This window comes from Capra hircus, chromosome 9, assembly GCF_001704415.2.
Source record: "Capra hircus breed San Clemente chromosome 9, ASM170441v1, whole genome shotgun sequence".
NCBI classification, from domain to species: domain Eukaryota; kingdom Metazoa; phylum Chordata; class Mammalia; order Artiodactyla; family Bovidae; genus Capra; species Capra hircus.
Window position 1 is genome coordinate 69,857,425 of NC_030816.1, and position 243,793 is coordinate 70,101,217.

The 243,793-nt window shown below is 40.2% G+C and overlaps 1 protein-coding gene across 1 annotated transcript; it reads right to left on the reverse strand.

The window, feature by feature from the left end:
- Window positions 118,392-240,436, reverse strand: EPM2A (epilepsy, progressive myoclonus type 2A, Lafora disease (laforin)). The gene is made up of 4 exons (XM_018053306.1): window positions 239,763-240,436; window positions 184,227-184,401; window positions 129,484-129,725; window positions 118,392-120,772 (listed from the first exon to the last, which is right to left on the reverse strand). Exons 1-4 carry the CDS (start codon window positions 240,388-240,390, stop codon window positions 120,495-120,497), a joined length of 1,323 nt encoding a protein of 440 aa, XP_017908795.1. The 5' UTR covers window positions 240,391-240,436; the 3' UTR covers window positions 118,392-120,494.

The window sequence follows — 243,793 nt, forward strand, 5'->3', positions numbered from 1 at the left end:
CACTTGGAGAAAAGGCTTTGAGCAGATAAACAGTGACATTCAGCTATTGAAAGCAGAAATTTACTGAAGCCAGATGACAGAAAATACAAGAAGAACCCATTTTCTCTACTAATCTCTGTTTTAGGTCAGCTTTACTATCTACAGTCAGCTTTCTTGTCTCCATTTATCTCTATCCATACTCTTTGTTTCATTGCATTGATTATTTATGCCTTAAATTATCAGTCTTCTTTCTTCTTTTTTCTTTGGCTTAAAGAAGGGCAAGTGTAAAAGCTATGTCAGAATGGGCTTCTTGGCAATGCATGGACTTCTACATAAAAATGAACCTGTGGGTGTTGTCCTGACACATGCTTTAGGAGCTATCATTTTCTTAGCTAACATAATCCTCATCAATTTATTTGCTATATATTATAATACTGGCACAATGGTAAACGTCAATTTAAAAGGCAAATAGAAAAACAAAAACTCATCAGATTTCTTTCTTTCCTTTTTTTTTTTAAATCAAAGTCAAAAGCAAAGACATTACTTTGCCAACTAAGGTCCGTCTAGTCAAGGCTATGGTTTTTCCTGTGGTCATGTATGGATGTGAGATTTGGACTGTGAAGAAGGCTGAGCCCTGAAGAATTGATGCTTTTGAACTGTGGTGTTGGAGAAGACTCTTGAAAGCCCCTTGGACTGCAAGGAGATCCAACCAGTCCATTCTGAAGGAGATCAGCCCTGGGATTTCTTTGGAAGGAATGATGCTAAAGCTGAAACTCCAGTACTTTGGCCACCTCATGTGAAGAGTTGACTCGTTGGAAAAGACTCTGATGCTGAGAGGAATTGGGAGCAGGAGAAGGGGACGACTGAGGATGAGATGGCTGGATGGCATCACGGACTCGATGGACTTGGGTCTGAGTGAACTCCGGGAGTTGGTGATGGACAGGGAGGCCTGGCGTGCTGCGATTCATGGGGTCGCAAAGAGTCGGGCACGACTGAGCAACTGAACTGAACTGAACTCTCTCTTAGCATGAAACAATCCTTTTTATTTAAACTGGAAATAAAGTTGTCTTCTAAAGTTGAGAATAGTTTCTAAGATAACCCAGTTAAACTCACTCTCTGGTGTTTGAATCCTTGCTATACCATGTAAGCCAAATGTCTAACTATCCATGTTAGAACTTCTCCAGTGTCAGTCAGCTCTCAACGAACACAAGTAGCTCACTCAATCTTCAGTCAGCTAGAACTGGAAGAAGGTTTCTACATCTTTCTTGAACAAAAAATGTTAACTTGGTTTGCTTTCCCCTTAAAACAAGAATGAAACTTCAGTAAGATTTTTTTTTAGCCTCTTATTTTTGAGGTTGGAATTTAAGGCACTAAGAGAATCATCAATCCACCATTTCCCCGAAGACTGGAAAACAACCAGTGGTATTATTTCATTCATTCTCTTCCCCAAAAGTAATGGCTAAAAGGTCCTCACTCTGTTAAAGAAGTGAATCATCCAGGCTTCAAATTTGTTGCTATGTTTCAAGGTGACTTTGGCTCAGAACCACAGAGAAAAGTAAGCAATTCTGTATTACTTGAGAACAAGTTGTAATGGTAAACAAGTGTGCCTGAGCACAAAATGGCCTTGAAAACACTAGCTTCTTAATAATTTTACTTTTAGCCTAATTTATCTTTCATGACATTCTGGCTAACACCATGATCAAACTCCTTGTCTATAGTTTGTTTTCAAGGTATCTCTCACATCTAGTGACGAACTCTGCTCATTAGAGGCTTGCGTAGTTGAAAGGATCTTAACAGCAGCAATAGTTTTAATTGGGTTTCTAAACATTTGTCTGAGATGGGTAAGGAGTGTTAAAAAGTTATACCAACAAGTATGTCTTTCTAACGAGACTGGGGTTTACAATGGCATGCAAAATTTTAAAAAATAAACCTATTCTGTTGAATGCCAGTTTCACATACAGGCTTCAGTTTTTAGATGAATGGACTTGTTGCTTTGGAAACCATCCAAAGTTCAAGTCACTGACCAGAAATAGCTGAAAAGAGTTCAAGTAATTTTAAAGTGTAAATGGGTTTTTCTGCTGTTTTCTGTAAGGATTTAGGATACAGTTAAGTGTGTTTCAGTAAAACAATTGTTTTAGTTGTGCAATACGTTTAATTAAACAACTTTCCGGGCCCTCCAAACATACTGTCCCTTGAATAGCCATGAAAGTATCTTCATAATTGTGTACATTTTTCTAAAATGAACACCCCAAATATTTTACAAGCTTCAGTCCCAATGGAACCTAGATTTACCCCTGCACCTAGTAGAGTGACTAGGTATTCTCTGGGATCAAACTATTTCACAGCTATGTCCATCATGCTTAAAAAAATAACAGTATTTTAACCCCATTCCCACTGGTCAATGTTTGGATTGTCTCTGCAGTGTCCACAAGATGTGGTTGTCTTTACTCTGCTTAAATACATCCAGTGAAAATTGTTCCCTCCTGACTACTTTTGATTCCCCCATGCAAGGCTTTTCTCAATCTGAGGGCTCTGTCCCCTTTCTCACCTCACCCCATGCCCCCTCCCTTTCAGAGTTCCTGCCCAGTTGGGGTCTTTCTCAGGATCCCAAAGTGTAATGTGTTCTGTTAGTTCATATTCCACCTTTTACCTGCCCTAAATAAGCCCTACGCATTATTCAGACTCAGCCCCAAATTCATTTCCAGAAGGGACCTTCTTAGTACTTCTTCTACATATTCCTGTAATTCTTATACTTTCAAATCATAAGGCAACCACGGTTTGTAACAATCCACTTTTACTATTAATGCATTAATGTCTGTCTTCTCAATAAGACGATAAGATTTTCAAGGGCAATGTTCAGGTCTGTTTTCAGTCATCATTCTGTAGAAGCATAAAACACAATGCCTGGCACATAGTAACCAATGGGAAATATTGTTTCAGGCATGAATGATTGACTGTGTTATCGTTAGCTCAGTGGCTTTGAGATATGAGTCTTTGCTAATGGAAGACCATAGTTTCTTTTTTACCTATTTCATGACTGTCTTCTGAAGATCAAATAAAACTCTGCAGAGGAAAACCTTTTATATACTATTGTCTTTATCACAGTTATAGGGGAGACATTGACAAAAAGTGTGTGCTTTGGGGAAAGGAGTTAATTTAACCAAGACAAAGAGTTCCATTAAGGATCAAACCAAGACTTGTAGCATGCTCGCTCTTCTGGGTCTTTTCTCTCTGTTTCTTGGAGCATGAAGGCAAAGGAGCCTGACTGATGACTGCCTTTTCACTTTCATCCTGATGGCATACAATGTTCCTTGGTAACATCAAAAGATGATTCTTTTAGCCCACTGGCATATGAACTCAGAAAAATTTGAGTTCTCAAGTGAAGTAGACTTTGGTGTAACAGACATCTGTTTACATAACAATTTATATGATTAGAGCTGGGTAAAAAGAACTTGTGAGCTGGTATGACAGAATTTCTTTTTAAGCTGTAGAACAATTATTTAATGAATGTTCCAACCGTTCAGAGAGATACTCATCAAAACATCCCTCATCAAAGTCTTATGAGGGAAGTAAATAAAACAGGAGCAATAGTCTTGATACCAGAACATGTAAATCCTGCTCTGTTTGATTTTCTATAGCGTGTGTTTTGATGTTGAAGTCCCAGTAAGGTTGAGAAAACTGCAAAAGGAAATTGCTTAGAAGTTATGTCTCCAGTTACACAATCTAAACAGTGAAGAAGTCTAATGATCTATGTGAACACCTGCTAACTGTACAAAGATCTGTGGAACCACCAGCAGGGCATAGAGGGACCACCACTGTCTCATTTGGTTTACCACTAAATGGTTTGGTAGTGTTTAGCAGGTTAGTCAGTAGACAAAAGGGAAATAAAAAGAGTAGGGCTATTTTCTTGGCAGTTCCTATGGGTACTACTTCAAATTTCTTCTGTAAACATCTGTGTCCTGAGATTCACAGACCTCCCATTATACATATTACTGAAGCTCTCCCCTGGCTGCTATAGGCTCATATTCCTACCTTCCAAGGATGAATGGAGTTTATATATTCCAATCTTGCATGGGAGAAAAATGACCTGAAATTATAATTGAGTCTAGTGTAGATGTGGAAATTTGTCTTCAAAAATCATTTGCTTACATAGTTTGCCTTAACTTGCTCTCTCCCATCTAGCAAATGTCCTCAACACTAATTAGACTGAGAAACACATAAGTACCCATATCCACTTCTCCACCTCTTTCTCTTCAACAGAAGGGAAATAGAAAGCAGAATCAGGGTATGCTGGCATTGTTGGAAGAACTCACAATATAGAAATGTCACATGGTTCTACAAGATTTCTATGTGGCCAAGGCTGGTGAGCCAGCACTGATGATTGGGGCTGGTGGGGGTGTGGTTTGTGGGGGATGTCAAGTAGGCTAGATGTGTAGATTCAACTTACTGATAACTGTATAAGTAAGAGTGCTGGAGTAATTTAATCAGGGTCATCAAGCATAAAGAGGAGCCATATTTCATGTATAGCAGTGTTCAGCGGTGCGTATGACATGTAATAATAGTAACAACTAACATTTCTGAACATTCATAATGTTTCAGCAGTTATTGTCATTAATTTTTTTTAAATTTAGTCATTTTTTAATTGGTATAAAATTGCTTTACAATTTTGTGTCACTTAAGTTTGATAAACAGATGTTGAAGACTTTAGAGATACAAAGATTCAGACTCCTGCTAAGACTGAAGTGTAATGAAAATCACAAAAGTCTTAACATTCAAATGAATTTGGAACAAACCTGATAGACAGAAAAAAACTTTGAAATTTCCTTTTATTCCAATTACAGATCTGGCAATACTCCCTGGGTCACCAAAGAAGATGGGGTAATATCCAACTTGTGTGGCCCTGGATTTCAAGATAAAATAGCTATGAATGGCACACATATTTTTCTTTCTTTCTTTTTTTTAACCTCTTGTCCTTTTTGTTGCTCAACTAATTATCTTATTTCTGAATCTTTCTTGTCTGTAGTATTTTGTGGCCATCTGGTGGAACTCAGTGCCATTGCCTCCAGATATATTGGTATAAAAATTGAGGTAACTGGCAAACCCATCAGCCCCAAAGCGCAAAGCTGAATTTCACTCCAGAAAGTCTGGAGGTGTAACTTCCCATTTGGTTGCAATTATTAAGAGAATCCCTGGTGGCTCAGACGTTAAAGCATCTGCCCGAAATGTGGGAGACAGGGGTTCGATCCCTGGGTGGGGAAGATCTCCTGGGGAAGGAAATGGCAACCCACTCCAGTACACTTGCCTGGAAAATCCCATGGATGGAGGAGCCTGGTAGGCTACAGTCCATGGGATCACAAAGAGTCGGACACAACTGAGCAACTTCACTCATTCATTTAGAGAATGTCTAATTTCATTACATCCTGGGAAAGGGTAGGGGAGGAAGGAGTGTTGAGAAGATCTGGTCTATGAGGTAGGATGCACCTACACAGGGGCTTCCCAGGAGTGTTAGTGGTAAAGGGCCCACCTGCCATTGCAGGAGATGAAAGAGATGCAGGCTTGATCCCTGGGTCAGGAAGATCCCCTGGAGGCGGGCATGGCAACCCACTCCAGTGTTCTTGTCTGAAGAATCTCATGGACAGTGGAGCCTGGCGGGTTACAGTCCATGGGGTCGCACAGAGTTGGACATGACTGAAGCAACTTAGCACACCTGCACATATCTACACAATGCTTAGCAAAGTTTTCTTCTCTGTGTGAGCCTCGCCCCAATCCTTATCTATCTTCTGAGAGATATAATAAGGTTAGTGGAATCTCCTAAGTGTTTGTATCATGCCTATGTCTATGTAATCCAGAATCTCAAGGGACAGGTATAGGCAAAAGTAACAGTTGTTATTTTTATTCTCTTTTTGGAAACATGGAAGCTCAAGCTGTGAGAGTAATTGTTCAAGTTCCTAGAGCTGTTGTAGAGGGAATACTCCAGAACTGAGCCCTGAACAACTGAACTCTAAAACTCTTGCCCTTGAACACCAGCAGAAAGAAGGTGATGGAGCACTGACGGAGACATCCTTAAGCAAGACAACAAGGGCATGAATACAGAGAAAGGGAAGACTTTGAAAATGGCATACAACACTCAGAGAAACTTTTGGGAGTCCATGAAAAGAAAGGCAGTTGTGAATTGAGGTTAATCGGGGAAAACTCTTTGGCGCAGGAAAGTGTCAGGCTGGATTACAATGGCGATGAGAAAGGAAAGGGAATTCCTCCGATGTCTGAGCATCTTCTGGTTGTCCAGGGTTGCCAGCCAAACAGCGCAGCCCAGCTCTTGTCTCCCAAAGCTGCCATCTGCCACACAACTCCAGCCAGGGCCAATTTCAACTTGCAGCTTTTCCAGAGTTTCCTAATTTTGCAAAGTCATCCAAAGATGAGCCGCAGACAAGTGTCCTCTAAACGACTGCACAGCCCCAAATAAATGACTTTGTTGAAGAAGAGATGACAGCTGAAGAAGTGGTTTACAGGGAGGAGGTATGCACTCTGTCACCTGCGCTTGCTTATATATCCCCACGGAGTCCATGTCACGGGCCCACGCCTCCCCATCTGGAAGAAGGAGGAGAAGGGCGGCAACCTTATTAAAACCTGATGCAGTGCCAGCCTTGCTCAAGCTGTCTTTATTATTCAGTCTTAGGAAAGCACCTTGAAAATAAATAGTGACTGTCTTCTATCATGTATGTAGCACTTAGCAAATTGGAAGCACCTCAGGAAAGTCAATGAACCCTACATAAGCCACCACTATTAATATATATGTTTGACAAAAATTGCATGTGCAAATCAGTAAGAAAATTAACATCTTGGGATCTTCAGGCTTTCACTGAATAATCATTTTATTGAATGGAATAATGATTTTAATGCAGAGTCATGGTACTATTCATTACAAATATGCACTCAAATAATCTTGAATGCATAATTAGTTGGCAAAGCACTGATTCTAAATGAAAGGACAATTAATTTTAGCTTATCTTTGCCACATCCCATTTAAATGTTTTCTAGTAATCCTCCCATAACCGTGATACCACATAATTTATAAATAAAAACACTAATCTGCAGACTATCATCTGTCCTTTCTACTAAAATTCCTAAGGAAATCCTAGTATTAAAATTAGACAAAGAATGAGTAGAGGAAAACTTTAGTATGGGAGAATCTTCTTTTCTGATCCATTTATTATTTGTTCTTGAAACTTTTATTTTAAAAGAACTTCAGATTTATAAAGAAGTTGCAAGAATAGTACAAAAAACTCCCGTATATCCTGGACCCAAATTCCCCAACTGCTAACACTTCACTATATGTGCTTCACCTCTCTCTCTCTCTCTCTCTCTCTCTCTCTATATGTGTATATATATATATATATATATACACACACATACATATATATGTATATATAGGTACATATATATGTATATATAGGTACATATACATACACATGCATATATACATACATATATATGAATATATATGTGTATATAAACAAATTGCTATTTTTGAAACATGTAGGGAGTAGGTTGAAACCCTGATGTTCCTTTACCCTTTAACTACTACAGTTTAAAAAATCAGGATGTTAACAGAATATTATTCAACACTATTATCAGATCTTCAGACCTTATTCATATCTCACCAGTTGTCCCAATTACCTCCTGTAAAGCATAAAAAATTAATCCCCAAGCTTCTTAAAAAAATCAAGTCCTAATTGCATATGTTATCTCTATCCATCTAAAACTAATACATGGATTCATATAAAATGGAATTCAACCAGGCATCATGGTAGGACCGTATATGTGACTGAAAGATTAAGTACTGTGATCATTTCATTAATAAAAATCACAAAATATCATCATGGTTTAGTCCCTTCCTCCATTAACATGTGTAGTTGTAATAAATGAATAAATGAAAAAGCAATTAAAATTTGATGGTGCTCTTTTATTTTTAAAGGTTTAATATTATCACTTACCTCTAAAGATAAAGTTCTTTTCAAAACCTAGTATGAATTCCTAGTTGATTGAAGGCCAGTAAGAAGGAGTTAACATGAACAGCGTGCCGTTAGAAAGGGCATCACAAGAGGAGCATGTTGGCTTTGATCCCTGCTGTAAAATGACCTTCCTACCAGCGGTATCATCACTTACAACATGAAGTCTGCTGTTGAGAAGAGTGACGAGAAGGGATAGTCCCATGTTAAAGGATACTACCCTAGAAGAGTGAAGATCCTTTCAGCACAGACAACATGAATTGTATTGCAGGGGAGTATGGTATGTACTGTCAATTTTTTCTCTTTATTGATCCCCTTGTGGTATAAAGAGGGGAATCTAATCACTGACTTTAGCATGTCAATTATCAGGTCACTTCTGGAAATGATTTACAAAATTTATTCAGTAGGATTAACCTTTGATCCTTAGCGGCCACTCGGCAATTCGCCCTCATCCCAAAATGGTCTTAACTATAGCAAAGCTGAAGACACAAAAGTGTTCATATTAATAACATCATGACTAAGAAGACTTTAAAACAAGGGTTTTATCTGGTTATACAAACTTCCCCAGGTAGGGAGCAGGACTTGTGTGTTTGGCCCAAGCTCTAGCCGGAGTTCACGGTCTGATTAGCACTGATTAGATGAAGGTGGCCTCTCCTACTGACCCATTTCTGTTCTTGTTTCACACTGGCCCATTTATCAGTTTCTGATTTTGTGAAATATGGTGAGAGCAGGCAGATCATGTACAAACAAGTAAGGTTCAAAATGCTTGCAGCACACACTGCAAAGATTGTCTGGGCTGTCCTTAAGCAGCTATTGAATGCTTGGTGGGTGAAGCTGGGGAGCTTGTTCAAAGAAACAGAAGCATGATAGTGTGGGAGCCCTTAGAAGGGAAGTCAGATTCCCTTGAGAAAGAACCTAAGATACTGCCACATGTTTATACAGTAGCTCCTCCTCCTAGCCTAGCCTTCATAACTTGCATTCATTTACCACAGTGACTATGCATCAGGGGAAGGGGACAAGCTAGTTCTTCTTGAGGATTATCTAGCATTGACCCTAAGCTAACGTTCAAACACCTACGGATCCAGTTCTACTAGGAGCTAGTCAGAGTAAAGCTTTCTGGCAGCCAGTGATAACTGCTCTTCCCTAACAGGACAGCCAATCAAAATTACCACAATCCTGGGTGAATTGCACGGACCACCATGACCTTCCATGACTTACAGGGTGCAGGGGTGAAGACTCCTACCACAGCCTCAAGAATAGTCTCAGCAACTGAATGTTCATATGAGATGGAGAGAGTCAGGTGGCAATTGCAACTGTACCTACTGTTCCCTAAACAGTCCTGGGGCAGGTAAGAGTTTCTAGGAGAGGAACTGAACCTGTGGCCAAATGTAATATTTCAGAGACCTAAGTAGAAGTTGTCCCTGCCTCTCTGAGAACCTGGCAACCAAGATAAGCAAAAAGCTTGGTCAATACATAGTGATGAAATTATGGAGGGGGCATGGGAATTCCCTGGCAGGCCAGTGGTTAGGACTCCATGTTTTCACTGCTGAGGGCCTGGGTTTGATCCCTGGTCAGTGAATTTAACTTCTATGCAGAGTACATCATGTGAAATGCCAGGCTGGATGAAGCACAAGCTGAAATCAAGATTGCTGGGACAAATATCAACAACCTCAGATATGTAGATGATACCACTCTAATGGCAGAAAGCAAAGAGGAACTGAAAAGCCTCGATGAGAGTGAAAGAAGAGAATGAAGAAACTGGCTTAAAACTCAACATTTAAAAAAACTAAGATCATGGCAACCACTTCATAGCAAATAGATGGGGGAAAATGCAAACGGCCACACACTTTACTTTCTTGGGCTCCAAAATCACTGTGGATGATAACTGCAGTCATGAAATTAAACGATGATTGCTCCTAGGAAGAAAAACTATGACAAACCTAGATAGTATATTAAAAAGCAGAGCATCACTTTGCCAACAAAGATCCATAAAGTCAAAGCTATGGTTTTGCCAGTAGTCATGTACAGATGTGAGAGTTGGACCATAAAGAAGGCTGAGTGCCAAAGAATTGATGTTTTTGAATTGTGGTGCTAGAAAAGACTCTTGAGAGTCCCTTGGACAGCAAGGGGATCAAATCAGTCAATCCTAAAGGAAGTCAGTCCTGAATATTCATTGGAAGGACTGGTGCTGAAGCTGAAGCTCCAATATTTCGGCCACCTGCTGTGAAGAGCCGACTCTTCAGGAAAAGACCCTGATGCTGGGAAAGATTGAAGGCAAAATGAGAAGGGAGCAACAGAGGATGAGATGGTTGGATGGCCCCACCGACTCAATGGACATGAGTTTTAGCAAACTCCAGGAGATAGTTAAGGACAGAGAAACCTGACGTGCTGCAGTCCATGGGGTTGCAAAGACGCAGACACAACTCAATGACTGAACAAGAATGGTGAATTAAGATCCCACAAGCTGAAAAAGACAGCCAAAGAAAGGTTAGGGAAGGGTGTGTGCTGGCCAGAAAAGCAGAGCAACCCCTAAAATCAGCATCAGGGAGACAAATAGCATTTTAAATTTGTGCCGCCATAGCAGAGCTGTGAGACCATCAGACTGGCCTAACTGTATCCCATGTTGCCAGAGATGTTCTCATCTGCAAATAAAAACTGTGTATGTTTAGAACCCCTGTGAGACTCTACTGGGGAACAGTGTGGCCAAAGAAAATAGATCCTTGAATCTAAGGACCTGAACTTCAATGGCCTTAGTCTACCAGACAAGGGCATAAAAGGGTGGCCGGAGCCAAGTGGCAATGCAGATCTAGCTAAAGGAACCCCAAGCTTGGGGGATCCCAAAGGAGTATCTCATAAGACTACAAACAAGGGTTGCTTAGGTGTGGCATTCTCAGAGACTTCATTATTTTTATCTAACCCATTATCACAGACAAAAGAGCTTCAAAAGGCATAATGTAAGAACTATTTTAATAGCTATAGACATAAGTTATCCCTGTCATTGTAAAAAAAACCTACCTAATTTTTGATTGGTCCAGTTCAGTTCGGCAGTATCTTTAACATGCTCGGTTCAGCAGTGTCTGCGGAAGGGAGACAATGAAATACTAGGTAGGCAGTGTATTACACCTGGGAGTCAGGCAGGCACTTAAAGATTCACCTGAAAAGATTCAGATCCTATTTGGACAGAAATATGGGTCTTCTAGGATGATGGTGGATTATTATTAACTTAATTAGGTCATGACACAATAGAATTATAGTCTCACATGCTAGCAAAGTAATGTTCAAAATTCTCCAAATGAGGCTACAACAGTACATGAACCAACAACTTCCAGATGTTCAAGCTGCATTAGGAAAAGGCAGAGGAACATTTGCCTTTGATCTCTCTTTGATCAAATTGCCAACACCCGTTGGATCATAGAAAAAGCAAGAGAATTCTAGAAAAACATCCACTTCTGCTTCATTGACTACACTAAAGCCTTTGACTGCATAGATCACAACAAACTGTGGAAAATTCTGAGGGAGATGGGAATACCAGACCACATTATCTACCACCTGAGAAATCTGCATGCAGGTCAAGATGCATCAGTTAGAACTGAACACACAACAACGGACTGGTTCCAAATTGGGAAAGGAGTACGTCAAGGCTGTATATTTTTACCTTGCTTATTTAAATGCAGAGTACATCATGTGAAATGCCAGGCTAGATGAAGCACAAGCTGGAATTAAGATTGCCAGGAGAAATATCAACAACCCGAGACATGCAGATGACACTACCCTCATGGCAGAAAGTGAAAAAGAATGCAAGAGCCTCTTGATGAAAGTGAAAGAGGAGAGTGAAAAAGCTGGCTTAAAACTCAACGTTCAAAAAAATTAGAGCAAGGCATCACTTCATGGCAAATAGATGGGGAATAGTGGAAACAGTGAGAGACTTTATTTTCTTGGGCTCCAAAATAACTGCAGATGGTGACTGCAGCCATGAAATTAAAAGACCCTTGCTTCTTGGAAGGAAAGTTATAACAAATTTAGCATATTAAAAAGCAGAGACATTACTTTACAGACAAAGGTCCATCTAGTCAAAGCTCTTGTTTTTCCAGTTGTCATGTATGGACGTGAGAGTTGGACCATAAAGAAAGCTGAGACAAAAGAATCTATGCTTTTGAACTGCGGTGTTAGAGAAGACTCTTGAGAGTCCCTTGGACAGCAAAGAGATCAAACCAGTCAATCCTAAAGAAAATCAGTCCTGAATATTTTTTGGAAGGACTGAAGCTGAAACTCCAATACTTTGGCCACTTGATGCAAAGAACTGACTCACTGGAAAAGGCCCTGATGCTGACAAAGACTGAAGGCAGGAGGAGAAGGGGATAACAGAGGATGAGATGTTTTGGATGGCATCACGAACTCAATGGACATGAGTCTGAGCAAGCTCCAGGTGTTGGTGATGGACAGGGAAGCCTGGTGTGCTGCAGTCCATGGAGTCAAAAAAGAGTCCAACACCACTGAGTGACTGAACTGAACTGACTTCTCCATCTGGATCTACAGGATACAAACATAAAGCTCTCTGGAATACTAGATTTAGAGAAAAAAAGTATTTTTTGCCTCCAAATAGGAGACCCCTAAAGTGAAGTTACTCAGTTATGTCCGACTCTTTGCAACCCTGTGGATTGTAGCTTACCAGGCTCCTCCACCCATGAGATTTTCCAGGGAAGGGTACTGGAGTGGGTTGCCATTTTCCTTCTCCAGGGGATCTTCTCAACCAAGGGATCGAACCCAGGTCTCCCGCATTGTAGGTAGAGGCTTTACTGTCTGAGCCACTAGGGAAGTCCTAGGAGATCCCTAGTTCAGTTCAGTCGCTCAGCCGTGTCCAACTCTCTGCAACCCCATGAATCGCAGCACACCAGGCCTCCCTGTCCATCACCAACTCCCTCAGTTCACTCAGACTTACGTCCATCGAGTCCGTGATGCCATCCAGCCATCTCATCCTCAGTCGTCCCCTTCTCCTCCTGTCCCCAGTCCCTCCCAGCATCAGAGTCTTTTCCAATGAGTCAACTTTTCACATGAGGTGGCCAAAGTACTGGAGTTTCAGCTTTAGCATCAGTCCTTCCAAAGAAATCCCAGGGTTGATCTCCTTCAGAATGGACTGGTTGGATCTCCTTGCAGTCCAAGGGACTCTCAAGAGTCTTCTCCAACACCACAGTTCAAAAGCATCAATTCTTCGGCGCTCAGCTTTCTTCACAGTCCAACTCTCACATCCATACATAACCACAGGAAAAACCATATCCTTGACTAGATGGACCTTAGTCAGCAGAGTAATGTCTCTGCTTTTGAATATGCTATCTAGGTTGGTCACAACTTTTCTTCCAAGGAGTAAGCGTCTTTTAATTTCATGGCTGCAATCACCATCTGCAGTGATTTTGGAGCCCAGAAAAATAAAGTCTGACACTGTTTCCACTGTTTCTCCATCTATTTCCCATGGAGTGATAGGACCGGATACCATGATCTTCGTTTTCTGAATATTGAGCTTTAAGCCAACTTTTTCACTCTCCTCTTTTACTTTCATCAAGAGGCTTTATAGTTCCTCTTCATTTTCTGCCATAAGGGTGGTGTCATCTCTAATTGATAAGCTGGTTAATGGGTTTGACTCTAACCACTGGTTCTCCAAGGACTCGAAGGACTTTGTAAAGAGTCCTAAAACCTTGCCTTCCTCTAAAGAATGGCCTAAGCACAAGCGTGAATGTAGTTACCTTTTTTTACATATAATGAACCATTTATCACTTTTCCAATATCCCAGTTACATACATTACAAGTTTCAGGTTGGGATAAAGGTCAGTGTTCAGTGTTCTCAGGGAGAGAACTTGAGGAGATTCCAGAGAAATAGAGAAGTGTACTTTTTGATTGGGGTGATTTATTTGGGGCACCTTAGTTTTTAGTCCTCATTCCAAAATGGACTCATGTAATTGGTGAAGGAAATGGCAACCCACTCTAGCATTCTTGCCTGAAGAATTCCATGAACAGAAGAGCCTGCTGAGCTACAGTCCATGGGGTCACAGAGTCGGACATGACTGAGTGACTAACAATTTCAATTTTGTCATGCAATACCATCCCACCATTCAACCTACCTGGGCTTCCCTTGTGGCTCAGCTGGTAAAGAATCTGCCTGCAATGCAGAGGACCCGAGTTTGATCCCTGGGTTGGGAAGATCCCCTAGAGAAGAGAAAGGCTACACACTCCAGTATTCTGGCCTGGAGAATTTCATGGACTGTACAGTCCATGGGTCTACAAAGAGTCAGACATGACTGAGCGAGTTTCACTTTCACTTCATTCAAGCTGCTCAGCTGGCTTTGAGAAAGGATTACTCTGTTTCAGCATAAGTGGCAAGATGGACACTCTGATGGAACCGATATGGACTCTTCTCAGTAATTACTTTCAGCTCTTGTTTTTTCCCCTTTACTGTCTGTTTGATATTTAACCTTAATGAAGTCTGAATGGCATTTACCCAGGGATCAGTTCCAGATTATGCAAAACTCACAAAAATAAAGGTTATAGCATAGTAAGTCTACTAATCACTTTTTTGTGATTGGAATTGGTTATCTCTGAGTAGAAGAGATTAAGAATGTCAGATATTTATCCTGAGCAAGAGAAATTAATCAGTCCTTTACTCACTTTGCCCCCTGCCATCAATCACCACATGATGAGCCCATGTTGTGACCCCAGAGTGACAATCCAGAACTCCAACATAGCATCTCATAGAGAAGGGTCCATTCTGTTGAAACATAAGTGACATAACTGTGAGATACCAGTGTAAAGTGAAAATATCTCCTGCCATATCAATTAACAAGAAATGTCAAAGCCATCAGCAGTTTCTGGCCTCCAAATGTGAATAAGGGTTCCCAAAACTGTGATCCAGCAGATGCCACCACTCAGCACAGTGATTGCTGAGGAGCTGGGGGAATGCAAGAAGAGCCATCTGTCACTCCTTAAGGTGAGCAAGAAAACAGGACTGGCCCCAGATAGTTGAGGTGCGTATGAAAGGAATGAATTCAATGAGCCAAGAGGCTTTCATCTTCTCATATATAGAATGTTAATTTCCTTAATTTGATATCTGATCTTTGATGTTCAGACTGCCTGCTCCCTTTGCTGCAAACTTGTATACACCCTGACTCCCCTTCCGGTTCCTTGAATCACTTTTCTCAGAGCTACCGAGATACTGTCTCCAGGGCTCAGAGTCCTAAACATTCTCAGCAAATAAAATAACTCTCTTTCAGGTGGTGACTACAGTTTTTAGTCAACACCAATCAGACGTCCAGACATAGAGGCTAAATTGGCCACTAGACAAGGCAGGGCTGGAGAGTGGGAGAAAATTTCCAGTTCCCCAAAATGGCAAAAATGGAATTGAAAGTGCTCTAAATCTCCCACACTCTGTTTCCAGAGCTCAGTTTAGAATGAGGTGCCTATCTTCCTTTTAATAATAGTATAGCTAGATTTGCTAACTTGGGTACTTTGCAAATGTCATCAGTTCAGTTCAGTTCAGTTGCTCAGTCATGTCTGACTCTTTGCGACTCCATGAATCGCAGCACACCAGGCCTCCCTGTCCATCACCAACTCCCGCAGTTCACTCAGACTCACATCCATCGAGTCGGTGATGCCATCCAGCCATCTCATCCTCTGTCATCCTCTTCTCTTCTTGCCCCCAATCCCTCCCAGCATCAGAGTTTTTTCCAATGAGTCAACTCTTCGCATGAGGTGGCCAAAGTTCTGGAGTTTCAGCTTTAGCATCATTCCTTCCAAAGAAATCCCAGGGCTGATCTCCTTCAGAATGGACTGGTTGGATAAGGACACTCAAATTTTTTGACTTTAGCATCTGGAAGAACAGAGTTGTCATCAACTGAGGCGAAGAAGTCTATGGGTAGATAATGAGGAGGGAGGAAGTGTCAGGATGCCAGTTTTGGACTTGTAAAGTGTGAAATATCTGTTACGCATCTAAGTGACATATCAACCAAGTAGTTGATTGTACAAGTGTGTATTCAGGAGAATGGCCCAGACAGAAGATATAAATTTGGGAGACATTAGAATATTACTGGGGCTTCCCTGGTGGCTCAGATGTAAAGAATCTGCCTGCAATGCAAGAGACCCAGGTTCAATCCCTAGGTCAAGATCCCCTGCAGAAGGAAACGGCAACCCACTCCAGTATTCTTGCCTGGGAAATCCCATAGTTCTTAACATAATATCTGAGTACAGAATAGGTAAATATTGTGGACTTCCTGAATGAATGATTGGCATTTAATTAAATCCTATCATTATGGTGATTGAAGTTTACATTCACATTCTGGGAGCTCAGTTACATGAAAATTCCTAAAAATAGCAATTCTTTGGTAGTCCCAAAATTATATAGAAAACTGTTGACACAGATCAGGTACAATAGATGGGTTTCCTTCAGCTACAACAAATATTTGGCTCTTGACTCAGCGACTACCTTTCTGGCAACTGAACAAAATTGCTTTTCTACATTAAATTTACATGAACCAAAGAAGCACATTTGATGACTGAGATAAAATACCAAAGCTTCTAAAATGAAATCTTCTATTTTTTTCACAAGCAAATTGCCTGAGTTTACCTTAATTATGTGATAAATTTGGCTAAGGACATCAGAGAAGGAAAACCTCCAAACAAAAGAAAATGAACATCACTTTGATGTTAAGCTGAAAAAGAATTAAATTCTCTGACTATGTGCCATTGCCTAATTGCAGCAAATCACCTTCACTTACTCAGCCAAAAGTTCTCAGCTTCCAGCTGCCCCTCCCGGCCACCTAGTCACAAGCAGAGCTGTGACAGCTGCCACCACAAGCCTAGCTGCCCTCTAGCAACAGCTCCCCTGCTTCTGCCTTTCTCCTGATCAAGACTTGCTGCTGGATTCCAGTGCAGGGACCCGTTGTGTGTGTGTGGGGGGGGGGGGGGGGGCGGGGGGTGTGCGTGTGGTGCACTCAGTCACATCCAGCTCTGCAACCCCATGGACTGTAGCCTGCCAGGCTTCTCTGTCCAGTGGAGATACGAATAATCTAAGATATTCCCTCTAGATCAACAAGTGCAATATACTATCAAAAACAAGAGAATGAGGGAGTAATCGAATGGCAGGCTGCTAAGGTTTATTACTGGACCTTTATCTGACTTCATCCACCATCATGGAATTTCTGGTTAGCACGCGCCCAATGCAGAAGACACGATAGAAGACACAGAAGCAGTGCAGCGACGAAAAGCGTGCAGTTTAGAGTCAGGCAGCTCAGCCCCGACTTACCACCCCAATTATTGTCTGTCAGTGACTCAGCCTGTCCGAGCTTGGATTTCTTCATCTCTAAAATTGAGAAGATTATGTCTCCCAGAAAGGGCTATTGTGAAGAGGTACTGAGATCACACACAGAAGGCGCCTCGTAAAGAATTTGACAGTCGACAATAAAGGAGACCTGTTCTTCCAAGGAATGTACAATCTGCTGGGGAGACAGAAATTTACATGATTTACCACAGTAAAATGTTACCAATATTAAGCAAACTCTATGAGAGTAGAGACAAGAGAATAATTTTGTTTTTGTTTTTTAATCTTTTATCTTTTTTAATACCAAAAGCATTTTGTATTAGGGTATAGCCAGTTAATGTTGTGGTAGTTTCAGGTGGACAGCAAAGGGACTTAGCCATGCATATACATGTATCCATTCTCCCCAAAACTTCTCTCCATCAACGCTGCCACATAACATTGAGCAGAGTTTCCTGTGCCATGCAATAGGTCCTTGTTGGTTATCCATTTTAAATATAGCAGTGGGCACATGACCTTCCCAAACTCTCTAACTATCCCTTCCCCCAACAGCCACAAATTCATTTCCTAGGTCCCAGTCTCTTTCTGTTTTGTAAGTAAGTTTATTTGTAGCATTTCGAGACAAGAGAATAATTAACCCTGCTGGATATGGGGGTAGGAGGAAGATACAACCAAGCCTCTGTCTGACACTAGCCTTGCTGGGTTGACCTCACAATCGTCAGCCAACAAACAGGCTCTGGTAGCATTATCATAAACGTAAATAAATAACTCTTCCTTTGACTTCACATCTGCCTCCAGCTAACTGCTCATTTCTCTCTGCCCTTCACAGCAAGGCTTTTGGAAATGTTACTGCCCCCACCTCCCCTTTCGTCTTCAACCTGCTCCCATCTGGCTGATGTCCTTTCCCTGGAAATGACATGTTGCTTCCACTCTGGCCATCTTTTCAGGCATTGTAGCATCTCCTCATCTGCTGCCATGGCCCAGGGCAGGCCCACTTCTTTCCTACCTGTATTTTTTCCTTTAGATGACCTCAGCTAGTCCCTTGACTTTAAATACGATGTATTCCCTGATGACTTCCAGATCTACATCCTCAACCCAATCTCTTTCTCAGTTCAGTTCAGTTCAGTTGCTCAGTCATGTCCAACTCTTTGTGACCCCATGAACCACAGCACGTCAGGCCTCCCTGTCCATCACCAACTTCCGGAGCCCACCCAAACTCATGTCCATCAAGTCGGTGATGCCATTCAACCATCTCATCCTCTGTCGTCCCCTTCTCCTGCCCTCAATCTTTCCCAGCTTCAGGGTCTTTTCAAATGAGTCAGCTCTTCGCATCAGGTGGACAAAGTACTGGAGTTTCAGCTTCAATGTCATCCCTTCCAATGAACACCCAGGACTGATCTCCTTTAGGATGGACTTGTTGGATCTCCTTGCAGTCCAAGGGACTCTCAAGAGTCTTCTCCAACACCACAGTTCAAAAACATCAATTCTTCTGTGCTCAGCTTTCTTTATAGTCCAACTCTCACATCCATACATGACCACTGGAAAAACCATAGCCTTGACTAGATGGACCTTTGTTGGCAAAGTAATGTCTGTTTTTTAATACGCTCTCTAGGTTGGTCATAACTTTCCTTCCAAGGAACAAGCGTCTTTTAATTTCATGGCTCCAATCACCATCTGCAGTGATTTTGGAGCCCCCAAAAATAAAGTCAGCCACTGTTTCCACTGTTTCACTAAAAATCTTTTCCATCCAATTGCTGATTCAGCATGATCATACTGATGGACTTTCCGAACTTAACGGGTCTGTGAATGCATGCTAAGTCATTTTCAGTCATGTCCAATTCTTGGAAACCCCGTAGACTATAGTCTGCCAGGCTCCTCTGTCCATGGAATTTTCCAGGCAAGAATACTGGAGTGGGTAACCACTGCCTTCTCCAGGGAATCTTTCTGACCCAGGAATAGAACCTGAGTCTCTTATGTCTTCTGCATTGGCAGGTGGGTTCTTTACCACTAGCGCCACCTGGGAAGTCCTGAACAGGTCTAACACAACTATTGATTCCACCACACCCACTCACACAACAAAAGAAAACAAACAAAAAATGTCTGTTCCTTTCTTATTCTTTCCTGTCCTGTAAATATCAATACTAAGGTCGGTCACCTTTGATTGCCTTTGTTCCTTCACCTCCTATTTCTGATCCATCATCAAGTTGCTGTCTCTACCTCCTTGTTCATTTCCCTCTGTGTCCACTGCAATCACCATCATTCAAGCCACAGCCACCCCTTACCAGGAGCCAGCACGGGAGATCCCACCCATGACAAGGTCATGCAGGACTCGAGGGAATCCCTGGGCCATCCGACCCATGACAAGGTCATGCGGAAGAGTCCTGATGAGCAAGGCCTCAGGACTCAACGGACCCCCTGGACCTGCTCAAGCATCTACCCCCAAACCAGAATCTGTCTGTCTTACTATTTTATGTCTTTCACCAGCTCTTCTGACATTAGCAAGGGGCTGTCTCTGACCAAAAGAGTTAACTTAGGGCTCTAGTTGATAAATCTCCTGGGCATGAAAGGAGTGTTTCAAACCCTCTGTTAGCATTCTAGCTTACATGGCAGCTTTATCCAGACTCTTGCAACATTGTTGAGCCTATGCAATGCTTGCTGCCAAGTTCTCACATCCCTTATCAGTTGTGTTCCTGGGAGTGCATATAGTCAGGATGTAGAAGAAGCAAGTAATAGCCTTAGCATTAGCAACATTAGACTTTGAGTTAATAAGTTCTTTCTTTGCTGTAACCCGCTGAATCTTTGCTCCATAGAAATGTAACTCTGTACTTTAAGGGTGACTCAGGCTAAGAATTTAAGAAACACTTTAAGGGAAAATCATTGTTCTGGTGTTCTGGCTGACCAACCTTTATCAAAAGGAGGTCTTGGAATATCAACAGGCCTCCGGAATAGATGATGATGTACAGAAAATAAGACTTTTGCAGGAAGGAACCTGATATCGATAAAAGTTAACACTGATGGAATGTTGAGTTGACTCTGCATTTTTCACTTTACTATATGTATAACTCAGGGTATAAAAGCCCCGAGAAGAATAAAGTAATGGGCCTCGCTCAAAGAAGCTTGGTCACCCCATGTCTCTTTCTTTATCTCTTTATCTATCTTTCTTCATTCGCTGATGTCGTCCATCCTGAGGATATCCCTGGACTCTGCTAAGGCTGGACCTCGGCAACCCCTCACCTAGCCCTCTGCAATAGCTCCTAACCCATTTTGTAGCTTCCAACTCTGCCTCACTCTTCTTTCCACAAAGTCTCCACAATGTTTTCACAAAGCAGCTCACGTGATTTTCATAAAATGCACTCTCCCTATCCACAGCGTACAATGCCTTCTCGTTTCACTTGGGAAGAAACCTCAGTGCTTTCCCATGACCTGGGAAGCCTCACACTGTCTGGCCCCATCTGCCTCTCTGCCCCTTCTCCTGCCTTTCTCCAGGTAACTGACTATACATCTTGGCACAAAGGACTTCTTTCCATTTCTCAAATGCCCCAGTTTATTTCTTTATAGGGGAAAAGTAAAATTTATTTTTGCTCTATGCCACACTCTCCTCCCAGTCTCCGAATGGCTGTCTTTTTCAAGGTTACATATCAGCTCAAATGCACCCCCCTCAGGTGCAATAAAGGCAGCTGTCCATTATAGAGGAGCCCTGTACCCACCCCCATTGATGTCTAGTATGTTACCCATTCTGTCTTCTTCACAACATGAATTCCTTTTCAAATTTGTGCTATTTGGATGCTGGTTGATTGTTTATATCTCTCTAAAGTCTAAGATTCAGGAGACAATGGATTTTTTAAGTCAATTTTTATTGAAGAGAATGGATCTTGAGCTGCTTTGTTTATTGTTATATATCCAGTGCCTGGATCCATGCGTGGGAGTTGACAAACATTTACACAATATTTTTGATTAAATTAACACAGCTTTGGAAATGTTTGATAAGAAGAGTTATTGGATTTATTCATTAACTTTAAGGGGTTGGGGAGCAATGAATAGGTAGAAAACAAAGGACTTCTAAATGAAGTCGCTCAGTCATGTCCGATTCTTTGCGACCGCATGGACTGTAGCCTACCAGTCTCCTCTGTCCATGGGGTTTTCCAGGCAATAGTCCTGGAGTGGATTGCCATTTCCTTCTCCAGGGGATCTTCCCAACCCAGGGATCGAACCCGGGTCTCCCACATTGTAGACAGACGCTTTACTGTCTGAAGACTTTTAGGGCAGTGAAGCTATTATGTATGATACCATAATGGTGGACACATGTCATTATACATCTCTCTAAACCCATAGAATGTATGACATCAAGAGTGAACCTGGGACTTTCCTGGTGGCTCAGTGGTAAAGAGTCAATGCAGGAGACATGGGTTCAGTCCATGAGTAGGATCCCACATGCTACGGGCAGCTAAGCCCGAGTGCCACAACTACTGAAGCCAAAGCACTCTAGGGCCTGTGCTGCACAACAAGAGAAGCCATTGCAACGAGAAGTCTGTACACCACGACGAAAGAGTAGCCCCCGCTCACCACAACTAAATAAAACCCTGCAGAGCAATGAAGACCCAGCACAGCCATAAATAATTAAATTAAAAAAATATTTTTTCCAAAAAAAAAATAGTGAATCTGAATCTAGAAAAATTATGTAGATGATCTTACTTGCAAAGCATAAACAATGAAACAGATGTAGAGGACAAACGTATGGATACCAAGGGGGAAGGGAAGTGGGATGAATTGGGAAACTGGGATTGATGTACATGTGTGTGCTGGGTGACTCAGTTGTGTCTAGCTGTTTGTGACCTCCTGGACTGTAGCCTCCCAGGCTCCTCTCTCTTTGGAATTCTCCAGGCAAAAATGTGTCTCACTCTTTGCGACTCCATGGACTGTAGCCTACTAGGCTCCTCCATCCATGGGATTTTCCAAGCAAGAGTACTGCAGTGGGTTGCAATTTCCTTCTCCAGGAGATCTTCCCAACCCAGGGATCGAACCCCAGTTTCCCACATTTCAGGCAGACGCTTTAACGTCTGAGCCACCAGGGATTCTCTGTAAAACAGATCACTAATGAGAACCTACTGTATGGCACAGGGAACTGTACTCAGTGTTCTCTGGTGACCTAAATGAGACGGAAATCCAAAAAAGAGGGATATATGTATATCTGTATGTATAACTGATTCACTTTGCAGTACAGTAGAAACTAACAACGGAGAAGGCAATGGAACCCCCACTCCAGTACTCTTGCCTGGAAACTCCCATGAACGGAGGAGCCTGGTGGGCTGCAGTCCATGAGGTCGCTGAGTCAGACACGACTGAGCGACTTCACTTTCACTTTTCATTTTCCCTTTTCCCTTTCATGCATTGGAGAAGGAAATGGCCACCCACTCCAGTGTTCTTGCCTGGAGAATCCCAGGGACAGAGGAGCCTGGTGGGCTGCCGTCTATGGGGAACACAGAGTCGAACACAACTGAAGCGACTTAGCAGCAGCAGCAGCAGAAACTAACAAAATGTAAAGCAAATACACTCCAATAAAAATGAATTTAAAAAAGAGTGAATCCTAATGTAAACTATGAATTTTGGATGACAACGATGTGTCAACATAGGTCCACCAGTTGTATCACCCCTCTGGTAGATGATGTTGATAATAGAAGAGGCTATGGGTGTGTGGGGGCAGAGAGTATACGGGAAACCTTACACTCAATTTTGCTGTGAAGTTAAATCTAATTTTAGAAATAAAACCTATTAAAAATATTTGAAAACTTTAAAAATCTTTAACTATAATATTTTTTATGGTTTCACATATTTATGCCCCTTGTTCCATTAGTAAATGTAATTGAAAATCTGTTGAATGTAAACAGCAGCAGTTAAGCTGAAGTGATTTAACTCATAGAACATCTCTGTACTTTTGCAAGACTAGTCTTCAGTTACTGTAAGCAATAAAGGCATGATTCGGGCTGCCAGGGTACCTCTCCTGCTCTGAAAGACATCATACACAAAACGTTATCTTTGAGGCACGTCTATACCCTGAGTGAGGGTGCTGTTGATCTTGTTTAGTCGCCAAGTCCTGTCTGACTCTTTGCAACCCCATGGACTGTAGCCTGCCAGCCTCCTCTGTCCATGGGATTCTCCAGCAATAATACTGGAATGGGTTGCTATTTCCTTCTCCAAGGGATCTTCCTGAATTAGGGATCAAACCTGTGTCTCCTGCATTGCAGCTGGGTTCCTTACCGCTAGTGCCATGTCGGGGAGGGCACATATTACCCTGAAACTCGTTTCTCCTAGACTAATTAGAAGTTCAAGGACAAAGAGATTATTTTCTATCTTTTCAAACGCTAAGGAAATCCATACCCATCTAATAGGGGAAGTAGCTCTGACAGTCAAAGGGGGTGGAAGAAACTAAAAGACAACCTAAAGCAGTCATTTCTACAAAAACATATGCTAAGTAAATCAAGAATGCAGTCCTTTCTAAGTTATTCACTCCTCAGGAGGCTTCAAATGCTGTCACCGGACACGTCTGTGCAAGGAAAGTTCCAGGCAATGGGAGTTTGAAGGCCAGACTCTCTGCTGCTACAGAGGAGGATTAGTGAAAGAGCAGGCACTCTAACTTTTCTCCCCTAATTGTCTGGATATTAAAGGTTTTTGACAATCTACTCACACTGTTATGATTCACTCTGTCCTGAAGGAACTTCATTTATGATCTCATGAACTCTAGAAAACTAAGTCCCTCATAAAGAGTCACTTGGTGATATCTCTGCTTCCAAGTCTGAGATTAGGAGGCACAGTAACCGCAGATTCCAGGTGTCTGAATCAGTTTCCTGAGGCTTTCTCTAAATTCTTAGTGCAAAGACACCACCGAATCTGCAGGTCCCATGTCCTTTGGGTGGTCACTGGCAATGGAGAAAGAAGATGAGCCAGCGTGGGATACTGTGTCATCACCAGCCATTCATACAACCAAATTGGCATATGATTACTCTTCAACTCTTTGCCTCCTATACTATGTATCTGATCATTTTCATATTGAAAATCGATGCAACAGAGAAGTAATTCATAAATTTTCCTTCCACACCCTATTATTTCAAGTCAGGTCACCCCCACCACCACCACTCTTGGGTCCTGGGACACAGAGTATTTACAAGCCATTTGAGGGTCCAGAGAGTCCAGTTTGTAACATCTACGATATTATCACTTTAAAGCAACAAGGTAAAATTCTTTTATTAAATTTTGACAACCCTCAAACAAAGTGAATGCAATTCAAGGTGACATTTACTGTCAAGGAAATCTTGCCTTTTCAAGGAGAGTGTTTTTTCGACACTCTGTTCACATTAGAATCACCAGGGGAGCTCTTTTTAAAAATGTACTGAGAGGTTATGATTTAATTGGTCTGAGATGGGCTGGCTATAATGAACCATCACGGTTAAGAACCACCAACCTAAGGTGGTAAGTGGGAGCCTCCAGATTTCTAAAACCCCAGTGAGGCTCCCTGCATTGCAGTGATGACCTTTGTAGCTAATAACATACAAATATGAAACAATCAAGTGAGTGAAGAAACACAACTCAATTAGCACTGAAAATTAGGTAAGGAAGATCCATTCTACAGCTTAAAGGTCTCAGTCACAATTGTGTCCTGTTTACAATTAGTTTTGCTAAGTGAAATTGAGTGAAAATGCTCTGTTGTTAGTAGCTTCTATTGTGTTTTATTTCTTCTGATGAGGTCCTTTCCTTTGCGAGTTTATCTTTTCCAAATTGACTTTCATAGGGCTGAGTTATCCATCTGCCTGAGGCCCTGCTTTGATGTGTTTAAGGTAGGGGAAAATCCTTTTAAATGAATTTCAAGGCTATGTCAAAAACAGTTTAAAAGTTAGAAAAATATTGTCATAAAATTGCTCTAGTCAGTAGTGTTTTGAGATTTCACAGCAGTGCATTGAACACTTGAAAGTACCGCTCAGTTTGTATTTTGTGGTTCTTTGCAAGCTATTGACTTTCCAACTTAATCCTCTCAGAATCCTGGAGGAGCGGTGCTATTTTGTTTTGCCATTTCTATATCCAGTTCCTCTGGTTCATTGCTAAGATGTGAAGTTTGGTTGCCCGCACACACTCAGGTCTCTATGTTCACCCACTTGTACACAAACACAATGGGCTGTCCACTTAGAACCCAGATACCATTGGCCAGCCTTGGCAGTCACTGAGTTCTCCCCCAGGGGCAGATGGGGGGTAAGGGAAAGGATTGTTAATGAGCCTTCCAAACTCAGCCCACTTGTCCTTAGAACTAATGAAAATACATGAAGACCAATCAAATAAGGCTATTCTGAACTTGCCATTACAAGAGTATCAGCCTTGTTTCTGAACTTGCCATTGCAAGAGTATCAGCCTTGTTTCTACCAAAACACATCACCTGTGTTTTGGTAGAAACTCAAGGCAGGCAAAGGAGTAGGGATACTTCATAGTGGAAAAAAAAAAAAATGGAAGACTTCACCTGTGCCTGTATTGGAAGCTGTCTGCACAAAGAAGCTGTAGGCGAAATAAGGAGATGTGCTCTGTGATTGGTTAGCTACAGGTGGGATAAGCATATGTGCTCTGTGATTGGTAGGGTACATATCTGGCTTTCTCTGGATAGTCCTGAGTTGAACATGGCCGTAAAAATTAGGAAAGCTGTCAATTATTTATCATGTCCTGGCCATTTGTGGCTAATTGTTATAGAAGTCATTGTTTAGCTTTGTGGCCTATCACTAGAGCTAGAAATCTGGCTTCCTTCAAGTGTGACTTACAGCAGGCGTGGTCTTCCTGCATGGCTTACTGGGGATAAGGGCTTGGTTTTCCTAGGTAGGTTGCTGCAGGTTGTGGGTCAATGTTATTTTTTTAATCTGTGATCTATCCATTGTCTGCTGCTATATTCAGTCTCTCAGAACTAACAGAGCGTGGGTTATGGGGACTGTTTAATCCTCCGCTTTCCAGTCTGTCCCACATCCTGACTGTAGTAATTAACCACAAATATACTGATAATTGTAGTTATTAAATATAACTTGTTTTTATATGCAGAATAACCGAGGAAGGTCCAGAAATATCCTATTAGCTACCTATTTTAGTATCCTTTCTATTGGTGGGAAATCCTAAACTTTGGTTTAAAAGAAAAAGAAGGGCCTGGTAGTATAACCTGCACTACAACAGGGTTTTCCTTTATTTGCTTAGTGCCATGCACTGTAGGAGCTTAATACATATTTAACAATAACTTGGAAATAAGAGGAAAGCAGCTATGGCAAAATCAAGATGCCTGGGCAGTAAATTCTTGCTTCTGTGAATGCAAATCAGACAGTACTTGCAGCTCTTCATCAAGGGCTCTTCGTGGCCCCACTCTGCACCCTGTCTCTCTCCAGCTCCTTGAAGCACCACTTATCTGATGATGAAGAAGCCTGAACCACAATCAGCAACCCTGGTTCCCTCAGGAGTATATCGTACCATTAGGCTTGATTGCCCCTCTAGTTCAGCTCAAAAAGTTTGCAGCTGACAAGAACACTAGCCAACATGTATCTCAAATGTAAATCTCTGTCCAGTTTCTTTTGTCCTTAGGATATCTGAATGTTGTAACAAATATTGTGCCCGTCCATCAGTTGTAGACACGTGAAAGTACTGACTATGCTGAGATTTAGGTTGTAATTGCACTTGAGATTAATTTAGCCAAAGAACAGCAACCGCCAATAGTACTAAACTTGAGGCTAAACGCTTTTAAATACATTCTTCAGAGTAGTTCATGAGGTCATGTGATCCAGATGTTATTTCCATTTTTCAGAGGAGATTGTGAGCCTCTGTCAGGTCCAAGAGACCACAGCGGGAAAATGGCACAGCTTTTATTCCATGGACCAGGGATCCTCTCTCCTGGTTACTCGCGTATGACTCAGATTCTCCAGAGAATCACAACCAACAGGGAACCGGGAAAGCTAGGGTATAATCCAGTTTGACTCCAAACGCCTGAGAACTGGGAATACTGGTTGTCCCAGCTTGGAGACCGAAGTTGCCTGCCTGCCTTTCTGATTTTTTTCAAGCCCCCAAAGGAGTGGATGATGCCAGTTTGTAACCAAAAGTGGGGTCTGAAAGCTCGCTGATCAAAAGGTGATAAAAATGTGAGTTTGGTGTAAAGAAAAGTTTCTTTATTTTGGATGCCAGGGACACCTGTCCAAAGCCTGACACCGCCCCCTCCCCACCCATGACAACCAGGGGGCAAGGGCTTTTATAGACAGAAGGAGGGGATTATAGGCAGAAACAACACAGTCACCTCTGACAGTCATCTTGAAATTGGTCATTGGTGGTCTGTCCCGCATCATCTTGATTGTTTTAAGTACAGCTAGTCCTCAGTTCCCGAGTCTGTTTGTTCCCATTTCCTTGAGGTCAGTTCTTTAATTGTGGCAGCTTATGAGTACAGTCTGATTATCATGTAGTTAACTTCTGCCACCTGAAAGGGGTTTCAGTATCTGTAAGACAGCTCATGGGATATGGCTCAGAATATCATCTATAGCCCTTGAGAAGAAAAGTTCTTGACTTTGCTTAAGGACTAAATTTTAATATTTGGTCTCCTTTGACTGTTTTCCTTCATGTACTTTTTCACTTCTCTAATTAAAAGTATTCTTTGGCTACAGTTTCTTCGCAGACAAAAGTCAGATAGAGCACACTGAGAGGGGTTGATTGGCTGTGGGTGAGCCCGAAAGGACCACAGTGTACTGCTCCAACTCAAACTCACATGGGAGTATGGTCTTTATCCCATCTACCAGGTCAAATGCTAAATCTCTTCTAGAAACACTTTCACAGGCACCCAGAGATAATGTTTCACAAGTCATCAGGATATTCTGCAGATATCTCCTTTATGTAAAGGATATCTACAGATATATCTTTATATAAAGGTACTCAGAAATTGTTTTCTGATTCTTCTCGTCCAATATAACCAGGATCACATGTAGTACAGGGTTATACAGATCACTAGACACCCGGTGGGCTTCCCAGGTGACTCAGAGGGTAAGGAATTCACCTATAGTGGAGATCTGGGTTCAATCCCTGGGTTGGGAAGATCCCCTGAGGAGGGCGTGGCAACCAACTTCAGCATTCTTGCCTGGAAATTCCATGGACAGAGGAGCCTGATGGGCTACAGTTCACAGGGTTGCAGTGAATTAGACGTGACTGAAGGGATTTAGCACACACACACACACACACACACACACACCAGGCAGGATTTATATGCTCATGTTGTCCAGCAAACCGTCCTCAATTCCCCCCAAATAGTAACACAAATTGCATTATGATAGTGTTAGTCACTTAGTCATGCCTGACTCTACTCTTGGGACCCCATGGACTGTAGCCTGCCCCAGGCTCATCTGTCCATGGGATTCTCCAGGCAAGAATACTGGAGTAGGTTGCCATTTCCTTCTCCAGAGGATCTTCCTGACCCAGGAATTGAACCTGGGTCTCTTGCATTGCAGGCAGACTCTTTACCAACTGAGCTATAAGGGAACCCTGCATTATAATAATACAAGCACATAACAGTAAATTCCTTCTACAAAAGTTTACAGGGCACGCCCTGTCTCAGAGAGCAAAGTCATGATATGCTTATCAGCACTGCTGCCCAAACTGTCACTCAGGAGTCAACAGCACCGCATTCTGCACCTTCACTTCAGGTTCAGTTTGTTCAGTTCAGTTCAGTTCAGTCGCTCAGTCGTGTCCGACTCTTTGCGACCCTATGAATCCCAGCACGCCAGGCCTCCCTGTCCATCACCAACTCCCGGAGTTCACTCAGACTCATGTCCATCGAGTCAGTGATGCTATCCAGCCATCTCATCCTCTGTCGTCCCCTTCTCCTCCTGCCCCCAATCCCTCCCAGCATCAGAGTCTTTTCCAATGAGTCACCTCTTCGCATGAGGTGGCCAAAGTACTAGAGTTTCAGCTTTAGCATCATTCCTTCCAAAGAACACCCAGCACTGATCTCCTTTAGAATGGACTGGTTGGATCTCCTTGCAGTTAATTCAAAATCACTTATTGCATTTGTTATTTTCAGTTCTCCTCCATCCATCTTATCAGTGTGATGTTTATATATGTTTTGATGTTATCAGTAAGAGATAAGGAATTTTTATTTTCTTAGAAGTTGACAGAAGCATTTATCACAGGGAGAAGAGGTCCACCAGTGTTCAGAAAATTATTTGAAATCACAATTGTGGTCGAAACTAAGACTTTGGATAACCTAAAGGTAAGAATTTGCCCTACTGGAGGGAAGGAGTGGGAAATCATTGTTTATACCAGACAGAGGAAGAGCTAGAAAAAGACAGTTGTTTATGATTCCTTGTAACTTTCCTTCCTTAAGGCCTAAACTAACAAAAGTCTTGGTGTGATGAGGACTTTTGTGGGAACTGATGAAAGGGATATCTAAACTTTTGGTTCAAGTCTTGAAAGGGATGTACCATATAGGAAGTTGGACCTAGTTGTGTTAACTGGCCTTTTGTTTTCAGTATTCTGATGCTCTGACATCTGGGGTCTTTTGGACCCTCCCAGAATTAGTCAATTCCTAGAGATAGCCAACAACTCAGGGCTTCCCTGGTGACTCACGCAGTAAAAAACCCGCCTGCAATGTGGGAGACCTGGATTTGATCCCTGGGTGGGGAAGATCCCCTGGAGGAGGGCATGGCAACCCACTCCAGTATTCATGCCTGGAGAACCCCCATGGACAGAGGAGCCTGGCGGGGTAATATCCACAGGGTCACAAAGAGTCAGATATGACTGAGCAACTAAGCACAGCACAGGAGCAGACTTTTAAAATGCAAACCAACCAAAACAGAGCCCACAACCCCAGCCACCCTGATTATCGACTCTCACATTCTGGAACACTATCCACCTGCTCTCTCACCCCAGTGTCAGTTACCAGACAACTAGAGATAGTTCCTAAGCCCCAGAGCCCACTGAAATTGTTCAACTAGCCAATCTTAAGCCTGCTTACCCTCCCTCACCTGTTCTTTCTTTCAGAAACCCCAGTAAAGACCCTTGCTTACATGACCCCCACTTTGCCTCATGCTGACCTTAATGATTCCCCAAGCGGCCTCCATAGCTTCACATGACTCTTTCTCTCGGGAACTGAGAGTAACTATCTTTGCCATGGCAACCATCTCCTGACCTGTGGACCTTACTATATCTTTTCTATTAATGCGCTATATTAGGAAAAAGTCCAGAGGAAAACACAAGGAAAAAAATATGTCAGAAGTTACTGACTTGGTGAGAAGGGCTCTAAATTCTCAAACACTCAAGGCTGAGGTTCAGCCAAATTTCCTTGTCTCTGAGGGTCAGAAAAGCCCCACTCTTGCTTCAGAAGGATATGTCTTTGCTTTATTCTCAGCACTACCTACCTTCCTTTTCCTTTTACCTGGTATGAATTTGTATTTCAATGAATCAACCCATAGCAATTTTCTTTCATGACACCAGGGGTTCTCATATCTATATCAGAATCACATGGTAGGGAAAGATCTCAAAAGTGCATATTTTCAGCTTTGAACCAAAGCAAGGATCTCCAACCTATGTCCCTGGTCAAGTTTGATCTGAACTGAATGGTGAGTAAAGAATAGAATGCTTTTTCTTTTTAGGGAAATGTGTCTTTTATGAAAAAAGGACACAATGTATAACCCAAACTTTATACAAGAGAGGAGGGAAAGACATGTGAAAAAAGTAGTATGAAAACATTCATTCTTTCATAAGATCTCTTAACTTCTAGCTAAACATTTAGGTTCTTAGAAATTCCCTTTACACACATTCAGGAAGCTTAAAAAATGTACTAATCAAAATTTAAAAGTAAGGGTACAGTGAACTCAGAATCCTAAAATCACTTAGAAATGTGGATAATTTAGAAGCCAGGTGTATATGATAGAAATTATTTTCAATTTCCACATAAAAGAATGTATCAAAATTTAGAATAACTATATGCACAGTCTGTTCTTATTTCTGATCTACAAAAAGATTAAAATAAGCAATTTAAAGTCAAATATAAGCTTTGGTCAATAAAAGACAGAGCTAGAAGTCCGTTGGACTGTATATGAGGATGCAACACACATTAACACATGCATGTACGGGCGCACACATGCACACTCAATTTTTTTCTAATTTAAAGGTATGTGACCAATTTTTTGTGACCGACAAATTAAGCATGTATGAAAACAATTTTAAGAAGAACTAAAAGCAATTTTTAACGATATTTAAGAATTTATACATTCCTAGATATTGAAATATTGAATCTACCTATTCATGTATGTATTGGTTGCTCTTATTGGAATCAGTCTTTATTGGTAAGCCAGTGTAATAGACGGAGAAGGCACTGGCACCCCACTCCAGTACTCCTGCCTGGAAAATACCAGGGACGGAGGAGCCTGGTAGGCTACAGTCCATGGGGTCGCAAAGAGTTGGACACGACTGAGTGATTTCACTTTCACTTTTCACTTTTATGCTTGGAGAAGGAAATGCAACCCACTCCAGTGTTCTTGCCTGGAGAATCCCAGGGATGGAGGAGCCTGGTAGGCTGCTGTCTATGAGGTCGCAGAGTCTGACACAACTGAAGTGACTTAGCAGCAGCAGCAGCAGCAGCAGTGTAATAGATGAATATACTTAGGTCTATTTTCATTTCTTATGCCAAAAGGACCTTCTGGGCCCATATTTGCATGCAAACAAGCTATGTCATTCACATAGTAAAAATTAGAGATTTCATAGGCACTTGACCTAATTTTCAGCAAATGCCTCCATATTAACCAACTGAAGGATTCAAAGTAAGTCAGGAACTCAGGATTTTCATCTTTGTATTCTCAGTACTGGCAGTGTCTGTCATATTTTAACTATTAAATAGATGTTTTTAATAAATGAATGAAACAGAATTAAGGATACAGCCGTAATGATGGTCACTAAATGCTAAAGTTCCTCCAGAGATAAACACTGGTCAAATTCACATAAATTTCTCTAAGTGTGATACATTAGAGGAGATTATTGTACACAAAAAGATATTTAAATCACATTCAGCTTGATTGCTGGCCCTTGAAAATCATAGAAAATTATATGGCAAAATACTATACATTTACAAACAATATGTGCCATGTTTTAGACTTTTTAAAAACACTTTTCTTTAAAACCTTAGCTTTATTTATAAGAAACTTAGGTAAATCAACTAAGGTTTCTTAAATAAAGCAGAGTTGCTTCAAAGACATCTGAAGCAAATATGCAATTAGTGGAAAAATTTATCAGACTACAAATACAAAAAGGAAAACAGTCAGAAAATCAAAGTCTACACTGAAACAAGGATATAGTTACCAAAGAAGGTGACAACTTTCTAATCATGAAACTTCTCTGCTAGCCAATTCCATCTGGGATCATTGCATTCCACCTTCCTGAATTTCTTCTGCCATTGCAAAAATACAGATTCATTTCTTCTTCCTCTTTAAAAGATCACAGTTAAGGCTTGCTATCAGAGGGTCTCCTGGCCTTCTGGCAGGTAGGTAGATTTCAGATGTAGGGAGGAAAAAAAAAATAAACCTTTCCCTCTATTTTCAAATTCAGTAGTTGGGGCCTATGAATTAAAATGACAAAATACAGGTTAACAGAAGGAAAGATATACTACTTTTATTAACATTTGTTTAACTGTATGTGCACATGGGGTATCACAGTAAAGAAACAGAAAGCAAAAGAAACAGACTCAGGGACTTATATACTTTTTTAAAAACGGGCAGTGCCTTATGTAGATGTGACTAGATAAATGAGGGGGGGTCAGGCTTCCAGGGATGATGAATTGTGAGAAAATGACTAGGAAGTACATGGAGGTAGTGAATGGAAGATTATTTTAGTAAGATTTGTTTATGCAGACTAATCTCAGTATGACTCTCCATTCTCAGTGATAAGAGTCTCCTTACCCCAGATGGTTGTAGGGAGGGTATTTAGGTTTTGTTTTCAGGCAGACAGAAGAGGGCAGTGAATTCTTCTTGTGTCTGATATTTCTCAACTGCCTTTAGCTGAAAAAAAAAAAAAATCAATATGCCAAAATGGCATAATTTGGGATAGTATATTATGATCTCCTTCACAGAAATGGGTCAATAGCCACATATACTGGTTGAAGGCTGAAAGTCATCATCAGTTCTTTCTAAAATGTCCCTCAAGACACCCAGATAAACAGCATCTTAAGAAACAATACTTTGGCCACCTAATGTGAAGAGCCAACACATTGGAAAAGACCCTGATGCTGGGAAAGATTGAGGACAGGAGGAGAACGGGAGACAGAGGATGAGATGGTTGGATGGCATCACCAACTTAACAGACAGAATTTGAGCAAACTCTGGGAGATGGTGAAGGACAGGGAATCCTGGCATGCGGCAGTCAATGGAGTCGCAAAGAGTTGGACACAACTTAGCAATTGAACACCAAGACACATACAGGTGAGAGCAGGATGTGAAGAGGATGCTGAAATAATGAGGCCAACTGCTAAGGCAAAGGGATTTTAATAAAAGGTCAAAATAGCTGGGGAATGAAACACTTTTCACAAAACCAGTTACATTGTCTTCAATTGATGTCATGTTGTGGGTAATTTAAATCACAGTTCCTTTCTAGATTCCTCTAAATCTAGCTTTGGATTTTTTAGCCTCTGGATTTATCCTTTACTTACTTATTTATTTATTTTTGTTTAATTATGTGTTTGATTTTGCCATTTTGTTTGTGTGTGTGTGTGTGTGTTTGCATTTCCTAGCAATTCATTCCTAGACTTACGAGATTAAAAGGTCAAGAAATATAGCTTCAAAATATAGAATGGAAGCAAAGGATGTGTTTTTATCTTAATCATGAAAAAGGAACGGCACTTATTATAATCAATATAATCAAAACAAATTACTATCATATCAAGTCAAAGAATGATTAGTTAGTGAATTCTGAGAGTTGTCTACACATGCAAAAAATATTAATATGAAAATAAGCTATCCAGGTTCGTGTAAATTGCAACCCATGGAATGAAGAACATAACCGTTTGCCTAAAAACATCCTCTGGAGGTCACCTAAGAAAACCATTTCATTTACAGGATGAGGATTCTGCAGCTCAGAAGTGTTACATTGACTTGCCCAAGGCTATACAGTGAATTCTTGGCAAAGGCAAAACTAGACAAATGCAAAGTTTATCGGTTCCAAATCTCCTGCCCTTTCTGCTGAAACAGTATCTTTGTTAAGCAAAAAGAAAAAGAAAAAAAATACATATTTGTTTTGTATTTGGTTTTACATAAAAGAAGGAGCTTCCTTTCAGGATATGGGAGAGGTAAGGATGCTAAAATCATATTTCAGGTAACTTGCATATGAGTTGTTGATTACATTGATTACACAGCTTAAGGTTTTTTAGACCTCGTTCTACATTGATCTTTGTGCTGTCCTTCCTCCATAAGCAGCCTTATTTCCCCCAGACTTTCAAGAACTATGAAATGAAAAATCAGTCAATATATATTTTAGCATTTATTATCTGCTGCAATGAAAATCTTAAAGGAATATTGAACATGGGAGCCAAATGGAATATGTATATCTCATCTTTTCCAAGTTAAGACACTTATTAAAGAATTAACTTCTAATTAATCTTTCTAATTTTGGTGTCAAAAAGTGAACTTTTGGATAATTCCCACAGTGGCTGAGCTCTGTTGAAAGGAGAAAATCAACAAACCATTAAGCTGGGGCTAAATTTAATAGAGGCAAGTTCAGCCGACAGAACCCAGAAAATCAGACCTAATAGTTCAGATTGCCTGATAACGGTGCTTCTGATTCTGTAACCTCCATCAGAAAGGTCACAGCAACTGTGCTGCTTACAGACCTTTACAGACACCTAAAGCCCTCCAGCTGCTGGGAGAGAACCAATAAAACAATGAGTCAGTCTCTGCCTGGATCCGTTAGCTTTTCTGATATTCACAACCTAATTTTCTCAACAACTGGGCTGCCAAACATTTATTTTCTCACAAATTTAATGAAAACCATGCTGTTTACAGCTCACTAGCATTGGACAGAAAATATTTCCTTGCTTCCTTGAAAAAAAACAAAGGAAGAATTAGGACTGCCCAGAACTAATCAGGAAATTGTGTGGGGGAAAGGACAGGCTATAAAATTGTGGATCCGAGTTCAAGCCCAAAGTGTGCTTTAGGCAGAAAAGTCTGACAAGCACCCTGCACTAAAATATAATAAATGGGGATTTTTTTTTTCTTTTTTTGCTGCCTTGTAAAAGTGATAGGTTTAGCACTTCTTAACGGCAGAGGCTGGCATGCCTGTAACAACCCCCAAACGTAAACAGGACATCAGATATCAATCATGTCAGAGCCCAGGCTTTCAGCCCAGAGGCAACAGGTCCTCTGAAGCCTGGCCTGGTATTGCCTCCTTAGCAAGCGACGGTAGTAAATGCCCAGAAGCCTGGATCCTCCCCCACAGATTCCCCAAGAGAAGGGACCCTGACTATTTAATTTTTTCACCAAAATAATAATCTCTATATTCACCTTTAAAATGACATACATCACTTGAAAGCTCTGGGCATATTCAATTGTCTTTAGAATTATAAGGGATGTCCCTGATGGCTCAAGCGATAAAGAATCTGCCTGCAATGCAGGAGACAATCCCTGGGTCAGAGATATGGATCCAATCCCTGGGTCAGGAAGATCCTGATAGCTTACGGTGAACGATGTTGGATTCATGATCTCCAAACAAGAAGATTTAGCTTCAGGACCAGGGACCAGGCTTGATCACTCAGGAGTTTTTGTGTCGCAGAGTTTTATTAAAGTATAAAAGGGGACAGCCTTGACGTACTCCTTTTCCTATTTGGAACCAGTCTGTTGTTCCATATCCAGTTCTAACTGTTGCTTCTTGACCTGCATACAGATTTCTCAGGAGGCAGGTTAGGTGGTCTGGGATTCCCATCTCTTAAAGAATTTTCCACAGTTTGTTGTGATCCACACAGTCAACGGCTTTGGTGTAATCAATTAAGCAGAAGTAGATGTTTTTCTGGAACTCTCTTGCTTTTTCTATGATCCAACAGGTGTTGGCAATTTGATTTCTCTGCCTTTTCTGAATCCAGCTTGAACATCTGGAACTTCACGGTTCATGTACTGTTGAAGCCTGGCTTGGAGAATTTTGAGCATTACTTTGCTAGCATGTGAGGTGAGTGCAATTGTGTGGCAGAAGCAGATGTTTTTCTGGAACTCTTGCTTTTTCTATGATCCAACAAGTGTTGGCAATTTGATCTCTGATTTCTCTGCCTTTTCTAAATCCAGCTTGAACATCTGGAACTTCACGGTTCATGTACTGTTGAAGCCTGGCTTGGAGAATTTTGAGCATTACTTTGCTAGCATGTGAGGTGAGTGCAATTGTGTGGTAATTTGAACATTCTTTGACACTGCCCTTCTCTGGGATCAGAATGAAAACTGATCTTTTCCAGTCCTTTCCAGAACCTTTCCAGGGAACTTTTCCAGACGTTTTCAGGGAAATGACTACATCAAGGCTATATATTGTCACCCTGCTTATTTAACTTAAATGCAGAGTACATCATGAGAAATGCTGGGCTGGATGAAGCACAAGCTGGAATCAAGATTTCCAGGAGAAATATCAATAACCTCAGATGTGCAGATGACACCACCCTTATGGTAAAAAGTCAAGAAGAACTAAAGAGCCTCTTGAGCAAAGTGAAAGAGGAGAGTGAAAAAGCTGGCTTAAAACTCAACATTCAAAAAATGAAGATCATGGCACTCAGTCCCATCACTTTGTGGCAAATAGATGGGGAAACAATGGAAAAAGTGAGAGACTTTTGGGGGGCTCCAAAACCACTGCAGATGGTGACTGCAGCCATGAAATTAAAAGATGCTTGCTCCTTGGGAGAAAACCTATGACCAACCTAGACAGTATATTAAAAAGCAGAGACATTACTTTCTTAACAAAGGCCCATCTAGTCAAAGCTATTTTTCCAGTTGTCATGTATGGATATGAGAGTTGGACTATAAAGAAAGCTGAGCGCCAAGAATTGATGCTTTTGAACTGTGGTGTTGAAGACTCTTGAGAGTCCCATGGACTACAAAGAGATCCAACCAGTCCATCCTAAAGGAAATCAGTCCTGAATAGTCATTGGAAGGACTGATGCTAAAGCTGAAACTCCAATACTTTGGCCACCTGATGTGAAGAGCTGACTCATTTGGAAAATACCCTGATGTTGGAAAAGATTGAAGGCAGAAGGAGAAGGGGACGACAGAGGATGAGATGATTGGATGGTATCACCGAACTCAGTGGACATGAGTTTGAGTAAGCCCCGGGAGTTGATGATGGACAGGGGAGCCTGTCATACTGCAGTCCTTGGGGTTGCAAAGAGTAGGACCTGACTGAGTGAACTGAACTGGGAAGGGGACAGAGAAAGCTTCTGATATAGACACCAGACAGACATCAGAAGAGGGACGGAGAGTGTCCCTCTTGCTAGTCTTAGAAAAAGTTATATACTTTTTCAGTTGGTTATTATAGTAAATCAGAAGATTGTCTCAAGGTTGTAGACACACTCCCACAATATACATTTTAAGATAACAGGATTAGAACTAACAATAGAAAGATCTTACCAGACCCAATCTCATAATATACATTTTAAGATGACAGGATTAGTCAGAAGTTTCTCAAGAAGGAGAAATATGTCCTCAAGCAGGATATATTGTTGTCATATAATTAATGGCACAGAGTCTAAGGGCAAACATATCCTTGAGCAAGAAGAGTTGTTTTGTTGTGCATCAGCTCTGGGTTTAGAGAAAAAAAGGTTTGTCCTTTTCTCCTCGTTGAGAACTCTAGACCCCTATCTCCTCGAGAGCCCCAGACCCATTTCTCCCCCTCCTCCTCTTCCTCCTCCAGGACCCTAGACTTCTTATCAACCTGCCTAGGAATTTCTTCTCTCAATTCCCTGGAGGAGAAAATGGCAACTCACTCCAGTAGTCTTGCCTCTGAAATCCCATGGAAAGAGGAGCCTGGTGGTTGAAATACCATCTTTGGTGTTGCCTTTCCTTACTTTTTCCTTCAGTCATCCATATTACCAATTCCAAAGCCTAAATATCTCTGGAATCTCTTCTTTCTATCATCTCCACAATGCCAATGATTTTAGTCCAATCCATCCTTATCTTTTACCTAGAACATTAACTTGTCTCTTTGCGTTCATTCTTATACCTTCCTGTCTGTGTTAGCAAAAGCTGCAGTGAGCACTCAGTGGCTTACAGCAGAAGTCACTTGTTTTGCTCACTTGAGGTGTATGGGTTGGCTGCGCTCAGCTCTGTCTGTGTCTCTTTATGGGACCAGTGGCTGCAGAAGCACATTCTTTTCATAACTGATGTGGAGGCCAGAGGCCAAGACAAATCATGCCTGCACCTCTAAAACTTCTACTCCAGGCACACACACTAACATTTCATTGGCCAAAGCAAGTCACAGGGCCACCCTACAATCCAGTAGGTGAGTCTAATGATTGTTTCCATTGCTAAAATGTAAGCTTCATGATTATAGAAACATTGTTTAGTGTAGGGATATGTTATGTTCCTACCATCCCTGTGTGTGTATGTATTTAGATATATCAATATTAACAGTTGTGTACTTCTGTTAATGATCTCCCCTACTCATTCTGCCCCTTCACCACTTCCTTGCTTAGCAAAACAGAAAGAGTTTTGGACAGTTTAATTCTCAGTTCTGCCATTTAGTAGCTGTGTGGGTTAATGATTTAATCTTGCTGAGACTTACCTATAAATTAGAGATGATAAGTTTTACTTTGGGAGGTTGGGGGACTTAAATGAGCCATGCATGAACAAACACTCAGGCTGTTGTTCCCTTCTCTATGCCAGTTCTCAAGCCTAATCACCAAGCCTGCTGCCGCCAAGTCACCAAGCCTAACTGGTCCTATTTCTACTGAATGTTTTCACCCAGATTTGCTGACAGCGATACATAGCTTCAATCAAACCTGTCAACTTTCTATCAAAACTGTCAACTCATCCTTGTTGTCTACTTCAGTTAGTTTTTCAATAGGTTCAGCTTGAAAATCTGGAAATTATTGCCCGCTAATCCAACCAGTCCATTCTGAAGGAGATCAGCCCTGGGATTTCTTTGGAAGGAATGATACTAAAGCTGAAACATCAGTACTTTGGGCACCTCATGCAAAGAGTTGACTCATTGGAAAAGACTCTGATGCTGGGAGGGATTGGGGGCAGGAGAAGGGGATGACAGAGGATGAGATGGCTAGATGGCATCACCGACTCGATGGACATGAGTTTGGGTGAACTCCAGGAGTTGGTGATGGACAGGGAGGCCTGGCGTGCTGCAATTCATGAGGTTGCAAAGAGTCGGACATGACTGAGTGACTGAACTGAACTGAATTGAAGCCCTCCTCTGTCCCAATCTTTCCCCACCAGCCTACCCACCAGCTCTCTGTGGTCATTCCCAGTTTCTCTGTACTGACCCTGACATTACCTCCCTTGAGATGTCTCCTGGGCTTTGCCAGTTATCCAGGCTCTGGCCACTACAGTCAAGCACTTCATTCTACCATATTTGTTCACATAGGGTAGATTTCCAATCAAGTCTTCAAGGATATGCAAAGTGCAGTAGCTGACAAAGCAGTATGTGAACCATACTAACATTTTTAGTTTTTAAAACCTGTGTCTATACAAAAGGAAAAGATCAAATCCAGAAAGAATACAACAAAACATAGGTGCTAGGATCAGCAAAGTATCTATTTTCCTTTCTTAATACTTGTTCCATGTTTCTTGGCTTTATATGACAAAAAGGCACTATTTTTAGAAGTAATAAAAAGACATTTTATAAATCTAAATTACCACCCCAAAACAAATATTCTATTACACTTTTTTTCTAAAAAAGATCCAAGTACTTAATCCTGGCATTCAGATCTTTTGTGCATGAAAAGTCTTAACATGCTTTAGCTCCAGATTATTTTTCCAGCCTTGTCTCTCACCACTTTCCTTTATATTCCCCCATATTACAATCAAACCACACTCTGTTTCTCTCTCCACATAGAGCTGAGATGGCCCCCCACTCCCATAAGTCTTTGACAAGACTCCTCAATTTTCACAAAGGCACAGCAGTTTCACTCTGTTTTGTGCCCTCTTTAACACTTTAATGAACTCTCAATCAAGGACTCAGTTTATTTGCACTTTAAGCACTCATGAGGAAATATAGCCTCAAGCATCTGCTCTTTAACTTCTATTAAGAGCCCAAAGAAGAAAAATATTACCCTCCACAATCCTATCTGTTAGGAATCTGTTAAATCTCTATTTAATTCACAACAACCTTAAAGCAGGGCATGGATAGATCTAATTCTAAAAGATGTTAATAAAAAGTAGATCTCTAATATGTATTGTGAAAAGAGCAGGGGAAAGAGCCACACAGTAGCAACACCTACACAAAACCTACTGTGACTGCCCATTCACTTTCTTCCTCCTCCCCTAGAAGCCTGAGATTCCTTGAGACACCTCATCTGTCTTCCACGTCTGCTCTCTACTGCCTTTTAAAATCCTCTTTATTTTCCTGAGAGCTAAATGCAGCTCACACTCACTTTGCTTGCTCTACTCATTAAGTCAAAAGCCTGATACATAAGCCTGCACTTTGGTGGTCCCTGGACCCCAGGCCGAAAAAGAATTATGAAAGCATCCTTCAGACAAAATAAGGCTCCTCCTAGAAGAAAATTTTTTTAGCTAAGAAAATATGGTTTTTCCATAGTAGTGTTCATTCTTTAAAGCTTGATTCACTGCTGTGCCTAAATAGAATAAAATAGTAAGTTAAGTAATACACTCTGTAAAATTATGTTAAGAATTTTTTTTACTACATAAACTACACTGAGTAGAGACACCTGTACCTAACTTGGCACCTCCTTAAATATGACTTTAAGTTCTCTCTGTTATTGTACATAAAAATTCTCCGAAAATAACAGTAAAACCTTCTGGGCAAAATTGCATAGCAAGAGGTCACGGCCCTGAGACATGATGAAAGTGCATGTGTGTGAGTCATAGACATTAAGATTCTTCCTCCCCTGCTCAGTTCTTTAGATGTTATTATCTGCTAGATTTAAAGAAGACAAAAGGCAATTTTACTTCAAATGCCATCCTTATTTTTGCTTTAAAATGTACAAGCCTGCTTGACATTGCAAAATTGTGTACAGCAATATGACATTTGTTTTGAAGAATTAGAATCCTAAAATCGTTTTTATGGTTTAAACAAGGTATTTTATCTGCAGTGCTATAATTCCATGTCAGAATTTTACTTACATGCGCTGGCTCCAGACTCAAGTAATTGGAACAGGATTTTCATGAGCAGAAGTGAGCTCAGAGCAAGGGAGTATTTTACTCTTCAAATTCATGGACAATAAATTGTTACACTTCTTAGTTCCTTGCCAAATAAATAAATAAATAAATCCTCACACTATTCACACTGATACTACAAAATATTCCCAAGGAACAGATGACAGAAATCTATCCATTATGGTAATAGAGCCAACCATAGGAAAATTGCTAAGGAAAATTGCATCTGGATAAGTTGTCCCAGATGGTGTCTTACGAGGAGCAGCCTGCCCTTCCTAGCACAAAATTATGGTCACGAGTCCTCCATCCCAGAGAGAGTGTGTATGTGTGGCATAATAGTGTTAGGAAGCTTTGCAAAGCCATATGGCTCTGTTTCTGTGCATCCACCTCATTACCATTCACTTTAGTATCCTCCATCACCTGCCCAGACATGATCTATAATATCCAGGTAAGAGCTAATGGTAGCCAAACTGAGTCCAAGAGGCTTCTAATTAGAATTCATGTGAATTCTCCTATATTCATACATTGCAAAGTCTAGTATAATGGAAAGCTCATGAAGTGGTGTTTGCAATTGTAGCTTTCAACCCGCAAGCCAGAGAGTTCCCCTCAATACACTCAGTCAGCTCTCCTGATGGGGGTTCTGTGTGAGTGAGATTTCATGCCTTCAAATCAAATGGCCCTTGCAGAAGTCTGAGTAAAAACATGATATAATAAAATTGGATTTTGACTTCTGCTTTCAGCATGGTAACGTTACATAACTTGAATAACTTTTCTGATGAAGACAAATTATTTCTTTGGAATTATTTTAAATGCACTGCTGAAGTAGCACACACACAAAAAATGAGGAACTCAAAGGCCTCAAATATCACATGGGCAGTAAACCTGGGAGGTTAGTAAATATCAAGACTGGCTTTTAATCCAAGGATTTTTGCTGAACTATGAATAACTTGAGTTTCCAATGTATTAACTTAATACATGAGGACAGCAGAAAAACCCCAAGGCCTGCTGAAGATAGAAAATCTTACAGGAGACCCTCATAAAGTGGGGACCCTTAATGACACTAAAGGGAAAAGTAAGGAACTTTGCCTGTCTTGAATTTGACACTAGTTGAAGAGAGAAAAATCTACTCTGAGAATTTGAAATCTCAACCTGGTCCTCAATTGGGTTTTGGCCCAAATTCATACTTTGTAGTCCAAAAACCCTAAGTTAAGAAATAAATTTAAGTTGATTTTAAGTTAGATGTGTCGTATAGAAGAGAGTAAAATAAATGTCAATCCTCTTTGATAATATCAGCGTCAACCTTTTTTTAAAATTTATTTTTGGCTACATCAGGTCTTCATTGTGAGGTGTGGGCTTCTCTCTAATTGTAGCGCATGAGCTTAGTAAATACAGTACGTGGGCTTAGTTGCCTCATGGTATGTGGGATCTTAGTTCCTCCACCAGGGATTGAATTCACATCCTCTGCATTGGAAGGTGTATTCTTAACCACTGGACAACCAAGGAAGTCCATGTCAGCTTCAACCTTAACCGAAACTTTGACACAGATATATACCAAGAAAATAAATAGCTCACAGTACAAAATTCAACAATTCACAAGAATAAGGCACCATAAGAGAAAAACCATAGAAACAGATTTAAAATAATGTCAGAATTAGAATTATCAAATAAAGGATGCTAAACTGTTATGCATAATACGCTTAACTAAATTTTAAAAATAAGAAGCTTAAAAGCATGACCAAAGAGCAAGCATGTTAGAGATTTATCTGGTTTGATGAACCAAATAAAACTATGTTTCGACAATATATCTAAAATAAACCAAATCAAATTATATTCAGATAAAAACCAAACAAGTAAAAATAATGAAGTTAAGAATTTGAGATCAAACAGCAGATGAGATGGATGTTCATAAAGAATCAGACAAGTGGAACATAACTATGAAGAAATTAGGTGTAAAAAATGAAAAAATCTAGAGAAAAGAGTGACAAGGATTCTCCTAATGCCTAATCAGAAATTCAGAAAAAGGTAAAGAATTGAGAACAGACAATATTTGAAGGTAAAATAGTTAAGAACTTACAAGAACATTGTAAGATCTTTAGATCCAAGAGGGTATACATCTCAAATACGACAAATAAAAACAAATTCAATTTTAGACAAATATTAGAGAGACCGAAGAATGAGAAAGAAAAAATGTATTGAAAAGCTTCTAAGGAGAAAGAGCTTATTGCTTCAGAGGAATGATGATTGGACTGATTGCTGACCTCCTATCTTAAAGAACAGATGCCAGCAGACTGCAGAAACATCCTGACAGAAAATCACTGTCAACCTGAATTTCTATACCATGAAAATCTGTCTTTCAAGAGCAAATAGGAAACCTGGGAAGCCCCTGTGACTCAGTGGTAAAGAATCTACCTGCCAATGCAGGAGACACAGGAGACTTGGATTCGATCTCTGGCTGGAGAAGATTGCCTAGAGTAGGAAACAGCAGCCCACTCCAGTATTCTTTCCAGGAGAATCCCATGGACAGAGGAGCCTGGTGAGCTACAGTCCATGGGGCCACAAAGAGTCATCATGACTGAGCAACTTAGCACACATGCACAGAGGAAACAAAGACACTGTCAGACAAAACAAACAGTCCAGTGTGTTTCTCACTTTAAGATCTAAAGTGACTTCTAAGGAATCTATGCATTTCATAAAGAAGAAAAGTCATTCCAGATGGAAAGCTTGATGTGCAAAAAACGATATGCAAAGACATTGATAAATATGTGAGTAAAAGTAAGCAACCAATGACTGCTTAAAACTATGAAGTTAATGTCCAGTTTGTGGGGACATATAAGAGAAAACTGAAATACTCCCTAACAGTAATAGATATTTCTATCCTGGTATTGGCTTTAGACTTAGACCCTGATGGCTAATTCTGATTCACCAAACATAGTCCTAAAAATATTGGTTAATTTATATGATTTTGGTGATTAAGGGGGAAAATGATGGAATGTGTATGTTAAAGACAGCACTGAATAAGTTGACCTTTACCTAGACAGGGGGCATGTTTTACCTGTGGTTCAAGGAATTTATTCTAGCTCCCTTTTAAACTGAAGCTTTATTCCTTTCCTTCCCAACAGCAAACTTCACTAATTCAAAAAACACCAAGAGGACTGGTCTTGTATTTCTTAAATCAGGGCAGGGAACAAAACATCACTCTTGCTGCACTCACCCAACCCTTTGGCCAGGATGGAGCTTACTGGTTAATCAGGGAGCTCTTTGATGAGGGCCCATCTGCAGTCTCACAATCTTCTCAGATGCTGCAGGCAGTCACCACCAAAATCAATCAGAACTAGCATTTGACATCAAACCTGGTTGCCTTTCTGAACATAAGGCTGCCGACTTTATCCTGCATGGAAAATGGTTTGTGATTCTTACTTCTTTCTTCAGTTGTTAGGGAGAGAAATGCATTTTTTTAATCTCAGAAATATTCTTTCACCCCTGGTTGCAGTCAAAGGTTAAAACAAGCTTATCAAGTAATAATACTGGCTTAAAGTTTCACACTATCTTATGCACATAGTCAGACTTTTAGATATACATACTATATTTGTTTATAAATAACTGTACAAGAATGATGTGTTTGCCACAGAACAGAAAGGTCACTATTTTTATAGTGCTTTACAGTTATCAAAGCACATAACCATAAATACTTTGTTCCAAACAAATATGCACAGAGTAATGCCATGTGACAGGCATTGTGCTGGATACTGAGGTCACAAGTTCCTGCCCACATGAGCTTATAGCTTAGAAGGGGGAAGCAAACACATAAATGATGCAAACAGAGGATGACACCTTCTATAATGAAATAGAAGGGACAGCATGATGTAGTGATTAAATGTATGGACCTTGGAACCAGGAAAACCTGAATTCTTGTATCTACTCTATAATTTATTGGCTGTATATTAGTTAGGAATCTTTGGAGAAACAGAACCAATAGGATGAGGATGAGTGTATATATATATATATATATATATATATATATATTGAGAGAGAGAGAAAGATATTTTAAGGAATTGTCTCACATGATAGGGGCGGCTGGCAAGTCTGAAATTGAAATTCTGGCAGGCATTGATATTGTAGTCTTGAGTCCAAAGGCAGTGTGGAGACAGAATTCTTCTCATCAGGAGACCTCAGTCTTCTTTTTAAAGGCCTTCAACTGATTTGATTATGCCCACCCACATGATGGGGTTTCCCAGGTGGCCCTAGTGGTAAAGAACCCACTTGCCAATGCAGGAGACATAAGAGACATGGGTTCAATTCCTGGGTCAGGAAGATCCTCTGGAGGAGGGCATGGCAACCCACTCCAGTATTCTTGCCTGGAAAATCCCACGGACAGAGGAGCCTGGCGGGCTACAGTCCATGGGGTTGCAAAGAGTCAGACATGCCTGAAGCAACTGAGCACACACACATGCCCACGTGAGGGAGGGTAACATGCTTCACTTGAAGTCTAATAGTTTATATGCTAATCACATTGATTTCCTCTCTTCGCAGCCAATGTGCATGAGGCTTCCTCTGCCTGGAGCACTTAAACCAGTCTCTGTGCCTGAACTAGCTAACTCCATATGGGAGATGGACTATAATTTATGTTGAACCAGGAAAAATCAGCAATATTTGACATACAAAAATCAGCAATATCATATGGTTCAGCTTAATAAAATAAGTTATCAATACTTTGTAGCACTATCAGTGGGATTTCCAGGTGGCACTGGAGGTAAAGAACTAGCCTACCAATGCGGGAGACATAAGAGACATGGGTTCAGTCTCTGAGTCAGGAAGATCCCCTGGAAGAGGGCATGGCAACCCACTCCAGTATTCTTGTCTGGAGGATCCCATGGACAGAGGAGCCTGGCAGGCTACAGTCCATAAGGTCACAAATTGTCAGACACGACTAAGGCAACTTAGCATGTATGCACAGTGTAGTTTAAAAAAAACATGTTTGGGAACGCATGTAAGAATTAAAGATTTTAAAATTTAAAAAAAAATTAAAAATTAATTAAAAAAAAAAAAAAAAGAAACCACAGGCCAAGATTAAAAAATAATTCAAAGGAAATAAGGGAATTATATTTTTAATCCAAAAATGAAATCTCTAAAATTCCTTTTCCTCTTCATACACACACACAAACGCATAGACACATAGCTAGAAAATTGTGTTTATGTGTGTGTATGCAAAAGAGTTGGACAAGACTTGGCAAAAAACAAAAATAAATATTTCTGTACAAAGAATCCATGCATATGTGTATGTATTTCTGTATCACATGGACCGCTAGGCCAGTAGCTCAGTCTGTTCCTCCGACTGGGCCTTGGCTCAGCACTCTCATCTTTCTTTTTTCTCCCCTCTCACCTTCTGGATTTATTCTTTTGCTTTCCCATAAGTAGTTGACCTTTCTGATGTAAACAATTCAAACTTGTTGTGCTTACTTAATAAAGGTGCAGCCCAGCAAAGACAAAGGTTCTGTAATGGAGGAAATTAATTAAGTTACACATTAACCTTTTTTCATAGTCACAGCATGCTATGCATACATAATCTCTTTCTGAATTCCATTAATATTTTATATGCTTACACTGTGTGCTCTACAACTGAAGTCACTTTATTAAACACAATTTTTTTAAATGAACGTAAACTTTTACAAATTAGTTTGTCATACCACTATGTTTTTTTAACAAATAATGCTTTTTATAAATAAAACAAAAACATGTCAAGATTCCCCAGGTCTCAAACTGCACCAGAGATATCTTCAACTGACAAATTGCTGAACACTCCCTTCAGCTGTGCTGAAGGGTGGTGGGGGGTGACCAGAAACTATTTTTGTATCTCCTTGTGCAAAGCCATAAGGTTCTAATTTGTTTTTATCTTGAAGCTTGACCCTGACGTGATAAAATTTTCTGAGCTCAGAAAATGAGTAGCCCTTCCAAATTCTCCTACTGGCTTCCTCATGGCTTTAGGGTTAAAAAGGAATATTTAGAAGGAACAAAGTGTTTAGAGCTCTGGGGACTGAGGTAAGCAGAGGCGAAGGAGAAGCACTTATAAGGTAATAAATGGGAAAGGAGAGTCAAACCGTTTGGTTACTGGAGAGCAGCCTTTGGCATCAGGCTCTACAAAGGCTTCCTGGAAAACAGAATTTCAAGTTCTCAGCTTATCTTACAAGGTAGTATTCGCCTTGGAATGACGGTCACCTATTTGCTGAAGAAATCCAAATTTCAGGCATGTCTGGTAGCTCAGTGGTAAAGAATCTGCCTGCCAATGCAGGAGACACAGGTTTGATCCCCGTCCAGGAAGATCCCACATGCTTTGGAGCAACTAAGCCCGTGCACCACAACTATTGAGGCTGTGCTTTACAGACCATGAGCTGCAACTACTGAAGCCTGCATGCCCTAGAATCCACGATCCACAACAAGAGAAGCCACTGCAATGAGAAGCCCAGGAGCTGCAATGAGAAGCCCAGGTGCCGCTGCAATGAGAAGCCCAGGTGCCGCAGCTAGAGAGCAGCCCCCACTCACTGCAACTAGAGAAAAGCCCACACAAAGCAATGAAGACCCAGCTCGGCCAAAAATAAATAAAATTACATTAAAAAAAGAAAGCTGACTTTCTCCTCCTTAAAAATATATGAAACCAATCACATAACTACTTATGTCTATGATTTTCATTCCCTCAATGAATATATTTGAAATATTTACAATGATTTTTGTGGACTTTTTGTGTTTGTACTTATATTTGTACATCGCAATCATTCCAGAAAGTCTGGTTATATATATTAGCAAATATTGTACATAATCATGTTAAAAAATCAAGACAGATGGCCTTTCAGTCATAGAAAACCATAGTATATCTTAGTTCTAGTCTGTCTCCAGTGATAAGGCACATTCATATGAAAACAGAAAATAAAAGTGTAACAAGTTTAATAGATTATCTATGCATATTTGTCTAAATGTAAAAAAAAGTATCTAAATATGCAAATATCATATTATTACAACAGTGTTTCACTGAATTTTTAAATTCAGAAATGCTATATTTTGAGGGTAATCTTTCCATCCATTTTCTGGCAGGAATTCCATAGAGCTATAGGGAAGAAAAACAACATTTTCCTCAACCCAGAGGCACTGGCTGGGTCTGAAAATTAAATTTACAAAGCTAGGTTAACAGAAGAAAAGCATACAAGCTTTATTGCATCTTTATATAAATACATAGAAGTCTTTACAAGAGAATGAAGACCTGGAAAAGTGACCACAACAGGAAACTTTTATACCTTTTAGACACTGAAACAATACATTGGTGAATAATTGACAAGGCTAAGGGGTTTGAGCTGGGATAGTGAATGATTGGAGAAGGAAATGGCAACCCACTCCAGTATTCTTGCCTGGAGAATCCCAGGGACAGAGGAGCCTAGTGGGCTGCCATCTATGGGGTCACTCAAAGTCAGACACAACTGAAGCAACTTAGCAGCAGCAGTAGCAGCAGTGAATGGTTAAGGGCTTCCCAGGTGGCATTAGAGATAAAGAACTGGCTTGCCAATACAGGAGAAGGGACATGGGTTCAATCTCTGGATTGAGAAGATCCCCTGGAGAAGGGCATGGCAACCCACTCCAGTATTCTTGCCTGGAGAATCACATGGACAGAGGAGCCTGGTGGGCTATGATCCATAGGGTCGCAAAGAGTTGGACATGACTGAAGCAACTTAGCACATAACACATTGCCGGGGTCCAGCCCTGGTGTATCCAGGGAATTCGAAGCAGGGACGGAGTCGGCGTCTGAGGAATTAATTGCTTAATTAAAGATATAGAGAGAGATTAGAAAGAAATACTGTAGTAGAAAAATTAGTGGAGAAAAGATGCTGAATAACTTGGTTTACGTGGAAAACCAATAAAGTTCCAAGACAAGGAACTTGCACCGTCTACGTAGGCCACCGGCGCCTGCTTGAATATCAGAGGGTGCCCCGCCTTGGGCTCCCTCTCGCGTGGGTCTTTGAAGCCAGGGCAAATAGCTAATAAGTAGATACGGTGAGCCTCCACACTCCAGATGGGAATTCAGCCAGAAAAGGGAGAAAAGAATGACATGAGGGAGCCAAGCATCGGTGCCAGACCCACAACTTTATTTTCAAAAGCAGCTTATATAACCCAAGTTGTACATAAAGAAATAATGGAATATGCAGAGTTATGCAGGGGCAGCAGTCCTGACCCTTATTGAGGCCAGGCTTTCTTTTTGCATACCTTCCCGTATACAAAAGGTCTTAGGTGGTTTACATTATATTCTGGCCAAGAGGCCTGCTAACATTTTTATGGCTCTCTTCCTAGATAATTGTCTATCAACCAGAAAACTCTTTTTCCCTTGAAGTGTTTTTTCTTTAATCTGCATCACCCTCAAAATACTAAATAAAGTTACATTCCTGTAGAACAAAGGTGCAGTGGGTTATAACAAAGAAAGTACTTAACTCAAAGATCTAATGTTGCTAATACCAGGGCTACTACCTGTTTTTTCTATATACCAACTATATCTACAAATAAAAGATATGAAAACTTGGCAGCAAGTATTGGCTCAACAAATGAAACCCTTAATCAGTCCTATTCTAATGATTTTGATTCCTCAGAAGCCCCTAGGATGTTTTAAGCTTCCTGTGCCTCTCGCAGTCGGGAGGCCACAAACAATCACAGGCACAGCAGTAAGAGTCCAGCAGGTAGGCTAGAAAGCCATCAGAGGGGTTTTTGGATTGAAACACTCTTATTATGCCCAAGAGACTTATTATCTAAAAGCTCTAAATTAACTTTTTCCAGAAAAATGTGGTGGGGAGACAGCCCCCTGTTAATGTCAGAAGAGTAGGTGGAAAGCATAACACAGTAAATCAGGCAAACTCTGGTTTTTGGGGATAGATGCTCGGGAACAGGGGGTCTCCTGAGGCTTGATCCCGCCTTTGTGGATCCTTCCTCATGACCTTTGCCACAGGCCGAGTTCCTCACGCTGGCTCCCAGCAGTACATAGTGAGTGGTAGAGAAGAAACTAAGGTTTAGTTTAATGAGATTTATTTGAATGGATTTCTTGGCCCCAAATTCCGCATCTGTGGTGACAACCATGTCTGAACTGACTGAAATAAGTACAAGTGTATGCCTGCAGAAAGAAGTAAAGAGAAGATAACAGGAATCAGATAAAAATCTCAAGATTGAAGGGTCACCTGACCTCTTACTTTACCAAACTGTTATTCTAAATATTGCTCGAGAAAAACAACTTGTTAGGCTACATTAGAGAACTTAGATTTGAATAAGAGATAAAACTTGATAAAGTTCCAAATTATTAATATGGTAGGCATAGTAACAGTTTAAAACGGACTGTTTCTTACAGGTCCTGGGGCACCCTAGACCCCTCACCCCACCCCTTTTTAACAGTTGATGAGGCTGGCAGGCTGGTGCTTCAAGTTTCATCATGACAACTCTATCCCTCTTAAGATAGATACAACACACAGGAGAGATATTATACGGTCCATATTTGTCCAGTAGACATATCTGTGAGTAAGGAGCTCCCGAAGGTCAGGGATGTTGTCTTCATTTTTAGAATTCAGAGGCAGGCAAGATGCATGGTGAAAGGACATCATGTTCAACTCACTGTAGAATATGTAAATGAACTAGTTCCAATCAGTCCCACTATGAATTAATTTACCTTATCTCTGACAATCAGCAACCTATCTGGGAGCTAGATGTGGTGAGAAATAGAGAGGAAACGTAAACAGGCAATGCATAGGGCTCAGGGAAATATATATTAAACACACACACACACACACACACACACACACACACAGAGGATTGAGTAGATGGTCCTGGCAAGCTGACAGACAACAGAGGCAGACGATTTAGGAAAAAATATAAGGCTAGGATTCATCCCAATTTCTCTTTCTTGACTAAGTGATTTGGGCCAAGTTTCTTAGCTTTCTTAGTCTCGGTTTCTATTATAAAAATAATAGAATTATGTAAATTAAAGATCAGTTCAGTTCAGTCACTCAGTCCTGTCCGACTCCTTGCAGCCCCATGAGCTGCAGACACCAGGCTTCCCTGTCCGTCACCAACTCCTGGAGCTTGCTAAAACTCATGTACATCAAGTCAGTGATGCCATCCAACCATCTCATCCTCTAGTTTACATGATTTATAATAATTATCTAGTTATCTTCAACATCATTAGTGTAAATTAGAACAATAATCACTTGCAGGAATGAGATTTTTTGAATTCTGGTAGAAGGAAAACAGAGAAATGTCCTCTTTCATAATGTTATATGGGGATGGCCCATATTTCCAAAGATACTTTCTCCCTAAAAATGATGGTCTTTTACAATGTAAAGTAAGTGTGTGCATTCTCAGTCATGTCTGACTCTTTGCAATGCTATGAACTGTAGCCCACCAGCCTCCTCTGTCCATGGGATTAGGCAAGAATACTGGAGTGGGTTGCCATTTCCTCCTCCAGGGGATCTTCCAGACCCAGGGATCAAACCCACATATCCTGCATCTCCTCCATTGACAAGCAGATTCTTCACCACTGTGCCATGTGGGAAGCCTGTTTAACATGTAAATACCAAATCAATAAGGTAAATTAGTTGATCCCAGCTTCCTAGGAAGCAAATCCCTCCACCACAATTAATCTAATTTGCACAGTCATTACTTAAGAAGACATTATCCACGCTGGGAGAAATATCAATAACCTCAGATATGCAGATGACACCACCCTTACGGCAGAAAGTGAAGAAGAGCTAAAGAGCCTCTTGATGAAAGTGAAAGAGGAGAGTGAAAAAGCTGGCTTAAAGCTCAACATTCAGAACACAAAAATCATGGCATCCAGTCCTGTCACTTCATGGAAAATAGATGGAGAAACAGTGGTAACACGGGCAGACTTTATTTATTTGGGCTCCAAAATCACTGCAGATGGTGACTGCAGCCATGAAATAAAAAGATGGTTACTTCTTGGAAGAAAAGTTATGACCAACCTAGACAGCATGTTAAAAAGCAGAGATATTACTTTGCCACAATGCGCATCTAGTCAAGGCTATGGTTTTTCCAGTAGTCATGTATAGATGTGAGAGTTGGACTATAAAGAAAGCTAAGCACTGAAGAATTGATGCTTTTAAACTGTGGTGCTGTAGAAGACTCTTGAGAGTCCCTTGGACTGCAAGGAGATCCAACCAGTCCATCCTAAAGGAAATCAGTCCTGAGTGTTCACTGGAAGGACTGATGTTGCAACTGAAACTCCAATACTTTGGCCACCTGATGTGAAGAGCTGACTCACTGGAAAAGACCCTGAAGCTGGGAAAGACTGAAGGCAGGAGGAGAAGGGGACAACAGAGGATGAGATGGTTGGATGGCATCACTGACTCAATGGACAAGAGTTTGGGTAAACTCTGGGAGCTGGTGATGGACAGGGAGGCCTAGTGTGCTGCAGTCCATGTGGTTGCAAAGAGTCAGACATGACTGAGTGATTGAACTGAACTGAACTATCCACCCTACTCTCTGCGGTCATAACCCAAACTCTAAGGTGTGCAATTCATAAAGCTTTGCAAGCTATGTTGCTGTACTGAAAGAAGGAAAAGAGGGAGGAAGAGGAGGAGAGGGAGGCTTGATTGACTTCTCGCAATGAGACAGCCCTGAGCAACACAAGGCCCCAAAGATGGAAAGGCAGTTGAAAGCCACTCCTAGAACATTTAAATCCATTTAGCAGGAACAGCTAAAGATAAAGGAGAAAAGGTAAGATATACCCATTTGAATGCAGAGTTCCAAGGAACAGCAAAGAGAGATAAGAAAGCCTTCTTCAGGGATCAATGCAAAGAAATAGAGGAAAACAACAGAATGGGAAAGACTAGAGATCTCTTCAAGAAAATTAGAGATACAAAGGGAACATTTCATGCAAAGCTGGACACAATAAAGGACAGAAATGGTATGGATCTAACAGAAGCAGAAGATACTAAGAAGAGGTGGCAAGAATACACAGAAGAACTATACAAAAGAGATCATGACCCAGATAACCACAATGGTGTGATCACTCACCTAGAGGCACACATCCTGGAATGTGAAGTCAAGTGGGCTGTAGGAAGCATCACTATTAACAAAGCTAGTGGAGGTGATGGGCTGCCGTCTATGGGGTCGCACAGAGTCAGACACAACTAAAGCGACTTAGCAGCAGCAGCAGCAGTGGAGGTGATGAAGTTCCAGTTGAGCTATTTCAAATCCTCAAAGATGATGCTGTGAAAGTCCTGTACTCAGTATGCCAGCAAATTTGGAAAACTCAGCAGTGGCCACAGGACTGGAAAAAGTCAGTTTTCATTCCAATTCCAAAGAAAGGCAATGCCAGAGAATACTCAAACTAACACACAATTATACTCATTTCACCCGCTAGCACAATAATACTCAAAATTCTCCATGTCAGGCTTCACCAGTGCATGAACCATGAACTTCCAGATGTTCAAGCTGGATTTAGAAAAGGTAGAGGAACTAGAGATCAAATTGCCAACATCCGTTGGATCATAAAAAGCAAGAGAATTCCAGAAAAACATCGACTTCTGCTTTATTGACTATGCCAAAGCCTTTGACTGTGTGGATCACAACAAACTGTGGACAATTCTGAAAGAGATGGGAATCCCAGACCACCTTACCTGCTTCCTGAGAAATCTATATGCAGGTCAAGAAGCAACAGTTAGAACTGTACATGGAACAACAGACATTACAAATCAGAAAAGGAGTACATCAAGGCTGCATATTGTCACCCTGCTTTTTTAACTTATATGCAGAGTACATCTTGAGAAATGCCGGTCTGGATAAAGCACAAGCTGGAATCAAGATTGCCTGGAGAAATATCAATAACCTCAGATATGTAGATGACACCACCCTTATGGCAGAAAGTGAAGAGGAACTAAAAAGCCTCTTGATGAAAGTGAAAGAGGAGAGTAAAAAAGTTGGCTTAGAGCTCAACATTCAGAAAGCTAAGATCATGGCATCCGGTCCCATCACTTCACGGCAAATAGATGGAGAAACAATGGAAACAGTGACAGACTTTATTTTGGGGCTCCAAAATCACTGCAGATGGTGACTGCAGCCATGAAATTAAAAGGTTCTTGTTCCTTGGAAGAAAAGCTATGACCAACCCAGACAGCATGATAAAAAGCAGAGACATGACTTTGCCAACAAAGATCCATCTAGTCAAAGCTATGGTTTTCGCAGTAGTCATGTATGGATGTGAGAGTTGGACTATAAAGAAATCTGAAAGCTGCAGAATTGATGCTTTTGAACTGTGGTGTTGGAGAAGACTCCTGAAGGACCCTTGGATTACAAGGAGATCCAACGAGTCCATCGTAAAGGAAATCAGTCCTGAATATTAATTGGAAGGACTGATGCTGAAGCTGAAGCTCCAATACTTTGGCCACCTGATGCGAAGAACTGACTCATTTGAAAAGACCCTGATGATAGGAGAGGTTGAAGGCAGGAGGAGAAGAGGATGACAGAGGATAAGATGGTTGAATGGCATCACCGACTCGATGGACACATGCTTGAGTAAGCTCCAGGAGTTGGTGATGGACAGGGAAGCCTGGCATGCTGCAGTCCATGGTGTTACAAAGAGTTAGACATGACTGAGCTACTGAACTGAACTGAACTATGTACATCAAGTACCTTTATAATAAGTGCACGATGCTAAAGATAGATCTTAGCCTTGGAAATCAGCCCAGAAGACAATAGCGAGGATAGCAGTGAAATTCTTCTGGAAAAGACAATTTGCTGCAAATAGAACCCTCCTCTTAGTAAATCATTTCTGTTCAGGGTGGAATCTACTGACTTAGAATCTTCGAATGCAATTCACGCTTTTCTAGGAACTGAAAGCAACAGAGTTATCTCAAAATTTATGAGTCATAGAGCACTCATCATATAATAAACTGAATCTTATTTTTTCCAGTTATTTAGGGGATGTTCAAGCCAATTTTCTAAGTTAAGATTTGGTACACTTTTTCTGTAAAGGGCCAAATAGCACATATTAGGCTTTGCAAGATATTCAGACTCAATTCTACCTTTAGCACAAAAGCAGCCATGAACAGTACTTAAATGAAAAGACATGGCTGTGTATTTACAAAGATAGAGGGCAGGTTTTGGGCCACAGGTCATAGCATATCAACTCTAGCTAAAATACAAATCAACATCTAAATTATGCTATGCCATAAAATTAAATAACAATTTATCAGTCTTTCTGGTTGACAATTCTATCAAGCAACTGTGTGATTTTTTTACCAGCTTCAAGTAACTTCAGTGATTTAGAGCTAAAACTATAATAGGTGCTCATGGTAAATGATCAATAACTACTTGTTGGGTGGATAACAGGATGTATCAAAAAGCAGCATCTCAGTCATGCTATATCTCCAGATGTTCCAAGTTTTTTTACCTCTCTGAAGCACATCTTCCTTTGTGTTATGGTGAGGTTTTCTTTATTATAGCATGTGTATGTTTTCAGTTTTGATCATTACAATGAAACTAGCTTGTTTAAGGAAGTACATGCAGGTACTACAAGGTATATAGTTGCTTATCCCCAAAACTTAAGGACGGAGTTTCCCTGGTGGCTTAGTGGTAAAGAATCAGCCTGCCAAGGCAGGAGACATGGGTCTAATCCTTGATCCAGGAAGAGCCAACATGCTGTGGAATAAAAAAGCCCATGTATCACAACTATTGAGCCTGTGCTCTAGAGCCCAGGAGCCATAACTACTCAAGCCCACGTGCCTTGGAGCCTGTGCTCTGCAGCAAGAGAACAGCCACCACTTTCTGCAACGAGAGAAAAGCCCATGCAGCAAGGAAGACCCAGCATAGCCGAGGACACATTTTAATAAAGTTTTTTTTTTTAATTTAAGGACAGAATTTTGATGGAACTTGAAATGTTTAATAGTTTACAAAGTTTATACAGTACAGACACTGTATTATATGTCATGTCCCCACATCTCTCAAAGTTTGCAGTAGCACCATTAATCAAACATAGCATTTCTCTAATGAAACACATGAATATTCATATTAGTTCAGTCGCTCAGTCATGTCCGACTCTTGGCAACCCCATGAATCGCAGCACGCCAGGCCTCCCTGTCCATCACCAACTCCTGGAGTTCACTCAGACTCGCGTCCATCGAGTCAGTGATGCCATCCAGCCATCTCATCCTCAGTCGTCCATGAGATAAATAGAGATTATAATAATCCAGCCACTGTCAAAGTATAATTTATGGATCCTTGGGAATCTTCATAAAGTCAAAATTATTTTTATAAAAATACTTTACCTTTTTCACTCTTAATCTCTTATGAATGTATAGCAAAGTTTTCAAGGGGCTACATGCTGTGTGATAGTACGGTAAATTAAATGTAGAAGCAGAAATGAAAATCTGGCTGTCTCTATTAAGCAAGAGTGAAAAGAGATTTGAAAGAATATTAAATAATTCCACTCTTCTTACTAAAATTTGGTCTGGAAAAATATAGTAGAAATTTTCATAAACTATCACTTATGCTAATATGTAATGAACTTGTTATTTTTAAATAAATACAAAGTAATACTTTTTAACTTTCCATTTTAAATTTATAATGTGGTAACTGGATAGAAACACCTCATATCAGCAAATGAACTTTGGGGTCCATGATAATTTTCAAGAATGAAACTCCCAAGACTAAACTGAAATGTCTTATAACTGCTATAAAAAGTTAACATCAGTTCAAAGAAAATATAGCTGCAAAATGAAGGGAAGTGAAGTGAAAGTTGCTCAGTCATGTTCAACTCTTTGCAACCCATGGACTATACAGTCCATGGTATTCTCTGTACTGGAGTGAGTAGCCTTTCCCTTCTCCAGGGGATCTTCCCAACCCAGGGATCGAACCCAGGTCTGCCTCATTGCAGGTGGATTCTTTTAGCGGCTGAGCCACAAGGGAAACCCAGCTGCCAAATGAATTCAGCAAAAACTTTAATTTTCTGAGCATATGGATGTCACAATTACAGTTGAGGGACTGCTGACTTTTTAGGAAGTCTGATACTAGAGGTTGTCTGATGTTTATTCTAAAGCAAAGTTCAGACCCTGGTGTCTTCATTTCAGGAGGCTTTTATAGGTTGAAAATTAAATGCCTGCAGGATCCAGGCAGGTAAATGAATTGCATGAAACAAGGCAGTTGGAGACTGTGATACTTGGCCTATGTGATGCCTTACAGAAGGGCCTGGTTTTACCAAACCTTTAGAATTCCATAGGGCTTCCCTGGGGGCTCAGCCTGTAAAGAATCTGCCTGCAATGCAGGAGATCCAGCTTCCATACCTGGGTTGGGAAGATTCCCTGGAGAAGGAAATGGTTACCCACTCCAGTATTCTTGCCTGGAGAATTCCATGGACAGAGGAGTCTGTCCACGATGTCGCAAAGAGTCAGGCGTGACTGAGCAACAACACGGACCAACTGAGTAAAATTCAATAGAAACTGGAAATCTAGTATTTTTAAGTGAAAGTTTCTCATTGTATTTACTATTTAAACAGTTTTTTAAAAGAATACTTGAATCAGAAACATCCACTGGTTCTTGTCCATGTGATGCTCAAGCACTTATGTTAGGGGAAACACACCTACTGAAACTGCCCACCCTGGCCAGGCACCATAGTAGCCATGTGTGTGAGTTATTTTATGCCAGGAGGTCCTGGTAAGGAACACAGAACTAACAGAAGAGTTCTGTTAGTTAGGAGCACAGAACTAACCAGAAGAGTTCGGGAAAAGTCAAAAGGAGATGTCACATGTCCTCCCACCTCCCAGAATCCTTCTCATTGGCATTCATCCTGGCTGAGCAATGAATGCGCCACTAGGGAGGACCTGAGTCAGGATGATTGGCCAGAGACAACCCAGAAACTAACCCCATTATCATAAAACCAAGGACTGCAAGCCGCATAGCAGAGCACTCTTCCTGGGTTCCTTACCCTACCGTTCTCCACCCAGGCACCCCTTCCCAATAAAGTCTCTTGCTTTGTCAGCATGTACATCTCCTCACATGATTCATTTCTGAGTGTTAGACAAGAGCCTCCTTTCAGGGCCTGGAAGAGGCCCCCCTTCCTGCAACGCTTACATGGACTCGGCCACGTAAGTCTCCTGCCTGTCCTTGACAAATGCTGACTGAATCTTAGTTCACTTTCTCTCAAGGGCATGGACAGACGGAAGTGGTGACCAGATGTGACAGTAAAAGGCATGGGGAGGCTCCACCAGCGACTCCGCTGTTATTGCTGGCTCAGCTCCAGGGTCATGTAGTTTGAAAAGCCAGCTTTGTCAAATTCCTCAACCAGAGTTTTCATTTTGAAACAATCACTTTGAATTTTCTTTCACATATTAGTTACAGAGATATAAACAAACTGCTATACCTTCTGAACATTAGTTATTGATTTCCAAATGTCAGTAACACGATGCAGAAACATCTTTCACTACAAATATTCCGAGGAATACAGATCACGGGATGAAAATAATTGAACGTGTATAATTATTGTGATTCTTCTTTTTCTCAGGTCCATGTCATACTGTGGATAAATACTGTGCTGATTTGGTTATAAATAAAGTATTGGTCAAAAAACAAAGCATCTTCCCTCTCTATCCATTTGCCTTATAAATAACTGAACCATTTCCTGTTTTTTATGATTATTAAAAAGTGCACATTCATTGTGGAAATTTTAGAAAATGTAAAAAAATCTCACCATCCAGAGATAACTAGACTACATGTACAGGGATAGTTACAGATATAGATGTACTTACATGCACATCAAAAAAAATTTGCATATGCATGTATTCTCCAAATACATACATATGTAGATAAACAGTGGAGTAGGAAATTGAAATGTTGTTCTGAATTATGAAAGATGCCGCGATTCTTGGCCTCCGAAGGAAAAGAATTCAATTTGGGCCCAGAGACGAGGCTTGATAGTTCAGAGCTGTTGTGTAATAAAGTTTTATTAAAGTATAAAAGAGATAGAAAAAGCTTCTGACATAGATATCAGAAGAGGGCAGAAAGAGTGCCCCTTTCACTAGTGTTAGCAAGGGAGTTATATACTTTTTAATTAGTTATTCAGTTCAGTTCAGTTCTGTTGCTCAGTCGTGTCCGACTCTTTGCGACCCAATGAATCACAGCACGCCACGCCTCCCTGTCCATCACCAACTCGCGGAGTTCACTCAAACTCATGTCCATCAGGTCGGTGATGCCATCCAGCCATCTTATCCTTTGTCATAACCTTCTCCTCCTACCCCCAATCCTTCCCAGCATCAAGGTCTTTTCCAATGAGTCAACTCTTTGCATGAGGTGGCCAAAGTACTGGAGCTTCAGCTTCAGCATCAGTCCTTCCAATGAACACCCAGAACTGATGTCCTTTAGGATGGACTGGTTGGATCTCCTTGCAGTCCAAGGGACTCTCAAGAGTCTTCTCCAACACCACAGTTCAAAAGCATCAATTCTTCAGCCCTCAGCTTTCTTCACAGTCCAACTCTCACATCCATATATGACTACTGGAAAAACCATAGCCTTGACTAGACGGACCTTAGTCGGCAAAACAATGTCTCTGCTTTTGAATATACAATCTAGATTGGTCATAACTTTCCTTCCAAGGAGTAAGCGTCTTTTAATTTCATGGTTGCAATAACCATTTACAGTGATTTTGGAGCCCCCTCAAATAAAGTCAGCCACTGTTTCCACTGTTTCGCCATCTATTTCCTATGAAGTGATGGGACCAGATGCCATGATCTTTGTTTTCTGAATGTTGAGCTTTAAACCAACTTTTTCACTCTCCTCTTTCACTTTCAACAAGAGGCTTTTTAGTTCCTCTTCACTTTCTGCCATAAGGGTAGTATCATCTGCATATCTGAGATGATTGATATTTCTCCCGGCAATCTTGATTCCAGCTTGTGCTTCTTCTAGCCCAGCGTTTCTCATGGTGTACTTTGCATATAAATTAAAAAAGCAGGGTGACAATATACAGCCTTGACATACTCCTTTTCCTATTTGGAACCAGTCTGTTGTTCCATGTCCAGTTCTAACTGTTGCTTCCTGACCTGCATATAGGTTTCTCAAGAGGCAGGTCAGGTGGTCTGGTATTCCCATCTCTTTCACAATTTTCCACAGTTTATTGTGATCCACACAATCAAAGGCTTTGGCATAGTCAATAAAGCAGAAATAGATGTTTTTCTGGAACTCTCTTGCTTTTTCCATGATCTAGCAGATATTGGCAATTTGATCTCTGGTTCCTCTGCCTTTTCTAAAACCAGCCTGAACATCTGAAAGTTCACAGTTCACATATTGCTGAAGCCTGGCTTGGAGAATTTTGAGCATTACTTTACTAGCGTGTGAGATGAGTGCAATTGCACAGTAGTTTGAGCATTCTTTGGCATTGCCTTTCTTTGGAATTGGAATGAAAACTGACCTTTTCCAGTCCTGTGGCCACTGCTGAATTTTCCAAACTTGCTGGCATATTGAGTGCAGCACTTTGACAGCATCATCTTTCAGGATTTGAAACAGCTCAACTGGAATTCTATCACGTCCATTAGCTTTGTTCATAGTGATGCTTTCTAAGGCCCACTTGACTTCACATTCCAGGATGTGTGGCTCTAGGTGAGTGATCACACCATCGTGATTATCTGGGTCATGAAGCTCTTTTTTGTATTCTTGTATGTTCTTCTGTGTATTCTTGCCACCTCTTCTTAATTACAATGTATCAAAAGAATGTCTTGAGATTGTAAAGATCTTACTAGACCCACTCCCATAATTTACATTTTAAGATAACAGGATAAGCCAGAAGGTTTTCAGGAAGGAGAAACTGTCCTCAAGCAGGATACATTATTGTTATATAATCCTAAGTAATGTAGAGGAAAAAACTTTTGTCCTTTCCTGCTCCTTGAGAACCCCAGACTCTTCTCTCCTTTGGGACTCCCGGACTTCTTATCAACCTGCCTAGGAATTGACTCTCTCAAAATGATGACCCATTTCAATATTCTTCCTTGGAAAATTCCATGGACAGGGAAGTCTGGCGGGCTACAGCCCTTGGGGTCGCGAAAGAGTGAGACACTTCTGAGAGTGCAGGCACACATGCACATAGATATTCAGTTAAGTTCAATTCAGTTGCTCAATCGGGTCCAACTCTTTGCGACCCCATGGACTGCAGCACAGCAGGCTTTCCTGTCCATCACCAACTCCCAGAGCTTGCTCAAATTCATGTTCATTGAGTCAGTGATGCCATCCAACATCTCATCCCCTGTTGTCCCCTTCTCCTCCCTGCCTTCAATCTTTCCCAGAATCAGGGTCTTTTCCAATGAGTCTGTTCTTCCCATCAGGTGGCCGAAGTAATAGAGCTTCAGCTTCAGCATCATCCCTTCCAATGAATATTCAAGACTAATTTCCTTTAGGATTGATTGGTTTGATCTCCTTGCAGTCCAAGGGACTCTTAAGAGTCTTCTCCATCATCACAGTATAAAAGCCTCAATTCTTCACTGCTCAGCTGTCTGCATAGTCCAACTCTCACATCCATATAAGACTACTGGAAAAACCATAGCTTTGACTAGATGGACTTTTGTCGGCAAAGTACTGTCTCTGCTTTTTAATATGCTGTCTAGGTTGGTCATACAAATGGTAAAATTAGGGTGATATCTTGTATTCAGTTTTGTCTTCTGCTTTTCTTTTGTTATTAATGGGCACTTGCAGATTTGATTTTGAAGTGGGATTTCTTATTTTACTGACACACAGCTCTGAAACAAAGCAAGGGAAGATTCAGCAGAGTCCATCTCAGTAAGGACACACAAATAGGAGCTATTATTATAAATGATAGCTATGAGTCAGGCCAGCCCTAACAACTATCTGTTTTGCCTCCTGCTCTCTGACTCACATATCTCCTTTTATTTCTATATCTGATGGGTTACTGAATGCATGTGAACTACTTCTCAGCACTTGTACTATTTATGAGGAAATGATGACCAAGAAACTAAAGTCTGTCCTCCAGACAGTGTCCCTAGCCTTCCTGTCACAGAAACCTGGTTGTTATTTACGTGCAGCAAATTCTACTAGAGTCTGAAATGACCCAGTCCTCCAGGAGCTTCTGACATAGCTTGGGCGATATAATGCAAATATAAAAGAGGATGAATATCAGTGATAGATATAATGCTAATTTAATAAGTTAAATAAATCACTAGAGTAGCTAGTATAAAATAACAGGTGTGCCGTTCAGTTCAGTTCAGTCGATCAGTCGTGTCTGACTCTTTGCGACCCCATGAATTGCAGCACGCCAGGCCTCCCTGTCCATCACCATCTCCCGGAGTTCACTCAGACTCACGTCCATTGAGTCTGTGATGCCATCCAGCCAGCTCATCCTCGGTCATCCCCTTCTCCTCCTGCCCCCAATCCCTCCCAGCATCAGAGTCTTTTCCAATGAGTCAACTCTTCTCATGAGGTGGCCAAAGTACTGGAGTTTCAGCTTTAGCATCATTCCTTCCAAAGAAATCCCAGGGTTGACCTCCTTCAGAATGGACTGGTTGGATCTCCTTGCAGTCCAAGGGACTCTCAAGAGTCTTCTCCAACACCACAGTTCAAAAGCATCAATTCTTCGGCACTCAGCCTTCTTCACAAGAATAGCACATATGTTTCTTTTCTAGATCAACCTTATTCTGGCCCAGACTGAAAGGAAATTCAACTTGAGTCGATGCCAAGGGCTCCCCTCCCTGAGTTAATGCAGCATCCCAGGTCTGGGTAGTCCACTGGTCACATGCTCACATGAATTATTTTGAGATACTATTGTTTGGTCTGCATGATTTCTTCAGGATCAAGGACTCTGCCACTTTGAAGCTCTGCATAGGGCTTGACAGTTCTTGGAGAGGCTGAATTCTGGCATTTAGGGTGCTGCCTCCCTTGCCATAACTACAGCTAAGCCCTATCAGTTTGCTCCTGCCCCTGGGATGTTGCCTTAGAACTGCTACCCAGTCTCCACTCTGTTGTGAGCCTCAGCACTCCCTCCCTCCTATCCTATATCAAGGGACATTCACCTAGCTTCCTCTCAAAGACAATCTCTTCTCTCTACTGCTACTCCAGGGCACTAATGTCATCAACTCAATGGATTATGTTTTTACAAAACACAGGAAAAGATGTCAACTTCTCACGAGGCAAAATTCCTGAGGGTCTGGCTACCTTTTGAAATGAATGAAGGAACGTGTAAGGAGAAAGCATGCCAGCAAATATTTCTACAAAAGTTGAGAAGTGGCAGTCATCACTGAGCTTTGACATTATTTAGCAGGGTTCATGGAAGAAATCGTCCTAAATCTGAGACTTGGTGGATGGATCAGTCTTGAACAAGTAGAGGAGTCAGGGCTTTCTAAGTGAGTAGAGTGGCAATAAGAAAGAAGGTAGAATGGGAACAGTTATATCCTAGTCAGGACCTGCAAAGACTAGTTAGTTGGGAGCTCAAAGAGCAGGGTAGACATGTGTAGAGATGCAATGGTCAGTTTGTAGAAGGCGTTGAATGTCAGATTACTTCTACTGCTATTTTACTTGTTTTGAAGACAACAGAAAGCAGTAAAGACTTTGCTGAGGACTATATCATTGAAAATGTGATAAGATAGAGAATCATGGACAAAGTCATCTTAGGGTGATTGTTAGAGAAGGCTTCTCTGAGGAAGTGTGCCGTGGGGTTGCACCATGGAGGGTAAGGTCAAGCCACCCTTCAAAAGTGGATTTTAAATGGAGATTGATGAAGCCACACAGACACTCAGTTCAGTTCAGTTCAGTCACTCAGTCATGTCCAACTCTTTGTGACCTCATGAATGACAGCACGCCAGGCCTCCCTGTCCATCACCAACTCCTGGAATTCACTCAAACTCATGTCCATCGAGTCGGTGATGCCATCCAACCATCTCATTCTCTGTCATCCCCTTCTCCTCCTGCCTTCAACCTTTCCTAGCATCAGGGTCTTTTCCAGTGAGTCTGTTCTTCACATCATGTGGCCAACTTATTGGAGTTTCAGCTTCAGCCTCAGTCCTTCCAATGAATATTCAGCGTTGATTTCCTTCGCGATGGACTGATTGGAATCTCCTTGCGGTCCAAGGGACTCTCAAGAGTCTTCTCCAACACCACAGTTCAAAAGCATCAATTCTTCAGTGCTCAGCCCTCTTTATAGTCCAGCTCTTACATTCATACATGACTAGTGGAAAAACCATAGCTTTCACTAGATGGACCTTTGTTGGCAAAGTAATGTCTCTGTTTTTTAATATGCTTTCTAGGTTGGTCATAACTTTTCTTCTAAGGAGAAATCTTCAATTAATTTCAAGGCTGCAGTCACTATCTGCAATTTTGGAGCCCCCCAAAATAAAGTCTGTCACTGTTTCTACTGTTTCTCCATCTATTTGCAATGAAGTGATGGGACCATATGCCATGATCTTAGTCTTCTAAATGTTGAGTTTTAAGCCAACTTTTTCACTCTCCTCTTTCACTTTCATCAAGAGGCTCTTTAGTTCTTCTTCACTTTCTGCCATAAGGGTGGTGTCATCTGCATATCTGAAGTGATTGATATTTCTCCCAGCAATCTTGATTCCAGCTTGTGCTTCATCCAGCCCAACATTTCTCATGATGTACTCTGCATACAAGTTAAATAAGCAGGGTGACAATATGTAGCCTTGACATACTCCTTTCCCAATTTGGAACCAGTCTCTTGTTCCATATCCAGTTCAAACAGTTGCTTCCTGACCTGCATACAGATTTCTCAAGAGGCAGGTCAGGTGGTCTGGTATTAGGGAGGCCAGATCATGCCAAGAGCTTAAATTTAAAGCAAGAATAATGGGAGGTCAAGAAGTAAATGTTAGAACTGGACATGGAACAAAAGGAAGATTCTGAAGCTGGAAACTCATAATTATGTACCTGCTGGGGGAAATAACCTACCTTGGCTCTTTTTTTTCTGACAAGAAAGTAGGATTTATTATTGGAATGAGTATGGAGGGGACAGTGCCAATGCTCTCATGAGTGCAGGGGCCCACCATTGTGCCAGAGGTCCAGGAACAAGGGTATATTTGACCCCATAGCCACCTGAGATGAACCACTTTTCTGCAACAATGTTTTCAAATGTTTTCAAATTCATCTGCATTAAATTTAGAAAATCCCCCTTCTTGGAGATGTGGAGCTTCTGGCTGCCAGAGAACTTTAACTTGACCCTGAGGAGGGCCTCAGTCACATGCTCCTTGTTCTGCAGCTTGGTGCAGATAGACATTATGACTTAACCAGTGTGGACCCTAGCCACTGCCCTAGGGCTTTCCAAAGGCACTGCACATACCTGTCTGGAGCCTAGATTGCAGACAGCATGCCAGTCATGAATGTCCACTGTAAAGGGATGTATTCAAGTTCCTTAGGGCAACTCATACAGGCAACAGGCTGTATACACTACTGAGGAGGCTGTTATTTGCAGCCATTGCACACTGGCCTCCAGGGGGGAAATAGCACAGGTGGCTTGCTTTGTTCATGCTAAGTCACTTCAGTCATGTTCGACTCTGTGCAACCTCATGGACTGTAGCACGCCAGGCTCCTCTGTCTATGGGAGTCTCCAGGCAAGGATACTGGAGTCAGTTGCCATGCCCTCCTCCAGGAGATCTTCCTGACCCAGGGATCGAACCCATATCTCTTACATCCCCTGCATTGGCAAGTGGGTTCTTTACCACTAGCACCACATAGGAAGCCCATGGTTGGCTTAATTGGCTGCAGATTGTTGCTTCTTTATGAGGAATTCCTGTATCAAAGCTCACATCACTTATTTTTAGCTAAGAAAATTAGCTTTAGCGATAGATTTAAAATAACTGCCCATTTATTTTAAAAGCAATTGTTGCTCAAAATGACCATCCCTTTAATAACAATGTAATGTAATAGTTCTTATTCATTCTGTTTATGACCAGAGTGATTTATAGAACCTCTCAAATGATTGCTCCCCATATTCTTAATTATCACCACATTGCCTTTGCACTCCTAATGTAGGCAAGGTGACAGGAAGTCACCAAATGTTAGTATTACATTCATCTTTAAGACCTGGAAATGCATAGGACCTCAGTGGGGTGGAATGTGCCCATGGTGAGGTGGGTCCCTGGGAATGCTGAGAATTTTGTCTTTAAAGTAGTTGATCTGTTTGAGAAATATACTTGTGTCTTTGACTTCACAAGATTTATGTTCTTGATCGTCTAATTTTATATCTTAAATTTATCCTTTTAATATCATACTATTTCAGAAGTTACATTCTACAAAAGTAAAATGAAGTCAGTGCCAAATTAGTACCATTGTGTGCCCAACTTTTTTTGGTTGCTATTACCCAGAACCTTTTTCCTTTTCTTTTTTGCCATTTGTAAACTGTTATGCACTAAGATATATCTTGGAACTTCCCTGGTGGTCCAGTGGTTAAGAATCCTCCTGACAATGGAGGGGACGCAGTATTGATCCTTGGCCGGGAAGATTCACATGCTGCAGGGCAGCTAAGCTTCTATGCCACAATGACTGAAGCTTGTGCCCTAGAGCCTGTGCTCCACAACTAGAGAATTCATCACAGTGAGAAGCCTGTGCACTGCAATGAAGGATAGCTCACACATAACAACCAAAGACCCAGAGCAACCAAAAATAAGCAAATAGAATCTTTTACAAAGAAATAGCTTGACAAATTAACATATATGATATTTTACATTTTGACTTAGCAAATGAATTTAAGACTGAGGTGTCCCCAAGTTAATACTTAGAGCAAGCAGATAGCTATGGAATGTGATTTTGGAGACAAGGAGTTTCTCTCTTCTTGCTCATCACAAAGCTTTACCTTTCTACCACCTGGCAGTCAGGGCCTCAACTCAGGGGAGGCAAGAGAAGCTCTTTGGGTGATAAATCTAGGATGCTCACTCTCAGTGTCCTGTGAATACCTCCTTGAATTTTAAATCTGAGGCACCATTTACCTGGCTCTCATCCAGGCCCTGGCAGCAGACCATTTGCGATAAAACTCAGGACAGGTTAATATGCAAATATGCTCTCCAAACAGTATAACACACTGTCATTAATGACCAGCTAATGGAGCCAGCTTATTAGATTAGAACCCATCCCATCAAAAAGGTTCTTATGAAATGGGACACTGAACAAGTCAGTTCTGAGGAGCTGAAAGCATTTGAAAAGGTTTGAAGCCTATGGTGCTGCCCAAGGCACAGCATGGAACCAGACCGAGAAATAGCAACTGATGGGGCTAATGTGGTGGGGCGCAGGGAAGGGTGCTAGCCCGAGGAAGGAGGAAATCACTGGATCTTTGGCAAGGGTGCAAGAGTCTTGAAAAATTCACTTTTGAGTATGTATATGTATGGATGGACACATACATCATGTATATAATATTTTATGTTCATTATTCATGTATATAAACTATATAGCACATACATATACACACGTATATACACACATGTGCACATATTTACACACATACTATGCATGTATGTGTATTTAGGAGGGGTCAGAAGTCTTATAGTGGACACATAGGTAACAAATTCACTTCAGGTCCAGGGCTTACATTTACAAGGAAGGCCACCCAGCTAATCTGCAGGCCTTTCAATTTGCCTGAAGCTTATTTCTATGTTTGTGCCAAAGGAAGGGCTCATACCATCCCTGCTACTGTAATACAGGCGTCAGGGAGCTTTCAACCTCATCCTCTGTCAGTGGGCAGCACTCTGTCTAAAGAGAGAGCTATATGGTGAAGACTGTGTTAGAATGTCACACCTCTCAGCTTACAGGGGGCCTATGCTCATCTTCCCTCTCTGACTGGTCTGCATTTTGATTTCCCTGTTTGTCCTCAAGCCTTCTGTCTGACTGGGTCTTGCCTCCAGCCTTGGCCTCCAAGTCATAGGATCCATGGATTGTGTCCTCTTACTCAGCTTGGCATCCTTAGGTTGGCCACCTTTTGTAGTGCAATGCCCATTTTATGATCCCCGAAGGTATGGCCCATTGTGCTTTAACTCACCTGCTGTTTGATTCTGCTTCCAGTGTGTCTTATTCCCAACACACAGCACTAATAAGTGGTGCTCATAGCAACATGACTTTATGCGGTGATGCAATTAAGAGCTCAAAACAGGGCCCCCAAGGAGTTGCAACATAATTTGTAAGCCCAGAGGAGGTGGCTATTTATGAAGCAGAGGGGAGGAGATGTCTAGGGAAGAAAAAAACCAACATGCTATAATCTTCAGATTCAAATTAGAACTCCTGGACATGATCCTAGAACATGTACCTAGCTCCTACCCTTGCAGTCCCAACCCCCTTCCCAGGCAGGGCAGCTGCAGGGGCCTTGCTCATAAGAGAATGCATGTTTGTTCTCTGAGCCTGACTAAAGACCAGGGGCCCAGGAAGGGAAGGCCAAGAGTGAGCAGGAAAGCACTGCTCTTCCTGGAAAGAGATGGGCCCCAGGGGATCCACATAGTCCTAAGGAAGGATGGGTGTCAACCTGTCTGATTGGTCCTGAAAAGACTCTCCATCTTGTCCCTGACGAGTTCTGGAAAAACAGAATAGGTGAACTGTATCCTCTCTTCTCTTGAGGCAGAGAGACAGGCATTAACCACTGTTGCTGTTGTTCAGTTGCTCAGCCATCTCTGACTCTTTGCGACCCCATGGACTACAGCACACCAGGCTTCCCTGTCCTTCACCATCTCCTGGAGTTTGCTTAAACTCACGCCCATTGAGTCAATGATGCTATCCAAACATCTCATCCTCTGTCACCCTCTTCTCCTCCTGCCCTCAATCTTTCCCAGCATCTGAGTCTTTTCCAGTAAGTTGGCTCTTCACATCAGGTGGCCAAAGTATTAACCATTATACCCCAGGAAACAGAAATCAGGACTGGGGGGTGCATTGTGGATTATAGCTGCGTAAGACTTTAACCCTGGCAAACACTTAATAATGCTTAATAAGCAGAAGTATGCACTGCTGCTAAGTCGCTTGAGTCGTGTCCAACTCTGTGCAACCCCATAGATGGCAGCCCACCAGGCTGCCCCCATCCAGGCAAGAACAGTGGAGTGGGTTGCCATTGCCTTCTCTGAGAAATAAGCAATCTCTCCTTTAAGTCAGTGTCAGGGAATACATTTTATGTAAGCATGAATGCTTATTGAAATCAGAAACAGTGAATGAATGAATGATTGCCATAGAAACTCTACAATCTGAGGCCTTCTTTTTTTAGGTGGTTAAGTTGTACCAAAACTTAACTGCATAGTACATCTCCAAGGAATGTATCAGAGGTACAGATACAAAAGGCAATGAATGATTGGAAAGTTGGGGACTTGAATGTTAGTCCTGCATTGGCATGACTTTGTCTGCCAGGAGCAAGAAAACTCCTGGAAATTAGAACACTGGGAACTTAGAAGAGCTCTAAGCTCCTTATGTTTTATTCCTTTCTGAAAAAAATTGTTTTGCTTAAAATAAAAACTCTAAGTAGCCCTCAGAACAGTGCTTGTGTTGTTGGTGGCCAGTTCATAAGAAGATAATGTTGTGTTTGCACATAACTAACTTGTTGTCTTGAATTTTTCCACCTCAATATGCAGGTCCCAATTTCAATTTCTCACTCACCTCCTTCCCCTGATACTTCTTTTGAGGTGAGAACCACAGTCTGCTGAGTGGTGATTACCTTGGCCGCCATATTACCTCTTGTCCTAAGCATAAACCAGTGAAGGTTATTGAAGGTGAGCTGCTTTTATGGGGCCTGAAATTAGCAAGGCAAAGAGCCATTGACACCACCCTAAACAACAAAGAATATTCTGGTACTGCAGGCCACCTTTCAAAATGCTAGTCAATCTTTCACTTTTCACTGGGGTCAAAAGAAACTACCAAAGTTTGACTCTTTTAAAAGGTCAACTTCTCTGTGGTGTTAGGCCAAGGGCTTTAGGCTGTTGCCTGGCAACAATCATAAAGGCAAGAGTAGCCTAAGTCCTGAAAAGATCTAGTAAATTAGGAAAGAAAAGTGCTTGCTGCCCTAAAGCATGTCAAAGTCATCCTGCTTTAGGAGTCCTGTAAAATGACAGTGAAAATCCAATCAGTGGAGTCTGAAGTCTTTTCTTCCTTAAAAATCACAGAACAGTGAGTTGACTTTGACAAAGGGAGACATGCTCGGTACACTTTCAACAAACCCATCATTAATGAGTTAACGCTGTCTTAGACTCGCATAGCCTTTCACAGGCAGCATCTTAGCAAGTCTCTTGATAGTCAGGGGGACTAGAAGTGGGAGGAAGATTCCCAGAAGCTACTTAACAGCATCCTTGCCCACAAGCTCTTCTTAAACTCTGTCATGCCCCAGAGCTCGCTATCTCCCTGAATGGGTCAATATTTTTTTTTTTTTCTTGACCAATATATTTTTGTAAAGTTCTCTGAGAATACTCTTCCTTAAGAGCTGGAATTGTTTCTAGGTAACTTTCAAACACTGGTTCTCACTCTCATATCTTTTACCATGGAACAATTAGCACTCACTACTGCAACAGACAAGCCCCTAAATGTGGATGCCTTAACACAACAAAGGTTTATTTCTTGCTCAAGTCCAGTCCAGCATAGGTTGGACAGCCAGCTCCTTCTTAGAGCTCACCAAACTGGAACATGTTGCCAAGCCAGATAACAGAAATTTGGTAGAAGAAGGCTAGCTTTTAGTGCTTCAGTCTGTAAGTGGCAACAACATACCTGCTCCAAATTCATTTGTTGGAATTGCAACTGACAAGCCCCCAAATTTGGATGGCTGAGAGCCTGGGAAATATAGGACAGCATGAAGGTAGGGATTCAGTGGGTGCCAATTGTGTCTGCCACACCCTGTTCCCCCTGCCAAGCACACTGATGGGAAGCATGAGGCAGGTACCAGAACCCGACCCATCAGAGTGACATTGAATCCTGAAAGCAGGGCCATGCCAAGGAACAGCTGGTGTTTCTATGATCCAGAGGGGGCCCAGCAGTCATTCCTTCAGAGTCTGACATCTGGCCTTCTGTCTCTGTGCAGTGCCCCAAGTACGTGACTTTCTCTGTGTCCAGGCTGGGTGTTTAGAGGGCCTAGTGGTGTGAATCCCAGCTGTTCACACTTGCTGTTACTATAAATATCTGTACTTGTGTCTCAAAACCACCTGCCAATGCAGGAGACACAAGTGACCCAGGTTCGATCCCTGGGTTGGGAAGATCCCCTGGAAAAGAAGTGGCAACCCACTCCAGTATTCTTGCCTGAAAAATTCCATGGACAGAAGAGCCTGGCAGGCTACAGTCCATAGGATCACAAAGAGTCAGACACGACTGAGTCAATGGGCACACTCCAGACTCAGAGATTAAGAATTTGAAGGGATGAAGGAAGGAAATCACTTAACTATGTCATTTTAGATTAATTAAAATCATGTTAATTAAAATCTGCATTTCAGATACTCCCAAGTGACTAAAAGTGAGATGATATCTAGGAAAAGGACATAAGATTCTCTAACAGGCTGAAGAATTATGTTGTCATCAGACTCTGAATCGGGAAACTGAGACGCAGAAAGATTGAGTAAATTGTCTATACTTACCAGAAGACGAGCCTGGGAACTGCGATTTCTCATCCAGCACCACATGCTCTGTTAAGGGCGTGCCAAGAATTAGATTACAATCACCTCCACGATTTCTCTTTTCAAATGTTAGAATACCCAGCTGACACTGCAGGGAAGGAAAAGATAGACAGCCAGGCCCTCTCTGATCCTGGCACCTGTGGTGTCAGCACCAGGCAAATAATAGGTGGTGGCAAATGCAGATTTAAATCATGCAGAAATTAGTGGCGAGATGAGGACAATAAGAGGCCTCTGATGGAATAATTGCTTCCCCGTGGGGTGTTCCAGCAGCTCGAGGTTGCTGGTGCCCAGACTATAAATGAGTCTGCACTGGAGGTGTCACCGCAGCCAATACAAGGGAATATGAAGAGGGAGGAGGCAGCCACAGGCACGGAGTTTCTGAAACCAAATGATATGTGAATTGCTGGAATGCTGTTCAGGAAAATTTACACCTCTTTAAAAGCTTTACACTTTGAGGAAGAAAAGGCAAAATGGCACTTTAGCGCTGACTCCATCCTGACTCCTGCAAGGTTGATGTTGTCAACATTCATTGTTGTAATAATAGTCTCGACAGGTATTTTAAAAAACTGCCATTAGGCAACCATAAATTTTTCAGACATGTTTTATTCCTCACTGGTACTAGAATTTTTCCATGACAGCGTCTGGTGGTCCATGATGATGTGGATCACGACTACGGAAGGGACAGAACGCTCATGACAACACAGGGGATCTCGTGAACCCGCAGCAGGCAGTCCCGAGTAGCAGTTTACAGAAGCTTTTAGTAAGAATTCTCATGACCTTAGTGGCAATGGCAAATGCGTTCTAGGAAATAAATGAATTGATTCTCATCTGCGGCATTTGCATGGTACGCTTGCAATCTCATACTCTTGCTTCTTGATCATTCTAGAAGGCAGAGTAGTTTCATTTGTCCCCATACAAAAGCATATATTCAAATGCATTACTTAAAAGCCCCTTTTGATTTTTGTAGTCCCTATTCTCTTATGCTTCCCTAGTTGCTCGCTTGCAATGTAGGAGACTTGGATTCGATTCCTGGGTCAGAAGATTCCCTGGAGAAAGAAATGGCAACCCACTCTGGTATTCTTGCCTGGAAAACTCCATGGACAGAAGAATCTTGCAGGATACAGTCCATGAAATCGCAAAGAGTTGGACACGACTGAGCAACTAACACTTTCACTTTCATTCTCTTATGAAGAGTAATAATTATTAACATTTGATAGTTTTTCCACGCACACAGCCAGACATTATTTTAATAATGTCTTATTCAAGACTCATATAGCAGTTGTAAAGTAGACTGGACAGACATTATTTTTTTAAGATTTATTTGTTGCTGTTATTTAGTTGCTAAGTCACGTCTGACTCTTTGCAACGCCATGGACTGTAGCCCAACGGGCTCCTCTGTGCAAGGGATTTCCCAGGCAAGAACACTAGAATGGGTTGCCATTTTCTTCTCCAAGGGATTATTTATTTATCTGGCTATGTCGGGTCTTAGTTACCATACTCAGAGTCTTTGCTGTGTCATGCTCTGCATGGACTCTAATGCTGGTTTAAGGGCTTAGTTGCTCCCTGACTTATGGGACCTTGGTTCCCCAACCAGGAGTTGAACCATACCTCCTGCATTGCAAGGCAGGTTCTTAACCACTGGACTGCCAGAGAAGTCCCATGGACAGACATTATCCCCACGTTTAAAAGTGAGGACGTGTGAGATTCAAGATGTTAGGTATTGATACTTTGCCCATGATCACACAGCTAGCAGGAAATAAAACCAGAATTCTTCATCAGGACTCACTCCCTGGTTCCTTTCAAAAGGCTACAAGACGGGTAGAGTCTCATTGTTCTGAAGTTTACCAGTCAGACTCATTTTAAAAAATAGACCCTGGAGCACAGATTGTGTCCAGAGTCCCAGTACCCTGAAACAGCCCTGAGGGCATTTGAAAACAAGGTGATTGAAGATACAGGCTCTGAGCCTGGAATCCACAAACAGCTGGGGCTGCATCTGTAGAACCCTGACAGTTTTACAAAACACTAAGTCATGTTCATTTTCCTGGGGAAAAAGGCTCTGGCTTTCAAAACTCTTCAAAAGTTAAGAACCAATAATTCAAAAGTAATAGGAATATCCTAAAATAGCATTTCTCAGTCTTCATAAACCTTCCTCTCATGAATCAAAACTAAGAAAAAATCATAAATAGGACATAGATCTGCTTTGTTTTTAAACTACATACATCATCCCATCCTCCAAAGACTTTAATATACTCTTGCTCTCCATCCCTCCCTATCTCTCTTACCCCACAATTCCTTCCCTAGAATACGTTCACCCCAGGCTGATAAAAGCTACTGTCCTTGAACTCAGAAGCAATGCCTGATGGGAATGGAAAGAATTCATAATTATGGATTTCTGGGGAACACTGCCTTCTTCTGTCTTGCTTTTTTTTTTTTCGTCATTTGTTGTCCAGTTAATGAGATTAGTTGGAAAGAGACTAGAGGTCAGATTTAAGAGTCAAGAAATATCCTCATCGAGACAGCATAGCAGCAGTTTACCCTAATTTATGAAATAGCCGAAGTAAAAATGTAGCAGTTTAAAAGCCAATGGACAAGAATAAATGGCAATTTAAAAAAAAAAATTTATTGGCGTATAGTTGACTTACAATGCTGTGTTACTTTCTGATGTACAGCAAATCGAATTAGACACTTGTTTACGTATATCATCTTTCGGGGATTTCTTCCCCGCTTAGGTGACCACGGAGCACTGAGTAGAGCTCCCTGTGCTCTCCAGCAGGTTCTCACTAGTTACCCATTGTGTATATAACATCCACAGTGCAGACACGTCAATCCCAATCTCCCAGCTCATCCCACCCTCTTTTCCCCCCTTAATGTCCATACATTTGTTCTCTAAGTCTGTCTTTATTTCTGCTTTCAGATAGGTTCCTCTGTACCATTTCTCTAGATTCTACGTATATGCCTTAATAGATGATATTTGCTTTTCTCTTTCTGACTTACTTCGCTCTGTATGACAGTTTCTAGGTCCATCCACGTCTCTGCAAATGGCATAACTCTGTTCCTTCTTATGGCTGAGTAATATTCCATTGTCTAATGTGCCACGTCTTCTTTATCCACTCCTCTGTTGATGGACGTTTAGGTTCCTTCCAGGTTCTGGCTATTGCAAACAGTGCTGCTGTGAACACTAGGGTGCATGAATTTTTTGGAATTAAGGTTTTCTCTGGATATATGCCCAGGAATGGAGTTGCTTCTTTTTTAAAAACAATTTTATTAAGGTAATATTGACATATACTGAACTGTACATATTTAAAGTGCACAATTTGTAAGTTTTGATATATGTAAACTCCATGGAATCATCACCACAATCAAGATAGTGAACATATCCTTCATCCCCCAAAACTTCCTCGTTTCTCCTTTGTAATCTCTCCCTCCTGTTCTTCCTCAGCCTCAGGGAATCACTTATCTGTGTTTACTTCCATTTTCTGGAGTTTTATACAAATGGAATCAGTCATACATTGCGCACTCTTTTGTCTGGCCTCATTTCTGAACATGCTGGATACGTGCTCAGTTGCTCAGTTGTGTCTAACTCTTTGTGACTCCATGGGACTGTAGCCCAACAGGTTCCTCTTGTCCATAGAATTTTTCAGGCAAAAATACTGCAGTCGGTTGCCATTTCCTCCTCCAAGGGATCCGGACCTTATGACTGAACCCACATCTCTCACCTCTGTTGTGTCTTCTGCATTGGCAGAAAGATTCTTTATCACTAGCACCATCTGGGAAGCCCTATGTTGGATATATCAAGTTTATTCTTTCTAGTGTTGAATGGTATTTTACCGTATAGACATGCCACAATTTGTTTATGCATTTACCTAATGATGGATATTTGGGTTATTTTTGATTGGAGGTTATTATAAACAAAGTTGCTGGGAACGTTCCTATAAAAGTCTTTGTATGGCTTTCATTTCATTTGGCTAAGTAACTGAGAGTATAATCATGGGATCACATGGGGCCAAGAGTTTAAAATTTTAAGGAAGCACCAATTTGTTTTCTAAATCATTTGTACCATTTATATTCCCAGCAGCCATATATAAAGTTCCAGTTCTTTGACATGGCCTCCAACATTGGTATGGTTAAACCTTTTTCATTTTACCCATTCTAATAGGTGTGTAACAGTACTTTATCATGATTTTAGTTTTCATTTCCTTAATGGCGAGTGAAAAAGTTGGCTTAAAGCTCAACATTCAGAAAACGAAGATCATGGCATCTGGTCCCATCACTTCATGGGAAATAGATGGGGAAACAGTGGACACAGGGTCAGACTTTATTTTTTGGGTCTCCAAAATCACTGCAGATGGTGACTGCAGCCATGAAATTAAAAGACGCTTATTCCTTGGAAGAAAAGTTATGACAACCTAGATAGCATATTCAAAAGCAGAGACATTACTTTGCCGACAGGTCCGTATAGTCAAGGCTATGGTTTTTCCAGTGGTCATGTATGGAAGTGAGAGTTGGACTGTGAAGGAGGCAGAGTGCCGAAGAATTGATGCTTTTGAACTGTGGTGTTGGAGAAGACTCTTGGGAGTCCCTTGGACTGCAAGGAGATCCAACCAGTCCATTCTGAAGGAGATCAACCCTAGGATTTCTTTGGAAGGAATGATGCTAAAGCTGAAACTCCAGTATTTTGGCCACCTCATGCAAAGAGTTAACTCATTGGAAAAGACTCTGATGCTGGGAGGGATTAGGGGCAGGAGGAGAAGGGGACAACAGAGGATGAGATTGCTGGATGGCATCACTGACTTGATGGACGTGAGTCTGAGTGAACTCCGGGAGTTGGTGGAGTGGAAGGCCTGGAGTGCTGCAATTCATGGGGCCGCAGAGAGTCGGACACAACTGAGTGACTGAACTGAACTGAATGGCAAATCACGTTTAGAATTAAACCAGATACCCATCAGAAAGACTCAGAGGGCTCAAACAAACCTCTGAGGTCCTGCACACCAGGACCCAGAGACCCCACAAAGACTGAGACAGAACTGTGTTTGAGCATCTCCTGTGGAGCTATGGGTCAGCAGTGGTCTGCCACAGGGGCGGGGCTCTGGGTGCAGCAGACTTGGGTATGGCATAAGCCCTCTTGGAGGAGGTCACTGTTAACCCCACCATAGAGCCCCAGAACTTACATAGGACTAGGAAACAGACTATTGGCAGTCACAAACAGAATCTTGTGCACCAGGATCCAGGAGAAAGGAGCAGTGATCTTGCAAGAGACTGACCCAGACTTGCCCATAAGTGTCCAGAAGCCTCTGGTGGAGACATGGGTTGGCAGTGGCTGCTACAGGGCCAGGTGCACTAAGTATAGCAGGCATGCATGGGATCTTCTGAAGAAGGCCATTATCTTCATACTTTCACCATAGTTTTGCCCCAGGTAAATAACAGGGAGGGAACAAACCCCCACATCAACAGAAAATTGGATTAGAGATTTATGAACATGGCCCCAACCCAGCAGAACAAGACCCAATTTCCCCTTCAGTCAGTCTCTCCCATCAGAAGCTTCATAGCCTCTTATCCTTCTCCATCAGAGGGCAGATGGACTGAAAACCACAATCACAGGAAACTAACCAATTGGACGACAGCCTTGTCTAACTCAATGAAACTATGAGTCATGCTGTGTAGGAACACCCAAGATGGATGGGTCATGGTGGAGAGTTCTAACAAAACGTGGTCCACTGGAGAAGGGAATGGCAAACCATTTCAGTATTTTTGCCTTGAGAATGCCATGAACAGAATGAAAAGGCAAAAAGATAGGACACTGAAAGATGAACTCCCCAGGTCATTAGGTGCCCAATATGCTACTGAAGATCAGTGGAGAAATAACTGCAGAAAGAATAAAGAGATGGAGCCAAAGCAAAAACAACACCCAGCTGAGGATGTCACTGGTGATGGAAGTAAAGCCCAGTGTTGTAAAGAACAATATTGCATAGGAACCTAGAATGTTAGGTCCATGAATCAAGGCAAATTGGAAGTGGCAAAAGATAATATTAATATCTTAGGAATCAGGGAACTAAAATGGATGGGAATGGGTGAATTTAACTCAGATGACCATTATATCTACTACTGTGGAAAAGAATCCCTTAAAAGACATGGAGTAGCCATCATAGTCAACAGAAGAGTCTGAAATGCAATGAAGTGAGCTCGCTCAATGTCCAACTCTTTGCGACCACATGGACTGTAGCCCACCAGGCTCTTCCATCCATGGGATTCTCCAGGCAAGGATACTGGAGTGGGTTGCCATTTCCTTCTCCAGGGGAACTTCCTGACCCAGGGATCGAACCCAGGTCTCCCGCATTGCAGGCAGGCTCTTTACCTTCTGAGCCAATGCAATACTTGGATGCAATCTCAAAAATGACAAAATGATTTCTGTTCATTTCTAAGGCAAACTATTCAATATCACAGTAATCCAACTCTATGCCCCAACCAGTAATGTTGAAGAAGCTGAAGTTGAACGGTCCTGTGAAGACCTACAAGACCTTCTAGAACTGACACCCTAAAAAAATGTCCTTTCCATCATAGGGGACTGGAATGCAAAAGTAGCAAGTCAAGAAATACCTGAAGTAACAGGCAAATTTGGCCTTGGAGTATGGAATGAAGCAGGGAAAAGCTTAACAGAGTTTTGCCAAGAGAACACACTGGTCATAGCAAACACCCTCTTCCAACAACACAAGAGAATACTCTACACATGGACGTCACCAGATGGTTAACACCGAAATCAGATTGATTATATTCTTTGCAATGAAAGATGGAGAAGTTCTATACAGTTAGCAATAACAAGACCGGGAGCGGACTGTGGCTCAGATCATGAACTCCTTATTGGCAAATTCAGACTTAACTTGAAAAGTAGGGAAAACCACTAGATCATTCAGGTATGACTTAAATAAAAGCCCTTATGATTATACAGTGGAAATGACAAACAGATTCAAGGGATTAGATCTGATAGACAGAGTGCCTGAAGAACTATGGGTGGAGGCTTGTAGCATTGTACAGGAGGCAGGGATCAAGACCATCCCCAAGGAAGAGAAATGCAAAAGGCAAAATTGTTGGCTGAGGAGCCTTTTAAAAAAGCTGTGAATAGAAGAGAAGCTAAAGGCAAAGGAGAAAAGGAAAGATATACCCTTGTGAATGCAGAGTTCCAAAGATTAGCAAGGAGAGATAAGAAAGCCTTCCTCAGGGATCAATGCAAAGAAATAGAGGAAAACAATAGATGGGAAAGACTAGTGATCTCTTCAAGAAAATTAGAGATGCCAAGGGAACATTTCATGCAAAGCTGGACACTATAAAGGACAGAAATGTTATGGACCTAACAGAAGCAGAAGATATTAAGAAGAGGTGGCAAGAATACACAGAGAATACACAGAAGAATTATACAGAAAAGATCCTCATTACCCAGATAATCACAATGGTGTGATCATTACCCTAGAGCCAGACATCCTGGAATGTGAAGTCAAGTGGGCAGTAGGAAGGAAGCATCACTATGAACAAAGGTAGTGGAGGTGACGCAATTTCAGTTGAGCTAGTTCAAATCCTGAAAGATGATGCTGTAAAAGTGCTCCATGCAATATGCCAGCAAATTTGGAAAACTCAGCAGTGGCCATGGGACTGGAAAAGGTCAGTTTTCATTCCAATCCCAAAGAAAGGCAATGCCAAAGAACGCTCAGACTACCACACAATTGCATTCATCTCACATGCTAATAAAGTAATGCTCAAAGTCCTCCAAGTCAGGCTCCAACAATATATGAACTGTGAACTTCCAAACGGTCAAAATCGATTTACAAAAGGCAGAGGAACCAGAGATCAAATTGCCAACATCTGTTGGATCACTGAAAAAGCAAGAGAGTTCCAGAAAAACATCTATTTCTGCTTTATTGACTATGCCAAAGCCTTTGACTGTGTGGATAACAACAAACTGTGGAAAATTCTGAAAGAGATGGGAATACCAGACTACCTGACTTGCCTCTTGAGAAATCTGTACACAGGTCAGGAAGCAACAGTTAGAACTGGACATGGAACAACAGACTGGTTCCAAATAGGAAAAGGAATATGTCAAGGCTGTATATTGTCACCCTGCTTATTTGACTTATATTCAGAGTACGTCATAAGAAATGCCAGGCTGGGTGAAGCACAAGCTGGAATCAAGATTGCCAGGAGAAACATCAATAATCTCAGATAGGCAGATAACACTACCCTTATGGCGGAAAGTGAAGAAGAACTAAAGAGCCTCTTGATGAAAGTGAAAGAGGAGAGTGAAAAAGTTGGCTTACAGCTCAACATTCAGAAAACTAAGATCATGGCATCTGGTCCCATCACTTCATTGCAAATAGATGGGGAAACAGTGGAAACAGTGTCTGACTTTATTTTGGGGGTCTCCAAAATCACTCCGCTGGTGACTACAGCCATGAAATTAAAAGAGGTTTGCTTCTTGGAAGAAAAGTTATGACCAACCTAGACAGCATATTAGAAAACAGAGACATTACTTTGCCAAAAAAGGTCCTTCTAGTCAAAGCTATGGTTTTCCAGGTGTCATGTACGGATGTGAGAGTTGGCCTATAAAGACAGCTGAGTGCCGAAGAATTGATGCTTTTGAACTGTGGTGTTGGAGGAGACTCTTGAGAGTCCCTTGGACTGCAAGGAGATCCAACCAATGCATCCTAAAGGAAATCAGTCCTGAATATTCATTAGAAGAACTGATGTTGAAGCTAAACTCCAATAATTTGGCCACCTGATGCAAAGAACTGACTCAGTGGAAAAGACTGTGATGCTGGGAAAGATTGAAGGCAGGAGGTGAAGGGGATGACAGAAGATGAGATGGTTGGATGGCATCACCAACTCAATGGACATGAGTTTGAGTAAACTCCAGGAATTGGCAATGGACAGGGAGGCCTGGCATACTGCAATCCATGGGGTCGTAAAGAGTTGGACACGACTGAGCAACTGAACTGAATGGCAAATTGTATTTAACATCTTTTCACTTGCTAATTTCCCATTATCTTTGGATAATCTTCATTGGTGAAAGATCTTCCTCAAAATTTTGCTCAATATTCAGTTGAATTTTTTTTCTTGTTGATTAAGTATAGTGTCTGTATAGATCCTCTTATCACATATATCATTTGAAAATATTTCTTCCAGTTTGGGGACTTGTGGTTTCATTCTCTTAAGAGTGTCTTTCAAAGAGCAGAAGTTTTAAAATTGATGAATTCTAATTTTCTTTTTCTCCTTTTTACGGATAGTGAATTTGTGTCATACCTAGGATTTTTGTCTAGCCCAGTGTCACAAAGATTTTTCTCCAATATTTTCTCTCAAAAGTTTTATATATTTAGTATTTCTTCGGCCTATTGTCCATTTTGTGTTAATTTGTTTTACGGTGTGAGCTATGGATCAATGCTCTTTGTTGCTATCCTGGAATTTTTTTGCCCATATACACCCAATTTTTCTAGCACCATTTGTTGCAAAGACCATACTTTCTCCCCTGAATAACCCCTGTACCTTGTTGAAAATCAGTTGTCACTTCTATCTGGATCTACTTCTGAACTCAATATTCTGGTTCACTGATTTGTTTGTCGTTTTCTATGCCATTACTACACTATCTTGAAAACTGAAGCTTTATAGTAAGCATTCATGTCAAGGAGCCTTTCAAATTTGTTCTTATTTTGCATTTTCTTATGAATTTTAGAACCAGATTATCTCTACTGAAAAGAAAAGTATGCTAGCTTCTGAATGGAATTGCTTGAATCTGTATATGGAGAATTGACATGTTAGTCATAGTGACTTTCCCAGACCATAAACTCTGTATATCACTCCATTTATTAAGGTCTATTTTTCTCAATTTTGCGGCTTTTAATATACTAGTTTTAACATTTCAGATTTATCCATAAGTATTTCATTTTTAATACTATTGTAAATGAAACACTTTTTAAATTTAATTTTTGGCTGTTCATTGCTTGTACAAAGAAACACAATTGATTTTTGTATTTTAATTTTGCCTTCTATAGTACAATATTACTAAGTTATTAGTTCTTGAAGCTTTTTTTGTACATCTCATCAGATATTCCACATGGATGACCATGTTTTCTGCAAATAGTAACAATTTTACTTTTTCCTTTCCAAGCTGTAGTATTTTGATTAAGTGCTTTTTAAAAAATGCTATCCTTATTGGACTGACTAAATCTTCCAGTACAAAGCTAAAAATAAGGAAAGTGAATGTATTTGTCTTGTTCCTGATCCTAAGGGAAATCCATTCAGTCTTTCATCATTAAGTTGTGATAGCAGCCCAAGTTTTTGTAAATGCCCTTTTTTAAATATTCAAGGTATTCTCTTTTATTTCTCTGTTTCTGACAGTTTTTTATCAGAAATAAATTTTGAATTTTATTACAAATAGTCTTGCATCTATTAAGATAACCATACAGAAATAATTTTTAATTTATGATATGTAATTTTCAAATATGTGAACCAAACTGAAATTCCTGGAATAAACTTTACTTAGTCATGATGCATTACTCCTTTTATATATTATTAATTTAATTTGCTAAAATTTTGGTTAGAAATTTTGCATCTAAGCTCAGGCAAGATATTGGTTTACAGCCTAATTATTCTTGTTAGATCTTTGTCCTTGGGGTAATGCTGAGATTTGGACTGTGAAGAAAGCTGAGCACCGAAGAACTGATGCTTTTGAACTGTGGTGTTGGAGAAGACTCTTGGGAGTCCCTTGGACTGCAAGGAGATCCAACCAGTCCATTCTGAAGGAGATCAGCCCTGGGATTTCTTTGGAAGGAATGATGCTAAAGCTGAAACTCCAGTACTTTGGCCACCTCATGCAAAGAGTTGACTCATTGGAAAAGACTGATGCTGGGACGGATTGGGGGCAGGAGGAGAAGGGGACAACAGAGGATGAGATGGCTGGATGGCATCACAGACTCGATGGACGTGAGTCTGAGTGGACTCTGGGAGTTGCTGATGGACAGGGAGGCCTGGCGTGCTGCGATTCATGGGGTCACAAAGAGTTGGACATGACTGAGCAACTGAACTGACTGACTGACTGGGCTAATGCTGGCCTCATAGAATGAGTCAGAAAGTAATTCCCTCCTCTTCAATTTTCCCAAAGTGTCCTGTAATATTAGGAATATGTCCTTAAAATTTGGAGACAGTTTGATCTTTTGGGGTCTTGTGTTTAAAATATATCAAGCAAGACAAGAACAGCTTTGGTCTAAGGCTAATTTTGCCTCATTACTGATGCAAATCTTTTCTATGTATTTACCCAATTTTCCATGAATTATTAGGTTTTCCAGTCTGGTTGGTAGGAACAGGCACAATTTCCAATCCTGCATGAGTGCTGGAAACATTCACATCTCTTCTTTTTCTCAGTCTAGTTCTCATCTCTTCAGTACTCTGTCTTGCAAACGCTAGCTGCTTTGATCATCCTAAATCCTCAGTGTGTGCGTGCATGCTAAGGTGGTTCAGTCATGTCCAACTCTGTGTGACCCCATGGACTGTAGCCCTCCAGGCTCCTTTGTCCGTGGGGATTCTCCAGGCAAGAATACTGGAGTGGATTGCCATGCCCTCCTCCAAAAATCCTCAGTCCATCTCCTCAGCTCAAGGCATCTCAGATTCCCCCTCCCTGGGCTTCAGCCTGAAAACTCTTTGAAGGCAGTATTTCTGGAGCAGTCACTGAGCTCAAGCCACTTGTTTCTCATCACTCGGCATCAGTTTCCTTCATTATCTGATGTATAGCATCTTAACCATTTATTCATGCTTTTTATCTAGTGTTTTGCTTTAACGTGGGATGATAAATCTTTTTGACCCTGTTATATCATATTCACAATCCTTTAAAAAATAACTTTAGTCTTTTTTAATAGAGATGTTATATTTTCTATGTTTTTTCTGAGCTAAACATTGGCACTCAGAATATGGGCTTGGCCTCAGGAAAGGAGCAAGCAGCTTAGGTGTAATAGCAAGGTATTATTAAATACTGTAATACTTAAGATCTGTCTATGCTTTGAAGTTATATTAACTCTGTGTTATTGAGACTACAGCCCAAGCATCCTTTTTTTGAGCAGCAGTGAATGACATTATATTTGACGATAAACTGATGTGGTAAGTTATATACAAGCTATATACAAGATACACACTCAAAAATGTGTTTCTTTATTTAGATTTTTTAGTGATGTGAAGATAATCACTTTCCCCCAAAATTATCTTTCCTATTTGTTGTTTTTCAGTTGCCAAATCACATCCAACTCTTTGCAACCTGATGAACTGCAGCATGCCATCCTCTGTCACCTTCTCCTTCTGCCCTCAATCTTTCCCAGCATCAGGGTCTTTTCCAATGAGTCTGCTCTTTGCATCATGTGGTCAAAGCATTGGAACTTCAGCTTCAGCATCAGTCCTTCCAGTGAATATTCAGGGTTGATTTCCTTTAGGATTGACTGGTTTGACCTCTTTGCAGTCCAAGAGAATCTCAAGAGTCTTCTCCAAACTGTTGATCTTCTTCAGTGATTAGCCTTCCTTATGGTCCAGCTCTCACATCCACACATGACTACTGGATAAATCATAGCTTTGGCTATACAGACCTTTGTTCACAAAGTGATGCCTCTGCTCTTTAATGCACTGTCCAGGTTTATCATAGCTTTCCTTCCAAGGAGAAAGCGTCTTTAATTTCATGGCTGCAGTCACCATCTGCAGTGATTTTGGAGCCCAAGAAAACAAAATCTGTCACTGTTTCCATTGTTTCCCAATCTATTTGCCATGAAGTGATGGGACCAGATTCCATGATCTTTGTTTTTTGACTGCTAAGTTTTAAGCCAGCTTTTTCACTCTCCTCTTTCACCCTCATCGAGAAGCTCTTTAGTCCCTCTTTGCTTTCTGCTATCTTCCTATTTACTTAATGATAATTTCTAAGCATCCTCCACAAACCTTACCCAACTTCCAAACAGAAAATTTTAGAAATTACTATGATGGGAATATTTGCATATTATTCCCAACTGAAAGAAATGCATACTGCCTACTCTATCTGAAACAAAACTCCAAATGAACTCTAATGGTCTTTAATGCCAATCTCTTTGAAAGAGTTATCAGTCTCTACCCTTTGCAGTATAGTTCCCAAGTGTACTGAAACATTACCAAAACCTTTCTAACTGCCAAATTTAATGACTGCTCTTAGATTGGAGGGATTTTTTTCATTTCCTTTTATATATGATCTCTTTGAAGTTTTCAAAATACTTGAAAACTTTCATCTTATTGAAATATTCTTAATCCAATCACTGTTCCTCTGGTTCACTCTCATAATATCTCACTTGGTCTATTGCAATAGCTGTATAATTATAAAAGGAATGCAATAATTGGTAACAACATAATACAGCAGAACATAGAAACCGCTAAATCAGGGATTTGACTGCTTTGAAAGAAATATTCCCATCTTAACATGATGTTCTTAAGATTAATGAGAAAAGTAAACCAAATCCATGTTCCTATTTTGTACTCATTTTGCTCAATAAAGAACTGCATTGCACATGGCTCAGAATATATGAATTACTAATGTGCCTCAAAGTGTTATTCCTCATGTAGTGAGAGGAAGAGTGATTGCCTGATGTTTACTCTCACATACACACTTTATAATCCACAACAGAGGACAAAATATTGAGAAACAAGTTGCTCAAGAGTGAAAAATATCCTCTGCCCAGGCTGCTGTGTTTATTCTCCTGCTGTGATCCATTAGTAAACAGCTGTTTCTTGACATCTGTAGATAAGAATTCTCTCAGTGCAGCAAGTTGGGAAGAGAAGGGACTCATTTTTTTCAAACAGGTAAAGCTGGGACTGGAATTATTTGCAATTTCTTGCAACATATCACACAAAGTGAATACCCCGTTCATATATTCTCATTGTCATTACTGAGTATAATTCTCAATTTACTCCATTCTTTTGCTTTTTTGTTTTAATATTTTAATAGTTATTTTTTAATTGGAGGGTAATTGTTTCACAATTTTGTGTTGGTTTTTGCCATAAAACAATATGGATCAGTCATAGGTATACATATATGCCCTCTTACTCCCCACCCCAAGCCACCCCTCTAGGTTGGCACAGAGCAGTGGGTTGAGCTCCCAGCATCATACAACAGATTCCCACTGACTCTGTCTCACACATAGGAGTGTATATGTCGCAATGCTACCCTCTCAATATGTCCCACCCTCTCCTTCCCTCGCTATGTCCACAGTCTGTTCTCTACATCTGTGTCGTTATGCACCCTGCAAATAGGCTCATCAACACTACTCTTCTACACACCATATATATGCATTAATATACAATATTTGTTTTTTCTCTTTCTGACTTACTTCACTATATGTAACTGGCTCTAGGTCCATCCACCTCATTTATAACTTACTCAAATTCATTCCTTTGTATGGCTTAGTAATATTTCATTGTAAATATGTACCAAACCTTCATCTGTTCATATCTTTATGAACATCTAGGTTGCTTCTATGTCCTAGCTATTGTAAATATCATTCCCAAGAGGAGAAAAAGAAAAAAACAAGAATTTGAGTTAAAGGAACTTTTGATGACATATGAAACATACCACAATATCTAATACTTGAGAAGTGTGCCATTTTTCTTAAACAAATCCATCTTATTCTCTATAATTCAATTTGTCATCAAGAGACTTCAAAATGAAAATGTAATGTAGGTGAAATCTCATAAATAAAGCTTCTGAATTAAATACAAGTTATACATGCACAAATCAGATAGTAGACTGTTTGGAAAACTGCTTACAGATATAGCTGTCATTCACTCTGTTGCAAAATGTATTGAGGCCACACTTAACTGCTGACAATGAACACCAAAAGCCTCAGGATAAATTTCTCTGATGAACCATAATGAGTTATGCAGATGATTGGAATGCCTTAATAATGAGTCTTCATTGCCAGATATAGAATTTTTTAGACTTCATTGAGTATAGTATTGACATGTTTATCTTCTGGGAAAAAATATAATCTCACAGTTTAACATCCCTTAATATTGGAAAGAACCTAATAAAAAGTATGAATGCTACAGGAAAATAAATTAGCTTTACTTTAGAGGCTTATGTATTCTTCACTTAACAAGAATGGACAAATCATGCATTTCATGAATTAATACCTTAGAGAACAGAATTTAAATTCCTCATGTGGGGAGAATTGAGTTATTTTTGAGAAATGTCCTTCAGGAAACTTTATTCAATTCAAACTAATTCAAATTTGGGAAAATATTGAAGTATGAAAGTTTAAAAATAATCATACTAACTGTCATTCATTGCTGTAAGTTGTTTTTCCCTTTGTATCATAAATATATATAAACATTCCCAGGTTATTGCTAAATAAATCACCACTATTATTCATTTATTTATTCACCAAACTATTTTTGAGTACTTGTTGCATGCCAGAAATAGTGCAGGATGTTAAAGGTTAAAAGGAGACCAAAATATAGTCTGTGATTTATGTTTTATAGTCTATAAACTTAAACATTTTGTATCAAAAAGAAACAGGTAAAGACTCAGAAACAATGTGTTGACAAATGGCTCTGGTCCATCTGAATAAAGAAACCATGCTGATATTTGAACAGAAAAACTGTACTATGAGGAATTATTTATTAGTTATGAAAGAGAACTCTAAGGGGTCCAAAGGTAGCAGATACCAAAAGCTGCTACTCCCTAAGGAAGAGTAGAAAATACAGAAACTAATGACTAGGAGAGTACCTTGCCCTCACCCAAGGCTGAGATCTAGCCCTCTTTGAAAAAGGTATGTCTACGACAGGAGCACAAAATCTGAGAATGACAAAGAAAATTGCCAGAGGGAAAGGGACAATGCTATTCTGTAGAAACAGCCCACGTTTCTGAAGTCCGAGGCAGCCCAGGTTTGGTTTACAGATGCAGCCCACCACTGTGAGAGAGTGCAGGTGGATTAGACCTTCTTGGAAATGGCTACTGGTGAGGGAAAGATGATCAGAAATGCAACTGGATAGAGTATTTCATTATTTCTCTCATTTACAATTGGGCTTATTTCCACAAAATAATAAATGCATTATGTGTAGAATCTGACTTTCATTTGAGAAGTGGAAGCTGAGTCTTACTGCTGAGGAGGGTATGTAGGGTATCCAGGGCATTGGGCAGTAGACTACCAAAAGCAGCAACAGGACAGAGAGGTTTTGTAAGAGTTGTGTTCAGTGGGGATTTGTCTAGGGGCAGGATGTGTAGTGTGTGACTGTCATCCTTTTCAGTGCCTCTATAAATCTTAAGTAGAGCTTACAAAAATAAGAAGAAAAAACGAACGATGGTGAATGGTAAGTGCAATTGGATTTCATGCGAAACTAAGTAAAGGGGCCGAGTTTCATGTACTGATTGATGTTAGACCAAAAGTAGGGATGAGAAGACCACTAATAACTGGGTTACTCAAGCAATGCATGGTCACTGCACAATTCAAAGTTTTAAAAGAAAGAAACATGAAAAAAGCAAAGCAAAACTTGAAAAGCATTCCCAACTTTGAGTTTCCATTCTGACATATAAAGAGCTTGGCAATTGTAGCTCCCATCCTCAAAATGAGAAGAAAGCCACACAAATTAAAAAAACAATGACCTCCATTAGAAAACTGAGGTCATAGGGCAAACTGCCTCTCTGAAGTCTGGGAAGACAAGAGAATACAGAAAACCACAGTTGAGATCTGTTTACCTTGAGCAGAAGTTGCTGGAGCCATCTACTGTAGGAACATGTAATGGTAACTTTGACAAATTTCTGGAGTTTTGAGAGTGGACTAGACTGAGAATGACCAACTCCTGGGGGCCACCTTCTAAGGGAAACCCTCACACAGAGGGCTTTACTTCCAGAAAATTCACACAGTTTTAATGGAAAAGAACCAACAGAGATCTCCTCACAGTGCTAGCCAGGGGAAGGAGAGTAATCATCTTGAAATATGGCCAGAATGTTCTCCAAAACAAACAGGAAAGGGGCAGGATAGGAATAGGGGATTAAGAGGTACAAAGTATTATGTATAAAATAGATAAGTTACAAAGATGTATTTTACAGTGCAGGGAATATAGCCAATATAATAACTATAAATGGAGTAGAACCTTTAAAAGTTGTGAATCACTATGTTATACATCAGTAAATTACTTCAACTAAAAATATATTGAACTTTAATACAAAAAAAATTGAGCAGAAATCAAAAAAAATTGAAAACAGGTAAATAACAGAGAAAATCAATAAAACCAAAAGCTGGTCCTTTGAAAACATCAATAAAATGACGAGAGAGAGAGAGACAGGGGTAGGAAGGGAAGGGAAAAGGGAGACAAGAAGAGGAGGACACAAATTAACAACATAAGAAATAAAAGATGGATTGTTATGGATTCTATGAATATTAAAAAAATAAGAAAGGAATCCCATGAAATAACTCTATGTCCACAATTTTGACAATTTAGATGACACTGACCAATTCCTTGAAAGTTATAAACTGCAAATAGTTTTATGAATATATTAATTAATATGTTGCTTATTATTAGATCTGTTAGATGAATTGAATTACTAATCAATAACCTTAAAAAGGAAAGCACCAGGCCCCAATAGTTCCACTGGGGAATTTTTTCACATATTTAAGTAAGAAATGATACCAATTCATCAAAAATTTCTTCCAGAAAACAAAAACAGAGGAAATACTTGCTAACTCGATCTATGATGGTAGCAGTACCTGAATACCAAAATCAGACTGACGTTATAAGAAAGGAAGGCTATAAGCCAACATTGCTCATGAATATACATGAAGAATATTTAATAAGATATTAGCAAATTGAATCCATAAATGCTTTTAAAAGATTTATACCAGGATATATATTGAAGAAAGTAGGGAAAACCACTAGACCATTCAGGTATGACCTAAATCGAATCCCTTATACAGGGGAAGTGACAAATCAATTCAAGGGATTAGATCCGATAGACAGAGTGCCTGAGAAACTATGGATGGAGGTTCATGACATTGTACAGGAGGCAGTGATCAAGACCATCCCCAAGAAAAAGAAATGCAAAAATGCAAAATGGTTGTCTAAGGAGGCCTTACAAATAGCTGAGAAAAGAAGAGAACCTAAAGGCAAAGGAGAAAAGGAAAGATATACCCATCTGAATGCAGAGTTCCAAAGAATAGAAAAGAGAGATAAGAAAGCCTTCCTCAGTGATCAATGCAGATAAATCATGTAAAAGAACAGAATGGGAAAGACTAGAGGTCTCTTCAAGAAAATTACAGATACCAATGGAACATTTCATGCAAAGCGGGGCACAATAAAGGACAGAAATGGTATGGATCTAACAGAAGCAGAAGATATTAAGAAGAGGTGGCAAGAATACTCAGAAGAACTATACAAAAAAGATCATGACCCAGATAACCATGATGGTGTGATCACACACCTAGAGCCAGACATCCTGGAATGCAAAGTCAAGTGGACCTTAGGAAGCAACACCACGAACAAAGACAGCGGAGGTGACAGAATTCCAGTTAAGCTACTTCAAATCCTAAAAGATGATATTGTGAAAGTGCTGCACTCAATATGCCAGCAAATTTGGAAAACGCAGCAGTGGCCACAAACTGGAAAAGGTCAGTTTTCATTCTAATTCCAAAGAAAAGCAATGCCAAAGAATGTTCAAACTACTGTACAATTGTATTCATCTCACAGGTTAACAAAGCAACGCTTACAATTCTCCAAGACCGGCTTCAACAGTATGTGAACTGTGAACTTGCAGATATTCAAGCTGGATTTGGAAAAGGCAGAGGAATCAGAGATTGCCAACATCCACTGGATCATTGAAAAAGCGAGAGTTCCAGAAAAACATCTACTTCTACTTTATTGACTATGCCAAAGCCTTTGACTGTGTGGCTCACAACAAACTGGAAAATTCTGAAAGAGATGGTAATACCAGACCACCTGACCTGCCTCCTGAGAAACCTGTATGCAGGTCAGCAAGCAATAGTTAGAACTGGACGACAGACTGTTCCAAATCAGGAAAGGAGTACGTCAAGGCTATATATTGTCACTCTGCTTATTTGACTTATATGCAGAGTACGTCATGAGAAATGCTGGGCTGGATGAAGCACAAACTGGAATGAAGATTGCCGGGAGAAATATCAATCACCTCAGATATACAGATGACACCACCTTTATCAAGGCAGAAAGTGAAGAAGAACTAAAGAGCCTCTTGATGAAAGAGGAGAGTGAAAAAGTTGGCTTAAAACTCAACATTCAGAAAACTAATATCATGGCACATGGTCCCATCACTTCATGGCAAATAGATGGGGAAACAAAGGAAACAGTGACAGACTTTATTTTTTGGGCTCCAATATCACTGCAGATGGTGTCTGCAGCCATGAAATTAAAAGATGCTTACTCCTTGGAAGAAAAGCTATGACCAACCTAGACAGCATATCAGAAAGCAGAGACGTTGTTTTGCTAACAAGTGTTCATCTAGTCAAAGCTATGATTTTTCCAGTAGTCATGTATGGATACGAGAGTTGGACTATAAAAAAAGCTGAGTGCCGAAGAATTGATGCTTTTGAACTGTGATGCTGGGAAAAACTCTTGAGAGTCCCTTGGGCTGTAAGGAGATCCAACCAATCCATCCTAAAGGAAATCAGTCCTGAATATTCATTGGAAGGACTGGTGCTGAAGCTGAAACTCCAAGACTTTGGCCACCTGATCCGAAGAACTGACTTATTTGAAAAGACCTTGATGCTGGGAAAAATTGAAGGCAGGAGGAGAAGGGGACAACAGAGGATGAGATGGCTGGATGACATCACCGACTCGAAGTATTTGAATTTGATCAAGGTTTGGGAGTTGGTGATGCAAAGGGAAGCCTGGCCTGCTGCAGTCCATGGGATCACAGAGTCAGACACAACTAAGCGACTGAACTGTGAACTGTGGACTGTGATACCAGGATCATGTTGCATAAACATCTTGGCATGTATATTTTTGTGTGCTTATTTAATTATTTCCTTGGGATAAAGTTCTGGAAATAGAATTCCCAGATTATAAGGTGTGTATATCCTAAAGAATTTTAATGAATATTATTAAAATTACCTTCAAGAGAGCTGATCTGATTTTTATTTCCACTGTAAGAACCTATGACAACTGTTTGATTTTATATATATTCTTTTTATTTTGTTTCTGTTAGATTTTCTCTAAAGTTTTAAAACAATGATTCATAAAGTAAGAATTTATGAAATTTTGCATATTTTGCACCTTATTTTTCCTGTTTTGTCACTTGTCGTCTAGCTCTAGTCTTGGCATTTTGGCCATAGGAGTTTTTTTTTAATACATATGTAATTTAAAATCTGAGTATTTAGTCCATTGTATGTTTTGAAATAGTAACTCAGCTGTATTCCCCACTGACTTTAATTTTTAAAATTTTTATTTTATTCTTTTGATATATCTTTCTTCTCTGACAACAGAACCATCTTTAGTTATAGAAATCATGTATTACCTTTAAATTTCTTTAAACTTTACAGTTACTCAGATTAATTTATTTTTTTTAGATTGAGTATAAAATCATGTAATAAATTCTCAGAATGTATTACATTAATTTCTGGTTAGCTGAATTGCAATTTCGAGAGAATTAACAGCTTTCAATATACACTGACTGCACAGATTACATCATCTCATTTGTTCAAATACACAAAGATGTAACATGTGCATCTTAGGTTGAGATTTATTTCACATTTTTGTTGTTCTTTTAAACAATAAACATATTTAAACCTTTGTTTTCTAGCCACTTATTATTCTAGGTAGGAAGCAAAGCTACTGTTTTTTTATATTGACTTTGAAGCCAGTCACATTTCAACTCATTAATTTCCAGAAAATTTTTTGAAGCAGTTACATTATTGCAAATAACAGTGAGTTTTGCCTTCCTTTACAGTCATTTTTAGACCTTTTTTTTTTCTTCTTGCTTGCTTATCCTAGCTGCATTTCCAGAAAAAAAAAAAATGTGCACTAGTAGCTACAACTGTTTGCGTCCCCATTTGCATCTTGGTTTAATGAGAAAGCCCTCTGACCATGGCCTTCCCTTTCTATTACAGGAAAGCCCTCTGACTAATGATGCTGGCTGTTGGGATCTGTCCTCTCAGAACACAATGCAATAAAACAGGGTGTTAATAAAGAATGTTAATCCTGAACAGTAATACTACAGTGATTATTTAGTTAAAACTATAATAGAAACTTAAAAGCCCTAAACAACTAATAACATTAAGTGTTATGGTTGGTAGTATCCTTCTCTTAGTGTTCTTAGGCAACATATCGGTAATGTATATTATGATTCATCAAATATGTTTATTAGTGTTGAGACTGACAAACGTTTTCTATCCTTTGATAAAATACATTAATAGATTTCCTGATAAAACATTCTTCCATGACTGGTCATTATACAATTTTCAATTTAGTGGTGCTGTAGTTAGGCAATGTTAGTGATAGTTGCTCAGTTGTGTCCAACTCTTCGTGACCCAATGGACTGTAGCCCGCCAGGTTCCCTCTGTCCATGGAATTCTCCAGGCAAGGATACTGGAGTAAGTATCCAATCCCTTCTCCAGGGGATCTTCCCAACTCAGGGACTGAACCTGGGTCTCTTGCATTACAGGCAGTATTTTTACCATCTGAGCCACCGGAGAAGCCCAGCAGTGCTTTATATATTGCTTCTATATTTGCAAGTAAAACAAAGTCAGTCCTCTGGATTTGTATATGTGTGTGTGCTCACATTTTCCATTTTAGTACTATTGCATGAAAAACTTTTCAATTCTTTTTATAAAAGAGTCCCAATGCTATAGAAATATTTATTCCTTGAAGGTTCCTAGAACTCCTGTAAAATATAAGCTTAATGTATATTTCTTCAGTTGTGTGTGTGTTTGTTTGAAGATGTTTTGAATGATAAATTTCTCCTTTTCAAAGTTACTTTTTCTTGATTTCTCATCTTTCATAATTTCAATTTTGCTAGGAAAAGTGTTTCATTAAAATTTTCAAATGTGTGCATAATATTATATAATATTTTAAATTTATTTTAATATATGTAGTTACATCCATTATTTTCCATGTTATAGATCTGTGCTTTACTGATTTTTTCTTGATTAAATTGCCAGAGGCTTCTTTTGATCTTATGTATATCAATTCAGCTTTTTTCTTCTAATTCGTTTACTTCTGTTCTTCATAATTTTTCCATTTTCTTCACTCCTGCTTTTCTAGTTTCTCAAATTAAAGGCTTAATTTGTTTATATTTATTGCTTTTTTTAGAATAATACAATGGTTTTAGTGCTGTGGTTTGCTTCCGAGTACAGCTTTCTCTGCATCCTACACGTCCCACTTATTTTTTTATTATTTTTATTAAAGAAATATAACAGTAACTTTCAGCTGTAAGTAGTGCCATTTCTTTTCAGAGAGCTTGAGGAAAAGTGTATATGTATTTAGATTTCTCACAATGAACAATAGATTCTGTTGGCATTAGACACCCAAAGATTGGGGCTTCCCAGGTGGCTCAGTGTTAAAGAATCTGCCTGTCAACGTAGGAAATGTGGGTTCAAGAAGGAAAGGAAATGGCAACACATTCCAGTATTCTTGCCTGGGAAATCCCATGGTCAGAGGAGCCTGGCAGGCTATAGTCCATGGTATCACAAAGAGTTAGACATGACTGAGCAACTAAGCACACACACACACACACACACACACATCCAAAGATTAGGTGTGCCAAATATTCTGCAGTGCAGAGGTGTGTCCCACAGAAAGAAGCATCACCATAGAATAAAGCCTGGTTGCCAGAGGAACCAACCGCATGATTAAACAGTTGGAAATTACAACCCTCCTTCTTTCTCCTGGCAGGGGAGAGGGGCTGGAGGTTGAATCAGTTGCCAGTAGCCACTGGGTTTAATCAACTGTGCCTATGTAATGAAGCCTCCATAAAAACCCAAAAGGGCAGGGTTTGGAGAGCTTCAGAGGTGAACATATGGAGGTGCTTCAAAAGTGACACGCCCAGCGAGGACATGGAAGCCCCCCGCCCCTTCCCACATGCATTGTCCTATACATCTTCTCTGGAAGAGAATCTGTTATTCCTAAATAAAAGAAAAACTTTTTTTTTTTTTTTTTTTGCTCAACTATTAAAAGTCAGTAAGCTGAATCCCTTTAGTTTGTGGGTTATCCCAGCGACTAGATGAGATGGAAGACTTTCCTGACTTGGGGAAGTCAGTCAGGTCCCTTTGTTATGTGCCCTTCTAGAACTGCATTCAAGACATCAGTATCAGTTTTTATCATACATTTTTATCTGATTTGTTTACTGACATCTGTCCCCCAAAATACTACGAATCCTGAGATCAGAGACTGTCGATTTTACTTCACCGATACTTATTACCTGGCACTTCGTGTAGGTAACCATCAGGAACATTTCCTGGAGAAGGAAATGGCAGCCCACTCCAGTGTTCTTGCCTGAGAATTCCATGGACAAGAGGAGCCTGGCAGGGTACAGTCCATAGGGTTGCAAAGAGTCAGACGTGACTGAAGTGATTTAGCACGTGTGCATGCACTCAATAAATGCTAGTTGAAGAAAAATAAAATCACTTATCAGGTGAATCCATTCTTCTATTTTTATACTTTCATCCTGCACTTGTCCTTATTACTGTACTTAACACATTATATTGATATTATCTATTTACTGGTCTGCACATCCTAATAGAGTATAATCTCCTAGAAGGGCAACATTATTTCTCAATTATTTAAAAATCCTTAAGAACTACTCAATAAATGTTTGTTGAACTGATCTGTGCCTTGAACTGCGAATTAGTGTTTCTGCCATGTATATCAGATGGCTTACATAGCTTCTTTGAGATTCAATTTTTTTTATCTGTAGAATGAAGAAGTTATTTTAAAACTAATCTCTTAGAATCCCTTTTAATTAAAAAAACTAAAAGTTATGTGATTTTAAACATAAAATACACTCTCATATCCCAAGTCACTAACAATATCTTAAGCAACTTAAATGAGAAAAAAAAAAAAAAAAGGACCTTTAGGGAAATTTGAAGGTGTGGGGAGAAATTTCATAAAAGTATATAGGATAGAATTTTGCTGATTATTTTATTTTTACTCAACAGATTTATAAGCAATAAAACATTTATTCACAGAAACCTAATTGGATAACAATAAAGACTTTATGCTCTTCTGGGGCCATGGGGTGGGGGGAACCCTTAAAATGTGTGTGCATTTTAAAAATTTATCATTTTAAGAAATAAAGTAGTTTGTACTTCTTGGGAATTTGAGAAATGTGATTATGCCTGCTGGATAGTCTTACTGTATACAAAGAGTTGAAAGTTTCCTTCAAGAATTTACTATTACACTCAAGAACAGTGTATTAGATTTTGGGCACATTAGACCATTTATGATAATTCTATTTTAATAAATGAGATTTCTGGTAAAGAATAAAAGATATATATCTGAATGATTCTGTTTTCTATATTGAATCTACAAAATATAACCATTGGAAAAAATCTAACCCAGACACAAAAGAGTATCTTGAAATACTCTATCCAACATGAAATAATGCTTTCCTCATAAATAAAACTTTCCCCACTTAATTTTATGGTGGTGATGGTTTAGTCGCTAAGTCATGTCCAACTCTTAGGATCCCATGGACTGTAAGATCCCACGTTCCTCTGTCCATGGGATTTTCCAGGCAAGAATACTGAAATGGGTTGCCATTTCTTACTTTAGGGGATCTTCCCGACCCAGGGGTCGAATTCACGTCTCCTGCATTGCAGGTGGATTCTTTACTGCAGAGTCATCAGGGAAGCCCATTAAGCTTTCTAGCAATCTTCCAAATAAATACTTTATTTAGTGGCATTTAGAGCCTAAGAATAATTTTCATAAATCAAATAGTTCATCAAGTTGTTTCAAAGAAACAGAAAAGAAAGGTAGTTTGAAAACAATGGATAAATGAGAGTAGCTGCTTTCTTTCTCATATCATCATGCAAAATATACATCCCTTAGGCAACAATATTACTTCTTTTTGGAAAGCATCAGATAAAGTATATTACCTCCAATTCCCTCCAACCTTACTTTCAAATGACCATGAGGACCTTAAATATAAGCATGTAGAAAAAGTTCTGAGTTTGAGAAACACTAATGAGGTCCACTGGCCTCTAAAAATGAACTCACCTAAACTGTCAGACTATCAGACATTTCACTACTAGGGATTCACTCCTTGGGGATTTTTGCCATGTGGAAACAGGTCCCTTTTTGTGTCTAATTTTGGATGGAGCACCAAATACATCAAAATTTTGCTATTCAATCATATTGTATCTGGAACTTAGAATACTTTGTTAGCCCAACCATGAGAGTAAGTCACAAGCAGGAAGTAACATCAGATAGGCTGGAGAGATGAGGAGAGGCATCTAACCATCTGCTCAGGGGCCAGGGAGGCATGCCTTATTGGCATCACTAGGGGTGGGAAGAGGGAAGGAAGGAACAGGAAGAGTAATGGATGCTTAAAGGAAAAGCTGGACATGAGTTTGAGCAAGCTCTGGGAGATGATGAAGGACAGGGAAGCCTGGCGTGCTGCAGTCCATGGGGTCGCAAAGAGTTGGACATGACTCAGCAGCTGAACAACAACAAAAGGAACAGCTATATGATGGCAAAAATTAAATTTACAACTTTTCCAGTGACAGATTACATGTTTCATGGTCAACTTATTATAGAAACGTTGCTTCTGAAAGTCAGAAAGTGGCTTTAACTACCAACCTTCCTTTGAGAGACATTTCAGAATTTCTAAAAACAACATGTATTCCCCAGTTATAGCAATATACCAACATGCCATACATGGTAAGTCAAATATTTTTTGGTTTAACACGTTCTCATTTGAGTATTAAACGGTTTTTTCCCTATTTTTTAAATTTTTTATAGAAATGCAGAGGAACATACTCTGAACAGTGTGGGCACTACTCTAACTTTTGATATCACCAACCCCTGGTACCTGACCCTGTACCAGGACATGTGTACTGCATAAACTCGGGCTCTTCCATTAGACTGTTCTCTGAAACAGGGATGCTAAACAGAAATTCTTCATTCTGAATTTCAGCCACAAAAAAGGTAAGAGTATGATTATGCTGACTGCAAGCTTCAAAAAGGAATATATATGGCTGCTATATATGGCTCAGAGGTAGACCAACATCACTGTAATTCAGGAAAACTGACATTCAAAGCAAAGACACATTGCTTATGCTGTTTTCCAGATGCAAAAAGGGAGTGGTAACGTTAGCATCAAATTTTTATTATCATTATTTAACATTTATGTCCCTTAAAAATATTTAAAATAAAAAACTTCATGGTCAAAAAGAAACAAAAAATCTGCTTTCAAACAGTGATACATCAAATGGCAACATATTTAATATGGTTAAGAAGAAATTGTGGGGACTTCCCTGGCGGTCCAGTGGTTAAGAATCTGCCTTGCAATGCAGGGGATGTGGGTTCAAGCCCTGGTTGGGGAACTGGTATCTCACATGCCTCAGAGCAACTAAGCCATGCATTGCAAGCACTGAGCCCATGCATCACATCTAGACAATCCGAGCACCAAAAAGAATGATCCCGCATGGCACAACTAAGACGCGGTGCAGCCAAATAAATAAACATTAAAAAAAATTTTTATTGAAGAAAAGAAGAAATTGTGAAAAAATAAACTACAGGAAATTTTCATCACACCTTAGATTCATTGACAAAGAAGCCACTTATAACCCTACCTATTCATCATACAGTTTTTTACTTCTGCTAATTGAGAATTCCTTTAGAAACCATCTAAATTCTTATTAATTTCATATCCAGTAAAGAGACAAAGAAGAAAATGAAAATCAAGTCCAGGAACAAGAGTAGAGAAGTTTGACTCTGCATGAATAAAAGCCAAATTGCTTATGGCTCTTATGCCCCCCTACTCAGCTATTTCTGTGCCCTGCATGAACTTCTGGAGGCAGCACACATGTATAATTTAATTTTTCATTTCTTAACTGTGCAATTTATTTTATTTTTTAAACATCATCATTCATTTTCCGCATTGGCGCATTTTCTACACGTAGGAAAAATAATACTCAATACCCTGGTGTAAATTAAAAATATATATGCTTTTTAAAGCATATGCTTACATTTTACATTAATTTAAATATTTATACATTATATTAAACTTTTATGCAGAAAGTGTTTCTAAATCACTAACCAGAATCCATTTGAGCTATTCCAGACAAAAATAAAGGCTTTATAGTTTTTTATTAACCACTTTAAATACTATTCTTCTACTTTAAAAGATATATACAGTTTGTCTTCAATACAAATCTTAAAAATAAATCAGCTGTAATGGCAACAGGCACAGTGGTTAAGACTGGGTTTGTGATATCAGAAAGCCTGATTTTAACTCTGCCTCTAACGCTTTCAAGCTGTTTTGCCTTAGAAAAGGTATTAACCTCTCTGCATCTCAGTTTTCTCATCAGCAAATGAGAACAATCATAATACCTACATCAAAAAATTGTTATGAGCCGTACTCATTAAAACCATTACTGTTTCGGTTGCCACAGGAGAAGAATAGGAGTGAGGGATAGTTAGGGAGTTTGGGATTGACATGTATACACAACTATACTTAAAATGGGTAACCCATAAGGATCTATTGAATAGCACAGAGAACTCTGTCCAATATTATACAACAACCTAAATGGGGAAAGAATTTTTAAAAGAACACATACATGCATGTGTAAAAAAAAAAAAAAAGAATTTGAACCTAAAAAAAAAAAGAAAAAGATTACTTTTGTGTCTGGTGCCAGCCAAGGAGATAGGTATCTTGACAATATCTTTTCATTGTCATCCTGAAGAATCAATTCTGTACCTTTATACATATGAGAGTGTTTGCTTTGATAGACACAAGGTACATGAGTTCATCAGTTGAGTCCTCTCAAAACCTGCAGACTCACACGTGTGCACATGCATACATACACACATCCTGCAAGAGAATGGCCTGTACCAATCTCTGAGATACGCAAGTAAGAACATCACCTATGGATGTGTTGGGTTGACATTAGAAACAGGTCAAAGGTAAACTGGAAGGGATATGGAGTTGCGCATGGACATCCATGAGCATTATGTGTTTCATCCCCTCTGGTTAATCCAGAAAGGCTTCAGGAAAGACTAGTGATGGTGACAATTTAATGACAGGAGAGACACACTTGGGTGGATTTGAAAGAAAACCTAATCTAGGCTTACAAGGATGTTATCTTAAAGGCTTTGCATTTGCACTGGAATGACTGTATCATGGGAGTGTGAGGCATCCATCAGCCTCTGGATGGGGGCATATGAGAGAAGCCCGAAGGCCCCCCTTCACATACAACCCAGCCCACCATGATCGCTCCCACGCCCGCACACAACCCCCACAAAAGGGGAGGGAACACAGGGCATGCGCCCAGCCAAAAAAGTCAGTTCTCCATGGCAGGTGGTGAGGATGACAACAACAAAGCAGCACCTGGCCCCCCAACCGAAGGGACAAGGTCAACAGGCACACCTCTCTTACCATCTTGAAAATTGCCTCACAGTAAACTAACCAAACTGATCACATGGACCACCGCCTTGTCTAACTCAATGAAACTGTGAGCCATGCCATGTAGGGCCACCCAAGACGGATGGGTCATGGAGGAGACTTCTGACAAAACATAGTCCACTGGAGAAGGGAACGGCAAACTATTTCAATATTCTTGCTTTGAGAACCTCATGAACAGTATAAAAAGGCAAACAGATAGGAAACTGAAAGATGAACTCCCCAGGCCAGTAGGTGGCCAACATGCTGCTGGAGATCAGTGGAGAAAAAGTTCTACAAAGAATGAAGAGATGAAGCCAAAGCAAAATCAATACCCAGTTGTGGATGTGACTGGTGATGGAAGTAAGTCCAATGCTGTAGAAACAAATATTGCATAAGAACCTGGAATGTTAGATCCATGAATCAAGGAAAATTGGAAGTGGTCAAATAGGAGATAGCAAGAATGAATATCGACGTTTTGGGAATCAGGGAACTAAAATGGACAGGAATGGGTGAATTTAACTCAGATGACCATTATATCTACTACTGCGGAAAAGAATCACTTAGAAGAAATGGAGTAGCCACCATAGTCAATAAAAGAGTTTGAAATGCAGTACTTGGATGCAGTCTCAAAAGTGACAGAATGATCTCTGTTTGTTTTCAAGGCAAACCATTCAATATCAGAGTAATCCAAGTCTATGCCCCAACCAGTAATGCTGAGAAGCTGAAGTTGAACAGTTCTATGAAGACCTAGAAGACCTTCTGGAACTAACACCCAAAAATGATGTCCTTTTCATTATTGGGGACTGGAATACAAAAGGAGAAGTCAAAAGATATCTGGAGTAACAGGGAAATTTGGCCTCAGAGTACAAAACAAAGCAGGTCAAAGGTTAACAGAGTTTTGCCAAGAGAATGCACTTGTCATAGCAAACACCCTCTTCCAACAACACAAGAGAAGACTCTACACATGGACATCACCAGATGGTCAATACTGAAATCAGACTGATTATATTCTTTGCAGCCAAAGATGAAGAAGCTCTATGCAGTCAGCAAAAACAAGACCTGGAGCTGACTGTGGCTCAGATCATGAGCTCCTTATTGCCAAATTCAGACTGAAATTGAAGAAAGTAGGGGAAAACACTAGACCATTCAGATATGACTTAAATCAAACCCCTTATGATTATACAGTGAAAGTGACAAATAGATTCAAGGGATTCGATCTTATAGACAGAGTGCCTGAAGAACAATGGATGGAGGGTCATGACACTGTACAGAAGGCAATGATCAAGATCATCCCTAAGGAAAAGAAATGCAAAATGGCAAAATGGTTGTCTAAGAAAAGAAGAGAAGCTAAAGGCCAAGGAGAAAAGGAAAAATATACCCATTTGAATGCAGAGTTCCAAAGAATAGCAAAGAGAGATAAGATATGCAGAGAAATCATGTAAAAGAATAGAATGGGAAAGACTAGAGATCTCTTCAAGAAAATTAGAGATAGCAAGAGATCATTTCATGCAAAGCTAGGCACAATAAAGGAAAGAAATGGTATGGACCTAACAGAAGTAGAAGATATTAAGAAGAGGTGGAAAGAACACACAGAAGAATTATACAAAAAGATCTTCATGCCCCAGAAACTGTGATGGTGTGATCACTCACCTAGAGCCAGTCTTCCTGGAATGTGAAGTCAAGTGGGCCTTAGGAAGCATCACTATAAACAAAGATAGTGGAGGTGATGGAATTCCAGTTGAGCTATTTCAAATCTTAAAAGATGATGCTATAAAAGCACTGCACTCAATGTGCCAGCAAATATGGAAAACTTAGGTGTGGCCACAGGACTGGAAAAGGTCAGTTTTCGTTCCAATCCCAAAGAAAGGCAATGCCAAAGAATGCTCAAACTACAACACAATTGCACTCATCTCATATGCTAGTAAAGTAATGCTCAAAATTCTCCAAGTCAGGCTTCAATACACACATGAACCATGAACTTCCAGATGTTCAAGCTTGATTTAGGAAAGACAAAGGAACCAGAGATCAAATTGCCAACATCCATCAGATCATCAAAAAAGCAAGAGAATTCCAGAAAAACATCTACTTCTGCTTTATTGACTATGCCAAAGCCTTTGACTGTGTGGACCATAACAAATTGTGGAGAATTCTGCAAGGGATGGGAATACCAGATTATCTGACATGCTTCCTTAGAAACCCATATGCAGGTCAAGAAGCAACTGTTAGAACTGGACATGCTGTCTAGGTTGGTCATAACTTTTCTTCCAAGGAGAAAGCATCTTTTAATTTCATGGCTGCAGTCACCATCTGCAGTGATTTTGGAGCCCCCCAAAATAAATTCCCTCACTGTTTCCTTTGTTTCCCCATCTATTTGGCATGAAGAGATGAGACCAGATGCCTTGATCCTGGTTTTCTGAATGTTGAGTTTTAAGCCAACTTTTTCACTCTCCTCTTTCACTTTGCTAGAGACTCTTTAGTTCTTCACTTTCTGCCATAAGAGTGGTGTCATCTGTATATCTGAGGTGATTGATATTTCTCCTGGCAATCTTGATTCCAGCTTGTGCTTTATCCAACTGGGCATTTCTCATGATGTACTCTGTGTATAAGTTAAATAAGCAGGGTCACAATATACAGCCTTGAAGTACTCCCTTTCCTATGGATCCAGTTTGTTGTTCCATGTCACTCTAGGTTCAGGGAAATATAAATCAAGAGAGTGAGCAGGCAAGAGGAAAACTCCATTTGTATTTTAAATCTCTTGATATCATGTAGGTCAACACTCACTATCTAAACCCTTTGCTCAGATCAGTAGCTTAAACATATCTGACGCTTTGCAACCCCATGAATCGCAGCACGCCAGGCCTCCCTGTCCATCACCTTCTCGCAGAGTTCACTCAAACTCATGTCCATTCAGTCGGTGATGCCATCCAGCCATCTCATCCTCTGTTGTCCCCTTTTCCTTCTGCCCCCAATCCTTCCCAGCATCAGAATCTTTTTCAATGAGTCAATTCTTTGCATGCGGTGGCCAAAGGATTGGAGTTTCAGCTTTAGCATCATTCCTTCCAAAGAAATCTCAGGTCTGATCTCCTTTAGAATGGACGGGTTGGATCTCCCTGCAGTCCAAGGGACTCTCAAGAGTCTTCTCCAACACCACAGTTCAAAAGCATCAATTCTTGAGCACTCAGCTTTCTTCACAGTCCAACACATCCATACATGACCACTGGAAAAACCATAGACTTGACTAGATGGACCTTTGTTGGCAAAGTAATGTCTCTGCTTTTGAATATGCTTTCTAGGATGGTCATAACTTTCCTTCCAAGGAGTAAGCATCTTTTAATTTCATGGCTGCAATCACCATCTGAAGTGATTTTGGAGCCCCCCAAAAGAAAGTCTGATACTGTTTCCACTGTTTCCTTATCTATTTCCCATGAAGGGATGGGACCAGAGCCATGATCTTCACTTTCTGAATGTTGAGCTTTAAGCCAACATTTTCATGTTCCTCTTTCACTCTCATCAAGAGGCTTTTTAGTTCCTCTTCACTTTCTGCCATAAGGGTGGTGTTATCTGCATATCTGAGGTTACTGATATTTCTCCCGGCAATCTTGATTCCAGCTTGTGCTTCTTCCAGTCCAGCATTTCTCATGATGTACTCTGCATAGAAGTTAAATAAGCAGGGCGGCAGACGTATTCCTTTTCCTATTTGGAACCAGTCTGTTGTTCCATGTCCAGTTCTAACTGTTGCTTCCTGACCTGGATATAGTTTTCTCAAGAGGCAGGTCAGGTGGTCTGGTATTCCCATCTCTTGAAGAATTTTCCACAGTTTATTCTGATCCACACAGTCAAAGGCTTTGGCATAGTCAATAAAGCAGAAATAGATGTTTTTCTGGAACTCTCTTGCTTTTTCCATGATCCAGTGGATGTTGGCAATTTGATCTCTGGTTCCTCTGTCTTTTCTAAAACCAGCTTGAACATCTGGAACTTCACGATTCACATATTGCTGAAGCCTTGCTTGGAGAATTTTGAGCATTACTTTACTAGCATGTGAGATGAGTGCAATTGTGCAGTAGTTTGAGTATTATTTGGCATTGCCTTTCTTTGGGATTGGAATGAAAACTGACCTTTTCCAGTCCTGTGGCCACTGCTGAGTTTTCCAAATTTGCTGGCATATCGAGTGCAGCACTTTCACAGCATCATCTTTCAGGATTTGAAACAGCTCAACTGGAATTCCATCACCTCCACTATCTTTGTTTATAGTGATGCTTTCTAAGGCCCACTTGACTTCACATTCCAGGATGTCTGGCTCTAGGTGAGTGATCACACCATCGTGATTATCTGGGTCATGAAGATCTTTTTTTGCACAGTTCTTCTGTGTATTCTTGCCACCTCTTCTTAATATTTTCTGCTCTGTCAGGTCCATACCATTTCTGTCCTTTATCGAGCCCATCTTTGCATGAAATGTTCCCTTGGTAGCTCTGATTTTCTTGAAGAAATCTCTAGTATTTCCCATTTTGTTGTTTGCCTCTATTTCTTGCATTGATCACTGAGGAAGGCTTTCTTATCTCTTCTTTCTATTCTTTGGAACTCTGCATTCAGATGCTTCTATCTTTCCTTTTCTCCTTGGCTTTTCTCTTCTCTTCTTTTCACAACTATTTGTAAGGCCTCCCCAGACACCCATTTTGCTTTTTTGCATTTCTTTTCCATGGGGATGGTCTTGATCCCTGTCTTTTATACAATGTCATGAACCTCTGTCCATAGCTCATCAGGCACTCTTTCTAGCAGATCTAGTCCCTTATATCTATTTCTCACTTCCACTGTATAATCATAAGGGATTTGATTTAGGTCATATTGAATGGTCTAGTGGTTTTCCTACTTTCTTCAATTTCAGTCTGAATTTGGCAATAAGGAGTTCATGATCCGAGCCACAGTCAGCTGCTGATCATGTTTTTGCTGACCGTATAGAGCTTCTCCATCTTTGGCTGCAAAGAATATAATCAGTCTGATTTCGGTGTTGACCATCTGGTGATGTCCATGTGTAGAGTCTTCCCTTGTGTTGTTGGAAGAGGGTGTTTGCTCTGACCAGTGCTTTCTCTTGGCAAAACTGTATTAGCCTTTGCCCTGCTTCATTCCGTATTCCAAGGCCAAATTTTCCTCTTACTCCAGGTATTTCTTGACTTCCTACTTTTGCATTCCAGTCCCCTATAATGAAAAGGACATCTTTTTTGGGTGTTAGTTCTAGATGGTCTTGTAGGTCTTCGAGGAACAGTTCAACTTCAGCTTCTTCAGTGTTACTGGTTGGGGCATAGACTTGATTACTGTGATATTGAATGGTTTGCCTTGGAAACGAACAGAGATCATTTTGTCGTTTTTGAGATTGCATCCAAGTACTGCATTTCGGACTCTTTTGTTGATCATCATGGCTACTCCATTTCGTCTAATGTATTCCTGCCTGTAGTAGTAGATATAATGGTCATCTCAGTTAAATTCACCCATTATAGTCCATTTTAGTTTGCTGATTCCTAGAATATCGATGTTCACTCTTGCCATCTCCTGTTTGACCACTTCCAATTTGCCTTGATTCATGGACCTGATATTCCAGGTTCCTATGCAATATTGCTCTTTATAGCATCGTACCTTGCTTCTATCACCAGCCACCTCCAGAACTGGGTATTGTTTTTGCTTTGGCTCCATCCCTTCATTCTTTCTGGAGAACCCTTTGCTGCTTCTCTTCTATTGTTAACTATTTCTTATCAATTATCATGTCCAATATCGGGCACTTCACCTGTGCAGGGCAAAGACAGTGCATAGGTTTCAAAAATGGCTTTATGTACACACAGACTGGTGTATGCATGCACACACATCCACCTTCCAAAGCTGCAAAACATACCAGAATTAAACACTGGTTGAGACTTCACTTTCCAATGCAGAAGGTGCAGGTTCAGTCTTTGGTTGGGGAGCTAAGAGCCACCGTGCCTCAATGCCAAAAAACCAAAACATTAAAAAAAAAAAAACAGAAACAATATTGTAATAAATTCAATAAAGACTTTAAAAATGATCCACATCAAAGAAATCTTTTTTAGAAAAGCTCCTTTATTAACACCCTTTTCATGTCATTTTCTTCCCTAAAATGACTCATGCTTTCTGTACTTACTTATATGAAAATACTTTTGCTATTCCTTACACTTGTGTCACAAGTTTCACTTCATAAACAGCTGAACCATGGTAAATGAGGATTATGCACATTACCTCTTTAGCCGGTCATTCTCTTCTCCAGTGGTACTAAAGAAGAAAGTCGTATAATCAACACATTTTTAAGCAGCAAACAGCACAGAAGAAGTGCTGCTTTGAGGGCCATTTTAGTTTGATGTAGTTTTAGAGAGCCATACAACAAGGTTGAACAAATAGACTGTGCCTCAGAGAAAACAGCAAAACAAAAAGTTACTCTCAGGATACACTTCTGCAAGCCACTTCCCATCCTGAGCTAAGTACCTTCACTTCAGCACAGACAATAAATATCTAATTAACACAAATATCTAATTGCTTTAACAGAATATGCAGTAAATTATATCAAAGGGAAAAATCGAGACAGTAGGGAAAACGGGGAGAAAACTACTCAGGGTTTATTTATGTGAGAAATGTGCTTATACTCACAAGTATTCTTCTCTTTAATGTACTTGGCTAAGACATTTTCTCAGCAAACAGCTCTTGTCCCATGAAACAGTAAACGGAAGTAAGTTCTTCCAGCAGGAGGGAGAGGATGGTGGTTGGCCACAAGACTAGGTAATTAGGCAATGACAACCCGCTCCAGTACTCTTGCTTGGAGAATCCCATGGACGGAGGAGTCTGGTAGGCTGCAGTCCATGGGGTCGCTAAGAGTTGGACACGACTGAGCGACTTCACTTTCAATTTTCACTTTCATGCTTTGGAGAAGGAAATGGCAATCCATTCCAGTGTTCTTGCATGGAGAATCCCAGGGATGGGGGAGCCTGGTGGGCTGCCGTCTATGGGTTCACACAGAGTTGGACATGACCTAAGCGACTTAGCAGCAGCAACATGTTTAATACACTTGCCTTGAGTAGCATTCTGAGTCAATTGATCTGATTCTTTGCTTGACTCAAAGTTAAAAAATGAATAGGTGAGCAGGAACTGATCAGTCAATATACCTTATCTCTCAAGAATCCCATGGACAGAGGAGCCTGGTAGGCTACAGTCCAAAGGGCTGCAAAGAGCTTGACGCAACTGAAGCAACTTAGTATGTATGCATGAACATAAACCATAGAATTATCTGCCAATAAACTAGAACTGTGTCCAGAAATGATCATATTTAAATAAGTTTTCCTGACACCAGGTTGGATTGTTGTTAGAGATGTTTTAAAGTAAAATTTTCATGAATTCCAAATAAACATCTTACATGGAAAATGCAAGACACATATATGAACCCCAAATGATTTCAGAGATTGACTCCTGTGGCAAAGATAGCCTCTTCTCTCCTGCAGGCTATGAGCTTCTTTTGCCTTTAAAGTTCATCTCATTAGAGAAGTTCTCTGCAGCTCATTCCATTGGCCTCAGATATGTTATTCCAGTGTTGCCTACATACATATTGTGAACCCTTGCATCTCAACAGAAGGTTATACTTATTTATCTGTTCATTCATTCATTCATTCCTTTACACTATCTGCTCCAACATCATTAGGGAGGAGCAAGAGCCAGCTGAGCATTTAGGTTTCTCTTTGGGCATGGTAGGACATCTGTACTGTCCTCTCATGTCCTTTGATTGCCTTGGTAAATGTCAGTTTGTAGCTTTCCATGTTCAAGGGAAAAGAGGAAATTGAAAATTGACATAAATCATTCATTAGAAGCATAGATTGTTAACTTTGAAAAGGACTCAGAAGTCACAAAATCAAGTCTTCCATCTAGGAACTAATCCTCTTTAAAATATTTGTAGAGGGAGAGTTTTCAACTTCTAGTTTAAAATCATTTAGTGGTGTGAAGCTCATTATATCACAAAGCAAATCTGTTTCACCATTTTCCAGTTCTGTTCAGAAAGTTATTCCCTAAAGGAAGCCAAAACTGAAAGTGTTAGTCTCTCAGTCATGTCCAACTCTTTGCCGACTGTAGTCTGCCAGGTTCCGCTGTCCATGGAATTCTCCCAGAAAGAATACTGGAGTGGGTTGCCATTCCCTTCTCCAGGGGATCTTCCCAACCCCAAAACCACCACCATATAACTCCCAGCCATGAACATTTCTACTGGCCTCTGGAGAAGCAAGTGCAAGTGCAAAAATTGCCTTATTTATATGTCAGTCCTTCAAATATTTGGAGTGTTATTTCTTTCCGTAGTCTTCTTCTCTCCAAATGAATTGTTCCAAGCTCGTTTATATATATTTTGATCCTTGCATCCATTTAATAAAACCATTGTGAATATTAAGTGAAAGTCCCAAATACCTAAAAAATAGTAAGCATTTGCACGATTGTTCAAAAGTTGAATTTACTAGTACAAAGAGATCCCACGGACTACGTAGTCTATGGAATCTCCAGGCCAGAATATTGGAGTGGGTAGCATTTCCCTTCTCCAGGGGATCTTCCCAACCCAGGAATTGAACTGGGGTCTCCTGCATTGCAGGCTGATTCTTTACAAACTGAGCTATCAGGGAAGTTCACAAAGCAATCTCTGGATCTTGTTTTCTCTATCCATACTTCTGAAGAAATCAGAAATCCTCTTTGGAAAACCGTCTAATCTGTAAATGTCAATATCCTACTGCAAACTTGTTAATAAAACAGCATAATTCTTCAATGAACTCATGGTCAAAACAAAAATTACGTACTAAATACTTTTGTGGTCAAGACCTGAGTGCTCCTTGTTTGTATATTTTTGTGTTTAAAATCAGTGCATCATTTTGTTAGTCTTTTTAACAACAACAGCAAATGGTGGGCTTATTTAAATACCCTAGATTTTTTTCACTATTCCCAAACCAGGTTTCTCTCTTTTTCATCTTTGCAAAATATCTCATTGATAACATTTTTATTATGAGCTGAGGGAAGATTGATTCCTGACTAAAATGTGGATTTTGTTTATGTATCTTCTATTTCTTTTATTAAAAATGGCAATCAAAAATCATATATCATATGAATCAGGAAAGTTTTCTCTTTGATCTAAAAAAAAGTAGACTACTGAGGGATAAAACCTATTCTGTGCTAACAACAAATTCCTGGAGAAAGACTATTGGCAAATACTTCAAACTGAGACATTTGCTTATAGACACTTCAAAATCACTTTGCAAAAGACACTTGAAATATATCAGTTGTTCTTTCTCATGCTTAATCAGAACTATTTAAATAACTTAATAATAAAAAAATTTTCTTTACACAACTCTGATTACTGCTTGCCAATGATTATATACAAGCCTACTTTATCTAATTGGTTTACATATGCAATGATCTATTATTTTCCAAAGAATGTTGCCTCCATTTTCAAATAATAAGCTTAATATATTTAAAACACTGAAAAATTTCTGTGTACAGAAATTTAAATCTTTTTAAGAAATAAGTTAACAATTTTTTATTATCCTTGGAGAAAACAGTATACAATATACAGGAAAAAATTAAAATGATGTTAATTTCATAAGGGAATACTGCTAATGTCATAAAAATACTATCAGATCTGCAGTTTTCTCTGGCAGAGAGAATTCCACTATTCAGACATCTGAAATGTAACAGATCACTAGTTTGTCTAATCTTTCAGTTGTGAGTTTTATTTATGACTTTCTGAGGACTGCAGCTGTATTTATGCTCAACAGAATAAATAGAGGAAGAACAGGTGTTCACATCTGATTACTTACTCCATTGATTCTAAATGAAATAATGGACATTAGGCAATTTTTTGGATTAGTCAGAAAAGGAAAAGAAAAACACATCCTTCCATCTGTAAAGTTTTAGACATACAGGAAACTTACAATGATGACCTGAATTCTAGCTTATCCTTGCCTAATCGTACGAACGCATCTATCAGTCAAATCAATACATAGGCATTAAGACAGTCTGTGGATTTGAGACAATCCTCTGATATTTGTGTCCCTGAAGCAAAGGATGAAGGATAATACTGTTTTTAGAGTATCTTCTGGTTTCCCAGGTGGCACTAGTGGTAAAGAATCCTCCTGCCAATGCAGGAGACATAAGAGAAGTAGGGTCAATCCCTGGGGAGGAAAAGAGGCCTTGGACAAGGAAATGGCAGCCCACTCTAGTACTCTTGCCTGGAGAATCCCATGGAGAGAGAAGCCTGATGGGCTAAGGTCCGTAGGGTTGCAAAGAGCCGGACACAACTTAAGTGACTTAGCATGCACGCACACAGAGTATCTTCATTTCTAAAAAGACAGAATTTTACCCTGAAACACAGACAACATTTCACTTCTTTTTGACATTTATACAAATAGTATTCATTCTTTATTGTGCAAATGCTTCAACATGGCAACTATTTTGTGTATTTTTTACACTGCTCTTTCTCCAAAAGGAATTAAATATGACACTTATAATGAATTAAACAATATAGAAAAATAAAAATAAAATTTTCAATAAGTAAGAAAGATGAGGCAATGGAGTAAAAATGGGTAGAAAGCACAAGGCAGAGTAAAGTTAGTTCAAGAAATGTGTACTACATAATCCTAGTTGTTACTGAGAAGAAGAAAACAATTATTTGTAAGCTTCACACTCACATGAAGTACTTTTTATTGCTCAGGAAAATAACAACTGTGCCTAATTCCTTGATCAGAAGGAAATTTCTTCCACAAGATCACTCACCGTGAGAACACTAAGCAGTACAATACAATCAATAATATTCTTGGTACACATAACATTGTATTTCATAAGGCTGTTCTTTTTGGAAAGCCATCAGTATTAGCCTATGATGGCAGACCAAAGGGGGAGTGAAGAAATGCAATTTTCAGCAAGAGATTGGGTTAAAAATGCAATGTAAAATTTTATAGGATCATGGCTTTCTGATATTTGCTATGACTGCCAGGAAATCCAACCAGTCCATCCTAAAGGAGACCAGTCCTGGGTGTTCATTGGAAGGACTGATGCTGTGGCTGAAACTCCAATACTTTAGCCACCTCATGTGAAGAGTTGACTCACTGGAAAAGACTCTGATGCTGGGAGGGATCGGGGGCAGGAGGAGAAGGCAATGACAGAGGATGAGATGGCTGGATGGCATCACGGACTCAATGGACGTGAGTTTGAGTGAACTCCGGGAGTTGGTGATGGACAGGGAGGCCTGGCGTGCTGCGATTCATAGGATCGCAGAGTTGGATACGACTGAGCAACTAAACTGAACTGAACTGAATATCATTAAATACTAGTGGTATACACAGAAATGGATATTAAACAAAAAACAAAAAAAGCAAGCCTCTTATAGTAGTTTTCAATAAATTACCCAATCATTAACTTACATGAAACAAAGTTATTCTGAAATGTTTTCTTCACATTTCTCTTAGGTTAAAATGTACATTTGACCCGAGCACCAGTGCTAAAGAAGTATTTAGCTAAATTAATATCTAAAAACGTGCAAAAGCCTATGTTGCTAAACACTATTTGCAATTCTTACCTAAATATGTTATGGTCCTGTGGGGTAAGTGCTTGAAGAACAGCTAACATGGGTCCTATGAAAATAATGGAGAGGAGCCACTTTAAGCACCAATGAAGACACCTCCGAGAAGGTGACCTTGGAGAACAAAGAACAGGCCAGGCGTAGATGGAAGGTAGAGGGTTCCAGGCAGAGGAAAGAGTATATGCAAAAGCCAGAGGGTAAGAAAAGGTCACAGAACATTTAATTCACTGTGTGCTCTTGAAAGATACAAGAAAGAAGGAAAGCATGATCTGGATCATAAGAAGCTTTGTGTGTGTGTGAATGAGTGCTCTGTCATGTCCAACCCTTTGCAACCCCACAGGCTATAGCTCACCAGGCTCCTCTGTCCATGGGATTCTCCGAGCAAGAATACTGGAGTGGGTTGCCATCTCCTCCTCTAGGGCATCTTCTCAACACAGGGATCAAACCCGTGTCTTTTGTGTTTCCTACACTGGCAGGTGGGTTCTTTACCAAGTGAGCCACCAGAGAAGCCCTCCATTTCACAATAAGAACTTTTTAACCTTTTCCCTAGAACAATGAGGAACCATTGAGATATGCTGAGCAAGAAAGAGACAGGATCATATTTGAATTTTAGAAAAATTTCTCTGGTAGCCATATAAAGAATGGTCTGGAAAGGGGTAAGAATAACAGTAGGAAGATAAGTCAGAATGTTTTAATAATCATGTCAGAGAAGATAGTTGGAAGTGGAAACACTTAAGAGATGTTTAGGAAGCTGAAAGAAATAATTGATAGAACTTGTTGAATCATTAGAGGGTTGGTGAACGCGAGGAAAGTGGCAAAAATGACATTCAGCTTCTCACTTGAGCAACTGGGAGAAAGATGTGGCCACTGTCTGCCCAAAGGAGAAAATATGGGATGCTCAGTAAAAGAAAGAAAACTTCATTTTGTGGCATGTTGAATTTGAAAGCTATTCTTGGAGATGTCCAAATAAAAATGTTCAGAAAAAAAATTTTGATATATGGGCCTAGGACTCAAGAAAGAGCTTGAGGATTGAGGTTTGGGTGTCACTGGTATAGATGATGATTGAGAAAATTCTGATTTAACAAGGCAAACCTGCTACCCCTCCTGACATCTTAATGGAAATTACAACATAAAATTTGAGGATAGAAATCCACCTGCAACAATTAATAAAAAAGTAAGAAGGATGAGCAGCAGATAAGATCGTTCAGCACTTATTTCTGGAAGTGTATTGATGGATGATCTAAAGGAACAAAATTGTGGCTCAGAACACCTAACAGGGAGATGTGATACTGCAGGGAGATGGGCAGTAATGTGCTTGTTGGAACCTTGAAACTCACTGGGCTTAAAATTCTTACATATAATTGAAGTTGGGAGAGATACGAAGAAAATCAGATAGGGTAGTAACTGTAAGTCTGGCAATGAAGAATGTGTCCTCATCAACATTTGCTTTGCCCTCCCTAACAACTGAAAAACAGAAATACAAAAGGAAAAAAGAAAGTAATCTAAAACAATTCATAACTATAATTGTGATAATGTCAATAGGAAGGAGGGATAAAGACCCGTGGCTGTAGGGAAATGTTAATGTGCTTTCCTTTAAAGAACAGGAAATAAAGCCAAAACTAAAAGCAAGAAAGGAGTGAATAAGGCATAGAAAAGCAGAAAAATATTGGGAAATAAAAACTAAACCACAAAAATATGTCCAAATATATAAGTAATCATAATAAACAGAAATGGCCTAAGCCCCTGAAACATGTGAGATTCTGGGCAGACAAAAGTTTTGTTTGAACATCATTCTGTAAGAAATGGGGTATGCTTATCTTGTTCACCCACAATGGGTACAGAATTTTCACTGCAATTGTCTGGACCATGAATCCATGTTTGGATTTGCCATTTAGCTTTAAGAAAGCAACAATAGGGATCTCTATTGAATGAAGAATATATTCTGTCAAACTAAATTTTATTCAATGAGTTTTGGGTTTTCTCTCACTAGGAATTGATGAAAGCCTTGATAAGTGTGACAATGACAATTACCTGTTCAGCTCTTTATTCTTTCAATGTCCAGTTTGTTCTGAATTTCTTTTTTGCAATCCATACCAGGTCATTTAATACTAATCATTTACAGCTCAGGTTTTAAATAACAATCTTACTCACTGAATGCTAAGTAGTATTTCCTTTAGTAATGTTGCTATAATGCCTGATATGACTACAGTACAGGAATTCATCCTGCCTGTTACTTGAGTGGCCCCGCATTTTCTGTCTGCCTCCAAATATTTCTTCAGCTGTCTCTGGATTTTGTTCTTTGGTTTCTGTCCTTTGAGGCAAATGATAACTTCCCAATTGTATTTGAGTTTAAAGCTTTTCCCCAGATTCTTAGGTACTCTATTATATCTTCTAGTTACAGGAGCCTAACTGTTTAACTACTCTATGCCTACTATAATGAAAACCGACCACATATTTTATGTTGACACTAAATTAGTGCTAAGAAATCAAAGAAAAAAAGGCAAGAAAAACTAATAAGACATCTTTAGAAGGCGATAAGAGTTGATATGGTTTTTCCGGTAGTCATGTATGGATGTGAGAGTTGGACCATAACAAAGGCTGAGCACCGAAGGATTGATGCTTTTGAACTGTGGTGTTGGAAAAGACTCTTGAGAGTTTTGAACTGCAAGGAGATCAAACCAGTCAATTCTAAAGGAAATCAATCCTGAATATTCATTGGGAGCACTGATACTAAAGCTGAAGCTCCAATACTTCAGCCATCTGGTGCAAAGAGTTGACTCACTAGAAAAGACCATGATGCTGGGAAAGACTGCAAGCAGAAGGAGAAGGGGATGACAGAGGATGAGATGGTTGGATGGCCTCACTGACTCAATGGACATGAGTTTGGGCAAACTCCAGGAAATGATGGAGCACAGGGAAGCTTGGCATGCTGCAGTCTATTCAGTCACAAAGAGTCGGACATGACTGAGCAGCTGAACAGCAAGAGTTGCTCAGTAGAAGACTAATGATATGAAATATACAAACACATTTTTACCAAACTATGAATAATCTTACATAATTAAAAATAGCTAATTATTCAACCAAAGAAAATTCTGAATGTGTTTTGTGTTAGGGTTTTAAATAAAATACAAAATGTTTTTGGTGTTAAAAAAAAAAACTTGGTCCAAGGGTCTTCCCTGGTGGCTCAGTGGTAAAGAATCCTCCTGCCAATGAAGGAGACCCAATTGCTGGGTCAGGAAGACCCCCTGGAAAAGGAAATGGCAACCCACTCCAGTATTCTTGCCTGGGACATCCCATGGACTGACGAGCCTAGAGGGCTACAGTCCGTGCGTGGGTTTGCAAAGAGTCAGACATGACTTAGCAACTGAGCAGGGACACCATCAAACCAGGAGTGAAACTGTCCTGCTTGCCTTAGAATAAGTTCACATTTTCTCTGTGACTCTAGATTTCTTATCTGTAAAATGGGGATAGTAATAATATTTACCTTATAGGATTTGCTGGGAAGATGAAATATACGGATATATGTATAGCACTTAGACTTACATGGACCACGTATGCTTTCAATAGTTACTAGCTACTCTTGGCCTTAACTCATCAAACCACACCAAGCTCCATTACAGGCACTGTAAGTACATCACCAAACATTATGTTATGATTAATGTGAAGTCACTCAGTCATGTCTGACTCTTTTTGACCCCATGGACTATAACCTACCAGGCTCCTCCATCCATGAGATTTTCCAGACAAGAGTACTGGAGTGGGTTGCCATTTCCTTCTCCAAACAAAACGAATACAAATTTTGGCCTTTCTAATTTGTACATTTGTAGTAAGAGGACGCAGACAATAAAACAAATAAGCAAATGATGTGCTGTACCAGCCAGTAATATGTTCCATGAAGAAGAATGAAGCAGAGAGTGAGGAGTGGGAGGCTGGGACTGGGTGTGGTGATTTTAGTAGGGTGGTGCAGAGAGGCATTGCTAGAGAAGGGATGGGAGTGAGCCCTGCGCATACGAGGGAAAAGACCACTCTAGGCAGAGAGCAGAGGACGTGCAAGCGCCCTATGCAGGAGTCTACACGGAATAATCAAGGAGCACGACGGCCAGTGTGGGTAGAGCAGAGTGAGGCAGAAAGCAGTAGGAGGTTAGGTCAGAGACGTAACAGGAGACCAGGTTGTGGCGGTCCTTTTATTCTGAGCGACAAAGCAAGACACTGGAGGTTGTGAGCATGGGAGTGGCATGATCTCACATAAATTTTCTAGGATTGCCCTGGCCACTTATGAGCATGGTAAGGGCAGGAGGAGAAGCAAGGTGAGACACGGGCAGGGAGATCAGGTAGGAGACTGTTTCTGAAGTCCAGTCTACAGATCATGGTGGCTTTACCTAGGGCTGTTTGAGGGAGGAGGTAAAAGATAGTCAGGTTATATAGATATTTCTTAAGGAGAGGTAACAGGTTTTCCTGATGGATTAAATGTGAGGTTTGAAAGGAAGAGTGGGGCAAAAAATGACTTAACACCACCAAGGTCTGTCAGCAATCAGATCAATAGAAATGGAAACCTGGAATAGAAAAAAAAAAAAAAACAAGAAAACAAAAAACAAGAATGACTTAATTCCATTGAGGTCGGAACCTGAGACTTTGCTAGCTTATTTATACTAACCGGATTGGGGAAGACTTCTGGGGTAATGGTTTGGGGAAGGAAGGAACAAAGTTGTCACTGTTGTTCTATTATTGCCATTATTTTTGTTGTAATGAGAGGGAGTTTCACCAGTCCTTCTCTTTTTATTCTTAATCCATCTCCTATCAGATTTTCTCTTTTTTCCCAGCAGGTAATAAGCACTGTGCATCCCACTCCTCTATTTGGTCAACACACTACAGCAAGCTGATCCTTTTTCCTATTGTGATCTAGTCCCATAGAGAAGTAGATGGATACTTAGCGTGACCCTCTATCCAGGGAACATAACCTTGATCCTACCCCTCGTTTCTACATTCATAGCTTCCTTTTCAATCTCCTCAGCAGTATCGTTATAAAAGGAAACACCTGCTTTTTCTTCTTTTGGAAATTTTGCTGTTCTTTGCTTTTTCTCATTTTAGCCATTTCTCTTCCACTTAGTCCAGGTTCCATTAATCCTCCCACCAAGTCTTCCCCACTAACAACACTGTCTGCTCTCACTCCCATGAAACTCTCCTGCAACCCATCAACACGGCAATAAATCTCCTGACCTATCTCCCTAGCTCATCCCTTTCCACCGGTCCTCAATCTTTTTTTTTTTTTTTTCTTTTTTTTGCTGCAGGAAGAGTCATTTGAGGTCTCTGAGTTCGATCTTCTGTAAAATAAAGGACTCAAACTAGATTATCTCCAAAGATATTTTCAGTTCTAACTTCTGACCAAACTAACTCTGTTTAGTTATTCAGTATTTTTTCATGTATGGCAATTTCTCATTTCCTAGTTAGCTCATCCTCAATTTTTTGCCCCCTTCATTACTTCCTATAGTTTCCAAAATCCTAACCACATTTTTCCTTAAAATGGTCAAACCAAATAGTTTTCACCCATACCTTAATGTTAATCAAAAGAGTGTGTTTATTTTTTTAATTTTTGCTAACATTAGCACACAAAATAATTAAAGGAAAATGTTTCGAGTCTAAGAGAAAGTAAATTTATTTGGACATTTCTTTACCCTGGGTGAGATGTTATGATTTTCTTTGAAAAATGTGTGACTGAAAAGTATTGTTAATGCCAGTGACAAGCAGCTAATAGAACAACATCACTTTGATTTTCTCTGACACACCCTTGAGCTTTCCATCTTCCTGTCTTTGTGGTGTCCTCACCTATGACTTTCTTTTGTCCTGTAACTGCCCATTTTGATCAGCTAATGAGAAAGTGAGAGTGATAAGGAAGAAACAATTTAGCTCAGCCAACTGACTCATTTTCAAATAAGGAAACAGTTTGTTCCTTGAGATTTCAGTCTAAGTTAGAAATATTTTAAAAACCCTGTACACAGAGGTCATTTTTAATGCTTTTATTTAGCAAAAGTTCCAGGTGATTTTTAAATACATTGGACATCCCATTCATTGAGGATGGGAAGCTGTTTCAAAACATTTTTTGATTTTGTCTGTCAAAGCAAAACAGGGAAAAATCTACCCAAAAAAATGTCTTTCTATAGTGAAAGTTACATAGCTGGACTTCCTAGACTTTAAAGAAATTCACAGACACACACACACACATTTATATAATTAGAAATATTCCATTTTTAAGATTAAATTTTACCAAACATGATATGACTATAAATGGGTTACTTGAACAGAGTAGTTATTTCTACTTGTTGTTAGCTAGAGAGCTGGTCTTCACATTATATAATCTTAGCTTATAAATTTTACTCTGAAAATCATAGGATACATTTGTCCTGCCTAGCCTTCTCTGCTCAAATGAAACACCATTTCCTCTGAGTCCTAGTTACAGGCCACCTCTCCCTCCTCTGAATTCCACTGGAACTCACCATTCATCCTTCTAGTCCCCATACTTCCTAAATCAGACTCTCTCACAACTATCAATAAATATTTATGGAATAAAAGAAGGAGCAGGAAAATAAATAAGCATTGTAGGTTAACAGAAAAATACGGCTCTGAGTCAAACAAACCTCATCATATTTCATCTATTTATTCACCACATGACTGAGGACAGTTGATTTCATCTCTGTGAGTCTTAGTTTCCTCATCTCTATAAGAGAGATAATAAAAACCTTCCACATGGGGTACCATGAAGATCACATTACATAAGATTGTAAAGCATCCAGCACATAAGAGGCACCCAGTGAAAATTATTTCCCCTTTCCCGTACCAGCCAATCATTACTAGTTCAACCCTGCAGTGCACCTGATTGAACACAGGGATGCTTCTAGGCTATGAGCTTTTTGAAGGCAAACTCTTATTAATCTTTGAATTTCTTAGAGAGCCCCAGATAGTGAATTGCACTGTCTGGAGACACAGTAACTGTTTTGCATTAAACTGAGGGTAAACCAGGATCACCCCTAATCTGTGAAACAGTTAACTATGGACTTTGGCACTTGGGGCTCTTCTGAGAACACAGCTCCTCTTGTGAGCGACGTATGGCTGGGGCCACTCCGGCCTGGAGATAGCCCACCGTGGTTTAAATTAGGATAACTAACTTTCCTGAATTCTATGGTGACTGTTAGAAACACTGCTCCATTTCTCACTGTAGAAACTGCTGCAGACAAATTGACCTTCCACTGGGAGAGACTGAACTCACTAAAGTGTGCTGGCAACACCACAGGTGGTGTGCTTTTCACAACACTGAGTCAAATAAACCTGGGTGATAAGCTCCAGCTCATCCCTGACCAGCCTTGAGACCTGGGCACCCTAGCTCTGAGCACAGAGCCTCAGCTAAAACACATAAAGACAGTAAGGTTACTGAGGTCATCGCACTGGGTTGTGCATACAGAAGGAAGGTGAGGCTTTGGAACACGTTTTAACAACTCTGAAGTAGGATGCAAAAAAAAAAAACCAAAGGCTAGAAAGTCATCCTTTAGGGCCATATGGGGCTCTCCTTTTATCATAGTCCAGGCTCTCACCCACTCTATTCTCTTCTTTGGCCAACTGACCAATTCTTACAATTCCATTTCAGTTCAGCAGAAAAGTTGTGTGCGTGTGTAACATCTAGGTAACTCCCGAACCTCTCCTCTGCCTGCCAAGTCACAAGGCAACAAGCCAAAGCAGGGGTGTGTTCACAGGACTGCAAAGCACTGACCGCGCAGCAGGGGCCATCTGCCTGCCGGCACAGACTTGCGCCCGGTCCCTTTCCGTCTGATGCTGGAGCCGCACTGCACGGCCCAACTGCGCGTGGATTTTTCTCGGAATCAGTCACAGCACCCTTTGCAAACTATTTCAAAGAACATCCAGTTCAACTAAAGCAGAGCCGAAAGTCAGCCCCAGACTAAAGAAGGCGGGTCGGGATGGGGGCATGGAGGGAGTAGGGGTGACAGGACCCGTCTTTCCAGTCGAGGAAGAATCTTGGCTTTTAGGTCAGTAACTAGCGTCACTCCAGGCTTCCTAAGGAAACTCGGCGGGAAGGAGGCGGATCCATCATCACCCTACACACCGCACACGGAAGATCGAATCCTCCCGAATTTCTGATAAAAGTCTTCCTCTGCGCGGGCCAGGGCTTCTTCGTCAATGTACACCGCCGGCCTCTTGGCCACGAGGAAATACTGCACTTTCCGGCGGCTCCAGCCCAGCACGTACTGCAGCCAGCCGCACACGGCGGCGGTGGAGCGCCCCACGCCGGCGTTGCAGTGCACGTACACCGTGTGTCCCCTCTCCAGCAGCGCGTGCAGGAGACACACCGCCTGCGGCAGCATCTGGACTCGGCCTGCGGTTGAGAGAGCACAGCACAGACGGGTGAGACCGGAACCACCCCGGGCCGCCCCTAACAGTCATTCCTGCGGCGCACCCCCAAAAGCGCGGCTCTTCGGCGGGAGAGGCGGAGAGGGCGGAGCTTGCTTCCCTCCTTTGTGTAGAAGGAAAGGGTGAGACGATGGCAAAGCCTGCTCATCACAAAGTGGAAAGAGCAGCCGGGAGGCAATAGGTCAGATCTGAATTGTCACTGGATTTTGCTGCTCTTTTGAGTGAGCCTGCATCCTTGCAAACCTCCCTTCAAAGGGAAGTTCACTAGAGCCTAGCCTCAGAAGCATGGGTCCTTTCATCTATCAGAGGGGTCTGGGCAGAGGTTTAAAGGATTTTAAAGAGAAGCTCACAGGTCCTATCACCTGAATTTCCTTTAATCCAATAGGATCTTCTAGGTAAATGCAAGCAGAATTAGTCCCTATTGGTTAAAGGAGTCCATCTGCCTCATCGGACAAAAGCTAATTTTGATTTGTCCAGGGGAATGGCTAACTTGTTAATTGACACACGTGGGATAGCCAGTCATTTATGTATTCCCTCATGATAACAGTGTGTACTGGGGCTTCCCTGGTAGCTCAGCAGTAAAGTATCCGCCTGCAACACCGGAGACCTGGCCTCGATCCCTGGGTCAGGAAGATCCCTTGGAGAAGGGAATGACAACCCATTCCAGTATTCTTGCCTGGGAATTCCCATGGACAGAGGAGCCTGGTGGGCTACAGTCCATGGGGTCGCAAAGAGTCAAACACGACTTAGTGTCTAAACCACCACCACCATCACAGTGTGTATTGAAACTGATTCAGTTTCCCTCTACTGGGCAATTAGGATTATAGGTGTTGCTGGCCTGTGGCTCCTGTCCTGATGATTGGATGTCCAGTGTCTTCCCCTCAGCACACTGAAACAGGATATACAATGCTCAGCTGAGGCCCGATTGACCCACTCCCTCTCTTTCATCCTAGGGACAGAGAGCCCCCTAAAGCCAGAAAACTCTTAGATGCCTAGAGCTTCTTCTGCTCTCAGATTCTCAGAGCAAAATGAATCTGGTGGGTTATTTTTGGAAGGTGGAGGATGGTCATTGTAAATTACTTCAAGAATGGGTGGAAGAGGGAAACTATACAGAGTCTTGGGTGAAAACCATGTGCTCTGAGCTCACATCCTCCAGCAGCTGTCTGTCCTCACCCACACGGAGACACCACAGCCCGGAGGGGAGGGGAGTGGGGGGATCTTTCAAGGGCCACAGAGAAGGCCTGTCCAGCCTTCACACGTACCATCCCACTGGATCACTGCAGAGGTGGGAAATGCCCCTCCCTCACTGAGGCCTAGAATTCTCCCATGAAGCTGCTTAGGTAAGTTTAAACTTGCCTTAGATGTCCTTTTTTTAAAATGCAAGTGCCTTGAAGAGGCCCACACAACACATTGCAGTCAGGCATCAGCACCTTAGGAGAGAGTTACCAAAAACCCCGCTGTGGCCTGAAGACCCTCCCAGTGACCACTCTACTGTGACAGGAGGGGCCTTAGCTTTAGGCCCAGCCTGCTATGATGTCAGAGTCGGAGATCTATATGCAAGCCAGAAAGGATTTTAGTAGCTTCCAGTGTGCTGTTACTCCCTCTGACTAAGGAATTTAAAGGCCCCACATGGCAGTTTAGAGATGGTTTTAACAGGAATGATTTAAGCAGAGCACACTTCACAGATCCTGCAGCTCCGTCTCTCCCCACTGCCTGTTGCCACACTTTCATGCTCCCTGCCTGGTCCCTGAGGGCATCTGAGTTGAAGTCACACTAGCCCCTAGGCCTTGCTTGACTTCTGAGTCCAAACTGTGCCATAAACTTTAATTGATCTATGCATCTGTGCTTGGTTCAGGGTGCTCTGAGGACAGCTTGGGGGGCATGCCATACAGTCAGTTATTCACAGCACTCTCCTAGAGGCAGTGAAGTAACACTGGAGATGTAACAAGGCGTAAGACACCATATGTATCAGAGCGTGGTCTTGCTGGATGTCTCAGGGAGAGGGCTGTGTATTTGGTCCACTATTTGAGTTGGAAAATCAGATGAGGCAAAACCTCCAAGGTCTGTGTGAGTGACCCTGCTGATAACTGTGAGGCCTATTCGAATGCAGAACTTCTCTTCCGTGGAGTAGGGGGGAGTTGGGGAGGGGCGGTGTTAGAAGTTTAAGGATTGTTGGTCAGGAAGGGAACTTCCAGGGATGGATCCAGAAGCTTGGGCTCTTTCTGCTCCTGGCACAGCTGGCATCACTTCCCAAGTTCCCCATTACAGTTGCCTCTCCAGTTTCCATGTTCATTGCCAGGGAATTAACAGAAACATTTTTAATGGGAGTTTTCAGTAAATCCCCAATACACAAGTAGACCACAGCGGCCATTAGCAGGAGGAGCTGCTGGAGTCAGAGACCCAGAGTTAATACTCACCTTCTGTAGCGTCAGGACCAGCCTGCCCTGGCCAGGTCTACATGGACCCATCAGAATCCCCTCCCTTGACCTTTTCTCTGGCCAGAAATACCCCAAGGAAGGGTCTGCACCAAGTGACCAAAATGACCTAGTATTTCCCCCTTTCCTTTTTATCTGTAAAAGATTCTTCAAGAGGTATTTTAAAAGTTGAGAAAGGATTTGTGTTAGTTTAAGGTTCAGTGAGCTCAGACACATAATCCTGGAATGTAAATGTCAGCTGCCACTCGGAAACTCCAGAAGGCTCCCAGTTTAAACACAGGTCTCACCCACTAGAGGTCTTCTAGAATCACTCAGCCGTCCCACTTAAGAACTGTCGAACACTTATTTAAATAACACGAAGAAAGAATAAAAAGGGGCACCAGCCTATCTAGGAGGCCCACCCAGCTCAGCCTGGCCCCAGCTGGGCCCTCCTTTATTTTGACTGTGCTTTGATTGGTAGCTTAGACGGTAAACAATCAGCCTGCAATGCGGGGGACTCGAGCCCAGTTCCTGGGTTGGAAAGATTCCCTGGAGAAGGGAAGGGCTACCCACTCCAGTATTCTTGCCTGGAGAATTTCATGGGCAAAGGAACCTGGTGGGCTACAGTCCATGGGGTCACAAAGAGCTGGACACGACTGAATGACTTTCATTTCACTTCACTTTGATTGATGACAGCGAACATGTACTGAGCTCTTTCTATCTGCTCAGCACGGCTCTAAGCTCTGTGTGCAATAGCTCCTTTACAGCCACCTCTCAACAAATATGGGCCTGGCACTATTATCACCCTCAGTTATATCAGAAATTTGCGCAAGGTTATTCCTTAATGGCCACTCCAGCCCTCCAAATTCTGAAGTCTCTGGTTCTAACCTCTGTACTATTATCTTCCCTAACCTAGCTGGTCCATGGTTGGCTTGCTGGCCCCCCTGCAGTCAATGCGAAGCCCCAGTGAGCCCCTGCTTCCACTTCCCTAGTCACGCTGCAGCTGTCACCCCAGTGGGACAGTGACACCCTCCCTGGGGCTCAGCATCTCTGTCCCTACCCAGACGGCTGTCTGTGCCCTACATGTCTTCTTGCTTGAAAACCTTTCTAGGGAGCCTGAGCAAATACACGTCATCTTGAAAAAATAATCACAACCTAAAAGTTGGGAGTTATGTTTTATTTGATGGGAATTTTTAGGACTTCAAGCCCGGGAAACAGCATCTTAAGTCACCCTGAGAGAACTGCTCCAAGGAGGTGAGGGGATGAGCCAGGTTATACAGAAATTTTACAACAAAGGGCAGGGAGTTTGAACATCAAAAGATTATTGTTAATAAAGGAAACCAGATGTCCCCCGTTAAGGAATGTATCTTTTCTATGTAGGGGAAGATGCAAGAGTCTGAGCTCACTGGAACCATTCCTTTCATATGCATCTGAGCTATTCTGGGGCCAGTATCCTGTGCTCTTCACATCCTGAGCTCCTGTGGGCTCAACCATAGGGAGTGACTGCAGTCTGAGTGCTGTGGATTATGGGTATTCTTCTTCCTCAGTGCCCTTTGACCTCACGAGCTCACATCAGAGGGCTGGAATCACTGATGACTTGACATCCTTGTTTACTGATGTGGCAGGAAATATTCCATTTCTCATACATAACCCACCAAGGAATCACACGAGGGTGCCCAGGATCAGGGCTCACACAATAAAGGCAGCGTCAATCAGAGGCCCTAACTTGAATGTTTCATATGTTTAGCCTCCAGATGGAATTTAATTCAATAAAATGCTTCCATTTTTAAAAACAATAATATCCCCAAGGCAAGAGAGAACCACTGATTTTTTTTTTTAGTGTAAAATATTCCAAATTTTAAATGTTGGCAAGTAAGTTGAAAATTTTAAAGCCAGTGCAGGTCCAACAAAACACTCCACCATCTGTGATTTTTACTTTGGAATTTAAAACAGGCCTTGACTCCCCATAGATGCTCAATAAACATTCATTGAATACATGAATTAAAACAAAGTAAAACAAAACCATTAATACTGATTTGATCTGAGACAGTCCAAGACCCTTCTTATCTAATTTCTGGTCCACATCTCCTCCAAGTTAATCCAACTCTGGAATGGCTTTTGGGGGTCCCTGAAGATATCTGAGGTTGACCTAAGGCTGACCCTGAAAGAAATTGTTCTTGGCACAAGTTTCAGCCTTTCCAACACACACGCACACGTCTTTCCTTTCTTAATCCAGAGGCAGATTAATGCTGAATATATTACAATTTTATTTGAGTGCATCTTCTTTTCTTTAATATAGATAAGGTCCCTGTTATCTATAACACCCTTTAATAGAAATGGAAGAACTGACACTTTGGAATTTTCAAAGCTCTTCCATATCAATTATCTTATTCTACTGCTATAATCCTGTGAGGCAGATATTATTACTCCCCATTTTCCAAGTCTGCCCGTATCACACAGCTGCTCCAGGGCGATGAGGCTCAAGCCCAGGTGCCATGGCTCCGGCAACACTGCATTTAGTGTGTTGAGTCAGAGAAAAGACTCAGACCGTGGCAACAAAGGGGTGGGCAAGGACTCTGGAGAGCAGATTAGCCCCTTTGGGAGGCAAGGCTAGATCATTTGTCATAAATGGCACTGCGCTGACAGAGGTCAAAACACAGGCTGAGTGCTTCCCGTGGGAAGGATAACTTCCTCTAGTGAACAGATTTCATGTGCTCAGGTGAGTGCTACATTCGGGAACTTTTCGTTTCTCAAGTGAAAGACACAAACCAAAAAAAAAAAAAAATTTTTTTTAAGAAAAGAAAAAAATCCTAAACAATCCCAACCCTTCTGCATGACAAAAAGTACAAGAGTGAGAATCGATGGCACAATTGATTATAACAGGTCTGTGACAACCAGTGGTGACAGTCAGGCCTAACAAACAGTCTTTCTTCTCAGACTTTATCTGACAGCATTATGCTGTGGCTCAAAACACTTGCAGATGGATTTTTCTCTAGAGTTCTAAAAATATTCAGCTGAATTAATCTATGTGTTCATTGTGCTAATGTTGTGAGCCACGGAGATTGATCTATTGGTCAAAAATTCCTCTGCAATTCAGGAGTGGTTGTTAACCCTTTGATTACTCCCCCAGGTTTTGCTGAACCAGAGAAACTCTTTGCTCTCAGGTTTTGGCTTTTTTCAAGTGGGAGCTTTCATTTTGTTGCCATTTCTCTTGTTTCCAAACTGCCTCAGTGTGAAAGACAGTCCATTGTGTGCGTGGGTCCTAGGACTCCATGACCCCCACGAGATTTTAATAAAATTACAGTGGCTCCTTGGGGATAGCATTTTCCCTCAGGCTTCTGCATATTCCCAAACTATCAAACAAATTCCCTACCAATTAGCAAGGTTTTGGGGTAATCAGTGCTTGGGGTAGGGCAAGCCATATTTATCTCAGCTTCTCTGAGCCTAGTCTCACATCCTATTCCAATGCGATAACAAAGCTAGAAGCAAAACCCTCCCTGGAAGCTATGGGCACACTTTCCTAACAACCTTATCAGTTTTGAAGCCAGAGAAGCAAACTGGGCAGGGCAAATGTGACCCAGGTTCACTGTACTTTTCTGTGCAAATAATGATTTGTTTTTGTTTTTGTTTTTGTTTTTGTTTTAATTCCTTGGAAAAAGACGGAGCTCTCGAAGCTCTCCAATGAATGGATCAGCATTCATTATCAAGAAGAGTAACCAACCAACCAAACCTTCAGAAAGAAAAATAATACCTCCTCTCCAATGATATTTCATTTCAGACAGGCCCATTGAGGGGCCTGGCCTGGCCAGCAGGACCATAAATATTCATAAAGAGTCAAGGTCCTAAGACTGTCAGAGTCCCCAGGTCCCCAGCTACATCTTGGAGTATCGACTAGGGAGACAAGCTATCTCCCTAAAAACTCATGAAGTGAAAGTGAAAGTTGCTCTGTTGTGTCCGACTCTTTGCAACCCTTTGGACTGTAGCCTGCCAGGATCCTCAGTCCATGGAATTCTCCAGGCCAGAATACTGGAGTGGGTAGCCATTCCCTTTTCCAGGGGGTCTTCCCAACCAAAGAATGGAACCCAGGTCTCCCAGAGGCAGATTCTTTACCCTTTGAGACACCAGGGAAGACCAAGAAGCTCATGTATTTGTCTAAATCCAGCTGATGATGAACTTGGCAGGTTGAAAGTGTGGGTGGTGTTCTGTATAAAATGCATGAAGAGTCCATGTGAGCATGTAAAGAAGCTTCATTGCACGGTGGCAAGCACAGTATTCTGAGTCTGTGTGTGCTGAAATCCAGGCTGTGTCTCTGCTGTATGACACCAGCTAGGTTACTTAACTTTTGTGTCCCTCATTCTCTTTCTCAAAAAAATGAATATAACACCTGCCTGGACTCTTGTCATGAGAATTAAATGAGTTAACATTCGAAATTGTTCAAACCAGAGTTTGATACATAATGCATTTTGGGGGAAGACGACTGATGATAGAAACATCTCCTTGCTGGACATCACTGTCTTCCTTCTTTCTTCCAGAATAGCAGTTCACCAAATGCCCTCAGAAGGACTGATGCTGAAGCTGAAACTCCAGTACTTTGGCCACTTGATGCAAAGAACTGACTCACTGGAAAAGACCCTAATGCTGGGAAAGGTTGAAGGCAGGAGGAGAAGGGGACGACAGAGGATGAGATAGTTGGATGGCATCACCGACTCGATGGACATGCGTTTGAGCAAGCTCCTGAAGTTGGTGATGGACAGGGAGGCCTGGCATGCTGAAGTCCATGGGGTCGCAGAGTCGGACAGGGCTGAGCCCCTGAACTGAACCGAACCGCCCTCATTCTGCGCCAGTCCATAGCTCTCTGCTGCCCTCTGCTGGTTTCTGATTGATATTATTCGAGTAGCTTGTTCTCTTGGATTCAGAGATCTCCACTCCTTTCCTCCAAGAACCCTATTCCCCGACCAGGCTGAAATACAGATTATTCCTCTAAAATCCCACGCCTCTGTGCCTTGGTTGTTCCTCCCACCTGGCATGCCCTTTCTCCCTCTACGTTGACCTGCCTCAAATCCCAGGACACTCACATCGCCTCTCTGTGCTTCTCTGCAGAAATTCTCCTCCCACACCATAAACCTCCTAGGGCGTGTGACTCATCCTCATCACCTTCTTCTTTGCACTTTAATTAGCTTTGAACTTGCCTTACTGCCTCTTACCGTGAGATCAAACTGTTCCTCATTTGTCTCTGATTCTTGGCAGCACCTGTGTCACACCCTAATTCCCTCTTCACAGAGACAGGTTCAGCCAGTGTTTGTGCAGTCAATGGAAGCATCACTATTGCCACCCTGCCCCGAGCTGCAGTTCTCTCTCCTTACCTCTCACCTTAAGTGCTGCAGTAACTTCCTAACTGGCCTCCCCAGACCCACTGTGGGCCCATCCCTACGTACTCCAAACTGCAATCAAAGGGCATTTTGGGGGGGTAGTGGGGAGAAAGGTTATCTTAGCATCTCTCAACCTCCCTCCCTTTCAACTGCTTCTGACTGCATAAGGATAGTCTCAAGTTTTCTTTGTGTCTGCAGGACTTTGCTCCCTTCTTCCCAGACCTGCAGCCACACTGCCCATCTTTCAGTTCCTGCAATACTATGTGCTCTCCTGCGAGGAGGACTCTCTACAAGCTACTGCCTTTGTCTGGAAGCCTCTGCCCACCTCACTTGTGCCCAACTCCCACTTTGGATCTCAGCTCAAGCACACCCAAGGAAACCTTCCCTGACCCTTCTTCCTAGGTCTGATTCGCCTGTGCATGCTCTCATTGCAGGATCTATGTAACTCTCTAATCAGAAAACTGACCAGAGCTTTACATTTCTATTTACAGCCATTTGATTACTGCTTATCTTCCCTATTGGACTATAGCTTCCTGAGGACAGGAGCTGTGCCTGCTTTTCTTCACCTTTGAATTCCCAGCCACCAGCCTAGGGCCCCACACACATAGTAGATACACAATAAATATGTTTGATGAATAAATAAGTTAAAAGAACCAATGTGAAACAGAATCTTAGCCAAGGTGTCAAAAGATATATAGATCTTATATATATATCATATATGTATATATATATAATATATTAACCCCCAAACCTTATATTTTTCCATAGCTATCATTCACATACAGGTTTTCAGTTATAGACAGGTAGGTAGGTAAATAGGCAGACAGACAGACAGGCAAAAACCAACAAGGGCTTCTCTGAAACACATCCAACAAGCTCCCTTGGACACTTACCTTCAGTGCTCATATCCGGTGTGGGCATCCAGATGTAGGCCAAGCCTTCCTCCTTGTACAGCCTAATCATAGTGTCTGGTGTCATGGGTTCTGGGTAGCGGTTACAGCCTGAGGAATTCTGTACAATATCCCATTCCGTCTGGAAATTCATGACAGCTGTAACCCCTAGTTCATGCTTCAGTTTGATGGTTACGTGTTCCACTTGGCGAGGGCAGCTACCCAGCCAGATATTTGGTAGAATCCTAAGAAGAACACATGGAGTCAACTATAACTATTGTTGGTGTTATTGCAGCTGCATAAAACATGCAGTATTAAAATGCAATTAACCTTTAACACTGGGCACAGGAAAAGCTGTATTAAGAACATGAGAACCAATATTACTATTAAAAGACAAAAATACTGGTGGTGGCGTTTTGAGGGAAACAAATAATTCAATTAACTAGAAGGTCAGGGTATAGGCATCAGGAAACCAAATCTAAGTCCACCACGTTATACTTATTCCATGAATGTATATGTGGTTCAATATTAGGAAATCCATCAACATATTTAAAAGTACTAACAAATTAAGGGCAAAATTCCTATGACTATATCATAAATTCTGGAAAATATGTGCTAGAATTCAGCAATCATTCCTGTTTAATATAAAAATTTCAAATAGTATGAGATTAAGAGAAACTAATAACAACCTTCTTTTAAATAAAATCAAAGTAAGGATTATTTCCATTAGTATTCAACACTATTCTATATGCTTCATCTAAAGCTATAATGTAGAAGAAGAAATATCTCTCTGTCAAAAAAGATTCAACTATAAGAGCTATGAACAATATTAAAAGTGTTAAGATTAATTTATCTGGATGAAGGAAAATATACAAAAATCAAATAACCATTCTCTGCACTACTAATAGCCAGGTAGAAACAGATTGGGAGGAGGAGGGGAAGTCTTATTCAAAAATAATGACAAAATTATAAAATATCTAGGAATGTCTTTAATCCAGAAAAAACTATAAAATTGTATTAGAGGACATTATAAAAATAATAACAACAAATAAGTAGACACACTGTGATGCTGTAATTTATTATAAGAAATATGTTTGTTCTTCATCCCCATATCTGACACAGAGTTCCAAAATCCATTGAAATTTCCTAAGTGCTGACAGCCATAAACGTGTCTTTTCTTAATGAATTTGAAATTCATCTAAGGGTTGGACTGGTTCCTCTGCCGTTCCCTTCTCCTCTTGCCTTCAATCTTTCCCAACATCAGGGTCTTTTCAAATGAGTCAGCTCTTCACATTAGCTGGCCAAAATACTGCAGTTTCAGCTTTAACATCAGTCCTTTCAATGAACACCCAGGACCAATTTCCGTTAGGATGGACTGGTTGGATCTCCTTGCAGTCCAAGTGACTGTCAAGAGTCTTCTCCAACACCACAGTTCATAAGTATCAATTCTTCTGCATTCAGCCCTCTTTATAGTCCAACTCTCAATCCATACATGACTACTAGAAAAACCATAGTCTTGACTAGACGGACCTTTGTTGGCAAAGTAATGTCTCTGCTTTTGAATATGCTATCTAGGTTGGTCATAACTTTTCTTCCAAGGAGTAAGCGTCTTTTAATTTCATGGCTGCAGTCACCATCTGCAGTGATTTTAGAGCCCCACAAAGTAAGTCAGCCACTGTTTCCACTGTTTCCCCATCTATTTCCCATGAAGTGATGGGACCGGATGCCATGCTCTTAGTTATCTGAATGTTGAGCTTTAAGCCAACTTTTTCACTCTCCTCTTTCATTTTCATCAAGAGGCTCATTAGTTCTTCTTCACTTTCTGCCATAAGGGTGGTGTCATCTGCATATCTCAGGTTACTGATATTTCTCCAGGCAATCTTGATTCCAGCTTGTGCTTCCTCCAGCCCAGTGTTTCTCATGATGTACTCTGCATAGGAGTTAAATAAGCAGGGTGACAATATACAGCCTTGACGTACTCCTTTTCCTATTTGGAACCAGTCTGTTGTTCCATGTCCAGTTCTAACTGTTGCTTCCTGAGCTGCATACAGGTTTTTCAAGAGGTAAGTTAGGTAGTCTGGTATTCCCATCTCTTTCAGAATTTTCCAGTTTATTGTGATCCACACAGTCAAAGGCTTTGGCATAGTCGATAAGCAGAAATAGATGTTTTTCTGGAACTCTGTTGTTTTTTTGATGATCCAGCAGATGTTGGCAATTTGATCTCTGGTTCCTCTGCCTTTTCTAAAACCAGCTCAAATAGCTGGAAGTTCACGGTTCACACATTGCTGAAGCCTAGCTTGGAGAACTTTGAGCATTACTTTACTAGCGTGTGAGATGAGTGCAAATGTGTGGTAGTTTGAGCATTCTTTGGCATTGCCTTTCTTTGGAATTGGAATGAAAACTGACCTTTTCCAGTCCTGTGGCCACTGCTGAGTTTCCCAAATTTGCTGGCATATTGAGTGCAGCACTTTCACAGCATTGTCTTTTAGAATTTGAAATAGCTCAACTGGAATCTCATCACCTCCACTAGCTTTGTTCGTAGTCATGCTTTCTAAGGCCCACTTGACTTCACATTCCAGGATGTCTGGCTCTAGGTGAGTGATCACACCATCATGATTATCTGGGTCATGAAGATCTTTTTTGTATAGTTCTTCTGAGTATTCTTGCCACCTCTTCTTAATATCTTCTGCTTCTGTTAGGTCCATACCATTTCTGTCCTTTATTGAGCCCATCTTTGCATGAAATGTTCCCTTGGTATCTCTAATTTTCTTGAAAGGATCTCTAGTCTTTCCCATTCTATTGTTTTCATCTATTTCTTTGCATTGATCACTGAGGAAGGTTTTCCTATCTCTCCTTGCTATTTTTTGGAACTCTGCATTCAAATGCTTATATCTTTCCTTTTCTCCTTTGCTTTTAACTTCTCTTCTTTTCACAGCTATTTGTAAGGCCTCCTCAGACAGCCATTTTGCTTTTTTGCATTTCTTTTTCTTGAAATGGTCTTGATCCCTGTCTCCTGTACAATGTCCTGAACCTCCGTCCATAGTTCATCAGGCACTCTGCCTATCAGATCTAAATCCTTAAATCTATTTCTCACTTCCACTGTATAATCATAAGGGATTTGATTTAGGTCATGCCTGAATGGTCTAGTGGTTTTGCCCACTTTCTTCAATTTCAGTCTGAATTTGGCAATAAGGAGTTCATGATCTGAGCCACAGTCAGCTCCTGGTCTTGTTTTTGCTGACTATATAGAGCTTCTCCATCTTTGGCTGCAAAGAATATAATCAATCTGATTTTGGTGTTGACCATCTGATGATGTCCATGTGTAGAGTCTTCTCTTGCGTTGTTGGAAGAGGGTGTTTGCTATGACCAGTGCATTATCTTGGCAACACTCTATTAGCCTTTGCCCTGCTTCATTCCGTATTCCAAGGCCAAATTTACCTGTTACTTTAGGTATTTCTTGACTTCCTGCTTTTGCATTCCAGTCCCCAATAATGAAAAGGACATCTTTTTTGGGTGTTAGTTCTGGAAGGTCTTCTAGGTCTTCATAGAACCGTTCAACTTCAGCTTCTTAAGTGTTACTGGTCAGGGCATAGACTTGGATTACTGTGATTTTGAATGGTTTGCCTTAGAATGAACAGAGATCATTCTGTCGTTTTTGAGATTGCATCCAAGAACTGCAATTCGGACTCTTTTGTTGACTATGATGACTACTCCATTTTTTTAAGGGCTTCCTGACCACAGTAGTAGATATAATGGTCATCTGAGTTAAATTCACCCATTCTAGTCCATCTTAGTTCACTGATTCCTCGAATGTCGACGTTCACTCTGCCATCTCCTGTTTGACCACTTCCAATTTGCCTTGATTCATGGACCTAACATTCCAGATTCCTATGTAATATTGCTCTTTACAGCATCGGACCTTGCTTTTATCACCCTTCTCCAGAGGAATTTCCAATCCCAGGGATCAAACCCAGGTCTCATGCATTGCAGGCAGATTCTTTACAGTCTGAGCCACCAGAGAACCCCATGTGAAGAGGGGCAGAGGATCCAAAGGTTTTTTACTTTATTACTGACTCCAAAGAATTCTCAGACACTCCACTGGGCCCAGTGGGCTGAGAAAAAGACCACAAGAAGGGATACATTTAGAGCAGCCCAGAGCTATGCTTGACCAGGACTCTGAGTTGAGTAGTCAGTCTTTGCAGGAATGGAAACGTCACACCTATGGGTAACTGCCTCTTCTCTCTGGCTGTTGTAATGAGAGAAGGAAACTTCCTCTATCTGGACATTCCCTTCCTTCTTTCAAACTATCCCATAAAGACTCCTCCCGCAGCAATCTGCTGGGGGACAAAGCAGGTAATGGTGTTGGGCCGCCATACCTATACTTTGGGGTTTAACTAAGCATACTTATGTACACTCAACTGGAAAAGAGGCAAGTGGACAGCTCAATTATACAGCCTTCTGAACAATCATGTACTTTTACTGGCAAAATTTTGAAGTGAACTAGTTACATATTAAAATGAATATTCATGACAGACAAGCTAAATTCCAAATGTTACCTAGAGTTCTGTTAAATACTGTACTCTTTGAGTAGAAGCATTTAGTATTTGCTAGTAAATAAATGCCAAAATAAAGTGGCTAGCATGCAACAATTGCGTAAATACCAAAGAGTTCATATACATATACAAAGGGTAAATCAGGACATTTGAGCCTATGAAATAAGAAACCAGAATCCCAAACCAGACTCACTATATAGATCATACTGTGTTGCTTAAAAAGAGCATTATTTTATCATCTCATTCAGTCTTGGTCTTCAAAGGTATTTAAACTAACCAGTAACCTTAAGAAACTTAGAATAAATCAAATATAAAAAGGCCCAAAGTTGGTACCTTAACATACATATTTCCCACATCAAGTTTCTAATGGAACTAAGCCCTTGAAATACACACCAACAGATACACATGAATAACACCAGTTTCTATATCAGATATTTCCAACTTTCACATAGCATAATTAATTTGCCCTCTAAAAATGCTAGGAGTCAGAGTACAGATTTAAGAAATTAATGTAAAATAATTCCTGATTTTTTAAAGTAAGGTGTCCTGAACCTAGGAGATGGGTAACTAAAGTTAAATTCTGAAAACAAGCAGCATATTAAAGGAGAGAAAATTGAAGTTGTAAAGTAAATTATATAGAACCATTCTATGGGATATGGAGACAAAATACTGGGCTTGTTGGAAACACACAGAACCATACAATATGCTTAATCAGACAGCTAATGTGCCCTTGATATGCATCTTGTTTCAGCTTGTTGTCTCTTATAGTAGGTGATACATCTCTAGTCATGTGTGTCCTTTCTAAATAGTAATTAAACTTTTACTTCTCCACTCAAAAGAGAATGATTTGACACCATTAAAAATCAATTTTTACTCATCTCAGTTTTAATATCCTTTTGGTGTCAAAGATACTTTAGATGATAAAATTAGGATTTTTTTTTAAAGGTGAGAAGCAATTTGTTGAAATATGAATAAAAAGTCTTCTGTAAGGTAGTTTTAATGAGAAGACATACCAAACTTCAAAGACTCAATAACAGAATAAAAATCATAGCTTGCAATTATATTGTAAATGACATCATAAAACTTCCAGAGAACTATTTTATGAATAACTCACTATCAATCATGAATTACATCAGAGATTTCTGGCATCTTCACTATAGATTATTTGGAAAGGTCAAAGAGAAAGCACTGTACCAGATGGGTATTGACAATCAACCCAGATGTGGCTTTGCATTCAAGACACACGTGGTGCTTTTATAAAAACTATTATCAGGATCTATTCCAGAGATACTCACAAAGAGGCTCCAAAGTGAGGTCTCAGATTCTGTGAATTGATTTTTATTTTATTTTTTTAGAAATTAACCATATTACATGCATAATATATGCAGCTAGATTCCAGAACCATTAGCTAGAAGATCCCAATAAATGTGCAGGAGGAGCTGAGTATATAAATCTCAATACCTTTTGGTAGCAATAAAGATTATGGAGACCAGAGGACGTGGACTTGCTTTGCTCTACATATGGACCAGTAAAGTGAAGCTCTTACTTTCTCCAACACTAGTTTCAAGACCACAAATGACTCCTAGACAAACAGTGAGGAATGGGAACTCTCGGTTGTGAGAGAGTATGTGGAATGCAGGATCTTTAGCTGCAGCATGTGGGATCTATTTTTTTTTGTTGTTGGGACATGCAGGATCTTTAGTTGTGACATGCAAACCCTTAGCTGAGGCATGTAGGAACTAGTTCCCTGACCAGGGATTGGACCCAGGCCCCTGGCATTGGGAGGACAGTCTTAGCCCCTGGACCACCAGTGGAGTTCCAAGAATGTACCATTATTGAAAAAAACTACTCACGTCAGTTTTGACTATTGCTACCATGACTCAACACAGTTGAATTTAAATAAAATCCACCCTAGTGATGTCACAACTTGATTGAAGACCAAGGGAAAAACATGGATGGCTGACATTCTGGAACCTTACTTTCTTGGATTGCAAATCAAAAGCAATTGCATTCATTTGAGTGAATCTGGATTTGTGGTTCCAGGTAATTACATCACAATCCTACACCATGTGCTTCACTTGTCAGTCTGGGACCTGTGGTACAACAGCTACTGAAGCATATGAATCAGAATTCACTTGCCACCTCAGCTGTCAATCAAAGGAGCCCTCACCGGCAATAATGAGTACAATGGGCAGAATGAGCACCCAAGTACTTCGCAGAAAACATCACAGGGTATTGAGAGAAGGGGAGGGGGAGCGTGCAAAAGACAAGAGAGATATCAAGAAAGAAGACAGTTTTATAGGCTCCACATTGCAAATTCCATCCTTAATGGCCAGAAGAAATGGCAGAATAACCTTTTCTTGAAGGTGAAAATTTGCATTATTTTTTGTCCGCAGGAAAGAAAAAATTAGGAAAACTACAGGAATGGTGACATCAATGTAGGAACATAAGCTTTTGTTTATTTCTTATCACACTAAGAGATACAGCTCTTGAATTGCGGCACCCTATTCTTAGCCATACAGACAAAGAACCATTTGAAAGACAGAGAAAACAGATTTTGCTGAGGTTCTTCGCAAAATCCAGCTTAAGAATTTAGGACAAAAAGAAAAATGAACACATTTCCTAAGATGGATAATTGTGCTACGTTTACCTTATTTAATATTTTGTGGGCAATCTGATGTGAAATTAAAATGTGATCTGGCTTTTAAATAATGGGTGAAGAAAAAGTCTATCAGTCCTATAATTTAGATCTCATTAGTGAGAAAGCAAGAGAAACATTAAAATCAACTTCCAGTAAGCTCCAAGCTTCATTAGCATGTATAGCTCCTTCCACTGAAAATTTGTTCTCTGGTGTCAGGTGTTAAGTTATTAACGCCAAATTTCTACCCCCAAAGGGTGCTTGTAACAGATTTCAGTCAAGGCTGAATAACTGCTTAAAGACAAATTCTAATTTAGTGAGTGATGCTAATCAACTTCTTCAATAAAAAATAATTTTATTATTGCTTATGGGTCATAGACTGCAGAGTATAGAGAGCGTATGTGAATTTCGCGCAGTTAGTCTCTTAGACTTTTTGGATGTGCAATGTAGTTTTTAGCCACATGAAGCAAATATTTTTGACATATGTTCTTTTATTTTCTATATTATAAAATGCCATATAAGTAAATTAATTGTGAAGGTCTGTTATGGGTTAAATCACATTTCTCCCACATTCCTATGTTGAAGTCCTTAACCCCATGCACCTTAAAGTGTAATGGTATTTGGAGATAGATTCTCTACAAGAGGTAATCAAGTTAAAGTGAAGCCATGAGAAAAGGCTAATTCAATACGAATGTTGTCATAAGAAGGGAAAATTTGGTCACAGACATGTATGGAGAGAAGAGGACGTGAAGATAAAGAGAATGAGATTTCACTCTTACAGGCCTCCAGAACAAATCAATCTTATAGACATATTGATCCCATACTTTTAATCTCCGGAACTGTGAGACAATGTATGTGTGCTATCCAAGCCCTCTGGTTGGTGGCACTTTGTTATTGGCAGCCCCAGTAAGTGAATACAGGGTCTAAAATTCAAAGGTAAAATATATACAATTAACCAGACTCTTCAAATATCCATATATCAGGTGCACATAAAGTTACGCATTTTAATAGATATTTTTCAACTTTTATCCTGATGTGCAGAATTCTACAAATACAACTAACATTTGATTATGGTGCCAAATTATTCTCTTACACACAATTCTGCCCACCCTCCCTCCTTTATTCGGGTCCTTCAGTCTATCACTTGAGCACTTACAACATGGCAGAAGAGCTCATCAGGCCCCTGACTGTGCTTTTGTCCTTTTTCTTGATATAATGACCCAGTTCTAAAGTCCTGAGGTATTTAGTTTTGATAAGTACAAAAGAATCTTGGAGTCCTCTGCTTGGCTTTCAGAGAATGAATGACAATGGAGAATTACCTGAAATATATAAGAGCACAGTCTCTCAGATTCATAACTTCTTCAGACTCTTAGATCCCAGAGAGTTTGGCCTTCTTATTTTTGCAAATGTGTTGCCCTGAAATGTAGGTTTATGTGGCATATTGTGAAGAAGGCAATGGCAACCCACTCCAGTATTCTTGCCTGGAAAATCCCATGGACAGAGGAGCCTGGTGGGCTGCAGTCCATGGGGTCGCGAAGAGTCAGACACAACTGAGCGACTTCACTTTCACTTTTCACTTTCATGCATTGGAGAAGGAAATGGCAACCCACTCCAGTCTTCTTGCCTGGAGAATCCCAGGGACAGAGGAGCCTGATGGGCTGCCATCTATGGGGTCGCACAGAGTCGGACACGACTGAAGCAACTTAGCAGCAGCAGCAGCATGCCAATTGACAGATAAAGAAGGCAACTAGCACACTTCAGTTTCTCAGTCAATCACAAGGTACCACAAACTGAGACAAATAACTAGGTTAGCAGCCTCAATTGGTTACCTTGATACAAATTTCAACAAATGTTCTATTAAAATATCCTCCTGGCATGTTAATTTTGTTTCCAGTGCTGAGCATTCCTTGAAAGAGTAAAATGTCATGTTTAACATTTCTTCACTAATGAACTTGGGAGGATTTGTTCAAAATTAATCACTTGCATAATGAATTAGGTACCACAGAAGATCAAAGAAGTAATAAAAAATTAAGCATGTGAATTTTGTATTTATTTTAAAGTCATCTTGTCTATTCAATAAAAATGTAATGATGTCTGCTTTTTGTCAGGTACTCAACAATCAATGGTGAGCAAACAGTCAAGGCATGCCCTTATTTGAGCCTACATTCTTTGAGGAAAACAGGCAATAACTAAATAAATATTCAAAATGTATAATATTTATAAATTAATTTGGATTGTGCTATTGATGATTTTTATATTTCTCCCAGGAATCTTGATTCCAGCCTGTGCTTCATCCAGCCTGGTATTTTGCATGATGTACTCTGCATATAGGTTAAATAAGCAGGCTGACAAAATACAAAATTGATGTACTCGTTTCCCAGTTTGGAACCAGTCCATTGTTCCACGTCTAGTTCTAACTGTTGCTTCTTGACCTGCATACAGATTTCTCAGGAGGCAGGTCAGGTGGTCTGACATTCCCATCTTTTGAAGAATTTTCGACAGCTTATTGTGATCCACACAGCCAAAGATTTTGGCATAGTCAATAAAGTAGAAATAGATGTTTTTCTAGAATTCTCTTGCTTTTTCAATGATTCAACGGATGTTGGCAATTTGATCTTGGTTCCTCTGCCTTTTCTAAATGCAGCTTGAACATCTGCAAATTCATGGTTCACGTACTGTTGAAGCCTGGCTTGGAGAATTTTGAGCATTACTTTGCTAGAGTGTGAGATGAGTGCAATTGTGTGGTAGTTTGAACATTCTTTGGCACTGCCTTTCTTTGGGATTGGAATGAAAACTGACCCTTTCTATTCCTGCGGCAACTGCCGAGTTTTCCAAATTTGCTACCATATTGAGTGCAACACTTTAACAGTATCATGTTTTAGGACTTGAAATAGCTCAGCTGGAATTCCATCACCTCCACTAGCTTTGTTCATAGTGATGCTTCCTAAGGCTCACTTGACTTCAGACTCCAGGATGTCTGGCTTTAGGTGAGTGGTTACACTCACACCACACAACTTCATACCACACATGATCACACCACACAACCTCAGATATGCAGATGACACCACCCTTATGGAAGAAAGCAAAAAGTAACTAAAGAGCCTCTTGTTGAAAGTGAAACGGGAGAGTGAAAAAGTTGGCTCAAAACTCAACATTCACAAAACTAAAATCATGGCATCTGGTCCCATCACTTCATGGCAAATAGATGGGGAAACAAAGCACACAGTGACAGGCTTTATTTTCTTGGGCTCCAAAATTACTGCAGATGGTAACGACAGCCATGAAATTAAAAGACACTTGCTCCTTGGAAGAAAAGCGATGACAAACCTAGACAGCATATTAGAAAGCAGAGATACTACTTTGCCAACAAAGTCCATCTAATCAAGGCTGTGGGTTTCCCAGTAGTCATGCATGGATATGAGAGTTGGACCATATAGAAAGTTGAGCACTGAAGAATTGATGCTTTTGAACTGTGGTGTTGGAGAAGACTCTTGGATCAAACCATTCAATTCTAAAGGAAATCAGTACTGAATATTCATTGAAAGGACTGATGTTGAAGCTGAAGCTCCAATACTTTGGCCACCTGATGTGAAGAACTGACTCACTGGAAAATACCTTGATGTTGAGAAAGACTGAAGGCAGAAGGAGAAGGGGACGACAGAGGATGAGACGTTGGATGGCATCACTGACTCGATGGACACTGAGTTTGAGCAAGCTCCTGGAGTTGGTGATGGACAGGGAAGCCTGGTGTGCTGCAGTCCATGGGGTCACAAACAGTCAGACATGACTGAGTGACTGAACAGAACTGTGCTATAGAGGACATTAAAAGGGAACTAAAATAGAGAACCACAGAGGAACTAGAATTTACATAAGACAATCAGGAAGGTCATTCCTGAAAAAGTGACATTATTCACTTTTTTAAATTGAAGTATAGTTGATTCACAATGTTGCGTAAATTTTTGCTGCACAGTCTATAAGTGTGATTCAGTTATAACATATCCAGCCATCCTTTTTTATATTATTTTCCATTATGGTTTATCATAGAATATTGAATACAGTTTCCTGTGCAGTGCAGTAGGACCTTGTTATTTATCCACTCTAGATATACTAGTTTTCATCTGCTAACTCCAAACTCACTCTCCATCCCTCTCCTCCTCCCCTCCCCCCTTGGCAACCACAAGTCTGTTCTCTGTAGCTGCATCTGTTTCTGTTTCACAGATAAGTTTGTTTGTGTTGTAGTTTAGATTCCACATATAAGTAATATCATATGGTACTTGTCTTTCTCTTTCCGACGTACTTCATTTAGTATGATGACTCTACATGCCCATGCTCACGCTTAGTCACTTCAGTCCAGCCCTGTGGACTATAGCCCTCCAGGCTCTGTCCATGGTATTTCTCAGGCAAGAAAAACGGAGTGAGTCTCCAGGGGATCTTCTCAAAGCAGGGATCAAACCCACAGCTCCTGCACGGCAGGTGGATTCCTTACCCGTGAGCCATGGCGAGAAGCCCATGATAACTCAGCCCATCCACACTGCTGCAAATGACATTATTTCACTCGTTTCTCTAGCTGAGTGCTATTCCAGTGTGTGTATGCGCCACATCCTCTGTGTCCATTCATTTGTCAGTGGACATTTACATTGTTTCCTTGTCTTGGCTATTGTGAATATGCCGCTAGGAACATAGAGGTTCATATATCTTTTTGACTTATGCTTTTGTCTGGATGTATATGGCTCAGTGGGTAAAGAATCCAACTGCAGTGTAGGAGATACAGGAGACGTGAGTTCAATCTCTGGGTCATGAAGGTCCCCTGAAGGAGAAAACAGCAACCCACTCCAGCCAGTATTCTTGCCTGAAAAATCTCATGGACAGAGGAGCCTGGAGGGCTAAGTCCATAGGGTTGCAAAGAGTCAGACACAACTGAGCGATTAAGCACACACACACACATGCCTAGGAGTAGGTTCCTGGATCGTATGGTAACTATATTTGTAGATTTTTAGGAACCTCCATACAGTTTTCCATAGAGGCTATACCAATTTACATTCCTATCAACGATGTACAAGGGTTCCCTTGAAAAGATGACATAAAACCGAGACATGATGTAGAAAAACGAGCAAGAGATGCCATGCTTAATGGTGAGAAAGAGGATATATTCTTTAGGAACCGATAATGGAGCGAAAGGAATAAGGAAGAAGTGTGGCATGAGACAGATGGAAAAGGCCGTGCCAGGCCTCGCTGATCCACCAAGGAATCTGTACAAGAATATAAAAGCAGTGAAATGCCAATGAGGGGTTCTTAAGCCTAGGGGTCACATGGACTTGTTTTATAGTTTTTAAAAGGTGAGTGTGGCTGCTATGAGAAAGAGGAAAGACCTTTTGAATAGTGATGGCTTGGAATAGAGTTAGTAGCGCAGATTGAGAAGTGGATTAAATCGAGATGTACTTTAGCAGTGGAACCAGCAGCACTTGCGCATTAATTGGATGAAATGACTGAGGAAAGGGAGAGATTCTAAAATGGCTCTAAGCTTCCGTGTGCGCAGGCGTGCTAAGTCACTTCAGTCATGTCCAGCTCTTTGCAACCCTATGGACTGCCGCCCACCAGGCTCCTCAGTCCAGGGGATTTTCCAGGCAAGAATACTGGAGTGGGTTGCCATTCCCTTCTCCAGGGGATCTTCCAGACCTAAGGAGTGAACCCAGGTCCCTGCATTGCAGGCAGATTCTTTACCAACTGAGCCACCAGGGAAGCCACGGCAGACAAAGTGGTCCACAGTGAAACTGATTTGATTGACTTAATCAGTTCTCTAAGGAGGTACTTTTTAAAAATTTATTCTTTGCACCTGTAGGTCTTTTTCAGCTAGAATACAAAAAAGCTGGAAAATGAAAAAAATCATGATTGTTTTTCTTTCTGATGTTAATTCCTCATCAGTGCCATTAATCATTTGTTTGAAATACAGGGAAGTTCTATTGTGAAAAGGATTCTATTAGGTACTTTGAGCCATAGCAGGTGCTTTCTTTATAATTTTCTTCATTCAGGGTATTTGTATGGTTATTATTCATCTAGACCAGCGTTTCTTAAATATTAATATACAGAGGAATCATCTGGGATGGTGAGAAGATGCAGATAGTGATTCAATAAATCTAGGTTAGAGACTGAGATTCTGCATTTTCACAAGCTCCCTTCTAATAGTATCAATGCTGCTGACCTTTGGAAGACACTTGAGTAGCAAGGAAACCTGAGTCTCCCGCTTTGGCAGGTGGATTCTTTACCACTGAGCCACTAGGGTAGCCCCATACATCACAACTGATCAATACAATTCATAATCTTCAGGTGTACTGAGAAGGAAACAAAATAAGGTTCTCTTGCAAGTAGAAACAGAAAGACAAGCCTTTTATCTCTATTGTTGATACTAATACTACAGACCTAATCCCTGAGCAGAGAGGCTTGCTATTTTTAAAAATTCTACTAATTACAGAAAAAAAATTAAATCTCTTTAGCCCTCTTTCTTGATTTCTCACTGAAGAATCTGTAGAAAGCCAAATGGTTATATTTACATAATAACCTCCCTTGGTTCTAAAACATTCCTCTTTTCTTCTTATTTACAATGCTTATTGGCCTCTTGATAGAATGAAAAGTTCCCCTTTGTGTTATCTTTTTAAAATGAAACGAGTATTTTTACATGTAGATGCTGAAAACTGGGAATGATACACACAAGACTTGAAATGTGTGGAACATCAGGGAATTTAAATGGTTGAGAGTTCTGATACAATTAGCAGTGTTACTGTCAGGGGTGGGCTTCCCTGATAGCTCAGTTGGTAAAGAATCCACCTGCAATGCAGGAGACCCCAATTTAACTCCTAGGTCGAGAAGATCCACTGGAGAAGGAATAGCTAGTCACTCCGATATTCTTGGGCTTCCCTTCTGGCTCAGCTGGTAAAGAATCCAGCTACAATACGGGATACCTGGGTTTGATTCCTGGGTTGGGAAGATCCTCTGGAGAAGGAAAGGCTACCCACTCCAGAATTCTGGCCTGAAGAATTCCATGGACTGTATAGTCCATGCGGTTGAAAAGAGTCTGACACAACTGAGTGACTTTCACTTTCACAGTCAAGGGTGTCAGAAGTTAGATAAGGTTGCAGAAAGATGAACATTAAACACCACCTCTTGAGATGTAAGTAGTTTGAATGTCCAGTATAGAAGAGAGAGATTTGTAGCTATCAGTTCAGTTCAGTTCATTTCAGTTACTCAGTCATGTCCAACTCTTTGCGACCCCATGGACTGCAGCATGCCAGGCCTCCCTGTCCATCACCAACTCCCGCAGTTTACTCAAACTCATACCCATTGAGTCAGTGATGCCATCCAACCATCTCATCCTCTGTTGCCCCCTTCTCCTCCCACCTTCAATCTTTCCCAGCATCAGGTCTTTCCTAATGAGTCAGTTCTTCACATCAGGTGGCCAAAGTATTGGAGTTTCAGCTTCAGCATCAGGTGGCCAAAGTATTGGAGTTTCAGCTTCAGTATCAGTCCTTCCAATGAATATTCAGGACTGATTTCCTTTAGGATGGACTGGTTGTATCTCTTTGCTGTCCAAAGGACTCTCAAGAGTCTTCTCCAACCAAATCAACTTTTGAATTGATTCAAAAGCATCAATTGTTCTGTGCTCAGCTTCCTTTATAGTCCAGCTCTCACATCCATACATGACTACTGGAAAAACCATAGCTTTGACTAGACGGACCTTTGTTAGCAAAGTAATATCTCTGTTTTGTAGCTATAAATATTGTAATACTGGGACCTAGAAAATCCCTGTGAATTTTGCTTCTTTCATTCTGCCTACATTCAGGGCAAATATATTTCATGATGTCCAAAACATAGCCATGACAGTCGATTAACCTGCTTAGGGAGGTTGAATCAAGTTACCCACACATCCTGAGAATCCATAAATATGGGGAAAAAAATCCACAGATATGCCAAGTGGTCTTAAATAAACAGTCAGACATGTATTCTAATACAATTCACAAAGAGAATTAAATACAAATAATACCCAAACTAAAACTGTCACGTTTAAATTGGTGAAATTTCAAACAACCCTAGTCATCACGAGATTGCCTTCGGTCATGTGGTGCTCTTATATGCAGATAATTCATTCTGGCAAGACCTTCTCAATACAGTTTTATTTCAGGTCATCCATTCCACTGAGCATACTTAACTTCCATTCATTTAAGTGCTTCATTGGGAAAAACTGGCCTTACACTGTTTCAGCTAAAACTGCCTCTTCCATGTTTCATGGCCAAGGACATCGTCACCCCCACCTTGTGCTGTGTTTAGATGTTTTCAAGAGTTTTCAGGAAACTTATTCTGTATTTGCAACTGGGTTTAAATGTGTGGAGGAATGTTCAGATTTCAAACTTTTGAAATATAACTGGTATCTAAATCTCTGTCTCTTGAATAATATAAATCATCCACAGGCTCCTACTAAGAGAAATCAGTCTAGCAGCCAGAGACCCAACACCTGTCAAGTTCCATCTGGCACAGTTGACATTTCACGGTTTAATGAACACTTTCTATCTCTGTCTCAAATTACCTCCCTATTACACCTAGCAAATTACCAAATTACATCCTGATTACATTATCCCAAGTTACACATATCCTATTGATCACTTCCATTATCCCACAAACGCCTAGTTTATTCTTGCTTATGCTTCTGCTTCCTTCATAAACTATGTCCTCTAGAAGCCTTGTAAGTGCGTTTCTCAGCATTTTAGACTCTGGTCTCTCTTTGATTTATATACTCTTATCTCACTAATATATGTTTCCATCTATAACTGCCATCTACATGCTGGTAAATTTCAAATATATTGCCTGCAGCTCAGACCTCAATGCTCTATTGGAATTCTCAACTCATATTCCTATTAAGTATCACCTGAACTCATCTCCACCATCTTTTACTCTTTGCTCCTGATCCATAAACCTGATCCTCCTGGTTGCTTTAGAGACCCATGAATTGTACCGCAAGTCACCCAGTCACCTAAGCCAGGGAACTTTTCTTCCCTCTTTCCACTTCCCCTCCCTACAGGCCATTATCTCAGTCATATAAGTCAAGCTCCTGAAGCTGGAGAATCGGTCCTCTGTCCTCCATTCCCATTGCTTTCCTTCAGATTCTCAATACTCTAGAAGTGAATTACACTAATACACTAAAATAACCTCCCAGTCTGTCTCCTTTCCACACTGTAGCTAAAGTGATCTTTCTAAAACACAAATCTGATCACGTGACTCTACTGCCTAAAACACTAAGGTGACTACCCATCACTTTCATATGAAGTCTCAAGTCTTCAGCCTGACCCTTGGGAATCTGACCCTTGCACACGTCTCTCATCCTGATTCCCCATATGAACCCCACTCTCCATTTAGGGGAGATAGTAATAATTCTCCTGAGGCACTGTGCATGCTCCCTTCTCTGCCACTTATCCTGCGCTCTTCCTCTTGGGATTCATTTTCACTGCTCATCCATCTGATTAAACCTATTCAATCTTCCCTGGTCCCTCACAGTCTCACTTAGGTCCTCCTTCTTTGTGTTCCCATAACAAACACACAGTGTTTCCGTGATAGCTCAGCTAGTAAAGAATCCACCTGCAATGCAGAAGATTCCAGTTCAATTCCTGGGTCGGGAAGATCCCCTGGAGAACGGATAGGCTGCCCATGCCCGTATTCTTGGGCTTCCCTAGTGGCTCAGACAGAAAAGGATCTTCATGCACTGTGGGATACCTGGGTTGGGAAGATCGCCTGGAGGAGGGCATGGCAACCCACTCCTGTATGCTTGCCTGGAGTATTCTCACGGACAGAGGAGCCTGGCAGGCTACAGTTCATGGGGTTGCAAAGAGTCAGACACAACTGAGAGGCTAAGCACAGCACAACACACACACACACCTTTATTTCAGGCTCTGACCTCTCCCACTCAAAATTTTGGTTTCTCTGAGCATTTTCCCCACTATACTGTGAGCCACTTGAGAACAAGAATGACATCTTATTGATCACTGTATTTCCAGAACTTAACATTGTATCCTTCATAATGTTAGCAATTAAAAGCAAACAGGTGATTGAATAAATGAATGAGTGAATGAATGACTGAACAAGTGTCTTTACTTGGTTCATTTGACCGCATGATGGTTCTTACAGCTATCACCAACTGAACAGCATTTCTATGACTTGGGAAACTGTAGAGAAGATACTTTTAATTGCGTTATCCCAAGGATATAAGTGTTAAATTACTGGTTAAATTAGTTTAAAAATAACAGCTTTCTCCGCAGACAAATGCGGAAGTTGTTTTTAGCCATAATATAAAGCTATGTCACCCAGCACATTTCCTTTTTTTGCATTAACTACCAGAAAAGTTAAAGACAAACTTAGTGTTCAATAGCAGTAATTAGACCATCTCAATTCACTAATAATTTCTATCCCATTTCCTCTCATAGATGGTCAATTTCTACCTAAATTATTTTACTACAGATAATTTATTCTCTAAATTCTTCTATTATAAATTATTTTAATATCTGTAAGTAGGTAGAGAATGGTGGCAAAAACCTAATCCTTTCAAATATATTTCTTCCACCTTAAGTCCCAGGTATTAAAAAGTCACATCAAATTAAAGAGAAGAGGGACAAATTAGGATGGGATTAACAGAAAGTAGATACGCAATAAGAATTTACTGTATAGCACAGGGTATTATATTCAGAAACATGTAATAACCTATAATGGAAAATAATCAGAAAAAAATAATTGAATCACTTTGCTGTACACCTGAAACTACCACAATATTATAAATCAACTATACTTCATTTTTTTTTAAAAAAGGTCAAGATCAGCCTCTGTTTGAGCCACACAGACTCCTGGCAACCTACCAAAATCCCTGAGTTTCTTGGGTAGTCTTGTTCTGCAGCTATGCGTGTCAATCCAAAAGTCCCACTCACATAAAACTGATTGAATATTATAGCCACCGGTACAATTTATCTGCAATAATAAAGTTCCACTCATGCTTGGAATGTGGTCACATTTTTATTAATTATAACCCATGGACCATAGCCATAAGTTTCATTTCATGCCATGTAGTATTTTAAATGTAAGCTGTTAATGCAGCTGGACAAATTTAGCAGACAATAACAAATGTGATTCACAACCCGGCTCCACATGAGAATCTCCTGGGATAGCTTTTGAAATACTTACACCAGATCCTCAGTAAAAACGTAGTTTCTGAAGCTGTAAGGTGGGGCCCAGCATCGTTTTGCCCAAGTACCTTGAGTGATTCTACTGTACATTGAGGCTTGAGAATCAAGGACTCAGAGCCAGAAAAGAAGTCCGAGTTAGAGATGAATATTCATCATCTTTCTCTTGAGAGGAGATTGCCTATCAGAATTTTTAAAGTGAAAATAATTCTACTTTTAAAAAATCAAACTCTTTATTTACCCCCATTGAAATGAAACTCATTATAAAAATCTGAATTAAAAAGGGGAAATTAGAGATGATTATTCATTTTTAAAAGGATTTCTGTCTTTATAAAGGATTAATTTAAGCATTTCTTCAAGTACCAGTTACTGACTGAATTGACTTGTAGACTTGTCTCAGTCATTAATTATACTTGTGACCTTTGCAAAGTCACCTGAATCTCTCTAGATGTTGCTTTTCCAATCTGTTAACTGAGAGAACTGGAAGAAAGACGTACTTTCTCAGCTCACACTATTTCCCAGAGATGTCAAGGCATTACACAGAGGTGGAAGGGTGGCTAAGGGCACAGACCATGGAGCCAGGCCGCCTAAATTTGAATCGGGACACCATTGATTATGCTACCTTGGGCAGATTAAGTAAACTTTCAGTGCCTCAGCTCCATCAAATATGAAGTGGCGTTAACAATACTACATTATTAGTATTCCCTGGTGGTCCAGTGGCTAAGACTCAGATCTCCCAATGCAGGGGACCTGGGTTTGATCCCTGGTCAGGGAACTAGATACCACATGCTGCAACTGAAATAAAATAAGAAGATCTAGCGCAGTCAAATAAGCAAGTAAGTAAAAAAAAATACTACATACTTCACAGAGTTTTGAGATTAAATGAAATAATATATGTAAAAGCATTTACAATGGTTCTGACCATGTAGTAATCACTGTTAAAGCATTAGTTACCATTTCTACTACTAACATTACGCCCCCAAAAAAGTCAGGGTCCTGAGTATTGCTGCTAGTGCATTAATGAACCTTTAAGAAGGGGGTTCATCATGTAGCATTTCAAAATATATTTGACCAGTTAACCTTTGGTTGCAGGGGAACAGCTTTCTATAGATCACACTTTGGAGAAAGCTGGACTACATGACTGTCATGTCCCTTTAAACACGAGTATCCTGTGATTCATCTCCATATCTTAGAGACCCAGAAAACTATGGCCTGTGGGCTAAATCCAGCCGGCCATCTGTTTTTGTAAATAAAGTTTTCAGGGAACACTGCCATTCTCATTTGTTTACATATTCCTGTATCTACTTTCACACTACAACAAAAGAGTTGAGTAGCTGCAACAGAAACCATATGGCCCACGTAGCCTAAAATATATACTGTCTGACCCTGTGCCAATGCCCATCTTAGATGTGTAATGCACCGCAAAGCCTACAGCTCTTCTCCATAGTAACTCAACCGAGAGAAATTTTATTCTCTGAATAGGCATGTCTATTCTATCAACCCAGTTGGCTGGAGAGAGAGAAAAAAAGAGTCATCAATGTGGGAGGCAAAGAGAGACTGGATATGGAGGTTCTCAATTATATGGTCTGGAAGATAAACAGCAAAAATCACAGAAGAAGAACTGCTGATGAGGAAAAAATGGAAAGCAATTGGAAAAACAGAAGGTGACCCAAAGTCCTTGACCCTCTTTAAAGGTGCTATGTAGGAAGAACATGTTTTCCCATCACTTTCCCAAAAGTCTACTCATCCTCCCCAAAATATTAGATTCCCTTTATAATTACTATGATTAATCAAGAACAATCCTAGAAAAATGCTTTCCTAGAAAAATGCTTTGTTATGCTATTTGTTTCTTTACATATATGTGTATGATTATCTTAATTTTATAGAGGAATAAACAGCAAAGTTTATGCAACTTTCCCATAGCCGATTAATGGTTGAGCTCTTAGTTAAAACTTGTTTTATTGGTCTCAGATTTCCCATTATGCCTCCACTGAAGTTATTTGGCTTTAGAAATTCTCTTAAATGCAGATAAGTGCTAGGTAAAATTCTGATGACCAGAATTTCTTATGCACTGTGCTAAATAATTGTTTGTCACTGGGCAAAGCTTTACTATTTCTATCCATATGAATAATCTATTGTTCTCCATTAGTTGAGCTTTGGGGGGGGGGGGGGGGGGGGAGGCGGGTAAGGAAGGAGGGGAATGGAGAGCCAGGTGATATAAGGAATCTGACTGCATCCTGCACAGATAGCAACCCTGTTGAAATGTATCTTACCAAGAAAGATAAAGAAAGGATTTCATTCAGTATGAACAGAAACACAGGAAGCTATTGAAGAATAGACAAAAATGCACTGTTTGAAATCACAGCTGCAAACCTTATCACTTATATTCCATTACTACAAAGACTAGTCAGCTTTTCTTAGCCAAATGTGAATTAGAAGAAATATAATTTAGTGTTTAGAAAATATGCCTAATTTACCACCCAAGCCATACAATTTTGTCTTGAAGTAAGGAATTCTACATCAGCTTTTTAAAATGACGGTGATTAAGTAGACTACAATATACTTCCAGTCCTCTCTTCTTTTCATTATTCGTGGCACCCTGATGAAAAGTAATTATGCTTTGGTGAATTTTCCTCTTAGATGTAATTTGGACCACTTATCTGAGATTCTCAGAAGGGAGCTGACTTGACAACTAAAAGAGAACACCTGTTTCTATCAATGTAAAGGAAGCTTTCCTGAGAGGCTTTTCCTCTGCTTAGCAATGCATAGCATTTCTACAACCAGAAATATTGAGTGATGTATTAATGAATTGCCTTCTCTATTCAGCAAACAGAATCAGGAATTGAATGGTATATTTTTACATTTACATAAGGGAAGAAGGACTAATGGTCATGAATATAAAATAACCAAAAGAGGAGAGGGAGTGTGGCAGTGATTAGGAGGACTGAGCTAGGCTATCGGCTCTAGTGACTTGCCCTACCTGCATTGAGACCTCTCAGTTACTCAAGTGCATAAAAAAATTCATAACTTGGGATTCTGTTATTTTATTGAATAGGCCAAAGGAGATCTGCAGAAAAGGTTGGGATATGTTTTATTGTTTCCAACACACATTACGTGTGTGAGAATTCCATCCATCCTCTTTTCATTGATATTAAAAGCAGGTAGCTGGCATGATACTAACTGTTCATAAAAAGAGTATGGTCCCTCCATTTTGTTGAAACACTAAGTAATTCCATTTCTGACTAGGACCAGTGATGCTTCAAATATAAGAGGCTTTATTTTTTCCTTTTATGATCAATAAAAAGGCTATACTCCTATTACTTTGGCTTTTCCATCCTGTTTTAATGAAAATCAAAAAGCACTTTTACAAATATAATCTTTTGGCCTCACTGCATTCTTGAGATGAACATCAACAAGTAAAATAAGTACAGCAACGAATATCTAAAACACAATTTAGGTGGATCTACTGAAAATCAGTTAACGGTATTTAAGGAAATTTGATTTTCTTTGCCTGTACTTTACCATCCCTTTCTGTTTGCTTCTAATGGGAATTTAATTTCCTTCCCTTCCTTTACTGAAAGGAAATGCTGCAACAAGTTGTTTCGGTTGTTAATATTTGTAACACATTAGGAGTTTGCACCCTATCAAGTTTTCTAAGCAAATCCCATGGATGGAGGAGCCTGGTAGGCTGCAGTCCATGGGGTCGCGAAGAACACGACTGAGCGACTTCACTTTCACTTTTCACTTTTATGCTTTGGAGAAAGAAATGGTAACCCACTCCAGTGTTCTTGCATGGAGAATCCCAGGGATGGGGGAGCCTGGTGGGCTGCCGTCTCTGGGGTCACACAGAGCTGGACACGACTGAAGCGACTTAGCAGCAGCAGCAGCAGCAATACTCAGCACATGAACTTTAAAAAACTTTCCACCGAAACGTAATATACACTAAAAATACATGCAAGTGTACTGCTCAATGATTTTTTTATAAATAATATATTCATATAGCCAGGACCCAAAATCAGAAACAGAATTTCTACCAGGCCCTAGAAGACTCTCCTCACACTCCTTCCTAGTCATTATAAAGATAACCACTATTTGAAATTCTTCTGACCCTAAAGATGTCAGTTCCATAGGGTCAAAGGTAAGTACGTTAAATCTTATAAGCAGGAATTTCCTACTTGTGTGGTTAGGACTGCACACACTCATCGCCACACACTCATCACCACACACTCATCACCACACACTCATCGCCATACACTCATTGCCACAGGCTCAGGTTCAGTCCCCAGTCAGAGAACTATGATCCCACAAAGCTGTGCAACATGACCATAAATAAATAAATAAAATTAATCTTACCAATCCTCATTGATCCCCCAAACATAAACCTGGCTTCAAAATTCTCCATAGTGATAATCAAGTCAGGAGACTAAAAACAATATCTAAATCTATTTGAAAATAATTTAAAACTCTATACCATCTATGTATAAAGATAATATGCTGCTGCTGCTGCTGCTAAGTCACTTCAATCGTGTCTGACTCTGTGCGATCCCAGTGAAAGTGAAGTCGCTCAGTCATGTCTGACTCGTAGCAACCCCATAGACTGCAGCCTACCAGGCTCCACTGTCCATGGGATTTTCCAGGCAAGAGTACTGGAATGGGGTGCCATTGCCTTCTCCAAAAGATAATATGAAGACATATATATATATATATATATGTAAAAGATTTAAGAAATAAACTCCCATGAATCCTTCTTAAAACTACCCTGTAACTTAATTCAACCAACCTGGGGATGATTTTAAAAAGACTAAGAGCAGATAATGCCCCTATATGAAAGACATGATCATCAAGCAATTTATTTAAATATGTAATTAAATCTAAAGAGTTGATTATAATCACAAAACAATGTGCTATCACTTAAAAAATAAAGTCATACAATATTAAAAATAAAAATAAATAATTGTAAAGGACAGGAGGGAAAAAAACCATTAACAGTAAGAACTGAGATTGTAGTCAAGAGAGAGTGGATTCTTTATCTATCTATGTAATGATATCTACAGTCATTCAAGGGGAGGCCTGTTGGGTACTTTGAATTGATTAAATTGAATTTGAAGTAACAGTATGTTCACATTCAAAACATAACCTAAAGGAAGACAAGAAACATTCTGTACATCTTCTAATCATCAGAAAGAAGATCCTATATAAAAGAAAGAATAACAGGAAATATTTAGAAAGCATTAAAAACAGGAAACTTAAAATAAATGGTATAATTAAAACTGAGCATCTTATAACACTAAATATTAACACACTATATTTACCTATTAATGGAAAACTACTTTTCCACTGACACAAAATATGAATCTAACTACATGTTAAATATAAAAGGCAAGGTAAAAACACTAATTTGGAAATTAGTAAAATAAGTGGATAGACAAAAATTTACCTTTTTACTATTAATTTGTCATTAGATTCTAATTTGCAAAAATTAATCAAGGAACAAGATTTTAATGGCAGGCAAGATTGAATTCAAGGCAAGAATATTAAAAGATTTCATTTTCTATTAAATGAAAGATTTGACTTTTTCAAAGGAGACAACCTTCTGAGTAGAAAATTAAGATTGCATTTTATGACTCAAATAAATATAGAGTTTTTATTGTCTATAAGTGACCAAGGAAATTACTGATCTGCCCAAACTTTTATCCAGGAAGAATTTTCCTACTGAATTCTGGAAAACAAGGTTGTTGCTTGTTCGTAGTGCCAGTTGCGAAAATAATTAAGCATGTATCAAGCACTTACTGGAGAAGGAAATGGCAACCCACTTCAGTGTTCTCGCCTGGAGAATCCTAGGGACGGGGGAGCCTGTTGGGCTGCCGTCGATGGGGTCGCACAGAGTCGGACACTACTGAAGTGACTTAGCATCAGGCACTTACTAAGTGTGTTAATCTCCTTTAATCTTGGCAAAAGCCTATTAAGGTTTTAGCTCATTGTTATCTTACAGATGATGCACAGCAGTTAAGTAACAAAGCTCTACTGCTTCAGTTCAGTTCAGTTCAGTTCAGTCGCTCAATCGTGTCCTACTCTTTGCAACCCCATGAATCGCAGCACACCAGGCCTCCTTGTCCATCACCAACTCCTGGAGTTCACTCAGACTCACGTACATCGAGTACGTGATGCCATCCAGCCAGCTCATCCTCGGTCGTCCCCTTCTCCTCCTGTCCCCAATCCCTCCCAGCATCAGAGTCTTTTCCAATGACTCAACTCTTTGCATCAGGTGGCCAAAGTACTGGAGTTTCAGCTTCAGCATCATTCCCTCCAAAGAAATCCCAGGACTGATCTCCTTCAGAATGGACTGGTTGGATCTCCCTGCAGTCCAAAGGACTCTCAAGAGTCTTCTCCAACACCACAGTTCAAAAGCATCAATTCTTCGGTACTCAGCTTTCTTCACAGTCCAACTCTCACATCCATACACAACCAGTGGAAAAACCATAGCCTTGACTAGATGGACCTTTGTTGGCAAACTAATATCTCTGCTTTTGAATATGCTATCTAGGTTGGTCATAACTTTTCTTCCAAGGAGTAAGCATCTTTTAATTTTATGGCTGCAGTCACCATCTGCAGTGATTTTGGGGCCCCAAAAAATAAAGTCTGACACTGTTTTCACTGTTTCCTCATCTATTTCCCATGAAGTGATGGGACCAGATGCCATGATCTTCGTTTTCTGAATGTTGAGCTTTAAGCCAACTTTTTCACTCTCCTCTTTCACTTTCATCAAAAGGCTTTTTAGTTCCTCTTCACTTTCTGCCATAAGTGTGGTATCATCTGCATATCTGAGGTTATTGATATTTCTCCCGGCAATCTTGATTCCAGCTTGTGATTCTTCCAGTCCAGCGTTTCTCATGATGTATTTTGCATATAAGTTAAATAAGCAGGGTGACAAGATACAGCCTTGACATACTCCTTTTCATATTTGGAACTAGTCTATTGTTCTATGTCCAGTTCTAACTGTCACTTCCTGACCTGCATATAGGTTTCTCAAGAGGCAGGTCAGGTGGTCTGGGATTCCCATCTCTTTCAAAATTTTCCACAGTTTATTGTGATCCACACAGTCAAAGGCTTTGGCATAGTCAATAAAGCAGAAATAGACGTCTTTTCTGGAACTCTCTTGCTTTTTCCATGATCCAGTAGATGTTGGCAATTTGATCTCTGGTTCCTCTGCTTTTTCTAACACCAGCTTGAACATCAGGGAGTTTACGGTTCACATATTGCTGAAGCCAGGCTTGGAGAATTTTGAGCATTACTTTACTAGCATGTGAGATGAGTGCAACTGTGCGGTAGTTTGAGCATTCTTTGGCATTACCTTTCCTTGGGACTGGAATGAAAACTGACCTTTTCCAGTCCTGTGGCCACTGCTGAGTTTTCCAAATTTGCTGGCATATTGAGTGCAGCACTTTCACAGCATCATCTTTCAAGATTTGAAAGAGCTCAACTGGAATTCCATCACCTCCACTAGCTTTGTTCGTAGTCATGCTTTCTAAGGCCCACTTGACTTCACATTCCAGGATGTCTGGCTCTAGGTGAGTGATCACACCATCGTGATTATCTTGGTCGTGAAGATCTTTTTTGTATACTTCTTCTGTGTATTCTTGCCACTTCTTCTTAACATCTTTTGCTTCTGTTAGGTCCGTACCATTTCTGTCCTTTATCGAGCACATCTTTGCATGAAATGTTCCCTCGGCGTCTCTAATTTTCTTGCATTGATCGCTAAGGAAGGCTTTCTTATGTCTTCTTGCTATTCTTTGGAACTCTGCATTCAGATGCTTATATCTTTCCTTTTCTCCTTTGCTTTTCGCTTCTCTTCTTTTCACAGGTATTTGTAAGGCCTCCTCAGACAGCCATTTTGCATTTCTTTTCCATGAGGATGGTGTTGATCCCCATCTCCTGTACAGTCACAAACCTCCGTCCATAGTTCATCAAGCACTCTATCAGATCTAGTCCCTTAAATCTATTTCTCACTTCCACTGTATAATCATAAGGGATTTGATTTAGGTCATACCTGAATGGTCTAGTGGTTTTCCCTACTTTCTTCAATGTAAGTATGAATTTGGCAATAAGGCTGCAACGGCGCGCAGAGAGCGGGCATCTGCAACAGCGCGCACAGCGCGGCCGAGAGGAGCTACCCCACGTCTGAGGTCAGGGGCGGCAGCCGGAAGGAGTTATCCCGCGTCCGAGGTCAGGGGCGGCGGCTGAGAGTGCCAGGCTGTGACAGGAGCAGCGGAGAGGAGCTATGCCCGCCCTGAGGCAAGGGGCGGCGGCAGGGAGGAGCAACCCCACCCACTTCAAGGAGCAGTGGCTGCGCGGGCGGAGCTATTCCACCTTCAAGGTCAGGGGGGGCAGCGGTGAGGAGATATCCCTTGTCCAAGGTAAGGAGCAGCGGCTGCGCTTTGCTGGAGCAGCCGTGAAGAGATACCCCACGTCCAAGGTACGAGAAACCCCAAGTAAGACGGTAGGTGTTGCAAGAGGGCAGACACACTGAAACCATAATCACAGAAAACTACTCAATCTAATCACACTAGGACCACAGCCTTGTCTAACTCAGTGAAACTAAGCTCTACAACTTAGGAATTGTTAAAGTGGAATTCAATACCTGGCAGTTCAACTCAGAGCACATGCTTTTCATGAATACATTAAAATATGATGGAGAGAAAAGGCCACTAACACAGATTGAGTATGCATGTACCTTGAATTCACATGAGGATGACCAGATAACAGTCTAAGACTGAAAGGCTACCTGCACCTCTGCTGATTGGTGGTGATGGGCCTTCTGAGATCCTACAATCCTGGCCAGGACTGGCTAAACACATTACCTAGGCTGAATACCATAAAGTGAGTATGTCAGGGCTCCTCAAGATCACTCCAGGTTTGTTGATTTACTAGATGATCTCACAGGACTCAGCATATAGTTGTACTTGTGCTGAGATTTTATTACAGTAAAAAGATACAAAGCAAAATCAGCAAAAGGTACATAGGAGAAGGCTGGATGAAACCAGATGCAAGCTTCCAAGAGTCCCCCAAAACACACAGCATAATTGCATGGGCATGCTCAATTCCTCCAGCAACAAGTTGTTAAAATAAATAGGAAGAATTTTCTACCAGGGCAGCTCATTAGAGACACCATCAGTGGTTTTTACCGGAGGCTGAGAAATAGGTATCCTCTGCCTGTGAGCATGCTAAGTCACTTCAGTTGTGTCCAACTCTTGGAGACCCTATGAACTGTAGCCCACCAGGCTCCTCTGTCCGTGGGATTTTCCAAGCAAGAATACTGGAGTGGGGTGCCATGTCCTTCTCCAAGGGATCTTCCCCAGCCAGGGATCAAACCCACATCTCTTATGTTACCTGTGTGGGCAGGCAGGTTCTTTACCACTAGCGCCACCTGGGAAGCCCTGCCTAATATGTACCAAAATTCTAGATTCCCCAAAGGAAGGCAGGTGTTAAGTATAAACACATCTCTTTGCAGTTTGGGTGTAGTGAGCCACCATTATTTTTTAGGGAAAATTTTTTTAATCAGTCTTGGGTCAGTGGGGCGGGGGGGGGAGGTGGGTTCTTTATTAGTTAGATTCCCAGAGACCACCAAGACAGCCAACCTTGCAAGCATGTTTTTCAAAGAATAAGCTATTTTAGACCTGCTCTGTTCTTTTTCTGCACAGTGAACATGAAGCAATTACCTTGATCTAAAAATTCCCCTCTATGCTTTGTGATCAATTGACCCTCTAACATATGCATTGATCCTCTACACTTATGACTCTCAGTTATGTGCAAGGCATTGTTTTAAAAGCAGTGAACAGATGTGATGCTGAATTCAGGCATATATCCTTCACTGAAGGAGTATATAGTCTTATAGGATTCATCGTTAATTAACTTTTATATGGGTTACAACATGGAGGCACCACAACTGGGAATACAACAGTGAGTGAAACAGACAGAGTCTTTACTCTCATTACCAGAAAAGGGGTAGGTGGCATCAGAGAAGGGGCCTGATCTATATCCAGATATGTCAACATGATGACACAGCATCATCGTCATGGAAAACAGTTGACACCGGTACAGTCCTGCTGCCAAAGGAGCCATCTGAAGCTGGATGGGATAATTTCCTGATCCAGTGTGACTATGTCCCATCTGCAGGATGCCATGCACAGTATTTAAAGTCTCAAAATATCCTTGTTCTCCAAGGCTCTATAACACTCCTTTGATAGGGTGGCAACATGAAATTTGCCCAACCATATAGATAAAAATGGGAGCAATTGAATATTGCACTTCTACAAGTCAAATAATCTGAATCTTACATTCATTAGTCAATTTTTTAGGAAATGCTAGAAATTTTTTTTCAGTGTTCTATGCTTTCTTTTCGTTTACATTCTTTATTTCTTTTCTTCCATTAGCTCCTTCTCCTTCTGTGCTAGTTTCTCTTAACCACCTGATTCGTAATCTGAGACCTAACTTTCAATTTCAGTAGCATTTTTGTAACAATCTGTATGGTCAGTTGGGATCTGAAGCTGCTACAGGGCAGATTTTAATTGGAATTTTAGAAACAGGAAACAGCCTTTTGTGAAGATTTTCAAGTTCATTTTAAGGACCAATTTCATGCTCTCATCAAATGAAAGACATTTTGCTCTTAAAACAGCAGATTTACAATCTCTGTTTCCAGAATCTGCTGAACTCAGACATAAGATCACTCAGGTGACGCATCTCTGGGGACTGCTCTTTAACCTTGTCCTAAACGGTTACTATCAAATTCCCATCAGTTTAGTATATCATAAGTCTATGTTTGGTCTTTCAACTTCTGGGTTAAACTTTGTTTCCTTAATTTGTCTTAGCACGCTAGCTACCTTTATGTGCACGCTACATTTGCTATTAATATTTCAGTTGTCCCAGAAAATCTGTTTGCATTAGCAAGAGGGCAGCCTGAGACAAACATCTTTAAATAAGCTAAAGAAATTGGTCAAGTCAACAAGAAAAAAATATGTTAAGCCAAAATTGGATAGTAAATACTGTCTGCATCTGTCTAAGCATTATGCTTCACCTTCTCTTTATTTTGTGTTTTATTTATAGATATGCTCCATTAAATGACCTGTGCTGAACTACTCTATAGCATTTTCTTTAATGTATGGGCTTCTTATTTTTAATGAAGATCTGTAGTTTGGATTCACCATTTACAATACAAAAGATGGTTTTTGCTCCTAGACTCATTATTTCTTCTTCTTGCAATTACTAGACCTCTGAGACAGCTTCAGTCAGAGTTAGTTGTTCCTTACTGTTATTTCTAAAGGCTTCCCTGATAGCTCAGTTGGTAAAGAATCTGCCTGCAATGCAGGAGATCCGCGTGCAATTCCTGGGTCGGGAAGATCTGCTGGAGAAGCCCACTCCAGTATTCTTGGGCTTCCCTTGTGGCTCAGCTGGTAAAGAATCCCCCTGCAATGCAAGAGACCTGGGTTCGATCCCTGGGTTGGGGAGATCCCCTGGAAAAGGGAAAGACTTCCTGCTCCAGTATTCTGGCCTGGAGAACGGTCCATGGGGTCGCAAAGAGTCGGACATGACTGAGCGACTTTCACTTTCATTTTCACTTTATATCTAATCCTAGAAGATGCCTTTCCTATTCTTTTCATTTAAGACTCAACTTATTCTGTGATGGCATAGTTCACTGAATTCCAGATGGAAGCTATGTTGTTTTCATTAAAATTCATTTCATAATTAAGCAATAAAAGATCAACTGTGGGATTACATGCCTTATAAGGCTATTTCTATTTCAAAAAGCTAAATACTAGGAAAATCTACTTAGCCTTTTCTAAGTTAAAGTAATAAAAAGCCATCTAAATTCAAAATCCAAAAGTAGTTTTATTTTTAATTAAAGTAATGTCAAGTGTTAATCTTGCCAGTGTATTAGGGGTTTCATACAATTTTTGAATCTCCATTTTCCTACAGTGTTTAGAAATATTTGTTTCTAGGTTTAGATACTTTTCCCTTTGCAAATTCCAGGAAGATTTTTCAAACTCTTGTAGAGGAGGAATACATTTCTTTCCTATTGTCCTTCTATAGGCTTCCCAGGTGGTGTAGTGGTAAAGAACCCGTCTGCCAGTGCAGGAGACAAAAGAGATGTGTGTTCGATCCCTGGGTTGGAAAGATACCCTGGAGGGGGAAATGGCACCCCACTCCATTATTCCTGTCTGGAAAATTCTGTGGGTAGAGGAGCCTGGCAGGTGACAGTCCATGGGGCTGCAAAGAGTCGGGCACAACTGAGCACATAAAGCATTATTGCAGTTTTACTCGCCCAGTAGAATCCTCTGTACATCCTCTAAAAACTACTCCCTGCTTTCATTAGCCTAAATCTGAGAGTAAGGCCCCAGCAGTCCTGTCAAACACTTCCTGTAGCCTGTGGACAGAAAACAATCCTTTCATTATAAAACGAGAGCCTGAACAAGTAGGTGTTATTAGGGTGTGTGTGTGTGTGTGTGTGTGTGTGTGTGTGTGTTGCTACATCCAGTGTTTTTTTCAGAGTATTTATCAACTACTTGGTGAAACACTTAGCATTTACATATGCTAAATTAATATTTAATTACCATTGATTTATTTATCAGGAAAAATAAGTCTATAGGACCTTCAAAGCAAAAAATGTAAAGAACTTTAAGAAAGAAGGACAAAAAAGGCAATTCACAACTTATCAAAGCATGAAAATAAAGATCTTACTTTTCAAAAAAAAATCTTTGAATGTACAAGTCATAATAGGGCTTTTATGATGTAGAAATATTCAACAGCAAAACTGATTGTCTTATTTAGTATGTAACATACGCATTTTCACTATTCTTTCTTCATTGATCCCTTCTCCGTGGGTTTCATAATTTTGCGTTCTGTTCGGCCAAAGATGAGACTATGATCTAAGAAACTAGTCATTTTCAATCTATTTAAATGATCACAATCAATGACCAGCAAAGTAATATATATATACCAATGCTCTGAAAACAGGAAAGAGCATTCCCCAGTGTTTTCACTGACTCCAATATAAGTAGGACCACTGTTCTTCTGGAAGTGGACATTCATAATGGTTAGCATAATTACTTAGACTACTTTCTGATCTGGGTAGAGTCACACAGAAAACTATCAAAAATATTCGGTCTTTGGTACTCATTTTAAATGAGGGAGTAACTTCTTTGATTGTCATAGCCACTGTAATATTGGAATTGGGTGAGTCTTGCAAAAATTAAAACTCATGAGTCAATACATTTACATTCCATTAGTTACCCAGCTCGTGAGTGTATGTCTACGCAGTTGTGTCCAACTCTTTGCAACCCCATGGACTGTAGCCTGTAGCCAGCCAGGCTTCTCTGTCCACGGCATTTTTCAGGCAAGAATACTGGAGTGGGTTGCCATTTGCTCCTCCAGGGGATCTTCCCAACCCAGGGATCCAACTCGCAACTTCTGCATCTCCGGCATTGGCAGGGGGATTCTTTACCACTGCACCACCTGGGAAGACCTTATTCTGCTCACTCAAACCTAGAAGTCCTGTCTCTTCTCACTCTCATCTGATGACGTTGGTTCCTATCTCATGGAGAAAAGAGAAGCAATCCACATGCCCTCACTACTTCACTGACTTACTTACACACATACCCATTATCTGCTTCCTCCGAGACCACAGGTGAACTCTTTGCTCTCACGTATTCAGATCACTCTTGTTTACAAAAAATATTTCGCCCCATGATTCTTCCCTTTCTTCTCCAAATCTTTAATTGTTTCCACTTTATGGAATCACTGTCTTTAACACCCAAGCATTCTGTAGTAGCACCCATTTTACAAATTACCCTCTCCCACCCTGTATTTCCTTGATTCTCTGCTGTCTTTTATAGCAAAATTGTCATTTTTCCATAATGACTTAGGAATCCAAATTGCTTAACTTATATGATAGAATAGTCCCCTTTTCTTACTACCATTCCTATAGACACACCCTGAGATCTGAAAATCAAGTTCTCTCTTTTAATCAAGTTTCTCTCTCAGTCTCCTGAACAAGACATTTCAATCATAATTTAAATAACAATGTTGCTGACAATAAAAAAAGGCAGCACAGAATCCAGCTGCTTCCTTTTATACTTGTACATAAGCCACAACAGCACTATCAGCAGAAACTGACTTCTCCATAAACTTTAGCAGACACATTTTAAATGACTCCTAAGAAAAAAAGAATTAAGGGAAAGGTTTACAATTAGTTCATATTACCATTAGGGTGCTAATAGTTATCACTTATTTTTTATATGATACTGAAAATAAATCATGCTAATATAATAATCTATATAACATGAGATATATAATCTATTTAATATATTTTTAAAATTTTATAAATAAAAATATGTATTTTAATCATTAGAAAAACAGGACATCCATCAATTTGACCTTATAAAATATAAACAGCATTATTTATATAAGGAAAATGAACTCTTTATTCTTTTTTTTTATTTTAAGGAATTCTTTGAAGAAATCTCACACATTCAATTAAATTGTTGCTGTTATTGTTGTTCAGTCACTTTGTGTCCAACTCTTTGCAACCCCATGGACTGTAGTATGCTAGGCTTCCCTGTCCTTCACTACCTCCCTGAGTTTGCTCAAAGTCAGGTCTATTGAGCCAGTGATACTGTCTAACCATCTCATCCTCTGCCGCCCTCTTATCCTTTTGCCTTCAATCTGTCCCAGCATCAGGGTCTTTTCCAATGAGTTGGAAGTTTGCATCACGTGGACAAAGAATTGGAGCGTCAGCATCAGTTCTTGCAATGAATATTCTGGGTTGATTTCCTTTTAGGATTGACTGGTATGATCTCCTTGCAGTACAAGGGACTCTCAAGAATCTTCTCTAGCACCACAGTTCGAAGGCACCAAATCTTTGACGCTCAGCCTTATTTATGATCCAAGCCTCACATCTGCACCTGACTACTGGAAAAACGGTAGCTTTTACTATACAGACCTTTGTGGGCAAATAAATGGATTCATTGCCCAATCAGAAGAACTCAATAAGAAGGAAGATTATGTTGCTGTTCTATGCCTAGTATTATGATCAATTATAATCTTGGCTTTTATGTTTACAAAAATTTCAAATCATTCAATCAGATGCAAATATCAATTGAAATTACATTCTTCCTTTGGTGAGAAATGTGTTGATTGTGAACTACAGAAGCAGCACAATGTAATTAAATTCTGTTCAGTTCAGTTCAGTTCCTTGGCTCAGTTGTGTCCGACTGTTTGCGACCCCATGAATCGCAGCACGCCAGGCCTCCCTCTCTGTCCACCAACATCTCCCGGAGTTCACGCAAACTCACGTTCATCGAGTCAGTGATGCCATCCAGCCATCTCATCCTCGGTCGTCCCCTCTTCCACCTGCCCCTAATCCCTCCCAGCATCAGAGTCTTTTCCAATGAGTCAACTCTTCACATGAGGTGGCCAAAGTATTGGAGTTTCAGCTTTAGCATCATTCCTTCCAAAGAATACCCAGGGCTGATCTCCTTTAGAATGGACTGGTTTGATCTCCTTACAGTCCAAGCGACTCTCAAGAGTCTTCTCCAACACCACAGTTCAAAAGCATCAATTCTTTAACGCTCAGCTTTCTTCACAGTCCAACTCTCACATCCATACATGACCACAGGAAAAACCATAGCCTTGACTAGATGGACCTTTGTTGGCAAACTAATATCTCTGCTTTTGAATATGCTATCTAGGTTGGTCATAACTTTTCTTCCAAGGAGTAAGTGTCTTTTCATTTCATGGCTGCATTCACCATCTGCAGTGATTTTGGAGCCCCAAAATATAAAGTCTGACACTGTTTCCACTGTTTCCCCATCTATTTCCCATGAAGTGATGAGACCAGATGCCATGATCTTCGTTTTCTGAATGTTGAGCTTTAAACCAACTTTTTCATTCTCCTCTTTCACTTTCATCAAGAGGCTTTTTAGTTCCTCTTCACTTTCTGCCATAAGGGTGGTATCATCTGCATATCTGAGGTTATTGATATTTCTCCCGGCAACCTTGATTCCAGCTTGTGCTTCTTCCAGCCCAGGGTTTCTCATGATGTATTCTGCATATAAGTTAAATAAGCAGGGTGACAATATACAGCCTTGACATACTCCTTTTCCTATTTGGAATCAGTCTGTTGTTCCATGTCCAGTTCTAACTGCTGCTTCCTGACCTGCATATAGGTTTCTCAAGAGGCAGGTCAGGTGGTCTGGTATTCCCATCTCTTTCAGAATTCTCCACAGTTTATTGTGATCCACACAGTCAAAGGCTTTGGCATAGTCAATAAAGCAGAAATAGATGGTTTTCAGGAACTCTCTTGCTTTTTCGATGATCCAGCAGATGTTGGCAATTTGATCTCTGGTTCCTCTGCCTTTTCTAACATCAGCTTGAACATCTGGAAATTCACGGTTCACGCATTGCTGAAGCCTGACTTGGAGAATTCTGAGCACTACTTTACTAGCGTGTGAGATGAGTGCAATTTTGCGGTTGTTTGAGCATTCTTTGGCATTGCCTTCCTTTGGATTGGAATGAAAACTGACCTTTTCCAGTCCTGTGGCCACTGCTGAGTTTTCCAAATTTGCTGGCATATTGAATGCAGCACTTTCACAGCATCATCTTTTAGGATTTGAAAGAGCTCAACTGGAATTCCATCACCTCCACTACCTTTGTTCATAGTGATGCTTTCTAAGGCCCATTTGACTTCACATTCCAGGATGTCTGACTCTAAGTGAGTGATCACACCATCGTGATTATCTGGGTTGTGACGATCTTTTTTGTACAATTCTTCTGTGTATTCTTGCCACCTCTTCTTAATATCTTTTGCTTCTGTTAGGTCCATACCATTTCTGTCCTTTATCGAGCCCATCTTTGCATGAAATGTTCCCTCAGTGTCTCTAATTTTCTTGACAAGATCTCTAGTCTTTACCATTCTGTTGTTTTCCTCTATTTCTTTGCATTGATCGCTGAGGAAGGCTTTCTTATCTCTTCTTGCTGTTCTTTGGAATTCTGCATTCAGATGCTTATATCTTTCCTTTTCTCCTTTGTTTTTTGCTTCTCTTCTTTTCAGAAACTCTTTGTAAGGCCTCCCCAGACAGTCATTTTGCTTTTTTGCATTTCTTTTCCATGGGGATGGTCTTGATCCCTGTCTCCTGTACAATGTCACAAACCTCCGTCCATAGTTCATCAGGCACTCTATCAGATCTAGGCCTTAAATCTATTTCTAACTTCCACTGTATAATCATAAGGGATTTGATTTAGGTCATACCTGAATGGTCTAGCTGTTTTCCCTATTTTCTTAAATTTAAGTCTGAATTTGGCAACAAGGAGCTCATATTCTGAGCCACAGTCAGCTCCCAGTCTTGTTTTTATTGACTGTATAGAGCTTCTCCATCTTTGGCTGCAAAGAATATAATCAGTCTGATTTCGGTGTTGACCATCTGGTGATGTCCATGTGTAGAGTCTTCTCTTGTGCTGTTGGAAGAGGGTGTTTGCTATGACCAGTGCATTCTCTCGGCAAAACTCTATTAGTCTTTGCCCTACTTCATTCTGTATTCCTAGGCCAAATTTGCCTGTTACTCCAGGTGTTTCTTGACTTCCTACTTTTGCATTCCAGTCCCCTATAATGAAAAGGACATCTTTTTGGAGTGTTAGTTCTAAAAGGTCTTGTAGGTCTTCAAAGAACCGTTCAACTTCAGCTTCTTCAGCGTTACTGGTTGGGGCTTAGACTTGGATTACAGTGATATTGAATGGTTTGCCTTGGAAACGAACAGAGATCATTCTGTTGTTTTTGAGATTGCATCCAAGTACTGCATTTCAGACTCTTTTGTTGACCATCATGGCTACTCCATTTCTTCTAAGGGATTCCTGCCTGCAGTAGTAGATATAATGGTCATCTGAGTTAAATTCACCCATTCCAGTCTATTTTAGTTTGCTGATTCCTAGAATGTCGACGTTCACCCTTGCCATCTCCTGTTTGACCACTTCCAATTTGCCTTGATTCATGGACCTAACATTCCAGGTTCCTATGCAATATTAATATTGCTCTTTACAGCATCAGACCTTGCTTCTATCACCAGTCACATCCACAACTGGGTATTGTTTTTGTTTTGGCTCCATCCCTTCATTCTTTCTGGAGTTATTTCTCCACTGATCTACAGCAGCATACTGGGCAACTACTGACCTGGGGAGTTCCTCTTTCAGCATCCTATCATTTTGCCTTTTCATACTGTTCATGGGGTTCTCAAGACAAGAATACTGAAATGGTTTGCCATTCCCTTCTCCAGTGGACCGCATTCTGTCAGACCTCTCCCCCATGATCCGCCCATCTTGAGTGGCCCCACAGGGTATGGCTTAGTTTCTTTGATTTAGACAAGGCTGTGGTCCTAGTGTGATTAGATTGACTAGTTTTCTGTGATTGTGGTTTCAGTGTGTCTGCCCTCTGATGCCCTCTTATAAAAGCATATTAAAAAGCAGAAAATTACTTTTCCAACAAAGGTCCATCCAGTCAAAGCTATGGTTTTTCTAGTGGTCATATATGGATGTGAGCGTTGGACCATAAAGAAACTGAGCACCGAAGAACTGATGCTTTAGAACTATAGTGTTGGAGAAGACTCTTGAGAGTCCCTTGGACTGCAGGGAGATCCAACCAGTCAATCCTAAAGGAAATCAAAGAGTTGGACACCATTGAGTGACTAAAGGAAGTAAGTCCTGAATATTCATTAGAAGGACTGATGCTGTAGCTGAAACTCCAATGCTTTGGCCACCTGATGCAAAGAACTGACTCATTAGAAAAGACCTTCATGCTGGGAAAGATTGAAGGCCAGAGGAGAAGGGGATGACGGAGTATGAGATGGTTAGATGGCATCACCAACTCAATGGACATGAGTTTGAGCAAGCTCCAGGAGTTGGTGATGGACAGAGAAGCCTGGTGCGCTGCAGTCCATGGGTTTACAAAGAGTCATACACAACTGAGTGACTGAACTGAACTGAATAAGTATTTACATACTTATTAAGTATTAATTGTTCACTGACTATAAAGTTGTATATTTCCAAATATTTCTGAAGAGTGGGAATGAATGTAGGTCCTGGGATTATAAAAATGAAGTAAAGTGTCACCTAGAAGCAACACAAGATTACAGGCATTTGATGGCTCCCTCTGAAGTCAAAGAAGCTGATATGGAGTACAGTCACTGTTAGGTCAATATAGCAGCAAAATGTTGCATAATGCTTTTGTCTTTAACTGTAATCCTTGATTATTTCTAGAACTGCCTTTGGCATTCATCAAGTTCAACTAGCTCACTTTGCAAATCAGGAGACTGAAATTCAGAACTGTTATAGGATTTTCCCAAGGTTGCCCTGCAGTAAATGAGAGAGCTAGGCTGGCACCAAATTCCTCACTCTTTCTCCAAAGTAATTAATGCCATTCATTTGGAAAATGTGCTAGATAAAACAGTATCCAAAATGTGTGAAGTTATTATTCTACAGTGTATAAAATAATTTTGACTTTTGAAAATTACCCAATCTTTTCTTTATAAACCAAAGAGGCTACAAAATATAAGTGTGCTTTTATAACACATTTTCTAAACTATAACATTTTTATAAGAGTTTAAAGTGTGACTCATAAAGTCTAATTTATGGCTCTTGAAATGTGTTTAATTGGCAATAAGCCTTTTCAAGGTACAGATAGCACAGTCCCTTCCCACTAAAGTCTCATTAGGTTAGTTATCTCTGTCTTTAATGCAAACATTCATTCTTTGGCATAAAAAAATCTGTCGATGAGAGAGATGTAGTTTGGTACCAAATATATGAATATGGAAGTGCATACCAATTTATAAAATCTCATTCTGGCATGGTAGAATCTTACTTAGTTTGGAGGACAAAATACAAACTAAATGTTAGAAATGAAGAATGTACTTAATATTTATTGAGCTACTCTTTACCAAGTTTATGTCAGACATTTTGAATACTTTATTTAACTTTAATTTTATTGCAGAAAAATTGATTTCACAGATCTAACTTGACTTTTACCAAATCCCTTTACAACAAGAATAAAGACAGTCTGTCAGAAATTAAACACATAAAACCCCAAGAAAGAGATAACGTGAGGAAAGACAACAACAGAATTGTGGAAACTGGAAAGCAACTGATTGATGACTGAATAATTTAACAAACTGAGGAAAAATAAATTCAAAGGCCAACAGTAAAGAAAGCTGAGAACTGACTGGAATTGAACTACAGAATCCCCAACAGGCTCAGAAATTGGATTTCCAGGTACTTCCAAATGTAAGTGAAAAGCACAGAACTGGCAAGTCTGTTTAGGACACAGCCAGACCCTCAGATTCATTTTCCCACTCTTTTCAGCTGGGACACTTTGCCTCCATGCTCCTGATAAAGAGTAGACCTGTGTTCTCTGTGGAAGGTTAAACAAGTCTCTGAACTGGGCAACACAGATAATTAAATGAAGAGTTTCTGGAAAACAAAAAGATGATAGCAGAAATAAAAAACTAAATATTAGTGATGAATGATTAAGTAAGTTAAGAAAATCTGTCAGAACAGAAATTAAAAAAAAAAAAAACCCACAGATAAGCAAAATATAAAAGACTCAGACTAGGATTCCAGTATCTGAATAATAGAAGGTTCAGAAAGGGAAATCAGTCATCAAAGAAATAATTCAAGTAGTTTACCTAAAAAGAATTTGGATCTTCAGAATTTACAGATTTAGGAAATCTACTCACTGAGAGCTTAGCAAAATGCATAAAACAATGGCCACATCAAGACATTCCATCATTAAATTTCACAATACTGAAAATGAAGATTCTGACAGCTTCTCCAGATGGGAAAAACACAGTTCAAACCTAAAGGATCAGGAGCCATAATGGCTTCAATACTCAATAGCAAAGCTGGAAGGAATACATTCTTTGCAGAAGATTTAGATATGTGTGAACAGTTAGGGGTGTTAAATAGCATTTACACAGGCATACGAATAAACATGGATACTGATCTCATTAGGACGATGGTATAACTATATTGGGAGGACTGAACAAGAGAAGGATGTCACTGAGGTTTGTGGGGGAACAGGAAGAAAAAAGAGTGACAGTTTCATTTTTCATGGTGTGAAAGCAGTAGATGATAACAAAAACTAAAATCAAGAAGTAGTAATATAGTCATATTTTGTTTGTGTGTGTGCTCACTCAGTCATGTCCGACTCTTTGCAATCCCATGGACTGTAGCACCAGGCTCCTCTGTCCATGGAATTTTCCAGGCAAGAACACTGCATTGGGATGCCATGTCCTCCTCCAGGAGATCTTCCCAACCCAGGATTTTAATCCCCATTTCTTGTGTCTCCTGCATTGGCAGGGGGTTTCTTTACCACTGTACCACCTGGGAAGCACTATTTAGCATTTATCTGAAGGTACCTTTGATGGTGTGGATCACAATAAACTGGAAAATTCTGAAAGAGATGGGAATACCAGACCACCTGACCTGCCTCTTGAGAAACCTGTATGCAGGTCAGGAAGCAACAGTTAGAACTGGACATGGAACAACAGACTGGTTCCAAATAGGAAAAGGAGTATGTCAAGGCTGTATATTATCACCCAGCTTATTTAACTTACATGCAGAGTACATCATGAGAAATGCTGGGCTGGAGGAAGCACAAGCTGGAATCAAGATTGCCAGGAGAAATATCAATAACCTCAGATATGCAGAGGACACCACCCTTATGGCAGAAAGTGAAGAGGAACTAAAGAGACTCTTGATGAGAGTGAAAAAGTTGGCTTAAAGCTCAACATTCAGAAAAAGAAGATCATGGTATCCAGTCCCATCACTTCATGGCAGATAGATGGGAAAACAGTGGAAACAGTGGCTGACTTTATTTTCTTGGGCTCCAAAATCACTACAGATGGTGATTGCAGCCATGAAATTAAAAGACACTTACTCCTTGGAAGGAAAGTTATGACCAACCTAGATAGCATATTAAAAAGCACAGACTTTCCTTTGTCAACAAAGGTCCATCTAGTTAAAGCTATGGTTTTTCCAGTGGTCATGTATGGATGTGAGAGTTGGGCTATAAAGAAAGCTGAGTGCCAAAGAATTGATGCTTTTGAAGTATGGTGTTGGAGAAGACTCCTGAGAGTTCCTTGGACCACAAGGAGATCCAACCAGTCCATTCTGAAGGAGATCAGCCCTGGGTGTTCATTGGAAGGACTGATGTTGAAGCTGAAACTCCAATCCTTTGGCCACCTGATGTGAAGAGCTGACTCATTGGAAAAGACCCTGATGCTGGGAAAGATTGAGGGCAGGAGGAGAAGGGGACAACAGAGGATGAGATGGTTGGATGGCATCATTGACTCGATGGACATGGGTTTGGATGGACTCCGGGAGTTGGTGATGGACAGGGAGGCCTGGTTTGCTGTGGTTCATGGGGTCGCAAAGAGTCGGACATGACTGTGCGACTGAACTGAACTGAAATTAGCAAATAATCAGCTTAAAAATGTGAAGGCGGTTTTCTACAGACACACCAAATGAGTGGTGATACAGAGTTTGGGGCGTGGCAGACTTCTCTTCATAATAAAGCCTATTGATCTACTAGATTCGTGAAACATGTGCAGGTACACCTTGGTTGACTTTTAAAACTACACGGTATACACAAACCTCCTAACCATTGTGACACCATAGAGTGTGAATTTCTGTAAAGGACATCCACAGTCCCTCTATTGGAGGTTATCTCTCTGGATCTGATTATGGGGATCAGATGTTCTCTTCTACATGATCTGCTCTCTAGGTTGCCCTGTGTTCTGGTGTTCTCAGAAGAGTCCTCGTTTATACCTGTATGCAGGCTGATTATCAAAAGTACCTATTTTTACTCTCAAAATTATCCTGATTGGGTCAACTTAATATTGCTCTCACAGTTCCATACCTGTGTACGTGCTATTGTCTTTACCTTGACTTTCCTCCCCCAAATGTCCTCCTGGAAAAGAAAAATCCTCCCCATTTCTCTTCCAGTTCTACTCATAAAGATTTCCTTGCACTAAAGATTTCTATTCCGGTCCCTCATTCCATTACAAATACAACTTCACTTCAGCAATCATCTTACAATATTAGAGCTGCTTATGTGTTTGTCATCCACAAGAAGATGAGTTCCTGAGAGCAGGGATCACTGTTGCTGCATCTCTGATGGTCCAGCACTGAGCCCAGGGGCTCTGCAGAGTAATCCATACAATTCTTACTCAGTGAATGAAATTGTCACACTACACAACATTCCTCTTGATAAAAGTGAAAGAGGAGAATGAAAAAGCTGGCTTAAAACTCAACATTCAAAAAACGAAGATCATGGCATCTGGTCCCATCACTGCATGGCAAATAGATTGGGAAACAATGGAAACAGTGTCACACTTTATTTTCTTGGGCTCCAAAATCACTACAGATGGTGACTGCAGCCATGAAATTAAAAGACGCTTGCTCCTTGTCAACATTCAAAAAACGAAGATCACGGCATCCGGTCCCATCACTTCATGGCAAATAGATTGGGAAACAATGGAAACAGTGACACACTTTATTTTCTTGGGCTCCAAAATTACTACAGATGGTGACTGCAGCCATGAAACTAAAAGACGCTTGCTCCTTGGAAGAAAAGCTATGACAAAATTGGATAGCATATTAAAAAGCAGAGATATTACTTTGCCAGCAAAGGTCCATCTAGTCAAAGCTATGGTTTTTCCAGTAGTCATATATGGATGTAAGTTGGACTACAAAGAAAGCTGAGCACCAAAGAATTGATGCTTTTGAACTATGGTGTTGGAAAAGACTCTTGAGAGTCCCTTGGACTGAAAGGAAATCAAGCCATTCAATTCTAAAGGAAATCAGTCCTGAATATTCATTGGAAGGACTAACGCTGAAGCTGAAGCTCCAGTACTTCGGCCACCTGATGCAAAGAACTGACTTATTGGAAAAGACCCTGATGGTGGGAAAGAGTGAAGGCAGGAGGAGAGGGGATGACAGAGGATGAGATGGTTGGATGGCATTACTGATTCGACGGACATGCGTTTGAGTAAACTCCGGGAGTTGATGATGGACAGGAAAGCCTGGTGTGCTGCAGTCTATGGGGTCATAAAGAGTCATACATTACTGAGCAACTGAACTGAACTGAACTGAACTGAACATTTAATTATTAGATATTTTTTAAATCTTCAGTTCTTGACAGTCTTATCATTATAAAGGGTACTGACCTCACAATTTTTTTACCCCAACCATAAAAATAAAACTAGGCAAAATTCCATTCCCATATCCAAACTAAAGGCTGATAATTTGTGATTATAAATTATTAGGTGAGTTTGACTATCTCTATTATTATATATGCTCAAACATATAACCTATCATGGATGCATCTCTTTCAGCAATAAAAACAAATCCACAAATAACTTTAGCATTGTACATCAAATGAATATAGTAAGTAGATAGCTATTAGATGTTTTCAGTTTAACGATGAAATATATTATTGTCTTTTCAACTCATAAACTGAATTCACATTTTTATCTTGTCCAGTTTCAAGTGAGGATGAATTGTAGCTAAAATTTATAAGGGGAGTTAGACTGAAATAACTAATAGCACATAAAAGTCTTCCCCTTTTAAATTCTAAGTTAGTCTTTATTCAACTGATCACCGAAGTTCTCACATTTTTATGTCTCAAAGAACCATATGAAGAGATTGGAAAAGAAATTCCAGGAATTTATGGGGCTCATCAATCTATATATTTTTTAAAAACAAAACACCCAATTGATTTTTATTTTTAAAAATCATACCACCCAATTGATTTTCAAGTAGGTAATTTTGAGACAGAACTGTGAGAAACACTGGAGGTTAATGGAACTTCTTAAAATCAGAGAGATGCCAACAGACCCACTATGAACAATTGCTATTTATTTACAAGTTCCCAGTTATCTCTATTAAAGAAATAAATAAATAGAAGGAATACTGTTAGGCCCAAAATTCTGAGCATGAGATTTTTTTCTCATTTATATATGTATGTAGGTATTGTATCTGTGTATTATATACTACATATATATAATACACCATGTGTAAATATATATATTCTACATACTATACATATTATGTATCTATTGTCTATTTTATGTACATATATTATTATATAATTTTATATATTATTTTTTTTTCTTTTTATACCTGAGGAAGATAACAGGCTGAATTACCTGAAACTTCAGTAGGACAGAGACTTAGTGAAACTAAACTGCTTTGAAGAAAATTTTTCATGTAACCTTTCTTGCATAAACAATGAGTACATGAACTATGTTTCATATTCAATTTCATATTCACATATAGCCATTATACCATATGTGAAACTGAAGAAATACCTTCTTTAAAAATTGAAACATTTTTTAATAAAAATTGAAATGTTTACTTGGGGAGGGAAAGTTCTCAGAGTGAGAGGTGTGCCCCACACAGATCCTCCCATCTCTTCATTCCAGAAGGGGTGGTAGGAGGGCCCAGGCTGATTATCTGCTTCTCTTCCACTCACTGAGATGTGATCTGCCCAAATGCACACAGCCTGGGTGAACACGCTCATAGGTATAAAAGCTAGTAATGGCAGATGAAATTCATGCTCACCTACTGTTTCAAATAATGACTATGAAAAATTAAGGGTTAGCAGTTACTTTTTAAGCAAACAATGAAAGAGAGAAGGATCAAAAAATGAATAGAGAACAACTGATTTAGGAGGAAACAAGATCACTCCAGGAATAGAAGATAAATTTAAAATAATTCTCCATAGTAATTTAAGCAAGTACTCATTCATAAACTAGAACAAACAAATATGCAAAAAGAGAATAAAAGAATAAGGAAGAGCCCACGAAAATTAAGAACCAAAATTAAGAGAAAAAAAAAAAAATAGGTAAGCTGGAAAAACAATGAAGTCTCCCAAAATGTAAAGCAATAAAACCAGAAGCTGAAAAATATTTTTAAAGAGTCAAAAATACAGTACAAGTCCATGAGGTCTAACATCCATCTAAAGAGTGTCTTCAATGACAGAACAAAGACAAGGAAGGAGGAGAAATAATCCAATAGCAGAAGAAAAAATCCCTAGAGCCCAAGACATGACTCAGCACATGAAAGGGTTCAGAAAATGTGACTCAGCAAAAATGAAAAAGAATCCATTAACACATCTTGATTAAGTGTCAGAACATCTCAATGGATGTTCCTTCTTATTCTTTTCTTTTGATCTTCTTTTTCTCCTTGATTCCTAAATTGTATGAATCTGAGGACTCTTCTTTGTAACTTCTTTATTTTCATCACGTCGTCTATTGGCTCAACCATGTCTGACTCTTTGTGACTCCATGGGCCACCAGGCTCCTATGTCCATGGGATTCTCCAGGCAAGAGTACTGGAGTGGGTTGCCAGTTCCCTCTCTTTATTTTACTTATTTGCTACATGGTCTCAACTAGAGTGATCACTTTGAATGTCACCTGTATATTGATAACCCCAAGTTTATATTTCCATTTCCAACCTATCCCTGAAACTCCAAAACTAATAAACAACCTACTCTTTCAAATAATAACTATGGAGAGAAGGAAAAAGATGGCGGAGGAATAGGATGGGAAGACCACTTTCTCCCTCACAAATTCCTCAAAAGAACATTTCAACGCCGAGCAAACTCCACAAAACAACTTCTGTAGGCTGGCAGAGGACATCAGGCAACCAGAAAAGCAGACCATTGTCTTCAAAAACAGGTAGGAAAAAATATAAAAGACGAAAAAGGAGACAAAGGAGGTGGGGAGGGAGCTCCGTCCCGGGAAGGGAAGCCCGTCCCGGGAAGGGAATTTGAAGAAGAGAGGTTTCCAAACACCAGGAAACACTCTCCCTGCCGAGTCTGTGGCGAGCCTTAAAAACACAGAGGGCAACATAACAGGAAGGAAAAATAGATAAATAATTAAAACCAACAGATTACAAGCCCAACAGTAACTCCCCCAGTGGAAAAGCAGCACAGACGCCTGCATCCGCCATTGGGAAGTGGGGGCAGGGCATGGACGCGCGGGAGGCACGGGCTGCAGCGCTTTGTAAGAATTGGGCAGGAACGCCCCACGCGCAACCAGAACGATCTAACTTGGGCTAGCAAACCAGACTGTGGGATAGCTACCACGCGAAAAACTCGAACATAAGACACCGCCAGGACCGAGCACAGAACAAAGGACGGAACCGAAAAAGCCGGCTGCAGACCATCCCCTGCCGGGGACAGGCAGCCAGAGCCATAAGGACTGGAAAGGGGCAATTGCAGCCTCGGAGAGACTTTACTTACCTAACTGCAAGCAGGCTCCTTTGCTAAGACTTCTGGGGGTGCTGGACAGTCACAATCTGCCTCATGGGGGGCGCCAGCGGTCCACCCAGAGAGCTGAGCAGCAGCGGCAGAAAAGGTGACAAGCCGCGGCGATCGCGCTCGCCAAACTCCTGAGCTACTCGGACCTGGGAAGGGCACAAAGTGCAGTCCCAGCCGAATTTGCGCCTCTGAGGGCTGCCTGAGCGCCGAACCTGAGCGGCTTGGACCGGGGAAGTGCACGCAGCCTAGGGCCAGCCCCAGACGGTTCCCGGCTGAGCATCGTAGAGCCGGAGCAGTTTGCACGCCGCGAGAAAGGACAGGTTAAGCGGGGCAGAGACACTGTGTGCACACGAAAGTGCTATTTGTTTGCAGCATCCCCCCTCCCCACAGCGCGACTGAACTAGTGAGCCTAAAAAACCAGCAAACGGAAGAAGTTAAACAGAGGGAACCACCTTGAAAGTGATCCCACACGGCCCATAACACCAGAGAAGGGCCAGATATATTTTCACTATTTTTAAAATCATTCCTTTTTTTTTTTTTTTTTTTGCTTTTTTGTTTTTTGGGGTTTTTTTTTCTTTTTTCTTTTTTTTCTAACTTTTTTTTAGTTGTTAAGTCTTCTATTTCTCCTCTAATTTTTATTTCTATAACCTATTATTACTATTTTTTTAAAAAAAGACTTTTTTTTTTAAGGCAAACACCATATATAGTCTTTGGATGGTTGTTGGTTTTCTTTGTTTGTTTGTTTGTTTTGTTTGTTTGTTTTTTAATAATTCTTTTTTCTTTCTTTCTTCCTTTTTCCTTCTGCTTTTCTTTAATATTGTATCTTTGAAAATCCAACCTCTACTCTAGATTTTTAATCTTTGTTCTTAGGTTTTTGTTGTCAATTTTGTACATTTAAAAACCCAAACTTCACTACCCAAGTTTACCTGAGAGCGAGATTACTGGCTTGACCACTCTCTCCTCCTCTGGTCTCTCCTTTTTCTCCACCAGGTGGCCTCTGTCTCTTTTCTCCCCCATCTCTCCTCTATCCAACTCTGTGAATCTCTGTGTGTTCCAGACGGTGGAGAACACCTAAGGAACTGGTTACTGGCAGGATTTGTCTCTCTCCTACTCATTCCTCTCTCTTATCCTCCTGGTCACCTCTGTCTACTTCCTCTCTCTTCTCTTCCCCGTATAACTCCGTAAATACCTCTGAGCGGTCCAGACTATAGAGCGCACATAAGGAAGTGACTACTGGCTAGCTTGCTCTCTCCTCTTTTGATCTCACTGCATCTCATTCCGGTTACCTCTAACTACCCCCTCCATCTTCTCTTCTCCTTGTAACTCAGTGAACCTCTCTGAGTGTCCCTCAATGTGGAGAAACTTTTCATCTTTAACCTAGATGTTTTATCATCAGTGCTGTATAGATGGAGAAGTCTAGAGGCTACTGTAAAAATAAAACTGAAAACCAGAAGCAGGAGGCTTAAATCCAAAGCCTGAAAACATTAGAGAACTCTTGAATTCAGGGAACATTAAGCAATAGGAGCTCATCAAATGCCTTCATACCTACACCAAAACCAAGCTCCACCCAAGGGCCAACAAGTTCCAAAACAAGACATACCACGCAAATTCTCCAGCAACACAGGAACACTCCCCTGAGCTTCAATATACAGGCAGCTCAAAATTATCCCAAAACCTTTGATGTCTCATAACCCATTACGGGTCACTCCATTGCACTCCAGAGAGAAGAAACCCAGCTCCACCCACCAAAACTCCAACACAAGCCTCCCTAACCAGGAAACCTTGACAAGCCACTGATAGAAGCCCACACAAAGTGAGGAAGCTCCATAATAAAGAGAACTCCACAAATTTCCAGAATACAAAAAGGTCATCCCAAACGCAGCAATATAACCAAGATGAAGAGACAGAGGAATACTCAGCAGGTAAAGGAACAGGAGAGTTGCCCACCAAACCAAACAAAAGAGGAAGAAGTAGGGAATCTACCGGAGAAGGAATTCTGAATATTGATAGTGAAAATGATCCAAAATCTTGAAATCAAAATGGAATCACAGATAAATAGCCTAGAGACAAGGATTGAGAAGATGCAAGAAAGGTTTAACAAGGACCTAGAAGAAATAAAAAAGAGTCAAAATATAATGAATAATGCAATAAATGAGATCAGAAACACTCTGGAGGCAACAAATAGTAGAATAACGGAGGCAGAAGATAGGATTAGTGAAATAGAAGATAGAATGGATAGAAATAAATGAATCAGAGAGGAAACAAGAAAAACGAATTAAAAGAAATTAGGACAATCTCAGAGACCTACAGGACAATATGAAATGCTCCAACATTCGAATTATAGGAGTCCCAGAAGAAGAAGACAAAAAGAAAGATCATGAGAAAATCCTTGAGGAGATAATAGTTGAAAACTTCCCTAAAATGGGGAAGGAAATAATCACCCAAGTCCAACAAACCCAGAGAGTTCCAAATAGGATAAACCCAAGGCAAAACACCCCAAGACACATATTAATCAAATTAACAAAGATCAAACACAAAGAACAAATATTAAAAGCAGCAAGGGAAAAACAACAAATAACACACAAGGGGATTCCCATAAGGATAACAGCTGATCTTTCAATAGAAACTCTTCAGGCCAGGAGGGAATGGCAAGACATACTTAAAGTGATGAAAGACAATAACCTACAGCCCAGATTACTGTACCCAACAAGGATCTCATTCAAATACGAAGGAGAAATCAAAAGCTTTACAGACAAGCAAAAGCTGAGAGAATTCAGCACCACCAAACCAGCTCTCCAACAAATGCTAAAGGATATTCTCTAGACAGGAAACACGAAAAGGGTGTATAAACCTGAACCCAAAACAATGAAGTAAATGGTAACGGGATCATACTTATCAATAATTACCTTAAACGTAAATGGGTTGAACGTCCCAACCAAAAGACAAAGACTGGCTGAATGGATATAAAAACAAGACCCCTCTATATGCTGCTTACAAGAGACCCACCTCAAAACAAGGGACACATACAGACTGAAAGTGAAGGGCTGGAAAAAGATATACCACGCAAATAGAGACCAAAAGAAAGCAGGAGTGGCAATACTCATATCCGATAAAATAGACTTTAAAACAAAGGCTGTGAAAAGAGACAAAGAAGGCCACTACATAATGATCAAGGGAACAATCCAAGAAGAAGATATAACAATTATAAATATATATGCACCCAATATAGGAGCACCACAATATGTAAGACAAATGCTAACAAGTATGAAAGGGGAAATCAACAATAACACAGTAATAGTGGGAGACTTTAATACCCCACTCACACCTATGGACAGATCAACTAAACAGAAAATTAACAAAGAAATGCAAACTTTAAATGATACATTAGATCAATTAGACCTAATTGATATCTATAGGACATTTCACCCCAAAACAATTAATTTCACCTTTTTTTCAAGTGCTCATGGAACCTTCTCCAGGATAGATCACATCCTGGGCCATAAATCTAAACTTGATAAATTCAAAAAAATCGAAATCATTCCAAGCATCTTTTCTGACCATAATGCATTAAGATTAGATCTCAATTACAGGAGAAAAACTATTAAAAATTCCAACATATGGAGGTTGAACAACACATTTCTGAATAACCAACAAATCACAGAAGAAATCAAAAAAGAAATCAAAATATGCATAGAAACTAATGAAAATGAAAACACAACAACCCAAAACCTGTGGGACACTATAAAAGCAGTGCTAAGAGGAAAGTTCATAGCAATACAGGCATACCTCAAGAAACAAGAAAAAAGTCAAATAAATAACCTAACTCTACAACTAAAGCAACTAGAAAAGGAAGAGTTGGAGAACCCCAGAGTTAGTAGAAGGAAAGAAATCTTAAAAATTAGGGCAGAAATAAATGCAAAAGAAACAAAAGAGACCATAGCAAAAATCAACAAAGCCAAAAGCTGGTTCTTTGAAAGGATAAATAAAATTGACAAACCATTAGCCAGACTCATCAAGAAGCAAAGAGAGAAAAATCAAATCAATAAAATTAGAAATGAAAATGGAAAGATCACAACAGACAACACAGAAATACAAAGGATCATAAAGAGACTACTATCAGCAGTTGTATGCCAATAAAATGGACAACGTGGAAGAAATGGACAAATTCTTAGAAAAGTACAACTTTCCAAAACTGAACCAGGAAGAAATAGAAAATCTTAACAGACCCATCACAAGCACGGAAATTGAAACTGTAATCAGAAATCTTCCAGCAAACAAAAGCCCAGGTCCAGACGGCTTCACAGCTGAATTCTACCAAAAATTTCGAGAGGAGCTAACACCTATCCTACTCAAACTCTTCCAGAAAATTGCAGAGGAAGGTAAACTTCCAAACTTCTATGAGGCCACCATCACCCTAATACCAAAACCTGACAAAGATGTCACAAAAAAAGAAAACTACAGGCCAATATCACTGATGAACATAGATGCAAAAATCCTCAACAAAATTCTAGCAATCAGAATCCAACAACACATTAAAAAGATCATACACCATGACCAAGTGGGCTTTATCCCAGGGATGCAAGGATTCTTCAATATCCACAAATCAATCAATGTAATTCACCACCTTAACAAATTGAAAAATAAAACCCATATGATTATCTCAATAGATGCAGAGAAGGCCTTTGACAAAATTCAACATCCATTTATGATAAAAACTCTCCAGAAAGCAGGAATAGAAGGAACATTCCTCAACATAATAAAAGCTATCTATGACAAACCCACAGCAAACATTATCCTCAATGGTGAAAAATTGAAAGCATTTCCCCTTAAAGTCAGGAACAAGACAAGGGTGTCCACTTTCACCGCTACTATTCAACATAGTTCTGGAAGTTTTGGCCACAGCAATTAGAGCAGAAAAAGAAATCAAAGGAATCCAAATTGGAAAAGAAGAAGTAAAACTCTCACTGTTTGCAGATGACATGATCCTCTACATGGAAAACCCTAAAGACTCCACCAGAAAATTACTAGAGCTAATCAATGAATATAGTAAAGTCGCAGGATATAAAATCAACACACAGAAATCACTTGCATTCCTATACACGAATAATGAGAAAGTAGAAAAAGAAATTAAGGAAACAATTCCATTCACCATTGCAACGAAAAGAATAAAATACTTAGGAATATATCTACCTAAAGAAACTAAAGACCTATATATAGAAAACTATAAAACACTGATGAAAGAAATCAAAGAGGACACTAATACATGGAGAAATATACCATGTTCATGGATCGGAAGAATCAATATAGTGAAAATGAGTATACTACCCAAAGCAATTTACAAATTCAATGCAATCCCTATCAAGCTACCAGCAACATTTTTCACAGAACTAGAACAAATAATTTCAAGATTTGTATGGAAATACAAAAAACCTCGAATAGCCAAAGCAATCTTGAGAAAGAAGAATGGAACTGGAGGAATCAACTTGCCTGACTTCAGGCTCTACTACAAAGCCACAGGCATCAAGACAGTATGGTACTGGCACAAAGACAGACATATAGATCAATGGAACAAAATAGAAAGCCCAGAGATAAATCCACACACATATGGACACCTTATCTTTGACAAAGGAGGCAAGAATATACAATGGAGTAAAGACAATCTCTTTAACAAGTGGTGCTGGGAAAACTGGTCAACCACTTGTAAAAGAATGAAACTAGATCACTTTCTAACACCGCACACAAAAATAAACTCAAAATGGATTAAAGATCTCAATGCAAGATCAGAAACTATAAAACTCCTAGAGGAGAACATAGGCAAAACACTCTCCGACATAAATCACAGCAGGATCCTCTATGATCCACCTCCCAGAATTCTGGAAATAAAAGCAAAAATAAACAAATGGGATCTAATTAAAATTAAAAGCTTCTGCACAACAAAGGAAACTATAAGCAAGGTGAAAAGACAGCCTTCTGAATGGGAGAAAATAATAGCAAATGAAGCAACTGACAAACAACTAATCTCAAAAATATACAAGCAACTTATGCAGCTCAATTCCAGAAAAATAAACGACCCAATCAAAAAATGGGCCAAAGAACTAAATAGACATTTCTCCAAAGAAGACATACGGATGGCTAACAAACACATGAAAAGATGCTCAACATCACTCATTATTAGAGAAATGCAAATCAAAACCATAATGAGGTACCACTTCACACCAGTCAGAATGGCTGCGATCCAAAAATCTGCAAGCAATAAATGCTGGAGAGGGTGTGGAGAAAAGGGAACCCTCTTACACTGTTGGTGGGAATGCAAACTAGTACAGCCACTATGGAGAACAGTGTGGAGATTCCTTAAAAAAATTGCAAATAGAACTACCTTATGACCCAGCAATCCCACTGCTGGGCATACACACCGAGGAAACCAAAATTGAAAGAGACACATGTACCCCAATGTTCATCGCAGCACTGTTTATAATAGCCAGGACATAGAAACAACCTAGATGTCCATCAGCAGATGAATGGATAAGAAAGCTGTGGTACATATACACAATGGAGTATTACTCAGCCTTTAAAAAGAATTCATTTGAATCAGTTCTGATGAGATGGATGAAACTGGAGCCGATTATACAGAGTGAAGTAAGCCAGAAAGAAAAACACCAATACAGTATACTAACACATATATATGGAATTTAGGAAGATGGCAATGACAACCCTGTATGCAAGACAGGAAAAAGGACACAGATGTGTATAACGGACTTTTGGACTCAGAGGGAGAGGGAGAGGGTGGGATGATTTGGGAGAATGGCATTCTAACATGTATACTATCATGTAAGAACTGAATCACCAGTCTATGTCTGACGCAGGGTGCAGCATGCTTGGGGCTGGTGCATGGGGATGACCCAGAGAGATGTTGTGGGGAGGGAGGTGGGAGGGGGGTTCATGTTTGGGAACGCATGTAAGAATTAAAGATTTTAAAATTTAAAAAATAAATAAATAAATAAATAAAAATAAAGCTTAGACATTAAAAAAATAAATAAAACAAATTTAAGAACTGTCAAAAAAAACAAATAATAACTGAAAAATTAAGGGTTAGCAGTTACTTTTTAAACAAACAACGAAAGAGAGAGGGATCAAACTCCACACAACACATGGATTTCTTTTCTGCAATCTAGCCTACATTTCAAAGGCAATATGTCTAAAATAAAATTTTCATCTCAGTCCCTACTCCAAATTGTTCTTCTCCTAAATCTTCCTCATCTTATTTATCCAGTTGCTCAGACCATAAAAACACAAGTCATACAGAACTCTTTTCCTCCTGCTGTGCATCCAATCCATTAGCAAAGCCAACATCTAACATGAATTTATAAGAAAAGTGTGTCCAAGAAGAATATTCATTTCTTAACACTATGATAAAGTTGTTTTCTCCATCTCTCCTACCCCTTATAGCCCCGTTTATATTAGTTATATCTCTCATTCAAAGCAATACAATTTTTAAGAACATGAGAATGCATCTTTGTCTATGGTACAAACATTGTGTGTCCTACAGTAAATAATACATAAAGAGAATTTTAAATGTTGAATATTGGTTTTAAATTTCAAATCATCAAATTACAAAAGATCATTTATATTTGCTAAATTAAATCCAACTTCTATAACCCTTGAAAATGTAAAAATAATGAAAAATAGAAGTTAATGGGTGAAAGTAGATGTGGAGGAAAATATAGGGACAATAAATCTCTGACCTCACACATTAGAAAATCAAGGGGCACAGTCAAAAATTTATGGGTCAAGAAATAGAATTTTTATGATGTTGAATAACAAAAGAACTTTTTTAATGAACCTGGTAGGGGTTGGAAGAGGGGAGAAAAAATAAGTGAGCTAAATTTGTCTCATGTAATAGCGGGGAGTCAAAAGCTTTTTTTTTTTTCTATTTTTCCGAAATATTTTAATTAAAAAAAATTTTTTTTGTATTGGAGTATAGTTGATTAACAATGTTATGATAGTTTCAGGTGAACAGCAAAGGGACTAAGGCATACATATACATGTATCCATCCTCCTCCAAACTCCCCTCCCATCCAGCCTGCCACATAACATTAGGCAGAGTTCCGTGTGCTATACAAAGGTCCTTGTTGCTTATCCATTTTTAAATATGGCAGTGTGTACATGTCCATCTCAAATTCCCTATCACTTCCCCATATCCTTCCCCCTGGCAACCATAAGTTTGTTCTCTAAGTCAGTGAGTCTCTTTCTGTTTTGTAAGTAAGTTCATTGGTATTATTTCTTTCAAAAACTATTTTTAAATTGACATATTAATAAATAAAATATATGCATATTATTTAACTCTTGGATTTAAGTTTCAGAAAAACTAGCAATAAAATAGTTTAAAATAATTATTTCTGGTGAGTGGGAATGAAAGGAAAGTGTATGGAACCTTACTTTCCATTTAGTATCCTCTTCAGTGTTGAATTTGTATTATGACACATACTGTTAGTATAATAATTAAATAGACAAATAAATAAAAATAAATCTGTTAATAAATAACAAAACAAATGACCACATCCAATCTAGTCTTATGTCTAGATCTTCATACATATTTATTTGAATCATATTTTATAAAGAGACATCAATTTTTGTTTCACTGCTGGTCAGTAGCATAAAAGATACAAAAGCTGATTTATGATATTTTTAATCTAGTTTTTATTTTTAACCTACTATATAAGTACAAAAATTGGTTAACTAGTGTCTGGTCAAAATATGTTGATGCCAGAGTATGTATTTAGTAAAAAAATTCTATAAAAAGGATTCTTCATGTCTAGAACCAGAAAAGCTCTTACAGTAATTCACTGTAATTTACCTCCTCAAAGTACCCTAGGCCTATATAACCCTCCAGAGGGAGAGGCTGCAGTTTTGAACATAGTGACCACTTCCATTGTCCTAATGCTACCCTTGTCCTACTTCTATGCTTATAAACATGGCACTATTTTTACCTTGAATAATGCATGGCTTGGTGGCCTGCAATATTAAAATAGAAGTCCGTTGTGTGCTTCATCTCATTGGTGTGCCCAGTGGCCTCGATCCAGTGTCCTATTGGGAGACAATAAACACCATCCACCAAGTTGTTTTCATTGTAAGTACAGCAACGGTCATGGTGAGGCCCGTTGCCTAGAACAAGAAGAAATGACAAACAAAGCAATTACATCAATGCTTTGCTTCAACAGTCATAGATTTGCTGATACAAAATTAATAGCAAGACAAAAATAAATACAAAGCTGCATAATCTACACATCTCAGATCTCAGTATAAACAAAAATAGACTAAGTTGGTGATGGACAGGGAAGCTAGGCATGCTGCAGTCCATAGGGTCGCAAAGAGTCAGACACCACTGAGCGACTGAACTGAAGAGGGAACACAGTAAAAATATGTAAAGAATTACTTGTTAACTTCAGAGTACTATGCTCCCAATGAATACATGGATATTTACAAAAGCATATTAACTCAGAATTTCATGGGACTGCTCAGGGCCTTAAGAGCCCATTGTGAGTCACTCTGCAGCCTGATAAGCTGTTGAAAGGGGCTTCCCAGATGGCTCAGATGGTAAAGAATCTCCCTGCAATGCAGGAGACCTGGGTTCAATCCCTGGGCCATGAAAATCCCCTGGAGAAGGAAATGGAAAACCACCCCAGTATTCTTGCTTGAAGAATTCCATGGACAGAGGAGCCTGGTGGGCTATAGTCCACAGAGTCACAAAGAGTCGGACATGACTGAGCAACTAACAGTTTTACTTTTCACTTTTCAAGCTGATGATAAGGGCTCTTAAGGCTATTTATGTCCCTATGCTGCATACTTTTATCTCCCTGGAATTTATGACTCCCTCCACATTTATGACTAAAATCAGTAATAAAATGTTTCAGTATCAGCTCAAACAACAGATTAATTTTTTTAATAAATACATTTATAAATAATAAAATAAAGGACCATATCCAATCCAGTTTGCATGCAAATCAGTGGTTAGTATTATGTTCAGATGAGAAAACTAAGCATCACAGAGATTAACCAGCTTGCCCAGGATCATAGAACAAAGTACAGAGTGATCAGTAACCTGGGACCCCTAAGCCCCCACCTTTTAGGCACTTGATACCTTCATGCTGTTTTCTACTGCTCACTTTTTAAAAGCACCAAGACAGACCCTCTGCCCTCCAGGGAGTGCAGCAAAAGAGGCAAGACAGGACAGCATGCCTCTGATAACATTATTTGCTTACATCACAGTTCTGCCCGGTATCCACTTCACTAGTAAACAGACCCTCAATTTCTATGACAATTATTTCTACATTATTTTTATAATCTCTATGTGACTACCACATTTCAAGTCAATCTTTTCCTTAAACTACCTAATTTTCATATATTGTCATTAATACGAAAAACATATAAAGTGTTAGTCACTCACTCATCTCCACTTCTGTGCAACCCCATGGACTATAGCCCACCAGCCTCCTCTGTCCATGGAATTCTCCAGGCAAGAATACTGAAGTGGTTTGCCATTCCCTTCTCCAGGGGATCTCCCGACCCACAGATTGATCCCAGGTCTCCTGCATTGCAGGTGGATCCTTTACCATCTGAGCCACCAGAGAAGCCCAAGAAAAACATATAATCAAAATAAAATAGGAATAAGTCACAATTATTATAAATATGAAAATTCGATTCAGTCATTCCTTGCTCTGTCTTCCAAAATATTTTATCTAAGGTTATTTAGCATATAGTGGCTCAGACGGTAAAGTGTCTGTCTACGATGTGGGAGACCAGAGTTCGATCCCTGGGTTGGGAAGATCCCTTGGAGAAGAAAATGGCAATCCACTCCAGTACTCTTGCCTGGAAAATCCCATGGACAGAGGAGCCTGGTAGGCTACAGTCCATGGGGTAGTGAAGAGTTGGACACGACTAAGCGACTTCACATTCACATTCACATTCATGTTCTATCTTTTAAAATGCTTAAGTGATTGGGCAGTTCTTTAGAACATAATTCCCCTTACCAGACAGAGGGTACAGGATGGCCCCTTTAATAAATAAATCATCATTGATCTTCCTAGCTTAGGTTCTTCTTTTTCTCTTGATGGCTACAAGGTACTATATCAATTGCCTTATCAACCTTGATATTTAATAGAGAAAACCAAACTATACTAGCAATCTTACTTCTAGAAACATATCCAACAGAAATATAACAAAAGTAAAGAAAGATACTTGGATACATACATGTGTGTAACAATACTATTTTAATAGCAAATACTACAAACTATCTCAGTTCAACTATTCATTCTCCCAAAAAATACTTATTGAATGTTGACTATATGACAGGCATTATACTAAATCTTGTTAAGGATTTAGGTATTTCCCATAAAAGCAATTTTTAAAAATGAATTATTTTAATCAGGCAGGTGACATGACCAAATTTTTATTGTGAAAATATCTCTCTGGTTGCAGAGTAAAAAATTAACTCAAACACAATGAGATTAGAAGCAGAAAGTTCACTTCGGAAATTTCTGTGTTAGCCCAGGTAAGAGTGATAAAAGCCTGAAAATAGAAAGGAATGGGACAATTCAGGAGGGAAAAGCCACAGGACTTAATGATTAATTGGATATGGGAGGTGAAGATAAAAAGAGAATCAGAAATGATTCCTAGGCTTCTGCCGAATACAACTCAATATATAGTGATACCATTTACTGAGATGTGAAAACTGGCAGAGTTGGAAGAAAAGACAGTCAGTCTGGTTTTGGCATTTGGGACTTGGAGTGCTATTTAGATACAAAAGGAGTTGTCAAGTAGAGAGCTGGAGTTATTGATTTGACACTCAGACCAGAGATCTGAAGTAGAAAAATAAGTTCATAAGTCATCTAAGTATAAATGGTAACTGAGATAAAGATATAGATGACTTACAAAGAAAAACACCGTTGATTGAGGAGAAAAGACTTCTGGAACCAATTTTGAAAGCATCTCAACATTTTACAGCTGGATAGAGAAGAATAAGATTAGAAAGGAGGAATAGAAAGGGAAGCTGTAGAGGAAAACTAGGAGTGAGTAAGTGAGGTGGGAAACCATAGACTAAAACCAGGACGGATGCCTATCTAACTCGCAACAGTAGTTATATCTGGAGAATGTAACTGGGAAGGAAGGACTATTTTACTCTAAATTATTTTGAATCCATTGGATTTGCTATAAAAAGAAGGCATTACTTTTTAACTATGAGAGAATAATATCTATGGCTCTTGCTGATCAGTACGAGACTTACAACAACTTACATGTTATAACTTAAATAAATATAATTATTGAGGAACTCAAATATACATAAATTACACTGTTCAAGAAAAATTATGTATGTAACATGAACTTCCTAAGAATGCTTCATTCCTAGAATTGGGGTTTTTAATTACTCATTTTTAAAAATACATATTTTAGGAGAAGTAACAAGACACATCTATCTCTCTCAGTCAGAGAGGTATCATGTCAGTGAAGGTGTAGCGGAGAGTGGGAGCTCCCACCTCATTCAGTAGTAACAAGGAGTCTGATCCCTTCAGCTGTCAATGCAAACTGGATGGGGAACCTGGGTGATGAGGTAATACCTCCACCCTCCTGCTGGAGCAATGTCAGAGAACCAGAAGGTGGATCAGATGCAGAGTCTCATAAAATACTCAAAATGCCCCAGCTTCAATAGAAAGTCACTCATTATATGAAGACTCACAAAAACCTCAAACTGAATGGGAAAAAAATGCTCAAAAGATGTTAAATTCAAGATGACAGACATGTTAGAACTATCTGACAAAGACTTTAAGCTTCAACAATCCATTGAACACACTTGAAATGAAAAATTGCAGTCTTATCAAGGAAATAGAAGATGTAAATAGGAACTAAATGGCAGTTTTAGAACTGAAAAATATAACAGTTGAAATAGTAACCTCAGAGGATGGTCTCTGGAGCAGAATGGAGGTCAGAAAGAAAAGAAATAGCAAGCTATAAGATAGAACATAAATTATTCAACAGAGAGAACACAGATGAAAAAAAAAAAAAATAGAGCCTTAGGGACTTGTAGGACTATAACAAAAGATGTAACATTCCTGTAAATGGAATCTGAAGAAGAAATGAGAAAGGGGATATAGCAGAAAAATATTTGAGAAAAATGATATCTAAATATGTCTAAATATTTTCTAAATTTGCCAACAAACATACAGGTTCAAGAACTAGCACAAACTCCAAAGAGGATAAACAAAAAGAAATCCATGCCACAACATATCATAATTAAATTTTTGGAAACTAAACACAAAGAAAAATCTTGAAAATAGCCAGAGAAAGATAACAATTTAGGAAAACACAAAGAAAAAGTCTTGAAAGTAGCCAGAGAAAAATAACAATTCAGGGAAATAATCATTCTTCCGTCAGTAGTTTTCTAAAAAAAATAAAAGCCAGGGCGGGGTGGGGGGGGGCGGTGGGGAGCCTAAACAGAAGCTCTCTATAAATAGAAAGGAAGTTGTTTAACATCAGAAAGGAAGAACATGATAAGCAAATGGGTAAATACAGTAGATTTTCTTTCTTCTCTTGAGTTTCTAACAAATATTACAGTGTTCTCTGATGTCCTACATGTATGTAGTGGAAATATTTAAGGCAGTTATATGGAGAAGGGCAAAGAAATAAGATTCCTCCAATTCATTTAATATGGCAAAATGATGAAACCAGTCATCTATGACAAGCTTGTATAATATAGGTAAATCAAAATAGAATTTTAAAAAAATGTTTAAGTATGAACCATATTTCCATAAGAAGGCAGAAAAAGGAAACAGAAAAAAAAAAAAAGAGAAAATGACCATAAACAAATGAAAAAAAAATTAGCAAACTTAAGTCCTAATATACCAATAATCTCATTAAACATAAACTGTCTAAATACACATTAAAATAGAGAGACTTTAAGAGTAGGGTTTTTTTTTGTTTTTGTTTTTGTTTTTGTTTTTAGTGAACCAGCTATTTGCTGTCTAGGAAAAACTCACTTCAGATTAAACAGGCAAGTGAAAAGTAAAAGTATAGAAAAAGATACACCATGGAAGCACTAATTAAAAGAAAGTAAAAGTGGTTACATTCTTATCATATAAACTAGAACCTGAAAACAAAGAAAAGCACTAGAGATAATGAGGTTAATTATATGGTGGTCAAAGTATCAGTCCAACCTGGATTGATGGAAGGATTATGCAAAGTGAAATAAGACAGAGAAAGACAAATACTATGTGATCTCACTTACATGTGGAATCTACAAAACAAAAAACAAAACACAAAAAGCAATGAAAATGTGTTTCAATGAGTGAATAACAAATTCTGGTATGTCCATACCATGAGTCAGCCAAAACAAACAAACAAAAAAAGGAATGACCTGTTGATAATGCAATAACCTGGGTAAATCTCAAAAAATTATGCTGAGTGAAAAAAAAAGTCAATCCCACATATTATATAATACCATTTTTATAACATTCTTGAAAAAAAAAAATGTATAGAAATGGAGAACAGTTTAGTGGTTGCCAGGGTTTGGAGGGTAGAGGAGGTGGTAATCAGGTGAGGCTGTAAAGAGGACACAGAAGATCCTGGTGGTGAATACGTTACTAATGAGAGAAATGGCAAAAGTTACTCAGAATCTTTCTGTATTATTTCTTACAACTTCATGTGAATAAAATAAAATTACTTCAAAATAAAAAGTTTCATTCAAAAATAAATAAATCTTGGTTTGCCTGTTTTTTCCAAATAGACGAGAGAATTTTTAGGTATCCAATGCACTTGTTGTTCCATAGGACTGGCCTAAGAGTACAATGTGTAGTTGTTCAGTCACCCAGTTGTGTCAGACTCTTTGAGAACCCATGTATTGCAGCACACCAGGCCTCCTTGTCTTTCAACACCTGGAGGTGGCCCAAGTTCATGTCCATTGCACTGGTAATGCCATCCAATCATCTCATCCTAGTAAACACATTGTTCACTAGCACTGTGATCATTTATGCCTAGAGGTTTAGTTAAATTTTCCAGGTCTCTTCTACCTCATGAAGGTGTCAGTTGGCTACTACGCTGTATCAGGTTAAAAGGTAACTTGGTGGCTTCTTTGAAGGTTGGGGTAGGATGAGGAGGGAACCTGCAGGAGTGAATTCTCTGTTCCATTGGAGTCGCCCACTGTCAGTCACTTATTAGCATTAATTTTAAATAAATAAACATACAAACAACTCACTAAGGCAAGATAAACTAACCTGTGTTATTGGCAGAAAAGTAGAAAAGGATTCATTTAATTAACAATAAATGCCTATTTCCTTAGAGCGGACTTGGCCATAATGTTATTTGTTCATTGAGGCAAATCACGTGAATTAAAATAAAGCGACGAACGTGAAGGAGTAAGAAGACAGCTCTCTGGCATTCCAATTAAAGCCAGGGAAATAAGAAACCTCAAAAAAAGCTAAAACTCTGGACTAACACATTATTTTAAATAGTTCTGAAAGTTCAAGTTAAAATGACTTTATTTTTTAGTCAGAACGTTTGAAATATGGGACAAGCAAAATTCATTGGATAGCAGTCTACTTAAAATTCTAATTATTTTGCATATGTTGTTTTATTTGAATCTATCCTCTTCGGAGTTTAATTACCTTGCAGTTTTTATTTCTAGCACATGAACATCAATTTGAACCTAACACATTAATCTCTAATTTTAGCTAGTAATTCACCCAAATCAGATCACTCTCATGCCCATCTGTTACTTACTACTCCAGAAGTTACTGGTGCATAAAGTTGTACAAACATGTTATAATCATTACCAGCGCTGGCATTTTGATATTCTGTTCCAGTGGCAAAAGCAAAACAAAATAAAATGCAAAAAAATATTTTTGTTCAACCAACTGCCTCTTTGAGAGAGTGGATCTTGTTCCAGTTGAGCACTTTGATAAATTGCAGCAGGCAATGGTTGAAAATAGTTGAGTTTGGGAGTAGTGGTATCTCTAATTTTCTTGAAGAGATCTCTAGTCTTTCCCATTCTGTTCTTTTCCTCTATTTCTTTGCATTGATCGCTGAAGAAGGCTTTCTTATCTCTTCTTGCTATTCTTTGGAACTCTGCATTCAGATGCTTATATTTTTCCTTTCTCCTTTGCTTTTTGCCTCTCTTCTTTTCACAGCTATTTGTAAGCCTCCCCAGACAGCCATTTTGCTTTTTTGCATTTCTTTTCCATGGGGATGGTCTTGATCCCTGTCTCCTGTACAATGTCACGAACCTCATTCCAGAGATCAGATTGCCAACATTCGCTGGATCATGGAAAAAGCAAGAGAGTTCCAGAAAAACATTTATTTCTGCTTTATTGACTATGCCAAAGACTTTGACTGTGTGGATCACAATAAACTGTGGAAAATTCTGAAAGAGATGGGAATACCAGACCACCTGACCTGCCTCTTGAGAAATCTGTATGCAGGTCAGGAAGCAACAGTTAGAACTGGACATGGAACAACAGACTGGTTCCAAATAGGAAAAGGAGGACGTCAAGGCTGTATATTGTCACCCTGCTTATTTAACTTCTATGCAGAGTACATCATGAGGAACACTGGACTGGAAGAAACACAAGCTGGAATCAAGATTGCTGGGAGAAATATCAATAACCTCAGATATGCAGATGACACCACCCTTATGGCAGAAAGTGAAGAGGAACTAAAAAGCCTCTTGATGAAAGTGAAAGAGGAGAGTGGAAAAGTTGGCTTAAAACTCAACATTAAGAAAATGAAGATCATGGCATCTGGTCCCATCACTTCATGGGAAATAGATGGGGAAACAGTAGAAACAGGGTCAGACTTTATTTTGGGGGGCTCCAAAAGTACTGCAGATGGTGACTGCAGCCATGAAATTAAAAGATGCTTACTCCTTGGAAGAAAAGTTATGACCAACCTAGATAGTATATTCAAAAGCAGAGACATTACTTTGCTGACTAAGGTCCGTCTAGTCAAGGCTACGGTTTTTCCTGTGGTCATGTATGGATGTGAGAGTTGGACTGTGAAGAAGGCTGAGCACCGAAGAATTGATGCGTTTGATTTGTGGTGTTGGAGAAGACTCTTGAGGGTCCCTTGGACTTCAAGGAGATCCAACCAGTCCATTCTGAAGGAGATCAACTCTGGGTATTCTTTGGAAGGAATGATGCTAAAGCTGAAGCTCCAGTACTTTGGCCACCTGATGCGAAGAGTTGACTCATTGGAAAAGACTCTGATGCTGGGAGGGATTGAGGGCAGGAGGAGAAGGGGACGACCCAGGATGAGATGGCTGGATGGCATCACGGACTCAATGGACGTGAGTCTGGGTGAGCTCTGGGAGATGGTGATGGACAGGGAGGCCTGGCGTGCTGTGGTTCATGGGGTCGCAAAGAGTTGGACACGACTGAGCGACTGAACTGAACTGAACTGGGAGTAGTGGTGGGAAACAGCTAAACTGCATCACAGAAGAGAGGACATGGGGGCAACCAAAGAAGGAAAGGCCAGGAAAAGAAATGTGAAGATTGAGAGAGAGAAGGAAAGGTGAGATGGAGAAAGAGGAGAGAGATGGGAAGATGCGGCTCGCAGACTACGTAAAGCGAAGTTGATAATCAGTGCACACTGGTCATGAGACCACCAGAGAGCAGGTAAAGGCAAGTGTCTTAATACCTAATTTGAAGTTGTTTGTCCTTCTATAATATTCCTCTCTACTCACCAAGCCCCCCACCCCAACCTTCAATATAACCTACTACATTCACGCACAAATTTCTTGCATGGAGAGAGAGAGAGGATAGTTCATTAATGAAAATTCATTTTAAAACTTAATTTCTTGCCAATGTTGACTTGATGTATAACAGGGCAATATAAGCAGGGCAACAAGAAGCTATATCTGCTAAGCAGAGCAGAAGCAGGGAAGCAGATGTAAGGAAGACCCAGAGGATTTAAATCTTCCCTTCTCCACAGTTATCTTAGAGAGTGTTCCATCCTCCCCAATCTATAGGAACAGGGATACATACATGTATCATAAGGAGGAAGACCACAGTTAATATCTAACCTATGCAGTTATACAGTCACTTTCAGAATCTGCACGCACACCACAAAGTAAAACTTTAAGAGCGAAAACAAGAAAAGTTAATAGGAAAATAATAAGTAACACAAAATTATGAAAGAATATTATTATTTACAGGATTTTTATCTCATTTGGTTATAGAATGCAAAAATCTAAACTGCAAAGTGTTAAGTAGACAACACTTCATGCTAATGGCAAAAAAAAAAATGAAATCTGGCTAATGAAAATTAGGAAATCAAAGACTATCTATGGGCAGGAAGAAAGTGCTATACCAATTCAGGTAGGTATGTAGATGAAAGTTCACTTTCTGTATAACAATATTGCATTAAAATAATAGGAGGTTTATATACTCAAGAGTTCTATGCCATGAGTTAAAGTTAAAATAACTCCAAGAAAAATCCAATATAAAACAATTCCACAAATTCAGGAAAGAGCTCCAAGAGTTTTGATTTAAAATTATAGTAATGACTACAAAGACACTTCACAATGATGAAAATAGGAACTAGATTTAGAAATAATAAGGCTTTTCTACAATATACATGAGAATATTATTGTTAAGGAGGCTAGAATTTGGAGGACCAGAAAGGAAAACACTAAATGTGACAGGATGATTATGATAATGAATCAAACATCGGACTCCTCTGTATGTGTGTATTTATGTGTGTGTGCACGCACATGCATGCAAATGTGTATATGTGTGTGTGACTATCTTTCAAGTTAAAAACAACTGATTATTATTGGTGATTGATATTTTTATGGCAAATGGTAAGTTGAAATGCGATATCTAAGCATCATCCTTTCGGTAAATCTGTACAGGTAAATTTGTCTAACCCTTCAAAATAAGCTACTCAGCTTAAGATGGTTACTTGACAGAACGACAAGTCAGGGGGCTCCTACCTTTGTATGTAATAGGCCTGGCTTCACTTGTTCTTGTTAATAATCAGACTTAAGACCATTAACTTACGCTTCAAATTCTATGAAACAATCAACAAAAATCCTTAGACAGTTGTTTATTAGGCAGGTGTAATGTGTTGGTCCTCTCAAAGCTGAGCTTAAGGTATGCAGAAAACGGGAACAGCAGGAGTGATTAATAAAGCTTAGCCTTGGATTCACTCTCTGCCAGGCCTCCAGGGGGGATCTTTTAGGTAAAACTCCCCAAAGAGCCTTGATCAGTTCCAGCTAAGAATTTAAAGAAAAACTTAATTAACACCTGCCAAACCATGCAGAGCAGAATATTAGGAGGGAATTTTCCATGATTAAATCGAGGTTTAGATCAAGCTAGGTTGAAGAAATATAATTAAAAAATGGTTATGGGCAAAGCAAAATTCAATAGTTCTTTTCCTAAAAGATTTGCTAATAATTTAATATCTCTTCATTGCAAACAAAATTAGGTACCCCCGAAATTTATGTGTTGAAACTCTAACCCCCAAAATTACTTTCTCTGGATATAGGGCTGTTAGGGAGTTCAGGTTAAATGAGAACATAAGGGTGGAGTCCTAAACCAACAGGACTGGTGCCCTTCTAAGAAGGGAAAGAGAAACAAGAATCTCTCTCCATGCAGGCATGGAGGACAGGCTATGTGAGGACACACCAAGAAGGCAGCTGTGTGCAAAACAGGAGAAGAATCCTCTCCAGAAACCAAATCTGCTGGCCCTCTGATTTGGGACTTCTAACTTTCAGAACTGTGAGAAAATAAATTTCTGTCATTTAATCTACCCAGTCAATGGTATATTGTTATAGCAGCTCAAGCAGATGAATGCACTCACATATATGAAATATTCTAGAATTTAATTCGGTTAATAGACTATCCAAGGATTATTGAGAGATTGTTGTATATCCAGTCCTGGGGTAAACTGAAGTAGACAAATGAAATTTACCACATGATTCTCACAATGAATAGATTATTGTTGATTAGACAACCGTTACACAAAGCAATTTGTGAATGAAACAAAACTAAACTAATGATGAAAATAATTTTAAAACTACCTAAGACACTGATACATAAGCAGACTATTCAAGGACTACAAATAAGCTTAATCTCCAGGGACACTTTCCATTCATTATGACTGGAATGCAATGTTGGGATGAATTCTAAAGAGCAATTGGCCCACTAGGAAAGGAAACTATGATAGATTTGTGGTGTGTACATGGGTTTCCCTGGTGGCTCAGTTGGTAAAGAATCCACCTGCAATACGGGAGACCTGGGTTCAGTCTCTGGGTTAGGAAGATCCCCTGGAGAAGGGAAAGGCTACCCACTTAGTATTCTGGCCTGGAGAATTCCAAGGACTCTATAGTCCATGGGGTCACAAAGAGTTAGACATGACTGAGAGACTTTCACTTTCACTTTTCACATGGATGTAGAAGACTGAATTTCGGAGTATCAGTGTGAGCTACATCTAGTGAGAAAGGTTTTGTGATAAAGAGGATGGATCACAAACTGGGATGACAATATCAGATGCTTTACATATATAACAAAGATGACCATACTGGATGCTTTAGATACTTATCTAGCCACAGCAATGTATCAACGAGTATGATTTAAAGCAGGAAACAGATAACAAGAACAAATGTCTATTTTAGTGAGTAGAGTGAAAACAAAATATGGACTTGTAGGGGGTCCATGCTGCTGCTAAGTTGCTTCAGTCGTGTCCGACTCTGTGCGACCCTATAGACAGCAGCCCACCAGGCTCCCCCATCCCTGGAATTCTCCAGGCTATAATACTTTCCAAATTCTAAAGCAAGCTGTGTAAAACAACCGGATTTCATGACTTGGAAAAGCAGAAAAGAGAATTACCAGTTTTCTAACCATTATTTAGGCAACTAGACTTCCTTTTTTATTACAGATGATTTCTATGAATTAATGATTCATAAGGATGCACACGTCTTAAAACAGAAAGCATCACAAAGATTGAAGATTCTCTTTAAAAACATCCCCCAAATGGCATTACTAGGCAATTATGCTTCCATTTAAAATTAACTACAACAACAAAGCTCTCCATTTTATATAATTTTTAGAAAAGATCTGAAACTTAGATTGTTCTTAATAGGCTTGACTCAAAGCACCAAGACTGAATATTAATAATTCATTCACTGTGATGGTAATCTAGAGAGAAGCCAAAAGATTTGACCACCTGATTTGAAGTGATCAGATCTTGTGGTAGCTAATTATGCCATGACTCAAGGGATTAAACAAGAAGATCCAAATATTAAAATGCTCCATCTCTGCATAATTAGACATACTTCTACATACTGCAGTTACTTTCTATGTCACACGCAGTGATGTTTATTCACGTATTTAATATATTTTTATTTGATTGCTCTAATAATGTTTAATGTTGATTTTCCTACTGCCATTTAAACAATTTTTATGGTAGTGTCTAGACTTTTGTTGTTGTTTAATTGTCAGGTCAATTTTTCTCTCCACAGCACTCTTAGACTTGACTAGAAATTTCATCACATTTCATTGTCTGAACATAAATCCAAGTTACATTATAAAAATAAAGCATTTACATTAATATTAGCTCACTATATGAAGCAAATGCTTTCAACCAAATTTCACTACTTTGTTTGACATACCTTGAAGCCCACGACAAAAGTTCTCACGTCACCTATCTTTTGTGCATGCATGCTAAGTCACTTCAGGCATGTCCGACTCTTTGAGACCCTGTGGACTGTAGCCTGCCAGCCTCCTCTGTCCGTAGGATTCTCCAGGCAAGAATACTGGAGTGGGTTGGTATGCCCTCCTCCAGGGGATCTTCCCAACCAAGAGAAGGAACCTGCATCTCTTATGTCTCCTGCATTGGCAGGTGGGTTCTTTACCACTGGCACCACCTGGGAAGCCCTTATCTTTGTGTACTTTAAGTCAAACAATGCTGAGACAGAAGGCAATACCTTCCTTAGTAACCATATCTCAAATTTCCCACGTTTAGATGCAAAGAACTCGAGATAATCATCTTCATCCCAGGAACTCTGAAAAACAGTCAGGACTGTTTTACATTTAACTTCGTTCTGACCCAGTTCACGCGTGCACAAGCATTTCAGTAGTTTCAAAGTCAACGCTTTCTAGAAAGTGGACTAAATGGTTTAATGAGACATTCCCTTGAACTGATCTAGGTCCGATGTGAAAACCATCTCTGTGGCTTCATGCTTTAGTTTCTTCCATGACAAAAATATTTTTTTTATATGATGGAGATACAGCTAATGTAAACATCACATAAGCACTGCTCTAGTTACTGAAAAGAAGTTAGAAATAAACAGCTAGTTGAAATAAAGGATAGAGTGGCCCAATGTTTTTAAACACTAAATTGTTTCTGAAATTGATAAGCTAGATTAAAACCTTTTTAATGAGACATTATACTGTGAAGAAAGCTGAGAACTGAAGAACTGATGCTTTTGAACTGTGGTGTTGGAGAAGACTCTTGAGGGTCCCTTGGACTACAAGGAGATCCAACCAGTCCATTCTGAAGGAGATCAGCCCTGGGGTTTCTTTGGAAGGAATGATGCTAAAGCTGAAACTCCAGTACTTTGGCCACCTCACGCGAAGAGTTGACTCATTGGAAAAGACTCTGATGCTGGGAGGGATTGGGGGCAGGAGGAGAAGGGGACAACAGAGGATGAGATGGCTGGATGGCATCACTGACTCAATGGATGTGAGTCTGAGTGAACTCCAGGAGTTGGTAATGGACAGGGAGGCCTGGCATGCTGCGATTCATGGGGTCGCAAAGAGTTGGACATGACTGAGTGACTGAACTGAACTGATAAGCTGTAAAAATAAATTAGAGATTTTCTTAAAATTTACCAAAGCCATAAACTACACATGTATGAAAAATAGTTGATGAAGATTTTTGCTTCTCTGAATCTTATGTCTGACTGCAAGCAACAGAAAAACTAACAGTGACTTCAATAAATACACATAGATCTTTCATGCAACAAAAGATGCAAAGCCAGGCAGTCCAGAACTGGTGAAATACCAAGTACCTTCTAAATGTCTGCTTTGCCATCCTTCACACATGGACTTTGCTGTCATGCCTGTCAACTCATGTTCAAAGGGTGACACTCTACTAGTCATGAAAAAGAGTGAAGAGCCCCTGTTCCTTTTCATGAGGAAATTGAAAGCTTTCCTGGGAGCCTCACCCAAAAGACCTCTTACATCTCATTAGCTAGAACTAGGCAACATGGACATCCTTAGACCGATAATTAACCAAGATGAATAAGAGTACCACACTCGTTAGAGCAATAATGACTGATCCCATTGCTGCCCAAACAAATAAGGATTTCTGGTATCCTGAGAAAATGGGGAAAAACAAATGCTAATTAGGCCACTGAGGGTGATGATAATGGGTTGGAACACATCATCTTTCTCCAGCAAATAATCTCAGAAGATAGACCAAATTTCTTTTGGTATCTCACGTTTCTCCTTGATTTAATTCAAAAGTACCTAATGCATTAAATTTTTATTTGTGAAACATTTTAAAATAAGTTGACAATAAAACTAAAAGCATTTTAATATATTTTAAAAACTTTAAAATTGCCCACAACCCACCCTTAAAAAAATAGAGAATATAAGGCTGTCTGGTTCTTGACTGTGTTTGTCTTGTGCTAATATAACCTCTTCACTCTAACAGACTCTTCTTCTATGAGTGGCCTTATAAGTATGTGCTTTCAGCCGTGTCCAACTCCTCGTGACCCCATGGACTGTGGCCCACCAGACTCCTCTATCCATGGAATTTTCCAGGCAAGAATAATGGAGCAGGTTGCCATTTCCTTCTCCAGGTTATCTTCCCAACCCAGGGTTCCAACCCGCATCTCTTGCATCTCCTGCATTGGCAGGTGGGTTCTTTACCCCTGAGCTACCAGGGAATCTCCTACCCTTAAACCGCCCCCAATCCCTCCTCTTCCAGTTTTCCTTTAGTCTCTGCCCCACCATCATCTCTGACAGCCTCATTTTCCTTCTAACTGCCCCAGTTCTCAATAAATATCCTCATTTCCCTATTCATTCTTCAGGGGCTACAGTTTAGCATCTGCCCTCATCAGCTTACTGGGGCGGGGGGGGGGGGGAACAACTTCAAATGAAGTCATTGTATCAGATTGATTTTTTGCTTTTCTTTACCAGCCTCCAGCTTGTAATGATAGTGTGTACTCTGTTGAAACTCTCCTCTCTTGGCTCCATATTACTATTCCCCTGGGAGGATATCATAGCAGCATAATAGGGTATGGACTCTACATTCAAACTCAGACTGCATTCCAAGTTATACTGTTCACTACTTGTAAACAGTAGTAAGTCATTTAAGCAATCTATGCCTCTGTTTTCTCATTTGTGAAAAAGGGAGAGTAGTACTATCTACTCCATAGGTGTGTTCTGAGAGAATTCAATTAAGTGATCCATTTAAAGAATTTAGCACAGTACCTACCACAGGTGCTGTTCAATAAAAACTCAGTAGGAACACTTAACTGTTACTCTTCTTTCTCTTCCACTCCTGGTCTGTTTGCAAAACTGGTCACTGATATGCAAAACAGGTATACCTCAAAAATAAGCTCAAAATTTTTTAACAGCTTTGTTCATATCTACATGTTCCAAAGATAAGACCAATGATTTCTTTCCAGCACCTCAGCTGGATTACAAATTCTGACCAATCTCTTATCAAACCATACTAACTTCTTCCTAATTGAAACTCCCAAATCTTTTCACTTTGAATTGCTCTCTAGATAAATTCTCTAGGTCTCTATTTTTATAAAATAATATATTAATGCACATATAAGGCTTGACTTTTATTAATTTCTTGTTGGTTTATTCCTATTTGGGGGACTTAAAATTTTGAATAATGCTTCTCTCAAACGAAATAGCAACTCTTTCCCGGTTTTCTCTCATCAGCAAGTGTGACAAAGCATGCTTCCTAAATTACTAATAGAGAGATTTAGCAGGAAAGGACCCAGAATAAAGTGACTTGTGAAATGCCAGTTGCACTTATCCTCACGTTTCTACGAGTTTATCAATCAGAGTACTTTAGGTCAGTCGTATAACTTCAGTGAACCCACCTAACTAACCTAATTAGCCATTCAGTCACTTTCTAATCTGTGAAAGTGTTGGTCTCTCAGTCATGTCTGACTCTTTGTGACTCCATGGACCGTAGCACACCAGGTTCCTCTGACAATGCAAATCTCCTGGCAAGAATACCAGAGTGGGTTGCCATTTCCTTCTCTAGGGGATTTTCCTGACCCAGGAATCGAACCCGGGTCTCCTACATTTCAGGCAGATTCTTTACCATCTGAGCTAAAAAATCCTTAAATAAGATACACTGTTCCTACATTTTTTCCATTTGTATAAATGAGAATTAATATTTCATGAAGTAAAAATTCTAAAAAAAATTTTAAACTTACTTTAAAATATGTAATGATGATGAAATGCCAGACTTTTTTTAACTTTTTGGAGTCATAAATTCTTTTGAGAATCAATAAAAAGCTATGGATCATCTTCCACAAAAAAAAAAAAAAAAAAATTTTGTGTGTTCATGCACACAGTGCAAATAGCTTATCACTATCTGTACATAAGAAGAGAGAATATATGATTCATAATTATGACCTTAAGAGAAAGAAATGAAATGCATTTTAACAAATCAATTTGTGTTTAAACATCTATCTTTCTATCATTACTTTTTTCCTCCTTGAAAAGAGCAAAAGTTTATTTGACATAAAACAATTAAAATTTAAATTTCTTATCAAATGTCAGCCATTTAAAAATAAAGATTTCTCTATTTACACCATTTTACAAACAACTTTTAAACAGCTTTTCAAAAGAGTTACTTTCTCTTATATATAATGCAGTGATTATGGCAGTTTAGAAATTGCACTGATGGCTCCTTCCAAGGGGAAACTAGCAACCCACTATGTTGCTAAAGAATCTTGTTTTTTTCTTTTTTTCATGCTACATGGAAAGACAACTCAAGTAGACCCAGACCATCACTTTGTTGTTGTTGTTTAGTTGCTAAGTCGTATCCGACTCCTTTGCGACCCCACAGACTGTAACCCGCAGGGCTCTTCTGTCTATGGAATTTCCCAGGTAAGAATACTGGAGTGGGTAGCCATTCCCTTCTCCAGGGGATCTCCTGACCCAGGGATGGAACCTGCGACTCCTTCATTGGCAGGCAGATTCTTTATCACTGAGCCACCTGGGAAGCCAACCATCCCTTATATGGAAGCCTTAATATCAAAAGAAGTCAGCAAGGAATAACTCATCAAGCTTTACAAGTGTACTTTTCCTACTGAACTGATCTTGTAGAATTAATTTTCTAAGAAATTCTGACACAAGGTAAACTGATTTGCAACCCTGACTGTGTTTCACAAACATGTCATAGACATCAAAGGATTCAGCATAACAACTTTATTATCTTAGGGTGCATAGGATAAAACTAGCATCAGTGCTATTATCAGTCAAAAATGTCTATGTGAGTTTATTGAAAAAAAAATTGTTAAAGCACTCACAAAAGAAGCCAACAGCAAGATATTTGTAGGTGATTTTTAGCTGATTTTAATTACCTACATCAAAGTAATTTAACTACATCTGAGCTAAGTTAAGCTATCTAAGGCTTCTTCCCAAAAGAAGCAAAGTGTTTGTCCTTCAGTTGTGTCCAACTCTTTTCAACCCCATGGACCATAGCTCTCCAGGCTCCTCTGTCCATGAGATTCTCCAGAAGAGAATCCTGGAGTGGGTAGCCATTCCTTTCTCCAGGGGATCTTCTCAACCCAGGGATCAAACCAGGGTTCCAAAAGTTCTGGATAAATTGCTAAGTTTTAGTGATTATCCTCATATTTATGTCAATCACTTTTAAACAAATGGTAACAGATTCTCAGAATTATTTGGGGAGGGAGTGCATGGGATGGGAAAGGGTGGAAATAAGATTGGGAGAAAATGAGATGGTGATGAAATTCTTTTCTATGAGATTATATACAAACTATAAAATTATAGTAGAGTGCAAGTGAAATACTGCCACCCAGTGGAATTAAGATAGAAATAAAATCTTTGCATTTGAAAAGAAGGCAAGAATTTCATACCACTTTTCAACTAGAACAATAGAGCTTAATAATTTTTAAAGTACTTTCAAATATATTATTTCTCAAAAAAAAAAAAATCCAGTGGGACCAACAACAAACATGTGAGTACCTCTTTTCCTAAGTGTGAGGTTCTGGCAGATTACATGATTTGACAGAGTCCTATATTTATCCAGCAGCAAAGCAAACCCCAGAGCTCAGGGCTGCTGGCGCTCAGTCCACTGCTGCTGATACCACTCAGTTCCTTCTAAAAAGAGCCTCTATCTCCACCCTTGACCAAAACCTGCACTTCATAGAGGAGAAAAGTGAGACTCAGAGATTATCTGGTCTTCTCAAATATTTCCAAGGGATTGCAGGAATATAGATTAAAGTAGAACCCTACTGGGGTTTCCCTGGTGGCTCAGGGGTAAAGAATCCTCCTGCAATGCAGGAGCCGCAGGTGATTCAGGTTCGATCCCTGGGTAAAGAAGATCCCCAGGAGGAGGGCATGGCAACACACTCCAGTATTCTTGCCTGGAAAACCCTATGGACAGAGGAACCTGGTGGGCTACAGTGCAGAGTTGCAATAGTCACACAAGACTGAACTGACAGCACACACACACACACTTACACCCACTGTGATAACTGACAACTCCAAGTTTTCAGTGGCATAGAAGAGCAAAGGTTTACTTCTCTCCTGTGCTAGAGCTCATTATAGATTGGCTCAAGGAGATCCAACCAGTCCATTCTGAAGGAGATCAGCCCTGGGGTTTCTTTGGAAGGAATGATGCTAAAGCTGAAACTCCAGTACTTTGGCCACCTAATGCGAAGAGTTGACTCATTGGAAAAGACTCTGATGCTGGGAGGGATTGGGGGCAGGAGGAGAAGGGGACGACAGAGGATGAGATGGCTGGATGGCATCACTGACTCGATGGACGTGAGTCTGAGTGAACTCCAGGAGTTGGTGATGGACAGGGAGGCCTGGTGTGCTGCGATTCATGGGGTCGCAAAGAGTCGGACACGACTGAGCAACTGAACTGAAGTAAGGACTCTCCTTCATGTGGTCGTCATCTCTGTGCTGGGACCTTCAGAAAGAGGAACCATTTTTTGGAATATCAATAGTAATCTCTTTTCAGAGAGAAAAAAGTAAGGCAAAGCAACAGGAAGTGACATACATCATTTCTTCTTACACTTCATTGACTAAAGTAAGCCATATGACAAAGGTATACATCTTCAATAGGGCAAAGAACAATCTCCCACAGGGAAAGGATGCAGATATTGGTAAACAATAATCAACTACCATACCCCCATCTGTTCAAAATACGCTGAGGAAAAAGTGGTTCTCAATTACACAGAGGAAAGAGGTCAGATCCTTTAATATGTGGGATGGGATTCAAGCAACTTTACTTAAATATCAAAAAGAAAGGTTAGGGACTTCCCAGGTGGTCCCACAGCTAAGAAGCTACCAATTCAGGGGACCTGGGTTTGATCACTGGTCAAAGAACTACATCCCAATATGCCACAACTAAGAGTTTGCATGCCCCAAATAAGACCCAGCACAGCTAAATAAATAAAAGGAAAATCTATCACAGAAGGCAAGGGCTTGAAATATTTGTTTCATAAATGGGAAATAAAAATGAGTATCTATTAAACAAGTAGACCAAGAAAACATATTTAGAATGTTTGTAAGTATAAGTAATGACTCTAAGTCCTAGTCCTGGATACAGCACTTTATCAACAGAAACTCATAGAAGTTGCCTGTGTTCAGGGAAGGATACCATATCTCATCAGATATGGCAGGGTTACTCTCATCACATGGCAGGGTTACTTAATCTACATATACACAAAACTATAGTTATGTGGCTGGGGCTACCAGAGCTAGATAAACACAAATTATATCTATTATCAATCATCATTGCTGCCTTACTTACACATATGTTAAATCTACAACAAGTTGAGTGGGGGTAACAGAACCAGCATATGCACTAATTGCATATATGATGAACATGTTGTTGTTCAGCTGCTAAGTCATATCCAACTCTTTGCAACCACATGGACAGCAGCATGCCAGGCTTCCCTGTCCTTTACTAGCTCATGGAGTTTGCTCAAACTCATGTCCATTGACATAAGTGTTGATTAGATTCAGTAGAAATGTTTTCATTTTAGAGCTTCTGATCACAGACTTAACATTAGCATAGGCAGAGGGAACGAACCATACCCATCTCTCCTGCTAGAGCAGGTTTTCATATTATTTCCCCAAAGCCAATGGAATAATGCAGCATGGTTTGTTACAGATCTGAGACTGCTATGGTTTTAACAGAAATCCAAGAAGAGGATACAGCAGTAACAAAGAGGTGCATCAAATATTGCGAGAAAATAAGCCTCTAGGTAGACTGAAAGTTACATTGTTTTTAGGAAATAGCAGGAAAGTACAGGCAAAGTACATTTTTTAAAGTAAATAACTGCCAGATTTTGACGAAACTGAAAGGTCAGACTAGAAGTTTAGACTCATAGGAAATAAGAAACCGTCAAAGAACATTCAATCACACATGGGACATGATCGAATCTGTGCTTTAGGAAGACAGCAGCGTGGAAGAAAGAATGAATAGAGAAGGGATGCAGGGGAGTTAGACCTGTAAATGCCAAGGAACCAAACTGACTGCAGAGGCAGGAAGATGAACATAAAATGGGATGCAGGTGCAGTTTGAAATATTTAACCTGCATAATCTCTTACAGTGGTCTTCCAAGTCAGCTGCTTATCAAAAGCACTTGCAAAATTCTTACTCTCTGGACAATCTCAGAATTGTTAAATCAAAATCTTGGCCTAGGAAATGCCCTAGAGACTCATGATGCAGGCATTCCAGTCCAAGAAGTACGAATATTCCATACACTTGAGTGACTAAGCTATAGTATCTTTAAACCAGGATGACAGAAAAAGAAACTTTGCAAAGGCTGATTATAACTTGAGGTTTGAATAGCCTGAGTTTAAAGTACTTGCAGGACATCCAGATGCAAAAGTCTCATAGACGATAGAATAGATAAGCCTGACACTCAGAAGAGGGATTAGAGCTAGAGATATATTATCGTGGAATTGGAGGAGGTCCTCCTAAGAAAGAAGGTAACTTAATATAAGAGGTGATCTGAGGGAAGAAGCTCAAAGAGCACTTAAACCTAACAGCAGTGCACAGAAAGATGAACATGGTAATGTTAGGGTTAGCCAAGAAAGGACAAATGTATTTAACAGATAATGCCAATAAATCAGCATTAAACCAAATTGCTCCACTTGTTTACAACAGAGTGAAGCACTATACAAAACCAATTCATGCATTTCATGCTTTAATATGCCCACTGCCTATTCTATAGTTTTTATTATCCATCCAAGTATCTGCATCAATGTCACCCGAAATGGTTTAAAAAAAAAAACCTCTCAGCGATTGAACATCTGAAAGACAAATAGCCCAATGAAAAATGCGTGAAAAGATGTGAATAGACATTTCTCCAAGAATATACAATACACATGTATCTTCTGATTGACAAGTGGCCAATAAGCATATGAAAAGATACCCAACATCATCAGCCATTCAGTTCAGTTCAGTTCAATCGCTCAGTCGTGTCCGACTCTTTGTGACCCCATGAATTGCAGCACACCAGGCCTCCCGGTCCATCACCAACTCCCACAGTTCACTCAGACTCACATCCATCAAGTCGGTGATGCCATCCAGCCATCTCATCCTCTGTTGTCCCCTTCTCCTCCTGCCCCCAATCCCTCCCAGCATCAGAGTCATTTCCAATGAGTCCACTCTTCGCATGAGGTGGCCAAAGTACTGGAGTTTCATCTTCAGCATCATTCCATCAGCCATTAGGGAAATGCAAATCAAAACCACAATGAAACATCACTTCACACCCCCAGAATGACTAAAATAAAAAATACAGAAAATAACAAGCATTGTCAACCAAGTGAGAAACGGAAACTCTGAAACATTGTTGGTGGGAATTTAAAATGCTGCAGTCACTTTGGAAAACAGTTTGGCAGTTCCTCAAAAGTTAAACAATGGAGTTCCCATATGATTCAGAGGCAACTTCTGGGTATATACCCAACAGAAGTAAAAACATCGGTCCCCACAAAATTGTACATGAATGTTTATAGCAGCATTATTCAAAAACTTCGGAGAAGGCAATGGCACCCCACTCCAGTACTCTTGCCTGGAAAATCCTATGGACAGAGGAGCCTGGTAGGCTGCAGTCCATGGGGTCGCTAAGAATCAGAAACGACTGAGCGACTTCACTTTCACTTTTCACTTTCATGCATTGGAGAAGGAAATGGCAACCCACTCCAGTGTTCTTGCCTGGAGAATCCCAGGGATGGGGGACTCTGGTGGGCTGCCGTCTATGGGGTTGCACAGAGTCAGACACAACTGAAGTGACTTACCTTACCTTATTCAAAAACTTAGAATAACCCATATGTCCATAAGGGGTGAGCAATGAATAAACAAAATGTCATACATTCATACAGTGAAATATGATTCAGTCATAAAAGCAAGATGAGCTGAGACATGCTACAGGATTCAGGAACATTTGAAAATATCATGCTTAGTGAAAGTCGGCTACACAAGGCTGCATAGTGTATGGTCGCATGTACATGAAATACCCAGAACAGGCAAATCCATAGAGACTGAGAGTACAATAGTGTTTGCCAGAGGACAGGGGTATGGGGAGGAATGGGAACTGATCAATAATGAGCACAAGGTTTCTTTTTGGAGTAGTGGAAATATTTGAGAATGGGTGTTGGTGGTTATACAACTTTATGAATATGCTGAAAACCCCTGAATTATATAACTTGAAGGGGGTGAATTGTATGATACATTAATTATATCTTAACAAAACTGTTAGAAACATGGATTTCCAAGCATCATTTTTGGAGATTGTATTAAGTCTGTGATTGACCCAAAATCTGTATTTTAAACAGCTCCCCTGGTGATTCCAATGCTCCAAAAGTTTGGGGTGGGGAGACAGAGGGGGTCACTGATGCACCTAGAAACTTCACCAGAGAGTTACTTGAGTTATATTTGAAGAAAAAAGATGCCAACAGAGAAGGTTCAAAATGAGCAATGTGGCAAGAAAGGCTGCTTCCGCCCAAGTCCTCTAAGTCCCAAGAAAGGTCCTCCTCATCAGCCCAGCAGACGCCCCCAGGTCCCCTGCAGACACCATTACCACCCTCCTCACCAGCTGCCCCTACAGCAACACCTCCTTTACCAAAACCCTACTTTCCTACAGCTCACCCCGCCTGACCCCAGGACATGCAGGGAGCCCCTCCATAAAAGGCTGAATGGCTTACATGACTCTGAGCCCTCAGATTTGGGCTTTGTCCTTCTCACTTCAGTAAAACCAGGATTCTCACTTGAGGAGGATAAAGGCAGGACACCAATTTCCTGTTGGATACACATCAGGCAGATTTTTTTTTAATAATCTAGTTTTTATTTTCGTAGTTACAGATAAAAGGGGGCAGGGAAGAACTTATTATTCTTTAAATACCAAGTTCAAAATACTACCCCCAAGACTTTCCCAACTCTTTCTTGAATTCCCACCTGGATAAACTTCCTCCATAACACCATAAATAGATTCTTAGATTTCTGTCACAGTCCTTACTTGATTAAAAGTCTTTTTCTCTCAGCTAGAATATGTCTGTCAAATGCAAGGGCTGTGAATTTTTCACCTATGTTTCCCAGCACCTATTGCAATTCCAGGTGGATAACTGAGCCTCAGAATTGTTTGTTAAATGAATTGAATAAACAAATCAATACAGATTCTGATTTCTTAGTTTTTGCCTAATTGAGGGATTTTTTTCTCAAAGGCTAAAACCAAAGTAAGGTTTTAAATAATAATAAAATTGGTGGTTTAAAGATACTGATATATTTTTATTTTCATGACACTTTCCCCTTTGTAATAGCAGACTACCTAGAAGAGTTTCTTTTTTAAGTTTGATTTGGATTATGTCTCTCTATTCACACCTAATTACATTGATCCACTAATGAATTCTAAGTACATCTCTCTGAGAAATAATAAAACCTCTTCAACCATCTGGAGAAGGCGATGGCACCCTACTCCAGTACTCTTGCCTGGAAAATCCCACGGATGGAGGAGCCTGGTGGGCTGCAGTCCATGGGGTCGCGAAGAGTTGGACACGACTGAGCGACTTCCCTTTCACTTTTTACTTTCCTGCATTGGAGAAGGAAATGGCAACCCACTCCAGTGTTCTTGCCTGGAGAATCCCAGGGACAGGGGAGCCTGGTGGGCTGCCGTCTATGGAGTCACAGAGTCAGACACGACTGAAGTGACTTAGCAGCAGCAGCAACCATCATCAAGAATAACATTATCAAGTAAAAATTTCAGATTCAGATTTCTAAACAGATCAAGTAAAGACAAAAGTCTGTGCAAAAAAAGCATACACAGCTCAGGGATAAAGTACTTTTAATAAATTTTTTGGGGATACTCCTTCATTACAAATAATATTGGAAATGTAACCAAAAAATAATAAAGATAAATAGGCCAATAACAAAATCTTAATATTTTTAATACAAAATATCACTTTAATTTACAAAGAATGATCCTCTATATTAATTCAATTCTTCCTCATAATTATTCTGAATTAGTAAGTGTTAAAGCAACACTTAAAACCAATGTGTTCTGCACAACACCCAGAATCTGCACAAACTCAGAATTCAATAAGTTATATATTGTATGGTTCTGAGGGCTTCCCTGATGGCTCAGCGGTAAAGAGCCTGCCTGCAATGCAGGAGACCTGGGCTCAATCCCTGTGTTGGGAAGGTCCCCTGGAGGAGGGCATGGCAACCCACTCCAGTATTCTTGCCTGGAGAATTCCATGGACAGAGGAGCCTGACGGGCTACAGTCCATGGGGTCACACAGAGTCAGCACGACTGAAGTGACTAAGCAGCAGCAACAGAATAGTTCTGAATCTAAGATCATGGAAATAACAGTATAACTCCCAAATATAATTTTCTGTGTGTGGGACTCTGAATTCTTCTTCTTCTGGATAGTGAGTCTCACACTCATCAAATAGATTCTTAGCAATTGTGGTCAGTAAGCATAGTAAGGACATAAATGTAAATGCTATATTACAAACATAAATCTACAAACATAACATCCAGAACAAGCTACAATATACATGAACCTTTGAAAACATTATGCTAAGTGAAAGTCGATTGTACTACAACAGAAATTTTGTCAATAACAGGTCAAATCTATTATTTCTCATAGAATAGAGCCTCTTACCAGTAAGCTGAAAAAAGGAAGTGATTTCAAAGCAACCATTCCTCTAATTCTCTTTAATTAGCTAAAATTTGGGATAAAGCTCTTTGTTAACATAACATTATGATTTAACATTTAAAAAAATGAAGGTCATGAAACTGAAAATGTTAAGTATCTCACTCCACTGTATACTGGCTGTACTACAGACCTCAGCCAGCTGCACATGGCCCATGATCCCACCATCAGAGCAGAAAACAGAAAATTTTTAACAGAAAATAAAGAAACTCAAATTGATGGTCATCTTGGAATAATGGAAAAATTTCATTAGCTTACTGCTATGGAAACACTGGCACCAACACTGGTAACCAAGACAGAGCTATCTCTCATGCCTAGAGGAGACCCACCCAGCTGGTCAGACCTGACCTGTCAGCCAAGTCAGTTTCTTTCACAGAAAGTTGAAATCTCCTTGGGTCTCTTTCATCTCATTAAGCTATCCATTCTCTGACTTTCTACAAATCAAAATTTATGAATCTTTTTCTCATTCACTCTCATGTTCCAGACACTCCTGAGCTTTATCTTTACACAAAGAAACATGTTGGTTGGATTATAAAACCTCTACCATATACATTTCATTTCCCTAAATTCCCCACCATAGAATATGTTATACTGGTTTAAACTAATATTTTATCCAGCTCATTTTGTTTCTACAGGAGCACCAAGGGACATTTTTTGGATTTTAGTTGTTCTGCCACCTCTTAGGAAAAAAAAAAAATTCCAGAGCATTTCTCCCTCCTCACTGGGTGAGGATGCAATGATATTTTCTTTAATTTTCACTAAAATTAGAACCCCATTCTGCTTCTAGGGAACAAGAATAAGTCATCTAAAAGCAGCAAGCATTTTCATTTCAGTTCTCTGGCAAATTATGGAAGGTCAGGTACTGGGGGAGATGGAATGAGAAACTGTATGTCCAACTCTTAGCGACCCCACAGACTATACAGCCCATGGAATCTCCAGGCCAGGATACTGGAGTGGGTAGCCTTTCCATTCTCCAGGGGATCTTCCCAACCCTGGGATCGAACCCAGGTCTCCCACATTGCAGGTGGATTCTTTACCAGCTGAGCCAAAAGGGAAGCCCAAGAATGCTGGAGCGGGTAGCCTATCCCTTCTCCAGTGGATCTTCCCAACCCAGGAATCAAACTGGAGTCTCCTGCATTGCAGACAGATTCTTTACCAACTGAGCTATCAGGGAAGTGTAATAACATCTATTCCTGGATTATTTTAGTCTGGCACAATTTATTTTGGATATGTGGCTATGTGGTAGGCCATGGTTTGGTCCAAGAGCAGGAAAAAAAAAAAAAAAGCCATTTATTTTTATTTCAATATCATTCCTCTTGTTCTCAAAACTTTGGGTCATTTTAGCTGAAACAACACATTAAAAAAATATTTTGAAGGAAAAGAAGGTCGAAGAAGATGAAGAGAGTGTCAAAAGAAAGAACCATTTGGAATAAATCAAGTCTCAACTCACTTCTCCATCGTTTCTCCATCAAATCCCTTCTTAGTGACCATGCAGAGATAGCCTAGGTATTACACAGCCACCATGACCTCCTGCTCACCTATGAAGTCCCAGAGCTCAGAGTTTATGTACAAGATATTAAAATTCACTCATCGAACTATTTGCAGGGCAGGAATAGAGACAGAGATGTAGAGGACAGACTTGTGGGGGAAGGAAAGAGTGGGACAAATTGAGAGAGAAGCATTGACATAGACACACTACCATGTGTAAAACAGATAACAGAGATTAGCTCAGTGCTCTGTGACGATCTAGGGGGGTGGGGCAGCGCAGGTGGGAGGGAGGCTCAAGAGAGGGCATATATGTATACCTAAACAGCTGATTAATGTTGTACAGCAGAAACTAACACAATATTGTAAAGCAATTAAACTCCAATTTTTAAAATGTAAAAATAATAAAATTGACTCATCAAATCTCCATGCCCTGCAGAGGTGATATTGTCAGGAAGGAAAAGTGCTAAATCATGAAACTTGTGTTCTAGCCTCGTGTTTCCCACAAGGCTAGCAGTGTGTGAGCTTAGGTCATCCACTTAAACTTTATGGGTCCCACTTTATCCATCAAAAAATGAGGAGAGTTAATTTGGTGATGTTATGGTTCAACGTAAACTCAGGTTTCCTAGGATGGTTTCAAGATGATTAAGAAAGAGTAAAATTAAATTTATTGTAATTTTTAGTGAGTAGAATTTTCCATTCAACAGTAATAAACTATTGCTGAAATGAATATTTCTTTCTTAGCATTTCATGAGTGACTCTTCAAAGTTTTATTTATACTTGTTTTCCATAACTATCTCTTTAAGCTATCTCATGTAATGCTCTACCAGGTACCTCAATTTATGTTCCCCTTTTAATGATTTATTTGATAGTTTGAGTGCAGTAAGCATAGTTATGCTCTTCAAAGACCCTCATCTCCTAATGGATGAAACAAAGGACCAAAGTTATATTTAGGAGAACTTTCTTCTACTCAAAGTTTATTCAGTTAAGAGTGAGTGAACTGTATTCACAAAATTGGACTGAAATGTGGATAATATCTCTTATGCAGTATGTATCCATTTATCCTCCACTCAAACACAGTCCTCACCAAGGCATAGCACAGTAAAAGCAGAAGCACAGTAGAAATGGGTGGTGCAAGTAATTTTTCAGAGGCTGCAGCATGGTCTAGAATACACTGGCAACACAGGTATAGTTGGGGGTCAGTGTATGGAGTAGTCCAATATTACTTAAAACTGGTGCCTCAATAAGCACAAACTGTCTTTAAGATCAAGAAATTTCATCTTAGTAAAAATGGAAATGGACAGGTAATTCAGTTCCTAGAAAATGCTGACTAGCTTAAAGCTACTACGTTTTTCTAGATACTTTATAAATTAGTCCTCACAATAGCCCTGGTGTGTTAATTACCCCTTTGTAGAAGGGAAGAAATGAACTCCTGGCATTAGGTAATTCATGTAAGGTAATACAATAATTCTGGTAGAATCTGCAGTGTAACCTGGGTTTATCTTATTGCAAATATTTGTTCTTCCTACTGTACTATTATTTCCTTTCCTATTGCCTTCCAATAGGTGCTTTCATCGAGAATATCGATAACAGTAAAGTAACTATAGAGGATTTTTTCTTCCCAAAGACAAATGATAACCTGCCTTAATAATACAGACTGTAGAGAACCGTTTGATAAATTAAATATATATTGGAAAAGATTTACTACTGATTATAGGTTGAATTGTGCCTCCCAAAATTTGTATTGCTCAAGCCTTACTCAATGCCCATTTCTTCAGAGTAAAATTATTTGGGGAGTCTTTGCAGTGGTAATAACGTTAGAATGACAGCATTGGGGTGGACTTTATTCCAGTGTGACTGGTATCTACATAAAAAGAGTAAATTTGAACAGAGAGACACATGGAAGGTGATGTGAAGACACAGGGAGGAAGACAACCATCTGTAAGTCAACGAGTGAGGACTAGAACACAGTTCTTCCTCATGAGTCTCAGAAGAAACAAACCCTGCCCACACTTTAATTTTGGAATTCTATCCTCCAAAACTGTGAGACAATAAATTTCTGTAGTTTATCCCATCCAGTCAATAGGAGTTTATTATGACAGCCTTAGCAAAAAAAACGCATTATCTTAAAAACATAAAGTTTCATGTTTATTTGCATAATCTTCCTAAATTATTATAATCAATTATTTAAGTATTAAAATTTTAACATGTCAGTTCAGTTCAGTCGCTCAGTCGCATCCAACTCTTTGCAACCCCATGAATCGCAGCATGCCAGGCCTCCCTGTCCATCACCAGTTGCGGCGTTCACTCAGACTCATGTCCATCGAGTCCGTGATGCCATGCAGCCATTTCATCCTCTGTCGTCCCCTTCTCCTCGTGCCCCCAATCCCTCCCAGCATCAGAGTCTTTTCCAATGAGTCAACTCTTTGCATGAGGTGGCCAAAGTACTGGAGTTTTTCAGCTTTAGCACCATTCTTTCCAAAGAAATCCCAGGGCTGATCTCCTTCAGAATGGATTGGATGGATCTCCCTGCAGTCCAAGGGACTCTCAAGAGTCTTCTCCAACACCACAGTTCAAAAGCATCAATTCTTCAGCGCTCCGTCTTCTTCACAGTTCAACTCTCACATCCATACATGACCACTGGAAAAACCATAGCCTTGACTAGATGGACCTTTGTTGGCAAAGTAATGTCTCTGCTTTTGAATATGCTATCTAGGTTGGTCGTAACTTTTCTTCCAAGGAGTAAATGTCTGTTAATTTCATGGCTGCAGTCACCATCTGCAGTGATTTTGGAGCCCCAAAAAATAAAGTCTGACACTGTTTCCACTGTTTCCCCATCTATTTCCCATGAAGTGATGGGACCAGATGCCATGATCTTCATTTTCTGAATGTTGAGCTTTAAGCCAACTTTTTCACTCTCCTCTTTCACTCTCATCAAGAGGCTTTTGAGTTCCTCTTCACTTTCTGCCATAAGGGTGGTGTCATCTGCATATCTGAGGTGATTGATATTTCTCCCGGCAATCTTGATTCCAGCTTGTGCTTCTTCCAGCCCAGCATTTCTCATGATGTACTCTGCATTTAAGTTAAATAAACAGGGTGACAATATACAGCCTTGATGTACTCCTTTTCCTATTTGGAACCAGTCTGTTGTTCCATGTCCAGTTCTAACTGTTGCTTCTTGACCTGCACAATAGGTTTCTCAAGAGGCAGGTCAGGTGGTCTGGTATTCCCATCTCTTTCACAATTTTCCACAGTTTATTGTGATCCACACAGTCAAAGGTTTTGGCATAGTCAATAAAGCAGAAATAGATGTCTCTTCTGGAACTCTCTTGCTTTTTCCATGATCCAGCGGATGTTGGCAATTTGATCTCTGGTTCCTCTGCCTTTTCTAAAACCAGCTTGAACATCATGAAGTTCACTGTTCACATATTGCTGACGTCTGGATTGAAGAATTTTGAGCATTACTTTACTAGCCTGTGAGATGAGTGCAATTGTGCACTAGTTTGAGCATTCTTTGGCATTGCTTTTCTTTGGGATTGGAATGAAAACTGACCTTTTCCAGTCCTGTGGCCACTGCTGAGTTTTCCAAATTTCCTGGCATATTGAGTGCAGCACTATCATAGCATCATCTTTCAGCATTTGAAATAGCTCAACTGGAATTCCATCACCTCCACTAGCTTTGTTTGTAGTGATGCTTTCTAAGGCCCACTTGACTTCATATTCCAGGATGTCTGGCTCTAGGTGAGTGATCACACCATCGTGATTATCTTGGTCATGAAGACCTTTTTTGTCCAGTTCTTCTGTGTATTCTTGCCACCTCTTCTTAATATCTTCTGCTTCTATTAGGTCCATACCATTTCTGTCCTTTATCGAGCCCATCTTTATATGAAATGTTCCCTTGGTATCTCTAATTTTCTTGAAGAGATCTCTAGTCTTTCCCATTCTGTTCTTTTCCTCCATTTCTTTGCGTTGATCACTGAGGAATTCTTTCTTATCTCTTCTTGCTATTCTTTGGAACTCTGCATTCAGAAGCTTATATCTTTCCTTTTCTCCTTTGTTTTTCACCTCTCTTCTTTTCACAGCTATTTGTAAGGCCTCCCCAGACAGCCATTTTTCTTTTGTGCATTTCTTTTCCATGGGGATGGTCTTGATCCCTGTCTCCTGTACAATATCATGAACCTCATTCCATAGTTCATCAGGCACTCTATCTATCAGGTCTAGGCCCTTAAATCTATTCCTCACTTCCACTGTATAATCAAGGGATTTTATTTAGGTCATACCTGAATGGTCTAGTGGTTTTCCCTACTTTCTTCAAATTGTCTGAATTTGGTAATAAGGAGCTCATGATCTGAGCCACAGTCACCTCCTGGTCTTGTTTTTGTTGACTGTATACAGCTTCTCCATCTTTAGCTGCAAAGAATGTAATCAATCTGAATTTAGTGTTGACCATCTGGTGATGTCCATGTGTAGAGTTTTCTCTTGTGTTGTTGGAAGAGGGTGTTTGCTATGACCAGTGCATTTTCTTGGCCTAACCCTATTAGTCTTTGCCCTGCTTCATTCCACATTCCAAGGCCGAATTTGCCTGTTACTCCAGGTGTTTCTTGACTTCCTACTTTTGCATTCCAGTCCCCTATAATGAAAAGGACATCTTTTTTGGGTGTTAGTTCTAAAAGGTCTTGTAGGTCCTCGTGGAACCGTTCAACTTCAGTTTCGTCAGCGTTACTGGTTGGGGCATAGACTTGGATAACTGTGATATTGAATGGTTTGCCTTAGAAATGAACAAAGATCATTCTGTCATTTTTGAGATTGCATCCAAGTACTGCGTTTTGGACTCTTTTGTTGACCATGATGGCTACTCCATTTCTTCTGAGGGATTCCTGCCTGCAGTAGTAGATATAACGGTCATCTGAGTTAGATTCACCCATTCCAGTCCATTTTAGTTCTCTGATTCCTAGAATGTCGACGCTCGCTCTTGCTATCTCTTTTTTGACCACTTCCAATTTGCCTTGATTCATGGACCTGATATTCCAAGTTCCTATGCAATATTGCTCTTTAAAGCATCAGACCTTGCTTCCATCACCAGTCACATCCACAGCTGGGTATCGGTTTGCTTTGGCTCCATCCCTTCATTCTTTCTGGAGTTATTTCTCCACTGATCTCCAGTAGCATGTTGAGAACCTACTGACCTGGGGAGTTCCTCTTTCAGTATCCTATCATTTTGCCTTTTCATACTGTTCATGGGGTTATCAAGGCAAGAATACTGAAGTGGTTTGCCATTCCCTTCTCCAGTGGACCACATTCTGTCAGACCTCTCCACCATGAGCTGCCATCTTGGGTTGCCCCATGGGCATGGCTTAGTTTCATTGAGTTAGACAAGGCTGTGGTCCTAGTGTGATTAGATTGACTAGTTTTCTGTGAGTATGGTTTCAGTGTGTCTGCCCTCTGATGCCCTCTTGCAACACCTACCATCTTACTTGGTTTTCTCTTACCTTGGGCATGGGGTATCTCTTCATGGTTGCTCCAGCAAAGTGCAACTGCTGCTCCTTTACATGTCAATACTACTCTAAACAAATCACAGTTATGGCAAAAAAAAAAAATAGTAAGACATGAAGACAAATTAGTTTTTGCTTAGCAATAAAAGTGGAATAAAAAATAGTGATAACTTGATGTTGAATTTATGATCATTACAATCTAAGATTAGGATGCTGAATACAGAGTGTGATTGAGTGTAAACAAATGCCAGTTTAATATTAAAGAGTTAGTAATCTGTTTGTTTCCAAGGCAAACCATTCAATACCATGGTAATCCAAGCCTATGTCCCAACCTGTAAGGCTAAAGAAGCTGAAGTTGAACAGTTCTATGAAGACCTACAAGACCTTTTAGAACTAACACACAAAAAGATGTTCTTTTCACTATAGGGGACTGGAATGCAAAAGTAGGAAGTCAAGAAACACCTGGAGTAACAGGCAAATTTGGCCTTGGAGTATGGAATAAAGCAGGTCAAAGATTAACAGAGTTTTGCCAAGAGAACACACTGGTCATAACAAACACCCTCTTCCAACAACACAAAAGAAGGCTCTACACATGGACATCAACAAATGGTCAACACTGAAATCAGATTGATTATATTCTTTGCAGCAAAAGATGGAGAAGCTGTATACAGTCAACAAAAACAAGACCAGGAGCTGACTGTGACTCACATCATGAACTCTTTATTGCCAAATTCAGACTTAAATTGAAGAAAGTAGGGGAAACCACTAGACCATTCAGGTATGACCTAAATAAAATCCCTTATGATTATACAGTAGAAGTGAGAAATAGATTTAAGGGCCTAGATCTGATAGATAGAGTGCCTGATGAACTATGGAATGAGGTTCGTGACATTGTACAGGAGACAGGGATCAAGACCATCCCCATGGAAAAGAAATGCACAAAAGCAAATTGGCTGTCAGAGGAGGCCTTACAAATAGCTGTGGAAAGAAGGGAAGTGAAAAGCAAAGGAGAAAAGGAAAGATATAAACATCTGAATGCTGAGTTCCAAAGAGAGCAAAGAGAGATAAGAAAGAATTCCTCAGTGATCAATGCAAAGAAATAGAGGAAAGAACAGAATGGGAAAGACTAGAGATCTCTTCAAGAAAATTAGAGATACCAAGGGAACATTTCATATAAAGATGGGCTCGATAAAGGACAGAAATGGTATGGACCTAATAGAAGCAGAAGATATTAAGAAGAGGTGGCAAGAATACACAGAAGAACTGGACAAAAAAGATCTTCACGACCAAAATAATCACGATGGTGTGATCACTCACCTAGAGCCAGACATCCTGGAATATGAAGTCAAGTGGGCCTTAGAAAGCATCACTACAAACAAAGCTAGTGGAGGTGATGGAATTCCAGTTGAGCTATTTCAAATGCTGAAAGATGATGCTATGATAGTGCTGCACTCAATATGCCAGGAAATTTGGAAAACTCAGCAGTGGCCACAGGACTGGAAAAGGTCAGTTTTCATTCCAATCCCAAAGAAAGGCAATGCCAAAGAATGCTCAAACTAGTGTACAATTGCACTCATCTCACAGGCTAGTAAAGTAATGCTCAAAATTCTTCAAGCCAGACGTCAGCAATATGTGAACAGTGAACTTCGTGATGTTCAAGCTGGTTTTAGAAAAGGCAGAGGAACCAGAGATCAAATTGCCAACATCCGCTGGATCATGGAAAAAGCAAGAGAGTTCCAGAAGAGACATCTATTTCTGCTTTATTGACTATGCCAAAACCTTTGACTGTGTGGATCACAATAAACTGTGGAAAATTGTGAAAGAGATGGGAATACCAGACCACCTGACCTGCCTCTTGAGAAACCTATTGTGCAGGTCAAGAAGCAACAGTTAGAACTGGACATGGAACAACAGACTGGTTCCAAATAGGAAAAGGAGTACATCAAGGCTGTATATTGTCACCCTGTTTATTTAACTTAAATGCAGAGTACATCATGAGAAACGCTGGGCTGGAGGAACACAAGCTGGAATCAAGATTGCTGGGAGAAATATCAAAACCTCAGATATGCAGATGACACCACCCTTATGGCAGAAAGTGAAAAGGAACTCAAAAGCCTCTTGATGAGAGTGAAAGAGGAGAGTGGAAAAGTTGGCTTAAAGCTCAACATTCAGAGAACGAAGATCATGACATCTGGTCCCATCACTTCATGGGAAATAGATGGGGAAACAGTGGAAACAGTGGCTGTCTTTATTTTGGGGGGCTCCAAAAACACTGCAGATTGTGATTGCACCCATGAAATTAAAAGATGTTTATGCCTTGGAAGGAAAGTTATGACCAGGTATGGATGTGAGAGTTGGACTGTGAAGAAAGCTGAGCGCCAAAGAATTTATGCTTTTGAACTGTGGTGTTGGAGAAGACTCTTGAAAGTCCCTTGGACTGCAAGGAGATCCAACCAATCCATTCTAATGGAGATCAGTACCGGGTGTTCATTGGAAGGACTGATGCTAAAGCTGAAACTCCAGTACTTTGGCCACTTCATTCAAAGAATTGACTCATTGGAAAAGACTCTGATGCTGGGAGGGATTGGGGACAGGAGGAGAAGGGGATGACAGAGGATGAGATGGCTGGATGGCATAACCAACTCAATGGACATGAGTATGAGTAATCTCTAGAGCTGGTGATGGACAGGGAGGCCTGGTGTGCTGCGATTCATGGGGTCGCTAAAAGTCGGACACAACTGAGTGACTGACTGAACTGAACTGAACTAAATCTTCAGCAGGAAAGAAAATAGTACCAAATATAAAGGCTATTTTAACAAGAAAGATATAGGTTGGATTCTAATGGGTGTGTTTGTCTGTGTGTGTACACACATATATACATATATGCACCCATACACAAATATATTAGAAATTAAACACAATAAGAATTGTCATTTTGCACAATTTTTAATAATATGCTGTAAAAAAAATTAACAGCAAACTTTTAAAAATGGAATGAGATGTGTGAGACGGTAACAGGCAAGGAGGCCAAGGGTCTTCAATTGGACGAAATAGGCTGCAAGTGTCAGATATTTTTCTCTCTCTCTTAAGCAGCAGGAAGAAACAAACTACAAGTGCCAGATTTTTTTTCCTTCTCCATACAAAATTAAAAGGTTTCTCTTAAAATTCTGTGTTGCCATGATGACACTTCATTCTACCTGAACTTAACTTTGCTCAAACCTTGAGCTAACCAATGCGTTTTTCTTATGGAAATGTTTTTCTTAAGCAATGTTAACGAAATTATGTGTTTGCTTTGGAATTTGTCTTTCTTCAAAATGATTTCTCCTAAGACTAACTTTTTTTCTTTTCTCAAACCTTGAGCTAATAATAGCTCAACAAACCAGTATTCATATCAATTGTTTCATGGCTGGGGGATGACACACCTGTGCTATCCTATCTCAAAAATGCGTGTTGTGGGAGAGGGGCCTGGTGAAACTCCCTCAGCCTTGACGTGTCTCTCTTATCTGATTAATAGTTTTCTAACAGACATAAGGCAATGGCACCCCACTCCAGTACTCTTGCCTGGAAAATCCCATGGACAGAGGAGCCTGGTAGGCTGCAGTCCATGGGGTCACAAAGAGTCGAACATGACTGAGCGACTTCACTTTCACTTTTCACTTTCATGCACTGGAGAAGGAAATGACCACCCACCACAGTGTTCTTGCCTGGAGAATCCCAGGAACGGGGGAGCCTGGTGGGCTGCCATCTATGGGGTTGCACAGAGTCAGACACGACTGAAGCGACTTAGCAGCAGTAGTAGCAGCAAGACATAAAACATCTGGCTAAAGACTAGCAGGGGTGCACTCTTTCTGCCCCCTTCTGATGTCTATGTCAGAAGCTTTGTCTATCTATTTTATACTTTAATAAAAGTTTTTTACTACACAAAAACTCTGAGCAATCAACCCTCATCTCTGGCCCCATATTGAATTCTTCTCCTTTGAGGCCAAGAATCCTGGTGTTTTTCACGGCTCAGCAACAACATTTGACTTGTTACAGGCAAGTTATAGAGACTTCTTCCTATAAGAGGAACAACTTAAAAAATGGCAAAATATATGAACAACGTTTATTGGATGTTGAACAAAAGGCAGTACAGGACAGATATCTCTGAGAAAAGGAAAAAAGACAAGGGGAACAATATGAATGCCATGGATATCTGCTTGTAGAGAATTTCTGAACCATGACCCAGGGATAGAATCCCAAATAGCATCCAACAGTGTCACTGATTGAAGAACTAGAAATACGAATATAGGAAGAATAAATTGACTAGAATTTGCACGGCCTAATTCTAGAGAGGAGAAAGCTGTATGGAGAGGTCCATAAATATTCATAAAAGTCTCTTAGATTCTTTGGCTTCATGCCTATCTGTGGACGTATACGTTGGAATTTGACAGAGCCATATAACAAATGATAGAAAAAAGAAATTTCTAAAAATTGTAAGCCAAAGAATTAGCACAGCTCACAGAGCTGGGACACATTTGCGTTTCTATCAGATAGAGTGAGAAGATCTTATTTAATACATGAAGCAACCAGGAGAAAATGTAGAGGGATCATTGCTTAGTAGTGGGGCTAAAGTGCTCTACAGTAAAAGCTACTGTGCCATGCTTTTATAAACCTTCAAGATAAACCTCAAAAGGGACAAGCTAATCAATAAAGAACTGCTACAAAGAAAAATCCCAAACTTTCTTAAAAACAATATAAAATTACAATGTCTACCATCCAAACAAAAATCAATAGATACAAATGTCATTGTTTTCTATATACTATCAACGAACAATTGAAACTTAAAATTGAAAAGTTCTAAAATACACCATTAAAAGTATCACCCCCCATTAAAAAAATGTATAAATCTAATGAAACATGTATAAGATCTGTATTTGGAAACTACAAAACATTGGTAAAAGAAATTAAAGACCTAATTACATGTTTTTAATTTATTTATTTGGCTGCACTGAGTCTTAGTTGCAGCACTTGGGATCTCTGTTGCCATGTGCAGGATCTAGTTCCCCAACCAGGGGTCAAAACTATGCCCCCTGCATTGGGACCATGGAGTTTTAACCACTGAACTACCAGGAAAGTCTGCACAAAGACCTAATTAAATGGAAATGTATTCCATGTTCACAGATTGAAAGAATTAATAGTGTTAATATGTCAGTTCTTCTGAATTTGATCTATAGATTCAATGCAATCCCAACAAAATTACAGCAAGCCATTTTGTAGATTAAACAAATTGATTTTAAATACATATGAAAGGGCAAAAGACCAAGAAAAGCCAACACAATACTGAAGAACAAACTTGGGGGACTCATGCTACACTATTTCAAGATTATAAAGCTACAGTGATCCAAACAGTGCAGTATGGTACAACAGTAAACACAGATTAGTGGAACTAAATAAAGAGCCCAGAAATAGATCTGTACAAATACAGTCAACCTATTTTTGATTAAGGCAATTCAAACAAGACAGGATACTATTTTCAACAAATGGTGCTAGAAAAACTGGACACTCATATGCAGTCCACGGGGTTGCAAAGAGTCAGACATGACTGAACACCTTCACTTTCACGTTCATATAGGGAAGAAGGAAAAAAAAACCTAGATGCAGACCTTATATCATACACAAAAATTAACACAAAATGGATTATAGACCTGCAAATAAAATGCAAAATTATAAAACTTCCAGAAGATAACATATGAGAAAATCTAGATAACCTTGGATTTGGGGAAGAGTTTTTTAATTCAAAAACCACAAGCACAACCCATGAAAGGAAAAAATGGTAAACTGGACTGAATTAAAATTAAAAATTTTCATGGTAAAAGACACTACTAAGAGAATAAAAAGACAAGTTATAGACAGGGAGGAAATGTATGCAGATAACATATCTCTTAAGAATTTGTATATGAAATACACAAAGAAGTCTTAAAAATCACTAACAAGGAAACAGCCAACTAGAAAATAGAGAAAAGAACTGAGCAGACTTCCAATTAAAGATGTTATACAGATGGCAAATAAGGATTTACAAAAATACACAACATGATTTATTTTTAGAGTATTGCAAATTGAAACAATGAGATACCATGACACACCTATTAGAATGGTTAAAATCCAAAAAATGAACAAAACCAGAACTGTTGTACTGGGCTACATCTACTGCAGAAGAGACTGGAGCTCTTTTTTTTTTTTTAATTCATTTTATTCAAGTTGATTTTATTCAAGTTGTAAGTAGCTGATTTACAATATTGTGGTTTTTAAAATTTATTTATTTTAATTGGAGGCTAACAGAATCCAACATCATATTGCAAAGATCATACATCATGACCAAGTGGGCTTTATCCCAGGAATGTAAGGATTCTTTAATATCCACAAATCAATCAATGTAATACACCACATTAACAAATTGAAAGGTAAAAACCATATGATTATCCTAATAGATGTAGAGAAAGCCTTTAACAAAATTCAACATCCATTTATGATAAAAAAAAAAAAAACCCTCCAGAAAGCAGGAATAGAAGGAACCTACCTCAACACAATAAAAGCTATATATGACAAACCTACAGCAAACATTATCTTCAATGGTGAAAAATTGAAAGCATTTCTACTAAAGTCAGGAACAAGGCAAGGGTGCCCATTCTCACCACTACTATTCAACATAGTTTTGGAAGTTTTGGCCACAGCAATCAGAGAAGAAAAAGAAATAAAAGGAATCCAGATTGGAAAAGAAGAAGTGAAACTCTCACTGTTTGCAGATGACATGATCCTCTACATAGAAAACCCTAAAGACTCCACCAGAAAATTATTACAGCTAATCAATGAATTAGTAAAGTTGCAGGATATAAAATTAAAACACAGAAATTCCTTGCATTCCTATACACCACCAATGAGAAAATAGAAAGAGAAATTAAGGAAACAATTCCATTCACCATTGCAACAAAAAGAATAAAATACTTAGGAATATATCTATCTAAAGAAACAAAAGACCTATATATACAAAACTATAAAACACTGATTAAAGAAATCAAAGAGGACACAATCATTATGTAGTGGCCTTCTTTGTCTCTTTTCACAGCCTTTGTTTTAAAGTCTATTTTATCGGATATGAGTATTGCCACTCCTGCTTTCTTTTGGTCTCTATTTGCGTGATATATCTTTTTCCAGCCCTTCACTTTCAGTCTGTATGTGTCGCTTGTTTTGAGGTGGGTCTCCTGTAGGCAGCATATATAGGGGTCTTGTTTTTGCATCCATTCAGCCAGTCTTTGCCTTTTGGTTGGGGCATTCAACCCATTTACATTTAAGGTAATTATTGATAAGTATGATCCTGTTGCCATTTACTTTATTGTTTTGGGTTCAGGTTTATACACCCTTTTTGTGTTTCTTGTCTAGAGAATATCCTTTAGCATTTGTTGGAGAGCTGGTTTGGTGGTGCTGAATTCTCTCAGCTTTTGCTTGTCTGTAAAGCTTTTGATTTCTCCTTCGTATTTGAATGAGATCCTTGCTGGGTACAGTATTCTGGGCTGTAGGTTATTTTCTTTCATCCCTTTAAGTATGTCTTGCCATTCCCTCCTGGCCTGAAGAGTTTCTATTGAAAGACCAGCTGTTATCCTTATGGGAATCCCCTTGTGTGTTATTTGTTGTTTTTCCCTTGCTGCTTTTAATATTTGTTCTTTGTGTTTGATCTTTGTTAATTTGATTAATATGTGTCTTGGGGTATTTCGCCTTGGGTTTATCCTATTTGGAACTCTCTGTGTTTCTTGGACTTGGGTGATTATTTCCTTCCCCATTTTAGGGAAGTTTTCAACTATTATCTCCTCAAGGATTTTCTCATGGTCTTTCTTTTTGTCTTCTTCTTCTGGGACTCCTATAATTCGAATGTTGGAGCATTTTATATTGTCCTGTAGGTCTCTGAGATTGTCCTCATTTCTTTTAATTCGTTTTTCTTTTTTCCTCTCTGATTCATTTATTTCTACCATTCTATCTTCTATTTCACTAATCCTATCTTCTGCCTCCGTTATTCTACTATTTGTTGCCTCCAGAGTGTTTCTGATCTCATTTACTGCATTATTCATTATATATTGACTCTTTTTTATTTCTTCTAGGTCTTTGTTAAACCTTTCTTGCATCTTCTCAATCCTTGTCTCCAGGCTATTTATCTGTGATTCCATTTTGATTTCAAGATTTTGGATCATTTTCACTATCAATATTTGGAATTCTTTCTCAGGTAGATTTCCTATCTCTTCCTCTTTTGTTTGGTTTGGTGGGCATTTCTCCTGTTCCTTTACCTGCTGAGTATTCCTCTGTCTCTTCACCTTGGTTATATTGCTGTGTTTAGGGTGGCCTTTCTATATTCTGGGAATTTGTGGAGTTCTCTTTACTATGGAGCTTCCTCACTGTGAGTGGGGTTGTATCAGTGGCTTGTCAATGTTTCTTGGTTAGGGAGGCTTGTGTTGGAGTTCTGGTGGGTGGAGCTGGGTTTCTTCTCTCTGGAGTGCAATGGAGTGACAAGTACTGGGTTATGAGATGTCAATGGTTTTGGAGTAATTTGAGCTGCCTGTATATTGAAGCTCAGGGGTGTGTTCCTGTGTTGCTGGAGAATTTGTGTGGTATGTCTTGCTCTGGAACTTGTTGGCCCTTGGGTGGTGCTTGGTTTCAGTGTAGGTATTGAGGCATTTGATGAGCTCCTATTGATTAATGTTCCCTGGATTCAGGAGTTCTTTGATGTTCTCAGGATTTGGACTTAAGCCTCCTGCTTCTGGTTTTCAGCTTTATTTTTACAGTAGCCTTAAGACTTCTCCATCTATACAGCACCAATGATAAAACACCTAGGTTAAAGATGAAAAGTTTCTCCACATTGAGGGATACCCAGAGAGTTTCACCTTCTGCCTGGCCCATGGGCAGTTTCCCCAGACATAGTGATAAGATGAATCCCAGATTCCAAATAGCTTAGGGTCCCAGCAGCATCCACAACGGTATTTTTCACAGAACTAGAACAAATAATTTCAAGATTTGTATGGAAATACAAGAAACCTCCATAGCCAAAGCAATCTTGAGAAAGAAGAATGGAACTGGAGGAATCAACCTGCCTGACTTCAGGCTCTACTACAAAGCCACAGGCATCAAGACAGTATGATACTGGCACAAAGACAGAAATATAGAACTATGGAACAAAACAGAAAGCCCAGAGATAAATCCACACACATATGGACACCTTATCTTTGACAAAGGAGGCAAGAATATACAATGGAGTAAAGACAATCTCTTTAACAAGTGGTGCTGGGAAAACTGGTCAACCACTTGGAAAAGAATGAAACTAGACCACTTTCTAACACCACACACAAAAATAAACTCAAAATGGATTAAAGATCTAAATATAAGACCAGAAACTATAAAACTGCTAGAGGAGAACATAGGCAAAACACTCTCCAACATAAATCACAGCAGGATCCTCTATGATCCACCTCCCAGAATTCTGGAAATAAGAGCAACAATAAACAAATGGGATCTAATTAAAATTAAAAGCTTCTGCACAGCAAAGGAAACTATAAGCAAGGTGAAAAGACCGCGTTCAGAATGGGAGAAAATAATAGCAAATGAAGCAACTGACAAACAACTAATCTCAAAAATATACAAGCAACTTATGCAGCTCAATTCCAGAAAAATAAACGACCCAATCAAAAAATGGGCCAAAGAACTAAATAGACATTTCTCCAAAGAAGACATATGGATGGCTAACAAACACATGAAAAGATGCTCAACATCACTCATTATTAGAGAAATGCAAATCAAAACCACAGTGAGGTACCACTTCACACCAGTCAGAATGGCTGTGATCCAAAAGTCTGCAAGCAATAAATGCTGGAGAGGGTGTGGAGAAAAGGGAACCCTCTTACACTGTTGGTGGGAATGCAAACTAGTCACTATGCAAACAGCCACTATGGAGAACAGTGTGGAGATTCCTGAAAAAATTGCAAATAAAACTGCCTTATGACCCAGCAATCCCACTGCTGGGCATACACACTGAGGAAACCAGAATAGAAAGAGACACATGTACCCCAATGTTCATCGCAGCACTGTTTATAATAGCCAGGACATGGAAACAACCTAGATGTCCATCAGCAGATGAATGGATAAGAAAGCTGTGGTACATATACACAATGGAGTATTACTCAGCCATTAAAAAGAATACATTTGAATCAGTTCTAATGAGATGGATGAAACTGGAGCCGATTATACAGAGTGAAGTAAGCCAGAAAGAAAAATACCAATACAGTATACTAACACATATATATGGAATTTAGAAAGATGGTAATGATAACCCTGTATGCAAGACAGCAAAAGAGACACAGATGTGTATAGTGGACTTTTGGACTCTGAGGGAGAGGGAGAAGGAAAGGGTGGGATGATTTGGGAGAATGGCATTCTAACATGTATACTATCATGTAAGAAACGAATCGCCAGTCTATGTTCGATGCAGGATACAGGATGCTTGGGGCTGGTGCACCGGGATGATCCAGAGAGATGATATGGGGTGGGATGTGGGAGGGGGGATCATGTTTGGGAACTCATGTACACCCGTGGTGGATTCATGTCAATGTATGGCAAAACCAATACAGCACTGTAAAGTAAAATAAAGAAAAAATAAAAATTAAAACAAAAAACAAAAAACAAAGAGGACACAAATAGATGGAGAAATATACCATGTTCATGGACTGGAAGAATCAATATAGTGAAAATGAGTATACTACCCAAAGCAATCTGTAGATTCAATGCAATCCCTATCAAGCTACCAATGGTATTTTTCACAGAACTAGAACAAATAATTTCAAGATTTGTATGGAAATACAAAAAACCTCAAATAGCCAAAGCAATCTTGAGAAAGAAGAATGGAACTGGAGGAATCAACCTGCCTGACTTCAGGCTCTACTACAAAGCCACAGGCATCAAGACAGTATGATACTGGCACAAAGACAGAAATATAGAACAATGGAACAAAACAGAAAGCCCAGATATAAATCCATGCATCTATGGACACCTTATCTTTGACGAAAGAGGCAAGAATATGCGATGGAGAAAAGACAGTCTCTTTAACAAGTGGTGCTGGGAAAACTGGCCAACCACTTGTAAAAGAATGAAACTAGAACACTTTCTAACACCATACACAAAAATAAACTCAAAATGGATTAAAGATCTAAATGTAAGACCAAAAACTATAAAACTCCTAGCGGAGAACATAGGCAAAACACTCTCTGACATAATCACAGCAGGATTCCCTATGACCCACCTCCCAGAGTAATGGAAATAAAAGCAAAAATAAACAAATGGGACCTAATTAAACTTAAAAACTTTTGCACAACAAAGGAAACTATAAGCAAAGTGAAAAGATAGGTTTCAGAATGGGAGAAAATAATAGTAAACAAAGCAAATGACAAAGAATCTCAAAAATATACAAGCAACTCCTGCAGCTCAATTCCAGAAAAATAAATGACCCAATCAAAAAATGGGTCAAAGAACTAACAGACATTTCTCCAAAGAAGACATACAGATGGCTAACAAACACATGAAAAGATGCTCGACATCACTCATTATCAGTTCAATTCAGTCGCTCAGTCGTGTCCGACTCTTTGCAACCCCATGAATTACAGCACGCCAGGCCTCCCTGTCCATCACCAACTCCCGGAGTTCACTCAGACTCACGTCCATTGAGTCGGTGATGCCATCCAGCCATCTCATACTCGGTCGTCCTCTTCTCCTCCTGCCCCCAATCCCTCCCAGCATCACAGTCTTTTCCAATGACTCATCTCTTCACATGAAGTGGCCAAAGTACTGGACTTTCAGCTTTAGCATCATTCCTTCCAAAGAAATCCCAGGGCTGATCTCCTTCAGAATGGACTGGTTAGATCTCCTTGCAGTCCAAGGGACTCTCAAGAGTCTTCTCCAACACCACAGTTCAAAAGCATCAATTCTTCAGCACTCAGCTTTCTTCACAGTCCAACTCTCACATCCATACATGACCACTGGAAAAACCATAGCCTTGACTAGACGGACCTTTGTTGGCAAAGTAATGTCTCTGCTTTTCAATATGCTATCTAGGTTGGTCATAACTTCCTTCCAAGGAGTAAGCGTCTTTTAATTTCATGGCTGCAGTCACCATCCACGGTGATTTTGGAGCCCCCAAAAAAGTCTGACACTGTTTCCACTGTTATCATTGTCACTCATTATCAGAGAAATGCAAATCAAAAGCACAATAAGGTATCATCTCCTGCCAGTCAGAACGGCTGCTATCCAAAAATCTACAAACAATAAATGTTGGAGAGGGTGTGGAGAAAGAGGGACCTTCTTACACTGTTGGTGGGAATGCAAGCTAGTGTAGCCACTATGAAGAACAGTGTGGAGATTCCTTAAAAAAATGGCAATAGAACTGCCATATGACCCAACAATCCCACTGCTGGGCATACACACCGAGGAAACCAGAATAGAAAGAGACACATGTACCCCCATGTTCATCGCAGCACTGTTTATAATAGCCAGGACATGGAAGCAACTGGAAATCTTTATTGCAAAATTCAGTCTTAAATTGAAGAAAGTAGGGAATACCACCAGGCCATTCAGGTATGACCTAAATCAAATCCCTTATGATTATATATATAGTGGAGGTGACAAATAGATTCAATGGATTACATCTGGTAGACAGAGTGCCACAGTCAGCTTCAGATCTTGTTTTTATTGACTGCATCAGTTCAGTTCAGTTCAGTCGCTCAGTCGTGTCCGACTCTTTGCGACCCCATGAATTGCAGCACGCCAGGCCTCCCTGTCCATCACCAACTCCTGGAGTTCACTCAGACTGATGTCCATCGAGTCAGTGATGCCATCCAGCCATCTCATCCTCTGTCATCCCCTCTCCTCCTGCCCCTAATCCCTCCCAGCATCAGAGTCTTTTCCAATGAGTCAACTCTTCACATGAGGTGGCCAAAGTACTGGACTTTCAGCTTTAGCATCATTGCTTCCAAGAAATCCCAGGGTTGATCTCCTTCAGAATGGAATGGTTGGATCTCCTTGCAGTCCAAGGGACTTTCAAGAGTCTTCTCCAACACCACAGTTCAAAAGCATCAATTCTTCGGTGCTCAGCCTTCTTCACAGTCCAACTCTCACATCCATACATGACTACTGGAAAAACCATAGCCTTGACTAAACAGACCTTAGTTGGCAAAGTAACAGAGCTTTTCTATCTTTGGCTGCAAAGACCGTAATCAATCTGGCTTCAGTATTGACCATCTGTTCATGTCCACATGTAGAGTAGACTCTTGTGTCATTAGAAAATGATGTTTGCTATGACCAGTGTGTTCTCTTGACAAAACTCTATTAGCCTTTGCCCTGCTTCATTTTGTATTTCAAGGCCAAACTTGCCTGTTACTCAAGGTATCCCTTGACTTTCTTCTTTTGCATTCCACTCCCCTATGATGAAATGACATCTTTTTCTGGTGTTAGTTCTAGAAGGTGCTGTAGGTCTTCACAGAACAGGTCAACTTCAGCTCTTCAGCATAAGTGCTTGGAGTATAGAGTTGGACTACTGGTGATGTTGAATGGTTTTCCTTGGAAAAGAACTGAGATCATTCTGTCATTTTTTGAGAGTGCACCCAAGTACTGCATTTCTTGGGCTTCCCAGGTGGCAGTAGCAGTAAAGAACCCATTTGCCAATGCAGGACACATAAGAGACACAGGTTCTGATCCTTGGTCAGGAAGTTTCCCTGGAGGAGGAAATGACAACCAATACCAGAATTCTTGCCTGGAGAATCCCATGGACAGAAGAGCCTGGCAGGCTATAGTCCATAGGGTCACAAAATGTTGGACGTGACTGAAATGACTTAGCACATAGTACACACTGTATTTCTTACTTTTTTTTTTGACTGTGAGAACTACTCCATTTCTTCTGAGGGATTCTTGGCCACAGTAGTAGAAGTAATGGTCATCTAAATTAAAATCACCCATTCCCATCCATTTTAGTTCACTGATTCCTAAAATGTTGATGTTCACTCTTGCCATCTCCTGCGTGACCACATACAATTTTCCTTGATTCATGGACCTAACATTCCAGGTTCCTATGCAATATTGTTCTTTACAACATTGGACTTTACTTTCACCACCAGACACTTCTACAGCTGAACATCATTCCTGCTTTGGCCCAGCCACTTCCATTCTTACTGGAGCTATTAGTAATTGTCTTCCCCCAATAGCATATTGAACACCTTCTGACCTGAGGGGGAGCTGGTGTCATATATTTTTGCCTTTTCAGACTGTACATGGGGTTCTTCAGGCAAGAATACTGGAGTGAGTTGCCATTTCATTCTCCAGTGATCCACGTTTTGTCAGAACTCTTTGCTATGACCCATCCATCTTGGGTGGCCCTGCATGGCATGGCTCATAGCTCCTTCACAATGATAAAGCTGTAATCCATGAAGGGATGGTTTTTAATACCATTCTACCATAAAACAAACCAGAGCTCTTTGGAGAAATGACTGATTTTTTTCGTTAGGGCTTCTACAGTAGATGTAGCATAGTACAACAGTTCTGTTCAATTATAAATATGAAAAAGAACTATAGGAATACCTTAATGACATTGCCAATTCAGTTCCAGGCTATCAAAATTAAGCAAATATCAAAATAAGGCAATTTAAAAAAACAATTTAAATACCTTAAACATACTCTGTTGCTAAAAATGCTGATCATCATCTGTACCTTCACCAAGTCATCATTTTGTTTGCTGATGGAGGGTCTTGCCTCAATGCTGATGACTACTGATCTGTTAGGATGGTGGCTGGTAAAGGCTACAGTGGCTGTAGTAATTTCTTTAAAAAAAGACAACAGTGAAATTTGCCACCTCAATTGACTCTTTCTTTCATGAACAGTATTTCTGAAGCACACAATACTATTTGATAGCCTTTGACACATGACAGGACTTCTTTGAAAACTGGAGCTAATCTTCCCAAGCCCTGCTCCTGCTTTATCAATTAAGTTTAGGTAATATTCTAAATATCCTCTTGTCATTTCAACAGTCTTCATGACATCTTCCCAGGAGTAGATTCTATTTCAAGAAATCACATTCTTTGTATATGCATAAGAAACAACTCCTCATGGAGAAAGCCTTACCATGAGACTGAAGCAACTGAGTCACATTTTCAGGCTCCACTTCTAATTTGAGTTCTCTTGCTATTTCCACCACATCTGCTAATACTTCTTCCAAGTCTTGAACCCCTCAAAGTCATCCCTGAAGGCTGGAATCAACTTCTCCCAAACTTCTATTAATATTGATATTTTGACTTCTTTCCATGAATCACAAATGTTCTGGATGGCATCTAGGATGGTGAATCTTTCACAGAAGGATAAAAAATATAAAAATTATGAAAAAGTTTGCAGTATTGCAAGAATTACCAAAATGTGACACAGAGACATTAAGTGAGCAAATGCTGTTTATAAATGGCACCAATAGACTTGTTCAACACAAAGTTGCCACAAATCCTCAATGTAAGAAGAAGAAAAAAAAAAATGGAACATCTGCAAAGCTCAATAAGGTGAAGTAGAATAAAGCAAGGTATACCTGTATGTGTGTTGAAGGGCAGGGAGAATGCCAGAATGCCAAAGTTAATGCTTTCTAGATTAAAGGGGATGCCTATGGCTGACATTTCCACTCTTTGCTCTCCTCCCTTATTCTACTGAATGCAGATGCAATGATTAGAACAGCAGCTGTAGCCTTGAGGGAAAAGCTAAGAAAATACAAAGGCACCTTACCTGGTATCCACAAGCTATGAACCATTATCACTATCATCTACCTATGAACTTTTTATAGCACAAAAACTAACCCTTATTTGTTTAAGCAACTGCTTGTTGTGTTTTCTGTTACTTGCAGCCTGTTGCCATGACTTCCTCCAGGGGATCTTCCCAACCCAGGCATCGAACCCAGGTCTCCCGCATTGCAGGTTGAATCTTTACTGTCTGAGCCACCAGCCTCCAAGAACACTGGAGTGGATAGCCTATCTATTTTCCAGGGGATCTCCCCAACCAAGGAATTGAACCCAGGTCTCCTTCATTGCAGGCTGATTCTTTACCAGCTGAGCTACCAGAGAAACCCAACCTGCAGTCTATTGCATTCCAAACTGTTTATCAAACAGTCCACATTTTTTGGAGGGGGGAGAGCCTCCTCCCTACTATTCATACTGTTTCTATTACTTACAATCAGAGTCCAAGGCATTATAACTAATGCAGTTTTAAACTATAAAAGAGGTATAAAGAAAGGAACAGGTGCCAAGAGAAAGAATAAAAAAGTAGTTAAGAAAGACATGTGGGACTTCCCTGGTGTTTCAGTGGTTAAGAATCCTCTATTTCCACTGCAAGGGCATGGGTTTGATCCTTGGTCGGAGAACTATGATCCTATATGCCAAGGGGAATGGCATCAATAAATAAATATTTTTTAAAAAGAAGAAGAAAGACTTGTAAGAAGAGACTTAACAAATAGATGCCAACCTGGAAAAGTTGAAGGAATGGTCTCCCACCTGCCTCCTTCCACCCTACCTTATCCCTAACATGAAATAACTATGCTCTCAATATAGGATGGAATGGTTTTCTGGGAAAGGCCCTTAGAAGAGGTGTAAGGTCTAGATATCTGAACAGAACAGATCTTGAGATAACTATGTATTCACCAACGGACTAGAAGGTAAAAGAAAAAGGGAGCAGCATTTAGGAATAAAATAGATTGAAATATTTCTACCTATAATCACATTTTTGTTTGCTTTGTTTTGTTTTACTTTCTTAATGATAAGGACTAGGAGTCCTCTGGATTCTCACCCATTAACCCTAAGTGAAGAAACTTTCCCCTCCACAAAATCTGCCAAATTACACGATATCCCATGAGTATACTTCCATTTAGAGGAGATTTTGGATAAACACAAGCAACTTCAGCAGGGATCCAGCATAGTTGCTTCTACAAATCAACATAACCTTTATTCATAAAAATAAATGGTCACCTAAAGATTACCAGACACTTGAGGAAAACTTTTAGCATTAAAAAAAATATTGCTATGGGGAAAGGAACAGAAAGTTAATGCAAGACAAAAACAAATTCAATCAATTCTATTTAATATGCTCAGAAAGATTTAAATATAAATTATCCATACCGGAAGAAAAACCAGCTCTGGGAAAAAAAAAAAAAAAGAAATCAGAGAATAACAGAAAAATGTGGGAGATTAAAAATGATTGTCAAAAAAAATTTTTAAGTCAGTTCTCTTGCCTGGAAAATCCCATGGACGGAGGAGCCTGGTAGGCCGCAGTCCATGGGGTCGCTAAGAGTCGGGCATGACTGAGCAACTTCACTTTCACTTTTCACTGTCATGCATTGGAGAAGGAAATGGCAACCCACTCCAGTGTTCTTGCCTGGAGAATCCCAGGGACGGGGGAGCCTAGTAGGAGCCTAGACGGAGCCTAGCCCCGTCTGTGGGGTTGCACAGAGTCGGACACGACTGAAGCGACTTGCAGCAGCAGCAGCAGTATAAGACGTAACTAACGGGATGGATAGTATTAAAAACAAAACAGTGATCTGGAAACATAGTCAGGGAAATCTATCCAAACAAAAGATGGAAAACACAGGAGAAATGCTAAGAGATACTCACATAAAAGCAGAAGGCACAGTATATGAGTAACACATGTCAGAGGAAAGAACAGAGAAAACAGAGAGGGGGAAATACAGAAACAATAGAAAGTTTCCATTAGTAAAAAAAATAATTCCTGGAATTGAAAAAGGCAACCAATTGTAAAGTCATGGCACCCCACTCCAGTACTCTTGCCTGGAAAATCCCATGGACGGAGGAGCCTGGTGGGCTGCAGTCCATGGGGTCGCTAAGAGTCAGACACGACTGAGCGACTTTTCACTTTTCACTTTCATGCTTTGGAGAAGGAAATGGCAACCCACTCCAGTGTTCTTGCCTGGAGAATCCCAGGGACGGGGGAGCCTGGTTGGCTGCCATCTATGGGGTCGCACAGAGTCGGACACGACTGAAGCAACTTAGCAGCAGCAGCAGCAAGAACAACAACAACAAAAGACTGAGACCTGGTAAAATAATGGTAAGGAAAAGTTTTTAAGCTTCAAAGAGGAAAAAAAAATGTGCCAACAAAGAAATGGGCTTACTTTGATGTGAGAATTATCAACTACAACTGGTCTAGAAGGTACTGAGGCAGTGCCTTCAAAGCGAACATTATTTTGAGACTAGAATACTGTACAAGATGACTAATCAAACGTGAAAGCAAGATAAAGACCTTTTCAGGCATTTAAGAACTCAGGTAGTTTATCTCTCAGTTACTGTTTCTTTAAATTATTTCAGGATACGATTGAATGAAAGGACTAAGATATTCAAGAAAGTGGAAAATGTGAATCCTAAACAATGCAATTAACACAGGAATCCAAGTAAAAGCAACAACAATAATATAAATCCCAGATAGCTATGTTCAGAAAGACATACATCAATATAGGTGAAAATTAAAACAAAACCCCCAAATCTTCAAGGAACAATGTTTTCAAAAAGTGAGGAATTTGCATTCATCAGATAGTTCATTTAAACTAGGAAATTTTGAGGATCAAATGCTGTTCCTGTTTTTAAAAAGTAACTAGAAAGTTTAAAACAAGGTGTAAAAAAACATTGCCACTCAAATATAAAGTAAAATGAACTCTGATATCATTTTACATAAAATCTGAGCGTGATTTATAGTGTAAGAGAACTTTTCCTCCTAGTACACAGGTTTCATGTCACAGAATTATATTTCTAAACTTTTAAATTAGTGTAATTACACTACTTGGTTCTGCAATAATTATTTCCCAATCATAATAGTAAAAATAACAACAAGTAACACTTATTTAACACTTATATGTCCTATCCTAAGCTCTTCAGATTTATTAGCCAGTTTGGCCCTTTTAACAATAGCACAGTAAAGTTAAGTGACTTGCCCAAGGTCATACACTGGTTAGTGAAGCTAGACATTCTGGCTCTAGAATCCCTGCTCTTAAATACTGGCTATGCTGCTTCTCATTTTGCTGTCTGTTAACTTACAATTCTTTGAATCAACCTATCAGCCTAAAACAAAATGGCATAGTAACAATTATACTACAAAATACAAATTATATAGAACTTAACATAGAAACAATGATTAAGCGAAGTAAAGAAAAGGAAAGGAGTGTGCAGGTGTCATTTTTCTTAATCTTTTATATATACATGGGCTTCCCAGGTGGCACTGGTGGTAAAGAATCTGGCTGCCAATTCCGGAGACATAAGAGACACAGTTCTATTCCTGGGTAGGGAAGGTCCCCTGGAGGAAGGCAAGGCAACCTACTCCAGTATTCTTGCCTGCAGAATCTCATGGACAGAGGAGCCGGGGGAGGAGGCCAAAGTTTATAGGGCTGAAAAGTGTCAGACATGACTGAAGTGACTTAGCATGCACACATGCAACTTTCTATATAAAAGAAGCATAAAAGAAGAAATTTCTACATAATAGAAAGTCAACAGTAAACTACATAAGTATAATGTAAAATAATAATATAAAAATCAGCAGGGAGGGGAGAGATAATGAACCTGAGCTAAATTTCTCATATTTCACAGCAAGTAAGATGATTAATTTTATAGGTATAGAGCAGCTGTCAGTAGACATTGTCTAATTTTAAAGTGTAACATATAATTCATGTAGCAACTCTCAGAAAACCTAAAAACAGAAAAATTCAAGTTGATACATTAAGAAATTCAGAAAAATATCTGAATTTGGGAGAATTCAGAAAAACTAAAAATAGAAAAGGAGGACTAGGGAAAGGGAAGATCTTTGTTTTTAACCATCTTAATTTTTATTAAAATTATCAGATATTACTTTATTATGAAAATAACTAATAGAATATCCTATAAAGAAGGGCATAATCAATGAGAGTACCTTTCAATTCTGTCATGGTAACACAAAAGGACAATAAATGGTACCAGACTATGAAACTCAGTGGGGTGCAAAAAGAGGAACAAGGATAACATATAAACATATTACAGAACACTCATGCTCTTTGCTGATTCTTTGTTTCCACATCACTATGGTCACTCCAGTACTCTTGCCTGGAAAATCCTATGGACAGAGGAGCCTGGTAGGCTGCAGTCCATGGGGTTGCTAAGAGTCGGGCACAACTGAGCGACTTCACTTTCACTTTTCACTCTCATGCATTGGAGAAGGAAATGGCAACCCACTCCAGTGTTCTTGCCTGGAGAATCCCAGGGTCAGAGGAGCCTAGTGGGCTGCCGTCTATGGGGTCGCACAGAGTCAGACATGACTGAAGTCACTTAGCAGCAGCAGCATGGGCTAAATGGCCCACTTTTTCATATAAACTTCCCCAGGGACCTTTCATCCACTTTGGACAACCACTGAGCCACACACACTCCAGTCCCCTACTCTGTACGTTTCATTTAAAGAAAGGGCTGTCTACATTCGAACTCGGGCAGGAGTCTACACTTGGCATCACTTTTTCAGGGAATAATTTGGCAACCGGAATAATTTGGCAACCCTTATTCCCTGGTGGCTCAGATGGTAAAGAATCTGCCTACAATGCAGGAGACCTGGATTGGGTTCCTGGGTGGGGAAGATACCCTGGAGAAGAGAATGACAATCCACTCCAGTATTCTTGCCTGAAAAATTCCATGGACAGAGGAGGCTACAGACTATGGGGTTGCAAAGAGTTGGGCACAACTGAGCAACTAACACTACTACTACTACTGAAATGTAAAACACGGCTACTCTTTGACTTAACAATTTCACATCTCAGAATCTACCCTACAAAGACATTCCCAAATGCTCAAAGAGAACTTTATACAATGACTTTCAATTAAGCTGTTACTGTTTATAACGGAAGATGGAAAGCAATCTAAATGCACACTGGTAGATACAGAATATTTCATTACCATTTAGAAAATGAAATACATCTACATGGAGTATCACTAAAAAGTTTTTGCAACATGTTGCAGAGCAAGAAAAGGCAAGAAGATGAAGATATTATACAACTTGTGTGTGAGACAAGTAGACACTTCATATATTGGTATACATGGGCTTAGGGTGAGTGGAGGAAACAAGTTTTTACTTTTGTACATGTTTTTGCTTTTTTTTTTCCCAGCCACCACATGGTTTTGTATTTTTGTATTGGTTTTGTATTTTAAGAAATCAGAGCATATCTCCACTGCCAAATTATGCTGTGCTTAGTTGCTCAGTCGTGTCCGACTCTTTGTGACCCCATGCCTCTTGATGAAAGTGAAAGAGGAGAATGAAAAAGTTGGCTTAAAGCTCAACATTCAGAAAATGAAGATCATAGCATCCGGTCCCATCACTTCATGGGAAATAGATGGGGAACCAGTGGAAACAATGTCAGACTTTATTTTGGGGGGCTCCAAAATCACTGCAGATGGTGACTGCAGCCATGAAATTAAAAGACGCTTACTCCTTGGAAGAAAAGTTATGACCAACCTAGATAGCATATTCAAAAGCAGAGATATTACTTTGCCAACTAAGGTCCTTCTAGTCAAGGCTATGGTTTTTCCAGTAGTCATGTATGGATGTGAGAGTTGGACTGTGAAGAAGGCTGAGCACCAAAGAATTGATGCTTTTGAACTGTGGTGTTGGAGAAGACTCTTGAGAGTCCCTTGGACTGCAAGGAGATCCAACCAGTCCATTCTGAAGGAGATCAGCCCTGGGATTTCTTTGGAAGGAATGATGCTAAAGCTGAAACTCTACTTTGGCTACCTCATGAGAAGAGTTGACTCATTGGAAAAGACTATGATGCTGGGAGGGATTGGAGGCAGGAGGAGAAGGTGACGACAGAGGTTGAGATGGCTGATGGCATCACGGACTCCATGGACGTGGGTCTGCGTGAACTCCAGGAGTTGGTGATGGACAGGGAGGCCTGGCGTGCTGCAATTCATGGGGTCGCAAAGAGTGGGACACGACTGAGCAACTAAACTGAACTGAACTGGGCTGTAGCCAGCCAGGCTCCTCTGTCCATGGGATTCTCCAGGAAGAATACCGGAGTGGGCTGATATGCCCTCCTCCAAGGGACGGTGAAGGCAATGGCACCCCACTCCAGTACTCTTGCCTGGAAAATCCCATGGACGGTGGAGCTTGGTAGGCTGCTGCAGTCCATGGGGTTGCCAAGAGTCGGGCACAACTGAGCGACTTCACTTTCACTTTTCACTGTCATGCATTGGAGAAGGAAATGGCAACCCACTCCGGTGTTCTTGCCTGGAGAATCCCAGGGACAGTGGAGCCTGGGGTGCTGCCGTCTATGGGCTCGCACAGAGTCGGACACGACTGAAGCGACTTAGCAGCAGCAGCAGCCTCCAGGGGAGCTTCCCGACCCAGGGATCGAACCCAGTTCTCCCGCACTGCAGGAGGATTCTTTACCTTCTGAGACACTAGGGAAGCCACATATTCCGGGCTTTGAAAAAAATTCGAAAAGAGAAAACGCTCAACATCTTGCCATTTGTTCAGTCTCAAATGGAAAAGAAGAAAAATAAAATACACTAAGGAGCATGCTGACGTTTAGGATTAGCGAAAAGGCTAGCTTTACTGGGTGGGTCATTTTTTAGTGGATTGGGGCAGGAAAATGAGGGCACAAAAACAGTCATGGCGGAGTTGAGGAGCAAAACCCAGGAGCGGCGCGGCCCAGGGAGCCCGCCTCAGAGAGGATGCGGGGGGCCAGGCGGGCGGAGGCCGGAGCGTCGGGGCAGCAGGGGCAAGACACCAGGTCCCGGGTGTGTGGGAAAGAGGCCGGAGGGGTAGAGACCGAACTGACGCCAGACCGGGAACACAGCCTCCACCAGGGGAACCGGTCGGGAGCGGGACGGCCGGCTGGTGGCGACAGCTGGGCGGCCAGGCCAGGGTCAGCCCGGGGCGCCCGGGCAGTCCGGGCGGCGAGCAAAGCCCGAGATCCAGGCCGAGCGCCCTGGGAGCCGCGGGGGGACAGCGGAATCCGCCCCAGGCCGAGGCCGGGGCCCCGGGGTGCAGGGCGGCACAGCAGCCCGCGTACCTTCCCAGGAGAGCTCTCCTCCCGGCTCGCGCTTCAGGAACTTGTACCAGAACGTGTCCACGCGGCCCGGCTCCGCCCCGTCCTGCGCCGCCTCCTCCGCCGCCAGCTCCACCTCCCCGAGCCACAGGCCCGGCTCCTGCAGCGCCAGCGCGCCCGCGCCCGCCGCCGTGCCCGCCGGCCTCAGACGCACGGCCCCACGCGGCTCCCAGTGCCCCAGCTCGGGCCGGGACCCCACGACCAGCAGCTCCGGCCCTGCCCCGGCCACGGCGGGCGACACCACCACCCCGAAGCGGAACCGCATGGCGGCGGCTGGCGGCGCGACTCCGGGTCCCCCGTGTCCCTGCGACCGGCGGACGCGGCCCGAGCGCTCGGCGGACGCGGCGATTGGGTCCCGGGCGCGGGCGGGGACACGTGCGAGGCTGCACCTTTTTTGGGCTGCATCACGCGGCCTAGGAGCTCGAGCCTGATCCAGGCCGGGGCCTCTGGCCGTGGGAGGTGGTTCGCTGCGGCCACGACCCGTCCCGCCCGGAGAAGGAGGCTGCGCCCGGCCCGCGGCCTCTTCTAGCGGCTCCGCGGTTGGCTGGGAACGCGGGGAAAGAAAAAAAAAAAAAAAAACCATAAAAAACATAAAAAAATCGGGTTAGGAAAGCAAACTCCCCATAAACTCCGAGAGTTTCCAGTGACCTTTCCAAAAGACTCGAAATTATTTCTGTGATTATAGGGATAATGTGGTCTTTTCTATCAAAGAATATAATCAACTTCCTTCCTAGGAAACCTGCTGGGGTCCAGCCCCGGTGGATCCAGGAAATTCGAAGGGTGGACGGCGTTGGCGTGGAAAGACTTGTTTATTTATTAATATAAGATTAGATGAAGAAACTATAGCTTAGTAAGAAGATTAAGTGGAGGAAGAGGGCTGAATAGCTTGGTTTACGCAGAAGGCCAATAAAATTCCAGACAAGGAGTTTGCACCATCCACGTTGGGCCACCGGCGCCCGCTTGAATATCTAAGGGTGCCTCGCCTTAAGCTCCCTTTCGTGCGAGTCTTAACAGCCAGGGCAAGTAAGTAGACCTGGCGAGCCTCCGCGCCCCAGGTGGAGATTCAGCCTGAAGTTAAAGTGAAGAGCAGAGAGAGGGGAAGGGAGAGAAGAAGAAAGAGAGAGAAAGACACAGGGGGAGCCAGAGTCCCAAGAAACCAGGCCAAGAGACTAGTTCGCGAAACTGGTCCGAGAAGCTGGCCCCATCCTTTATTGTTCAGAAGGCCTTTTATACTTTTGATAAAACACGGAGATCAATGGGTAACACAAAATTATGTAGCGTTCGCAGCCCAGACTCTTTCTATACATCATTTTGTATACAAAAGGTCTCAGGTGATTTACATTATCTTCTGGCCAAGAGGCTTGTTAACACTTTTTGGCTCTCTTCCTTAATGAATGTTAATTTTGTTTCCTCTGAAGTGTTTTTCTTTAATCTGCATCTCCTTACATCTCTATAGAACAAAGGTGCAGTGGGATATAACAAAGAAGGTACTTAACTCAAAGATCTAATGTTGCTAATACCAGGTCTACTACTTGTTTTTCTATATACCAACTATATCTAAAAATAAAGGATATGAAAATTCAGCAGCAAGTATTGACTCAACAAATGAAACCTTTAATCAGTCCTATTCTAAAGATTTTGACTCCTCGGAAGCCCCTACATTCCTAGGATGTTTTAAGCTTCCTGTGCTTCCTGCGGTCAGGAGGCCTCAAACAATCACACTCGCAGCTGTACGAGTCCTGCAGGCAGGCTAGAAAGCCATCAGAGGGGTATTTGGATTGAAACACTCTTTCAAATGCAGAAGACTAAAGCCCTGAATTGACTTTTTCCAGAAAATGTCAGAAGAGTGGAAAAGCAGAGCACAAAAGCCGGCAGATTTTTGTTGGGGTACATGCTTAGGAATTTCCAGAGGGGTCCCTGAAGTCTGAGCACGCCTTGCGTATGTCAGCTTCCTTCCTCATGACCTTGTCACGGGTGGGATTCCTCACACTGGCTCCCGGCAGAAACCCATGCCATTTTGTAGTCTTAAGTTCCTGTACTGCATGGCAAATAGAAGGCAAAAGGTTGGAAATAGTGACAGATTTCCTCTTCTTGGGCTCCAGACTCAGTGCAGGCTGTGACTGTAACCATGAAATCAGTGTGGACGGTAACTGTAGCCATGAAATCGGAATAGGATTGCTTCTTGCCGGGAAAGCTATGACAAACTTAGTGTGTGGAAAAGCAGAGACATTATTCTGCCCACAAAGGCCGGTTTAGTCAAGGCTGTGGTCTTCCCAGTGGTCACTTTTGGTTGTGAGAGCTGGACCTGGACCATAAAGGAAGGGAGAACCCAAAGGCAGAATGCCTTCAAACTGTGGTGCTGGATGAGACTCCTGAAAGTCTCTTGGACAGCAAGAAGATCAAACCAGTCAAGAGAGAGATCAACACTGAATATTCACTGGAAGGACTGATGCTGAAGCTGAAACTCTGGTATTTTGGTCATCTGAAGTGAACAGATGACTCACTGGAAAGTCCCCGATGCTGGGAAAGATTGACGGCAGAAGGAGAAGAGGGCATCAGAGGAGGAGGCATGACCGATGCGATGGACATGACCTTGGGCAAATGTCCAGAGAAAATGAGGCACGGGAAGGCCTGGCGTGCTGCAATCCATGGGGTCGCAGAGAATCGGACAGGACTGGGCGACTGAACAACAACTAGGAAAGTTTCTGTAACCAAGCTGCACATGTTGGTAGGTCTGGCCTCCTCACTTGGCAGCTGCTTCACTTGAATTAGCCAATCGCGCTGGATTGTGCTACCACGCTCCCATCTATCCGAATTGTTGTTGTTGTTCAGTCCCCCAGTCCTGTGCGAGTCTTCAGGGTCCCAAGGACTGCAGCACGCCAGGACTCCCGGTCCCTCACCATCTCCCGGAGTAAGGTACAGCATGTCAGGGATAAACACGGAGGGAAGCCGACTTCCCGCTCAGTGTGATTGCCCGCCAGACTGTTGTAGAGTATTTTTCTCATTCTCCCCGGCACGAGTCGGATTAGATTTCCAACAATTTGGGAGCTCGTTGGGGATCCACATCACCTGGAGAGATCGAATGAACTACCCACCCCTACAAGTAGCTAAGAAGCACCTCTTCTGGGGATATTTCTCCCACAAGGGAAACAGCTGGAATTGAAGCTATTGGAAAAGAGTGCAAGAAACCTCTGAAGAAAGAAAAGGGGTGGGTGGTGACGAGCCTCCAGTCAAGTGCACACAATCAGAGGAGATGTGTGTGTGCTAACTCACTTCAGTCGTGTCCAACTTTGCAACCTATGGACTGTAGCCCGCCAGGCTCCTCTGTCCGTGGAATTCTCTAGGCAAGAATACTGGAGTGGGTTGCCATGCCCTCCAAGAATCAGATGATAGGGATAAGGTAGTAAGAATTCTCCTTCAGGCAAGAAGGATTCCAAGGGGAAAAAGGCCAATAACTAGATTCCCCTAAACAGTCCCCTAGGACACATGCTCCAACATTGGGGAGATAATCCTAGGAGGAAAGGGAAAAAACAGGTGGTTCTGTTTCATTTGGATTCAAGAACCTATGTTGAAACCATCAGTATTTTGGCCTAAGTTTGGGTCAGATGAAGGTTGGATCTGCCAATTGCTTATAGAGTTTGTTCATGACAAGAGTCCAGTTGCCCAGGAAGAAATAGATCATGTTCTTTGTTGGAGAAAGGGGCCAGTGGTTCTATTCCCCTTAAAGATGGAACTAGGTAAAGAAAGGAGAAGGAAAATAGAAAGGGGGATCCTCTCAACTGTTTGCCTCTTCCTTATAACCCAGGAGGCCTACAGCCTGAACCGCCCAGGAACAGCCTGAACCGCTTCAGGTAGAAGAGGAAATAAGAGCAGACGAGAGGGAAACCAAGATGGCCACCATGGCCTCAGCACCCTCTCCAGCACTGTTCCCCTCCCTTCCTCCACTGAGGAAGGAGATAAAACAATGTAAAATGGACATTCAAAGTTCACCCTTC

Excerpts from the sequence above, each read along its gene's own strand:
- EPM2A (XM_018053306.1), bottom strand. The coding sequence starts at position 240,390 with ATGTTTTTTATGGTTTTTTTTTTTTTTTTTCTTTCCCCGCGTTCCCAG. Across the intron at positions 129,726-184,226 it reads CAAGCCATGCATTATTCAAG|GATTCTACCAAATATCTGGC; the intron begins GTAAAAATAGTG and ends TGTTCTTCTTAG. Across the intron at positions 120,773-129,483 it reads ACCGGATATGAGCACTGAAG|GCCGAGTCCAGATGCTGCCG; the intron begins GTAAGTGTCCAA and ends TCTCAACCGCAG.